This window comes from Phalacrocorax carbo, unplaced genomic scaffold (genome assembly GCF_963921805.1).
Source record: "Phalacrocorax carbo unplaced genomic scaffold, bPhaCar2.1 SCAFFOLD_54, whole genome shotgun sequence".
In the NCBI taxonomy this organism is placed as follows: Eukaryota; Metazoa; Chordata; class Aves; order Suliformes; family Phalacrocoracidae; genus Phalacrocorax; species Phalacrocorax carbo.
The window spans coordinates 465,546-725,000 of record NW_026990395.1 but is presented as its reverse complement, the minus strand read 5'-3'; the positions used below and the strand labels follow the sequence as shown (position 1 = coordinate 725,000).

At 52.1% G+C, this 259,455-nt stretch overlaps 14 protein-coding genes, 3 long non-coding RNA genes and 1 pseudogene across 18 annotated transcripts in view; 11 read left to right on the top strand and 7 right to left on the bottom strand.

The window, feature by feature from the left end:
- Positions 1-4,877, top strand: part of LOC104044465 (maltase-glucoamylase-like) — a 61,525-nt gene extending 56,648 nt beyond the window's left edge. The window contains exons 47-48 of the mRNA XM_064440299.1: positions 329-499; positions 4,710-4,877. Of these exons, the coding sequence (XP_064296369.1) occupies positions 329-499; positions 4,710-4,787 (249 nt within the window). The 3' untranslated portion in view covers positions 4,788-4,877. The remainder of the gene's footprint in view (positions 1-328; positions 500-4,709) is intronic.
- Positions 4,878-22,467: 17,590 nt separating this feature from the next.
- LOC135311153 (olfactory receptor 14A16-like) lies at positions 22,468-34,960 on the top strand. Its single transcript, XM_064440293.1, has 4 exons — positions 22,468-22,737; positions 22,912-23,208; positions 23,818-24,117; positions 34,008-34,960. Exons 2-4 carry the CDS (start codon positions 23,136-23,138, stop codon positions 34,958-34,960), a joined length of 1,326 nt encoding a protein of 441 aa, XP_064296363.1. The 5' UTR covers positions 22,468-22,737; positions 22,912-23,135.
- On the top strand, positions 24,038-133,597 carry LOC135311161 (olfactory receptor 14J1-like). The gene is made up of 2 exons (XM_064440300.1): positions 24,038-24,117; positions 132,343-133,597. Exon 2 carries the CDS (start codon positions 132,683-132,685, stop codon positions 133,595-133,597), a length of 915 nt encoding a protein of 304 aa, XP_064296370.1. The 5' UTR covers positions 24,038-24,117; positions 132,343-132,682.
- LOC135311170 (olfactory receptor 14J1-like) lies at positions 44,400-45,376 on the bottom strand. The gene has a single exon (XM_064440307.1). The coding sequence runs from the start codon at positions 45,312-45,314 to the stop codon at positions 44,400-44,402; it is 915 nt and encodes a 304-aa protein (XP_064296377.1). The 5' UTR covers positions 45,315-45,376.
- Positions 58,606-59,520, top strand: LOC135311128 (olfactory receptor 14J1-like). Its single transcript, XM_064440269.1, has one exon. The coding sequence runs from the start codon at positions 58,606-58,608 to the stop codon at positions 59,518-59,520; it is 915 nt and encodes a 304-aa protein (XP_064296339.1).
- On the bottom strand, positions 68,960-69,889 carry LOC135311152 (olfactory receptor 14J1-like). The gene has a single exon (XM_064440292.1). It carries the CDS (start codon positions 69,887-69,889, stop codon positions 68,960-68,962), a length of 930 nt encoding a protein of 309 aa, XP_064296362.1.
- On the top strand, positions 85,995-96,842 carry LOC135311134 (protein ELYS-like). Of its 2 annotated transcripts, XM_064440275.1 has the most exons (9): positions 85,995-86,068; positions 89,758-89,938; positions 90,703-90,910; positions 92,213-92,329; positions 93,285-93,369; positions 95,325-95,475; positions 95,748-95,880; positions 95,968-96,149; positions 96,624-96,842. In XM_064440275.1, the coding sequence occupies exons 5-9, from the start codon at positions 93,361-93,363 to the stop codon at positions 96,830-96,832; spliced, it is 684 nt and encodes a 227-aa protein (XP_064296345.1). In that variant the 5' UTR covers positions 85,995-86,068; positions 89,758-89,938; positions 90,703-90,910; positions 92,213-92,329; positions 93,285-93,360; the 3' UTR covers positions 96,833-96,842. The 2 variants fall into 2 exon arrangements, with proteins under 2 accessions (XP_064296345.1, XP_064296344.1); XM_064440274.1 differs by lacking the exon at positions 85,995-86,068 and having other exon boundaries at positions 89,600-89,938.
- LOC135311166 (uncharacterized) lies at positions 102,191-103,770 on the top strand. Its single transcript, XR_010370982.1, has 3 exons — positions 102,191-102,281; positions 103,432-103,579; positions 103,665-103,770. It is a non-coding gene; the product is annotated as an uncharacterized LOC135311166 (long non-coding RNA).
- Positions 107,160-108,700, bottom strand: LOC135311165 (olfactory receptor 14J1-like). Its single transcript, XM_064440304.1, has one exon. The coding sequence runs from the start codon at positions 108,311-108,313 to the stop codon at positions 107,357-107,359; it is 957 nt and encodes a 318-aa protein (XP_064296374.1). The 5' UTR covers positions 108,314-108,700; the 3' UTR covers positions 107,160-107,356.
- On the bottom strand, positions 118,621-119,535 carry LOC135311133 (olfactory receptor 14C36-like). Its single transcript, XM_064440273.1, has one exon. The coding sequence runs from the start codon at positions 119,533-119,535 to the stop codon at positions 118,621-118,623; it is 915 nt and encodes a 304-aa protein (XP_064296343.1).
- Positions 133,598-143,036: 9,439 nt separating the features above from the next.
- Positions 143,037-144,085, bottom strand: LOC135311151 (olfactory receptor 14A16-like). The gene has a single exon (XM_064440291.1). It carries the CDS (start codon positions 143,964-143,966, stop codon positions 143,037-143,039), a length of 930 nt encoding a protein of 309 aa, XP_064296361.1. The 5' UTR covers positions 143,967-144,085.
- Positions 144,086-173,401: 29,316 nt separating this feature from the next.
- LOC135311138 (ubiquitin carboxyl-terminal hydrolase 42-like) lies at positions 173,402-176,611 on the top strand (annotated as a pseudogene).
- A 30,743-nt stretch (positions 176,612-207,354) lies between these two features.
- LOC135311157 (uncharacterized) lies at positions 207,355-208,711 on the top strand. The gene is made up of 3 exons (XR_010370977.1): positions 207,355-207,461; positions 208,213-208,400; positions 208,573-208,711. It is a non-coding gene; the product is annotated as an uncharacterized LOC135311157 (long non-coding RNA).
- A 79-nt stretch (positions 208,712-208,790) lies between these two features.
- On the top strand, positions 208,791-211,437 carry LOC135311158 (uncharacterized). The gene is made up of 4 exons (XR_010370978.1): positions 208,791-208,925; positions 210,076-210,223; positions 210,309-210,418; positions 211,200-211,437. It is a non-coding gene; the product is annotated as an uncharacterized LOC135311158 (long non-coding RNA).
- A 7,769-nt stretch (positions 211,438-219,206) lies between these two features.
- Positions 219,207-220,136, top strand: LOC135311150 (olfactory receptor 14J1-like). Its single transcript, XM_064440290.1, has one exon. The coding sequence runs from the start codon at positions 219,207-219,209 to the stop codon at positions 220,134-220,136; it is 930 nt and encodes a 309-aa protein (XP_064296360.1).
- A 9,434-nt stretch (positions 220,137-229,570) lies between these two features.
- LOC135311155 (olfactory receptor 14C36-like) lies at positions 229,571-230,485 on the bottom strand. Its single transcript, XM_064440295.1, has one exon. It carries the CDS (start codon positions 230,483-230,485, stop codon positions 229,571-229,573), a length of 915 nt encoding a protein of 304 aa, XP_064296365.1.
- Positions 230,486-243,485: 13,000 nt separating this feature from the next.
- Positions 243,486-244,527, top strand: LOC135311156 (olfactory receptor 14J1-like). The gene has a single exon (XM_064440297.1). The coding sequence runs from the start codon at positions 243,486-243,488 to the stop codon at positions 244,398-244,400; it is 915 nt and encodes a 304-aa protein (XP_064296367.1). The 3' UTR covers positions 244,401-244,527.
- A 9,278-nt stretch (positions 244,528-253,805) lies between these two features.
- On the bottom strand, positions 253,806-254,735 carry LOC135311149 (olfactory receptor 14C36-like). Its single transcript, XM_064440289.1, has one exon. The coding sequence runs from the start codon at positions 254,733-254,735 to the stop codon at positions 253,806-253,808; it is 930 nt and encodes a 309-aa protein (XP_064296359.1).
- Positions 254,736-259,455: the final 4,720 nt, after the last annotated feature.

Below are 259,455 nucleotides of genomic sequence, written 5' to 3'. Positions count from 1 at the left end.
TACAGGAAAATAAGGAAATAAAAGATCGGAATTATGAATATCTGTCGTTTTAACTCTTTCTCACGCCGCGAAATGCACATCAGGGCGAGCGTGTTCGGCGCTGCGTTGGGAGCGGAGCGGCCTGCGAGGGGCCTGCGAAGGCGGAGGAACTGGGGAGAAATCAAAGCCTCCGACAGCTGGAAAATAAATAGCAACATAGAGTTGGTCTTTTGGTCTTTTAAATCCAAGAAAAGCAAAAAATGCGAGCTTCAAGCGGGCTGAAACAGCGTGTTCTGACGAAGCAACCGCCCAGGGGCAAAGCACCCATTTCCTTTTTCCTCTTATTCAGAGCGTTTTGGAGATACGAGTTTTGCACCGAGGCTACGCGGATCCAAGTGACCTGAGGTTCACGCGGGTGACGGTTTTGGGGGTGACCTCAAGCGTGGGGGAGGCGGCGGTGACGCAGGGCGGCCAGGCAACCCAGTCCCCCCACGCGGTGGCCTACGACAGCCAAAAGCAGGTGAGTTGAGGGGGTTGTGGTGAGATCCTGCCGTTGCAGGACGTTTCCTGCTCCGACGCGCGCGGGGATGCGCCTCCGGGCGCAGAAATCATTTCTGAAAGAGATTTCTTTAGTGCGGTAAAGGGGGATTTGGCAGCAATTGGTTGTTTTCCCGCGGAACGAAGGCGTTCCCGTCACAGGCCGGGGCGCGCGGCCCCCTGAGACCCCCCCGACCCCCGATTCGGTTGACGCTTAATTCAGTTTGACGCCCTTTGGCCGGAGCTCAGGGTTCGGAGGGGTCTCGTTTCGTTCCGCCCCTCAGCGGGAAGCCAGAAGATAACGCACCCACATACCAGAATCACAGAATCTCGCACAGAGTTATTGTATAAAGGGATAGGTAATAGAGAAATATGCTGCGCAAACACCATAGCGACAGAGCAGAGCATAAGGTAATGCGATGCCATATAATGCGATGCAATATATATGACATAATGCAATACATTATAATGCAATGCAATGCAATATAATGCAATGCAATGTAATATAATGCAATATAATGCAATATAATGCAATATAATGCAATATAATGCAATGCAATATAAGGCAATGCAATGTAATATAATGCAATATAATGCAATATAATGCAATATAATCCAATATAATACAATGCAATGCAATATAAGGCAATGCAATGTAATATAATGCAATGCAATGTAATATAATGCAATATAATGCAATATAATCCAATATAATACAATGCAATGCAATATAAGGCAATGCAATGTAATATAATGCAATGCAATGTAATATAATGCAATATAATGCAATATAATCCAATATAATACAATGCAATATAATATAATGCAATGCAATATAATGCAATGCAATATAATACAATGCAATATAATGCAATATAATCCAGTATAATACAATGCAATATAATACAATGCAATATAATATAATGCAATGCAATATAATGCAATGCAATATAATGCAATGCAATATAATGCAATGCAATATAATATAATGCAATATAATCCAGTATAATACAATGCAATATAATTCAATGCAATATAATATAATGCAATGCAATATAATGCAATGCAATATAATGCAATGCAATATAATATAATGCAATGCAATATAATGCAATGCAATATAATGCAATGCAATATAATATAATGCAATATAATGCAATGCAATATAATGCAATGCAATATAATATAATGCAATGCAATATAATGCAATGCAATATAATGCAATGCAATATAATATAATGCAATATAATGCAATGCAATATAATGCAATGCAATATAATATAATGCAATGCAATATAATGCAATGCAATATAATATAATGCAATATAATGCAATATAATGCAATGCAATATAATATAATGCAATATAATGCAATATAATGCAATGCAATATAATGCAATGCAATATAATACAATGCAATATAATGCAATGCAATATAATATAATGCAATATAATGCAATATAATGCAATGCAATATAATGCAATGCAATACAATATAATGCAATATAATGCAATATAATGCAATGCAATATAATGCAATGCAATATAATATAATGCAATATAATGCAATATAATGCAATGCAATATAATGCAATGCAATATAATGCAATGCAATATAATGCAATGCAATATAATGCAATGCAATATAATATAATGCAATATAATGCAATATAATGCAATGCAATATAATATAATGCAATATAATGCAATATAATGCAATGCAATATAATGCAATGCAATATAATGCAATGCAATATAATGCAATGCAATATAATGCAATGCAATATAATGCAATGCAATATAATGCAATGCAATATAATATAATGCAATATAATGCAATGCAATATAATATAATGCAATATAATGCAATATAATGCAATGCAATATAATATAATGCAATATAATGCAATGCAATATAATGCAATGCAATATAATATAATGCAATATAATGCAATGCAATATAATGCAATGCAATATAATATAATGCAATATAATGCAATATAATGCAATGCAATATAATGCAATGCAATATAATGCAATGCAATATAATGCAATGCAATATAATGCAATGCAATATAATATAATGCAATATAATGCAATATAATGCAATGCAATATAATACAATGCAATATAATGCAATGCAATATAATGCAATGCAATATAATGCAATGCAATATAATATAATGCAATATAATGCAATATAATGCAATGCAATATAATGCAATGCAATATAATATAATGCAATATAATGCAATATAATGCAATGCAATATAATGCAATGCAATATAATGCAATGCAATATAATGCAATGCAATATAATGCAATATAATGCAATGCAATATAATGCAATGCAATATAATATAATGCAATATAATGCAATATAATGCAATGCAATATAATACAATGCAATATAATGCAATGCAATATAATGCAATGCAATATAATGCAATGCAATATAATATAATGCAATATAATGCAATATAATGCAATGCAATATAATGCAATGCAATATAATGCAATGCAATATAATGCAATATAATGCAATATAATGCAATGCAATATAATGCAATGCAATATAATGCAATGCAATATAATGCAATGCAATATAATGCAATGCAATATAATGCAATGCAATATAATATAATGCAATATAATGCAATATAATGCAATGCAATATAATGCAATGCAATATAATATAATGCAATATAATGCAATATAATGCAATGCAATATAATGCAATGAAATATAATGCAATGCAATATAATATAATGCAATATAATGCAATATAATGCAATGCAATATAATGCAATGCAATATAATGCAATGCAATATAATGCAATATAATGCAATATAATGCAATGCAATATAATGCAATGCAATATAATGCAATGCAATATAATGCAATGCAATATAATGCAATGCAATATAATGCAATGCAATATAATATAATGCAATATAATGCAATGCAATATAATACAATGCAATATCATATAATGCAATATAATACAATGCAATATAATGCAATATAATGCAATGCAATATAATGCAATGCAATATAATGCAATGCAATATAATGCAATGCAATATAATATAATGCAATATAATGCAATGCAATATAATGCAATGCAATATAATGCAATGCAATATAATGCAATATAATGCAATATAATGCAATGCAATATAATGCAATGCAATATAATGCAATGCAATATAATGCAATGCAATATAATGCAATGCAATATAATATAATGCAATATAATGCAATGCAATATAATACAATGCAATATCATATAATGCAATATAATATAATGCAATATAATGCAATATAATGCAATGCAATATAATGCAATGCAATATAATGCAATGCAATATAATGCAATGCAATATAATATAATGCAATATAATGCAATATAATGCAATGCAATATAATGCAATGCAATATAATATAATGCAATATAATGCAATGCAATATAATACAATGCAATATCATATAATGCAATATAATACAATGCAATATAATATAATGCAATATAATATAATGCAATGCAATATAATACAATGCAATATAATATAATGCAATATAATATAATACAATGCAATATCATATAATGCAATATAATACAATGCAATATAATATAATGCAACATAACATAATGCAATATAATATAATGCAATATAATGCAATGCAATATCATATAATGCAATATAATGCAATGCAATATAATACAATGCAATATAATGCAATGCAATATAATGCAATATAATATAATATAATGCAATATAATGCAATATAATACAATGCAATATAATATAATACAATGCAATATAATGCAATGCAATATAATACAATGCAATATAATGCAATGCAATATAATGCAATATAATATAATATAATGCAATATAATGCAATATAATACAATGCAATATAATATAATATAATGCAATATAATGCAATATAATACAATGCAATATAATATAATATAATGCAATATAATATAATATAATGCAATATAATGCAATATAATACAGTGCAATACAATGCAATACAATATAATGTAAATTACTAAAAATATTAATCAAGAAGGCAAAGAGAAGCCACGTGAAATAAGAACGTGCCGCCTTCTCCGAGCTGCAGCAGCCCAAGGCACCTTCAGAGCAGAGTTACTCCTTGCGGGTTTTCCTGTTTTTCACAGGTCCTGGAAATCACCGGGCTGGAACTGGAGCTAGGCAGCGAGTACACGCTGCGGTGGGGCGCGCGCCCCCGCGGGTAACGCCGGCCGCCCTCCGCAGCCGTCGCCCCGTCGCGAGTCGTCTTCCCCTTCCGCCCCTGCCCCTTGGGCTGCTTAAAGCTGTCCTCGTGCAGCGGAGTCTGGTGGTTTGGGGCTGGGGAGCGGCCCTGCAGCGAGGGGCGTGGGGGTGCCGGTGGGGGGCAGCCTCCGGCCGCGGCAGCCGGGCGCGGTTCTGGGCCCCGACGCTGGAGGCCGTGAAGGTTCTCGAATGCCCCCAGAGGAGGGCGACAGAGCTGGGACGGGGCTGGAATTCGTGCCCCGTGAGGGGCTCTTGGGCTTGTCTCGGCCGCGTCGCTGCCTGCAGCTTCCCGAGGAGGGGGCGTGCAGAGGGAGGGGCTGCTCTCTTCTCCCTGGCATCCAGGGACAGGACGCCTGGGGGTGGTTCGGAGCTGCCCCAGGGGACCTTTAGACTGGACATTAGGAAGTATTTCTTTACCGAGAGGGAGGTCAAACGCTGGAACAGGCTTCCGGGAGAGGTGCTGGATGCCCCACGCCTGCTTGAACCCTTGGTCAGCCCTGAAGTGGTCACGCGGTTGCTCTAGATGGTCATTGTAGCTCCATTCTGACTGAAAAATAGTCCTTCCCCTTCCCTTTCCCTTTCCCCTTCCCCTTCCCCTTCCCCTTCCCCTTCCCCTTCCCCTTCCCCTTCCCCTTCCCCTTCCCCTTCCCCTTCCCCTTCCCCTTCCCCTTCCCCTTCCCCTTCCCCTTCCCCTTCCCCTTCCCCTTCCCCTTCCCCTTCCCCTTCCCCTTCCCCTTCCCCTTCCCCTTCCCCTTCCCCTTCCCCTTCCCCTTCCCTTCCCTTCCCTTCCCCTTCCCTTCCCCTTCCCTTCCCCTTCCCTTCCGTTTCCCCCTGCCTTGTGCAGGTACTTCTGACCTCACAAGCATCTCAATAGCTGATAGGGCAGGATCAGGCCCCTGGCTTGCACCCATGATTGTGATGTCACGTTTTTCTGTTTAGCCGATTGGTCGAGATCCGGCCCTTCACTTTTGCAGCTGCTTGTGATGTCACGTGTGAGTGAGTAGCTGATAGGCGGGAGTGGGTACCTGCCGTGTTTTGATGGGTGGGTCGATGGAGGGACGGAGGTTTGGGTGGGTGAACGGATGAACTGGAAGCTCGGGGTGATTGAGCAAAACCTGCAGCTCTCGTCCTCCAGGTCTGGCCCGCTCCTGAATTTCAAACCTGGGAAAATGCTAAAAAAGAGTGTCTTTATGCCTCTCTGTCTCCTGGGCACACCAGGAGCGACCTACCGGGTCCCTCTGTGGATGTGAAAGAAAGGAGGCAAGCGAAACATTCCCACGCCCTGAACAGCTTCGTCATAAAAGCAGAAGCGTCTTTCCAAGCAAGGTTTTCTGTCAACGGTTTTGAAAACAGCGAATGGGGAGGGCGGTGGAAAAGGCAAAGGATGAAGGGTTCTGTTGATTGCCGGTGCTCCTCTGCAGTGGTCACTGGCAAAACACAGAGTTTGGGCTCTACCTGCCCCAGCCCCAGCTTCTAACCCTAGAAAAACACCATCTTCCCACACACAGTGGGTTGTGTCTCCTTGTACAAAGAGGAATTCACAGAATCCCAGAATCCCAGGTTAGAAGGGACCTCAGGGATCATCTAGTCCAACCTTTCTAGGAGGAGCCCAGCCTAGACAAGACGGCCCAGCACCCTGCCCAGACGGCTCTTGAAGGTGCCCAACGTGGCCGAGCCAACCTCTTCCCTGGGGAGATTATTCCAGTGGTGACTGTCCTCACTGTGGAAAATTTCCCTCTCGTGTCCAATCGGAATCTCCCCAAGAGCAACTTGTGTCCATCCCCCCATGTCCTCTCCATGGGACTCCGTGTAAAAAGGGAGTCTCCATCGCCTTTGTAGCTGCCCCTTAAGTACTGGTACACGGGGATGAGATCCCCTCTGAGCCTCCTTTTCTCAAGGCTGAACAAACCCAGCTCTCCCAGCCCATCCTCGTATGGCAGCTTCCCAGTCCTCTGACCATCCTGGTGGCCCCTTCTCTGGACCCCTTCCAGCCTGGCCACATCTTTTCTGTACAGCGGGGACCAGAACTGCACACAGTGCTCCAGGTGTGGCCTGGCCAGCGCTGAGTAGAGCGGGATAATGACTTTTTTATCTCCGCTGGTGATGCCCTTTTCGATGCAACCCAGCACCCTGTTGGCCTTCTTGGCCTCAGCAGCCACTGTTCGCTCACGTTGAGGTTCCTGCCCACCAGGACAGAATTCAGCCCCATTGACCAGGCCTGACTGACACCCCGCCCATCCAGGGGGGAGGCGATGTGCTCCTGTGCTGGGGCAGGCTGGCTGCTCTTCCTCGGGAGTAAACGCTCGAGGAAGTGTGGTTTGTTGTGTGAAGGGGACCCATCATCATGGTCCTCCCACCCATGTTTCTCTTCCGAAGGCATCAGCCCTCTACAAATGCAAGCCAGAAGATTGATGGTTGGACTTGATGATCCAAGAGGTCTTTTCCAACCTTAATGATTCTGTGATTCTACATCAACCGTACAGACACTAGATGTATTTATTGGGCCTGGACAACCAACACAGGCAAGCCAGAGGGGCAAGAGGCTGATCTGGGCATGCGTCCTCCTCCCTGAACCCTTGTCCTTCCATCGGACCACAGAGTCTAGAGATTAAAGCCCAAGGTTCAGCGGTCCTCCAAAGGAGGCTGAATTTCAGACGCGAATAAGAACCAGGTGTGACGGGAACAGCCACACCTACACCAGGGCTCTGTGTTTGCTCTACCACATAACTGTCAGCCTCGCCAGAGCCCAGCAACACAATGGACACTCACCTGCTAAGGCTCCAACCAATATACGGCTGGGACTGAGGCCTCTTGGCAGCCCTCTCCTCCCCTTGCATGCCTGTTTCACAGGTGCGCCAACACTGGGGCTCTTCCGCTTTATCTCCAAACGCTCCATCTCGTCAGAGCGCAGGATCAGACCTCCACCACATAAATGTTTTGACAGGTACATTAATAGCAGAAATAGAGGCAAGGAGAATCTCCATCCTCTATGGGACGCGGAGCGGAACGTCGCCACTGAGGAGGAGGAAAAGGCTGAGGGACTTAATGTCGCTTTGCCTCAGCCTTTAACCATCAGGCCAGTTATCCCCAGGGTATTCACCCCCTGAGCTGGAAGGCAGGGACGGAGAGCGGAACAACCCCCCCATGATGCAGGAGGAAGCAGATTATGACCTGCTGCTCCACCTGGACACTCACAAGTCTATGGGGCCAGACAAGGATCCACCCGAGAGTGCTGAAGGAGCTGGTGGAGGAGGTCGCCGGGCCGCTCTGCATCGTTTACCAGCAGTCCTGGTTAACAGGGGAGGTCCCAGACGATTGGAGGCTTGCCAATGTGACATGCATCTACAAGAAGGACTGGAAGGAGGATCTGGGGAATTACAGGCCTGTCAGCCTGACCTTGGTACCAGGGAAGGTCATGAAGTGGTTCATCTTGAGTGAGCTCACCAGGCAAGTGCAGGACAGCCAGGGATCGGGCCCAGCCAGCGTGGCTTCATGGGAGGCAGGTCCTGCCCGACCAACCTGATCTCCTATGACAGGGTCACCTGCCCAGTGGATGAGGGAAAGGATGTGGATGTTGTCTGCCTGGACTTCAGCAAAGCCTTTGGCAGTGTCTGCCACACCATCCTCCTGGAGGTGGTGGCTCATGGCTTGGACGGGTCAACTCTTCATTGGTTAAAAACTAGCTGGCTGGCCAAGACCAGAGAGCTGTGGTGAGCGGAGCTAAATCCAGCTGGTGGCCGGTCATGGGTGCGTTCCCCGGGGCTCAGTTGAGGCCAGTCTTGTTTAATGCCTTTATCAATGGCGTGGACGAGGGGATTGAGGGCACCCTCAGTAGTTTGCAGGTGAGACCAAGCTGGCCAGGAGTGTTGATCTGCTGGAGGGCAGGAAGGCTCTGCAGGGGCACCTGGACAGGCTGGATCGATTGGGTTAGCTCAGCTGGGTGAGGTTTAACAAGGCCCAGTGCTGGGTCCTGCCCTTGGGTCACACCAACCCCAGGCAGCGCCCCAGGCCTGGGGCAGAGGGGCTGGGAAGTGCCCGGCGGGGAAGGCCCTGGGGGTGCTGGCTGACAGCCGGCTGGGCATGAGCCAGCAGTGCCCGGGTGGCCAAGGAGGCCACCAGCCCCCGGGCTTGTGTCAGCCCTGGTGTGGCCAGCAGGGGCCGGGCAGGGATGGGGCCCCTGTGCTCGGCCCTGGGGAGGCCCCACCTCGAATGCTGGGCTCAGGTTTGGGCCCCTCGGGACAAGAAGGGCCTTGAGGGGCTGGAGCGTGTCCAGAGAAGGGCAGCGGGGCTGGGACAGGGTCTGGAGCACAAGTGTGCTGGGGGGCGGCTGAGGGGGCTGGGGGGGTTTAGCCTGGAGAAGGGGGGGCTGAGGGGAGCCCTTCTCGCTCTCTGCAGCTGCCTGAGAGGGGCTGGAGTGGGGGGGGGGGGGGGTCGGTCTCTGCTCCCAAGTAACTGGTGATGGGGTGAGGGGAAACAGCCTCAAGCTGCATCAGGGTAGGTTTAGTCTGGAGATTAGGACCAATGTCTTCCCTGCCGGAGCGGTCAGGCCCTGGCACAGGCTGCCCAGAGAGATGGGGGAGTCGCCATCCCTGGGGGGGTTCAACAAACATGTAGACGTGGCACTTCAGGACGAGGTTTTGGAGGCCTGGGGGTGTCAGTTTGACGGTCGGACTTGATGATGCTCGAGGTCTTTTCCAACCTCAGTGGTTCTACGATTCTATGATCCATCCATCTACCCCTACAAAGCCCATTCCCCAGCCTCAGAGCCCTACAGCCCATCCCTACAGCCCCCAGCAACCCCAAAGCCTACCCTGATCTCAGTCCCACGGGTGCCATATGCCCACCCTCATCGTAAGAAATGTCTTCCTTGTTTCCAACCTAAACGTCCCCTTGTGTTCTAGCCCCACAACTCCCGTATATCATACGCACAGCCCTCAAGAATGCCAGATCCCTTCTTCACGTACCCCTTAACCCCACAGTCCCCCCTTGGCCAGCCCCACCGCCATATCCCTACAAAGCCCCATGTGCTCCTCCCACGGCCCTCGCTATACCCGTACTGCGCCCTTCACTCCTGCAGTGCCTGGCAAACCCACACTTTGCCCCACATTGCCCCATTTTCTCAGTGCCCCCTCACTGCTCTCCCAGAGACCCCAGCCGTCCAAGCTTCCCCCCACATATTCCCTGACCCCCCCCATGCGGTGGGTCTCGCGGCACCCCCTGCACCCCCTGGACGCCACTGCCCTCACATCAAGGACCGGGACGACCCCGGGCGAGGAGGCAGAACGACAGCGCGGGCTGTTGGGCGGCTCTCTCAGCAAAGGACCTCTTCTGCTCTGGGGACTCTCTTCCCACCTTCCTCCTCAGCCGGCGAGGAGCTCAGCGGCGGCGGGGCGAGCCCCGTGGCGCAGCGCTAGATCGGGGCAGGCAAAGCGGTTCCTCGCACCCGGGAAGCCCGGGGGTGAGCAGAGGGACCCGCCAGGAGCCGGCCGCTCTCGCGAGCGAGGCTGACGCGCAGCTGACGCGGCGTGGGGAGATGTAAACGGCCCCTAGGGAGCGTGAGCAAACAGGGCGTGGCGCGCCGGAAGGGCGTGGCGCGTCGGAAGGGCGTGGTGCGTCGGAAGGGCGTGGCGTGCCGGAAGGGCGTGGCAGTATGCACAGGCAGAGCGAGCAGGAGGGGCGCTGCAGCCCGCTTGTAGGTCCACAGCTCAGGCGAGTGCTTCGGCCTCGGGTGGGATGGTGGGCACTCGCCTCAGAGCTGAAACCACTGTTCGTGCAGTGAAAGCCCCCGAGATGTCAGGCGCGCCCGCCCAGGCGGGTCTGGTAAGGAAGGACCCACCCGTACGGGCGGCGGGTTGCGGCAAATGCCCAAACCCCTCTCCTGACGATAAGGTAAGTACCCGCGCGAGGTGTGCGCAGGCTGACGGCCTGTCCCGTCAGGCGGCCCAACTGCAGGAACCGGTGAAGAGGCTGCGCAGCGTTAGAGGGCTGAGGCAGAGATAGGCAGGTGGCTTCAGAATCACGTTCCCGTGGCCAACACCCACGAGAATGAGGCACCGCGGACCCCGGTGCCTCACAGGAGCAGGATTCCCCATCAGCCCGCACCCTCCACCATCACAATCAGAAACAGATAGGCAGCCTTAGCGACCGAGGACGCCCACGAGCAAGGTCTGCAAAGTCCCCCGCAAGGGGAAGCCGCACCAGCAACACGCCGTGGCCATCGTAAAATGAAACGACGAGCGCTCGCGGTGGGTGGCTCTCGGTTGAAGGGTACTGAGGCACCCATCTGCCGGCCGGACAGGGAGTCACGAGAGGTACGATGCCTCCCAGGAGCCAAGGTCCGAGACACGGCCGAGAGGGTGCCACGATCATCAGGAAAGCAGACTGCTATCCGCTATCACTATTTCATGGAGGCACGAACGACACCGAGAGCCGCCACCTGGGTAAAATCAAGGAAGGCTTTGGAGCCCTGGGGGGAGCAAGTGAAAAACATTGGCGCCCAAGTGATCTTCTCTCCCATTTTGCCAGTTTGAGGGAAGGGAGCAGCCAGAAACAGGCGCATAATGTATATCAGCTCCTGGCTCCGTGGCCGGTGCCACCGTGAGGGGTTTGGCTTTTATGACAATGGGGTGTTCTTCAATGAGTACAACACGCTAGGGAGGGATGGAATCCATCCGTCTAAAATGGGTAAGGGAATCTTCAGCAGCAGGCTGGCTAACTTGGTGAGGCGGGCTCTAAACTGAAGGGCTTGGGGGGTGGGATCCGTGGTGGGAATGTTCACACCAGCACATCCAACGGGGGAGTAAGTCAGGCCAAGCAGTGCGGTGACAAAGGTTCCTTAGCCGTCTCCCAAGAGGTGAAACAGAACAGGAATCACCTCACGTGTATGTGCACAAATGCACGCAGCCTGGGTAACAAACAGGAGGAGCTGGAGCTCCGTGCCCCCTCAGACGGGTACGACATCCTAGGAGTAACTGAAACACGGTGGGACACCTCAAACGACTGGGGCATCGCATTGCATGGTTACAAGCCCTTTCGTAAGGACAGGCAGGGTAGAAGAGGTGGAGGGGTTGCACTCTACATCAAGGAACACCTTGAATGTATCAAAGTCAACTATGGTGATTGCGACCCCTCTATCAAATGCCTCTGGGTTAAAGTCAGAGGGGTCGTCTCCAAGCAGGACCTCACAGTGGGCATCTGCTATCGACCTCCTAACCACGGTGACGAAGCCCACGAAGAGATATTTGGGGCACTAAAGCAAGCTTCTGGCCAACAGAACCTGGTCCAGATGGGTGACTTCAACTCCCCAGACACCTGCTGGAAGAACAATACGGCAGCCAACCGTTGGAGTAATCTCCCCAGGGACGGGGTTGACTTGGCCACGTTGGACACCTCCAAGGGTCGGCTGGGCAGGGTGCTGGGCCGTCATGTTTAGACTCTGCTCTTCCTAGAAAGGTTGGACTAGATGACCCCTGAGGTCCCTTCCCACCTGGGATTCTGGGATTCTGTGATCCTCACCCTTCCTGTGCCTGCCTCCATTGTTTCCCCGGCCGCTTTCAAAGGCAAATAAGGACCAGCTATAACTGGAACGCTGTGGGATTACGCCTCACGCAGGGCAGCAGCGCACACGCACGCGCTCACACAAGCACGCTCGGTGGGACGGAGCGTGGGAACGCGCATCTTTCCAGGAGACCCTCGAGGCCAAGGCACAACGTCCAGCTTTATTCGGAAGGACTGGAGGCAGGTTGGGAGGCACGGGGATCTGCACAGGGGGAAGGAGCAGCCAAAGCAAGGCCGGCTGAACATGCCCCGCGTTGCCTCCTGGGGACGCTGAGGCGGGCAGCGAGGAATCAGGCAGGGCCCAAGGGAAAGGAAGGCCTTAGCTAAACAGAGCAAAACCTTGAGGGGATTCTTCTTCTCCTTCATCTCGTTAATCCATCCAGAATCCGCTTCCAGATCCGCAGCTGAGGGAAGCAGCAGCAGCAGCATCGGAAGGGGCTTTTCCTCAGTCTTGGCCCTCTAAGGGAGACAAATGCGTGGATCAGAGGAGGGAGGAGGGGCGAGGGGCAAGCCTGTTCAGATTCTCTCTGTCCAGAACATCCTCTCAACACAGCTTCAAACAAAAGGTTTCTTTGCTTCCTTTCTTCTTTTAGAAATGGAAGTGGAAAAACAGTCCAACCGGGTCATTATTTGGTAAAGAAAACACACTCCCAGGCTTCTGAGAGTGGCCTAAAGGAAGTACAATACTTACCGCTTCTCTTCATCAGGGAGTGGAAGAAGAAAAAGATGAGGCCATTGATGGTGAAGAATGATCCCCCAACAACGACCTCTCGAATCCAGCTCAATTTATGGCCTGGGAAGGAATCACCAGTGACTTTACCATGACGCAACCTTCCCCCCAGCAGAGACGGCGACTCCCACGGTGAGCAAGCCCAGCAATGGCTAAGCACACCTTAGAGGGAAGGAGGTGAACTTCCCTCCACCGCTGCAAACCCCCTCCACGGTAATCATGGGAATGGGCACGGGAGTCGAGGGATGGCCGGGCCGCGACAAAGGAGTGGCAGGCGGATGGATGGGCCTACAAATAAGATGGTGAGCTGCGTTGGCCACCTACCACCTACTCCAAATGAGCTGTAGCGGTCCCTGGGAGGTGGTTAGAGGTTAGCTCTTGGGATTCTATGGTGCGTAGCCCCACAGAAGAATCATGGATTGTCGTAGAAAGCCATGGACTCATCTTGAAAGGAAAGAGACCTTCTTTCCACTGAGATCCGTCCCTCCAGTATCAATCCTTATTTTTGTTCATAACCAAATGGGCAGGTATGGCAAAGAGCTCACTTAGAGATGGGTAGAGAGGCTGAGGCAGAGAGGCGGATGGTCACAGGACAGGAGGGGATGGAGGTAAGACTCACGGTGAATTCACAGGCAAGCATACGGGCAATTCATTAGCTACCGGTGGGTCAGTAGACACTAGATGCTCTAGCGAGGAAGGGTTTGAAAACTTACTTTTCGTATTGACCTTGATCCAGCGGCTCCTTTCTGAGCGAACGGGGCGTCTAGACTGAATCACAAAGTAGGCACAACTGTAAGACCCAGAGAGATCCTTTCCTGCGAGCCTGAGGTCGTAGCTGTAGCTGGTCACATTCGACACCGGGATGGAGACTGCAAGCCCAAAGTCCGCATAGTACTGGACTTCTCTCACATCATCTGGGGACGAGGGGATGGAGCAGAGTAGCTTGATGGAGTTCTCAGATCCATAGACCTGCTGCTGAGGATCCAGGGACAAAGCTGGGGCCATGGGAGCTGCTGGAGAAATAAACAAACAACAAAATCCCCAAACTGATCTGCGGCCTATTGACATTAGGACCCCATGAATTGTCCCAGTGTCGCAACTCAGCCTCGACAAAGGGACTGGGAAAGACGTTGTTCATTCTTCTGACTGTTCTGGGGGCAAAGGGAGAGCCTCGAGCTACAGAGCAGCTTCTGGGGGTCATTCGTAGCTCCCTTTTCTATGCCCTGCTTGAACCACAGGCAGAGGAAAAAAGAGACGTGGTTCTCAGAGATAAGAACTCAAAGCAGCTTCAGCAGCTTCTTTGCATCCACCCAAGTGCAGAAGAGAAGCACTTTTACATGCCCAAAGTGGGAAGGCATGCCATACACCCCAAACCATAATGCAAGGCTTGGGGAGGCTCGCTAGCCTAAGAGCTCCTGGAGGTGACGCGGCTGCTAGGCCAGCTTATTCCGGCTTTCCCAGGGAAATCCAGGAGCACAAAAGGAGCTCGTGAGACGCCAGAGCAACTTCATCTGTACGTTGGCAACCAAGTGCTAGAGCACGATCGTGTCCCGTGGCCCTAAGGGGAGGCGTGCGGCGTCTAGGCTGGTGGTACCCAGGCCGTACAGACAAGACCAACCTACCCTGAACCCTCAGTGAAAGGGGGAGGCTCCTACTGGAAGGAATTTCTTGTCCCGACTCCTCCAGGAAGTACATGCACGTGTAGTCCCCAGCAGATGCGTTTGTAGCTGTGAGATGGAGCTTGGCAGTCGGGATGGAGGAAGGTGCTGGCAGGTCAATTTCCTCCCCGGTTTGATTGAAGAAGCGAAATCCGCCGATTTTCTTCTTTGTCGGAGCCAAGCATATGAGAACGACGCGTTCCCCTTCATAGTAGAAATGATAGGTGGGGTCTGTGGAGAGCGTAGGGGCTGGCAGAGGCTCTGGGGAGGAAAGGAAGGGTTTGGAGGATGGGAGGCAACTTTCAGAGAGGGGAAGGGAAGTGAGGCACCACTTTGCCCCCGCCCCGGTTTTACAAAACACAACTCAGCGTCGCCTCGTTGGCAGAGGCTCGGTTCGGCTGCAGAGCACCTGGTGAGGGGTGAAGCTGCACTTACCCGCAGAGGACTCGGCCAACAGCAGCAGCTGGAGGAGAGCTGTGAGAGAGGGGCCTTGCGATGGCAGGAGGGAGGAGGCTGCAAAGCGGAGAGAAAAAAAGTCACTTTTGCAGCCGCTGCCCTGGGAGGTCCTGCCCCTTTTGGCCACCAGACAAGGGGGCAGCCCCTCCACAACACCACGCGTTCATCCAGCTCACGGCTCCTTTTTGTGCAATCCTAGACGGGCCACGGGGAAACCTGTGGAAACGACTTTGCGTGCCGGTGCGGCCGCCCACGGGAAGAAGAGATACAAGGCTCAACATGCCCCTGGGCTTATCTTTTATGACATGCAACATGTGTTGGGTGAGATTATTTCTCCTGTTTGAAGCAATTTGCTGATTGCCAAGCAATTGGTTGATATCGGCACTGCAAAATGGTGCCTTGAGACTTAAAGAAACGGGGCTGCTGCAGTGCTTGCGGGGGGAGGCAGGAAGGACGGGAGGTCTCTCGGGTCCCACCAAGGCAGAAAGAGGCCCTGAGGGCCGGTGCAGGACAGGAGGAGCACAAGGTCTGGCTGCATCAAATGCCAGGCTGCAGAAAGGCATCTTTGGCGTTTCTGGCCAGCTACGAGGTGGGGGCTGAGGCTTGGATCGGAGATGGGGAGGGCCTGGGGAGACGGGGAGGGCTGTCCCTGGCTGGCAGAGCAGCCCCACACAGCCACGCGCTGCCCCCGGCCCCCAGCACGACCGGAGGAGAGAACAGGGAGAGCAAGAGCAAGAAAACACGTGAGGTGGGATAAAAGTACAGACGGGAAGGAAAGAGAGAAGAGAAACTAAAGAAGTGAAGCAAAGCCAATCACTCCCCACCTCCCCCAAGTACAGGGAGACCCAGCCAGAGCCTGAGCGATGGCTGCCTGTCCCAAACCCCCGTTCCCCCGGGTTCATTCAGTAGCATGACGTTATAGGGCATGGAATAGCTCTTGGGACAGCTGGGGTCACCTCTCTTGCTTGTGGCCCCTCCCAGCTTCTCGCACACCCCCAGCCGAGCCGGGCCGGGCAGAGCGGCAAACGGAGAAGGCCTTGCCACCCTGCACGTGCTGCCAGCGACAGACGAAGCGCTGGTACCTTATCGACACTCGTTTAGTCACAAACCCAAAACGGCGCCGTACGGGCTGCGGTGAAGGAAACTCTCCAGACAGACAGACCCAGGGCCGGAGCCGGAGCCCTGGGTTCTCTCCCTGGCCCGGCAGCATAACCCACCGCACCAATCCCGCACAGGCCATCAGTGCAGCAGCGCCCCAACTCATCCCAACGCCAGTTCTTGTTTCCAAGCACCTTTCTGTCTCTCCATGGAGAGAGTGCAGCACATCCCCAAACCATTGGCCTCTTCCTTTCCGCTTCCTGGAAAACACAGCTTAGACTTGGGCGACTTGAGAGGAATCCAAGCGCCGTCATTTTGGTCTTGACTTCTGTTGGTGGTGCCCTAGAGATTCCCCTTGACCTGCGTTTGGGTGTGTCAGTCAAGAATCATGGAATTATGGATTCTATGTATTATTGTAGTATATAATATAGAAATATATGGTTGGAAAAGGCCTCTAGATCATCAACTCCAGCCAAAGTTAAGCACCAAACCGGTGTTGCCGGTGTGTCAATCCAGGATAAGGTCTCAGCCAACACCAGCTCCTCATAGACCCATAGGACTGTCTGGAAGAGGCAGCAGTGGGGAGCAGGACCCTGGGCCCAGCCATGTGAGCACAGGCCTGGGCTTTTGAGATGAAGGATGTGGTCTGGTGCCTTGGGTGTTGTCATTGCAGCAGATCTAATCAGCTGTTTGCTACTGAATATTGTCTCCCCCGTGCAGAGCATTTGAACATCGTGTCCTTTACAACAGGGTGAGACGCACACGGATGCCTGCAGGTGCGTGTCCCTTCTTCTCAGCTCCTGCGATGATGCTGAAAATCAGTGCTGAGCAGTGGTGGGATGGAGGCAGGCCTGAGCCTTTAAACTCCTGGGACAGAGCTTTGACCCGAGATAGATCTTTCTCAGACATATTATAACTTTGTTTCTCTCCTTGCCTGGGATGAACCAGTCCTAATCTGGTTCTCAGGCCAGGAACCAGACCAAAACAGGAAGCGGAACAGCTGATCAGATCTGATTTCATAACGTCTACACCAGAAAAAAAAAAAAAAGAAAGAAAATGGCGGAACTGATATTTAACAGCCTGACTCATTTGCCACAAAGAAGATCACGTGTCGTGATCCTCTCGGGCACCGCCACAGCAATGAGTTTTCAGCCAAATGTTGTTCTTGTCCTGAGAATATGGGTATCCGTGTGACAGGACAGATCTAACTGCATCAACCACTGGAGAAATGCGTTCTAGAATAGAATAGAATAGAATGGAATGGAATGGAATGGAATGGAATGGAATGGAATGGAATATTTTTCAGTTGGAAGGGAGCTACAACGATCATCTAGTCCACCTGCCTGACCACTTCAGGGCTGACCAAAAGTTAAAGCATGTTGTTAAGGGCATTGTCCAAATGCCTCTTAAACACTGACTCGGGGCGTCATAGACTTCTCTAGGGAGCCTGTTCCAGTGTTCGATTATTGAGGGTCTAACAGAAGGAAAGGGAAGTGGAAAGAGGAGAGAGGAGAGGCGAGGCGAGGAGAGGCGAGGAGAGGCGAGGCGAGGAGAGGCGAGGAGAGGCGAGGCGAGGAGAGGAGAAAAAAGAAAGAAGAACAGGGTTATAGAGAGGAGGATGAAAGACAGGAAGGAAGATTGGATTGAAAACCAGGAAGGAGAGAAGGAGAAAGAAGGGATGATGGCAGCAAAAGCGAGGATGTGAGAGGGGTATAAGGCAGAAGAAGGGCTATAGCTGGAAGAAAGGAAAAGAATGGAGAAGGGAGAGGGGAGGAAATGAGAGACTAGGAAAAAGGAGAAATAAATATATGCATGGGGAGGGGAAGGGAAGGGAAGGGAAGGGAAGGGAAGGGAAGGGAAGGGAAGGGAAGGGAAGGGAAGGGAAGGGAAGGGAAGGGAAGGGAAGGGAAGGGAAGGGAAGGGAAGGGAAGGGAAGGGAAGGGAAGGGAAGGGAAGGGAAGGGAAGGGAGGGGAGGGAAGGGAAGGGAAGGGAAGGGAGGGGAGGGAAGGGAAGGGAAGGGGAAGGGAAGGGAAGGGAAGGGAAAGGAAGGGAAGGGAGGGGAGGGAAGGGAAGGGAAGGGAAGGGAAAGGAAGGGAAGGGAAGGGAAGGGAAGGGAAGGGAAGGGAAGGGAAAGGAAGGGAAGGGAAGGGAAGGGAAGGGAAGGGAAGGGAAGGGAAGGGAAGGGAAGGGAAGGGAAGGGAAGGGAAGGGAAGGGAAGGGAAGGGAAGGGAAAAGAGAAGACAAAGTGGGGAATGAGAGACTCACCGAGGAGTATCACGAGGCAGTAGACGATCATGGCACCGTGATCCAGGGGGTGCTCAGGGCTCTGTGCTGGCCTGTCCAGGAGAGGAGCGTGCTGCCTGGTGGCTCTGCCCTCCCTCTCCATCTGTCTGACTCAATCTGGGTGGTGAGAGGGGCAGAGAAAGGAAGTACAGCATAATGAATTGATAATGAAGTAGAAGCCACTAACCACATCTGGGAGCTTGGGAGAAGCTACACCCTGGATGTTGCATGTCCTGGGTCTGTCACTGTGTTTTTCAAAGATCTTTTACTCCGCACATGTTCTAGATCACCTTTGGGCTGTCTCTGCTCCATGAACCATAGTCCACCTCCTCCCTGTCTTGAGGTGGGGCAGAGGGTGGCCGTTATCTACTCTCTCTTGACTTAGGTGTCTTCCTCGCTATGAGCGACAAAGAAGATCAGGAGTAAGCAATGTCTTTTATTCTTGTTCCCATTTCCCAGACCACAGGATCCAACCTTCCCCTTCTGTTTTTCCCTAGCTCCCATCATGCCTGCGACCAACCCAAGTGTGCTAAGACTAGAGATGTCTGTAGTCTAGTCACCTGCAGCAAAATGGCTGGGAAGGGACATCTGCCAACAGGTAGCACGAAGATGGTTTCCTCAACTTCTTCTTGCATTGCATCAGAACTGGGATAGCATAGGCGGGTGTACTGAGGCCATTTTGGATGATTTGGAATCTGCAGAAGACTCAAGGACCCATCTGAAGATACATCAATATCCAGTTAAAACACTGGTTTGGATGTTCAAAGCAAGGGAGAATAGAAACAATATCTTTCTTCTTCCTCAACTGAAATAGAGAAGAGGCCGCAAGTGAGGCACATTTTGAGCAAAAAATAGAATCATAGAATGTCCTGAGTGTGAAGGGACCCACGAGGACCATCGAGTCCAGCTCCTGTCCCTGCACAGGACGCCCCAAATTCACACCGTGTCTCTGAGGGCCTTGTCCAAGTGCTTCTTGAACATCGCCAGGCTGGTGCCGTGATGCCTCCCTGGGGAGCCTGTGCCAGGGCCCCACCACCCTCTGGGGGAAGAGCCTTTCCCTAATGCCCAGCCTAACCCTCCCCTGGCACATCTCCCTGCCATTCCCTCGGGGCCTGGCGTTGGTCACCAGAGAGCAGAGACCAGCCCTGCCCCTTCTCCTCCCCTTGGGAGGGGGCTGCAGAGCGCCATGAGGGCTGCCCTTGGCCTCCTCTGCTCCAGCTGAACAAACCAAGGGACTTTAGGTACTCCTTGTACAGTTTCCCCTCTAAACCCTTCCCCAACTTCATGGCCCTCCTCTGGAAGTTCTCTAGTAGCAGCTTTATGCCCTTAATGTCCTGTGGCGCCCAAAGCTGCACCCAGCACTCGACGTGAGGCCGCACCGGCTGTCGCAAATGCAGGCTTGTGGATACGGCCGACTTCACCGCATTGTCACAAATACAGCCTTGCCTATCCTGCCCACTACACCAAACTGTCGGGAGCATGATTTGTTACACGGCTTTAGTTAGCAATTTAAGATTTATTAGTAATTTGGAGATGGATCACAATATTATGTTGTATAATTCTTAACAGCATCAGCCAATTCTAAAACCACAATTTGATGGAATCTTTTACTGTCAACACAGCGACTTAAAGATTCGAGAATGGCAAGGTTCACTCTATTACTTAGAGAGAAGAAGTGCACAAAGGAAAATATGAGCTATACTTGAGTTAGAATGATTCACAGAGGGATCACGGATGCAGGGGAAAAGGAGGACCCTCCCATTGAGTCACGAGGTTCAGAATAGACCCCCTTGCTTTCTAAACTTCTTTCAGAGAGAAGTCTAGGTGTGGCTAGGTCCAATCTTAGTCTCAGACTTGGTCAACAATTTATAAGAATAAGGTTAATATATATATAGTTGACTTGCACAGCCCCCCCCACCCCCCACCCCCCCCCAAGAGTGCCTGATGCACCCTAGGGCACGTTTGGCTCTCTTGGCTGCCAGGGCACACTGTTGGCTCAGTATTTGATCAAATAACACTTTAATTATCAGGGCCATAGGATAAGCACATGTTATCTTTGTTGTGGAGTTGCTCGGTAAATCACCTGGCTTGGAACAAGTCTATTGTCACTAGCTGAAAAGGTTTGAAGGAGGCCCTCCAGATGTCCTAGACATCAATGCAGTCAACGTGGTGTTGGCCCACATCTGACATGATGATGGGGCCTAACGCTGAGCTGCGCTGCTACTGTCCCAGGTGCATGGCATGGTTTTGGGGGAGGAAGCTCTGCATTCCTCAATATTTTGGGGGCTCAGGTGTGGTCAAGGCATTGAAGCAATCCCCAGTGCAAGGGCATCCTAGGAGCAGAAGGAATCCTCCCTGAACTGGATGTGTCCTGCTCACTGGTGCCACACTGCCTTTCTGCCCTCGCTTTGTATCTTCTGATCTGATCCTTCTTTGCCCTCATCACTCTCCTCCTCTGATCCCATTGGTGCCTGCATGTGCAGCTACTGCTGCTGTACCTGTCCTGCTGCTCCTGCTGGCAGCCCATACCTGCCAGAAGAGGAGAGTTCTGTTTTTTCCAACTTCAGTTGCACTTGATGATCCCAGAAACCTTTTCCAACATTCATGATTGTATAATTCTATGATTCTTGACTGACACACCGAAACGCAGGTCAAGGGGAATCTCTAGGGCACCACCAGCAGAAGTCAAGACCAAAATGACGGCGCTTGGATTCCTCTCAAGTCGCCCAAGTCTAAGCTGTGTTTTCCAGGAAGCGGAAAGGAAGAGGCCAATGGTTTGGGGATGTGCTGCACTCTCTCCATGGAGAGACAGAAAGGTGCTTGGAAACAAGAACTGGCGTTGGGATGAGTTGGGGCGCTGCTGCACTGATGGCCTGTGCGGGATTGGTGCGGTGGGTTACTGCTGCCGGGCCAGGGAGAGAACCCAGGGCTCCGGCTCCGGCCCTGGGTCTGTCTGTCTGGAGAGTTTCCTTCACCGCAGCCCGTACGGCGCCGTTTTGGGTTTGTGACTAAACGAGTGTCGATAAGGTACCAGCGCTTCGTCTGTCGCTGGCAGCACGTGCAGGGTGGCAAGGCCTTCTCCGTTTGCCGCTCTGCCCGGCCCGGCTCGGCTGGGGGTGTGCGAGAAGCTGGGAGGGGCCACAAGCAAGAGAGGTGACCCCAGCTGTCCCAAGAGCTATTCCATGCCCTATAACGTCATGCTACTGAATGAACCCGGGGGAACGGGGGTTTGGGACAGGCAGCCATCGCTCAGGCTCTGGCTGGGTCTCCCTGTACTTGGGGGAGGTGGGGAGTGATTGGCTTTGCTTCACTTCTTTAGTTTCTCTTCTCTCTTTCCTTCCCGTCTGTACTTTTATCCCACCTCACGTGTTTTCTTGCTCTTGCTCTCCCTGTTCTCTCCTCCGGTCGTGCTGGGGGCCGGGGGCAGCGCGTGGCTGTGTGGGGCTGCTCTGCCAGCCAGGGACAGCCCTCCCCATCTCCCCAGGCCCTCCCCATCTCCGATCCAAGCCTCAGCCCCCACCTCGTAGCTGGCCAGAAACGCCAAAGATGCCTTTCTGCAGCCTGGCATTTGATGCAGCCAGACCTTGTGCTCCTCCTGTCCTGCACCGGCCCTCAGGGCCTCTTTCTGCCTTGGTGGGACCCGAGAGACCTCCCGTCCTTCCTGCCTCCCCCCGCAAGCACTGCAGCAGCCCCGTTTCTTTAAGTCTCAAGGCACCATTTTGCAGTGCCGATATCAACCAATCGCTTGGCAATCAGCAAATTGCTTCAAACAGGAGAAATAATCTCACCCAACACATGTTGCATGTCATAAAAGATAAGCCCAGGGGCATGTTGAGCCTTGTATCTCTTCTTCCCGTGGGCGGCCGCACCGGCACGCAAAGTCGTTTCCACAGGTTTCCCCATGGCCCGTCTAGGATTGCACAAAAAGGAGCCGTGAGCTGGATGAACGCGTGGTGTTGTGGAGGGGCTGCCCCCTTGTCTGGTGGCCAAAAGGGGCAGGACCTCCCAGGGCAGCGGCTGCAAAAGTGACTTTTTTTCTCTCCGCTTTGCAGCCTCCTCCCTCCTGCCATCGCAAGGCCCCTCTCTCACAGCTCTCCTCCAGCTGCTGCTGTTGGCCGAGTCCTCTGCGGGTAAGTGCAGCTTCACCCCTCACCAGGTGCTCTGCAGCCGAACCGAGCCTCTGCCAACGAGGCGACGCTGAGTTGTGTTTTGTAAAACCGGGGCGGGGGCAAAGTGGTGCCTCACTTCCCTTCCCCTCTCTGAAAGTTGCCTCCCATCCTCCAAACCCTTCCTTTCCTCCCCAGAGCCTCTGCCAGCCCCTACGCTCTCCACAGACCCCACCTATCATTTCTACTATGAAGGGGAACGCGTCGCTCTCATATGCTTGGCTCCGACAAAGAAGAAAATCGGCGGATTTCGCTTCTTCAATCAAACCGGGGAGGAAATTGACCTGCCAGCACCTTCCTCCATCCCGACTGCCAAGCTCCATCTCACAGCTACAAACGCATCTGCTGGGGACTACACGTGCATGTACTTCCTGGAGGAGTCGGGACAAGAAATTCCTTCCAGTAGGAGCCTCCCCCTTTCACTGAGGGTTCAGGGTAGGTTGGTCTTGTCTGTACGGCCTGGGTACCACCAGCCTAGACGCCGCACGCCTCCCCTTAGGGCCACGGGACACGATCGTGCTCTAGCACTTGGTTGCCAACGTACAGATGAAGTTGCTCTGGCGTCTCACGAGCTCCTTTTGTGCTCCTGGATTTCCCTGGGAAAGCCGGAATAAGCTGGCCTAGCAGCCGCGTCACCTCCAGGAGCTCTTAGGCTAGCGAGCCTCCCCAAGCCTTGCATTATGGTTTGGGGTGTATGGCATGCCTTCCCACTTTGGGCATGTAAAAGTGCTTCTCTTCTGCACTTGGGTGGATGCAAAGAAGCTGCTGAAGCTGCTTTGAGTTCTTATCTCTGAGAACCACGTGTCTTTTTTCCTCTGCCTGTGGTTCAAGCAGGGCATAGAAAAGGGAGCTACGAATGACCCCCAGAAGCTGCTCTGTAGCTCGAGGCTCTCCCTTTGCCCCCAGAACAGTCAGAAGAATGAACAACGTCTTTCCCAGTCCCTTTGTCGAGGCTGAGTTGCGACACTGGGACAATTCATGGGGTCCTAATGTCAATAGGCCGCAGATCAGTTTGGGGATTTTGTTGTTTGTTTATTTCTCCAGCAGCTCCCATGGCCCCAGCTTTGTCCCTGGATCCTCAGCAGCAGGTCTATGGATCTGAGAACTCCATCAAGCTACTCTGCTCCATCCCCTCGTCCCCAGATGATGTGAGAGAAGTCCAGTACTATGCGGACTTTGGGCTTGCAGTCTCCATCCCGGTGTCGAATGTGACCAGCTACAGCTACGACCTCAGGCTCGCAGGAAAGGATCTCTCTGGGTCTTACAGTTGTGCCTACTTTGTGATTCAGTCTAGACGCCCCGTTCGCTCAGAAAGGAGCCGCTGGATCAAGGTCAATACGAAAAGTAAGTTTTCAAACCCTTCCTCGCTAGAGCATCTAGTGTCTACTGACCCACCGGTAGCTAATGAATTGCCCGTATGCTTGCCTGTGAATTCACCGTGAGTCTTACCTCCATCCCCTCCTGTCCTGTGACCATCCGCCTCTCTGCCTCAGCCTCTCTACCCATCTCTAAGTGAGCTCTTTGCCATACCTGCCCATTTGGTTATGAACAAAAATAAGGATTGATACTGGAGGGACGGATCTCAGTGGAAAGAAGGTCTCTTTCCTTTCAAGATGAGTCCATGGCTTTCTACGACAATCCATGATTCTTCTGTGGGGCTACGCACCATAGAATCCCAAGAGCTAACCTCTAACCACCTCCCAGGGACCGCTACAGCTCATTTTGAGTAGGTGGTAGGTGGCCAACGCAGCTCACCATCTTATTTGTAGGCCCATCCATCCGCCTGCCACTCCTTTGTCGCGGCCCGGCCATCCCTCGACTCCCGTGCCCATTCCCATGATTACCGTGGAGGGGGTTTGCAGCGGTGGAGGGAAGTTCACCTCCTTCCCTCTAAGGTGTGCTTAGCCATTGCTGGGCTTGCTCACCGTGGGAGTCGCCGTCTCTGCTGGGGGGAAGGTTGCGTCATGGTAAAGTCACTGGTGATTCCTTCCCAGGCCATAAATTGAGCTGGATTCGAGAGGTCGTTGTTGGGGGATCATTCTTCACCATCAATGGCCTCATCTTTTTCTTCTTCCACTCCCTGATGAAGAGAAGCGGTAAGTATTGTACTTCCTTTAGGCCACTCTCAGAAGCCTGGGAGTGTGTTTTCTTTACCAAATAATGATCCGGTTGGACTGTTTTTCCACTTCCATTTCTAAAAGAAGAAAGGAAGCAAAGAAACCTTTTGTTTGAAGCTGTGTTGAGAGGATGTTCTGGACAGAGAGAATCTGAACAGGCTTGCCCCTCGCCCCTCCTCCCTCCTCTGATCCACGCATTTGTCTCCCTTAGAGGGCCAAGACTGAGGAAAAGCCCCTTCCGATGCTGCTGCTGCTGCTTCCCTCAGCTGCGGATCTGGAAGCGGATTCTGGATGGATTAACGAGATGAAGGAGAAGAAGAATCCCCTCAAGGTTTTGCTCTGTTTAGCTAAGGCCTTCCTTTCCCTTGGGCCCTGCCTGATTCCTCGCTGCCCGCCTCAGCGTCCCCAGGAGGCAACGCGGGGCATGTTCAGCCGGCCTTGCTTTGGCTGCTCCTTCCCCCTGTGCAGATCCCCGTGTCTCCCAACCTGCCTCCAGTCCTTCCGAGTAAAGCTGGACGTTGTGCCTTGGCCTCGAGGGTCTCCTGGAAAGATGCGCGTTCCCACGCTCCGTCCCACCGAGCGTGCTTGTGTGAGCGCATGCGTGTGCGCTGCTGCCCCGCGTGAGGCGTAATCCCACAGCGTTCCAGTTATAGCTGGTCCTTATTTGCCTTTGAAAGCGGCTGGGGAAACAATGGAGGCAGGCACAGGAAGGGTGAGGATCACAGAATCCCAGAATCCCAGGTGGGAAGGGACCTCAGGGGTCATCTAGTCCAACCTTTCTAGGAAGAGCAGAGTCTAAACATGACGGCCCAGCACCCTGCCCAGCCGACCCTTGGAGGTGTCCAACGTGGCCGAGTCAACCCCGTCCCTGGGGAGATTACTCCAACGGTTGGCTGCCGTATTGTTCTTCCAGCAAGTGTCTGGGGAGTTGAAGTCACCCATCTGGACCAGGTTCTGTTGGCCAGAAGCTTGCTTTAGTGCCCCAAATAGCGCTTCGTGGGCTTCGTCACCGTGGTTAGGAGGTCGATAGCAGATGCCCACTGTGAGGTCCTGCTTGGAGACGACCCCTCTGACTTTAACCCAGAGGCATTTGATAGAGGGGTCGCAATCACCATAGTTGACTTTGATACATTCAAGGTGTTCCTTGATGTAGAGTGCAACCCCTCCACCTCTTCTACCCTGCCTGTCCTTACGAAAGGGCTTGTAACCATGCAATGCGATGCCCCAGTCGTTTGAGGTGTCCCACCGTGTTTCAGTTACTCCTAGGATGTCGTACCCGTCTGAGGGGGCACGGAGCTCCAGCTCCTCCTGTTTGTTACCCAGGCTGCGTGCATTTGTGCACATACACGTGAGGTGATTCCTGTTCTGTTTCACCTCTTGGGAGACGGCTAAGGAACCTTTGTCACCGCACTGCTTGGCCTGACTTACTCCCCCGTTGGATGTGCTGGTGTGAACATTCCCACCACGGATCCCACCCCCCAAGCCCTTCAGTTTAGAGCCCGCCTCACCAAGTTAGCCAGCCTGCCGCTGAAGATTCCCTTACCCATTTTAGACGGATGGATTCCATCCCTCCCTAGCGTGTTGTACTCATTGAAGAACACCCCATTGTCATAAAAGCCAAACCCCTCACGGTGGCACCGGCCACGGAGCCAGGAGCTGATATACATTATGCACCTGTTTCTGGCTGCTCCCTTCCCTCAAACTGGCAAAATGGGAGAGAAGATCACTTGGGCGCCAATGTTTTTCACTTGCTCCCCCCAGGGCTCCAAAGCCTTCCTTGATTTTACCCAGGTGGCGGCTCTCGGTGTCGTTCGTGCCTCCATGAAATAGTGATAGCGGATAGCAGTCTGCTTTCCTGATGATCGTGGCACCCTCTCGGCCGTGTCTCGGACCTTGGCTCCTGGGAGGCATCGTACCTCTCGTGACTCCCTGTCCGGCCGGCAGATGGGTGCCTCAGTACCCTTCAACCGAGAGCCACCCACCGCGAGCGCTCGTCGTTTCATTTTACGATGGCCACGGCGTGTTGCTGGTGCGGCTTCCCCTTGTGGGGGACTTTGCAGACCTTGCTCGTGGGCGTCCTCGGTCACTAATGCTGCCTATCTGTTTCTGATTGTGATGGTGGAGGGTGCGGGCTGATGGGGAATCCTGCTCCTGTGAGTCACCGGGGTCCGCGGTGCCTCATTCTCATGGGTGCTGGCCACGGGAACGTGATTCTGAAGCCACCTGCCTATCTCTGCCTCAGCCCTCTAACACTGCGCAGCCTCTTCACCGGTTCCTGCAGTTGGGCCGCCTGACGGGACAGGCCGTCAGCCTGCGCACACCTCGCGCGGGTACTTACCTTATCGTCAGGAGAGGGGTTTGGGCATTTGCCGCAACCCGCCGCCCGTACGGGTGGGTCCTTCCTTACCAGACCCGCCTGGGCGGGCGCGCCTGACATCTCGGGGGCTTTCGCTGCACGAACAGTGGTTTCAGCTCTGAGGCGAGTGCCCACCATCCCACCTGAGGCCGAAGCACTCGCCTGAGCTGTGGACCTACAAGCGGGCTGCGGCGCCCCTCCTGCTCGCTCTGCCTGTGCATACTGCCACGCCCTTCCGGCACGCCACGCCCTTCCGGCACGCCACGCCCTTCCGACGCGCCACGCCCTTCCGACGCGCCACGCCCTGTTTGCTCACGCTCCCTAGGGGCCGTTTACATCTCCCCACGCCGCGTCAGCTGCGCGTCAGCCTCGCTCGCGAGCGCGGCCGGCTCCTGGCGGGTCCCTCTGCTCACCCCCGGGCTTCCCGGGTGCGAGGAACCGCTTTGCCTGCCCCGATCTAGCGCTGCGCCACGGGGCTCGCCCCGCCGCCGCTGAGCTCCTCGCCGGCTGAGGAGGAAGGTGGGAAGAGAGTCCCCAGAGCAGAAGAGGTCCTTTGCTGAGAGAGCCGCCCAACAGCCCGCGCTGTCGTTCTGCCTCCTCGCCCGGGGTCGTCCCGGTCCTTGATGTGAGGGCAGTGGCGTCCAGGGGGTGCAGGGGGTGCCGCGAGACCCACCGCATGGGGGGGGTCAGGGAATATGTGGGGGGAAGCTTGGACGGCTGGGGTCTCTGGGAGAGCAGTGAGGGGGCACTGAGAAAATGGGGCAATGTGGGGCAAAGTGTGGGTTTGCCAGGCACTGCAGGAGTGAAGGGCGCAGTACGGGTATAGCGAGGGCCGTGGGAGGAGCACATGGGGCTTTGTAGGGATATGGCGGTGGGGCTGGCCAAGGGGGGACTGTGGGGTTAAGGGGTACGTGAAGAAGGGATCTGGCATTCTTGAGGGCTGTGCGTATGATATACGGGAGTTGTGGGGCTAGAACACAAGGGGACGTTTAGGTTGGAAACAAGGAAGACATTTCTTACGATGAGGGTGGGCATATGGCACCCGTGGGACTGAGATCAGGGTAGGCTTTGGGGTTGCTGGGGGCTGTAGGGATGGGCTGTAGGGCTCTGAGGCTGGGTTATGGGGTTTGTAGGGGTAGATGGATGGATCATAGAATCGTAGAACCACTGAGGTTGGAAAAGACCTCGAGCATCATCAAGTCCGACCGTCAAACTGACACCGCCAGGCCTCCAAAACCTCGTCGTGAAGTGCCACGTCTACATGTTTGTTGAACCCCCCCAGGGATGGCGACTCCCCCTCCTCCCTTGGCAGCCTGTTCCAATGCCTGACCGCTCTTGCAGGGAAGACATTTTTCCTTATATCCAATCTAAACCTCCCCTGATGCAGCTTGAGGCCGTTTCCTCTTGTTCTATCACTAGTGACCTGGGAGCAGAGACCAACCCCCACCTCACTACAACCTCCTTTCAGGTGGTTGTAGAGAGTGATAAGGTCTCCCCTCAGCCTTCTCTTCTCTAGGACAAACAACCGCAGCCCTATCAGCCACTCCAGTTCAAAGCCACACAGCTACAAGTGACATCGCACGTACTGGCACAATCCAGGGGCCTGTTTCTGCCCCGGCACCTACTCAGGCCTTTATGACATCACAGAAAGGTGCAGAAGCCAGGGTCCAGCTTCTGCCTTCAAAGCGACTCAGCTACATGTGACATCAACTGGCACAGGAGAGAAGCAAAATATATATTTTATTAATGTATTACAATGAGTTAACAAGATTTGTTGGCAAACGTGACAGTGGTTTGACAAGATTTGATGGTGTTGCGTTAACGGTAGGAGTCTGAGGAGTGGCTTGGGAGAGACCCTGCCTTTGATTCCCAAGGTTCAGGCAGGACCCCCTTGCTTTCTAAACTCCTTCTCCGAGAGGAGTCTAGGTGCGGCTAAGTCCAGTCTTAGTCTCAGACTTGATCTAAAGCTGTGTAGCAAATCATATTCCCATCAGTTTGGTGGAGTTGGTTGATACAACCTTGTGTATCTGTGACAACTTGGTGTAGTCGGCCGTATCCACAAGCCTGCATTTGCGCCATACGTCCAAAGGTGCTGCGAGAGGCAGCCAGCGTCAAAGCAAGGACTCTCTGTGTGTCATGCTTGAAAGGTGATCTTCCTGGTGCTTGTTACATTATTCCTGGTTTCCTCCAGAGCTCATGGTGAGTTTTCTGGACCATGACAGGGCTTTTATGACCACCTCTTCTGAAATGGTTGTTGTTTTCCGTAGACACAGAAAAGCCCCGTATACATCCAAGCAGATGCTGTGGGGAGAGCCAGCAAGAACCTGATGAGCCACCCCCATGGCTGTTCCTTCCTGGGAAGTAGTCTGTCCTGAGAAGGGCATCCAGCCTCTGCCAGTCCCTGGAGGGGGAAACCAGCAGTGTCTGTGTCACCTGGGGATACAGAAGGTGATGTTTGCAAGAGCACCCTTCATCTGAACTACTTTGGATGGGTACCTGAGGATGAGCTTTCATGTCTTGTATGACAAATACTGATTGAATAGGCATTGCCCCCAGGGGCTACCGCAGAAGCATACTGCCGGTTTTTTTTTTAATTATTATTTAATAAATGCTGCCACTCTTCGTGAAATGACAGGAACACCTGAAGGATGCCTTCATTGACAGAACTGTTGATGCCTTATTCACAGACGACCCACCAGGTTTGCATCTCAGGGAATGAGATGCCAGAGTCCAAGGGAAGGATGGTTCGGGCACTGCCATGGGATTTGGGAAACAGAAGCGTGTTCTCTTCTCCCTGTCTCCTGGACACCTAAAGACAACTCACCTTCAAGTTTAGGTGTAGCCAGGAATCTCATGAGGCATGGAATACCAGTTCCTGGCTTCAAGGAGCTGGCCACATGCCTTGTCTCTTTTCCTCAACGAGGGCTTCAATGCCTGTCTCACTTGTAGACTCTGTCCATGGGTGTTGACATTACCTGAGCAACCTCCTCTGAAAGGATTAACAGGGTAGGCTGTTATTTTTGGAGGGTACAGGGACAGTAAAAGAGAAGACCTTGGCTTTGGGCAAATAGAAAAGGGAAGCAAAGGACGTGGTCAGGGATTTTGGGGGCACTTGTGAAGCAGCCCTGAACCAGATGGGAGTGAGTTGTGGGGTCAGGGAGACCCTGAGAACTCTCCTTAAGTTGAAAACATGAAGGGGAAGGAAGGCCAGCAACATCCAGGCTGGAAGGGACCTTGGGAGGTGCCTTCATCAACCTCCTGCTCGAAGCAGGGTCAGACATACTACTCAGGGCTTTATTGAAACACGTCTTGTCACATTCTGGGATAGATCCAGTGCGTGCTCCATGGGAAAGCATTCCTTATGCTGGAAAAGCTTCTCCCCACATCTAGCCTGACCCTCTCTTGTTTCAGCCCATTGCCTCTTGTCCTTGTATCATGGACATGAGCCTGACTCCTTCTTCCTGGGAACTGTGCAATGCTGCTACATCTCTGCTCCTGTCTGAACAACCCCAGCTCTCTAAGCCTCTTCTCACAGTACAAGTTCTCCCACCCTACTGATGTTGGTGGCCCTCCACTGAACTGCCTCCAGTTTGACAAGGGCTCTCTGGCACTGTGGGATGTCAACACTGAGGACGATACTCTGGATGCGGTGTACAAAGTGCTCAGCAGAATGGCTGTGCTCTGGATCCTACAGACCAGGACGTTGTTGGCCTTCTTTCTTGATTGCTCATCTTTTGCCCAATGTCACCCAAGGACCACCAAAGCCTTTCCTGCAGAGCTGCTGCCCACCCAGACCCCCTCTGGCCTATGTCGTTGCATGGCTTAGTGCACCTAAGGGCACAATTTACCGACTCTCCTGAGGTTCTACTGGCCCATGACTCCAGCTTGACTTTGTCCTTTGCGATGGCCACCCTGCCCTCCAGTGCAGTCTCTGCGCTACTCAAGGTGCTGCCGTCTACAAATGTTCCTGAAAAACCACTCTCTCACCTTCTCTTGTCCTTAAAAACACATCATATAATGCAGGTTGCAGTCTAGCCCCCTGCAGGCCCCTACGAGCCAGATGCCTCCAGGCAGAGTACCACTCATTCACCACGTCTCTCTCAGCCCCACCATCTCTCTGGTTCTTTACCCATCTACTAATCTAATGATATACATGATAATCAGAGAAATTAGATCATTCCTTGTCACCTTCCTCAGTGTCCTGTCCAAAGATGGGACAAAAAAAATGTCATTATTTGTCCAACTATTTTTATAATAGGAGTAATGACCCAGCAGGAAAGCAGTGACTCCCCCGGCTGAGGGAGGGAACCTCAGGGATTCATTCAGCCTGTTTCACAGCAGGTTCCCCTGGAGCCCCAGGGACACCTGGAGGGAGCCGCGAGGGGCAGAGAAAGGGCTGCCTGGGGCTGGGCCTCTGCTGCTGAGCTGGGCTGGGCTCCTGGGACAAAGGCAGCTGCTGGCAATGAGGCAGCGCTGCCGAGAGACAGCTCTGCCCAGGAGCAGCTCCTCTGCCAAGCGCAGCAGGGCTGAGGGCACTGCCTGCAGGCACCGAGGGCAGAGGAGCCGGGCAGGGAGAGGGGAAAGGCAGCCTGGGCTGGGGGGATGCTGGGAGCTGACTGCAGGGAAGGATCTTCACAGCCCTCTGCATGGTAAGTCTCTGGGTGGAGGAGAGTGTAGCTGGTGTTCTGGGAGGGATATCCAAAAGCTGCTGCATCCCACAGCACAGGTGACCCTTGAGGAGGACTCTCACAGCTGCCCTTGCACAGAGGAGGAGGACGTGCTGAGGAGCAGCACTTCCCTGCGGCACTGTCAGAAGGACAGGGCACGGCGGCTGCCTTCGCCCGGGGATGCTGCAGGGCTTTGCAGGCACGTGTGCAGGCAGGGGTGCCCAGGGCTGTCCTTGCGAGCAGGGTCCCTGCGCCCCAGGGGTCTGTGTGCTGGGGCAGGGACTCTGCCGCCTGCCAGGCTCAGCACTCAGCCTGCCCGGGGAGCTCCCCACAGCGCTGTGGGGACAAGCTGTGGGTGGAAGGAGTGACCCTGGCAGGGCAGGGTCCTTCTGCTGTCCGGAGGGTGCAGCGTGGGTCAGGGCTGCTCAGGCTTCTCCATCAGCCTGAGGACATTTGCAGAGGGTCATTTGAAAGATGGCAGTCAAGGTCGGGGGTTTCCTGAAAGGGAAGAAGTCTGTGCTTTGTGTCTTCTCTTCCTGGTTGTCTGGGTGGGCAGTGGGAGATGGGAAGTTGTTTCCCTGCTCTGGCGTAGGCACTGAGACCCCTGTTCACGTTAGGACCTGTCTGAGCTGCTCCTTAGCCCCCGCACGCACAGAGCTGAAGGATGGGCAGGATGAAAGAGAGAACATTTCCCAGCAATGCCATGGGAGGAGGGACTCAGGCATCTCCCTGCCATCCCCTGCAGTGCAGATGCTGTCCCTGGAGCAACCCCTTGTCTCCCCCACACCCACAGAGCAGAGCCTGTGCTCTTAATACACTGGGGCCATGACCAGGAGTTGCCCTTCCAGTAGCCTGACCACCAAAGATTTGTATTTTGTGAGGCTGGCAGTGATCTCAGCCTCTCTTCAGGACGTAACAAATGTAGGCGATGGGAGTCTTGCCTTGGGAGGTGCTGCTGGGCTGCAGGCTGCCCCCCAGCAGGGCAAAGCTCTCCATGGCATCTCTGTGCTGTGCAGGAGCCCCATGGAGATGACGCCTCACTGCTGAGGCCATGGAAATGCTGCTGGGTGGCTGTATGTGGGCAGGTGTAATGAGCCCCCTGTGCCCCTGGCTGGGAGGGCAGAGCTGAGATCCTTCTCACGTACGATGGGGTTTGGAGGGGTTTTGAGATCTGCACTCCGAAACTGGATTCCTCTGCTCCCAGCAGCATCCTGTTTCTTTTGGAGGGAACACCCGAGTGCAATAGTCCTCCAGCTGAAATACCTCATCTACTAGGTGGGTCACCTGGTCATAGAAGGAGATCAGGTTGGTGAGGCAGGACCTGCCTCTCATGAAGCCATGCTGGCTGGGCCTGATCACCTGGTTGTCCTGCACATGCATGGTGCAGTCACTCAAGATGAACTGCTCCATATTCTTCCCCGGTACCAAGGTCAAGCTGACAGGCCTGTACTTCCCTGGATCCTCCTTCTGTCCCTTCGTGTGGATGGGTGTCACATCAGCAGTCCTCCAGTTACCTGGGACCTTTCCTGTTACCCAGGACTGCTGATAAATGATGGAGAGTGGCTTGGCAAGCTCCTCGGCCAGCTCCCTCAGCGCTCTCAGGTGGATCCCATCCAGCCCATTAAACATGTGATTGTCCAGGTGGAGCAGCAGGTCATAATCTCCATCCTCCTGGATTATGGGGGGTCAGCACAGGGCAGCTGAGATCAGGGCTGATGCAAAGGCTGGCTGTCTTCACTTGGCACTAAGGGAAAGTCCTTTTGCCTCTCATCACCCACAAGATTCCACGTGTAGCAGAAATGCCAGGGATTTCTGCATTCAGAGTGCTCCTCACCTGTGGTGGGCAGCTGGAACAGAACACACAAACCAAAATCCCTGCAGCTCTGCTCTACACTCAGGTGAGTTGGGAGGGAAAATTCTAAAAAGTTCTTTGATATCATGATGGATTTAATCTGAGATCAACCCATGGTCCTATTACCCGGTTGCAGTAGGACAGGACTTACTCATGCAGAAGGGCGGTTCTGTAAGAAATGGTATAGTTTTTTCTCAAAGAAGTCTGCCCTAACCTCTCACTTCCTTTATCTCCTTGTTCAGTGCTCCACACCCAGAGGCAGCAGATGTCCAACAGCAGCTCCATCACACAGTTCCTCCTCCTGGCGTTCACAGACACGCGGGAGCTGCAGCTCCTGCACTTCTGGCTCTCCCTGGCCATCTACCTGGCTGCCCTCCTGGGCAACGGGCTCATCGTCACCGCCATCGCCTGCGACCACCGCCTCCACACCCCCATGTACTTCTTCCTCCTCAACCTCTCCCTCCTCGACCTGGGCTCCATCTCCACCACTCTCCCCAAATCCATGGCCAATTCCCTCTGGGACACCAGGGACATCTCCTACGCAGGATGTGCTGCACAGGCCTTTCTGTTTCTCTTTTTGATATCAGCAGAGTTTTATCTCCTGACGGTCATGGCCTACGACCGCTACGTGGCCATCTGCAAACCCCTGCACTACGGGACCCTGCTGGGCAGCAGAGCTTGTGCCCACATGGCAGCAGCTGCCTGGGCCACTGGGTTTCTCAATGCTCTGCTGCACACGGCCAGTACATTTTCACTGCCCCTCTGCCATGGCAATGCCCTGGGGCAGTTCTTCTGTGAAATCCCCCAGATCCTCAAGCTCTCCTGCTCAGACACCTACCTCAGGGAGGTCGGGGTTACTCTGGTTAGTGCCTGTGCAGCATTTGGGTGTTTTGTTTTCATTGTGCTGTCCTATGTGCAGATCTTCAGGGCTGTGCTGAGGATCCCCTCTGAGCAGGGACGGCACAAAGCCTTTTCCACGTGCCTCCCGCACCTGGCCGTGGTCTCCCTGTTTATCAGCACTGCCATGTTTGCCTACCTAAAGCCTCCTTCCATCTCCTCCCCACCCCTGGACCTGGTGGTGGCAGTGCTGTACTCGGTGGTGCCGCCAGCAATGAACCCCCTCATCTACGGCATGAGGAACAAGGAAATCAAGGATGCTTTATGGAGAGTAATCCAATGGATGCTGCTTCACTGAATATAACCTGCCTCCCCTCCTCTGCACAGTTTCAGAGTTTATCTTAGAGCACGAGTCTGCTTTTTGCTGTTGTGATAATCCAACTTTCTAATTTTCTGGGTTTATACTCCTACTGTTGAGGTTTGATCCTGTTGTGTCTGACCCTTGCACAACACCCTGTCAGGTGTGGCCTCTCTGCTTGCAGCTCTCCAATAAAAGGGGATCTCCCGGCTGCAGTGCCTGAAGGCTGGCCTCTTCCTCCAAACCTGCTTCCAAGAAAATGCCCGAGGAATTGGTCTTTTAAAGTTTCTGCTCTCCTTTTGTTCTGAGTGGTTTTGGAGTTAAGGTCTTGGTAACGTTGGGTTCCACTGGATTAAAGGTTCTGGTTTTAAAGGCTCTCTTCTTGGTGTCCAGTGGCAGTGGAGATGGTCCATGAGCTCCCCATTACTTCCTCAGGTTGCTTCATGGATGACAGGAGTGATGGCAGATACCAGACTCTCTGGAAATGAATTTGGAGGGGTGAGGAGAGGGTGGGGACTCACCATGTGTCCTGGGGTTCAAACGAATGGAGTCTTAGAAGGTGAAACAGCCTCCAAGGGAAGTCCCCAAAAGTAAAGCACTGAATCAACGTATCCACAAAGGAGGACTCTGCAGTGCCATGGAGTGAGGGGGAACCCAGCAGGCACAGGAGAGGGATGCAGGAGAGATGCAGGAGGTGCCTGAGCACCCCCAGGGCCAGGAGTGTGGTGCTTCCCTGGGCAGTGGGGCTGGTGGGAGCAGAGAAGGGGGCAAACTGAGTCAGACTTGGGGATCACCTACAGTATGAATTCAGGAGAGCCAGAGAGTGACGAGGCTCTGTTTCCTCATGGCCTTGTGGCCTGCAGCAGCCCTGGGGCTGACGGGGAGCCTGAACCCCCCGCTCTGCCCCAGCGGCTGCTGTGCCCTGCAGAGGGGCTGGGGCTGTGGTGTGAGTGCCCAGAGCTCTGCAGCACCCTGCGGTGGGCAGCGCTGCGGAGCCAGCCCAGCCTGGGCTGCTCGGCTGGGCTGTGCTGGGCTGGGAGAGGGCAGGGGAGGTGGGGAGAGCTGGGGAGGGGCATGGCTGGGCTGGAAAGGGCCCGGGAAAGAGCTCAGTGCAGAGCTAAGGTGTGTGAGTGTGCAGGGCCGGGACAGACAGCACTCACAGTGCAGAGCCAGGCGTCATGGTGAAGAAAGCAATGCATCAGAGGTGCAGAAGAAAGGGGCCTCGCCTGGGCCATGTTGCCAGGACACCCCAGGGAAGCTGCCCCAGGAGGCTGTCCCAGACCAGTCCCACACACTGGCCATTTCCATCGCTGGCCGCACACCCCAGCTCTGAGGAGGGACCTTTGCTGCATGGTCACCCCCATCCTCCTCTGGGCCTTCATGACACCCAACTCCAACCGCCATTATTAATAAAATGGAAAACAGTTTCCTGCTGACAGTCATTATGCGACAAGTCCCACAGCTCTTGCCACAGCTGGGCTCTCAGCCAAGCCTGTTCTCAGGCAGCTCCAGCTCAGTCAGGTGCTTGTCTCAACCAATTTTGGAAATCTCCATTGACTGAGATCCCACCAGCTGGCCTGGGTCCTTGCTGCGGTGTTTGTCTCTGAGGGATTTCTCAAAAACCCAGCTCTCTCAGCCTCTCCTTGTCCAGAAGGTGCTCCAGGCACCAACCATCCTCCTGGCCTTGGCAGGACTTGCTCCAGTCTGTCAGCACCTTCCTTGTGCCAGTGAGCCCCAGGCTCGACGCAGCAGTCCTGATGTGGTGGTGCTGTAGTGGGTTAGCCTGTCCAGGATAGAACGACCTTTCCTAAAGTCATCTTTTCAGCAGCATCTCTCGGCACAAAGGCCCTTTCCATTACCCTCCAGTTATTTCCTCCCTGTACTCTTTGGTCATTCAGATACCTCTCACCTATGCAGCAGCTTTGAGCTTCAGGGAGTTAGAAGTTTTCAGTAGTCTAATGGGCTCTTTAGCCATCTCTTAATTATGTTCATATCTACCTTTTGTATCTCCCTAGCTAAAACATTTCTGATAAGGTTATCCCTTGAGAGAGGCGGCCTCATCAGAGGCAGCTCGTACTTAGCATATGGTTGCAGAGTGTGTTTTCCTGATCACGAAAACTGGCCATGCTTTAATTTTCTTTCCTTACAAATAGTAAAAACCCTTCTGTGCCTGTGTGCAGCCAGTTCTCGAAGGAGAGTGGGGGGAGTTGGTGCAATGGAGCTGTAACATCCAGCTGCAGAGACCAGTGAAAAAGTATGATGCAAGGAAAAGTGATCTAAGTCCCAGGTGGCCAGGGACAGAAATGGCAGGGCTGGGGAGGTGAGGAGCAAAGCTGTCCCTACAGTGTCAGACCTCAGGGGACTGCTTCCCTACCTGCCCGGACCTCCTGAGGAGACAATCTGGATCAGTATCAGTTGGACTATGCTTCTATCCCCTCTTCTTTAAAATGAAAATCAATAGAATATACCCTTTAAAATAAACTCAGAAAAACCCCAACATTTTTATTAGGTACAGTATGAACATTTCCTCCATAACCACACTATGAAAAAACTCCAATTAGGTGTGCAAGTCTTAAAGACTTGAAGGAAATTACAGGAAGAGACAGAACTTGTTAGAGCTTTTTGTATTTTAATGAGCTCCGTGGTGCATTAGCGGTGAGTCCATGAACCTCAGATGCTGAGAAGACTGAACGAACTTCTCAAGAAGTCAAAGTCAGAGCAAAACCCAAAGTACCTGAAGCATCAATGAGGCCCATGAGGGCCATTACTGGCAAAGCCTCCCTAGGGCCTCGTTAGAGCAGCTAATTGGAGGCTGTGGCTGTAGAAAGGGAAGAGCCCTGTGCAGGTGGCTGTAATGCAGAGAAAAACCCTGATTTTATCAGAAAGCAGAGAGGCCAAGCCCTGACCCCCAGCCCTGGGAAGGTGGATCCTGCCCCTCACACGTGGTTCAGGGCTCTTTCTGGGGACAGTGGGACACGAGGCTGAGCAATGCCAAGCATGGAAAACCTGTGCAACGTGTCCCGGCATCCTCAAGCAGGGACGAGGAAGAAACAAAGTCCAGAGCCTCAAAATAAAGTTTCTCCTGGAAGGCCTCAGTGGCCATAGCCAAGGGGACAAAGACCTTGGTTCCTTTGGGCCTTTCAGTCTTGGCAGAGCCCTCGGCCATCTCTGCTGCAGCCTGTCCTGCACTATCCCGTGCCGGCACGTTTTCCCCTTGCAGAAGGCCAGATCCCTCAGCTTCTCCATGCAGGCCCCAAACCCCACCTGGCAGATAGCCTCTGGAGCCTCTCGAGTTCCTCCTCTTCCTTCCAGAACCGGGAGGCTCACACGCAGACACACTAGTCTGGATGTGGCCACACCACTGCTGATTCAAGGGGTATGAACGGCTCCCTTGTGTTGGCGGCCATGGTCCCCCTAATGCAGGCTTGTATGGGGTTGGCCTTATTCATGGTGAGCAGGCACCACTGGCTCGTAAAGCCCAGGCCCCCTCCCCAGGGTCACAGCTTAGAGGTTCGGTCCCAGTCAGCCCCCATGTTTGGGGTTATCCTGCCCCCAATAAGGACTTGCAGCTTCTCCTTGTAAAACACTGGGAGGTTTATGCTGAGCAAATCCCAGAATTTCTCAACGTCCTCTAAGAGTGAAGCTCCGTTGGGCCAGCTCTTGATGTGCATGTACGGATGGTTCACCCTGACACATGGTGCCTCTGACAAAATAATTATCAGGCATTACAAAACACTACTGATAATAATAGGAGGTACTGGTTTAATGGAATTGCTCAGCAAGGTAGGAATTGCCGTGGTGACAAGCTCAGAAACAAAGGAAGGTACAAGCTCAGGGTGCAAAGGAAGCCAAACTAGGCACAGGGAAGAAAGGGTAAACAGAGGTGGGCTTTTTGCATGGGCTGGTACAAGGATGGTCAAGGGGAAGGAATTGTGAGTGGGAAAAGAGGGGGAAAAGAAAGAAAAGCAAATGAAGTGATCAGGGCTGTTTTTGGGGTACCTGCCATGCAGCCCTGCAGCTGAGCAACAACGCCTGGAGTGAGACAAGAAGGCCACAGATCATCTGACCAAAATTCCTTCTGGCTGACTTCAGTGGTCACTGGGATCCTGAGCGCTTTGCCACCCATCATGAAGGCACCATCTGTGGTGGAAGGAAACGCTGAATTGTTTATGCTGGAAGGGATCTCGTGAGCTGTCTCAGCCCACCTGCTGCTCAGAGGAGGGTCAGCTATGGGCTCAGACCAGGTTACTCATGGCTGTATTCATTTGGGGCTTGAAAAGCTCCAGGGATGGAGATGACACAAGCTCTCTGGGAAATCTGCTTCAGTGCTTGACTGTCTTGATGGGGAGAAATTTTCTCCTCACCTGTCTCACCGATGCCTATTGGCCCTCATCCTCCCCTCCTGCACAACAGTGAGGAACCTGGCTCCATTCACTTGCTGATATCCAAGAAGATATGGGAAGGCTCTTACTAGGTCTCGCCAAAGCCCTCCCTTCTCCCACCTTTGCAGCTTTACAGCAAAGGCAGACAACAACATCCTGGGCTGCACTAGGAAGAGCACTGCCAGCAGGTGGGGGAGGCCATCCTTCCTCCCTGCTCAGCCCTGCTACAGTTTGTCTTGCTCCCTTCCCACAGGGTTTTCTACTCTGCCACCTCACTCACGCTGCGGCCGAAGCTGCCCTCCATCTCTTCCACCAGTCCTGCCCTGTCTTTGTGTGAAACACATCTCCAGGAGATCATTCCCACCCTGGCGGGTTGATACCGTAAGTCAGCAACTATAGGAACCCTCTAAAACTCCATCTGTAGTTTCAGAAAGCAGGCCTTCGTTATTGCTATGCCAGGCACACGGGGGATCGTCCCACCTAGTGTGTGCGCCGAGTTGCTCTGCTACAGGGGTTACACGCAATGGAAGTCCCCTTCCCAGCCTTCCTCAGGCAGCTCCGGGATGCCCACCAGAAGAGCGTTGTACATCAAGAAGTTAGTGAGCCATGTAACAGCAAACCTGAGCAGGCCCAGGCCTGTGCTGTGCCGCGCTCCACGTACAGCTCAGCCTTCAGGCTGTGTTGTGCTGGGCACACTCCTGGCTTGCAGAATGAATTTGATTGTAATGAGAAGCCTGCAGGAAGCTCCCACCTGGTACCAGTCATTAGGTCACCTGCATGTCCTCACCTATATCCAAAACTGCAACAATGGATTCACATGTGAACAGCCTCTTTGCGGGCAGTAGAAATGATGCCTTGACAGATTTTTCCCTTGAAGAAAACACTGAAAGTGCTCACAGGAGCAAAATGGGATGACCCTTCTACAGATGGGATCTCCAAGACTTGCTGCACCAGCTGTCCAGAGGGAAGTAACCTCATCATGATCTTTTCTCCTGGTGAAAGCCACATGGCTGCTGCTGGCCTTTCAGCTTCTGGGATAAACCCAACCAAACCGCGTGCCTGCTGCTGTCCCATCAGGTACTCGGGCACAAAGGACGTGACAACCGTATCCAAGCCCTCTTCCTGGATGGGCCAACCAGGTACTCAGGGAAAGGGACTCCCACAATCAACTTGCCAACCACGTGCCTTTGCTGGCCTATCAGAGACACTGGCAGGTGTGAGCCTAAAAGCATGTATCCTAACCATGATTCCAGGGCTGGCGTACCAGCTACTTCAGGAAGAGGTGACCTCACAGTCCCTTTCCCAGCCACATTTCTGCTGCTGGCCTATCAACTCCAGAGACAGATGTGAAATCACAGCCACCCTCACAGCCTTGCACCTCCTGCTGGCCCAGGGGAAAGGCTTAACAGGAATGTTTTCACAGACACTGTCACAGTGGCATCAAAATTACCTGAACAGATCTTTCCTCTTCAAAGTCTTGCATCTTGTTTGGCCAAGACCCTCTTCCCTCCACTAAATCTCCCATCTCCCTTGACCCAGATTCCCCTAACCTCCCCAGATATTTCATCTTGTTGGGGGCTGTATTGTAACGGCTCTGAAGACCTCCAAGTATCTCTCTCCCCACTGCTGGCCAGGCAGACACGGCCTCACAGCCAGCAGCCATGCACAACGTGCTGCTGTGCTGGAGAGGTCCCGGCTCAGCCGCCCCGGCAGTGCTGGAGGCAGGTGATGCTCCCCACCACCCCGAGGTACTCTGCCTGCAGAGCAGCTCGTGCTCCAGAAGGACTAGCATATCCCTTGGCACACACGGCTTCTTCAGCTACCCCAGGGCACTTGCAGCCTCTGTGTGGAGAAGCAAATCCAACTGCGAATGTAGATTGAAGGAAATTCGTGAAACCTCTGCAGAAAAGAACTCAATGGAATAGCTGAAAAAGTCCTCCTCTCCAGCATTGCTAGGACTTTTAGGAATTTTCATGACTTTTTTCATAATTTTTGTATTAACAGCACTATAGACAAGGCTGAGTCGAGACATGCTGGTTAAACGAAAGAGCAAGAGGGAACTGCACAGGCAGTGGAAGCAGGGACAGGTATCCTGGGAAGAGGATAGGGACGCTGCCTGGTTGTGTAGGGATGGGGCGAGGAGGGCCAAGGCGCAGCTGGAGCTGAATTTGGCAAGGGATGCAAAGAATAACAAGAAGGGCTTCTACAGGCATGTCAACCGGAAAAGGAAGGTTAAAGAAACCATACCCCTCCGATGAACAAGAATGATGGCCTAGTAACAACAGATGAGGGGAAGGCTGAGGTGCTCTACAATTTTTTTGCCGCAGCCTTCACTGGTAACCTCTCTCCTCACCCTCGTGAGCTGATGGACCACAGGATGGAGACCAGGGTGTAAAGCCCCTCCCACTGTAAGGGAATATTGGATTCGTGACCACCTGAGGAGCCTGAACATACACGAGTGTATCAGACGTGATGAGGTGCATCTGAGTCCTGAGGGAACTGGCTGACGTAGTTGCCAAGCCACTCTTCATGATATTTGAAAAGTCTTGGCAGCCAGGTGAGGTCCCTGGTGACTGGAAGAAGGGAAACATTGTGCCCATCTTTAGAAAGGGTAGAAAGGGGGGCCGGGGAACAACTGTCCTGTCAGCCTCACCTCTGTGCCGGGGAAGATTGTGGAACAGATCCTGCTAGAAGCTATGCTAAGGACAGGGAGGTGATCCGAGGCAGCCAGCATGGCTTCACCAAGGGCAAGTCCTGCCTGACCAACCTAACAGCCTTCTATGATGGAGTGACTGCATCAGTGGACAAGGGAAGAGCTATGGATGTCATCTACCTGGACTTCTGCAAGACCTTTAGACACGATTCCCCACAGCATCCTTCTCTCTAAAATGGAGAGATACAGATTTGATGGGTGGACTGTTTGGTGGATAAGGAACTGGCTGGATGGTCACATCCAGAGGGCAGTGATCAATGGCTCAACATCCAGGTGGGGAACTAGGACAAGTGGGGTCCCTCAGGGGGTCCATACTGGTTCTGCTTCTATTTAATATCTTCATCAATGACATAGACAGTGGGATTGAGTGCACCCTCAGCAAGTTTGCAGGTGACACCAAGCTGAGTGGTGCAGCTGACACACCAGAAGGGCAGGATGTCACCCAAAGAGGCCTAGACAAGCTGGAGAGGTGGGCCTGTGAGAGCCTCGTGAGGTTCAAGAAGGCCAAGTGCAAGGTCCTACACATGTGTTGGGGTAACTCCCAATATCAATATAGGCTGGGGGATGAAGGGATTGAGAGCAGCCCTGTGGAGAAGGACTTGGGAGCGCTGGTGATCAAAAAGCTGGACATGGGCCAACAATGTGCGCTCGCAGCCCAGAAGGCCAACTGTATCCTGGGCTGCATCAAAAGCAGCACGGCCAGCAGGTCGCGGGAGGTGATTCTGCCCCTCTGCTCTGCTCTGGTCAGACCCCACCTGGAGTCCTGCATCCAGCTCTGCAGCCCTCAGCACAGGAAGGACATGGAGCTGTTGGAGAGGGTCCAGAGGAGGGCCACAGAAGTGATCCGAGGGCTGGAGCCCCTCTCCTACGAGGAGAGGCTGAGAGAGTTGGGGTTGTTTAGCCTGGAGAAGAGACAGCTTTGGGGAGACCTTACTGTGGCCTTTCAGTACTTAAAGGGGGATGATAGGAAGGATGAGGGCAATATCTTTAGTAAGGCCCACTGTGACAGGCCAAGGGGTTAATGGTTTTAAACTAAAGGAGGCTAGATTTAGACTGGATGTAAGGAAAAAATTCTTTACAGTGGGGCTGTTAAAGTGCTGGAACACATTTCCAAGAGAGGTTGTGGAGGCCCCATCCCTAGAAACATTCAAGTTGAGGTTGGACAGGGTTCTGAGCAACCTGATCTAGTTGAAGATGTCCCTGCTCACTGAGGGGGTTGCACTAGAAGACCTCTAAAGGTCCCTTCCATCCCAAAGCATTCTATGAATCTAAGTTCACTGAAGGTAAGACAAATAAATCATTCACCAGACCCCTTTCCCTGTGCCTGCTGCGTCCCCTGGGGTTGCTGAGCTCCGGTTTGCCAGTTCACACCCAGATTTAGAGTATTATCCTTGGGTGGCACCATGCTGGACAGGCTGGTGCTTGGTGGGGTCCATTCACTGCTAACTCCCTGGCACACGCTGTCCCTCCCTGCACATCCCCTCTGCTCTCCTGGCAGCTCCCAAGTCCCTCCAGGAAAACATTCACCTGCCATCAGCCCTGTCACATGCCCTAGAGCCCCAGGAAGGTCCATCAGAGACCGTTTGCCACCTGCATGGGTGCTGGCACCAACAAACAGCACCTGACCCAGCCCGCAGACCCTTGAAGCCCATACCGGGTCCATGATCTCAATACACTGAGCCACGGAGACCAAGCAAACCAATGAGCCTCTTTAGAGGCTGTTCCTTGGGCATGTCCTTGAGAGCAGCCCTGGAGGAAGACATATGCCTCCAGATACTGCGCTCAGGACATGCCCTTCCATGACAGACATGGTGATGTGGAGGTCAGCTGTATCAGAGAAGTGCTCCTTGCCTGTCCCTTCCTGCAGCCACAGGACTAAAACACAGCAGGAGTGTGACCCAGCTCCAAGAGCACTCAGGCCTTGCACCAACACGGGAGAGTGTGGAAGTGGGAAGAGAGCGGCTCTGAAAATGCTGCTGCTCCCTGGCAGTGCTGCTGTGCCAGGACGCTTCTCCCCCCACCTCTGTCCGCAGGCACGGCCCCTGCAGTTCCCGAAGGCTTCAGAGGAAGGGTCTTGGACAAGCAACTTGCTGCAGGGTCCTTTATGTTGTTGAAATACACGCGGAGCACGATTCCTCATTTCACGGTCTCTTGGACAAACTCAACTGCTAGACAGTGAACTAGAAGTGGGATGAATAATAAAATTTGGTTGTGCACAACATTATCACAAGAAAAAGAAAGACACCACACCATAAACCTCACAAGGCAGGCTAAGGCTGTAACAAGTTTCATTATGAATGCTATGCAGAAGAAAACAGGCATTTTCTTGTTTCTCAAAATAAAATCATCTAATCAGTTTGCACACTGCATCCTTGAGCTCCTGGTTCCTCAGGCTGTAGATGAGGGGGTTCATTGCTGGGGGCACCACCGAGTACAGCACTGCCACCACCAGGTCCAGGGGTGGGGAGGAGATGGAAGGAGGCTTTAGGTAGGCAAACATGGCAGTGCTGATAAACAGGGAGACCACGGCCAGGTGAGGGAGGCACGTGGAAAAGGCTTTGTGCCGTCCCTGCTCAGAGGGGATCCTCAGCACAGCCCTGAAGATCTGCACATAGGACAGCACAATGAAAACAAAACACCCAAATGCTGCACAGGCACTAACCAGAGTAACCCCGACCTCCCTGAGGTAGGTGTCTGAGCAGGAGAGCTTGAGGATCTGGGGGATTTCACAGAAGAACTGCTCCAGGGCATTGCCATGGCAGAGGGGCAGTGAAAATGTACTGGCCGTGTGCAGCAGAGCATTGAGAAACCCACCGGCCCAGGCAGCTGCTGCCATGTGGGCACAAGCTCTGCTGCCCAGCAGGGTCCCGTAGTGCAGGGGTTTGCAGATGGCCACGTAGCGGTCGTAGGCCATGACCGTGAGGAGACAAAACTCTGCTGATATCAAAAAGAGAAACAGAAAGGCTTGTGCAGCACATCCTGCGTAGGAGATGTCCCTGGTGTCCCCGAGGGAATTGGCCATGGATTTGGGGAGAGTGGTGGAGACGCATCCCAGGTCGAGGAGGGAGAGGTTGAGGAGGAAGAAGTACATGGGGGTGTGGAGGCGGTGGTCGCAGGCGATGGCGGTGACGATGAGCCCGTTGCCCAGGAGGGCAGCCAGGTAGATGGCCAGGGAGAGCCAGAAGTGCAGGAGCTGCAGCTCCCGCGTGTCTGTGAACGCCAGGAGGAGGAACTGTGTGATGGAGCTGCTGTTGGACATTTCCCTCCTCTGCGCATGGGGCACTGTCCAAAATGGAGCGGGAAGTTAAGGCAGGCTTCTCTGAGCAAAACCACAGCTATTTCTCCTTGCTACACACCGCCACCCTTTTCCTTCTCCAGCAGACCTTCCTTCAGCTCTGTGGCTGGAGCCCAGGCTGGGGCTGGCTGAGTGCGCCCTGCGGAGCAGGGTCTCTTCCCACCGGCTGCCGAGGAGTCAGCCCCGCTCTGCAGCAGAGAGTTCATGGGGACGGTGGGTGCAGGAGCCAGTGCCGCTGTTTGCCTTTGTCAGATGGAACTGCTTCCAGCACAGAAGGGCCTCTCAGCATCTGCAACTCCCAGTGCTAAGGAAAAGGGATGGCAGAAGGTGATTTGAGAGGTTATTTCTACAACTGCCCCCCATCTCCCCTGGCGAGTGTGTTTGGATGTCAGAATCCTTCAGCATTTCTGCTGCACTCGGGGAAAACAGAGCGAGTCCTGCAAGGCAAGAGGACTGCCCGTGGTTTAGTGCAGAGTGAGGGGAGCTGTTCTGTCCCTCTGCCTTGTCCCCAGCTGCTCTGTGCTTGCACCTGTCTGAGATCAGAGGCAATCACACTCCCATGTTACCCTGAAAAGCCACCAGACCCTGCTGAGAGCAGAGACATCCACTGCAGACCACTCAATGTCTCACCCTTTCTCAGGGTCTCAGCACCCCACTTCTAGCCAAGCACACGCATGGCTCATTGTGCCCCCTGGAAAGCAGCTCGCAGTTTGGCAGGACACCCAAGGAGACAGCCAGCTGTGCTAGGGATGGCATCTGGTTAAGGGAGGGTCAGCTCATTTCCCAGCCTCAGAGGCTGCATTGCCCAGGGCTTCACAGGTTTGAGGAAAGCTGGGACACCTCATGGCCATAAACATCTCAGTGGGAGGACCCACAAGATCAGTGCCAGACTCTGCAGCTGCAACTACTGTTCCCAGAGAGCCTGACATCAGCACCAAGAGCAGCTGAGGGAGGCAAGGAGGGAGGCAGAGGGGCACCCGGGAAAGGATTTCCCTTCCCCAGCACGGCACACCGCCTCCCAGACGGTGGTCGTGCAGGGCAGTCACCCTCCGCCTTGGTCAGCGGGAAATGGACACGTGGCAGGAGAGATGCACTTCATCTCTTCTGCTGGCAGAGGGACGAGGGGGTGCCTGACACCCTAGACCCCACGGGCTGGCTGAGGGCTTTGCTAGGCGGGAGAGGAGGCCCGGGGGGTGCTGCTCAGGGAAGGCGCCTGCGCTGCAGGGGCGGCTGGGGGGTGCCCATGTCTCCCCTGCAGCAGGGTTCCCCTTAGCATTTCCCTCCCTCCCGGCCCAGGTCTCTGCTGCCTGGAGCTGTCCCGGCGGGAGCTGTTTCTCTGGCCCCACGTCTCTTCCCTGCCGGTGCTCCCAGGGCCCAGCCCAGCCCCTGTGCGCACAGCTCTGCCCTGCAGCTGCCCTGGGCGTGCAGGGGTGGAAGAACTGCTCACACATCCCTGATGAACCTGGAAAGGCGGGGCTGCTGTTATCTGTAGGCTGGTGGGGGTGAAGGCACTTGCTCAAGTGCCTAGTAAGCCTCAGCGTGAGGCTTTAGGGGTCTCGGCCCTTTCTCAGAACCACACAACTGTGTTCCCATTCCCACCAAGCAGAGCCAGAGACAAGTGGAAGCACAAATTCAGAAAAGCACAGACTGAAGCAGAAAACCCCTGCCCTGAATGTCCTCATGAAAAGTCCCCTCAGAAATGATCCAGCATGAGCTCGATTTGTGAGCCACACTGCCCCACGCAGCACCCTCCAAACACAAGGAGGACCCTGCCCTGCCCGGCCAGGGGTTGCTCCTTCCACCCACAGCTTCCCTCGTAGAGCCGCGGGCAGCTCCCTGGGCAGGCCGAGTGCTGAGCCTGGCAGGTGACACGGTGCCACCCCTGGCACGCAGTCCCTGGGCTGCAGGGACCCTGCTCGCAAGGACAGCCCTGGGCAGCCATTGCTGCACCCCCGGGTTCACACCCTGCAGCCACCCCTGGGTGACGGCAGCCGCCGTGCCCGTCCCTCTGACAGTGCCGCAGGGAAGCCCTGCTCCTCATCACGTCCTCCTCCCCTGTGCAAGGGCAGCTGTGAGAGTCCTCCCAAACGATCCCACAGGCTGTGAGACGTAGCGGCTTTTGGATATCCCTCCCAGAACACCAGCAACATTCTCCTCCACCCAGAGACTTACCATGCAGAGGGCTGTGAAGATCCTTCCCTGCAGTCAGCTCCCAGCATCCCCCCAGCCCAGGCTGCCTTTCCCCTCTCCCTGCCCGGCTCCTCTGCCCTCGGTGCCTGCAGGCAGTGCCCTCAGCCCTGCTGCGCTTGGCAGAGGAGCTGCTCCTGGGCAGAGCTGTCTCTCGGCAGCGCTGCCTCATTGCCAGCAGCTGCCTTTGTCCCAGGAGCCCAGCCCAGCTCAGCAGCAGAGGCCCAGCCCCAGGCAGCCCTTTCTCTGCCCCTCGCGGCTCCCTCCAGGTGTCCCTGGGGCTCCAGGGGAACCTGCTGTGAAACGGGCTGAATGAATCCCTGAGGTTCCCTCCCTCAGCTGGAGGGAGACACTTCTTCCCAGCACTGTTATTTCTCCTATGAGGAAATGGTTTGGGCATGAGGATCACCTTTCCTTGTCCCATCACTAGACAGGACAAGCAGACAGCTACAAGGAGGGCTCTCCCTTACCCCTGCTGAGGGAACGGACGCAGCTGAGTAAATAGACACATCTCCTGTGTGGGCTGGCAGTCCTGGGGCTCGAAGTGGGCTCAGCTCCCTCCCATGCACAACGCAAAGCAACAGGAGGTGAGATTCCCCTTGAATCAGGCGTTCAGGTGGGCACTACATGGGCACCTGCGTGTGAGCTCCTTGTCCCAGCTGCCATGACAATTAATGAAGATGGAGGGCAGGACTGGGCTGTTCAGACAGAACATCTGGTGGCGTTTAAGGTGTCGGGGGTGGTCGAAGGTATGTTCAGGCAACTGCAAGCTCTAATGGAGCCGTTCATAGAGACAGGCCGACACCTGGGGGAATACTTTTAGAGGCTGCTGGGAATTTGCATTGGCCACCTGAAATGACAGCTGATGCCCAAAATAAGGGCAACTGAACCTGCCCATACTCATCTATGTTCAGGGCAGCCTTTAAAGGTATTCATGTGAGCAGCTGGAGCCGTGTGCCACAGGGGGAGCTCAGTCTCTCTTTCTTTTCTCCACCAGCTGTATTTACTAGGTCTCCACTCACTCTATGGGCAGCTGCCTCACGTTCGTCCCCTCATTGCCTTATAGAATTCAGGGTATCTACTCAATGTAATGTTTAAATCCAGGCCCACGGAGCTACGTGAGATGCCAGGGCTTGCAGAGACAGCACAGCACCAGTGACGAGTGGCGCTCCCCAGGGGTCGGTGTTGGGACCAGTGCTGTTTGACATCTTTGTCAGTGCCATGGAGAGTGGGATTGAGTGCACCCTCAGCAAGGCTGCAGGCAACTCCAAGCTGTGTGGTGAGGTCGGCACGCTGGAGGGAAGGGATGCCATCCAGGGGGACCTTGAGAGGCCTGAGAGGTGGGCCCGTGGGAACCTCATGAAGTTCAACAAGGCCAAGTGCAAGCTCCTGCACATGGGTTGGGGCAATCCCAAGCACGAATACAGGCTGGGTGGAGAATGGATTGAGGGCAGCCCTGAGGAGAAGGACTTGGGGGTGTTGGTGGATGAGAAGCTCAACATGACCCAGCAATGGGTGCTTGCAGCCCAGAAAGCCAACTGTATCCTGGGCTGCATCAAAAGAAGCGTGACCAGCAGGTTGAGGGAGGGGATTCTCCCCCTCTACTCTGCTCTTGTGAGACCCCACCTGGAATCCTGTGGCCAGCTCTGGGGCCCCCAACCAAAGGACGACATGGACCTGTTGGAGCAAGTCCAGAGGAGGGTCACCAAGATAATCAGAGGGCTGGAGTGCCTTTCCTGTGAAGACAGGCTGAGAGAGTTGGGGTTGTTCACCCTGGGGAAGAGAAGGCTGTGGGGAGACCTTATTGCGGCCGTCCAGTATCTGAAGAGGGACTATAGGAAAGCTGGAGGGACATTTTTACAAGGGCGTGTAGTGATAGGACAAGGGGTGATGGCTTTAACCTGAAAGAGGGTAGATTTAGGTTAGAAGGAAGAAATTCTTCACTATGAGTATGGTGAGGTACTGGAACAGGCTGCCCAGAGAACTTGTGGATGCCTCATCCCTGGAAGTGTTCTAGGCCAGGTTGGCTGGGCCTTTGAGCAACCTGGTCTAGTGGAAGGTGTCCCTACCCGTGGCCATGGCCCATCTTTAAGGTCCCTTCCAACCCAAACCATTCTATGATCCTATGATATTATGTCTTAGATCTACATGATGAGTCCCACAGGAGGAGTAGGTCTGCCTAAATGCAACTTCCAGATGGACAGGTGATACTATCGATAACAAAAAATAAGCACTGTTAGAGACCAACGAGGAAAGCCAGTGTTCTGGATTGAGAACTTCCTGAGGACAGCATAAAGGAAAGGCTGGGTCCCTGGGGACACAGTACTCCTTGCTCTTGGAGTTAGTGTCTGGTTCAGGACAGCTTCCTGAGCATCATGTGCATCCATGAAGGGTGATTCCCTGGACCTGCACCAGGCAGCAGCCAGGTTTCCCAGCAGGGTTTTCCATCCCCCCTTCCAGAAATAGCCATGTCTCTCCGTTCAGCATCCATGGATCGCAAAACACCAATTTAGGAAAGACTTCTGTGTGAGCAGTTGCAGCTCACAGCTGTGGTGTCTCAAGTCACTCACCCATGGATGGGGTCTTTGATCAATAAAGCCCCATACATGTAAATCACCACAGTTAATGTGGGTGACATGATGCCACGATGCCAGCAGGGAAATTTCCACCCTGTGTACCACACTCAGGAGAAGAAATATTGACTTTCCTCTGCACTGACTCTCGCTACTCTTTCACATCTTTCCACACGTCCTGCTTAAACTGACCCCATCTCAGCTTTCTGCAGCCTGCCTGATGGTCCCTTTAGCCAAATCCTTAATTATGCTCATACCTCTCCTTCCCTATGTATCTCGCTGAAGGTTTTCCACTAAGGTTGCCCATTGTGGAAAGCGGACTTCAGTGGAGGCAACTTGGGCTTCAGATGCAGCTGAGGAATGTGTTTTATTTTTTATTGAACTATCCCTTTCTTTTCCTTTCTTCCTTTTTTTTTTTTTTTTTTTTTTTTTTCCTTGGCAGGTAAGAAACATCCTTCTGTGACTGTGCACAGCTGGTTTTCCAACCAGAACAGGTGGGAACGATGCAGGTGAGCTGAATCATTCAGCTGCAGACTTTAGTGGAAAAAGCTTAGATTTGAGAAAGCATGATGCCAGTCCCAGGTGGCTGATGACAGACATGGCAGAGGGTATGGGGGCGGGGGGGGGAGGGGGCAGAGTTTGCCCACACAGTGTCATACAGAAAGGATCATACATTTTCTCGGTGTTTGGGGTTTGTCAGGAGACGCTCTGGATCAATAGGAATCGGGGTGGCTGATATCACTTGTTGTGTAAGCTGAAAACTAAAGAAAAATGGGAAAGAAGAAATCCTGGTTTATTGTAATTTATGAGTGAAATCTTCTCATTTTGGCTACACTCCCGGAATCTCTCAGATCAGCCGCACAAGACTTGAAGAATTAGGGGGAATTATGGAGGCTTGTAGTGGCATTTTGGATGTTAATGAGCCCTCTGGTGCCAAGTTCCTGAACTGCAGATACTGGAAAATGAACCAGCCTCTAGAGCAGCGAAAGGCTTCCTGAGGCCCATCCAAGTGTGGGGAGTGTGATGCCTGATACTGGCTTCAGAAGGACATACGGCCTCCTCTAACTGGAGCAACATAGCTAGGTTTTGAAATACTTGGAATATTTTATGAACAAGATAGTCTTAGAACTTGCTATATCTGATTAGATAGGAGGGAGTGTGGAGACACTATATCCTTGAGTAGAATAAATAAGGGAAAGGTACTAGAATAAGCTTGTTTACTATCAGTAAGGGTTGTGTAACCAAGCCAAAAACGAACTGAGCATGCCCAGAGACTGCGTTCAACCAGCAGACACAGTGAGGAAGACTCGACGACCACCAGAGGACCCTGGAAGACCACCAGTGAACATGAATGCGCATGCATTAAGGACATTTTGCGTATATTAATCAGTTCCAACAGTAGTACGAATATGGTAATTATTTCCTAGAAATTCAGTGAATATGTATGTTTTGATTGCATATAACCCCTGTAGTAGAGGAACTCAGCGCGCACACTAGGTCGAACGATCCCCTGCGTGTCTGGTGTCGCAATAAAGAACACCTGCTTTCTAAAACTACAGTTGGAGTTTTAGAGGGTTCTTATATTTGCCGACTTACGATATCGTAACAACTAACTGAGAAGCTAAGAAGCTCTCAGGGCTTTCCATCCTCAAGGGATGACCCGGTTTCTCCAGTCACCATTCATGTAACCCCAAAAACACCAGTTGAGGAAGCTCATCTTGGTGAGGGGAGGACCTCCCCGAGGCACCTCTGTGCTCTTTGAGGTCAGAGTGCTTGTGCAAGGCTCCAGGAGGAGTTCATCTGGTGCCCAGCACTGTATTGCAGGTGGTTGGTCTGCAGGGGGCAGGGAATGGCTGAGCCCCTGCCTGCCCATGGGAAGCACTACATAGCTCACGTCGGGAGTCTCTGTGGTGCAACTGGTCAGCGCGTTTGGCTGTTAACCGAAAGGCTGGTGGCTTGAGCTCACCCAGGGATGGGTTCCCCTTTCCCTGCCCGAGGCAGTGGGGTTGGAACTAGATGATCTCTAAGGTCCCTTCCAACCCAAACCACTCTCTGGTTCTATAAAGAGGAGGCTATTCAGTCCCCTCAGCAAAGGCCGAAGAAGGAAAGCAAACTGAGACTAATTCCTTAGTCTGACCCATGAGTTCTTCTGACTTTGCCCTTCCAATGCTCTCCCCCACCCCGCTCAGGGGGAGCGAGCAAGCAGCTGGGTGGGGGCTTACCTGCCAGCTGGGGGCAACCTACCATGTAATTTGCCTTATTTCTACTTCCACTAAATCCAGTAGCAGTAACATGCTCTCAGATAATTTCTTCTTCTTCTTGATGACAGGAAACTTTATTTCTTTAATGTTATTCCTTCCATTCATTCTTCCTTGACCAGATGGTTATTTCTCGGGGGGAGGAATGAGCGCCTCATTCAGGCTGGAAGGGACCTTCCTAGACATCTGTAGGAAACATCCTGCTGGAAGTAGGTTCACACCAGCTTTCTCATGGTTTTATCCAGATGGGCCTTTGAAACTTCTATGGATGGAGGCCGCACAAGCTGTCTGGGAAATGGCTTCCCAAGTCTGACTGTCCTCGCATTGCAAAAGTTCCTCCCTATATTGAGCCTGAGCCTCTCATGTTTCAGCTCGTTGCCTCCTGTGCTCCTGCCTTGCACCACAGTGTCTTCTTGGAGGCCTCACCACAGGCAATGCAAAATGCAAGTCTATTACATCCTCCCTGCAAAGCCCTCCCTTCTCCAGGGTGAACAAGACCAGCTCCCTCAGCCTCTCCTAAGACGACAAGTGCTCCAACCTTGACCATCTCTGTTGCCCTCCACTGACCTTTTGCAGCCCTCCAGCTTGCCCTTGTCTCTCTGGCATTGTGGGGAACCCAAACTTGGGCAGGTATTCTGGATGTGGTGTAACAAGAGCTGAGCAGAAGGAGATAAACGCTTCCCCTGGCTCTGCTGCTGCTCCTACAGCCCAGGATGTTATTGGTCATCTTTGCTGATGGCTCATTTTTTGCCTAATGTAACCCAAACACTTGCAGACCCTTTCCTGCAGAGCTACTACCTGCCTAGGCAGTGCCTGGCCTATGATGTTTCAGACCCTACATCCACTTTAGGAGCAGGACTTTGGTTGAATCTTAACTGGACATCATGCGGTTCCTATTGGCCCATCACTCCAGACTGTCTACATCCAGACTGTCTACTCTACCAGCATGGCTTCACCAAGAGCAAGTCCTGCCTGACCACCCTAGTGCCTTCTGTGATGGAGTGACTGCATCAGTGGACAAGGGAAGAGCTATGGATGTCATCTACCTGGACTTCTGCAAGGCTTTTGACATGGTCTCCCACAGCATCCTTCTCTCTAAACTGTGGAGATAGAGGTTTGATGGGTGGACAGTTTGGTGGATAAGGAATTGGTTGATCGGTGGCATCCAGAGGGTGGTGGTCAATGGCTCGATGATCAGTGATGAGATCGGTGACGAGGGGTGTCCCTCAGCGGGTCCATACTGGGACCGGGACTATTCAATATCTTCATCGATGATATAGACAATGGGATCGAGCGCACCCTCAGCAAGTTTGCAGGTGACACCAAGCTGAGTGGTGCAGCTGACACACCACAAGGGCAGGATGTCATCCAAAGAGGCCTAGACAAGCTGGAGAGGTGGGCCTGTGAGAGCCTCGTGAGGTTCAAGAAGGCCAAGTGCAAGGTCCTACACATGGGTTGGGGTAACTCCCAATATCAATATAGGCTGGGGGATGAAGGGATTGAGAGCAGCCCTGTGGAGAAGGACTTGGGAGCGCTGGTGAACAAAAAGCTGGACATGGGCCAACAATGTGCGCTCGCAGCCCAGAAGGCCAACTGTATCCTGGGCTGCATCAAAAGCAGCACGGCCAGCAGGTCGCGGGAGGTGATTCTGCCCCTCTGCTCTGCTCTGGTCAGACCCCACCTGGAGTGCTGCATCCAGCTCTGCAGCCCTCAGCACAGGAAGGACATGGAGCTGTTGGAGAGGGTCCAGGAGAGGGCCACAGAAGTGATCCGAGGGCTGGAGCCCCTCTCCTACGAGGAGAGGCTGAGAGAGTTGGGGTTGTTCAGCCTGGAGAAGAGACAGCTTTGGGGAGACCTTACTGTGGCCTTTCAGTACTTAAAGGGGGATGATAGGAAGGATGAGGGCAATATCTTCAGTAAGGCCCACTGTGACAGGACAAAGGGTAATGGTTTTAAACTAAAGGAGAGTAGATTTAGACTGGATGTAAGGAAAAATATTTTTACAATGATGGTGGTGAAACACTGGAACACATTTCCAAGAGAGGTTGTGGAGGCCCCATCCCTAGAAACTTCCAAGGTGAGGTTGGACGGGGTTCTGAGCAACCTGATCTAGTTGAAGATGTCCCTGCTCACTGCAGGAGGGGTGGACTAGATGACCTCTAAAGGTCCCTTCCAACCTAAACCATTCTGTCATTCTATGATTCTAGACCGCCCTGCTCTCATCAATGTGATGCCTACTACAAACGCTATGAAAAAGTTCTCTCTTGTATCCTTCAGGTCATTAAAACAATGTTAAACACAGCAGGTTGCAAGATAGACCCCTGCAGGACCCTGCCAGCTGGATGCCTCCGGGCAGAGTACCACACATCTCCCACACTCCTCCAGGCCCAACCATCCAGCTGGTTTTTTACTCAACTACTCATCCACCCACGCAGCCCACACTATCCTAACTTGGACACAAGAAGTTTCTGGAGGGATAATGCTGAAAGCCTTGATGACGTCCAGGTAAAAGACCATCACTTCTCCCCCGCATCCAGCAATCCTGTCCTTTCACCAGAGAAAGCAGAGAGGACGGTCAGAGACAAGCTACCCTGAGTAAATCCGGTCACCTTCTCTTTCAGGCTCCCAGCAATGGGGTCCGAGTGAACATGTCCATTGCACAGCATTTCGCTCCTCTGCACATCCTTTGGGCACTGGTGAAAGGTGCATGCGACGTTTGCATTTTCCCCGTGGTCAGCAAGTTCCCACAGACTCCACGGCCTTTGAAAGAGGATAGAGAGTGGCTTCCCTGTGACGCTGGCCTGCTCGCTCAGCTCCCTGCGAGGCTGCCCCTCCTGTCCCATGGACTGGGCAGGACGGCGTTTGCTCAAGGGATCCCTGACTTGATCCCTGTCCACCACTGGTTGTCCTGCCCTGGGTCAAGGAAGCCTGGGAGACCTTGCTGGGGAGGACTGAGGCAAAGAGGACACAGAGAATCTCACATCTGCCACCCCTGCTCTTACTAAATTCAGCAGTGGCCACACAGTATCTTTGTTCCTCCTTTAACTGTTCCTGAAGTAGTAAAGACTAGTTACAGTGCCCTCAAACTGCCTTTCAAGTTCAGACCGAGTTTGGATCCGGACCCTTGCTGAGCTTGGAGGATGCTGTCCTTGAAGACGAGCCGTCCTGAGCTCTGCAACCATGTCACAGCTCTGTCTGCTCAGTAACGGCTCCTGCTCCTCCTGCCTGTGCCCCTGGCTGAGGGCACTGCTGCACATCTGGGCTGAAGCAACACAGCTGTGCAACCAGGCAAACTCCAACTTGCCGTGAGGAACCCTGGTACCAAGCGTGCAAGACCGCGTGTCAGTGAAGGCTTTGCTTTGGAGCACAGACATGGCATGGACACAAGAGAGCTGTATGTCCTGCCAGACCCAGGCCTAAAGGAAATGTCTACATTCACTCAAGAGAACACATGCTGCCAGCTTGAAGAAATTAGATCCTTCCCTGTCACCTTCCTGGTGTCCTGTCTAATGATAGGATAAAAAAAGGGATTCTCATGTCCAACTAATTTTTAATAGGAGTAATGACCCAGCAGGAAAGCAGTGACTCCCCCAGCTGAGGGAGGGAACACCAGGGATTCATTCAGCCTGTTTCACAGCAGGTTCCCCTGGAGCCCCAGGGACACCTGGAGGGAGCCGCGAGGGGCAGAGAAAGGGCTGCCTGGGGCTGGGCCTCTGCTGCTGAGCTGGGCTGGGCTCCTGGGACAAAGGCAGCTGCTGGCAATGAGGCAGCGCTGCCGAGAGACAGCTCTGCCCAGGAGCAGCTCCTCTGCCAAGCGCAGCAGGGCTGAGGGCACTGCCTGCAGGCACCGAGGGCAGAGGAGCCGGGCAGGGAGAGGGGAAAGGCAGCCTGGGCTGGGGGGATGCTGGGAGCTGACTGCAGGGAAGGATCTTCACAGCCCTCTGCATGGTAAGTCTCTGGGTGGAGGAGAGTGTAGCTGGTGTTCTGGGAGGGATATCCAAAAGCTGCTGCATCCCACAGCACAGGTGATCCTTGAGGAGGACTCTCACAGCTGCCCTTGCACAGGGGAGGAGGACGTGATGAGGAGCAGCACTTCCCTGCGGCACTGTCAGAAGGACAGGGCACGGCGGCTGCCTTCGCCCGGGGATGCTGCAGGGCTTTGCAGGCACGTGTGCAGGCAGGGGTGCCCAGGGCTGTCCTTGCGAGCAGGGTCCCTGCGCCCCAGGGGTCTGTGTGCTGGGGCAGGGACTCTGCCGCCTGCCAGGCTCAGCACTCAGCCTGCCCGGGGAGCTCCCCACAGCGCTGTGGGGACAAGCTGTGGGTGGAAGGAGTGACCCTGGCAGGGCAGGGTCCTTCTGCTGTCCGGAGGGTGCTGCGTGGGTCAGGGCTGCTCAGGCTTCTCCATCAGCCTGAGGACATTTGCAGAGGGTCATTTGAAAGATGGCAGTCAAGGTCGGGGGTTTCCTGAAAGGGAAGAAGTCTGTGCTTTGTGTCTTCTCTTCCTGGTTGTCTGGGTGGGCAGTGGGAGATGGGAAGTTGTTTCTCTGCTCTGGCGTAGGCACTGAGACCCCTGTTCACGTTAGGACCTGTCTGAGCTGCTCCTTAGCCCCCGCACGCACAGAGCTGTGCCTGGGCAGTGCCCTGCTGCCAGGAGGTGTCTGCAGGGCAGAGCTGAGCACACAGCGGGTGGGACGGGCTCTCTGAGCACTGACAGGGAGGAGAGGTGGGGACAGAGAAAGAGGTCCTGGCCAAGGAGAGCTCTAGGCAACAGAAGCATGGGCAGGATGAAAGAGAGAATATTTCCCAGCAATGCCATGGGAGGAGGGACTCAGGCATCTCCCTGCCATCCCCTGCAGTGCAGATGCTGTCCCTGGAGCAACCCCTTGTCTTCCCCACTCACAGAGCAGAGCCTGTGCTCTTAATACACTGGTGCCATGGCCAGGAGTTGCCCTTCCAGCACCCTGACCACAAAAGTGGAGAAAACCTGCAGTGCCTGCCTGGGTCTCCCTCTCCTGCCTCCCTTGGCAGGGTACTTTGGCACATGCTCTTCTGCTCCTGGCTGCCCTTGTTATTGCTGTTATGCTCACTGGTGGTGGAGGGTGAGGATTCACGTGTAGCTCAGACACCTATGCTTGATGTACTGTTATGCACATATGCCCGTGGAGAAAAAGCATCCATGTCTCAGCCTGTTCACCTTCGGGGCTCTGGGTACTGCAGTGTGTGTGGCTGGCAATCACCTCAGCCTCTCTTCAGGACGTAACAAATGTAGGCGATGGGAGTCTTGCCTTGGGAGGTGCTGCTGGGCTGCAGGCTGCCCCCCAGCAGGGCAAAGCTCTCCATGGCATCTCTGTGCTGTGCAGGAGCCCCATGGAGATGACGCCTCACTGCTGAGGCCATGGAAATGCTGCTGGGTGGCTGTATGTGGGCAGGTGTAATGAGCCCCCTGTGCCCCTGGCTGGGAGGGCAGAGCTGAGATCCTCCTCTCGTATGATGAGGTTTGGAGGGGTTTGGAGATCTGCACTCCGAAACTGGATTCCTCTGCTCCCAGCAGCATCCTGTTTCTTTTGGAGGGAACAGCAGAGTGCAACAGTCCCACAGCTGCAAGAGCTGCCAGCACAGGGCAGCTGAGATCAGGGCCGATGGACAGACCAGTGTCCTCCACTTGGCGCGAAGGGACAGTCCCTTTGCCCCTCAGCACCCACATGATTTCACCTGCAGTGCAGCAGAAATGCCACGGATTTCTGCATTCAAAGCACTCCTCAGCTGTGGTGGGTAACTAGAAGGGAACGCAGAAAACACAACCCCCACAGCTCTGCTCTGCGCTCGGGTGAGTTGGGAGCAACAATGCTGAAAAGCTCTTTGATAACACCAGTGGATGTAGTCTGAGCTCACCCCGTGTTCCTACTTGCCTGTTGCGTTAGGGCAGGACTGACTCCTGCAGGGCCCACAGCAGAGCCACCTTCCCTCCACCAGCACCAACCAGAGCTCAACAAAAGTGTTCCTGGAAAGTGAAAGGCAGTTTCAGGGTTTCTGGAAGAAACAGATTAGTTTCTCTCTAAAGACGTCTGCCCTAACCTCCCACTTCCTTTACCTTCTTCAACAAATCCCCACACCCCAATGCATAAAATGTGAGTGTGTGTAGTATGAGAAATGGCTTGGATTTCACCCAGAGTACTCTCCCCTAACATCTCACTGTCCTTTTCGCCTTGTTCAGTGCTCCTCACCCAGAGGCAGCAGATGTCCAACAGCAGCTCCATCACACAGTTCCTCCTCCTGGCGTTCACAGACACGCGGGAGCTGCAGCTCCTGCACTTCTGGCTCTCCCTGGCCATCTACCTGGCTGCCCTCCTGGGCAACGGGCTCATCGTCACCGCCATCGCCTGCGACCACCGCCTCCACACCCCCATGTACTTCTTCCTCCTCAACCTCTCCCTCCTCGACCTGAGCTGCATCTCCACCACTCTCCCCAAATCCATGGCCAATTCCCTCTGGGACACCAGGGACATCTCCTACGCAGGATGTGCTGCACAAGCCTTTCTGTTTCTCTTTTTGATATCAGCAGAGTTTTATCTCCTGACGGTCATGGCCTACGACTGCTACGTGGCCATCTGCAAACCCCTGCACTACGGGACCCTGCTGGGCAGCAGAGCTTGTGCCCACATGGCAGCAGCTGCCTGGGCCGGTGGGTTTCTCAATGCTCTGCTGCACACGGCCAGTACATTTTCACTGCCCCTCTGCCATGGCAATGCCCTGGAGCAGTTCTTCTGTGAAATCCCCCAGATCCTCAAGCTCTCCTGCTCAGACACCTACCTCAGGGAGGTCGGGCTTCTTGGGGTCAGTGCCTGTGCAGCATTTGGGTGTTTTGTTTTCATTGTGCTGTCCTATGTGCAGATCTTCAGGGCTGTGCTGAGGCTCCCCTCTGAGCAGGGACGGCACAAAGCCTTTTCCACGTGCCTCCCGCACCTGGCCGTGGTCTCCCTGTTTATCAGCACTTCATTTTTTGCCTACCTAAAGCCTCCTTCCATCTCCTCTCCATCGATGGACCTCGTGGTGGCAGTGCTGTACTCAGTGGTGCCCCCAGCAGTGAACCCCCTCATCTATGGCATGAGGAACCAGGAGCTCAAGGATGCAGTGTGCAAACTGATGAGATGATTTTATTTTGAGAAACAAGAAAATGCCTGTTTTCTTCTGCGTAGCATTCATAATGAAACTTGTTACAGCCTTAGCCTGCCTTGTGAGGTTTATGGTGTGGTGTCTTTCTTTTTCTTGTGATAATGTTGTGCACAACCAAAGTTTATTATTCATCCCACTTCTAGTTCACTGTCTAGCAGTTGAGTTTGTCCAAGAGACTGTGAAATGAGGAATCGTGCTCCGCGTGTATTTCAACAACATAAAGGACCCTGCAGCAAGTTGCTTGTCCAAGACCCTTCCTCTGAAGCCTTCGGGAACTGCAGGGGCCGTGCCTGCGGACAGAGGTGGGGGGAGAAGCGTCCTGGCACAGCAGCACTGCCAGGGAGCAGCAGCATTTTCAGAGCTGCTCTCTTCCCACTTCCGCACTCTCCCGTGTTGGTGCAAGGCCTGAGTGCTCTTGGAGCTGGGTCACACTCCTGCTGTGTTTTAGTCCTGTGGCTGCAGGAAGGGACAGGCAAGGAGCACTTCTCTGATACAGCTGACCTCCACATCACCATGTCTGTCATGGAAGGGCATGTCCTGAGCGCAGTATCTGGAGGCATATGTCTTCCTCCAGAGCTGCTCCCAAGGACATGCCCAAGGAACAGCCTCTAAAGAGGCTCATTGGTTTGCTTGGTCTCCATGGCTCAGTGTATTGAGATCATGGACCCGGTATGGGCTTCAAGGGTCTGCGGGCTGGGTCAGGTGTTGTTTGTTGGTGCCAGCACCCATGCAGGTGGCAAACGATCTCTGATGGACCTTCCTGGGGCTCTAGGGCATGTGACAGGGCTGATGGCAGGTGAATGTTTTCCTGGAGGGACTTGGGAGCTGCCAGGAGAGCAGAGGGGATGTGCAGGGAGGGACAGCGTGTGCCAGGGAGTTAGCAGTGAATGGACCCCACCAAGCACCAGCCTGTCCAGCACGGTGTCACCCAAGGATAATACTCTAAATCTGGGTGTGAACTGGCAAACTGGAGCTCAGCAACCCCAGGGGATGCAGCAGGCACAGGGAAAGGGGTCTGGTGAATGATTTATTTGTCTTACCTTCAGTGAACTTAGATTCATAGAATGCTTTGGGATGGAAGGGACCTTTAGAGGTCTTCTAGTGCAACCCCCTCAGTGAGCAGGGACATCTTCAACTAGATCAGGTTGCTCAGAACCCTGTCCAACCTCAACTTGAATGTTTCTAGGGATGGGGCCTCCACAACCTCTCTTGGAAATGTGTTCCAGCACTTTAACACCCCCACTGTAAAGAATTTTTTCCTTACATCCAGTCTAAATCTAGCCTCCTTTAGTTTAAAACCATTAACCCCTTGGCCTGTCACAGTGGGCCTTACTAAAGATATTGCCCTCATCCTTCCTATCATCCCCCTTTAAGTACTGAAAGGCCACAGTAAGGTCTCCCCAAAGCTGTCTCTTCTCCAGGCTGAACAACCCCAACTCCCTCAGCCTCTCCTCGTAGGAGAGGGGCTCCAGCCCTCGGATCATTTCTGTGGCCCTCCTCTGGACCCTCTCCAACAGCTCCATGTCCTTCCTGTGCTGAGGGCTGCAGAGCTGGATGCAGGACTCCAGGTGGGGTCTGACCAGAGCAGAGCAGAGGGGCAGAATCACCTCCCGCGACCTGCTGGCCGTGCTGCTTTTGATGCAGCCCAGGATACAGTTGGCCTTCTGGGCTGCGAGCGCACATTGTTGGCCCATGTCCAGCTTTTTGTTCACCAGCGCTCCCAAGTCCTTCTCCACAGGGCTGCTCTCAATCCCTTCATCCCCCAGCCTATATTGATACTGGGGGTTGCCCCGACCCAGGTGCAGAACCTTGCACTTGGCCTTCTTGAACCTCACGAGGCTCTCACAGGCCCACCTCTCCAGCTTGTCTAGGCCTCTTTGGGTGACATCCTGCCCTTCTGGTGTGTCAGCTGCACCACTCAGCTTGGTGTCACCTGCAAACTTGCTGAGGGTGCGCTCGATTCCACTGTCTATGTCATTGATGAAGATATTAAATAGAACCAGAACCAGTATGGACCCCCTGAGGGACCCCACTTGTCCTAGTTCCCCACCTGGATGTTGAGCCATTGATCACTGCCCTCTGGATGTGACCATCTAGCCAGTTCCTTATCCACCAAACAGTCCACCCATCAAATCTGTATCTCTCCATTTTAGAGAGAAGGATGCTGTGGGGAATCGTGTCTAAGGTCTTGCAGAAGTCCAGGTAGATGACATCCATAGCTCTTCCCTTGTCCATTGATGCAGTCACTCCATCATAGAAGGCTGTTAGGTTGGTCAGGCAGGACTTGCCCTTGGTGAAGCCATGCTGGCTGCCTCGGATCACCTCCCTGTCCTTAGCATAGCTTCTAGCAGGATCTGTTCCACAATCTTCCCCGGCACAGAGGTGAGGCTGACAGGACAGTTGTTCCCCGGCCCCCCTTTCTACCCTTTCTAAAGATGGGCACAATGTTTCCCTTCTTCCAGTCACCAGGGACCTCACCTGGCTGCCAAGACTTTTCAAATATCATGAAGAGTGGCTTGGCAACTACGTCAGCCAGTTCCCTCAGGACTCAGATGCACCTCATCACGTCTGATACACTCGTGTATGTTCAGGCTCCTCAGGTGGTCACGAATCCAATATTCCCTTACAGTGGGAGGGGCTTTACACCCTGGTCTCCATCCTGTGGTCCATCAGCTCACAAGGGTGAGGAGAGAGGTTACCAGTGAAGGCTGCGGCAAAAAAATTGTAGAGCACCTCAGCCTTCCCCTCATCTGTTGTTACTAGGCCATCATTCTTGTTCATCGGAGGGGTATGGTTTCTTTAACCTTCCTTTTCCGGTTGACATGCCTGTAGAAGCCCTTCTTGTTATTCTTTGCATCCCTTGCCAAATTCAGCTCCAGCTGCGCCTTGGCCCTCCTCGCCCCATCCCTACACAACCAGGCAGCGTCCCTATCCTCTTCCCAGGATACCTGTCCCTGCTTCCAGTACCTGTGCAGTTCCCTCTTGCTCTTTCGTTTAACCAGCATGTCTCGACTCAGCCTTGTCTATAGTGCTGTTAATACAAAAATTATGAAAAAAGTCATGAAAATTCCTAAAAGTCCTAGCAATGCTGGAGAGGAGGACTTTTTCAGCTATTCCATTGAGTTCTTTTCTGCAGAGGTTTCAAGAATTTCCTTCAATCTGCATTCGCAGTTGGATTTGCTTCTCCACACAGAGGCTGCAAGTGCCCTGGGGTAGCTGAAGAAGCCATGTGTGCCAAGGGATATGCTAGTCCTTCTGGAGCACGAGCTGCTCTGCAGGCAGAGTACCTCGGGGTGGTGGGGAGCATCACCTGCCTCCAGCACTGCCGGGGCGGCTGAGCCGGGACCTCTCCAGCACAGCAGCACGTTGTGCATGGCTGCTGGCTGTGAGGCCGTGCCTGCCTGGCCAGCAGTGGAGAGAGAGATACTTGGAGGTCTTCAGAGCCGTTACAATACAGCCCCCAACAAGATGAAATATTTGGGGAGGTTAGGGGAATCTGGGACAAGGGAGATGGGAGATTTGGTGGAGGGAAGAGGGTCTTGGCCAAACAAGATGAAAGACTTTGAAGAGGAAAGATCTGTTCAGGTAATTTTGATGCCACTGTGACACTGTCTGTGAAAACATTCCTGTTAAGCCTTTCCCCTGGGCCAGCAGGAGGTGCAAGGCTGTGAGGGTGGCTGTGATTTCACATCTGTCTCTGGAGTTGATAGGCCAGCAGCAGAAATGTGGCTGGGAAAGGGACTGTGAGGTCACCTCTTCCTGAAGTAGCTGGTACGCCAGCCCTGGAATCATGGTTAGGATACATGCTTTTAGGCTCACACCTCCCAGTGTCTCTGATAGGCCAGCAAAGGCACGTGGTTGGCAAGTAGATTGTGGGAGTCCCTTTCCCTGAGTACCTGGTTGGCCCATCCAGGAAGAGGGCTTGGATACGGTTGTCACGTCCTTTGTGCCCGAGTACCTGATGGGACAGCAGCAGGCACGCGGTTTGGTTGGGTTTATCCCAGAAGCTGAAAGGCCAGCAGCAGCCATGTGGCTTTCACCAGGAGAAAAGATCATGATGAGGTTACTTCCCTCTGGACAGCTGGTGCAGCAAGTCTTGGAGATCCCATCTGTAGAAGGGTCATCCCGTTTTGCTCCTGTGAGCACTTTCAGTGTTTTCTTCAAGGGAAAAAACTGTCAAGGCATCATTTCTACTGCCCGCAAAGAGGCTGTTCACATGTGAATCCGTTGTTGCAGTTTTGGATATAGGTAAGGACATGCAGGTGACCTAATGACTGGTACCAGGTGGGAGCTTCCTGCAGGCTTCTCATTACAATCAAATTCATTCTGCAAGCCAGGAGTGTGCCCAGCACAACACAGCCTGAAGGCTGAGCTGTACGTGGAGCGCGGCACAGCACAGGCCTGGGCCTGCTCAGGTTTGCTGTTACATGGCTCACTAACTTCTTGATGTACAACGCTCTTCTGGTGGGCATCCCGGAGCTGCCTGAGGAAGGCTGGGAAGGGGACTTCCATTGCGTGTAACCCCTGTAGCAGAGCAACTTGGCGCACACACTAGGTGGGACGATCCCCCGTGTGCCTGGCATAGCAATAACGAAGGCCTGCTTTCTGAAACTACAGATGGAGTTTTAGAGGGTTCCTATAGTTGCTGACTTACGGTATCAACCCGCCAGGGTGGGAATGATCTCCTGGAGATGTGTTTCACACAAAGACAGGGCAGGACTGGTGGAAGAGATGGAGGGCAGCTTCGGCCGCAGCGTGAGTGAGGTGGCAGAGTAGAAAACCCTGTGGGAAGGGAGCAAGACAAACTGTAGCAGGGCTGAGCAGGGAGGAAGGATGGCCTCCCCCACCTGCTGGCAGTGCTCTTCCTAGTGCAGCCCAGGATGTTGTTGTCTGCCTTTGCTGTAAAGCTGCAAAGGTGGGAGAAGGGAGGGCTTTGGCGAGACCTAGTAAGAGCCTTCCCATATCTTCTTGGATATCAGCAAGTGAATGGAGCCAGGTTCCTCACTGTTGTGCAGGAGGGGAGGATGAGGGCCAATAGGCATCGGTGAGACAGGTGAGGAGAACATTTCTCCCCACCAAGACAGTCAAGCACTGAAGCAGATTTCCCGGAGAGCTTGTGTCATCTCCATCCCTGGAGCTTTTCAAGCCCCAAATGAATACAGCCATGAGTAACCTGGTCTGAGCCCATAGCTGACCCTCCTCTGAGCAGCAGGTGGGCTGAGACAGCTCACGAGATCCCTTCCAGCATAAACAATTCAGCGTTTCCTTCCACCACAGATGGTGCCTTCATGATGGGTGGCAAAGCGCTCAGGATCCCAGTGACCACTGAAGTCAGCCAGAAGGAATTTTGGTCAGATGATCTGTGGCCTTCTTGTCTCACTCCAGGCGTTGTTGCTCAGCTGCAGGGCTGCATGGCAGGTACCCCAAAAACAGCCCTGATCACTTCATTTGCTTTTCTTTCTTTTCCCCCTCTTTTCCCACTCACAATTCCTTCCCCTTGACCATCCTTGTACCAGCCCATGCAAAAAGCCCACCTCTGTTTACCCTTTCTTCCCTGCGCCTAGTTTGGCTTCCTTTGCACCCTGAGCTTGTACCTGCCTTTGTTTCTGAGCTTGTCACCATGGCAATTCCTACCTTGCTGAGCAATTCCATTAAACCAGTACCTCCTATTATTATCAGTAGTGTTTTGTAATGCCTGATAATTATTTTGTCAGAGGCACCATGTGTCAGGGTGAACCATCCGTACATGCACATCAAGAGCTGGCCCAACGGAGCTTCACTCTTAGAGGATGTTGAGAAATTCTGGGATTTGCTCAGCATAAACCTCCCAGTGTTTTACAAGGAGAAGCTGCAAGTCCTTACTGGGGGCAGGATAACCCCAAACATGGGGGCCGACTGGGACCCGAACCTCTAAGCTGTGACCCTGGGGAGGGGGCCTGGGCTTTACGAGCCAGTGGTGCCTGCTCACCATGAATAAGGCCAACCCCATACAAGCCTGCATTAGGGGGACCATGGCCACCAACACAAGGGAGCCGTTCATACCCCTTGAATCAGCAGTGGTGTGGCCACATCCAGACTAGTGTGTCTGCGTGTGAGGCTCCCGGTTCTGGAAGAAAGAGGAGGAACTGGAGAGGCTCCAGAGGCTATCTGCCAGGTGGGGTTTGGGGCCTGCATGGAGAAGCTGAGGGATCTGGCCTTCTGCAAGGGGAAAACGTGCCGGCACGGGATAGTGCAGGACAGGCTGCAGCAGAGATGGCCGAGGGCTCTGCCAAGACTGAAAGGCCCAAAGGAACCAAGGTCTTTGTCCCCTTGGCTATGGCCACTGAGGCCTTCCAGGAGAAACTTTATTTTGAGGCTCTGGACTTTGTTTCTTCCTTGTCCCTGCCTGGGGATGCCGGGACACGTTGCACAGGTTTTCCATGCTTGGCATTGCTCAGCCTCATGTCCCACTGTCCCCAGAAAGAGCCCTGAACCACGTGTGAGGGGCAGGATCCACCTTCCCAGGGCTGGGGGTCAGGGCTTGGCCTCTCTGCTTTCTGATAAAATTAGGGTTTTTCTCTGCATTACAGCCACCTGCACAGGGCTCTTCCCTTTCTACAGCCACAGCCTCCAATTAGCTGCTCTAACGAGGCCCTAGGGAGGCTTTGCCAGTAATGGCCCTCATGGGCCTCATTGATGCTTCAGGTACTTTGGGTTTTGCTCTGACTTTGACTTCTTGAGAAGTTCATCAATCTTCTCAGCGTCTGAGGTTCATGGACTCACCGCAAATGCACCACGGAGCTCATTAAAATACAAAAAGCTCTAACAAGTTCTGTCTCTTCCTGTAATTTCCTTCAAGTCTTTAAGACTTGCACACCTAATTGGAGTTTTTTCATAGTGTGGTTATGGAGGAAATGTTCATACTGTACCTAATAAAAATGTTGGGGTTTTTCTGAGTTTATTTTAAAGGGTATATTCTATTGATTTTCATTTTAAAGAAGAGGGGATAGAAGCATACTCCAACTGAGACTGATCCAGATTGTCTCCTCAGGAGGTCCGGGCAGGTAGGGAAGCAGTCCCCTGAGGTCTGACACTGTAGGGACAGCTTTGCTCCTCACCTCCCCAGCCCTGCCATTTCTGTCCCTGGCCACCTGGGACTTAGATCACTTTTCCTTGCATCATACTTTTTCACTGGTCTCTGCAGCTGGATGTTACAGCTCCATTGCACCAACTCCCCCCACTCTCCTTCGAGAACTGGCTGCACACAGGCACAGAAGGGTTTTTACTATTTGTAAGGAAAGAAAATTAAAGCATGGCCAGTTTTCGTGATCAGGAAAACACACTCTGCAACCATATGCTAAGTACGAGCTGCCTCTGATGAGGCCGCCTCTCTCAAGGGATAACCTTATCAGAAATGTTTTAGCTAGGGAGATACAAAAGGTAGATATGAACGTAATTAAGAGATGGCTAAAGAGCCCATTAGACTACTGAAAACTTCTAACTCCCTGAAGCTCAAAGCTGCTGCATGGGTGAGAGGTATCTGAATGACCAAAGAGTACAGGGAGGAAATAACTGGAGGGTAATGGAAAGGGCCTTTGTGCCGAGAGATGCTGCTGAAAAGATGACTTTAGGAAAGGTCGTTCTATCCTGGACAGGCTAACCCACCACAGCACCACCACATCAGGACTGCTGCGTCGAGCCTGGGGCTCACTGGCACAAGGAAGGTGCTGACAGACTGGAGCAAGTCCTGCCAAGGCCAGGAGGATGGTTGGTGCCTGGAGCACCTTCTGGACAAGGAGAGGCTGAGAGAGCCGGGTTTTTGAGAAATCCCTCAGAGACAAACACCGCAGCAAGGACCCAGGCCAGCTGGTGGGATCTCAGTCAATGGAGATTTCCAAAATTGGTTGAGACAAGCACCTGACTGAGCTGGAGCTGCCTGAGAACAGGCTTGGCTGAGAGCCCAGCTGTGGCAAGAGCTGTGGGACTTGTCGCATAATGACTGTCAGCAGGAAACTGTTTTCCATTTTATTAATAATGGCGGTTGGAGTTGGGTGTCATGAAGGCCCAGAGGAGGATGGGGGTGACCATGCAGCAAAGGTCCCTCCTCAGAGCTGGGGTGTGCGGCCAGCGATGGAAATGGCCAGTGTGTGGGACTGGTCTGGGACAGCCTCCTGGGGCAGCTTCCCTGGGGTGTCCTGGCAACATGGCCCAGGCGAGGCCCCTTTCTTCTGCACCTCTGATGCATTGCTTTCTTCACCATGACGCCTGGCTCTGCACTGTGAGTGCTGTCTGTCCCGGCCCTGCACGCTCACACACCTTAGCTCTGCACTGAGCTCTTTCCCGGGCCCTTTCCAGCCCAGCCATGCCCCTCCCCAGCTCTCCCCACCTCCCCTGCCCTCTCCCAGCCCAGCACAGCCCAGCCGAGCAGCCCAGGCTGGGCTGGCTCCGCAGCGCTGCCCACCGCAGGGTGCTGCAGAGCTCTGGGCACTCACACCACAGCCCCAGCCCCTCTGCAGGGCACAGCAGCCGCTGGGGCAGAGCGGGGGGTTCAGGCTCCCCGTCAGCCCCAGGGCTGCTGCTGGCCACAAGGCCATGAGGAAACAGAGCCTCGTCACTCTCTGGCTCTCCTGAATTCGTACTGTAGGTGATCCCCAAGTCTGACTCAGTTTGCCCCCTTCTCTGCTCCCACCAGCCCCACTGCCCAGGGAAGCACCACACTCCTGGCCCTGGGGGTGCTCAGGCACCTCCTGCATCTCTCCTGCATCCCTCTCCTGTGCCTGCTGGGTTCCCCCTCACTCCATGGCACTGCAGAGTCCTCCTTTGTGGATACGTTGATTCAGTGCTTTACTTTTGGGGGACTTCCCTTGGAGGCTGTTTCACCTTTTGAGACTCCATTCGTTTGAACCCCAGGACACATGGTGAGTCCCCACCCTCTCCTCACCCCTCCAAATTCATTTCCAGAGAGTCTGGTATCTGCCATCACTCCTGTCATCCATGAAGCAACCTGAGGAAGTAATGGGGCGCTCATGGACCATCTCCACTGCCACTGGACACCAAGAAGAGAGCCTTTAAAACCAGAACCTTTAATCCAGTGGAACCCAACGTTACCAAGACCTTAACTCCAAAACCACTCAGAACAAAAGGAGAGCAGAAACTTTAAAAGACCAATTCCTCGGGCATTTTCTTGGAAGCAGGTTTGGAGGAAGAGGCCAGCCTTCAGGCACTGCAGCCGGGAGATCCCCTTTTATTGAAGAGCTGCAAGCAGAGAGGCCACACCTGACAGGGTGTTGTGCAAGGGTCAGACACAACAGGATCAAACCTCAACAGTAGGAGTATAAACCCAGAAAATTAGAAAGTTGGATTATCACAACAGCAAAAAGCAGACTCGTGCTCTAAGATAAACTCTGAAACTGTGCAGAGGAGGGGAGGCAGGTTATATTCAGTGAAGCAGCATCCATTGGATTACTCTCCATAAAGCATCCTTGATTTCCTTGTTCCTCATGCCGTAGATGAGGGGGTTCATTGCTGGCGGCACCACCGAGTACAGCACTGCCACCACCAGGTCCAGGGGTGGGGAGGAGACGGAGGGGGGCTTTAGGTAGGCAAACATGGCAGTGCTGATAAACAGGGAGACCACGGCCAGGTGAGGGAGGCACGTGGAAAAGGCTTTGTGCCGTCCCTGCTCAGAGGGGATCCTCAGCACGGCCCTGAAGATCTGCACATAGGACAGCACAATGAAAACAAAACACCCAAATGCTGCACAGGCACTGACCCCAAGAAGCCCGACCTCCCTGAGGTAGGTGTCTGAGCAGGAGAGCTTGAGGATCTGGGGGATTTCACAGAAGAACTGCCCCAGGGCATTGCCATGGCAGAGGGGCAGTGAAAATGTACTGGCCGTGTGCAGCCCAGCATTGAGAAACCCACCGGCCCAGGCAGCTGCTGCCATGTGGGCACAAGCTCTGCTGCCCAGCAGGGTCCCGTAGTGCAGGGGTTTGCAGATGGCCACGTAGCGGTCGTAGGCCATGACCGTCAGGAGATAAAACTCTGCTCCCAACAAAAAGACAAACAGAAAGGCTTGTGCAGCACATGCTGCGTAGGAGATGTCCCTGGTGTCCCCGAGGGAATTGGCCATGGATTTGGGGAGAGTGGTGGAGATGCAGCTCAGGTCGAGGAGGGAGAGGTTGAGGAGGAAGAAGTACATGGGGGTGTGGAGGCGGTGGTCGCAGGCGATGGCGGTGACGATGAGCCCGTTGCCCAGGAGGGCAGCCAGGTAGATGGCCAGGGAGAGCCAGAAGTGCAGGAGCTGCAGCTCCCGCGTGTCTGTGAACGCCAGGAGGAGGAACTGTGTGATGGAGCTGCTGTTGGACATCTGCTGCCTCTGGGTGAGGAGCACTGAACAAGGCGAAAAGGACAGTGAGATGTTAGGGGAGAGTACTCTGGGTGAAATCCAAGCCATTTCTCATACTACACACACTCACATTTTATGCATTGGGGTGTGGGGATCTGTTGAAGAAGGTAAAGGAAGTGAGAAGTTAGGGTGCACTTCTGTAGAGAGAAACTAATCTGTTTCTTCCAGAAACCCTGAAACTGCCTTTCACTTTCCAGGAACACTTTTGTTGAGCTCTGGTTGGTGCTGGTGGAGGGAAGGTGGCTCTGCTGTGGGCCCTGCAGGACTCAGTCCTGCCCTAACGCAACAGGCAAGTAGGAACACGGGGTGAGCTCAGACTACATCCACTGGTGTTATCAAAGAGCTTTTCAGCATTGTTGCTCCCAACTCACCTGAGCGCAGAGCAGAGCTGTGGGGGTTGTGTTTTCTGCGTTCCCTTCTAGTTACCCACCACAGCTGAGGAGTGCTTTGAATGCAGAAATCCGTGGCATTTCTGCTGCACTGCAGGTGAAATCATGTGGGTGCTGAGGGGCAAAGGGACGGTCCCTTCGCGCCAAGTGGAGGACACTGGTCTGTCCATCGGCCCTGATCTCAGCTGCCCTGTGCTGGCAGCTCTTGCAGCTGTGGGACTGTTGTACTCGGGTGTTCCCTCCAAAAGAAACAGGATGCTGCTGGGAGCAGAGGAATCCAGTTTCGGAGTGCAGATCTCCAAACCCCTCCAAACCTCATCATACGAGAGGAGGATCTCAGCTCTGCCCTCCCAGCCAGGGGCACAGGGGGCTCATTACACCTGCCCACATACAGCCACCCAGCAGCATTTCCATGGCCTCAGCAGTGAGGCGTCATCTCCATGGGGCTCCTGCACAGCACAGAGATGCCATGGAGAGCTTTGCCCTGCTGGGGGGCAGCCTGCAGCCCAGCAGCACCTCCCAAGGCAAGACTCCCATCGCCTACATTTGTTACGTCCTGAAGAGAGGCTGAGGTGATTGCCAGCCACACACACTGCAGTACCCAGAGCCCCGAAGGTGAACAGGCTGAGACATGGATGCTTTTTCTCCACGGGCATATGTGCATAACGGTACATCAAGCATTGGTGTCTGAGCTACACGTGAATCCTCACCCTCCACCACCAGTGAGCATAACAGCAATAACAAGGGCAGCCAGGAGCAGAAGAGCATGTGCCAAAGTACCCTGCCAAGGGACGCAGGAGAGGGAGACCCAGGCAGGCACTGCAGGTTTTCTCCACTTTTGTGGTCAGGGTGCTGGAAGGGCAACTCCTGGCCATGGCACCAGGGTATTAAGGGCAGAGGCTCTGCTCTGTGAGTGGGGGAGACAAGGGGTTGCTCCAGGGACAGCATCTGCACTGCAGGGGATGGCAGGGAGATGCCTGGGTCCCCCCCTACAATATTGCCCTGCAGACACCTCCTGGCAGCAGGGCACTGCCCAGGGACAGCTCTGTGCGTGCGGGGGCTAAGGAGCAGCTCAGACAGGTCCTAACGTGAACAGGGGTCTCAGTGCCTACGCCAGAGCAGAGAAACAACTTCCCACCTCCCACTGCCCACCCAGACAACCAGGAAGAGAAGACACAAAGCACAGACTTCTTCCCTTTCAGGAAACCCCCGACCTTGACTGCCATCTTTCAAATGACCCTCTGCAAATGCCCTCAGGCTGATGGAGAAGCCTGAGCAGCCCTGACCCACGCAGCACCCTCCGGACAGCAGAAGGACCCTGCCCTGCCAGGGTCACTCCTTCCACCCACAGCTTGTCCCCACAGCGCTGTGGGGAGCTCCCCGGGCAGGCTGAGTGCTGAGCCTGGCAGGCGGCAGAGTCCCTGCCCCAGCACACAGACCCCTGGGGCGCAGGGACCCTGCTCGCAAGGACAGCCCTGGGCACCCCTGCCTGCACACGTGCCTGCAAAGCCCTGCAGCATCCCCGGGCGAAGGCAGCCGCCGTGCCCTGTCCTTCTGACAGTGCCGCAGGGAAGTGCTGCTCCTCAGCACGTCCTCCTCCTCTGTGCAAGGGCAGCTGTGAGAGTCCTCCTCAAGGATCACCTGTGCTGTGGGATGCAGCAGCTTTTGGATATCCCTCCCAGAACACCAGCAACATTCTCCTCCACCCAGAGACTTACCATGCAGAGGGCTGTGAAGATCCTTCCCTGCAGTCAGCTCCCAGCATCCCCCCAGCCCAGGCTGCCTTTCCCCTCTCCCTGCCCGGCTCCTCTGCCCTCGGTGCCTGCAGGCAGTGCCCTCAGCCCTGCTGCGCTTGGCAGAGGAGCTGCTCCTGGGCAGAGCTGTCTCTCGGCAGCGCTGCCTCATTGCCAGCAGCTGCCTTTGTCCCAGGAGCCCAGCCCAGCTCAGCAGCAGAGGCCCAGCCCCAGGCAGCCCTGTCTCTGCCCCTCGCGGCTCCCTCCAGGTGTCCCTGGGGCTCCAGGGGAACCTGCTGTGAAACAGGCTGAATGAATCCCTGAGGTTCCCTCCCTCAGCCGGGGGAGTCACTGCTTTCCTGCTGGGTCATTACTCCTATTAGAAAATTAGAAAAAGTGATTGAAGTCACTTAACTTCAGTCGGTGAAGCACGGGTTTATTTCAGCTACGTAGTCCAAGGAAGATGAGCACAAGGAGCAGACAAGAAGCTGCACCTTGGTGGCATGCCACAGTTGCCTACTCAATGAGTCTAAGCTGCCACTTGGAAAAGGAGCAGATGTTCCCAGGAGTGGGGGGTAACCTGAGGGTAACAAATGTCCACGGCGATTGGAAGCCAAGAAGGTCTAGGAGGGTGCACTGCACCAGCTCCTCTTCCCTGTGGCTCCTGGAGTTCCATCTTGCCCCATACACTTCCTTTCAAACGGTACACTGGAGGAATACAACTCCAAGGAGCTTGCTGATTCTGTGAGCCAGGAGGAGGCCACAGGCTGCCGGACTCTTTGACCCATACTCAGCCCCAGCTTAGAAATGCTGTGCAACGCCCTGCCCCCCACTCCAGAGAAACAATTTACGTAGGCACCAAAGTCCTTTGGAGCTCTGGAGACACTGTCTCCAGGGAACGCTGTCCATGAAACATGGTCCATGCTGACTGCTCTGTGAAGGACTGGCACAGGCAGCTTGATGAAGACTTGTCCCTGGCTTCCCGGCAAGGGCCAGCAGTTTCCCAGATGGTTTTCAGGCTGGAAGGAGAAGAAACTACATTCACATGGAGAAGGGTGGCCTGGCTCTCATTGCTGCTGTCAGCATCAGAGGATTAAGAACTGATTTGGCCAACCAGCTCTGCTCTGAACTGCAGCCAGTACCTTTAGTCGGACCCTGCAATTACGGAACAGAGAAGCAGCCATGGGAATTCATGCGTCACAAGCGCCCTTGAGCGAGAAGCACTTGGATGGCAGGGACCTGGGTGCGCTACTTGTAGAAGCTCTCTGGCCTCTCCCAGTGCGGAGCAACTCGTCAAGAACAAGAAAGGGATGGTGTGGCTGAAAGGCACCTGCCCAGAGCAGGTGGCAACTAAGGGCCCACCTGGACGAGCCTTTCCTGTAAGGGGAAGCCATTGCTCCCCCTCATCCAGTCCCACCTCCTCCCACTGGCACCAGCCAACTCTTCAACTTGTGCAGGCAGCTCAGGGGCAGTGCCAGGACAGCTTGCAAACACAGTGTGGGGCCCTCCAGCAGGGCAGGCTCGCAGCGCCCGCTTGTGCTCCCTAAGGGCCCCCGCGACCTCACGCCCTAGACCTCTGCAGGCACCTTTTCCATTCTCCTTCCGTGCCACGCTGACAGTTTTCACACTGACTGGGAAGACACAGACTGCAGGACCAAGTGACCCTGTTAGAAGCTTGTGCAGAGGACCTGGGGCACTCCGGGGGAGGAAATACTCAGCAGGGAGACACAGGAGGCGAGCAGGTCCATGCAAGAAGGCAGGAAATGAAAGCTTCAAGGAGCAAAGGGAAGGGTAAAGGCAACGCTCAGCAGTGTGCTTGGTTCCTCCTCCCAAAAACCTTTGTTTCTCAGTTTCTTAGTGCTCCTACCTCAAGAATAAGCTCAGAAGACCTCACGTAATCCAGCAAGGGCAGGGAACAGAAAAAGACTTTTCCTTTCGTATTCTGTGCCGAGAGGAGGTGCGAAGGCAGAGACTGCACCCAGCTGCTCCGACCCCAGCCCTCTGCCACATCTACGTTTCTTGCTGAATTCAGTAAAGGAGTTGGGTGTTGGCTTTGCAGCACCTCTCTCTGCCTACGGGCATTTGCTCAGCGGGAGGGAGTGCGGGGGAATTAATGACCCCTGCCCACACCACGGGTGGCTGAGCTGGGCTGGGGGTGGCTTATATACAGAAAAATGTATTTTTTTTTTTATAAAATAATACTATTTCAGTATTAGATTTATATAAAAATATTTGTATTATGTAGATGTCTATGTATAATATAAATTACATATATATTCATACATAAATACATATGTACCTACATATCCCACCACAGAATCCACACAGGGAAATGGAAGGGGGGTGTCAGGGAGGGACTGGGATGCGGAAGAGGGGTGACATGACCCCAGGGCCCAGGACTCACCGCAGTTCCTGCTCTCTGCACTGCCACGCACATGGCACAGCTCAGGCACTTCTGTCTCTCTCTGTCTGTCTGTCCATCTCTCCCTCCGTCCCTGTGCTGCAGCCCCGCTCACCCGACTGCCTTCCACCTCAGGGCACCCACGGGTGCCTCACAGCTCGCACCCCACGAGGCCGCCCCGAGGCACAGCTCAGGGGGGCCGGAGCGGGGCCCAGGCCCAGCTGGCTGCTGCCAGGACAGGCCCGGGGGCGGCCTGGGGCTGCGGGACAGGCCTCGGGGCAGGGGCTGGGGCCGGGGCAACATGGCCGCCCGGCAGCCCCTGCCCCAGGGCTCCAGCTCCCAGCATGCCCCAGGGCGCGCCTTCCCGCCCCCTGACCCTGCGCGGGCACCGCGCCCCCAGCCCGAGCCAGCCGCCCCCCCGCAGGCCCCGAGGGAAGCAGGGCCGGCTGAGCGGGGGATACAGGCGGGAGAGAGGGGACAGGCGGCAGCACAGAGGGGAAACAGGCGGCCAGGACGCGGCGACGGAGAAAGGAGAAGGCCAGGGAGCGGGGGAGAGAGGTGTGGGGAAAGGAAAACATAGCAACAGGCTGCAGGACAGACAGACAGGAGTCAGGAAATACAGGCGGGGAGTCAGACAGAGGAGAAAGAGGAAGGGAAAAAAACAGTGATGGGCTAAAGACAGAGAGGGAGGAAATAAATAACAGGGACAGGGAACTAGATAGAGAGTGATGGGGAGAGCAAAAAGAGCAGTTCTGGGCAGCTGCCCCAGTTCTTGATCAATCTCTAGCGACTGCCTTACCAGGAACCTCAAGAAATATGCTGCTTGCAGAAGCCCTGCCCTGGGCCCTCTCCTACACCCTAAAATGAGGGACAAGCATCGCCTTGCAGAGGGGCCAGGACTGGGGAAAACAAGCCCAGCTGAGGGGAAGAAAAATCACCCAGCTGGTTTTTGCTGGTTTCCTTGTTGGTTTTGCTTCTAAAGAAACCCAAGGCTTTTCACCACTGGCAATAGCATTTCACCCAGAAGGAGGTGGTCTGCGGTGGAAATTTTGGTCTCAGATTGCCTTGTGTTCTCCCTAGCCCTTCTTCTGTGAGCAAGGTCTCTCAGCTCTCCCGTAGGAGACAGGTACAATTGAGAACAAGTGCCCGCATTTCAGATGTTACCACCCTCTTTGCTCTCCAGCCTGGCAGGGGGAGGAGGAGCCACAGCCAGGCAAGCTGAAGAAGGAGGGGGATGAGGCAAAGCTGGGCTCACAAACCCTGTGGCAAAACAACCCCACCCCTATCTGCAGCCAGTTTCTGAGGCAAAAGCAAGGCAGAAGACTGCTGCCCTAGAAGCAGTCATGCTGCGGTGACTTTGCCTCGTTAGATGCCTGAGCAAGAGGACAAGCCTGAGAGCAGTTTTTGTCTGTGCCCCGTACAGCTGTAAGCCAAGCAGCCAGCTTAGCCATGATCATGGTGGTAACTCCCTAAACGAATACTTGCAAGGCTCTGAAATACAAACAAGCATCCTCCTACCCTATAATGGAAGCAGTAGCACACGTGCACCCCTGATTTCCAAGCAGGCAGTGGATGTTCCCAACCGGCAGTAAGGAGAAAAGGCAAGCTTTTATTATCCGTTGTTACTGTGTTTGGAGATGAGGGCATGCTAAGGCAGCAGGAAAGGCTTAGTCTGGCCAGTCACAAGAGACTTGCTTTTCAGACTTAGCCAAAAGAAAACGGGTACGTCGAGGAAGAAGTTCCCCTCTAGCCCGTGGGGGATTTGCTGCTGCACAGGTTGAATGTGAGCCTGCTTTCCAGCACTTTCTCCTGTGACTGTTTTTTGCAGAAAGAGAGGCAGGAGGGACCAGGCGCTGCATATACTGATGTCCTGGATGGTTGTGTTGGTTGCTGAGTCAGTCTTCCAGATCAGAGGAGCAACAGGTAAAGCCTGAGTATACCATTGTAATTTTACCTCAAAGGTGTATATTCTGCTTGGGTGAAATGGAATAGGGCAGGAGTTAGTAGTGTTATCCTGAAAAGCAGGTTTGTTTGTTTGCTTCTGCCATGCTTTTTGCCAGAATGAATTAAATAAAATACCTCCGAACTGTGTGTAGTTTGGCATTTTGCACACTGGGTGAGGGAACCCGCTCATTGGGATAAGAGTAGAAGTTAAGAAAGGATCACAGTTAGGAGTGGAAACTAACACCTGAGAATTTTAACAAGGTAGTACCTACTGCTTAGGCCAGAGAAGAGGCTATTGTCACCTCAGACGTGTCCGTATATGTATATTATTCTTGGATGAAATAGAACAGCGCAGGAGTTATTTGTAGTTAAGGAAGAATCATAGTCAGGAGTAGAAGGTAACACCTGAGAATCTGAACAAGATAATAAACAATGCTTGGGCCAGAGAGGAGGCTATTAGCAGTGACTGCCCCATTGACAAGAACCTCCTAAAAGAACACAAATCAGTAGAACTTCAAGGACTGAGAGTGGGAACATCCTGCTACAAAGAAGGGTGTGAAGGGAAGGCCCCAACTCAGTCAGCAGTGATCAAAGGGAACTTCTGGCCCCAGAAGGCCCTGAACAACTGGACATTTGCCCACGCAGAGTCACTGGGGGAGAGGTAATTCCGGCAGCGGGAGATTGCGACCCCCGACTCAACTGAGGGATGAAAGGGCTGACCCCCACCCCACTCCTCTTGAGCACGCGCAGTGAATTAAAATCACACTGTACCTTTAAACTTAAGCGGCGGAGATAGAGACCCATGGAAGAAGGGGGTGCCCGTCCAGGTCAGTGATTATGTATTAGAGAGGTGCGGTGTGTTAACTTCCATGGGTGAATGTCAGAAAGGAACTATGGCAGGTGTGCACGCTCGGAGGAATCATCCCGTTTGCCGTGCGGCAAAACGTCGGGCAAAAGCGCGTTGGTTTGGGGATTATTATTTTTTTTTTTAACTGCCGTGTCTCTCTGACGCGCCTCAGCTGGTACCAGAGTCGCTGTTTATTTTCCAAAGCTCTTTAGTGGCAGGGAGCCCCCTCCCAGCCCCCCCATCTTCGGGACTGCGTGTACCCGGCAGAAAGTTCCCACTGCTCAGGGAAGGGTTTGAAGCCTGTTTGCACAAACGTGCCAGGGGAATGAATGGTCGTGGTGGGGGCTGGGGGTGAGGGCATTACTCCCATAGCCCTTTAGGGTAAACCTGTGAATCACAGCGGGTGTTGTTTTTGTTTGCAAGGAAGTCCCAGTAAAACACCACATTCTTAGTGTAACTCGTTTGGCTCATTTTCCACAGCCAAAAGCACTGATTTCTGGGTCACCATCTCAGCAAGTTGGTCGGAGCGAATGCGGTCGGTGAGCAGGAGGGAGCGAGCAGCCTGTGCTGGCCCCGGGGTTGGGAAGCGGCAGAACCAAAGTGTCCCCAGTTCTCCCCCGTCCTCTGCCAAAAATTGCCAGTTTAGCTTCTGGCAATTTTTAGTAGACATGGAACAGAACGAGCAGGAATGTTTCAAGTTCACGTATTTCTCCTAAAAACAGGGGTAAAATTTCCTCCCCACTGGGCAACTGTTTCCCAGCTGCCTGGACCTGACACACAGGTGCTCAATTAAAGCGCTTCATTTTGATTCTGTTCCCCTGTTTGAATAGACTTTTCTCCATAGTGTGCTGCACGTCTGTAACTTTTGTGATGCCCTGGGTGTTTGTCTGGCTCTGCATTCCTGTTTCTTCTTCTTTTTTCTGACCCTTCAAAAAAAAAAAAAAAAAACCCAAACAAAAAAGAGAAAGAACCAAAGCAGCAGCGTGAAATTGCCTGCTGGCTCAGCCCCCTCCAAGCCGTTCGATAGCGTGGTTTGCTGGAGCTGATCCAGTGTTTGTCGTTTCATCTCCTTTAATCCTGGTTAGTTAATGAAGTGGATTCTTCTCCACATGCCAGGCTGGATGGCAGAGAGGACGGTGGCTTGGTACAAATTCACCATCCCTCCCGTTTTTGCAGCAAACGGGACTGCGGTTCAGCAAAGCCACTTGTGGTGTGTGAAAGCAGGGAGTGGGGGCTGCTGGGAGGAGTAAATCCAACAGCACCCGCTACGCAAACGCTGGGCTGAAACCATGTGTGAAGGCAGCTACGATGCCAAAAGTGCCATAAAATACCTTGTGATGCTCTGACTTCTTTTCCTTGGCCTCCTACAGCGCTTATCAGTTTACTGCTTGCCCCTCTTTGGGCTGTTTACCTGGTGATCCTGTTTAAAAAAAAAAAACTGAGTACTTTTTCTCTGCAGCCAAGCTGAGTGTCCAGGTGCCCCTTTCCAGCATGCTCACAGCTCAGGCTGCCAAGTGCCGTGGGTATGATTTAGATCCCTGGATGTGTGAAGAAGGACGTTTATTCCCGTGGTGAATGGGGTATTCCTGGTGTGCTTACCCCAAAAGTATCTGCCCCTTGGCTTGAAGGACCAGGAAGTTTCTCTAATATTAAAAGCAAAAAAAGCCCTGTGAGATTCAGCTGAGTAAAACCTTTGGTAAACTTAGTAGTTAAAATGTGACTCCTTCTGCAAGGCGATACCTCCCATGAAATACCACATTTTCAGGTCCCCAGAATTCTTTATTGCTACCCTGCAAGGCTATTGACTGAAACATTTTTCTATTTTTGATTTCTACATTTCCATGAGAATAAAAATTGGCATGAGGAGAAGACAGAAGCAATACATTTTTCTGTCCTAACTTTCTCCAACTGTTTTACTTAATGGCCCAAGAGCAGCTTGAAGCCAAAGCCACGTGCTCAGGTATTCAGAGCTGCTGTAACTGTGTTTGTTTCACAGTGAAATTTCAATCTATGAATATGTTGAAGCTGAAAAATTAGGATCACCTTTCCGTATCTGATTGCTGTCAGGGATGAGCTCAGCCCGCCTAGGTTTGGATCATAGGATTAGGGTCAGACCAATCTGCTTTGAATGACTTTTTGCTTGCTAATTATGTAACCTTGGCATCAAAGTGCCTTAGTCATGGAATGGGATCCTCCGTGATCCATCTTGCACCAACCAAGAGGATGGTTCTGCCTTAGGGGCATAAGCAGGCTTATGGCTGCTGATCCAGCTGGGCTGAGGGCAGGTGTGGAGGGCTAATTCTTCTTTAGGAAACGGGTCTAAAGGATGAATAAACCATCCTATGTCAGGAGTGAGTTTATGTCACTAAAGTGAGCCTGAAGGCCATCAGGCCCAAGAACGACACTTCCAACATGCCCCACGTCCCTCCATGGGGAGACTTGTGAGCTTGAACCTTTCTTTGCATCATTAGCCTATGGGAAAACAAAATCCTCCAGCCCGTGGCAGGGTTCCCTGTCGTCACTCGTGGAACAAACTGCCGCAGCTGGTAGATAAAGTGAAGAAAGAGGGATTTCCGCTTTCATGCTCAGTCTTTGGGGCTGCCCGTCTTTGCTGCCCAGAGGTGTTCATTTATTTCAGCTATTGCAGCCTGCGCCTTCGGTGCGGCCTTCCCCCCTCTTTCCTTCAGCCCACGGAGGCTGCCTTTGGGCCACCCAGGGTCACTTGGGCAATCGGGTTTATCCCCATTTCTGCTCCCTGTATCCCCTCCTTGCTGGGTCTCCCAGGGGTGGTGGACAGACTCACAGAAATAAAGAAATGGAGACCCAGAGGCTGAACTGTGCACTTTTCAGCACAAGTGCATCTCTGCCAGATCAGCCCCCCGTGCAACACGGGGTGTTGCGGTGACCCCACACAGAGGCCTGTGCTGGTTGTTGTGACGCACCTGGAGGGGTGGCCATGCTTTGGTCGCTACAGGTTCAAAGCCACCCTGGTAGGTCAGCCAGAGCCCTGACTGTAGTGTGCCCGGCTGCCTGTCTGCAGTACGGCCTGCCTGGCTGCAGGCAAGGCTTCCCCCGGGCAAGGAGGAGCTCTGGGCACCTGGAAGCGTCAGCAGGGCAAATATAGGATACGTTCCTTTTTGAAATGCACTTTCATTCTCTGAGACCTGCTCTTATTTGCTCATTTCCATTTCTTTCTCCCGTTGCAGAATACTTGAGGAACGAGATGACCTTTCTGGGAGGGCTGGTGTTTGGGAGTGGAGATACCGTTGACCTTTCCTGTGACAGCCACGGCTCTTCTGTGTCTGTTTTCTGGTTTAAAGGTGGTATCGGGATTGCACCTCCCAACAGAGCTCGTGCTGGGCAGAAGCTGTTGAAGACAATCAGTATGTCATACGATGGCTCGGGGCTGTACAGCTGCAAGCCAAGGCATACCGACGATGTCCTGGGAATCTTTACAGCCAGAGTTAGAGGTGCGTACAGAAATACAGCTGTCTCGGGGATCTTTTCTTTATTCTATTTTTAAATTTTTGCCCCTTCACATGTTCAGTACCGCCGGTGCTTTGCGGTGTTCATCGGTACTGGGCAGGCCTCTGCCTCCCTGGTGACTCCTGGCAGTGATGAGACTGACAGCACAAACCGGTCGAAGCTTGCTTGCGTGTCCATACCCAATGTTAAAGCTTGACGGTAATGCTGAGAGAGGCTTAGTCACGGTGCTGGTCAGATTAAACCCCAAATCCCCCTTAAACCTCAACCAGATGCAGTGCGACATGTGCCTTTGGAGTCTTTTGTGAGTGAGTGAACTGTGGCTCAGGGAGGTTGAGTGAGTGACTTTGTCTACTTCATGTGACAAATCAGTGGCAAAATTGCATGTAAAAGCTGGAGGTTCCTGAAAACTGTTTCGCTGTTGTGGCCGATAAATGTCTTCCCTCCATCCTGGTTATCACAAACTACTAGTTTGTTTCGGCAGCAGCTACTCTGTAAGCTGTGTATATCTCAAATATGTGCTTCACCAAAGGTGCTTACTGAGATTCACACGTAGCAAAGAAGCGCTGTGTCAGCAAAGCACGTGCTGTCATTTGCTTGGCCACATTGTCCATGACGAGGCCAGTGGGAGAGAGCAGCTCCAAGCTGCCCAAGCCCGGATCAGTAACCAGGGAGTGTCAGAAGGGTCTGTTGTCCCCAGGTAGCTGAGCACTGCCACTGAGCTCATCTCCCTGATTTCAGGCTGCGGCATGGGTAGAAGGGTACTCATGGCTGTGAGCAGATAGAAAGCCTCCTGATCACACCGATGAAAAGCCTGATTTTTCAGAAGAATTAAGCCACTGTGGATCCAAACTTTTGAAAACTTTCCTTGCCGTTGCGCTGTTGGAGATTTTTCAGGCATCCCCGAACAGCAGGTCCTTGTCTCCACAAGTTGAGTTCCCTGAAAGATTAAGGGGCTCTGTCTGAAAACCTAACACAGAGATGTTTGGGATTGTAAATCCCATCCACTCCATAAAGGGCTTTCCCTTTTGTGCCAGAAATTTTGTATGAGGGAGAGACTCAAACCATTGTTAGAATAAAAGCTTGTTTCAGCAAGAATTTTGGAGAGAGAGAGTTTTGGAGACAGAATGGTGAGAAGCCTTTGCTGGTGGGGTGTTGTTTTACTGGTGTGGAGGAGAGAAGACTTGAGTTGGTCGGAGCGAGTCCCCAAACCCCTGGGCCTGTCGCGTGGGCTGCCGACGTTTCCGCAGCTCCCCTCGTCGGGCGGCTGTTTGCAAGGGGTGTGTTTGAGCACTGGGGGTTCAGCAGCCGCCGGGCCCTGGCCCTGGGCAGCCTGCTCTGGGGGACCCTGCCTGCGCAGGGGCTGGACCAGCTGCCCCCAGGGATTCCGGAAGGCCTTTCTCTCCCTTGTGACTCCGTGACTCTGGAACTGGTGCTGCGAGGGGCCAGCGCTGTGGGAGCGCTGGGAACGTTGTCTTCCCTGGGCTCTGCCTCTGTCGGGACGGCTGCGTGTGCGCTCTGCCCTGAGACACTCGGCGCCTGCGCCCGCCTGTCCAGGTACGCCAAGCAGTGTGCAACAGAGCACACTTTCAGGAGTGACCTGAGGAGCTTTTGCTAGCTTGGCCGCGTTAGAGAGGGACTGCAGCTCCTGCATGCAGGAATAGTCGTGTTAGAGAATAACTTGGTTTTTCTCCATTTCTTCTTCTTTGGCTTCTTCCCTCTCTTTGTCCTCTTTCCTTAGACAATGTGACCCGAGCAGTGTCAGGCAATGCTGTCCGTTCTCTGGTCACCAAGTAACGCTCCCCTGAGATCACTTTAGCTTCCACATCTGGCTGAGTGAAAGAATGGCACGCGTCAGCCTCAGCCTTTCTCAGGGAGAGAGTGAGCCCCTACGAGCAGGAGGGAGTTCAAAGGTGACTGAGTGTGCCTTGGGTGCTGCCCTTTCTAAAAGCGAAGGGGTTTCTTGCAGCTCTCCTTGCAAAGCGAGTGTGTGGTTTCACACGTGCATGAGCTAGCAGGACGGCTTACGGCCACAGAATGGAGATGGGCAAATCCCCTCTCCTGCTCCCCGGTGCAGTGTCCTGCCTCCTTCCTTGTGCCCGCTTTTATGCTTGCTGGCTCTCTCTGCAACCCCGTTTCACTCCCTAACCTGGTGGGAAACTCCCTGCTCTTGTGGGAGCGTTCCCTGTCTGCCTGGGGAGTTAATGTGGCTCCTGAGGAGCTCTAACACGTGTGCAGGTCAGGGCAAGGGAAGGCACAGGAATGCAGGAGTAGAAGTAAGGAGCAGAAGGAGAGATGGGGCGGCAGCAAGGCCTCTCTTTTGGTGGCACTGAAGTCAGCCTGGTTTGTGACATCACATCTTCAGCTGGGACTGACCGTATCTTTAGCTTTTTCTTCAGTACGCCCGTAACATTGTTGGCCTTTGATCTGACTTTCATGTACCGCATGTCAGTCAAAAGTGACATCCCAGAACTGTGACGTGGCTGTATGTGATTCTGCTCAAACATGTAATTTCTCAAGTTATTTTTTTAAATTTTCTGGAGATTTTTAGTCCAAAAATCAGTCTGTGACTCGTGCCGCGTTGCTTTCTTTGGAAATAGTTCATGAAGTTTGGAAGTCCTTAGTACCCCGGGTGGAGAAGAATGGTAATTTTGGCCGCTTGTGCCCAGCCCACGTTGGTACAGGATCCATCTGGGAGGCTGGATTCTGGTTTACTCCTGACCATGGAGTAAGCCTGTGGCGATTTACGCTAAGCTGATTTCTGACAGAAATAGGGATGTGGTTGTAGTCAGTGTTTCAAAAGAGAGCAGAAATGCAGTTCATGGTGGACATGTCTCTGAAAGGAGAGGCTTCATGCCTTTAACTGATCTCTGTCTAACTATTTTCCCGCTGCTTTGATTTCCCGGTCATCCTTGGTTTAACTTAGCAGGATGATGCAAGTACCACACCCTCATAACCAGGTCAGTATATATAGTGTTCAAAATTCATTATAGATTCTATCTCCCTGGTTCCATACTGCCAAGCACATGCCTAGAATAAAATGTTTACAATGCCCGTGGGCTCACTCGGGGGAACCTGGGCACGCCTGATGCGCCAGCAGTTTCACCTGCTTTTATACGCAGTTAATGATGTCAGCATGATGTACTGCTGTAGTGCAGTACTTGATGTGCTGCAATGGGAACTGGTTGTGGAGCACCTCCAGAAGTGTGGGGAGTGTCTGACAGGCCTAGAAATGGCTGTGAAATATGGCAGAGGTGTGGTAAGGACAGGCAATGGGAAGGAAAGGACTGGAATAGGGATTATGAGGCTTTAAGTGTAGAAAAAATGCGGTGTTTCAAAGTGCTGTGTTATGTTTCCATCATAAGTGTATGGACAACTACTATGTGATTCATGAGCTATGAAAGTCTGTATTGCTTGTAAGGCGAAAATAGCAAGAGCACATTTTGTGGAAGAGTTTGAGAATGAAGGTCGTTAAGAACGTCGTATTCCTTCATGCTCAAAATAAACATGCCAAAAGTGAACAAGGCATAAACAATGTGTGAAATCTACTAGAAGACAAGGGACCATAAGGAATAAAGTATGAGATCAAGGGAAGGGACAAATGGAAAGTTCTCCCTATTACTGAGAAGCTTTTGAAAAGATGATTTTTCTCAGATCGCATCGTACTAACCTGCGTGAGTAGACTTGACCTCAGCGTCTTGGGCTTTTTTCCCTGTTATTTCTCTTGTCAATACCTCCGCGTCACTTTTTGTTGGTGATCTCGTAGGCATCAGAAAAGCCAAGGATTCTCCTTTTGCTCTGCTGTGAGATGCAAACCTGTCCCGAGTGCCATTTTGTTAAGAGGAAGAGCCACAGGAGGTGGATGGGAGATTATTCATGGCAAACTGATGAAACTTCTGTCAATCCCAAAAATGTTTATGGCTGTCAGGAGTCTCTTTCTGCATTTTTGTCTTTATTTGCAGTGCAGAATGCGAGACCTCAGGGCTCAGGTAACGAGCAGCCTGCTGCAGTTTCCCGAGGTGACTGTTCAGGCTCTTGGGGAAGATGAGACCACCCGAGGGTCTGTGCTGCGCGGGCAGTTCTGCAGAGGTGAGCATTTCCCTTGAAATTGGGCCTTGCTGTAAAGTTGCTGTTGCCTGGAGGTGGCCTGAAGCACGGGGTCGCAGTATCAGCTGTGTCAGGTCGGTGCTGCTCAGATGCATCAGGTTTTGAGAGAACAGAAAGGATGGACTATGACAAAACTATGAAAAAATGCTAATATTAAAATATTTGTGTAGTTAAACTTGGAATTTGCAACAGCCTGCACCAATCTTGAGCTATTAAAATAACGCGCGCAAGTCAGTGAGCCCTCCTCAATTTCTAGTTGAATGAAAGGCAGTTTTCAAAAAAGTGCTGGCGTGGTTTTGGGCCGTATTTATTTGTACCATCATAACATCCCATGCAGAAATAGTTCTCCCACAGTGGTAAAGAGGCAACCCCGCCCCGCTTTTTCTTTTCTAGCCTGAATAAAAACAGGAGGAAGAGGAAAGCCCTGCTGGGCGCTGCAGCCAGGTTTGCCAAGTATTTAATGGGATGCGGAGGAGTGTCCCGGGAGAGCTGCTGAGAGCGGCTGAGCAGATGAGGTAGCTGACTTTGTAGGTGATCTGAAGGCAGCGCTGGGTGCCCGTCTGGGTGTCCGGGCTTCTGTGAAGACCGTGTAGAATCTCTCTACGCGACTGTAAGTGCAGTAATTGAGTTAATGCTTCCTTTGGGTTGGAAGTAGTTCAGTGAAACTAAATGTGCTAAATTCTCTCTGAGATCAGCATGTGTAAAAGTTGAAACGGACTCCCGCAGTGCCCAATTTAAGGTAATTTCTTGCTGAAGTCCAAATCCCTGCCCAGAGCAGGCTTGTGTCAAGCACAGTTAGTAAACTAGAAAAGCGCCGGCTTAGATTTGCTCTATTTGAAGTATGCTTTAGGAGTTGTATTGCGGTATGTGTTTAGATGATTTCTAGCAAAACCAAGCTGAATATGGTATAAAGTCTAGAGATCAAGATATTGTAATCTTTATGCCAAACAACCAGAATTCTTCAGTGTAGGAATGACAAGTCCAAATGCAAAATAATAAGGTGGTTCATTTGGAGATGTATTGGAGGTCACGGACGCTGTGACGGGAGAGGGGCTCTCTGCACACCGTTTCAGCGGAGCCCGTGAGCAGCCTCCCACCATCCGCGTGGTGAAGGAGGTTTCCTGGCAGACGGGAGCGGGGCTGCTGGTTGCCTTGAGAGAAGCAGAGGGAAGTGTTCTCTGCCTGTACGACCCCGGAACATCGAGCGTGGTTACAGCAGTTGTTCTGCCAGGAAGGGTAGGTCCTTTTCAATGGGGGGAACGCTGTCAGGTGCTGCATAACGCTGTTTCAGGAGCAGCTTTGGAGCGTCTCTTTGTTAGGAAGTCTATTTTCTGTATGGCTTCACCATACTGTCACTGCAGAGGATCCAGTCGAGAGCACCTTGATGTGAAATCGTGGGGTTAGCAGTACCGTTACCCTCTGAGTTTGCTGAGCGTAAAACAAGATTTCTAGTTTCACGGTAGAGCACGTAGTTACCCAATTCTCCACTTTGACCAAAAGGCCTGGAAAACTACCTTTTGTTGGCCAGAGTGAGAAAGAACCCCTCCCCAACCCCCCTTTAAAGTCTCTGTAACATACATGACCTGAATGGTTCATTTCTGTCAGAAATACTGTCTTTAAAGTGTCTCAGACTTCCACGGTTGTGCTGTAAATGACTTAGGCACATTCCCATGAGTCTGGGACCAGCAAGCAGGTGACTTCAGAGCAAAACACGTTTTTCTGTTGACTTAGGATGGGAAAAAACGGCCTTCACTGAGTTCTCTGGCAGGTGGTTACAGACTGACTTTCAGCCTGAAGCCCTTGAACCTCTGCTTATTGCATGTGGTGCTTGTGCCGGTGGGATACTCTGGTGTGATGTTGCTAACTGTCCCTGTCTTCTCTAACCCATAAACTCAAATGCTGTCCTCTCCCCTCGGCTCATTATCTGCATGTAGACAAGAGTCACCTTAAGTTAACGGAACATCAAGATTCACTCTATTTTGATCACCTTAGAATCTGCGACAAAGAAATACGTCCTTATTACTCAGCTTCCCAGAACGTGATTTGGTTTGACTTGCTAGAATCCAGGCGGGGTTTTGTTGGTCTGTAGTGCTACAGTGTGATTCCTGGCCGTAAGCGTTTGTGTGGTGGTGATTTCGACCGAGATGAGCTGGGTTGGTGCTCCACTGTGTTAGTTTGCTGATCATCCTGATGAATCTCAGAGTTTGGGATGGAAAGGCAAGCTGTGTGCTGGCACGAGAGTATAATCCTTGAGTAATTATGTTTGTGAACAGTGACCTAGCTTTCTAAGTCTCATTTCTGGAATCTAAGTAAGCTGGGAATGGGAAAAGGAAAGGTAGAGAAGGAGCGTGTCACATCTTGATTCTGTGCCTACAGAAGTGATTTGAAATCGAATGTAGTTGTAACCCTCCATTGTCTCAGGGAGGTTTTTTACACCACAACAATTGGTTCACTTTTGAACATGAACGATAGGATGAAGTCGCGAGGTTTGGGGAAGATGGCTGTTGTGTCATAAAGGTTATGAATGTTGAATAACGCCTAGGCTTCTCTGCATTTTGGCTCTCCTGCCCTGATGAATGCGCTTGAGTTCAAGCATGCTTCCTCTGTTGCTTTCATTTTGCTCCCTATCTTTTTGCTACTCTGAGACCAGTTAGGCCAGCATGGACAGGGCACAGGTATTGCTCGTTGGGCTGTTTTAAAAGTAAGATGCGGATCTAGTCTTCACATCACTCTGTGATAAAGCTTCAATGAGCAGCTTAAATTTGGGACATTTTTCCATGTGGGTGTATCTTCTGTGCGCAACTAAGTTGTACAGGTTAATGCTGACTGAGAGTAACTCTGGTGCAAGGTGTCAAGCCATTGGTGGATTAATCCAGGGTATTTACAGTGGCTGTCTGACTGCCTTTTAGTGTACGAGTAGATATGTAGTCCTTCAGAGAGTAAAGGAATGAGATTAAAAAAACAAACTCACAATCTTAGAAAGAATTGGCAGGGGGCATTTAGTTTTGGGTTTGTTTGCCTTTTTGGTTTTGGTTTGCTTTGTTTTTTGGTTTTGGTTTTTTTTTTTTGTTGGAGCATCTCCAATTACCCCCTGGATATGCATGTGACATGCAGCAGGAAACTGAAACTGTTAATGGAGTATTATTTGACTTGGATTCTTTTAAAAGCAAATCTGAATTGAAAAAATTACTGATACTAAAATTGGTTTATAAGGGTTGCATGTTTCAGAGCTATGGAATGGTATTTTCACCACTCTTCCTGGTTTGTACGAGGCAGAAGGGCAGCATTCAGAGTCAGGGAGCTGAGACAGGTTTCCTGTGTTCATTCCCAGAATGAGTTGGCAGCAGCCTAGGAGAATATGCAAAGCCAGTGCCGAGCGCCGTGGGAAAATAGGCAGTTTCAGGAACTTCTACATGGAAAATTGAAGAGTTAAAACTGGGAACCTGTATGCAAAAGTGGAAAAGATTGATTTGGAGCCAGTTGTACAACAACAAAAAGAGATCTTCAAAGAAGAAGCTAACCACAACACTGGAACGTTGGCTAATTCTGCAGCACGATATGTGCAGTATTTCGGCTTTCCTCCTAAGAGTCATCAAGACTTGGAGCAGCAAGAATTTGAATACTCAAAACGCTTTTGGTAGTGCTTTGAGTAGCAGAGAAGGTTGGAAATTTAATTTGATTTCCAGGAAACCTGAAAGAAAATAATGTTGTCGAGATTCCCATGGGCACTTCTAAGATTAGAATTCTTGTGGCCCAGGGGAAAGGTAAATTCTGCAGCAGATTGCCAGGCAGCGCAGTCACAGCAAGTGCTCGATATGGGAGAGGAAACCTTGGGGCTCAGGGGTTTGGTCATTTTTCCCCACCTGTGGGGGGGAAATAAACCAATGTATAAAGAAAAGGATACCTTGTGATGCTCACTCCTCTGTTCTATTGTCGTGTAACACTTTGCTGTTGGTGTAAAGCTCCCTGATGTCATTGTGCTGCATTTTGCAAGGAGGCCAAAGGGCAGCCCGTGTTCTTTTGTTGTGGAGCCTTAGTGCAGGAGCCCTCACGTGCTGGTGTCTCTGCTGGAGCAGTCAGGGCTGTCCCGGGAGGGGCTGCAGGTGCGGAAAGGTCTGTCTTCATCACGACCCTGTACTAAAGCTGCTGGCAGGCGGCTCTGCGTGTTACAGAGCAGCGTGCGCTTCTCCTCAGCTGGGGTTGGCTTTTGGCGAACCAGCTGCTGGGCTTTTTGCCGTTGTTTAGGCCGGCTTTTTAAACCTGTGTTCACGTGCATGGAAGTGCTGGTGTGCCTGTGAAACTTTTCTGCTTGCCCTGGTTGCTCTCTTGCCTCGAAGTGAGGACTGGTGTAACTTTTACTGAGCTGGTATCTCCCTTCCGCACTTTCTAAAAATACTCCCTTCCCATGGCAACGGTGCGTCTCCCCTGCAACTTGACCGCGGCCTCGTCTGACGTAGAGCCATGATTTGCCCCAGTACCTGTTTGGCAAAGAAGGCGTAGGCTGTCTCCCAGGGCTGACGGGCTGTGAGCAGTGGGAGAGCGAGAGTGAGTTCGGCCTTTCTTACTGAAGTCCCTTAAATATGATACAGTTTCTTGCATTTAACTGCTTCTCTATGTTTTCTTGGAGTTGATGGTTTCTAAGTATGAAATGGAAATTGGTAAGGTGTAATGGTAGAATGCACCATGGCAGTTGAAGTGAACTCAGTTAAATAACTGTAGGAAATCTAGGAAACGGAAGGCAGTAATGGAGTTTTGTGCTGGGTTTTCTTTTTTCTTGATAGAATTGGAATCAATGCTGTGTTTTTAAGTCTTACCATCCTGTACTTACTTTCTTGTTCCTGATGGGCTAATTCTGGCTTCACTTTTGAGTGCTTTCTATTTAGCTTGTCAAACAGCTTCAATATTGAATTGTATTTTTCCTGTAGGTAACTGCTATAGAGCCCATAACTAGTCCCGGAGGAGCCAGCGTGAGCCCTCAGCACCTACACCGGGCTCTGCAAGGGCTCTTTGGAGTGGCAGCGGTGGCAACAGATGGTGGTCATCTCCTTCTGGTGGACCTGTGTTTGGATGATCTCTCTTGCAGCCAGAGCGAAAATGAACCGTCGGGTAAGCTTGCAGTTTTTAAACCTGAATTGAAAAGTAAGAAAACCTGTGTCTTTTAAATCAACAACACGCATCCCACTTTGAAGATACTGCTGTGCAGACATTTGTGACTGCTGATTACAGATGGCGGTTTGACATCATCTAGTCCTGAACGGGTTAAAAATGGGAGCGGCTTCATACTCCTTCTAAGGTCACAAATACCCCCTCCCACCAGGGTCCCTCTGTCACTGTGATTCTTGCCAGTGAGGAGCAGGAATTTGACCCTCCGAGTCGGTGCAGCTGCCTGACAGGAAGGTGTGTCGGACGTGCCCTGTTTCTTGGGAATGTCCTTCTGCTTCTGTTCATTGACTTGGGGCAAAGTTTAGGCTTGTTCTTTAAAGTAAAAATGCCTTATCAAAATCCCTACATTTGGACAAACAAAACCTGTAATTGGTGTATTTGGATCGCATTCGCCGCTTTGGCTCTTACAACAGCGGCCTCAGGAGCTGGTGTCACTTGGAGTAGCTTCATCATGAGGCCCAAACTCCTGATGTGCAGAGTCCTGGAAGAATTTGTCTATGGAGGTTACGCTTTTACCTGCTTTTGAAGTATGAGTGAGGATACCTGTCCAGTCCAGACACAAAATGGAAAGAGCAAACCAAGTGTTGCATCAATGGGTATTTTGCCTGGGACGGTAGAATTAGATTATACATGTTGTCACATCCGTGTTTGAAATGCAACCTAAATGGCATCACACATTCATGTATTGTGTGGTTTTGTGTGTGCAGGTCTAACAGTTGCCACCAGAATTGCTGCTGGAGTTCCACAAGGAAGAGAAACTGTGACCAGAGAAGGGAGACATCTCTGCTTTCAACTGCAAAGCCCTTCAGGAACAGCAATATCGACCCCGTGCTACATCAGCAGAAGCAACCAGCTCGCTGTGGGTTCTTCTGATGGCTGCCTGTCACTGTGGGATGTGAAAACTCTGAAGCAGGAGTAAGTCGGCCTTTGCACTTGGTCATGCCTGGAGGTGCCGGGCTCTCAAGGTTTTGCTTGAGGAGGAAGTGTGTTAATTTGAAGAGCACTTTTTCAGGGACGGAAATGTGGAGTGTAACCCTGGAACGTTTAGGAATCCCCTTCTGAAGCAACCATTAAGTCATACGTGGATTAAGTGGGCCGCCTTGTCCCCACTGGACTCGGATTGTTCTCCTTATTGTGCCTGTGGATTGAGGAATTGCGGCAAGCTCCTTCTTTGGGTTCTGTCAAGCAGTTAGGATGTGATGGAGCTCCTTTCTGTGAGACAGCTTGTTCTGTCAGTAGTATTCAGTGAAAGGAGGAAATGTATGTGTTTCAGTGAAAGAGGTTTTAGACATTATTTCTCAGAACCAGTTCCTGCAATGAGGGCAGACATGGAAAGGCTGCAGTATGTTAGTGATGGGATTGTGGTGATAATATTCTTCAAAGTGTCCAGCTAGAAGCTAGTGAGACATGAAAGGTCAAGAGCTGCTCTGTGGCTGAAAAGACATTCTTTCCCACATTTCAGCCTTGACCAAAAGAGGGGCTTGACCCATGCCAAGGCAACGATGCATGGGAATGAAAGTCTGCTTGGAACACTTGGAGATGAGAATAAGGGTCATGTCAAGTGATAAGCAACAGAGGAATTGGAGAGATGATTTCAAATGTGCCAAAGAGCAATCTCCCTTTGAATATTTGACCCACTTCAGACAGGGATTCACTTAAGGAAATCTGCAGTGACTCGGCAGGAACTATTGGAGGCATAAATAGAGAGTGGAGGGATAGTGAGGTGGCAAGAATAGATTGTGAAGGTGCACAGAAGGTTCAGAAGTCTGGAGGAGAAGTGCTTTACATAGCCCAAGTAAAGAAACAGGATGCTAGTTGTGTTTGGCGCTGTTTTCAGCTTGTGCAGAAGAGGCGCTGCATTTTAAGTGGAATATTGAAGCAGGCGACAACAGTGGGAACAATCCTTTGCCTGGCAGCTGAAGGAATCTTTCATGTTCGTCCTCCTCCGCAGGCAGAGGAGGAGATAAACGCAGGTTATGATTGCACGTGATGGAGAGTAATTTCCTCACCTCTGGGCTGTTGCATCAAAAGTAGCCGCTTCCTCGACTCACTTGTTTGAGATGGGAGTGTGACCTTCTGTGCTTTGAGGAGAAGCACGTCAGGGGCTCTTTGCTCCAGGGATGCTTCTGTCCTTCTACAAACAGGCAGGGCCACTAGGCTCACCTGGTGTCTTTTTGTGTGGTTATAATTTTATTATTATTATTTTTAACCCTGTAGGCACTGATCTCAGCTTGAAGGAGGAAGGGTGTCTGTCTACGCTGTTACTTTTCAAGAGCCTGAGAAGGATCCTCGCGATTGTTGCTGCTTGTGGGCTGTTCAGTCTACACAAGAAAGGTGAATAAAAACTTACTATAGGCCACTGAATTTATTTTTTTTTTTGTGGTATTGTTCCCATACAGTTGATACAGGGGTACTGGTGTTGTTTAATTAGCTGTGCAGGAGATTCAGGCATGGAAGGAGCTTGTGGTGCAATTTGTACAGGATGTAAGGGAGATGAAGAGGGACCTACTCGTTCCTCCCTGCTGAAAGGAGGCAAAGCGACAGTTGCTATATTCTGTGCTTGCATTCTTAAAAGATTTCCTTTGTTCCTTGATGACTGCTTCACGATTTGCTTGATATTCACACCATGATATGAAAACACCCTAAGAAGCAGTCGAGGCTGCAGCTCCAGAGCACTAAAGGTGTGGGTCCACCAGCCTGCTGCCCCTAAGGAGGAGGTGACAGCATGGCCGATTCCCGGGTGCCAGCTTGAGCCTTGGTGAGCCAGCTCAGCTCGGCTGGCAGGGAAGGTGTTCAGCAGCCAAGTCAGTGGTTTTCTGCTGGGCTAATGACTGAAAGGAGGGTGTGGAAGGTGCCGTGTGTGCAGGGGAGGGAGTGGAGCTTTGGTGGGAAGGGAAGGGGAGAGCGATCTCGCCCTCTCAGCATCAGCAAGCTATTTCCTCAGCTCAGCTGCCCATAGAGTGGCAATCTTTTCCAGTTTGACTGTAAAGTAGTTTTGGTTGAGAACTCTTCACTGTGGAGAACTATTCCCAACCACTTTTAGTCCACATAACATCTTAAAGCTTGCAAATGGTTCAGTTAGCCTTTGCCCCAGAAGCTGTTAGTGTCCAAATTTCCTCCTTTCTGTTTTAGCGGCTAAATGTAGCCATTTCTCATGTTTTGGGAAGGGCTGTTTTTCTTTTCCGTGAGACAATGCTATTAAGGAAACCTCAGCCTAGATCTAAGGAAAGGATAACGAGGCCTATAAAGCAGCTTTGTCACCAAATGCCATCATTTATACCTTTTTCAGTGAAGGCGATGCTGTGAGTTTACACCTGCTGCGGTTAGAATTCGGTGACAGGAGACGCTTGCCATCAGGACAAGTCATGTATGAGGTAAGACGTGCACGTCCGTGAAAGGATGGAAACAGTCCTTTTCTCTAAGGGAGTATCGGTGAAGTCGGCAGGGGTAATATTTACCATGAAAAGTGAGAGATGACTTTAAAAAAAAGAATGTTTTGCTGAGTCTTCTTGGGCATGGCCTTTGCCCATACTTTTTGAAAACCAGTCGTACAATTTCATACCGCAGTGCCGTGTGTTCCAACTAGAGTCGTCTGCAAAGAGCCCGTATAAATTCAGTTCCTGAAGAGGAAGCAGCTTCTACAAAGAAATGATTCTTCATTTAAACACCAACTGAATGGCATGTAGGAAGAGAAGGCAGGGCTTTGAGTAGCTCTGTTGAACCAAACTGCAGACTTGAGTATGCTTCTGTCTGTCTCCCTTCCTTAAACACGGTCATACGGCTTTACTCTGTTCTGATCTTCAGGTTTAGATTCTGGTTTTTGTTTTGAGCTCTGTCAGCAGGACTTCAAATGAAGCTCACCTGCAGGGTCTCTTCGGTGCTGATCCTGAATCTCAGTAGCTCTAAAGAGAACTCTTTCTACTTTCTGGCTGCGTTCCCAATGAACTCTGCTCTTGACGCCAGCAAAATACGTAAATACAGGAAAGAGTGGTCTGATTTGGTCAGAAAAGTGTATGTAATGTTTAGAAGTGGCTCCAAAGATGTTGTGTTTAAAGTATAGATGAACTAGCCTTACCTCCCTGTTATCTAACAGAGAGAAGACGCGTTTATAGACCGTATAATTCTGTTCAGTAGTATGCCTGACACCCTTGCAAAATGCTTTTGAGGGGAAAGTAACCTTAATTCAGAGCATTTGTTTCCTGTTGAGGTGCAGTAGGACAGGATCTGTGCTCTACAGCCTTGATATTTATTAGTAGTACTTCCTAGAATGGTTAAGAGAAAGCTTGCCTGTTCTCAGAGTAGGTGAGTTACATGTAACATATGGGGTCATATGAGAATGTCTTGTCTCATGCCAGCTCATGCCAGGTCCTTTTAGAGCTCTGAAACTTTAGGAAACTTGGGCAGAACGAGGTATGACCAATTATCTTTTTTTTTTTATTGGTGGTGTTTTGGGGACTTCTATTTGCTTAGTGGTTTGGTTGGTTGGTTGGTTTTGTTTAGTTGGTTTTTAATCGTAGAGCTGCTATTTGTCCACAATCCACACATCCAACTGCTGCGTTTGGAAAGACAGTATTTCGGTTAATGCTTGCTTTGAAAATGGTGGTCTCAGAGGTTCAACGCAATCCTGCTGGAGTTTCTGTAGATCTCAAAGTAGTTTGCTGACTCTGTAGGAATCTGTGATGCTAAACGCCTTGCCCACGTGCATGCCATGTCCGCCGTGTGGTTTTGCTGTTGGCTGCACTTGGTGAAGGAATGGAGGGATGTTTCACCCATTAGACTCTGACGAGGTGAGAGGAGGAGTTGGCAGGAGCTGACGTGGTTTGAGAGAAGATTGTGACTCAGTAAGAAGTTCTCATGGCTACTCCCGAGGGATGTGCTTTCACTCTAGTGGTGTGTGCCTATAGATAACACCTCTCAAGAGAGCTTTAGCTGCTGCAATGCCATGACTTCTCTAACTTCATCGGTTCTGTAATCAAGCCATGGAGCACAGAGCTTTGCCTGCCTATGTATTGCATTATTTCAGATCTCTCTTTGTAGACAACTGTGTAGGTTTGTGAAGAAACCTTGATGTTGCAAGGAATTATGCAAAACACATTTAGAACCAATAATGTGAGGGAAATGCTCAATTTTGAGAATGTGCAAAGCTTTTAAGGCCAAACTTTCCTGCTATGGTTTAACACTTAGTTCTCTTTGCCATCAGATTAAGCGCCTGGGAGAGATAGAGTACAATATGCATGTTCTAGTAGACATATATATTCTTTCATCCTTAGGTATAATGTCTGCTTTTATCTCAGAATGACCTTTCTCTCTCCTGTTATTTTTTCTGCAGCGTTTGGCATCCTGTGTTGAAAAGTACAGTTTAGACCTCACGGGCAGAGCCTTTCCCTTGAGAGGGCAGAGCAGCAAGACCAAACTACTCAGCTGCCAGGCTGTAGAAATCTTTCCCAACCACGTTGGCAGAGAAGATAGTGTTGATGAAGGTTTGTTCCTGATGTCCGTGTTTGGTGATTCTAAACGAAATGGTTGTGTAATCTAAGCAATGAATGCTGTTCTATACCCACAGCCTGAAAGTCTTCAATATCTGTGTAGACTAACTTTACACAGAGGTGTAAATTTTTAAAATTATTCTTAGTCAAGTGTTGCGTTTCACGAGTGATGTAACAGAATGAAGCCAAAATAGAAAGTGATGTTTTGAAAATATCAGAGATATTGTATTTTCTCCCAATAAGAAACAATGTCTTGTCTTTCACAGTCATATCTCCTGACACCAGTGTATCGATCTTCAGCTGGCAAGTGAATACACGCGGTCAGGGAAAGCCATCTACTTATGTGGGTGTATTTGACTTTGACTGCTGGTATCATGCTCAAATGCCAGGCTCACTAAGGTAGATTTTGACAAAGTTGTTTTCAATATCCCTACCCATAATTCATTGGAGAGTCGGCGTTTAGCTTCTGCACTTGTTTTCTTTCAGGCCAGAAGAATCCCTTCAGGACTGCCCCTATTTTGCACGGTGGTCACTGGACACCGTCACAAGCATGACTTCTCCCAACCACATTTTGGATATTGTGGTGCAGGAGCGCAGCCTAAATTGGACAGTTCCTCCTTCTTATCCACTACCTGAGCAGTGTTTTCATCCAAGCACCTATAAATTTGGTAGGTATTTCACTGCTTTGAATAGCGATAAGCTTAAACCGAGCTCAAATGCCAAATTTTGGTTTTCTTGTTCATTGGTTGTCACGCAAAAACCCAGTGAAACCAAAAACCCCCAACCCCCCACCAACCCACCTCTGATGACATTGTGCTGACAAAGCGTGTGCTGTTGTGACACCTGTCTGACAGTCGGCTGAGCCTGGGGGTTGGGTGCTTCTGTAACGCAGCCTGTGAAGTGGTGCTGGCTATCAAATGAAACGACTCTGGGCTGAAGCTCAAAGCACAGCACCTCGGTAGCCCCCGAGATAAAATTTCTACACTCAGCCATTATTTTTCTGAAAAAGGCTGTAAGTGATGTGATGAGGAGAACGGGTACTCAGTTGTACCTTTCCAGATGTTGCTGTGACAAAGCTGTAAACTGGTGCTACCATCACTGTGAGAGTGTGGAATGTTGTCCAACGGTCATTGTCTCTGCAGATGGCACGTGCTTGCTGAGCTCTGGAGTTGTTCATATGACTTGCAGCGGGTTCCGGAAGGAGGTGAGCTTTTACTCTCTCTTTATTGAGAATGTCAAGAGATGGACCTTTCCTAAGCTTTCTCTGGCGCTGCTTTCAGTGTCAGAGACCATTTCATGCTCCTCCTGCCCATCCACACGCATAACTGCAATTGTACCCTGCCAGTTGTAGGGAAATGGTGATGTTTGCGGTCCCCTCTTGGGAGTGTAAACCCACCGTTGTCTCCTGTTGCAGCACGATCAGGGCCTGAATGTCTAGAAAGGAGCTCAGCGCTGCTCTAGGAGCAGGAAGAGAAAGTTGGGGAAAGCTGTTCCTTCTCTCTCATCAATGAGTGCAACTGCCTGCGGAGTCCTGAGTTCGGGTTCTGATCCCTGATTGACTTGGCAAAGGAGGGCAGACTGGAGAAAAGGAAGCATCGTTCCCTCAGAACAACCTTCCCCCCGTCAGTTTCTCAGAGCATTAGGTTCAGTGCAGGAGCTGACAATGGGGTGTCTCACTCGGATGCGAGTGGCTGCAAACATCCGCTTGCGGCACTGTACACGATCGTTTGCTTCCAAGGCAGTGAGCTGCGGCAAGCACTTTCTGTTGGCAGCTCTACCTGATGACTTCCCTTCATCTTCCCTTCATCGGTCAGCTTTTCTGCAGCCTCCCAAAGCAGATCTTCACCTCTGTAGCCTTTGCCTTGTGCTACAGTCGCCCAAGTTACTCCCCTTGGACTGCCCTCTTGTTGCTGCAACACCTCAAGCACCTTTAGTTCCTGACACCCACCACCTTCTCTCTGCTTTCTCCCACCGCAGTGACTTCACCCCCCTCCTTCAGAGGTTTCCCATTTGCAGGGCACCAACCTTTCTCTCTCCTCTGAAGGACTTTCATGAGAGATGGAGCCTTTGTGATGAAGAACCCATCGTCACCCAGGCAGGCTCTAAGCGAAATGCTCAGCGAGCGAGTCATCAGGCAGTGGAGCACTTAGTAGGAAGGGGAGAGCGGTCTTTCCCTGCCCTCATCGTCCTGTCTACTGGATTCTCCACCAGACTGGTGGGGGTGCGTTGGGGCAAAGAGCACTTGTGCACAGCGTTTATCAAGGTAAGAATTAGAGGAAAGCTCTGGAACAGTTCCGCTGCAGATTCAGAAGTGGCAGCGAGTGGCTTTTCCATCAACAGCTGCATTTGCTACGCTTCATGCATTTGCCGGCAGCACTCTTGACTTCAGTGATGCGCGTGTCCTGCTGAACACAGAGGTTACTTTCCTGTGTTAAAACATTGATATATCCCTCTGCGTAGTGCCCTTTGTCGGTATCATCAGTTCTTTGAAGTGCACGTAAATCATTGGCCGGTCTGCGTGATTTGTGACTACTGGAAAAGGGCATGTGATGAGGACAGGATCAGTCACGGCCAGGTCAGCAAAGCACGGCATTTGCAGAGCAATTGGTTTGGGCACAGACGAAAGCATGTTTTAAAAAACAAAACTAATCTCTCTCCTTGACGAGTAGTAGATGGCGATAAGGGTATTGGCCCAAATCTCCTGCTCACAAGCGGCTCGCTGTCATTGAAGGAGATGGGCAGAGGTCCATGACGCTGGCACAGCCAGCGCTCTCCTGGCTACTGGATAAAAGTCCCTTCCTCATGGGAACTCCCTTTCCTGGACTGGCTCCCTGGCGTACAGGTGATGTGCCTTGCATTGGATGAGAATAGATTTTCCTTTGGCACCTGCACTGTAAACTAAAGCAAGTCCTAAAGAAGCTCAGGCTGTGGCACCGTGAACAAGGTGCTGCAGGAGGAGTCCAGGTGGAAGCTGCTCTATGTCAGGTGTTGGCTTTCCAGTTCCTCTTCCTGCGCGTCCTTCTCAGGTAACTCTCGTACAGGCTCACGGGCTCCTTAGAAGCACCACCTCCAGCGTGCTGCTTCTGCTCGTCCTCCTCGGGAAATGAAAGGCTGGCGTCGCAGCCCGCAGGAGCCTGCGATGGGCTTCTGAGGAATGCAGTGTTTCACAGGCCAGCCCTCCGTCACTGTGATGGCACGTGCAGAGGCGCAAACGTGCTGCGTAAGAGGATAATGAATTTACCAGCGTGCTCACCTTTCTGAACACGACTTTTTTTCAGTAACAAAAGCGAGGTGCTGAGACCAAAGCCTGACATTTCCATGCCGTGGTCTCACCGCTGTGTGTTGGCACCCTGCCATTGGGGGCGTTAGATTTGGGTTAGAGAATAGTCCTGCCATTCTGGTACTGTTACGTTTCCTCTGTTAGTCAGGAGGAGAGTGGCTGTTTCTGGCACTTAAAAAGCTTTGTTTACACTTCCTTTGTATTACAAGTAATGCAACAAAACAGAAAACCCAAAATCTAAAAGGTCATTGCAACTTTTCCCTTAATAAGGGAGCTTTTAGGATGTCTATTTGGGACTCCTTTAACAATTCACTATGATCTAATGAACACCCTTTATCGGACTCAGAAATGTCTTTCCAGTCGATTTCAAGTCACGATCATGCCTGTGTGTGTTTGTTCCTTTCTTGGACTCGTGGGAGCTTTTGCTGGTTTTGTTTTGGCTGGAGGAAATCCGTGACACTGAGAGGCTGGAATTAGTGTTTTCCTCTGTGCAAATCCTCGCTACGTTTTGTTCCAGAGGCAAATGGGATTCTGACTGCCTGATGGTCGATGGGATGGTTTCCCAGTTCGGAGAGCAAGTTGAGGAGCTGTGGCGGGGGGATGAAGGCGGAACTGGGAAATACCCACCTCCTAGTTTACGGGTGAGTGTTGTGTTCCCTGAAAACAGCCACCACCACCACAAACCCCAGCCCCAGCCCAGCCCTCCCCCAAAGCCAATCATTTCTCAGAGAGAGGAGTTTGTAAAAGCCTTTTCCCTTTTCATTCCAGGCACTGCTGGAGCTCTATTTGCTAGAAGGCGTTGAAGAAAGCCACAAACATGCAATCGTATCCCTTGGAGGTATTTCTATGACACCTTCAGTATACGCGCATCGGTGTTCTGAAATGTCTGTCACCTACGTGTTCGATGCATTTTCTAATTTATGCTTCAACCACAATGCAAGTGAAAACACCTCCTTTAGAATGACGTCATAGATGGAAGCATTGTTTTATTGCTTTGTACTGTGGATTTTTTTTAGGAATTTATAAAACATTTTGTTGCAAAGCCTTTTCTGATATGAGAAACACGTTTACTAAGCAGTGTTAAAGGTAGAAAGCTCCCTGAGATCTTCTCAAAATTTAGACCCAGTTTTTCATTTTTGCAGCACCCACACCTGTAGCAAACGGCTGCTTCCTCGAGCGATGCACTAAAAGAGAGAGAAGAGAAAAGTCATTGGGCAGAAACTGAATTTTTAAGCTGCCGAAATACACTGTGTTGCTTCTGTTGTTTGTTGCCTGACCCGAGAGGGGAGCCTAGAGAGCAAGGGCTTTAAAAACTCTTGCACCCCGCAGCTCTCTGATGAGAATACATCCCTAAAAACAGCTGTCAGAAAGAGAAAGTGACACTGCCGATGAGTGACCCACGTGCTGGTTTAAACCCAGTTTTAATCATTCAGAGCTAAGCTGTGCTGTAAGGACACCGTAATTTCAACTGTTTTATATTCCCTGGAAAGGAGGGAAAAAGCCAACTGTAGAATTTGTTTGCTTTAATAATCAGTTCGCATGTTTTGAATGTCCAGCTGGTGGCTCCAGTGACTAAAGAGGGAGCCTGAGTTTCAAATGGAACTGTTTAAATAGGGAAAGGCAACCTTTCTGAATGCCTGAGAGAAATCAAAGAGTCTGTCTTTCTGGCTATTTATTCAGACTGCAATTTTGTTGTCAGGACGTGACTATCTTCAGGTTACAACAGCATAAAATGGCAAGACTAAGACATGAGTATTTTCTGAGTCCTTCCACGATTATATCCTTATTTCATTTTATTATTTATTAATATTATATCAAGATTATTAATACTATTATGTCATGTGATTGTGATATGATAAATTGTTGGTCTTGCAAATTTATTAGCCTTAACTAGATACCTGATATCAGACAATTTACTTGCTGCTAGACATCGCGCATTCCTCTCCAAATAAAACAGAAACTTCAGTCGACTCCTTCGCAGCTGCCTTTGCCATCCCTTCGGGCCTTGTTAAGCTTATTCAAGATTTTTGGTTTCTAGACCACAAGGACAATGATGTAAGTATGTGACAGTTGAGTTGGGCACAAATTGGAATTCAGAGCTATGATCTATCAAATGCTGCAAAAAACACTAGTGCTTAGCTAATAACAGGTGATAAAGCATCGGAATAACAGGTGATAAATATGCTTCAGCAGCACCTTCAGCAATACGTGATGATTTGCAGTTGGGTTTTAATTGCGTTGACAGGAAATGGATTAAGACAATGAAGAAGTCAAGGTTAATAGCACTTGCCATGTGAATTGCCAAATCCGTCTGTTTGGGTTGTTTTCAGCAGAGCAGTCAAGCACTTTCTCAAAAGCAGGGGTTTAGGTACTTGAACTATTCAAACTGCCATCCTGGCAGCATGATTTGAGGTGGAAGACTGCAAAAGTGACTTTTCAATCTATTTCCTGTTCCTTCTGATGCTGGAGGCTGTTCTTTGCCTGTCACAATGTTTGTATGACCTGTTTGCCTGGGAGAATAACTTGTCTTTATGAAAGGTGATGTTTGCATACGGAGATTTGGTGATCCTAGAGAAGTGAGAATCACTCCTTTCAAAAGACTCCCTTTGTTCTGGACGGCTCACTGCATTGTTTTTCCTGCAGATACTTCAGGATTTCTATTTCCCTGTCCCGTATCAAGTCCTTCATTAGTCATCCTCTGAGTTTATTCCACAGACATTCACCCTTACGGAAGAAACTTTTGAATAGATTTGTTGTGTGCGTGTGTGTCTATATATCTTAATCAACCTGATCTCTAACGTCTGCAGAATTCCCTGGCCCTGCTCTTTGACCCAGCTGCAATCAAACCTGTGTCGTGGCAAGACGTGAGAATTCTTCAGTCCCTCATGTGCCAAGGAGAGCATGGGCGAGCCCTCACCTACCTGCAGATGATGAAGCCGCCATTCGCAAGCAGTCGTGAAGCGCGGCTTTTCCTCACTGTGCTGTTGTCCAATAGGTAAAGAAATATATGCCACCGTTTTGGCATTCAAATACTGTGAAAGGTGGAGAACAAATACTAGAAATTCAGATCCCCTAAATTTCCTTTAAACTTGGAATATCAATAATTGTGGGGCATCGTTTTGGGGATACCACTAATATTCCTTTACATGTGAAAAAATTAATTCTAGGTGCATGGCGGAGGCTTGGGGTCTGCTGCAGCAACACACCACTAAGATAAACGTGGAAGAGCTATGAAGAGACATGTATGACATCTGTCGGGAGATGGGACTAGTGGGAGACTTCCTGAAGCTGCCTTTCACAGACTCTGAACAAGGAAGCGTGGGCAAGAAAGAAACCTGAATCCCCTCTTTGCCAAGAGACGAGGCAGGATCATCATGTATGTTTTAAAATGTGTTATTTCTCATAGAAGGGTTTGGAGAAATTTTTACAGAATCATGAAGTTTTTCTAGTCCGGCATCTGCAGCGTGCCAACTGTATGCCAGCACTACAGCTGAGCCAGGCGAGGAACGTTCATCTCATGGTAAGCGTAAAAGTCCTGCCAAGTGTGCCAGCTTCTCTCAGGGGTTACTAACTGGTTTAACAGCACTCAATAAGAATCCTGCTTTCTTTATCACACCCTTCTTTGAACTACTTGGAATAAGCCTCTGCACCTTACGTTACGGCTGAACCTAAAAGTTGAACAAAATATGTCACTACTCCAAAGCTCCCCCGTGCAGTTGGAAATTCAATGTTCCAGGCTGTTGTTGACTCCACTTCAAAGAGTTTGTTTGTGTCTGAGGATGAAATAAGTACCTTTCCTGTCAGCCACGCTTAGCATTCAGTTATTCAGCGACATACATTGTGTAGGCTTCGGATTATTGGAAGTTGTTTGGGTCACTGTGGAATGAAGAGTGTGTTGTATGTCATCTCTTGTACCTTGCACGCAACTCTGGGTGCCAATCCACAGGCAAAATGTACACTATGGGTTGTTCTTTATATTATTTGCTCAAGTTATAGCGTGAGCTCTGCAATTCCACAACTTTCATTTTACCACTTTTAGGACCAAAAATCTTACCTAACTTCTGTATCTCAAAATAGGCAGGTCAAATTTTGATTTATGGGAACTTCTGTTGTGGTTCTGTGATCCATTGGGTGGTTTGTGGAACCAGAGTTTTCCAGGGAAGCAAAGTTATGGGGTGGTTTTGGAAGGTTTAGGGCCTGCATTTGAAAGCTTCCATCCAGGGGGAAGGGGTGTGTAGGGGGCTTTCTCTTCCTCATTTTAATCCTCACTTCCTTTTGTCCAACGTAACCTGCCATTGCCCTGGAGATTCAGTCACCTGGGGCATTGGCGTTTCGGGAAAAACAAGGGAAAGGCTGCTGTTTTGTCAGCCACGTGAAACTTGTGGGTGCTGACAGGTGGGTCAGGCTCAGGTTCTGCAGAGTGCCGGCATGGTTTTAACTTAAAGTTGTAGCTTCTGCTATTATTCTAGTCTTCCTTCCACTTGGCTCAAAATACCGGGTGGAGCTGGTGTGCGCTGATGGGCAGAACTGGCTGCCGCTCTGTGCCGTGGGTGTATTTTACTGCACCTGTAGAGGAAACGTATTCACTAATTGGAAACAGCACCGACAGTTCCGTGCAATGAACTGCTTGTAATTATTTACCTTCTTGCTTTACGCTTCTCGTTCATCAGAACGATTGTGATCCTCGCTGGGGACAGGGGGCAGCTGCCAGAAATTCTCTGTCAGCAAAACATGGCAAGATCCTTCCTCGAGGTCAGAGGCAGCTGGCTGTAGAGAGAGCCAAGCCTTACCATCTGCCTTCATCCGGACCAAGAGGAGGTAAATTTTCAGGGGGGAATATAACGCACAACTCCCCATCACTTTGATTACACAAGGCTGATCGTTTTTCCCTCTTGCTTGACAGCCGCAAGACCAAAGCCATTCTCAACAGTAACAGGACAAGCTAATGCAGGAGATGTGCCTCCCAGAGCACCTTTCAGCAGTCGTGTACTGGCCAAAGTTAGAGAGTTATGGGTAGGAAATGAGCAGAAACCCACCTGAGAGAGAGATATTTTCTGTTATGGTGTTTGTTATGCAAAATACATATGTTTATATTATGTTAAATGTGTTTAGAGAATTTAAGAGAGCTGAAACTAAAACAAGGATTACCATCAAGCTATTGGTGTATGGATCTGGATAGACTTGATTGTGTGATCAAATAGTAACCTTTTCCCACTTGCTGAACATGTTTCTGCTTTGTTTCTGCCTCTTTTACGTAACCACAGGCAGAATGATAAAGAGCAGAAAAGAGGCCAGTAGTTGTCAGATGATTTTCCTACAGGTGGTATGGCCAAATCAACCTCAATTCTGGTATATTTGGACTTGAGGGCAATGAAGGTCAGTTACTGTCCTTCTCTGCTCTCCTTTTGTCACGAGAAAAGACCAAGGCCTTGGACAGGTCGTACTACAAGGACATGCCCAGCGTGCAAATCAGGCCGCAGATAACTAAGCAGTTTAATCCCCCATCAGAACTTCTTCTCATGGAAGATGACTCTCAGGGTTGTCAGCGCAATCAGTTTATTTGCTGCAATTTCATCCCTTCCCATGTAGACAACCATAAATAGCTTCTGGTGGGGAAGAAACAAGCTCCAGGCAGGAGCCAATCCATAGTTTCTTGTGAGTTGTTGGGCACTGCCTGTAACCTAACTTACCTAACTATAACCTAACACTAAAACTAACCCTAAACATAACCCTAATGCTAACCACTAAACCTAAACCTCAACCAAGCCCCATGCTAACCATAAAGGGTAATCCTATCTCTAAACCTAACACTAACTGATCCCTAACAGTAACGCTAACTGTAACACAAACCCTAACACCTACACATAACACTAACCCTAAACCTAGAACTAACCCTAAGAGTAACAGCTAACGTTATCCCTAACCCTAACCCTAACAACTAATGTTATCCCTAACACTAACCCTGATTGGTAATCCCGAACACAAACTCAAATACTAACCCTAAACCTAATGCTAACCCCGAAACAAACCCTATCCCTAACACCAATCCTAAAACTAACAATGACCCTAAACCCTAACCCTAACCCTAACCCTAACCCTATCCCTAACACCAATCCTAAAATTAACAATGACCCTAAACCATAGCCCTAACCCTAACCCTAACCCTAAGCCTCACCCTAACCCTTAAACTAACCTAATATTAACTAACCCTAACCCCTAAAATTAACCCTGACCCTAAACCCTAACGCTAAAACTAAACTTAAAACTAATACTAACACTCATACTAACCCTAACCCTAACCCCAAATCCTAACCCTATCCCTAACACTAACATCTTGTTGGGGGCTGTATTGTAACGGCTCTGAAGACCTCCAAGTATCTCTCTCCCCACTGCTGGCCAGGCAGACACGGCCTCACAGCCAGCAGCCATGCACAACTTGCTGCTGTGCTGGAGAGGTCCCGGCTCAGCCGCCCCGGCAGTGCTGGAGGCAGGTGATGCTCCCCACCACCCCGAGGTACTCTGCCTGCAGAGCAGCTCGTGCTCCAGAAGGACTAGCATATCCCTTGGCACACACGGCTTCTTCAGCTACCCCAGGGCACTTGCAGCCTCTGTGTGGAGAAGCAAATCCAACTGCGAATGTAGATTGAAGGAAATTCTTGAAACCTCTGCAGAAAAGAACTCAATGGAATAGCTGAAAAAGTCCTCCTCTCCAGCATTGCTAGGACTTTTAGGAATTTTCATGACCTTTTTGATACTTGTTTTCTTAACAGCACCAAGGCTATACACTAGCAAGCTAATTGCGCTGTCTCTCAGTACATGAACGGTTTTATGCACCCACTTATCACAGTACGTTTCTTACCAAGAGTTCAAACGGAGAAACATTGCTCAGAAGAACTACTCAATGCATAGTGGCATATTTTATCTCCCTACTTCTGCTTCTCTGTCTTTTCTCCTTCCTCGGCCTATTCTGTCGTCAAGAGCTCTCCAAGGAGAGGCTTCATTGAATCGTAGAATAGCTCAGGTTAGAAGAGACCTGAATGTTGTTTCGTCCAACGCTCCTGCTCAAGGCAGGGTGAACTTGGTGCTGGTCACGGAGAGATGCCGATAGTGACTGGCTGCAAGGAGGACTCTGTGCCACCCATGGCATCTGAGCCTGATCATCCAGCCAACCTCCCGCCCACCTCAGCGGCTACTTCTTTAGTCCAGATTATCACCAGTCTGGGTATCACGGAGGCCATGTTAAGGCCCTTCTAAAGTTCACGTACGCAATCTTCCTGAAAGCCCTGGCTTTTACAAGGTGTTTGAGAGAGGCCTCGCCATGAAACCAGCCAGCACCTCAGTGCCTGTTCCAAGAGACTGGAACAACAGACCTTCCAGTCCATGAGTCTTGCAGAGAAGCTGGTGGCACACAGCCCAGTACCCCGCGTCCTTTCACTACAGGCTTTGTTAAATAGCCTCTCCCTCTCTTTCCTATAGCCCCCCTTTAAGTACTGAAAGGTGGCAATACAGTCTCCCTCGACCCTTCTCTTCTCCAGGCTGAACAACCCCAACTCCCTCAGCTTTTCCTCAGAGGAGAGGTGTTCCATCCCTCACACCATTTTTGTGGCCCTCCCTTGACCCGCTTTTACAGGTCCATGTCTTTCTTGTACTGGGGGCCCCAGAGCTGGACGCAGTACTGCAGGTGGGGTCTCAGGAGAGCAGAGCAGAGGGGAGAGTTACCTCCTCGACCCGCTGGATATGGTTTTTTTAGGCAGCCCAGGTTATGCGTGGCTTTCTGGGCTGCAAGCACACATTGCCAGCCCATGTTCAAGATTTGCCCACCAATATTCCCAAGTATTTCTCTACAGGGCTGCTTTCAATCCGTTCATCTCCTAGCCTTTCCTGACGGTGGGCATTTCCCTGACCCAGGTGCAGGACCTTGCACTTGGCCTTGTTGACCTTCATGAGGTTCCCACAGGCCCACCTCTCAAGCCTGCCAAGGTCCCTCTGGATGGCATCCCTCCCCTCAAGTGGACCAACTGTCCCACTCAGCTTGGTGTCATCTGCCAACTTGCTGAGGGTGCACTCAATCCCCCTGACTATGTCATTGATGAAGACCTTAAATAGTCCCGGTCCCTGTACGTTCATTTGTCAAATTGATCTCTCTCCAATTTAGGAGCAAGAATGTTGTGGGGGACCATATCAGAGGGCTTACAGAAGTCTAGATCGATGGCATGTGTAGCTCTTCCCTTGTCCACTGATGCAGTTACTCCATGGCAGAGGGCCACTAGATTCACCAGGCACAATTTGACCTTTGTGAAGCCAGGTTGGCTTTCTCTAATCACCTCCCTCTCTTCAAGATGTTATAACATGTCTTCCAAACAAAAAAGTCACTGCAGGGTCATTTTATTTTTTTAAATGCACAGAGAATATGTCTCTCATTTCAAGACTCTGAGTAACACTAGAAAATTAGTTTCCCAATTAGAAATGGTACGAATAATAACATTTCTTTGCACACAACATTATCACAAGTAAAAGCAAGAAAAAAAACCACCCACCACAACCACCAATCCTCCATAAGACAGGCTGAGACTGTAATGACATACATTATAAGTGCTATGCATAAGGACATGGACAGCTAATTGCTTCAGAAAAACTTCCAGTCATCAGTTTGCACACTGCATCCTTGAGCTCCTGGTTCCTCATGCCGTAGATGAGGGGGTTCACGGCTGGAGGCACCACCGAGTACAGCACTGCCACCACCAGGTCCAGGGGTGGGGAGGAGATGGAAGGAGGCTTTAGGTAGGCAAACATGGCAGTGCTGAGAAACAGGGAGACCACGGCCAGGTGAGGGAGGCACGTGGAAAAGGCTTTGTGCCGTCCCTGCTCAGAGGGGATCCTCAGCACAGCCCTGAAGATCTGCACATAGGACAGCACAATGAAAACAAAACACCCAAATACAACACAGGCACTGACCCCAAGAAGCCCGACCTCCCTGAGGTAGGTGTCTGAGCAGGAGAGCTTGAGGATCTGGGGGATTTCACAGAAGAACTGCTCCAGGGCATTGCCATGGCAGAGGGGCAGTGAAAATGTACTGGCCGTGTGCAGCAGAGCACTGAGAAACCCAGTGGCCCAGGCAGCTGCTGCCATGTGGGCACAAGCTCTGCTGCCCAGCAGGGTCCCGTAGTGCAGGGGTGTGCAGATGGCCATGTAGCGGTCGTAGGCCATGACCGTCAGGAGATAAAACTCTGCTGATATCAAAAAGAGAAACAGAAAGGCTTGTGCAGCACATCCTGCGTAGGAGATGTCCCTGGTGTCCCAGAGGGAATTGGCCATGGATTTGGGGAGAGTGGTGGAGATGCAGCCCAGGTCGAGGAGGGAGAGGTTGAGGAGGAAGAAGTACATGGGGGTGTGGAGGCGGTGGTCGCAGGCGATGGCGGTGACGATGAGCCCGTTGCCCAGGAGGGCAGCCAGGTAGATGGCCAGGGAGAGCCAGAAGTGCAGGAGCTGCAGCTCCCGCGTGTCTGTGAACGCCAGGAGGAGGAACTGTGTGACGGAGCTGCTGTTGGACATTTCCCTCCTCTGCGCATGGGGCACTGTCCAAAATGGAGTGGGAAGTTAAGGCAGGCTTCTCTGAGCAAAACCACAGCTATTTCTCCTTGCTACACACCGCCACCCTTTTCCTTCTCCAGCAGACCTTCCTTCAGCTCTGTGGCTGGAGCCCAGGCTGGGGCTGGCTGAGTGCGCCCTGCGGAGCAGGGTCTCTTCCCACTGGCTGCCGAGGAGTCAGCCCCGCTCTGCAGCAGAGAGTTCATGGGGACGGTGGGTGCAGGAGCCAGTGCCGCTGTTTGCCTTTGTCAGATGGAACTGCTTCCAGCACAGAAGGGCCTCTCAGCATCTGCAACTCCCAGTGCTAAGGAAAAGGGATGGCAGAAGGTGATTTGAGAGGTTATTTCTACAACTGCCCCCCACCTCCCCTGGCGAGTGTGTTTGGATGTCAGAATCCTTCAGCATTTCTGCTGCACTCGGGGAAAACAGAGCGAGTCCTGCAAGGCAAGAGGACTGCCCGTGGTTTAGTGCAGAGTGAGGGGAGCTGTTCTGTCCCTCCGCCTTGTCCCCAGCTGCTCTGTGCTTGCACCTGTCTGAGATCAGAGGCAATCACACTCCCATGTTACCCTGAAAAGCCACCAGACCCTGCTGAGAGCAGAGACATCCACTGCAGACCACTCAATGTCTCACCCTTTCTCAGGGTCTCAGCACCCCACTTCTAGCCAAGCACACGCATGGCTCATTGTGCCCCCTGGAAAGCAGCTCGCAGTTTGGCAGGACACCCAAGGAGACAGCCAGCTGTGCTAGGGATGGCATCTGGTTAAGGGAGGGTCAGCTCATTTCCCAGCCTCAGAGGCTGCATTGCCCAGGGCTTCACAGGTTTGAGGAAAGCTGGGACACCTCATGGCCATAAACATCTCAGTGGGAGGACCCACAAGATCAGTGCCAGACTCTGCAGCTGCAACTACTGTTCCCAGAGAGCCTGACATCAGCACCAAGAGCAGCTGAGGGAGGCAAGGAGGGAGGCAGAGGGGCACCCGGGAAAGGATTTCCCTTCCCCAGCACGGCACACCGCCTCCCAGACGGTGGTCGTGCAGGGCAGTCACCCTCCGCCTTGGTCAGCGGGAAATGGACACGTGGCAGGAGAGATGCACTTCATCTCTTCTGCTGGCAGAGGGACGAGGGGGTGCCTGACACCCTAGACCCCACGGGCTGGCTGAGGGCTTTGCTAGGCGGGAGAGGAGGCCCGGGGGGTGCTGCTCAGGGAAGGCGCCTGCGCTGCAGGGGCGGCTGGGGGGTGCCCATGTCTCCCCTGCAGCAGGGTTCCCCTTAGCATTTCCCTCCCTCCCGGCCCAGGTCTCTGCTGCCTGGAGCTGTCCCGGCGGGAGCTGTTTCTCTGGCCCCACGTCTCTTCCCTGCCGGTGCTCCCAGGGCCCAGCCCAGCCCCTGTGCGCACAGCTCTGCCCTGCAGCTGCCCTGGGCGTGCAGGGGTGGAAGAACTGCTCACACATCCCTGATGAACCTGGAAAGGCGGGGCTGCTGTTATCTGTAGGCTGGTGGGGGTGAAGGCACTTGCTCAAGTGCCTAGTAAGCCTCAGCGTGAGGCTTTAGGGGTCTCGGCCCTTTCTCAGAACCACACAACTGTGTTCCCATTCCCACCAAGCAGAGCCAGAGACAAGTGGAAGCACAAATTCAGAAAAGCACAGACTGAAGCAGAAAACCCCTGCCCTGAATGTCCTCATGAAAAGTCCCCTCAGAAATGATCCAGCATGAGCTCGATTTGTGAGCCACACTGCCCCACGCAGCACCCTCCAAACACAAGGAGGACCCTGCCCTGCCCGGCCAGGGGTTGCTCCTTCCACCCACAGCTTCCCTCGTAGAGCCGCGGGCAGCTCCCTGGGCAGGCCGAGTGCTGAGCCTGGCAGGTGACACGGTGCCACCCCTGGCACGCAGTCCCTGGGCTGCAGGGACCCTGCTCGCAAGGACAGCCCTGGGCAGCCATTGCTGCACCCCCGGGTTCACACCCTGCAGCCACCCCTGGGTGACGGCAGCCGCCGTGCCCGTCCCTCTGGCAGTGCCGCAGGGAAGCCCTGCTCCTCAGCACGTCCTCCTCCCCTGTGCAAGGGCAGCTGTGAGAGTCCTCCTCAAGGGTCACCTGTGCTGTGGGATGCAGCAGCTTTTGGATATCCCTCCCAGAACACCAGCTACATTCTCCTCCACCCAGAGACTTACCATGCAGAGGGCTGTGAAGATCCTTCCCTGCAGTCAGCTCCCAGCATCCCCCCAGCCCAGGCTGCCTTTCCCCTCTCCCTGCCCGGCTCCTCTGCCCTCGGTGCCTGCAGGCAGTGCCCTCAGCCCTGCTGCGCTTGGCAGAGGAGCTGCTCCTGGGCAGAGCTGTCTCTCGGCAGCGCTGCCTCATTGCCAGCAGCTGCCTTTGTCCCAGGAGCCCAGCCCAGCTCAGCAGCAGAGGCCCAGCCCCAGGCAGCCCTTTCTCTGCCCCTCGCGGCTCCCTCCAGGTGTCCCTGGGGCTCCAGGGGAACCTGCTGTGAAACGGGCTGAATGAATCCCTGAGGTTCCCTCCCTCAGCTGGAGGGAGACACTTCTTCCCAGCACTGTTACTTCTCCTATGAGGAAATGGTTTGGGCATGAGGATCACCTTTCCTTGTCCCATCACTAGACAGGACAAGCAGACAGCTACAAGGAGGGCTCTCCCTTACCCCTGCTGAGGGAACGGACGCGGCTGAGTAAATAGACACATCTCCTGTGTGGGCTGGCAGTCCTGGGGCTCGAAGTGGGCTCAGCTCCCTCCCATGCACAACGCAAAGCAACAGGAGGTGAGATTCCCCTTGAATCAGGCGTTCAGGTGGGCACTACATGGGCACCTGCGTGTGAGCTCCTTGTCCCAGCTGCCATGACAATTAATGAAGATGGAGGGCAGGACTGGGCTGTTCAGACAGAACATCTGGTGGCGTTTAAGGTGTCGGGGGTGGTCGAAGGTATGTTCAGGCAACTGCAAGCTCTAATGGAGCCGTTCATAGAGACAGGCCGACACCTGGGGGAATACTTCTAGAGGCTGCTGGGAATTTGCATTGGCCACCTGAAATGACAGCTGATGCCCAAAATAAGGGCAACTGAACCTGCCCATACTCATCTATGTTCAGGGCAGCCTTTAAAGGTATTCATGTGAGCAGCTGGAGCCGTGTGCCACAGGGGGAGCTCAGTCTCTCTTTCTTTTCTCCACCAGCTGTATTTACTAGGTCTCCACTCACTCTATGGGCAGCTGCCTCACGTTCGTCCCCTCATTGCCTTACAGAATTCAGGGTATCTACTCAATGTAATGTTTAAATCCAGGCCCACGGAGCTACGTGAGATGCCAGGGCTTGCAGAGACAGCACAGCACCAGTGACGAGTGGCGCTCCCCAGGGGTCGGTGTTGGGACCAGTGCTGTTTGACATCTTTGTCAGTGCCATGGAGAGTGGGACTGAGTGCACCCTCAGCAAGGCTGCAGGCAACTCCAAGCTGTGTGGTGAGGTCGGCACGCTGGAGGGAAGGGATGCCATCCAGGGGGACCTTGAGAGGCCTGAGAGGTGGGCCCGTGGGAACCTCATGAAGTTCAACAAGGCCAAGTGCAAGGTCCTGCACATGGGTTGGGGCAATCCCAAGCACGAATACAGGCTGGGTGGAGAATGGATTGAGGGCAGCCCTGAGGAGAAGGACTTGGGGGTGTTGGTGGATGAGAAGCTCAACATGACCCAGCAATGGGTGCTTGCAGCCCAGAAAGCCAACTGTATCCTGGGCTGCATCAAAAGAAGCGTGACCAGCAGGCTGAGGGAGGAGATTCTCCTCCTCTACTCCGCTCTTGTGAGACCCCACCTGGAATCCTGTGGCCAGCTCTGGGGCCCCCAACCAAAGGAGGACATGGACCTGTTGGAGCAAGTCCAGAGGAGGGTCACCAAGATAATCAGAGGGCTGGAGCGCCTTTCCTGTGAAGACAGGCTGAGAGTTGGGGTTGTTCACCCTGGGGAAGAGAAGGCTGCGGGGAGACCTTATTGCGGCCGTCCAGTATCTGAAGAGGGACTATAGGAAAGCTGGAGGGACATTTTTACAAGGGCGTGTAGTGATAGGACAAGGGGTGATGGCTTTAACCTGAAAGAGGGTAGATTTAGGTTAGAAGGAAGAAATTCTTCACTATGAGTATGGTGAGGTACTGGAACAGGCTGCCCAGAGAACTTGTGGATGCCTCATCCCCGGAAGCATTCTAGGCCAGGTTGGCTGGGCCTTTGAGCAACCTGGTCTAGTGGAAGGTGTCCCTACCCGTGGCCATGGCCCATCTTTAAGGTCCCTTCCAACCCAAACCATTCTATGATTCTATGATATTATGTCTTAGATCTACATGATGAGTCCCACAGGAGGAGTAGGTCTGCCTAAATGCAACTTCCAGATGGACAGGTGATACTATCTATAACAAAAAATAAGCACTGTTAGAGACCAACGAGGAAAGCCAGTGTTCTGGATTGAGAACTTCCTGAGGACAGCATAAAGGAAAGGCTGGGTCCCTGGGGACACAGTACTCCTTGCTCTTGGAGTTAGTGTCGGGTTCAGGACAGCTTCCTGAGCATCATGTGCATCCATGAAGGGTGATTCCCTGGACCTGCACCAGGCAGCAGCCAGGTTTCCCAGCAGGGTTTTCCATCCCCCCTTCCAGAAATAGCCATGTCTCTCCATTCAGCATCCATGGATCGCAAAACACCAATTTAGGAAAGACTTCTGTGTGAGCAGTTGCAGCTCACAGCTGTGGTGTCTCAGGTCACTCGCCCATGGATGGGGTCTTTGATCAATAAAGCCCCATACATGTAAATCACCACAGTTAATGTGGGTGACATGATGCCACGATGCCAGCAGGGAAATTTCCACCCTGTGTACCGCACTCAGGAGAAGAAATATTGACTTTCCTCTGCACTGACTCTCGCTACTCTTTCACATCTTTCCACACGTCCTGCTTAAACTGACCCCGTCTCAGCTTTCTGCAGCCTGCCTGATGGTCCCTTTAGCCAAATCCTTAATTATGCTCATACCTCTCCTTCCCTATGTATCTCGCTGAAGGTTTTCCACTAAGGTTGCCCATTGTGGAAAGCGGACTTCAGTGGAGGCAACTTGGGCTTCAGATGCAGCTGAGGAATGTGTTTTATTTTTTATTGAACTATCCCTTTCTTTTCCTTTCTTTCTTTTTTTTTTTTTTTTTCCCTTGGCAGGTAAGAAACATCCTTCTGTGACTATGCACAGCTGGTTTTCCAACCAGAACAGGTGGGAACGATGCAGGTGAGCTGAATCATTCAGCTGCAGACTTTAGTGGAAAAAGCTTAGATTTGAGAAAGCATGATGCCAGTCCCAGGTGGCTGATGACAGACATGGCAGAGGGTATGGGGGCGGGGGGGGAGGGGGCAGAGTTTGCCCACACAGTGTCATACAGAAAGGATCATACATTTTCTCGGCGTTTGGGGTTTGTCAGGAGACACTCTGGATCAATAGGAATCGGGGGTGGCTGATATCACTTGTTGTGTAAGCTGAAAACTAAAGAAAAATGGGAAAGAAGAAATCCTGGTTTATTGTAATTTATGAGTGAAATCTTCTCATTTTGGCTACACTCCCGGAATCTCTCAGATCAGCCGCACAAGACTTGAAGAATTAGGGGGAATTATGGAGGGCGGCTTGGCTTGTAGTGGCATTTTGGATGTTAATGAGCCCTCTGGTGCCAAGTTCCTGAACTGCAGATACTGGAAAATGAACCAGCCTCTAGAGCAGCGAAAGGCTTCCTGAGGCCCATCCAAGTGTGGGGAGTGTGATGCCTGATACTGGCTTCAGAAGGACATACGGCCTCCTCTAACTGGAGCAACATAGCTAGGTTTTGAAATACTTGGAATATTTTATGAACAAGATAGTCTTAGAACTTGCTATATCTGATTAGATAGGAGGGAGTCTGGAGACACTATATCCTTGAGTAGAATAAATAAGGGAAAGGTACTAGAATAAGCTTGTTTACTATCAGTAAGGGTTGTGTAACCAAGCCAAAAACGAACTGAGCATGCCCAGAGACTGCGTTCAACCAGCAGACACAGTGAGGAAGACTGTCGACGACCACCAGAGGACCCTGGAAGACCACCAGTGAACATGAATGCGCATGCATTAAGGACATTTGCGTATATTAATCAGTTCCAACAGTAGTACGAATATGGTAATTATTTCCTAGAAATTCAGTGAATATGTATGTTTTGATTGCATATAACCCCTGTAGTAGAGGAACTCAGCGCGCACACTAGGTCGAACGATCCCCTGCGTGTCTGGCGTCGCAGTAAAGAACACCTGCTTTCTAAAACTACAGTTGGAGTTTTAGAGGGTTCTTATATTTGCCGACTTACGATATCGTAACAACTAACTGAGAAGCTAAGAAGCTCTCAGGGCTTTCCATCCTCAAGGGATGACCCGGTTTCTCCAGTCACCATTCATGTAACCCCAAAAACACCAGTTGAGGAAGCTCATCTTGGTGAGGGGAGGACCTCCCCGAGGCACCTCTGTGCTCTTTGAGGTCAGAGTGCTTGTGCAAGGCTCCAGGAGGAGTTCATCTGGTGCCCAGCACTGTATTGCAGGTGGTTGGTCTGCAGGGGGCAGGGAATGGCTGAGCCCCTGCCTGCCCATGGGAAGCACTACATAGCTCACGTCGGGAGTCTCTGTGGGGCAACTGGTCAGCGCGTTTGGCTGTTAACCGAAAGGCTGGTGGCTTGAGCTCACCCAGGGATGGGTTCCCCTTTCCCTGCCCGAGGCAGTGGGGTTGGAACTAGATGATCTCTAAGGTCCCTTCCAACCCAAACCACTCTCTGGTTCTATAAAGAGGAGGCTATTCAGTCCCCTCAGCAAAGGCCGAAGAAGGAAAGCAAACTGAGACTAATTCCTTAGTCTGACCCATGAGTTCTTCTGACTTTGCCCTTCCAATGCTCTCCCCCACCCCGCTCAGGGGGAGCGAGCAAGCAGCTGGGTGGGGGCTTACCTGCCAGCTGGGGGCAACCTACAATGTAATTTGCCTTATTTCTACTTCCACTAAATCCAGTAGCAGTAACATGCTCTCAGATAATTTCTTCTTCTTCTTGATGACAGGAAACTTTATTTCTTTAATGTTATTCCTTCCATTCATTCTTCCTTGACCAGATGGTTATTTCTCAGGGGGAGGAATGAGCGCCTCATTCAGGCTGGAAGGGACCTTCCTAGACATCTGTAGGAAACATCCTGCTGGAAGTAGGTTCACACCAGCTTTCTCATGGTTTTATCCAGATGGGTCTTTGAAACTTCTAAGGATGGAGGCCGCACAAGCTCTCTGGGAAATGGCTTCCCCAGTCTGACTGTCCTCGCATTGCAAAAGTTCCTCCCTATATTGAGCCTGAGCCTCTCGTGTTTCAGCTCATTGCCTCCTGTGCTCCTGCCTTGCACCACAGTGTCTTCTTGGAGGCCTCACCACAGGCAATGCAAGTCCTCCCTGCAAAGCCCTCCCTTCTCCAGGGTGAACAAGACCAGCTCCCTCAGCCTCTCCTAAGAGGACAAGTGCTCCAACCTTGACCATCTCTGTTGCCCTCCACTGACCTTTTGCAGCCCTCCAGCTTGCCCTTGTCTCTCTGGCATTGTGGGGAACCCAAACTTGGGCAGGTATTCTGGATGTGGTGTAACAAGAGCTGAGCAGAAGGAGATAAACGCTTCCCCTGGCTCTGCTGCTGCTCCTACAGCCCAGGATGTTATTGGCCATCTTTGCTGATGGCTCATTTTTTGCCTAATGTAACCCAAACACTTGCAGACCCTTTCCTGCAGAGCTACTACCTGCCTAGGCATTGCCTGGCCTATGATGTTTCAGACCCTACATCCACTTTAGGAGCAGGACTTTGGTTGAATCTTAACTGGACATCATGTGGTTCCTATTGGCCCATTACTCCAGACTGTCTACATCCAGACTTTCTACTCTACCAGCATGGCTTCACCAAGAGCAAGTCCTGCCTGACCACCCTAGTGCCTTCTGTGATGGAGTGACTGCATCAGTGGACAAGGGAAGAGCTATGGATGTCATCTACCTGGACTTCTGTAAGGCATTTGACATGGTCTCCCACAGCATTCTTCTCTCTAAACTGTGGAGATACAGGTTTGATGGGTGGACAGTTCGGTGGATAAGGAATTGGTTGGTCGGTGGCATCCAGAGGGTGGTGGTCAATGGCTCGATGATCAGTGATGAGATCGGTGATGAGGGGTGTCCCTCAGGGGTCCATACTGGGACCGGGACTATTCAATATCTTCATCGATGATATAGACAGTGGGATGGAGCGCACCCTCAGCAAGTTTGCAGGTGACACCAAGCTGAGTGGTGCAGCTGACACACCAGAAGGGCAGGATGTCATCCAAAGAGGCCTAGACAAGCTGGAGAGGTGGGCCTGTGAGAGCCTCGTGAGGTTCAAGAAGGCCAAGTGCAAGGTCCTACACATGGGTTGGGGTAACTCCCAATATCAATATAGGCTGGGGGATGGAGGGATTGAGAGCAGCCCTGTGGAGAAGGACTTGGGAGCGCTGGTGAACAAAAAGCTGGACATGGGCCAACAATGTGCGCTCGCAGCCCAGAAGGCCAACTGTATCCTGGGCTGCATCAAAAGCAGCACGGCCAGCAGGTCGCGGGAGGTGATTCTGCCCCTCTGCTCTGCTCTGGTCAGACCCCAGCTGGAGTGCTGCATCCAGCTCTGCAGCCCTCAGCACAGGAAGGACATGGAGCTGTTGGAGAGGGTCCAGAGGAGGGCCACAGAAGTGATCCGAGGGCTGGAGCCCCTCTCCTACGAGGAGAGGCTGAGAGAGTTGGGGTTGTTCAGCCTGGGGAAGAGACAGCTTTGGGGAGACCTTACTGTGGCCTTTCAGTACTTAAAGGGGGATGATAGGAAGGATGAGGGCAACCTCTTTAGTAAGGCCCACTGTGACAGGCCAAGGGGTTAATGGTTTTAAACTAAAGGAGGCTAGATTTAGACTGGATGTAAGGAAAAAATTCTTTACAGTGGGGCTGTTAAAGTGCTGGAACACATTTCCAAGAGAGGTTGTGGAGGCCCCATCCCTAGAAACATTCAAGTTGAGGTTGGACAGGGTTCTGAGCAACCTGATCTAGTTGAAGATGTCCCTGCTCACTGAGGGGGTTGCACTAGATGATCTCTAAAGGTCCCTTCCATCCCAAAGCATTCTATGAATCTAAGTTCACTGAAGGTAAGACAAATAAATCATTCACCAGACCCCTTTCCCTGTGCCTGCTGCGTCCCCTGGGGTTGCTGAGCTCCAGTTTGCCAGTTCACACCCAGATTTCGAGTATTATCCTTGGGTGGCACCGTGCTGGACAGGCTGGTGCTTGGTGGGGTCCATTCACTGCTAACTCCCTGGCACACGCTGTCCCTCCCTGCACATCCCCTCTGCTCTCCTGGCAGCTCCCAAGTCCCTCCAGGAAAACATTCACCTGCCATCAGCCCTGTCACATGCCCTAGAGCCCCAGGAAGGTCCATCAGAGACCGTTTGCCACCTGCATGGGTGCTGGCACCAACAAACAGCACCTGACCCAGCCCTCAGACCCTTGAAGCCCATACCGGGTCCATGATCTCAATACACTGAGCCACGGAGACCAAGCAAACCAATGAGCCTCTTTAGAGGCTGTTCCTTGGGCATGTCCTTGAGAGCAGCTCTGGAGGAAGACATATGCCTCCAGATACTGCGCTCAGGACATGCCCTTCCATGACAGACATGGTGATGTGGAGGTCAGCTGTATCAGAGAAGTGCTCCTTGCCTGTCCCTTCCTGCAGCCACAGGACTAAAACACAGCAGGAGTGTGACCCAGCTCCAAGAGCACTCAGGCCTTGCACCAACACGGGAGAGTGTGGAAGTGGGAAGAGAGCAGCTCTGAAAATGCTGCTGCTCCCTGGCAGTGCTGCTGTGCCAGGACGCTTCTCCCCCCACCTCTGTCCGCAGGCACGGCCCCTGCAGTTCCCGAAGGCTTCAGAGGAAGGGTCTTGGACAAGCAACTTGCTGCAGGGTCCTTTATGTTGTTGAAATACACGCGGAGCACGATTCCTCATTTCACAGTCTCTTGGACAAACTCAGCTGCTAGACAGTGAACTAGAAGTGGGATGAATAATAAAATTTGGTTGTGCACAACATTATCACAAGAAAAAGAAAGACACCACACCATAAACCTCACAAGGCAGGCTAGGCCTGTAACAAGTTTCATTATGAATGCTACGCAGAAGAAAACAGGCATTTTCTTGTTTTTAAAAATAAAATCATCTCATCAGTTTGCACACTGCATCCTTGAGCTCCTGGTTCCTCATGCTGTAGATGAGGGGGTTCACGGCTGGAGGCACCACCGAGTACAGCACTGCCACCACCAGGTCCAGGGGTGGGGAGGAGATGGAAGGAGGCTTTAGGTAGGCAAACATGACAGTGCTGATAAACAGGGAGACCACGGCCAGGTGCGGGAGGCACGTGGAAAAGGCTTTGTGCCGTCCCTGCTCAGAGGGGAGCCTCAGCACAGCCCTGAAGATCTGCACATAGGACAGCACAATGAAAACAAAACACCCAAATACAACACAGGCACTGACCCCAAGAAGCCCGACCTCCCTGAGGTAGGTGTCTGAGCAGGAGAGCTTGAGGATCTGGGGGATTTCACAGAAGAACTGGTCCAGGGCATTGCCATGGCAGAGGGGCAGTGAAAATGTACTGGCCGTGTGCAGCCCAGCATTGAGAAACCCACCGGCCCAGGCAGCTGCTGCCATGTGGGCACAAGCTCTGCTGCCCAGCAGGGTCCCGTAGTGCAGGGGTTTGCAGATGGCCACGTAGCGGTCGTAGGCCATGACCGTCAGGAGACAAAACTCTGCTCCCATCAAAAAGACAAACAGAAAGGCTTGTGCAGCACATCCTGCGTAGGAGATGTCCCTGGTGTCCCCGAGGGAATTGGCCATGGATTTGGGGAGAGTGGTGGAGATGCAGCCCAGGTCGAGGAGGGAGAGGTTGAGGAGGAAGAAGTACATGGGGGTGTGGAGGCGGTGGTCGCAGGCGATGGCGGTGACGATGAGCCCGTTGCCCAGGAGGGCAGCCAGGTAGATGGCCAGGGAGAGCCAGAAGTGCAGGAGCTGCAGCTCCCGCGTGTCTGTGAACGCCAGGAGGAGGAACTGTGTGATGGAGCTGCTGTTGGACATCTGCTGCCTCTGGGTGAGGAGCTGTGAACAAGGCGAAAAGGACAGTGAGATGTTAGGGGAGAGTACTCTGGGTGAAATCCAAGCCATTTCTCATACTACACACACTCACATTTTATGCATTGGGGTGTGGGGATCTGTTGAAGAAGGTAAAGGAAGTGAGAAGTTAGGGTGCACTTCTGTAGAGAAAAACTAATCTGTTTCTTCCAGAAACCCTGAAACTGCCTTTCACTTTCCAGGAACACTTTTGTTGAGCTCTGGTTGGTGCTGGTGGAGGGAAGGTGGCTCTGCTGTGGGCCCTGCAGGAGTCAGTCCTGCCCTAACGCAACAGGCAAGTAGGAACACGGGGTGAGCTCAGACTACATCCACTGGTGTTATCAAAGAGCTTTTCAGCATTGTTGCTCCCAACTCACCTGAGCGCAGAGCAGAGCTGTGGGGGTTGTGTTTTCTGCGTTCCCTTCTAGTTACCCACCACAGCTGAGGAGTCTTTGAATGCAGAAATCCGTGGCATTTCTGCTGCACTGCAGGTGAAATCATGTGGGTGCTGAGGGGCAAAGGGACTGTCCCTTCGCGCCAAGTGGAGGACACTGGTCTGTCCATCGGCCCTGATCTCAGCTGCCCTGTGCTGGCAGCTCTTGCAGCTGTGGGACTGTTGCACTCGGGTGTTCCCTCCAAAAGAAACAGGATGCTGCTGGGAGCAGAGGAATCCAGTTTCGGAGTGCAGATCTCAAAACCCCTCCAAACCTCATCATACGAGAGGAGGATCTCAGCTCTGCCCTCCCAGCCAGGGGCACAGGGGGCTCATTACACCTGCCCACATACAGCCACCCAGCAGCATTTCCATGGCCTCAGCAGTGAGGCGTCATCTCCATGGGGCTCCTGCACAGCACAGAGATGCCATGGAGAGCTTTGCCCTGCTGGGGGGCAGCCTGCAGCCCAGCAGCACCTCCCAAGGCAAGACTCCCATCGCCTACATTTGTTACGTCCTGAAGAGAGGCTGAGGTGATTGCCAGCCACACACACTGCAGTACCCAGAGCCCCGAAGGTGAACAGGCTGAGACATGGATGCTTTTTCTCCACGGATATATGTGCATAACAGTACATCAAGCATTGGTGTCTGAGCTACACGTGAATCCTCACCCTCCACCACCAGTGAGCATAACAGCAATAACAAGGGCAGCCAGGAGCAGAAGAGCACGTGCCGAAGTACCCTGCCAAGGGAGGCAGGAGAGGGAGACCCAGGCAGGCACTGCAGGTTTTCTCCACTTTTGTGGTCAGGGTGCTGGAAGGGCAACTCCTGGCCATGGCACCAGGGTATTAAGGGCAGAGGCTCTGCTCTGTGAGTGGGGGAGACAAGGGTTTGCTCCAGGGACAGCATCTGCACTGCAGGGGATGGCAGGGAGATGCCTGGGTCCCCCCCTACAGTATTGCCCTGCAGACACCTCCTGGCAGCAGGGCACTGCCCAGGGACAGCTCTGTGCGTGCGGGGGCTAAGGAGCAGCTCAGACAGGTCCTAACGTGAACAGGGGTCTCAGTGCCTACGCCAGAGCAGGGAAACAACTTCCCATCTCCCACTGCCCACCCAGACAACCAGGAAGAGAAGACACAAAGCACAGACTTCTTCCCTTTCAGGAAACCCTCGACCTTGACTTCCATCTTTCAAATGACCCTCTGCAAATGTCCTCAGGCTGATGGAGAAGCCTGAGCAGCCCTGACCCACGCAGCACCCTCCGGACAGCAGAAGGACCCTGCCCTGCCAGGGTCACTCCTTCCACCCACAGCTTGTCCCCACAGCGCTGTGGGGAGCTCCCCGGGCAGGCTGAGTGCTGAGCCTGGCAGGCGGCAGAGTCCCTGCCCCAGCACACAGACCCCTGGGGCGCAGGGACCCTGCTCGCAAGGACAGCCCTGGGCACCCCTGCCTGCACACGTGCCTGCAAAGCCCTGCAGCATCCCCGGGCGAAGGCAGCCGCCGTGCCCTGTCCATCTGACAGTGCCGCAGGGAAGTGCTGCTCCTCAGCACGTCCTCCTCCTCTGTGCAAGGGCAGCTGTGAGAGTCCTCCTCAAGGGTCACCTATGCTGTGGGATGCAGCAGCTTTTGGATATCCCTCCCAGAACACCAGCTACATTCTCCTCCACCCAGAGACTTACCACGCAGAGGGCTGTGAAGATCCTTCCCTGCAGTCAGCTCCCAGCATCCCCCCAGCCCAGGCTGCCTTTCCCCTCTCCCTGCCCGGCTCCTCTGCCCTCGGTGCCTGCAGGCAGTGCCCTCAGCCCTGCTGCGCTTGGCAGAGGAGCTGCTCCTGGGCAGAGCTGTCTCTCGGCAGCGCTGCCTCATTGCCAGCAGCTGCCTTTGTCCCAGGAGCCCAGCCCAGCTCAGCAGCAGAGGCCCAGCCCCAGGCAGCCCTTTCTCTGCCCCTCGCGGCTCCCTCCAGGTGTCCCTGGGGCTCCAGGGGAACCTGCTGTGAAACAGGCTGAATGAATCCCTGGTGTTCCCTCCCTCAGCCGGGGGAGTCACTGCTTTCCTGCTGGGTCATTACTCCTATTAAAAATTAGTTGGACATGAGAATCCCTTTTTTTATCCTATCATTAGACAGGACACCAGGAAGGTGACAGGGAAGGATCTAATTTCTTCAAGGTGGCTGCATGTGTTCTCTTGAGTGAATGTAGACATTTCCTTTAGGCCTGGGTCTGGCAGGACATGCAGCTCTCTTGTGTCCATGCCATGTCTGTGCTCCAAAGCAAAGCCTTCACTGACACGCGGTCTTGCACGCTTGGTACCAGGGTTCCTCACGGCAAGTTGGAGTTTGCCTGGTTGCACAGCTGTGTTGCTTCAGCCCAGATGTGCAGCAGTGCCCTCAGCCAGGGGCACAGGCAGGAGGAGCAGGAGCCGTTACTGAGCAGACAGAGCTGTGACATGGTTGCAGAGCTCAGGACGGCTCGTCTTCAAGGACAGCATCCTCCAAGCTCAGCAAGGGTCCGGATCCAAACTCGGTCTGAACTTGAAAGGCAGTTTGAGGGCACTGTAACTAGTCTTTACTACTTCAGGAACAGTTAAAGGAGGAACAAAGATACTGTGTGGCCACTGCTGAATTTAGTAAGAGCAGGGGTGGCAGATGTGAGATTCTCTGTGTCCTCTTTGCCTCAGTCCTCCCCAGCAAGGTCTCCCAGGCTTCCTTGACCCAGGGCAGGACAACCAGTGGTGGACAGGGATCAAGTCAGGGATCCCTTGAGCAAACGCCGTCCTGCCCAGTCCATGGGACAGGAGGGGCAGCCTCGCAGGGAGCTGAGCGAGCAGGCCAGCGTCACAGGGAAGCCACTCTCCATCCTCTTTCAAAGGCCGTGGAGTCTGTGGGAACTTGCTGACCACGGGGAAAATGCAAACGTCGCATGCACCTTTCACCAGTGCCCAAAGGATGTGCAGAGGAGCGAAATGCTGTGCAATGGACATGTTCACTCGGACCCCATTGCTGGGAGCCTGAAAGAGAAGGTGACTGGATTTACTCAGGGTAGCTTGTCTCTGACCGTCCTCTCTGCTTTCTCTGGTGAAAGGACAGGATTGCTGGATGCGGGGAGAGCAGTGATGGTCTTTTACCTGGACGTCATCAAGGCTTTCAGCATTATCCCTCCAGAAACTTCTTGTGTCCAAGTTAGGATAGTGTGGGCTGCGTGGGTGGATGAGTAGTTGAGTAAAAAACCAGCTGGATGGTTGGGCCTGGAGGAGTGTGGGAGATGTGTGGTACTCTGCCCGGAGGCATCCAGCTGGCAGGGTCCTGCAGGGGTCTATCTTGCAACCTGCTGTGTTTAACATTGTTTTAATGACCTGAAGGATACAAGAGAGAACTTTTTCATAGCGTTTGTAGTAGGCATCACATTGATGAGAGCAGGGCGGTCTAGAATCATAGAATGACAGAATGGTTTAGGTTGGAAGGGACCTTTAGAGGTCATCTAGTCCACCCCTCCTGCAGTGAGCAGGGACATCTTCAACTAGATCAGGTTGCTCAGAACCCTGTCCAACCTCAACTTGAATGTTTCTAGGGATGGGGCCTCCACAACCTCTCTTGGAAATGTGTTCCAGTGTTTCACCACCATCATTGTAAAAATATTTTTCCTTACATCCAGTCTAAATCTACTCTCCTTTAGTTTAAAACCATTACCCTTTGTCCTGTCACAGTGGGCCTTACTAAAGAAATTGCCCTCATCCTTCCTATCATCCCCCTTTAAGTACTGAAAGGCCACAGTAAGGTCTCCCCAAAGCTGTCTCTTCTCCAGGCTGAACAACCCCAACTCTCTCAGCCTCTCCTCGTAGGAGAGGGGCTCCAGCCCTCGGATCACTTCTGTGGCCCTCCTCTGGACCCTCTCCAACAGCTCCATGTCCTTCCTGTGCTGAGGGCTGCAGAGCTGGATGCAGCACTCCAGGTGGGGTCTGACCAGAGCAGAGCAGAGGGGCAGAATCACCTCCCGCGACCTGCTGGCCGTGCTGCTTTTGATGCAGCCCAGGATACAGTTGGCCTTCTGGGCTGCGAGCGCACGTTGTTGGCTCATGTCCAGCTTTTTGTTCACCAGCGCTCCCAAGTCCTTCTCCACAGGGCTGCTCTCAATCCCTCCATCCCCCAGCCTATATTGATATTGGGAGTTACCCCAACCCATGTGTAGGACCTTGCACTTGGCCTTCTTGAACCTCACGAGGCTCTCACAGGCCCACCTCTCCAGCTTGTCTAGGCCTCTTTGGGTGACATCCTGCCCTTGTGGTGTGTCAGCTGCACCACTCAGCTTGGTGTCACCTGCAAACTTGCTGAGGGTGCGCTCGATCCCATTGTCTATATCATCGATGAAGATATTGAATAGTCCCGGTCCCAGTATGGACCCCCTGAGGGACACCCCTCGTCACCGATCTCATCACTGATCATCGAGCCATTGACCACCACCCTCTGGATGCCACCGACCAACCAATTCCTTATCCACCGAACTGTCCACCCATCAAACCTCTATCTCCACAGTTTAGAGAGAAGGATGCTGTGGGAGACCATGTCAAAAGCCTTACAGAAGTCCAGGTAGATGACATCCATAGCTCTTCCCTTGTCCACTGATGCAGTCACTCCATCACAGAAGGCACTAGGGTGGTCAGGCAGGACTTGCTCTTGGTGAAGCCATGCTGGTAGAGTAGACAGTCTGGATGTAGACAGTCTGGAGTGATGGGCCAATAGGAACCGCATGATGTCCAGTTAAGATTCAACCAAAGTCCTGCTCCTAAAGTGGATGTAGGGTCTGAAACATCATAGGCCAGGCAATGCCTAGGCAGGTAGTAGCTCTGCAGGAAAGGGTCTGCAAGTGTTTGGGTTACATTAGGCAAAAAATGAGCCATCAGCAAAGATGGCCAATAACATCCTGGGCTGTAGGAGCAGCAGCAGAGCCAGGGGAAGCGTTTATCTCCTTCTGCTCAGCTCTTGTTACACCACATCCAGAATACCTGCCCAAGTTTGGGTTCCCCACAATGCCAGAGAGACAAGGGCAAGCTGGAGGGCTGCAAAAGGTCAGTGGAGGGCAACAGAGATGGTCAAGGTTGGAGCACTTGTCCTCTTAGGAGAGGCTGAGGGAGCTGGTCTTGTTCACCCTGGAGAAGGGAGGGCTTTGCAGGGAGGATGTAATAGACTTGCATTTTGCATTGCCTGTGGTGAGGCCTCCAAGAAGACACTGTGGTGCAAGGCAGGAGCACAGGAGGCAACGAGCTGAAACACGAGAGGCTCAGGCTCAATATAGGGAGGAACTTTTGCAATGCGAGGACAGTCAGACTTGGGAAGCCATTTCCCAGAGAGCTTGTGCGGCCTCCATCCATAGAAGTTTCAAAGGCCCATCTGGATAAAACCATGAGAAAGCTGGTGTGAACCTACTTCCAGCAGGATGTTTCCTACAGATGTCTAGGAAGGTCCCTTCCAGCCTGAATGAGGCGCTCATTCCTCCCCCCGAGAAATAACCATCTGGTCAAGGAAGAATGAATGGAAGGAATAACATTAAAGAAATAAAGTTTCCTGTCATCAAGAAGAAGAAGAAATTATCTGAGAGCATGTTACTGCTACTGGATTTAGTGGAAGTAGAAATAAAGCAAATTACATGGTAGGTTGCCCCCAGCTGGCAGGTAAGCCCCCACCCAGCTGCTTGCTCGCTCCCCCTGAGCGGGGTGGGGGAGAGCATTGGAAGGGCAAAGTCAGAAGAACTCATGGGTCAGACTAAGGAATTAGTCTCAGTTTGCTTTCCTTCTTCGGCCTTTGCTGAGGGGACTGAATAGCCTCCTCTTTATAGAACCAGAGAGTGGTTTGGGTTGGAAGGGACCTTAGAGATCATCTAGTTCCAACCCCACTGCCTCGGGCAGGGAAAGGGGAACCCATCCCTGGGTGAGCTCAAGCCACCAGCCTTTCGGTTAACAGCCAAACGCGCTGACCAGTTGCACCACAGAGACTCCCGATGTGAGCTATGTAGTGCTTCCCATGGGCAGGCAGGGGCTCAGCCATTCCCTGCCCCCTGCAGACCAACCACCTGCAATACAGTGCTGGGCACCAGATGAACTCCTCCTGGAGCCTTGCACAAGCACTCTGACCTCAAAGAGCACAGAGGTGCCTCGGGGAGGTCCTCCCCTCACCAAGATGAGCTTCCTCAACTGGTGTTTTTGGGGTTACATGAATGGTGACTGGAGAAACCGGGTCATCCCTTGAGGATGGAAAGCCCTGAGAGCTTCTTAGCTTCTCAGTTAGTTGTTACGATATCGTAAGTCGGCAAATATAAGAACCCTCTAAAACTCCAACTGTAGTTTTAGAAAGCAGGTGTTCTTTATTGCGACGCCAGACACGCAGGGGATCGTTCGACCTAGTGTGCGCGCTGAGTTCCTCTACTACAGGGGTTATATGCAATCAAAACATACATATTCACTGAATTTCTAGGAAATAATTACCATATTCGTACTACTGTTGGAACTGATTAATATACGCAAAATGTCCTTAATGCATGCGCATTCATGTTCACTGGTGGTCTTCCAGGGTCCTCTGGTGGTCGTCGAGTCTTCCTCACTGTGTCTGCTGGTTGAACGCAGTCTCTGGGCATGCTCAGTTCGTTTTTGGCTTGGTTACACAACCCTTACTGATAGTAAACAAGCTTATTCTAGTACCTTTCCCTTATTTATTCTACTCAAGGATATAGTGTCTCCAGACTCCCTCCTATCTAATCAGATATAGCAAGTTCTAAGACTATCTTGTTCATAAAATATTCCAAGTATTTCAAAACCTAGCTATGTTGCTCCAGTTAGAGGAGGCCGTATGTCCTTCTGAAGCCAGTATCAGCCATCACACTCCCCACACTTGGATGGGCCTCAGGAAGCCTTTCGCTGCTCTAGAGGCTGGTTCATTTTCCAGTATCTGCAGTTCAGGAACTTGGCACCAGAGGGCTCATTAACATCCAAAATGCCACTACAAGCCAAGCCGCCCTCCATAATTCCCCCTAATTCTTCAAGTCTTGTGCGGCTGATCTGAGAGATTCCGGGAGTGTAGCCAAAATGAGACGATTTCACTCATAAATTACAATAAACCAGGATTTCTTCTTTCCCATTTTTCTTTAGTTTTCAGCTTACACAACAAGTGATATCAGCCACCCCCGATTCCTATTGATCCAGAGCGTCTCCTGACAAACCCCAAACGCCGAGAAAATGTATGATCCTTTCTGTATGACACTGTGTGGGCAAACTCTGCCCCCTCCCCCCCCCGCCCCCATACCCTCTGCCATGTCTGTCATCAGCCACCTGGGACTGGCATCATGCTTTCTCAAATCTAAGCTTTTTCCACTAAAGTCTGCAGCTGAATGATTCAGCTCACCTGCATCGTTCCCACCTGTTCTGGTTGGAAAACCAGCTGTGCACAGTCACAGAAGGATGTTTCTTACCTGCCAAGGAAAAAAAACAAAAAAAAGGAAGAAAGGAAAAGAAAGGGATAGTTCAATAAAAAATAAAACACATTCCTCAGCTGCATCTGAAGCCCAAGTTGCCTCCACTGAAGTCCGCTTTCCACAATGGGCAACCTTAGTGGAAAACCTTCAGCGAGATACATAGGGAAGGAGAGGCATGAGCATAATTAAGGATTTGGCTAAAGGGACCATCAGGCAGGCTGCAGAAAGCTGAGACGGGGTCAGTTTAAGCAGGACGTGTGGAAAGATGTGAAAGAGTAGCGAGAGTCAGTGCAGAGGAAAGTCAATATTTCTTCTCCTGAGTGCGGTACACAGGGTGGAAATTTCCCTGCTGGCATCGTGGCATCATGTCACCCACATTAACTGTGGTGATTTACATGTATGGGGCTTTATTGATCAAAGACCCCATCCATGGGTGAGTGACTTGAGACACCACAGCTGTGAGCTGCAACTGCTCACACAGAAGTCTTTCCTAAATTGGTGTTTTGCGATCCATGGATGCTGAATGGAGAGACATGGCTATTTCTGGAAGGGGGGATGGAAAACCCTGCTGGGAAACCTGGCTGCTGCCTGGTGCAGGTCCAGGGAATCACCCTTCACGGATGCACATGATGCTCAGGAAGCTGTCCTGAACCCGACACTAACTCCAAGAGCAAGGAGTACTGTGTCCCCAGGGACCCAGCCTTTCCTTTATGCTGTCCTCAGGAAGTTCTCAATCCAGAACACTGGCTTTCCTCGTTGGTCTCTAACAGTGCTTATTTTTTGTTATCGATAGTATCACCTGTCCATCTGGAAGTTGCATTTAGGCAGACCTACTCCTCCTGTGGGACTCATCATGTAGATCTAAGACATAATATCATAGGATCATAGAATGGTTTGGGTTGGAAGGGACCTTAAAGATGGGCCATGGCCACGGGTAGGGACACCTTCCACTAGACCAGGTTGCTCAAAGGCCCAGCCAACCTGGCCTAGAACGCTTCCGGGGATGAGGCATCCACAAGTTCTCTGGGCAGCCTGTTCCAGTACCTCACCATACTCATGGTAAACAATTTCTTCCTTCTAACCTAAATCTACCCTCTTTCAGGTTAAAGCCATCACCCCTTGTCCTATCACTACACGCCCTTGTAAAAATGTCCCTCCAGCTTTCCTATAGTCCCTCTTCAGATACTGGACGGCCGCAATAAGGTCTCCCCACAGCCTTCTCTTCCCCAGGGTGAACAACCCCAACTCTCAGCCTGTCTTCACAGGAAAGGCGCTCCAGCCCTCTGATTATCTTGGTGACCCTCCTCTGGACTTGCTCCAACAGGTCCATGTCCTCCTTTGGTTGGGGGCCCCAGAGCTGGCCACAGGATTCCAGGTGGGGTCTCACAAGAGCGGAGTAGAGGGGGAGAATCCCCTCCCTCAACCTGCTGGTCACGCTTCTTTTGATGCAGCCCAGGATACAGTTGGCTTTCTGGGCTGCAAGCACCCATTGCTGGGTCATGTTGAGCTTCTCATCCACCAACACCCCCAAGTCCTTCTCCTCAGGGCTGCCCTCAATCCATTCTCCACCCAGCCTGTATTCGTGCTTGGGATTGCCCCAACCCATGTGCAGGACCTTGCACTTGGCCTTGTTGAACTTCATGAGGTTCCCACGGGCCCACCTCTCAGGCCTCTCAAGGTCCCCCTGGATGGCATCCCTTCCCTCCAGCGTGCCGACCTCACCACACAGCTTGGAGTTGCCTGCAGCCTTGCTGAGGGTGCACTCAGTCCCACTCTCCATGGCACTGACAAAGATGTCAAACAGCACTGGTCCCAACACCGACCCCTGGGGAGCGCCACTCGTCACTGGTGCTGTGCTGTCTCTGCAAGCCCTGGCATCTCACGTAGCTCCGTGGGCCTGGATTTAAACATTACATTGAGTAGATACCCTGAATTCTGTAAGGCAATGAGGGGACGAACGTGAGGCAGCTGCCCATAGAGTGAGTGGAGACCTAGTAAATACAGCTGGTGGAGAAAAGAAAGAGAGACTGAGCTCCCCCTGTGGCACACGGCTCCAGCTGCTCACATGAATACCTTTAAAGGCTGCCCTGAACATAGATGAGTATGGGCAGGTTCAGTTGCCCTTATTTTGGGCATCAGCTGTCATTTCAGGTGGCCAATGCAAATTCCCAGCAGCCTCTAGAAGTATTCCCCCAGGTGTCGGCCTGTCTCTATGAACGGCTCCATTAGAGCTTGCAGTTGCCTGAACATACCTTCGACCACCCCCGACACCTTAAACGCCACCAGATGTTCTGTCTGAACAGCCCAGTCCTGCCCTCCATCTTCATTAATTGTCATGGCAGCTGGGACAAGGAGCTCACACGCAGGTGCCCATGTAGTGCCCACCTGAACGCCTGATTCAAGGGGAATCTCACCTCCTGTTGCTTTGCGTTGTGCATGGGAGGGAGCTGAGCCCACTTCGAGCCCCAGGACTGCCAGCCCACACAGGAGATGTGTCTATTTACTCAGCCGCGTCCGTTCCCTCAGCAGGGGTAAGGGAGAGCCCTCCTTGTAGCTGTCTGCTTGTCCTGTCTAGTGATGGGACAAGGAAAGGTGATCCTCATGCCCAAACCATTTCCTCATAGGAGAAGTAACAGTGCTGGGAAGAAGTGTCTCCCTCCAGCTGAGGGAGGGAACCTCAGGGATTCATTCAGCCCGTTTCACAGCAGGTTCCCCTGGAGCCCCAGGGACACCTGGAGGGAGCCGCGAGGGGCAGAGAAAGGGCTGCCTGGGGCTGGGCCTCTGCTGCTGAGCTGGGCTGGGCTCCTGGGACAAAGGCAGCTGCTGGCAATGAGGCAGCGCTGCCGAGAGACAGCTCTGCCCAGGAGCAGCTCCTCTGCCAAGCGCAGCAGGGCTGAGGGCACTGCCTGCAGGCACCGAGGGCAGAGGAGCCGGGCAGGGAGAGGGGAAAGGCAGCCTGGGCTGGGGGGATGCTGGGAGCTGACTGCAGGGAAGGATCGTCACAGCCCTCTGCATGGTAAGTCTCTGGGTGGAGGAGAATGTAGCTGGTGTTCTGGGAGGGATATCCAAAAGCTGCTGCATCCCACAGCACAGGTGATCCTTGAGGAGGACTCTCACAGTTGCCCTTGCACAGGGGAGGAGGACGTGATGAGGAGCAGCACTTCCCTGCGGCACTGTCAGAGGGACGGGCACGGCGGCTGCCGTCACCCAGGGGTGGCTGCAGGGTGTGAACCCGGGTGTGCAGCAATGGCTGCCCAGGGCTGTCCTTGCGAGCAGGGTCCCTGCAGCCCAGGGACTGCGTGCCAGGGGTGGCACCGTGTCACCTGCCAGGCTCAGCACTCGGCCTGCCCAGGGAGCTGCCCGCGGCTCTACGAGGGAAGCTGTGGGTGGAAGGAGCAACCCCTGGCCGGGCAGGGCAGGGTCCTCCTTGTGTTTGGAGGGTGCTGCGTGGGGCAGTGTGGCTCACAAATCGAGCTCATGCTGGATCATTTCTGAGGGGACTTTTCATGAGGACATTCAGGGCAGGGGTTTTCTGCTTCAGTCTGTGCTTTTCTGAATTTGTGCTTCCACTTGTCTCTGGCTCTGCTTGGTGGGAATGGGAACACAGTTGTGTGGTTCTGAGAAAGGGCCGAGACCCCTAAAGCCTCACGCTGAGGCTTACTAGGCACTTGAGCAAGTGCCTTCACCCCCACCAGCCTACAGATAACAGCAGCCCCGCCTTTCCAGGTTCATCAGGGATGTGTGAGCAGTTCTTCCACCCCTGCACGCCCAGGGCAGCTGCAGGGCAGAGCTGTGCGCACAGGGGCTGGGCTGGGCCCTGGGAGCACCGGCAGGGAAGAGACGTGGGGCCAGAGAAACAGCTCCCGCCGGGACAGCTCCAGGCAGCAGAGACCTGGGCCGGGAGGGAGGGAAATGCTAAGGGGAACCCTGCTGCAGGGGAGACATGGGCACCCCCCAGCCGCCCCTGCAGCGCAGGCGCCTTCCCTGAGCAGCACCCCCCGGGCCTCCTCTCCCGCCTAGCAAAGCCCTCAGCCAGCCCGTGGGGTCTAGGGTGTCAGGCACCCCCTCGTCCCTCTGCCAGCAGAAGAGATGAAGTGCATCTCTCCTGCCACGTGTCCATTTCCCGCTGACCAAGGCGGAGGGTGACTGCCCTGCACGACCACCGTCTGGGAGGCGGTGTGCCGTGCTGGGGAAGGGAAATCCTTTCCCGGGTGCCCCTCTGCCTCCCTCCTTGCCTCCCTCAGCTGCTCTTGGTGCTGATGTCAGGCTCTCTGGGAACAGTAGTTGCAGCTGCAGAGTCTGGCACTGATCTTGTGGGTCCTCCCACTGAGATGTTTATGGCCATGAGGTGTCCCAGCTTTCCTCAAACCTGTGAAGCCCTGGGCAATGCAGCCTCTGAGGCTGGGAAATGAGCTGACCCTCCCTTAACCAGATGCCATCCCTAGCACAGCTGGCTGTCTCCTTGGGTGTCCTGCCAAACTGCGAGCTGCTTTCCAGGGGGCACAATGAGCCATGCGTGTGCTTGGCTAGAAGTGGGGTGCTGAGACCCTGAGAAAGGGTGAGACATTGAGTGGTCTGCAGTGGATGTCTCTGCTCTCAGCAGGGTCTGGTGGCTTTTCAGGGTAACATGGGAGTGTGATTGCCTCTGATCTCAGACAGGTGCAAGCACAGAGCAGCTGGGGACAAGGCGGAGGGACAGAACAGCTCCCCTCACTCTGCACTAAACCACGGGCAGTCCTCTTGCCTTGCAGGACTCGCTCTGTTTTCCCCAAGTGCAGCAGAAATGCTGAAGGATTCTGACATCCAAACACACTCGCCAGGGGAGGTGGGGGGCAGTTGTAGAAATAACCTCTCAAATCACCTTCTGCCATGCCTTTTCCTTAGCACTGGGAGTTGCAGATGCTGAGAGGCCCTTCTGTGCTGGAAGCAGTTCCATCTGACAAAGGCAAACAGTGGCACTGGCTCCTGCACCCACCGTCCCCATGAACTCTCTGCTGCAGAGCGGGGCTGACTCCTCGGCAGCCAGTGGGAAGAGACCCTGCTCCGCAGGGCGCACTCAGCCAGCCCCAGCCTGGGCTCCAGCCACAGAGCTGAAGGAAGGTCTGCTGGAGAAGGAAAAGGGTGGCGGTGTGTAGCAAGGAGAAATAGCTGTGGTTTTGCTCAGAGAAGCCTGCCTTAACTTCCCGCTCCATTTTGGACAGTGCCCCATGCGCAGAGGAGGGAAATGTCCAACAGCAGCTCCATCACACAGTTCCTCCTCCTGGCGTTCACAGACACGCGAGAGCTGCAGCTCCTGCACTTCTGGCTCTCCCTGGCCATCTACCTGGCTGCCCTCCTGGGCAACGGGCTCATCGTCACCGCCATCGCCTGCGACCACCGCCTCCACACCCCCATGTACTTCTTCCTCCTCAACCTCTCCCTCCTCGACCTGGGCTCCATCTCCACCACTCTCCCCAAATCCATGGCCAATTCCCTCGGGGACACCAGGGACATCTCCTACGCAGGATGTGCTGCACAAGCCTTTCTGTTTCTCTTTTTGATATCAGCAGAGTTTTATCTCCTGACAGTCATGGCCTATGACCGCTACGTGGCCATCTGCAAACCCCTGCACTACGGGACCCTGCTGGGCAGCAGAGCTTGTGCCCACATGGCAGCAGCTGCCTGGGCCGGTGGGTTTCTCAATGCTCTGCTGCACACGGCCAGTACATTTTCACTGCCCCTCTGCCATGGCAATGCCCTGGGGCAGTTCTTCTGTGAAATCCCCCAGATCCTCAAGCTCTCCTGCTCAGACACCTACCTCAGGGAGGTCGGGCTTCTTGGGGTCAGTGCCTGTGCAGCATTTGGGTGTTTTGTTTTCATTGTGCTGTCCTATGTGCAGATCTTCAGGGCTGTGCTGAGGCTCCCCTCTGAGCAGGGACGGCACAAAGCCTTTTCCACGTGCCTCCCGCACCTGGCCGTGGTCTCCCTGTTTATCAGCACTTCATTTTTTGCCTACCTAAAGCCTCCTTCCATCTCCTCCCCACCCCTGGACCTGGTGGTGGCAGTGCTGTACTCGGTGGTGCCTCCAGCAATGAACCCCCTCATCTACAGCCTGAGGAACCAGGAGCTCAAGGATGCAGTGTGCAAACTGATGAGATGATTTTATTTTGAGAAACAAGAAAATGCCTGTTTTCTTCTGCGTAGCATTCATAATGAAACTTGTTACAGCCTTAGCCTGCCTTGTGAGGTTTATGGTGTGGTGTCTTTCTTTTTCTTGTGATAATGTTGTGCACAACCAAAGTTTATTATTCATCCCACTTCTAGTTCACTGTCTAGCAGCTGAGTTTGTCCAAGAGACTGTGAAATGAGGAATCGTGCTCCGCGTGTATTTCAACAACATAAAGGACCCTGCAGCAAGTTGCTTGTCCAAGACCCTTCCTCTGAAGCCTTCGGGAACTGCAGGGGCCGTGCCTGCGGACAGAGGTGGGGGGAGAAGCGTCCTGGCACAGCAGCACTGCCAGGGAGCAGCAGCATTTTCAGAGCCGCTCTCTTCCCACTTCCACACTCTCCCGTGTTGGTGCAAGGCCTGAGTGCTCTTGGAGCTGGGTCACACTCCTGCTGTGTTTTAGTCCTGTGGCTGCAGGAAGGGACAGGCAAGGAGCACTTCTCTGATACAGCTGACCTCCACATCACCATGTCTGTCATGGAAGGGCATGTCCTGAGCGCAGTATCTGGAGGCATATGTCTTCCTCCAGGGCTGCTCTCAAGGACATGCCCAAGGAACAGCCTCTAAAGAGGCTCATTGGTTTGCTTGGTCTCCGTGGCTCAGTGTATTGAGATCATGGACCCGGTATGGGCTTCAAGGGTCTGCGGGCTGGGTCAGGTGCTGTTTGTTGGTGCCAGCACCCATGCAGGTGGCAAACGGTCTCTGATGGACCTTCCTGGGGCTCTAGGGCATGTGACAGGGCTGATGGCAGGTGAATGTGTTCCTGGAGGGACTTGGGAGCTGCCAGGAGAGCAGAGGGGATGTGCAGGGAGGGACAGCGTGTGCCAGGGAGTTAGCAGTGAATGGACCCCACCAAGCACCAGCCTGTCCAGCACGGTGCCACCCAAGGATAATACTCGAAATCTGGGTGTGAACTGGCAAACCGGAGCTCAGCAACCCCAGGGGATGCAGCAGGCACAGAGAAAGGGGTCTGGTGAATGATTTATTTGTCTTACCTTCAGTGAACTTAGATTCATAGAATGCTTTGGGATGGAAGGGACCTTTAGAGGTCTTCTAGTGCAACCCCCTCAGTGAGCAGGGACATCTTCAACTAGATCAGGTTGCTCAGAACCCTGTCCAACCTCAACTTGAATGTTTCTAGGGATGGGGCCTCCACAACCTCTCTTGGAAATGTGTTCCAGCACTTTAACACCCCCACTGTAAAGAATTTTTTCCTTACATCCAGTCTAAATCTAGCCTCCTTTAGTTTAAATACATTAACCCCTTGGCCTGTCACAGTGGGCCTTACTAAAGATATTGCCCTCATCCTTCCTATCATCCCCCTTTAAGTACTGAAAGGCCACAGTAAGGTCTCCCCAAAGCTGTCTCTTCTCCAGGCTAAACAACCCCAACTCTCTCAGCCTCTCCTCGTAGGAGAGGGGCTCCAGCCCTCGGATCACTTCTGTGGCCCTCCCCTGGACCCTCTCCAACAGCTCCATGTCCTTCCTGTGCTGAGGGCTGCAGAGCTGGATGCAGCACTCCAGGTGGGGTCTGACCAGAGCAGAGCAGAGGGGCAGAATCACCTCCCGCGACCTGCTGGCCGTGCTGCTTTTGATGCAGCCCAGGATACAGTTGGCCTTCTGGGCTGCGAGCGCACATTGTTGGCCCATGTCCAGCTTTTTGATCACCAGCGCTCCCAAGTCCTTCTCCACAGGGCTGCTCTCAATCCCTTCATCCCCCAGCCTATATTGATACTGGGGGTTGCCCCGACCCAGGTGCAGAACCTTGCACTTGGCCTTCTTGAACCTCACGAGGCTCTCACAGGCCCACCTCTCCAGCTTGTCTAGGCCTCTTTGGATGACATCCTGCCCTTCTGGTGTGTCAGCTGCACCACTCAGCTTGGTGTCACCTGCAAACTTGCTGAGGGTGCACTCAATCCCACTGTCTATGTCATTGATGAAGATATTAAATAGAAGCAGAACCAGTATGGACCCCCTGAGGGACCCCACTTGTCCTAGTTCCCCACCTGGATGTTGAGCCATTGATCACTGCCCTCTGGATGTGACCATCTAGCCAGTTCCTTATCCACCAAACAGTCCACCCATCAAATCTGTATCTCTCCATTTTAGAGAGAAGGATGCTGTGGGGAATCGTGTCTAAAGGTCTTGCAGAAGTCCAGGTAGATGACATCCATAGCTCTTCCCTTGTCCACTGATGCAGTCACTCCATCATAGAAGGCTGTTAGGTTGGTCAGGCAGGACTTGCCCTTGGTGAAGCCATGCTGGCTGCCTCGGATCACCTCCCTGTCCTTAGCATAGCTTCTAGCAGGATCTGTTCCACAATCTTCCCCGGCACAGAGGTGAGGCTGACAGGACAGTTGTTCCCCGGCCCCCCTTTCTACCCTTTCTAAAGATGGGCACAATGTTTCCCTTCTTCCAGTCACCAGGGACCTCACCTGGCTGCCAAGACTTTTCAAATATCATGAAGAGTGGCTTGGCAACTACGTCAGCCAGTTCCCTCAGGACTCAGATGCACCTCATCACGTCTGATACACTCGTGTATGTTCAGGCTCCTCAGGTGGTCACGAATCCAATATTCCCTTACAGTGGGAGGGGCTTTACACCCTGGTCTCCATCCTGTGGTCCATCAGCTCACGAGGGTGAGGAGAGAGGTTACCAGTGAAGGCTGCGGCAAAAAAATTGTAGAGCACCTCAGCCTTCCCCTCATCTGTTGTTACTAGGCCATCATTCTTGTTCATCGGAGGGGTATGGTTTCTTTAACCTTCCTTTTCCGGTTGACATGCCTGTAGAAGCCCTTCTTGTTATTCTTTGCATCCCTTGCCAAATTCAGCTCCAGCTGCGCCTTGGCCCTCCTCGCCCCATCCCTACACAACCAGGCAGCGTCCCTATCCTCTTCCCAGGATACCTGTCCCTGCTTCCACTGCCTGTGCAGTTCCCTCTTGCTCTTTCGTTTAACCAGCATGTCTCGACTCAGCCTTGTCTATAGTGCTGTTAATACAAAAATTATGAAAAAAGTCATGAAAATTCCTAAAAGTCCTAGCAATGCTGGAGAGGAGGACTTTTTCAGCTATTCCATTGAGTTCTTTTCTGCAGAGGTTTCAAGAATTTCCTTCAATCTACATTCGCAGTTGGATTTGCTTCTCCACACAGAGGCTGCAAGTGCCCTGGGGTAGCTGAAGAAGCCGTGTGTGCCAAGGGATATGCTAGTCCTTCTGGAGCACGAGCTGCTCTGCAGGCAGAGTACCTCGGGGTGGTGGGGAGCATCACCTGCCTCCAGCACTGCCGGGGCGGCTGAGCCGGGACCTCTCCAGCACAGCAGCACGTTGTGCATGGCTGCTGGCTGTGAGGCCGTGTCTGCCTGGCCAGCAGTGGAGAGGCAGATACTTGGAGGTCTTCAGAGCCCTTACAATACAGCCCTCAACAAGATGAAATATTTGGGGAGGTTAGGGGAATCTGGGACAAGGGAGATGGGAGATTTGGTGGAGGGAAGAGGGTCTTGGCCAAAGAAGATTAAGACTTTGAAGAGGAAAGATCTGTTCAGGTAATTTTGATGCCACTGTGACAGTGTCTGTGAAAACATTCCTGTTAAGCCTTTCCCCTGGGCCAGCAGGAGGTGCAAGGCTGTGAGGGTGGCTGTGATTTCACATCTGTCTCTGGAGTTGATAGGCCAGCAGCAGAAATGTGGCTGGGAAAGGGACTGTGAGGTCACCTCTTCCTGAAGTAGCTGGTACGCCAGCCCTGGAATCATGGTTAGGATACATGCTTTTAGGCTCACACCTGCCAGTGTCTCTGATAGGCCAGCAAAGGCACGTGGTTGGCAAGTTGATTGTGGGAGTCCCTTTCCCTGAGTACCTGGTTGGCCCATCCAGGAAGAGGGCTTGGATACGGTTGTCACGTCCTTTGTGCCCGAGTACCTGATGGGACAGCAGCAGGCACGCGGTTTGGTTGGGTTTATCCCAGAAGCTGAAAGGCCAGCAGCAGCCATGTGGCTTTCACCAGGAGAAAAGATCATGATGAGGTTACTTCCCTCTGGACAGCTGGTGCAGCAAGTCTTGGAGATCCCATCTGTAGAAGGGTCATCCCGTTTTGCTCCTGTGAGCACTTTCAGTGTTTTCTTCAAGGGAAAAAACTGTCAAGGCATCATTTCTACTGCCCGCAAAGAGGCTGTTCACATGTGAATCCGTTGTTGCAGTTTTGGATATAGGTGAGGACATGCAGGTGACCTAATGACTGGTACCAGGTGGGAGCTTCCTGCAGGCTTCTCATTACAATCAAATTCATTCTGCAAGCCAGGAGTGTGCCCAGCACAACACAGCCTGAAGGCTGAGCTGTACGTGGAGCGCGGCACAGCACAGGCCTGGGCCTGCTCAGGTTTGCTGTTACATGGCTCACTAACTTCTTGATGTACAACGCTCTTCTGGTGGGCATCCCGGAGCTGCCTGAGGAAGGCTGGGAAGGGGACTTCCATTGCGTGTAACCCCTGTAGCAGAGCAACTCGGCGCACACACTAGGTGGGACGATCCCCCGTGTGCCTGGCATAGCAATAACGAAGGCCTGCTTTCTGAAACTACAGATGGAGTTTTAGAGGGTTCTTATAGTTGCTGACTTACGGTATCAACCCGCCAGGGTGGGAATGATCTCCTGGAGATGTGTTTCACACAAAGACAGGGCAGGACTGGTGGAAGAGATGGAGGGCAGCTTCGGCCGCAGCGTGAGTGAGGTGGCAGAGTAGAAAACCCTGTGGGAAGGGAGCAAGACAAACTGTAGCAGGGTTGAGCAGGGAGGAAGGATGGCCTCCCCCACCTGCTGGCAGTGCTCTTCCCAGTGCAGCCCAGGATGTTGTTGTCTGCCTTTGCTGTAAAGCTGCAAAGCCAGGAGAAGGGAGGGCTTTGGCGAGACCTAGTAAGAGCCTTCCCATATCTTCTTGGATATCAGCAAGTAAATGGAGCCAGGTTCCTCACTGTTGTGCAGGAGGGGAGGATGAGGGCCAATAGGCATCGGTGAGACAGGTGAGGAGAAAATTTCTCCCCATCAAGACAGTCAAGCACTGAAGCAGATTTCCCGGAGAGCTTGTGTCATCTCCATCCCCGGAGCTTTTCAAGCCCCAAATGAATACAGCCATGAGTAACCTGGTCTGAGCCCATAGCTGACCCTCCTCTGAGCAGCAGGTGGGCTGAGACAGCTCACGAGATCCCTTCCAGCATAAACAATTCAGCGTTTCCTTCCACCACAGATGGTGCCTTCATGATGGGTGGCAAAGCACTCAGGATCCCAGTGACCACGGAAGTCAGCCAGAAGGAATTTTGGTCAGATGATCTGTGGCCTTCTTGTCTCACTCCAGGCGTTGTTGCTCAGCTGCAGGGCTGCATGGCAGGTACCCCAAAAACAGCCCTGATCACTTCATTTGCTTTTCTTTCTTTTCCCCCTCTTTTCCCACTCACAATTCCCTCCCCTTGACCATCCTTGTACCAGCCCATGCAAAAAGCCCACCTCTGTTTACCCTTTCTTCCCTGCGCCTAGTTTGGCTTCCTTTGCACCCTGAGCTTGTACCTTCCTTTGTTTCTGAGCTTGTCACCACGGCAATTCCTACCTTGCTGAGCAATTCCATTAAACCAGTACCTCCTATTATTATCAGTAGTGTTTTGTAATGCCTGATAATTATTTTGTCAGAGGCACCATGTGTCAGGGTGAACCATCCGTACATGCACATCAAGAGCTGGCCCAACGGAGCTTCACTCTTAGAGGACGTTGAGAAACTCTGGGATTTGCTCAGCATAAACCTCCCAGCGTTTTACAAGGAGAAGCTGCAAGTCCTTACTGGGGGCAGGATAACCCCAAACATGGGGGCCGACTGGGACCCGAACCTCTAAGCTGTGACCCTGGGGAGGGGGCCTGGGCTTTACGAGCCAGTGGTGCCTGCTCACCATGAATAAGGCCAACCCCATACAAGCCTGCATTAGGGGGACCATGGCCGCCAACACAAGGGAGCCGTTCATACCCCTTGAATCAGCATTGGTGTGGCCACATCCAGACTAGTGTGTCTGCGTGTGAGGCTCCCGGTTCTGGAAGGAAGAGGAGGAACTGGAGAGGCTCCAGAGGCTATCTGCCAGGTGGGGCTTGGGGCCTGCATGGAGAAGCTGAGGGATCTGGCCTTCTGCAAGGGGAAAACGTGCCGGCACGGGATAGTGCAGGACAGGCTGCAGCAGAGATGGCCGAGGGCTCTGCCAAGACTGAAAGGCCCAAAGGAACCAAGGTCTTTGTCCCCTTGGCTATGGCCACTGAGGCCTTCCAGGAGAAACTTTATTTTGAGGCTCTGGACTTTGTTTCTTCCTCGTCCCTGCTTGAGGATGCCGGGACACGTTGCACAGGTTTGCCATGCTTGGCATTGCTCAGCCTCGTGTCCCACTGTCCCCAGAAAGAGCCCTGAACCACATGTGAGGGGCAGGATCCACCTTCCCAGGGCTGGGGGTCAGGGCTTGGCCTCTCTGCTTTCTGATAAAATCAGGGTTTTTCTCTGCATTACAGCCACCTGCACAGGGCCCTTCCCTTTCTGCAGCCGCAGCCTCCAATTAGCTGCTCTAACGAGGCCCTAGGGAGGCTTTGCCAGTAATGGCCCTCATGGGCCTCATTGATGCTTCAGGTACTTTGGGTTTTGCTCTGACTTTGACTTCTTGAGAAGTTCATTCAATCTTCTCAGCATCTGAGGTTCATGGACTCACCGCAAATGCACCACGGAGCTCATTAAAATACAAAAAGCTCTAACAAGTTCTGTCTCTTCCTGTAATTTCCTTCAAGTCTTTAAGACTTGCACATCTAATTGGAGTTTTTTCATAGTGTGGTTATGGAGGAAATGTTCATACTGTACCTAATAAAAATGTTGGGGTTTTTCTGAGTTTATTTTAAAGGGTATATTCTATTGATTTTCATTTTAAAGAAGAGGGGATAGAAGCATAGTCCAACTGACACTGATCCAGATTGTCTCCTCAGGAGGTCCGGGCAGGTAGGGAAGCAGTCCCCTGAGGTCTGACACTGTAGGGACAGCTTTGCTCCTCACCTCCCCAGCCCTGCCATTTCTGTCCCTGGCCACCTGGGACTTAGATCACTTTTCCTTGCATCATACTTTTTCACTGGTCTCTGCAGCTGGATGTTACAGCTCCATTGCACCAACTCCCCCCACTCTCCTTCGAGAACTGGCTGCACACAGGCACAGAAGGGTATTTACTCTTTGTAAGGAAAGAAAATTAAAGCGTGGCCAGTTTTCGTGATCAGGAAAACACACTCTGCAACCATATGCTAAGTACGAGCTGCCTCTGATGAGGCCGCCTCTCTCAAGGGATAACCTTATCAGAAATGTTTTAGCTAGGGAGATACAAAAGGTAGATATGAACGTAATTAAGAGATGGCTAAAGAGCCCATTAGACTACTGAAAACTTCTAACTCCCTGAAGCTCAAAGCTGCTGCATGGGTGAGAGGTATCTGAATGACCAAAGAGTACAGGGAGGAAATAACTGGAGGGTAATGGAAAGGGCCTTTGTGCCGAGAGATGCTGCTGAAAAGATTACTTTAGGAAAGGTCGTTCTATCCTGGACAGGCTAACCCACTACAGCACCACCACATCAGGACTGCTGCGTCGAGCCTGGGGCTCACTGGCACAAGGAAGGTGCTGACAGACTGGAGCAAGTCCTGCCAAGGCCAGGAGGATGGTTGGTGCCTGGAGCACCTTCTGGACAAGGAGAGGCTGAGAGAGCCGGGTTTTTGAGAAATCCCTCAGAGACAAACACCGCAGCAAGGACCCAGGCCAGCTGGTGGGATCTCAGTCAATGGAGATTTCCAAAATTGGTTGAGACAAGCACCTGACTGAGCTGGAGCTGCCTGAGAACAGGCTTGGCTGAGAGCCCAGCTGTGGCAAGAGCTGTGGGACTTGTCGCATAATGACTGTCAGCAGGAAACTATTTTCCATTTTATTAATAATGGCGGTTGGAGTTGGGTGTCATGAAGGCCCAGAGGAGGATGGGGGTGACCATGCAGCAAAGGTCCCTCCTCAGAGCTGGGGTGTGCGGCCAGCGATGGAAATGGCCAGTGTGTGGGACTGGTCTGGGACAGCCTCCTGGGGCAGCTTCCCTGGGGTGTCCTGGCAACATGGCCCAGGCGAGGCCCCTTTCTTCTGCACCTCTGATGCATTGCTTTCTTCACCATGACGCCTGGCTCTGCACTGTGAGTGCTGTCTGTCCCAGCCCTGCACGCTCACACACCTTAGCTCTGCACTGAGCTCTTTCCCGGGCCCTTTCCAGCCCAGCCATGCCCCTCCCCAGCTCTCCCCACCTCCCCTGCCCTCTCCCAGCCCAGCACAGCCCAGCCGAGCAGCCCAGGCTGGGCTGGCTCCGCAGCGCTGCCCACCGCAGGGTGCTGCAGAGCTCTGGGCACTCACACCACAGCCCCAGCCCCTCTGCAGGGCACAGCAGCCGCTGGGGCAGAGCGGGGGGTTCAGGCTCCCCGTCAGCCCCAGGGCTGCTGCTGGCCACAAGGCCATGAGGAAACAGAGCCTCGTCACTCTCTGGCTCTCCTGAATTCATACTGTAGGTGATCCCCAAGTCTGACTCAGTTTGCCCCCTTCTCTGCTCCCACCAGCCCCACTGCCCAGGGAAGCACCACACTCCTGGCCCTGGGGGTGCTCAGGCACCTCCTGCATCTCTCCTGCATCCCTCTCCTGTGCCTGCTGGGTTCCCCCTCACTCCATGGCACTGCAGAGTCCTCCTTTGTGGATACGTTGATTCAGTGCTTTACTTTTGGGGACTTCCCTTGGAGGCTGTTTCACCTTTTGAGACTCCATTCGTTTGAACGCCAGGACACATGGTGAGTGCCCATCCTCTCCTCACCCCTCCAAATTCATTTCCAGAGAGTCTGGTATCTGCCATCACTCCTGTCATCCATGAAGCAACCTGAGGAAGTAATGGGGCGCTCATGGACCATCTCCACTGCCACTGGACACCAAGAAGAGAGCCTTTAAAACCAGAACCTTTAATCCAGTGGAACCCAACGTTACCAAGACCTTAACTCCAAAACCACTCAGAACAAAAGGAGAGCAGAAACTTTAAAAGACCAATTCCTCGGGCATTTTCTTGGAAGCAGGTTTGGAGGAAGAGGCCAGCCTTCAGGCACTGCAGCCGGGAGATCCCCTTTTATTGAAGAGCTGCAAGCAGAGAGGCCACACCTGACAGGGTGTTGTGCAAGGGTCAGACACAACAGGATCAAACCTCAACAGTAGGAGTATAAACCCAGAAAATTAGAAAGTTGGATTATCACAACAGCAAAAAGCAGACTCATGCTCTAAGATAAACTCTGAAACTGTGCAGAGGAGGGGAGGCAGGTTATATTCAGTGAAGCACCATCCATTGGATTACTCTCCATAAAGCATCCTTGATTTCCTTGTTCCTCATGCCGTAGATGAGGGGGTTCACTGCTGGGGGCACCACTGAGTACAGCACTGCCACCACCAGGTCCAGGGGTGGGGAGGAGATGGAAGGAGGCTTTAGGTAGGCAAAAAATGAAGTGCTGATAAACAGGGAGACCACGGCCAGGTGCGGGAGGCACGTGGAAAAGGCTTTGTGCCGTCCCTGCTCAGAGGGGATCCTCAGCACAGCCCTGAAGATCTGCACATAGGACAGCACAATGAAAACAAAACACCCAAATACTAAACAGACACTGACCCCAAGAAGCCCGACCTCCCTGAGGTAGGTGTCTGAGCAGGAGAGCTTGAGGATCTGGGGGATTTCACAGAAGAACTGCCCCAGGGCATTGCCATGGCAGAGGGGCAGTGAAAATGTACTGGCCGTGTGCAGCAGAGCATTGAGAAACCCACCGGCCCAGGCAGCTGCTGCCATGTGGGCACAAGCTCTGCTGCCCAGCAGGGTCCCGTAGTGCAGGGGTTTGCAGATGGCCACGTAGCAGTCGTAGGCCATGACCGTCAGGAGATAAAACTCTGCTGATATCAGAAAGACAAACAGAAAGGCCTGGGCAGCACATCCTGCGTAGGAGATGTCCCTGGTGTCCCCGAGGGAATTGGCCATGGATTTGGGGAGAGTGGTGGAGATGCAGCCCAGGTCGAGGAGCGAGAGGTTGAGGAGGAAGAAGTACATGGGGGTGTGGAGGCGGTGGTCGCAGGCGATGGCGGTGACGATGAGCCCGTTGCCCAGGAGGGCAGCCAGGTAGATGGCCAGGGAGAGCCAGAAGTGCAGGAGCTGCAGCTCCCGCGTGTCTGTGAACGCCAGGAGGAGGAACTGTGTGATGGAGCTGCTGTTGGACATCTGCTGCCTCTGGGTGAGGAGCACTGAACAAGGAGATAAAGGAAGTGAGAGGTTAGGGCAGACTTCTTTGAGAAAAAACTATACCATTTCTTACAGAACCGCCCTTCTGCATGAGTAAGTCCTGTCCTACTGCAACCGGGTAATAGGACCATGGGTTGATCTCAGATTAAATCCATCATGATAACAAAGAACTTTTTAGAATTTTCCCTCCCAACTCACCTGAGTGTAGAGCAGAGCTGCAGGGATTTTGGTTTGTGTGTTCTGTTCCAGCTGCCCACCACAGGTGAGGAGCACTCTGAATGCAGAAATCCCTGGCATTTCTGCTACACGTGGAATCTTGTGGGTGATGAGAGGCAAAAGGACTTTCCCTTAGTGCCAAGTGAAGACAGCCAGCCTTTGCATCAGCCCTGATCTCAGCTGCCCTGTGCTGGCAGCTCTTGCAGCTGTGGGACTGTTGCACTCTGCTGTTCCCTCCAAAAAAACAGGATGCTGCTGGGAGCAGAGGAATCCAGTTTCAGAGTGCAGATCTCCAAACCCCTCCAAACCTCATCATAACAGAGGAGGATCTCAGCTCTGCCCTCCCAGCCAGGGGCACAGGGGGCTCATTACACCTGCCCACATACAGCCACCCAGCAGCATTTCCATGGCCTCAGCAGTGAGGCGTCATCTCCATGGGGCTCCTGCACAGCACAGAGATGCCATGGAGAGCTTTGCCCTGCTGGGGGGCAGCCTGCAGCCCAGCAGCACCTCCCAAGGAAAGACTCCCATCGCCTACATTTGTTATGTTCTGAAGAGAGGCTGAGATCACTGCCAGCCTCACAAAATACAAATCTTTGGTGGTCAGGCTACTGGAAGGGCAACTCCTGGCCATGGCCCCAGTGTATTAAGAGCACAGGCTCTGCTTTGTGAGTGGGGAAGACAAGGGGTTGCTCCAGGGACAGCATCTGCACTGCAGGGGATGGCAGGGAGATGCCTGAGTCCCTCCTCCCATGGCATTGCTGGGAAATGTTCTCTCTTTCGTCCTGCCCATCCTTCTGTTGCCTAGAGCTCTCCTTGGCCAGGACCTCTTTCTCTGTCCCCACCTCTCCTCCCTGTCAGTGCTCAGAGAGCCCGTCCCACCCGCTGTGTGCTCAGCTCTGCCCTGCAGACACCTCCTGGCAGCAGGGCACTGCCCAGGGACAGCTCTGTGCGTGCGGGGGCTAAGGAGCAGCTCAGACAGGTCCTAACGTGAACAGGGGTCTCAGTGCCTACGCCAGAGCAGAGAAACAAATTCCCACCTCCCACTGCCCACCCAGACAACCAGGAAGAGAAGACACAAAGCACAGACTTCTTCCCTTTCAGGAAACCCCCGACCTTGACTTCCATCTTTCAAATGACCCTCTGCAAATGTCCTCAGGCTGATGGAGAAGCCTGAGCAGCCCTGACCCACGCAGCACCCTCCGGACAGCAGAAGGACCCTGCCCTGCCAGGGTCACTCCTTCCACCCACAGCTTGTCCCCACAGCGCTGTGGGGAGCTCCCCGGGCAGGCTGAGTGCTGAGCCTGGCAGGCGGCAGAGTCCCTGCCCCAGCACACAGACCCCTGGGGCGCAGGGACCCTGCTCGCAAGGACAGCCCTGGGCACCCCTGCCTGCACACGTGCCTGCAAAGCCCTGCAGCATCCCCGGGCGAAGGCAGCCGCCGTGCCCTGTCCTTCTGACAGTGCCGCAGGGAAGTGCTGCTCCTCAGCACGTCCTCCTCCTCTGTGCAAGGGCAACTGTGAGAGTCCTCCTCAAGGGTCACCTATGCTGTGGGATGCAGCAGCTTTTGGATATCCCTCCCAGAACACCAGCTACATTCTCCTCCACCCAGAGACTTACCATGCAGAGGGCTGTGAAGATCCTTCCCTGCAGTCAGCTCCCAGCATCCCCCCAGCCCAGGCTGCCTTTCCCCTCTCCCTGCCCGGCTCCTCTGCCCTCGGTGCCTGCAGGCAGTGCCCTCAGCCCTGCTGCGCTTGGCAGAGGAGCTGCTCCTGGGCAGAGCTGTCTCTCGGCAGCGCTGCCTCATTGCCAGCAGCTGCCTTTGTCCCAGGAGCCCAGCCCAGCTCAGCAGCAGAGGCCCAGCCCCAGGCAGCCCTTTCTCTGCCCCTCGCGGCTCCCTCCAGGTGTCCCTGGGGCTCCAGGGCTGACAGCTCCTGAGGGGCAGGAGGGTCTCTGCTGTGAATATACTTGGAAGCAGACTGATGTCAGCACCGACTGTCCCTCTCTCAGCACTGGACAAACTGTGTCCGGCAGCAGGAGTTGCCCAACCAGGGTGTGCAGGTCTGTGGGAGGTGTCGATGTTGCCCTTTGGAAGCCCCTGTTCCTGCCCCACTGTCCGACAGGACATGATGGCAGTGACGGGAAGGGGGTCATGCCTCCCCTGTGTGGGGCAGGGATCCAGCTGAGCTCATGCAGGCGTCTCAGCTCTCCCTAGCAGCCCTCAGGCAGGAGGTGGCTTCAGCTCCTCCAACACACACCCACGGACCCACAGCATGTGGGATTCTTCTTGCCTCAAGTCACCCGTGAACTCCTTCTCTAAGCATCCATGCTGGTTAATGGGGATGGAGGCCAGGAGTGGTTTGCTCAGGTGCAGATCCCTGGTGACATCGGAGGTGCCAGAGGTGGTGCAAGACACGTGCAGGTGACTGCAGACTGCAAGGAAGCAATTCTTAGGGACAAGTTAGCTTCTGGGGGCGTCGCCTTGGGGGCTGGTGGGCAATTCTTTGGCCCAAATGGAATGACCGCAGAGGCCCGTGTTAAGGACAGGGAGACCTGTCCCTCCTCAGTATGTTTAGGGCAGCTGACAGAGGTATTCATCGGAGCAAATGGAGTCCTGTGCCACCGGGACAGCTCAGGCTTTCCCTTCCTCTTGTCTGTCAGCTGTCCGTCTCCACTGACTGAACCTGAAGGTTTCTCATGGGCTTCCCTGAAGTGCCTACACCCACCCAGTGCAGCTGCTGCATGTCATGGCCAAACACAGGCCTGTAGTGTTCCCTCGATACCAAAGCTGCCCAGAACAACCGGAGCGTGCAGCTGGTAGGGCAGTGCGGGCCCTACCGGGCAGCTGTCCCTGTTCACGGTCGGTACGTGACAGACCTCCCTTGTCAGCAAGTGACGCGTTCCCACCACTGCAGCGAGGCAGCGTCTGTCCCGTGCCTGTGCAGTCGGTGCCGGCAACGCAGGAATACGAGCCACGTCACATCAGGGTTTCCACTCGTGTGCCAGCTCTCTTAGCCTCTGCTGCTTCTTCTCACCCCATCCTTTGCTCGCACCCCTGATGGTACACTCAAGGAACAGGCCAAGCATTTCCACAAGGTGCCTGCATCACAGGATGCCCATCGCCAAGTACAGTTTCAGCAGCCCCTTGGCCCTCCTGGAGATCAGCTTTGCATCTGCCACAGGCCCCAGGGGCTGCAAGAGGCACCACAGACAGCAAAGCCCCCTCCTGGCAGAGCTGCAGAGCCCAGCTGGGTTTCTCTCAGCCATTGGGGGAACCCGTCTTTGCTGTCCTTGTGAGCCCCCCCTTTCACCCTGACCTTGCCGCCTGCCACTCGCTGCAGCACGTCTCTGCTCTGAGGGAAAGCCTTTGCTCACACAGGGTCTCGGGCCTTCAAGCTTTGACAAGGCTGAGCTTGGCCTTGCTGGCACAGAGCCCACGTGTGCACCAACGTTCTCAGCGTGGGGCACGGGGAGGAGGGGCTGGAGCCCCTCGTGCTCTCACAGGTCCATGGCATTGATGCGATACCTGCTGAGGTTTGGTGGGACAGGTCACGCAGCTTGGGGTGCTGCAATGGGGGTACAGCCTTTTCAGAAGAGACAGGCAGGAAAGCCCAGGAGGGGGTTCCCGCAGTGTGAAGGCGCTGCCTGGATGAAGGGAGAGCCTCTGTGGGATGGGGGACAGGCTGCGTGAGCCCTTGTGCGTGAGGGTCAGAGGAGAGGCCAGCTGGGGCGACATCGTGGTAGGAGGTAAGTGCCTGGAATCAGGTGAGGACATTGACAAAGTCTTATTGAAGCCATTTGAGAAAGTGGAAACTTCAGAGAACAACTCAATTTTCACTCTGTCCCAGAGGCCGGCCTGCTTAGGCCTGCAACAGACTACCTCTGCCTTGTCAAGTAAGAGTGAGTGACAGGAAGAAAATGAGAGAGCTGGAGTTCACCATCACCATCACCATCACCATCAGGAAGAAAACCAAATCTGTAAGCACATGGCACGGTGACTGTTATTAGTGGCAGCAGCACTGATTCCAATGCATTCCTGCTTTGAGGTGCAGGGCAGGGGCCACACATCTCTGGCAGCCACTCTGGGAATGCACTGCAGGCAGTGCCACCTCAATCAGTGTTTGTAAGAGAAGGCACGATACCCCATCCTCAAGTACTTCTCTAGCAAGGGTCAGCTGGAGGGTGGTCTTGCAGGACTCATACCCTGAGCCCTCGGGTGGCACGGACACTGCTGATTTCCCTCTGCAGAGAGTGGTAGCAGCTGGATCCCTTCTCAAGAGACACTTCTTGCCAGGAAGCCTCCAGCCTGAGGGAAGCTCCCCTGATTTTCACTGGCACGTCACACTCTCTTCTGATGTATCTGGGGCTCTTCTGTGCTTATTGTTCCTGCGCAGAAGAGATAAAGAGAGAAACGTTTCAGAAGAGATGGTCCTACGGCTCCTATTGTGAACAATAATGCTCCCTAAGAGCTCCGGAGGGAGCCAGGGAGGTGGGAGGACACACACGGACAATTCAGGAAGCCCCAGGCCTCTTCTGAAGGGTGACTGGCTCCCAGCTGGGAGGCAGCACTGGGCACTATGTCTGGCTGGCAGAGAGAGTTCAGGGAAGGCAATGAGAAACAAGGCGGTGGTTGAGGCCTTTCCCAACTGTTTATAAAACTGTTTGTGCTCAGAACTGGAAAAGAATTTTTATCTGGATGTGAGAAGCTGCGGTATGGCAGGTCTGCAGGCTCCTGTGCAAATCCGAGATGATTTTCCAGAAAAGGTGTGAGGTTGCCCTTGGTGAAAGAGGACACCAGGGAGCCAGCAGGAACAGGCTGGGAAGGAGTCATGGCTGGGACTCCTTTTGTATCTCATTCCTGGAGACCGTACCCCAAGAACTGGACCCCCAGAGCTCTTCCTTTCACCAGGTGATTCTCCACTGCATTGCTTCTCCTTCCTGCTGCTCACTGCCCTCTGGGGCTGATGCTTGTAGCAGTGGATTTGGAGGGAACTTACCCCTCTCGGGCCTCTGACTCAGCCCTCATGGAAGAAAGAGGCTGTTCTGCAAGTGAAGAACATGGGACCCAGGCAACCCTTCCCAAGACCCTTGTGAAGGCAACTGTGGCCCTTAAGGGGCCGTGACATGCCAGAATTGAGCAGAGAAAGGGCGATGGAGATGAAAACTCTGATACAAGTGAGCAAAACAAACTGTGGCAGTCCATCCTGGACTTGAGAAGACCAGATCTGGGCTTGTGCAGGGATCTTCCTTAAAGAATGTCCTTGGAGCCATCCTGGAGGGACAAGGATGCCCCAAGCAGCTGCCTGATAGTCAGGGATCCCCTCCTCATGTCACAAGAATGTCCCGTTGCAGTGGGCAGAAAGTCAAGCAAGGGCTGTGCCAGGCAGCCTGGAGGAGCAGGGACTTGCTCATGGAGCACAGAGTGGAAATGTGCAGAAGGTGGCAGCAAGGACAGGGCACCAGAAGAAACAGAGCGCCACAACCTGAGCGTGCTGGGATGGAGCGAGTCTAACGGAGTCACTGCTGTGGTAGAACCCCAGTAGGCAGCTGAGCACCACACAGGCGCTCACTCACATCCTCACAGTGGGATGGGGAAGGCAATCAGAAGGGTAGAAGTGAGAAAACTTGTGAGTGGAGATAAAGACAGTTCAATAGTTCAAGCAAAAGGTGCGCATGCAAGCAGCGCAAAGCAAGGAGTTCATTCACTGCTTCCCACCAGCAGGCAGGTGTTTAGCCATTGCCAGGAAAGCAGGGCTTCGCCACCTGCCATGGTGACTTGGGCCACCGAGCTCGAAAGAGTTCACCCTTATGCTGCCAGTCCCGATCCACCTCAGCCACTTCAGTCTTGGCAGCCCGATCCACCTGCTGGTTGTTTCGACGTTCTTCAGTGGCCCAACTCTTGGGGACATGAGCATCCACATGATGATGACTGAAGTTTCTGTTTTATTTGGAGAGGAATGCGTGATGTCAAGCAGCAAGTAAATTGTCTGATATCAGGTATCTAATTAAGGGTAATAAATTTGCAAGACCAACAATTTATCATATGAAATAATATTATTAATATTCTTGATATAATATTAATAAATCATAAAATAAGAATATAATCATGGTAGGACTCAGAAAATACTCATGTCTTAGTCTTGCCATTTTATGCTGTTGTAACCTGAAGATAGTCAGGTCCTGACAACAAAATTGCAGTCTGAATAAATAGCCAGAAAGACAGACTCTTTGATTTCTCTCAGGCATTCAGAAATGTTGCCTTTCCATATTTAAACAGTCCCGTTGGAAACTCAGGCTCCCTCTTTAGTCACTGGAGCCACCAGCTGGACATTCAAAACATGCGAACAGCCAATGCTTGATTATTAAAGCAAACAAATTCTACAGTTGGCTTTTTCCCTCCTTTCCAGGGAATATAAAACAGTTGAAATTACGGTGTCCTTACAGCACAGCTTAGCTCTGAATGATTAAAACTGGGTTTAAACCAGCACGTGGGTCACTCATCGGCAGTGTCACTTTCTCTTTCTGACAGCTGTTTTTAGGGATGTATTCTCATCAGAGAGCTGCGGGGTGCAAGAGTTTTTAAAGTCCTTGCTCTCTAGGCTCCCCTCTCGGGTCAGGCAACAAACAACAGAAGCAACACAGTGTATTTCGGCAGCTTAAAAATTCAGTTTCTGCCCAATGACTTTTCTCTTCTCTCTTTTAGTGCATCGCTCGAGGAAGCAGCCGTTTGCTACAGGTGCGGGTGCTGCAAAAATGAAAAACTGGGTCTAAATTTTGAGAAGATCTCAGGGAGCTTTCTACCTTTAACACTGCTTAGTAAACCTGTTTTCTCCTATCAGAAAAGGCTTTGCAACAAAATGTTTTATAAATTCCTAAAAAAAATCCACAGTACAAAGAAATAAAACAATGCTTCCTTCTATGACGTCATTCTAAAAGAGGTGTTTTCACTTGCATTGTGGTTGAAGCATAAATTAGAAAATGCATCGAACACGTAGGTGACAGACATTTCAGAACACCGATGCGCGTATACTGGAGGTGTCATAGAAATACCTTCAAGGGATACGATTGCATGTTTGTGGCTTTCTTCAACGCCTTCTAGCAAATAGAGCTCCAGCAGTGCCTGGAATGAAAAGGGAAAAGGCTTTTACAAACTCCTCTCTCTGAGAAATGATTGGCTTTGGGGGAGGGCTGGGCTGGGGCTGGGGTTTGTGGTGGTGGTGGCTGTTTTCAGGGAACACAACACTCACCTGTAAACTAGGAGGTGGGTATTTCCCAGTTCCGCCTTCATCCCCCCGCCACAGCTCCTCAACTTGCTCTCCGAACTGGGAAACCACCCCATCGACCATCAGGCAGTCAGAATCCCATTTGCCTCTGGAACAAAACGTAGCGAGGATTTGCACAGAGGAAAACACTAATTCCAGCCTCTCAGTGTCACGGATTTCCTCCAGCCAAAACAAACCCAGCTAAAGCTCCCACGAGTCCAAGAACGGAACAAACACACACAGGCATGATCGTGACTTGAAATCGACTGGAAAGACATTTCTGAGTCCGATAAAGGGTGTTCATTAGATCATAGTGAATTGTTAAAGGAGTCCCAAATAGACATCCTAAAAGCTCCCTTATTAAGGGAAAAGTTGCAATGACCTTTTAGATTTTGGGGTTTCTTTTTTGTCGCTTTACTTGTAATACAAAGGAAGTGTAAACAAAGCTTTTTAAGTGCCAGAAACAGCCACGCTCCTACTGACTAACAGAGGAAACGTGACAGTACCAGAATGGCAGGACTATTCTCTAACCCAAATCTAACGCCTCCAATGGCATTGTTCCATTGGCATTCCATTCCAGTAGCAAATACAACTGTTGATGGAAAAGCCACTCGCTGCCACCTCTGAATTTGCAGCGGAACTGTTCCAGAGCTTTCCTGTAGGTCTTACCTTGATAAACACTCAAGTTTCTGTCGATGAGCCACGCAGTAGCTCTGAATCAGAGGAGAATTGTAGGAAGGTCTACAGAAACGCATCTCATCACCTACAGGCAATAAATAAGAAGGGAGTTAAAGAAGTCATATCACATTTTCAACCTACAGTTTTGGACTAAACAGACAGAAGAACATACAAGCTCAGCATCAAAAGCACAGGCAAGCCTCCGACTTTGAATGAAGCCAACCCTCTTTCTGCCTTTGCTAAAAGAGACCTAAGGCACAAGGCTCAAGTCCTGCTTGTCTCAAGTGCCAGTTCAAGCTTACAGTTGATGTAACATCCAGAACACAGAGTGTCAGCCAAAGTTCGTTATTAAAAAACCCCCAATTCTCAAAGGGTTTTTATATATGTCTGGTGAACATGGGTTAGACAATTCAGGCTGACAATAGAATTTATCACCCATCCAAATGGTGAACTATTTCCAAGGTGAAGTTTTTCCTCTAAGCAATCAATGAAAATTTCGAAACAGGCAGGTCATGCTTTTACTGTAAAATCAAGCATTCCAGTGTTGGTGCTGTAAGAGTTACTTGTTTAAAATCCCAGGTATTTCAAGCTGTGGACATGAGCAACTCCTTCAGTCAGAGGCTTATTGCTATTTCTGACAAACATCCCAGACAGAAACTGCTGGCATTATTCTATGCTACGTAGTTGAAAAAACCAGGACAATCTCAATTTCAGCAGCAGAACTTCAGCATCTGCTGTCACTGAACGGGCATGACTTGGTATTGATGAAACATTGACAAAACCATGGCTAAGCACGTGTTCATAGGAAGCACCTCCTGCTACAGATGCAGGACAGTTTAGGCTTACCTGAGCCCTCTGGCAGGAGACGGGACCAGCAGAACCAGAGGACCACTCGTGCATACAAAGCTGTGAGGCTGGTCACCGCCAGCTTATTTGTCAAGTCTGCAAAACATGAAAAAAGCCTGAGAGGACTGTTGGTATGCAATTTCTATTGGTTTTTTATAAAACTCCCCTCATCGCACTAGAGAGAAAGTCGAAAAATAACACCTTTACAGCCTTTTTCAGAAAAATAATGGCTGAGTGTAGAAATTGTATCTCGTGGGCTACCGAGGTGCTGTGCTTTGAGCTTCAGCCCAGAGTCGTTTCATTTGATAGCCAGCACCACTTCACGGGCTGCGTTACAGAAGCACCCAACCCCCAGGCTCAGCCGACTGTCAGACAGGTGTCACAATAGCACACACTTTGTCACCACAATGTCATCAGAGGTGGGTTGGTGGGGGGTTGGGGGTTTTTGGTTTCCCTGGGTTTTTGCGTGACAACCAATGAACAAGAGAGACAATAAATGGCATTTGAGCTCGGTTTAAGCTTATCGCTATTCAAAGCAGTGAAATACCTACCAAATTTATAGGTGCTTGGATGAAAACACTGCTCAGGTAGTGGATAAGAAGGAGGAACTGTCCAATTTAGGCTGCGCTCCTGCACCACAATATCCAAAATGTGGTTGGGAGAAGTCATGCTTGTGACGGTGTCCAGTGACCACCGTGCAAAATAGGGGCAGTCCTGAAGGGATTCTTCTGGCCTGAAAGAAAACAAGTGCAGAAGCTAAACGCCGACTCTCCAATGAATTACGGGGAGGGATATTGAAAACAACTTTGTCAAAATCTACCTTAGTGAGCCTGGCATTTGAGCATGATACCAGCAGTCAAAGTCAAATACACCCACATAAGTAGATGGCTTTCCCTGACCGCGTGTATTCACTTGCCAGCTGAAGACTGATACACTGGTGTCAGGAGATATGACTGTGAAAGACAAGACATTGTTTCTTATTGGGAGAAAATACAATATCTCTGATATTTTCAAAACATCACTTTCTATTTTGGCTTCATTCTGTTACATCACTCATGAAACGCAACACTTGACTAAGAATAATATAGAAAATTTACACCTCTGTGACAGGTTTCAGTCATACTGGCCCCCTTTTCAAGTTCAAATTGTATCCGTCCTAAGCCAAACAAAATACACAATTATCAGCTAATCAAGTTTTCCATACAGGAAGAGTGGATCAAGACATTTAGCAAAAAAACCCGCAAGAAACACAAAACAAAAAAAAACCCTAGGAAAACATACATTGCTTCTTTTAGAAAGTATACAAATAATTGTCGTATACACTCGATCACGCAGCTGGCATTATTGATTTCCAGATTTGACTCAATTACAAGTTTTTCAAATAGCTCCTTTCCGGCATAGTCAGAACGAAAGAACACAATTATCAGACAAAACAAACACCAAAGCCCAAACCCAACAAACAGGACATTGGAACAAAGAGTTGAACATCAAACATTGACCATGTTACACTCGAGTTCTCTCAAGAAGTGGGCTGGTCTGTCCCCTCTGGGGAAGGCATGCTCTAGATGTGAGCAAAGCAGGTGGTGCATCCTTTACCCTGACAGAGCAGGGAACCAGGAGACAGGTCATTTGGCAAAATGTGTCTCTGTTCTCGGTTGAATTCATCAGTGCTGCTTAGGGAGCCTCCCACGCTTTACTGGGTTTCATCATGAACTCCTGGGCCCTTTCACTTGTGTGAGCTGCTGAAACTGCCCTTGAAGGTATCAAGTAGTTTCATAAATCAGAAGCCAGCTTCATTTCTAACCTCAGTCCACATCCAACAGAAGCTCCTGTGTGCCTACAACTTGAATAGTTTCTGGATAAAACCTCATTAGGAGCCACCAGAAAAATGACAAGTATTTCTCCATGCCTCACACGTCATAAAAAGGAGGCTGAAAGGGGCTTTTTTGGTGGTTTTGGGTGTTTTGTGTTTTCTGTTTTGGGGGGGTGTGCGTGTGTTGCTCGTTTTTGACAAGGTTTAGAAGGCCCTCTCCTCAGAATCATGACACAAGTGGAGAAAATCCAAAGGGGTTTTAATGAGATTTAGACATGCTCTTGTTAGAGGATGGCACCACAAAAGAGGTGGAAGGTGCTTGTTCCAATGCTTCATAACCCTTTCTGTGAAGAAATTTTTCCTAAGATCCCTACTAAACCTTGTGCTCTAGACCCTTCACCAGCTTCGCTGCCCTGCTTTGGACACACTCAGCACCTCAGTGTCTTTCTCGTAGTGAGGGGCCCAAAACTGAACACAGGATTCGAGGTGCAGACTCACCACCGCCGAGTAGGGGGGGACGATCACTGCCCTACTCCTGCTGGCCACACTCCTTCTCATACAAGCCAGGATGCTGGTGGCCTTCCTGGCCACGCAGGCACACTGCCGGCTCATCCAGGTGCTTGGGGAAGGTATCAAACAGATCTGGCCCCAACACCAAGCCCTGGGGAACACCATTCGTGACCGGCCACCAGCTGGATGCAGGTGCAGGCATAGGTTTGAAGAGGGGAAAAAAGAAAGTTCAGGGAACATTTGTAAGCAATGGAGGGGATGGTCTTACTGTTCAAAGATGAGAGCTGGAGGAATAAAATGACTGACAAGCATTATAGAGGTGACCCCACCAGACATCGCTACAGCATGTCAGCAAGCATTGAAGGAAAAAATAGGCTATATTTTAACAAGTCCCACAGAACGTAAGCACCCAGTTTTTCCTTTGAAATAAGCCCAACAAGTTAGTCTATACAGATATTGAAGACTTTCAGGCTGTGGGTATGGAACAGCATTCATTGCTTAGATTCCAAAACCCATTTCATTTAGAATCACCAAACACGGACATCAGGAACAAACCTTCATCAACGCTGTCTTCTCTGCCAACGTGGTTGGGAAAGATTTCTACAGCCTGGCAGCTGAGTAGTTTGGTCTTGCTGCTCTGCCCTCTCAAGGGAAAGGCTCTGCCCGTGAGATCTAAACTGTACTTTTCAACACAGGATGCCAAACGCTGTGGAAAAAATAACAGGAGAGAGAAAGGTAATTTTGAGATAGAAGCAGACATTATACCTAACGATGAAAGAAGTATATGTCTACTACAACATGCATATTGTACTCTATCGCTCCCAGGCGCTTAATCTGATGGCAAAGAGAACTAAGTGTCAAACTGTAACGGGTAAGTTTGGCCTTAAAAGCTTTGCACATTCTCAAAATTGAGCATTTCCCTCACATTATTGGTTCTAAATGTGTTTTGCATAATTCCTTGCAACATCAAGGTTTCTTCACAAACCTACACAGTTGTCTACAAAGAGAGATCTGAAATAATGCGATACATAGGCATGCAAAGCTCTGTGCTCCATGGCTTGATTACAGAACCAATGAAGTTAGAGAAGTCATGGCATTGCAGCAGCTAAAGCTCTCTTGAGAGGTGTTATCTATAGGCACACACCACTAGAGTGAAAGCACATCCCTCGGGAGTAGCCATGAGAACTTCTTACTGAGTCACAATCTTCTCTCAAACCACGTCAGCTCCTGCCAGCTCCTCCTCTCACCTCGTCAGAGTCTAATGGGTGAAACATCCCTCCATTCCTTCACCAAGTGCAGCCAACAGCAAAACCACACGGCGGACACGGCATGCACGTGGGCAAGGCGTTTAGCATCACAGATTCCTGCAGAGTCAGCAAACTACTTTGAGATCTACAGAAACTCCAGCAGGATTGCGTTGAACCTCTGAGACCACCATTTTCAAAGCAAGCATTAACCGAAATACTGTCTTTCCAAACACAGCAGTTGGATGTGTGGATTGTGGACAAATAGCAGCTCTATGATTAAAAACCAGCTAAACAAAACCAACCAACCAACAAAACCACTAAGCAAATACAAGTCCCCCAAAACACCACCACAAAAAAAAAAAAAAGAAAATTGATCGTACCTCGTTCTGCCCAAGTTTCCTAAAGTTTCAGAGCTCTAAAAGGACCTGGCATGAGCTGGCATGAGACAAGACATTCTCATATGACCTCATATGTTACATGTAACTCACCTACTCTGAGAACAGGCAAGCTTTCTCTTAACCATTCTAGGAAGTACTACTAATAAATATCAAGGCTGTAGAGCACAGATCCTGTCCTACTGCACCTCAACAGGAAACAAATGCTCTGAATTAAGGTTACTTTCCCCTCAAAACGATTTTGCATGGGTGTCAGGCATACTACTGAACAGAATTATACGGTCTAGAAACGCATCTTCTCTCTGTTAGATAACAGAGAGGTAAGGCTAGTTCATCTATACTTTAAACACAACATCTTTGGAGCTACTTCTAAACATTTACATACACTCTTCTGACCAAATCAGACCACTCTTTCCTGTATTTACGTATTTTGCTGGCGTCAAGAGCAGAGTTCATTGGGAACGCAGCCAGAAAGTAGAAAGAGTTCTCTTTAGAGCTACTGAGATTCAGGATCAGCACCGAAGAGACCCTGCAGGTGAGCTTCATTTGAAGTCCTGCTAACAGAGCTCAAAACAAAAACCAGAATCTAAACCTGAAGATCAGAACAGAGTAAAGCCGTATGACCGTGTTTAAGGAAGGGAGACAGACAGAAGCATATTCAAGTCTGCAGTTTGGTTCAACAGAGCTACTCAAAGCCCTGCCTTCTCTTCCTACAAGCCATTCAGTTGGTGTTTAAATGAAGAATCATTTATTTGTAGAAGCTGCTTCCTCTTCAGGAACTGCACGTGAACACAGGTTTAAAAAGCCGGCCTAAACAACGGCAAAAAGCCCAGCAGCTGGTTCGCCAAAAGCCAACCCCAGCTGAGGAGAAGCGCACGCTGCTCTGTAACACGCGGAGCCGCCTGCCAGCAGCTTTAGTACAGGGTCGTGATGAAGACAGACCTTTCCGCACCTGCAACCCCTCCCAGGGCAGCCCTGACTGCTCCAGCAGAGACACCAGCACGTGAGGGCTCCTGCACTAAGGCTCCACAACAAAAGAACACGGGCTGCCCTTTGGCCTCCTTGCAAAATGCAGCACAATGACATCAGGGAGCTTTACACCAACAGCAAAGTGTTACACGACAATAGAACAGAGGAGTGAGCATCACAAGGTATCCTTTTCTTTATACATTGGTTTATTTCCCCCCCACAGGTGGGGAAAAATGACCAAACCCCTGAGCCCCAAGGTTTCCTCTCCCATATCGAGCACTTGCTGTGACTGCGCTGCCTGGCAATCTGCTGCAGAATTTACCTTTCCCCTGGGCCACAAGAATTCTAATCTTAGAAGTGCCCATGGGAATCTCGACAACGTTATTTTCTTTCAGGTTTCCTGGAAATCAAATTAAATTTCCAACCTTCTCTGCTACTCAAAGCACTACCAAAAGCGTTTTGATTATTCAAATTCTTGCTGCTCCAAGTCTTGATGACTCTTAGGAGGAAAGCCGAAATACTGCACATATCGTGCTGCAGAATTAGCCAACGTTCCAGTGTTGTGGTTAGCTTCTTCTTTGAAGACCTCTTTTTGTTGTTGTACAACTGGCTCCAAATCAATCTTTTCCACTTTTGCATACAGATTCCCAGTTTTAACTCTTCAATTTTCCATGTAGAAGCTCCTGAAACTGCCTATTTTCCCACGGCGCTCGGCACTGGCTTTGCATATTCTCCTAGGCTGCTGCCAACTCATTCTGGGAATGAACACAGGAAACCTGTCTCAGCTCCCTGACTCTGAATGCTGCCCTTCTGCCTCGTACAAACCAGGAAGAGTGGTGAAAATACCATTCCATAGCTCTGAAACATGCAACCCTTATAAACCAATTTTAGTATCAGTAATTTTTTCAATTCAGATTTGCTTTTAAAAGAATCCAAGTCAAATAATACTCCATTAACAGTTTCAGTTTCCTGCTGCATGTCACATGCATATCCAGGGGGTAATTGGAGATGCTCCAACAAAAAAAAAAACCAAAACCAAAAAACAAAGCAAACCAAAACCAAAAAGGCAAACAAACCCAAAACTAAATGCCCCCTGCCAATTCTTTCTAAGATTGTGAGTTTGTTTTTTTAATCTCATTCCTTTACTCTCTGAAGGACTACATATCTACTCGTACACTAAAAGGCAGTCAGACAGCCACTGTAAATACCCTGGATTAATCCACCAATGGCTTGACACCTTGCACCAGAGTTACTCTCAGTCAGCATTAACCTGTACAACTTAGTTGCGCACAGAAGATACACCCACATGGAAAAATGTCCCAAAATTAAGATGCTCATTGAAGCTTTATCACAGAGTGATGTGAAGACTAGATCCGCATCTTACTTTTAAAACAGCCCAACGAGCAATACCTGTGCCCTGTCCATGCTGGCCTAACTGGTCTCAGAGTAGCAAAAAGATAGGGAGCAAAATGAAAGCAACAGAGGAAGCGTGCTTGAACTCAAGAGCATTCATCAGGGCAGGAGAGCCAAAATGCAGAGAAGCCTAGGCTTTATTCCAACATTCATAACCTTTATGACACAACAGCCATCTTCCCCAACCCCCGCGACTTCATCCTATCGTTCACGTTCAAAAGTGAACCAATTGTTTTGGTGTAAAAAAACTCCCTGAGAAAATGGAGGGTTACAACTACATTTGATTTCAAATCACTTCTGTAGGCACAGATTCAAGATGTCACAAGCTCCTTCTCTACCTTTCCTTTTCCTATTCCCAGCTTACTTAGATTCCAGAAATGAGACTTAGAAAGCTAGGTCACTGTTCACAAACATAATTACTCAAGGATTATACTCTCGTGCCAGCACACAGCTTGCCTTTCCATCCCAAACTCTGAGATTCATCAGGATGATCAGCAAACTAACACAGTGGAGCACCAACCCAGCTCATCTCGGTCGAAATCACCACCACACAAACGCTTACGGCCAGAAATCACACTGTAGCACTACAGACCAACAAAACCCCGCCTGGATTCTAGCAAGTCAAACCAAATCACGTTCTGGGAAGCTGAGTAATAAGGACGTATTTCTTTGTCACAGATTCTAAGGTGATCAAAATAGAGTGAATCCTGATGTTCCGTTAACTTAAGGTGACTCTTGTCTACGTGCAGATAATGAGCCGAGGGGAGAGGACAGCATTTGAGTTTATGGGTTAGAGAAGACAGGGACAGTTAGCAACATCACACCAGAGTATCCCATCTGCACAAGCACCATATGCAATAAGCAGAGGTTCAAGGGCTTCAGGCTGAAAGTCAGTCTGTAATCACCTGCCAGAGAACTCAGTGAAGGCTGTTTTTTCCCATCCTAAGTCAACAGAAAAATGTGGTTTGCTCTGAAGTCACCTGCTTGCTGGTCCCAGACTCATGGGAATGTGCCTAAGTCATTTACAGCACAACCGTGGAAGTCTGAGACACTTTAAAGACAGTATTTCTGACAGAAATGAACCATTCAGGTCATGTATGTTACAGAGACTTTAAAGGGGGGTTGGGGAGGGGTTCTTTCTCACTCTGGCCAACAAAAGGTAGTTTTCCAGGCCTTTTGGTCAAAGTGGAGAATTGGGTAACTACGTGCTCTACCGTGAAACTAGAAATCTTGTTTTACTCTCAGCAAACTCAGAGGGTAACGGTACCGTTAACCCCATGATTTCACATCAAGGTGCTCTCGACTGGATCCTCTGCAGTGACAGTATGGTGAAGCCATACAGAAAATAGACTTCCTAACAAAGAGACGCTCCAAAGCTGTTCCTGAAACAGCGTTATGCAGCACCTGACAGCGTTCCCCCCATTGAAAAGGACCTACCCTTCCTGGCAGAACAACTGCTTTAACCACGCTCGATGTTCCGGGGTCGTACAGGCAGAGAACACTTCCCTCTGCTTCTCTCAAGGCAACCAGCAGCCCCGCTCCCGTCTGCCAGGAAACCTCCTTCACCACACGGATGGTGGGAGGCTGCTCACGGGCTCCGCTGAAACGGTGTGCAGAGAGCCCCTCTCCCGTCACAGCGTCCGTGACCTCCAATACATCTCCAAATGAACCACCTTATTATTTTGCATTTGGACTTGTCATTCCTACACTGAAGAATTCTGGTTGTTTGGCATAAAGATTACAATATCTTGATCTATAGACTTTATACCATATTCAGCTTGGTTTTGCTAGAAATCATCTAAACACATACCGCAATACAACTCCTAAAGCATACTTCAAATAGAGCAAATCTAAGCCAGCACTTCTCTAGTTTACTAACTGTGCTTGACACAAGCCTGCTCTGGGCAGGGATTTGGACTTCAGCAAGAAATTACCTTAAATTGGGCACTGCGGGAGTCCGTTTCAACTTTTACACACGCTGATCTCAGAGAGAATTTAGCACATTTAGTTTCACTGAACTACTTCCAACCCAAAGGAAGCATTAACTCAGTTACTGCACTTACAGTCACGTAGAGAGATTCTACACGGTCTTCACAGAAGCCCGGACACCCAGACGGGCACCCAGCGCTGCCTTCAGATCACCTACAAAGTCAGCTACCTCATCTGCTCAGCCGCTCTCAGCAGCTCTCACGGGACACTCCTCCGCATCCCATTAAATACTTGGCAAACCTGGCTGCAGCGCCCAACAGGGCTTTCCTCTTCCTCCTGTTTTTATTCAGGCTAGAAAAGAAAAAGCGGGGCGGGGTTGCCTCTTTACCACTGTGGGAGAACTATTTCTGCATGGGATGTTATGATGGTACAAATAAATACGGCCCAAAACCACGCCAGCACTTTTTTGAAAACTGCCTTTCATTCAACTAGAAATTGAGGAGGGCTCACTGACTTGCGCGCGTTATTTTAATAGCTCAAGATTGGTGCAGGCTGTTGCCATTTCCAAGCTTAACTAAACGAATGTTTTAATATTAGCATTTTTTCATAGTTTTGTCATAGTCCATCCTTTCTGTTCTCTCAAAACCTGATGCATCTGAGCAGCACCGACCTGACACAGCTGATACTGTGACCCTGTGCTTCAGGCCACCTCCAGGCAACAGCAACTTTACAGCAAGGCCCAATTTCAAGGGAAATGCTCACCTCTGCAGAACTGCCCGCGCAGCACAGACCCTCGGGTGGTCTCATCTTCCCCAAGAGCCTGAACAGTCACCTCGGGAAACTGCAGCAGGCTGCTCGTTACCTGAGCCCTGAGGTCTCGCATTCTTCACTGCAAATAAAGACAAAAATGCAGAAAGAGACTCCTGACAGCCATAAACATTTTTGGGATTGACAGAACTTGCATCAGTTTGCCATGAATAATCTCCCATCCACCTCCTGTGGCTCTTCCTCTTAACAAAATGGCACTTGGGACAGGTTTGCATCTCACAGCAGAGCAAAGGGAGAATCCTTGGCTTTTCTGATGCCTACGAGATCACGAACAAAAAGTGACACAGAGGTATTGACAAGAGAAATAACAGGGGAAAAAAGCCCAAGACGCTGAGGTCAAGTCTACTCACGCAGGTTAGTACGATGCGATCTGAGAAAAATCATCTTTTCAAAAGCTTCTCAGTGATAGGGAGAACTTTCCATTTGTCCCTTCCCTTGATCTCATACTTTATTCCTTATGGTCCCTTGTCTTCTAGTAGATTTCACACATCGTTTATGCCTTGTTCACTTTTGGCATGTTTATTTTGAGCATGAAGGAATACGACGTTATTAACGACCTTCATTCTCAAACTCTTCCACAAAATGTGCTCTTGATATTTTCACCTTACAAGCAATACAGACTTTCATAGCTCATGAATCACATAGTAGTTGTCCATACACTTATGTTGGAAACATAACACAGCACTTTGAAACACTGCATTTTTTCTACACTTAAAGCCTCATAATCCCTATTCCAGTCCTTTCCTTCCCATTGCCTATCCTTACCACACCTCTGCCATATTTCACAGCCATTTCTAGGCCTGTCAGACACTCCCCACACTTCTGGAGGTGCTCCACAGCCAGTTCCCATTGCAGCACATCGAGTACTGCACTACAGCAGTACATCATGCTGACATCATTAACTGCGTATAAAAGCAGGTGAAACTGCTGGCGCATCAGGCGTGCCCAGGTTCCCCCGAGTGAGCCCACGGGCATTGTAAACATTTTATTCTAGGCATGTGCTTGGCAGTATGGAAGCAGGGAGATAGAATCTATAATGAATTTTGAACACTATATATACTGACCTGGTTATGAGGGTGTGGTACTTGCATCATCCTGCTAAGTTAAACCAAGGATGACCGGGAAATCAAAGCAGCGGGAAAATAGTGAGACAGAGATCAGTTAAAGGCATGAAGCCTCTCCTTTCAGAGACATGTCCAACAGGAACTGCATTTCTGCTCTCTTTTGAAACACTGACTACAACCACATCCCTATTTCTGTCAGAAATCAGCTTAGCGTAAATCGCCACAGGCTTACTCCATGGTCAGGAGTAAACCAGAATCCAGCCTCCCAGATGGAACCTGTACCAACGTGGGCTGGGCACAAGCGGCCAAAATTACCATTCTTCTCCACCCTGGCTACTAAGGACTTCCAAACTTCATGAACTATTTCCAAAGAAAGCAACGCGGCACGAGTCACAGACTGATTTTTGGACTAAAGATCTCCAGAAAATTTAAAAAAAATTAACTTGAGAAATTACATGTTTGAGCAGAATCACATACAGCCACATCACAGTTCTGGGATGTCACTTTTGACTGACGTGCAGTACATGAAAGTCAGATCAAAGGCCAACAATGTTACGGGCGTACTGAAGAAAAAGCTAAAGATACGGTCAGTCCCAGCTGCAGACGTGATGTCACAAACCAGGCTGACTTCAGTGCCACCAAAAGAGAGGCCTTGCTGCCGCCCCATCTCTCCTTCTGCTCCTTCCTTCTGCTCCTGTATCCCTGTGCCTTCCCTTGCCCTGACCTGCACACGTGTTAGAGCTCCTCAGGAGCCACATTAACTCCCCAGGCAGACAGGGAACGCTCCCACAAGAGCAGGGAGTTTCCCACCAGGTTAGGGAGTGAAACGGGGTTGCAGAGAGAGCCAGCAAGCATAAAAGCGGGCACAAGGAAGGAGGCAGGACACTGCACCGGGGAGCAGGAGAGGGGATTTGCCCATCTCCATTCTGTGGCCGTAAGCCGTCCTGCTAGCTCATGCACGTGTGAAACCACACACTCGCTTTGCAAGGAGAGCTGCAAGAAACCCCTTCGCTTTTAGAAAGGGCAGCACCCAAGGCACACTCAGTCACCTTTGAACTCCCTCCTGCTCGTAGGGGCTCACTCTCTCCCTGAGAAAGGCTGAGGCTGACGCGTGCCATTCTTTCACTCAGCCAGATGTGGAAGCTAAAGTGATCTCAGGGGAGCGTTACTTGGTGACCAGAGAACGGACAGCATTGCCTGACACTGCTCGGGTCACATTGTCTAAGGAAAGAGGACAAAGAGAGGGAAGAAGCCAAAGAAGAAGAAATGGAGAAAAACCAAGTTATTCTCTAACACGACTATTCCTGCATGCAGGAGCTGCAGTCCCTCTCTAACGCGGCCAAGCTAGCAAAAGCTCCTCAGGTCACTCCTGAAAGTGTGCTCTGTTGCACACTGCTTGGCGTACCTGGACAGGCGGGCGCAGGCGCCGAGTGTCTCAGGGCAGAGCGCACACGCAGCCGTCCCGACAGAGGCAGAGCCCAGGGAAGACAACGTTCCCAGCGCTCCCACAGCGCTGGCCCCTCGCAGCACCAGTTCCAGAGTCACGGAGTCACAAGGGAGAGAAAGGCCTTCCGGAATCCCTGGGGGCAGCTGGTCCAGCCCCTGCGCAGGCAGGGTCCCCCAGAGCAGGCTGCCCAGGGCCAGGGCCCGGCGGCTGCTGAACCCCCAGTGCTCAAACACACCCCTTGCAAACAGCCGCCCGACGAGGGGAGCTGCGGAAACGTCGGCAGCCCACGCGACAGGCCCAGGGGTTTGGGGACTCGCTCCGACCAACTCAAGTCTTCTCTCCTCCACACCAGTAAAACAACACCCCACCAGCAAAGGCTTCTCACCATTCTGTCTCCAAAACTCTCTCTCTCCAAAATTCTTGCTGAAACAAGCTTTTATTCTAACAATGGTTTGAGTCTCTCCCTCATACAAAATTTCTGGCACAAAAGGGAAAGCCCTTTATGGAGTGGATGGGATTTACAATCCCAAACATCTCTGTGTTAGGTTTTCAGACAGAGCCCCTTAATCTTTCAGGGAACTCAACTTGTGGAGACAAGGACCTGCTGTTCGGGGATGCCTGAAAAATCTCCAACAGCGCAAGGGCAAGGAAAGTTTTCAAAAGTTTGGATCCACAGTGGCTTAATTCTTCTGAAAAATCAGGCTTTTCATCGGTGTGATCAGGAGGCTTTCTATCTGCTCACAGCCATGAGTACCCTTCTACCCATGCCGCAGCCTGAAATCAGGGAGATGAGCTCAGTGGCAGTGCTCAGCTACCTGGGGACAACAGACCCTTCTGACACTCCCTGGTTACTGATCCGGGCTTGGGCAGCTTGGAGCTGCTCTCTCCCACTGGCCTCGTCATGGACAATGTGGCCAAGCAAATGACAGCACGTGCTTTGCTGACACAGCGCTTCTTTGCTACGTGTGAATCTCAGTAAGCACCTTTGGTGAAGCACATATTTGAGATATACACAGCTTACAGAGTAGCTGCTGCCGAAACAAACTAGTAGTTTGTGATAACCAGGATGGAGGGAAGACATTTATCGGCCACAACAGCGAAACAGTTTTCAGGAACCTCCAGCTTTTACATGCAATTTTGCCACTGATTTGTCACATGAAGTAGACAAAGTCACTCACTCAACCTCCCTGAGCCACAGTTCACTCACTCACAAAAGACTCCAAAGGCACATGTCGCACTGCATCTGGTTGAGGTTTAAGGGGGATTTGGGGTTTAATCTGACCAGCACCGTGACTAAGCCTCTCTCAGCATTACCGTCAAGCTTTAACATTGGGTATGGACACGCAAGCAAGCTTCGACCGGTTTGTGCTGTCAGTCTCATCACTGCCAGGAGTCACCAGGGAGGCAGAGGCCTGCCCAGTACCGATGAACACCGCAAAGCACCGGCGGTACTGAACATGTGAAGGGGCAGAAATTTAAAAATAGAATAAAGAAAAGATCCCCGAGACAGCTGTATTTCTGTACACACCTCTAACTCTGGCTGTAAAGATTCCCAGGACATCGTCAGAATGCCTTGGCTTGCAGCTGTACAGCCCCGAGCCATCGTATGACACACTGATTATCTTCAACAGCTTCTACCCAGCACGAGCTCTGTTGGGAGGTGCAATCCCGATACCATCTTTAAACCAGAAAACAGACACAGAAGAGCCGTGGCTGTCACAGGAAAGGTCAACGGTATCTCCACTCCCAAACACGAGCTCTCCGAGAAAGGCCATCTCGTTCCTCAAGTATTCTGCAATGGGAGAAAGAAATGGAAATGAGCAAATAAGAGCAGGTCTCAGAGAATGAAAGGGCATTTCAAAAAGGAACGTATCCTATATTTGCCCTGCTGACGCTTCCAGGTGCCCAGAGCTCCTCCTTGCCCGGGGGAAGCCTTGCCTGCAGCCAGGCAGGCCGTACTGCAGACAGGCAGCCGGGCACACTACAGTCAGGGCTCTGGCTGACCTACCAGGGTGGCTTTGAACCTGTAGCGACCAAAGCATGGCCACCCCTCCAGGTGCGTCACAACAACCAGCACAGGCCTCTGTGTGGGGTCACCGCAACACCCCGTGTTGCCCGGGGGGCTGATCTGGCAGAGATGCGCGTGTGCTGAAAAGTGCACAGTTCAGCCTCTGGGTCTCCATTTCTTTATTTCTGTGAGTCTGTCCACCACCCCTGGGAGACCCAGCACGGAGGGGATACAGGGAGCAGAAATGGGGATAAACCCGATTGCCCAAGTGACCCTGGGTGGCCCAAAGGCAGCCTCCGTGGGCTGAAGGAAAGAGGGGGGAAGGCCGCACCGAAGGCGCAGGCTGCAATAGCTGAAATAAATGAACACCTCTGGGCAGCAAAGACGGGCAGCCCCAAAGACTGAGCATGAAAGCGGAAATCCCTCTTTCTTCACTTTATCTACCAGCTGCGGCAGTTTGTTCCACGAGTGACGACAGGGAACCCTGCCACGGGCTGGAGGATTTTGTTTTCCCATAGGCTAATGATGCAAAGAAAGGTTCAAGCTCACAAGTCTCCCCATGGAGGGACGTGGGGCATGTTGGAGGTGTCGTTCTTGGGCCTGATGGCCTTCAGGCTCACTTTAGTGACATAAACTGACTCCTGACATAGGATGGCTTATTCATCCTCTAGACCCGTTTCCTAAAGAAGAATTAGCCCTCGACACCTGCCCTCAGCCCAGCTGGATCAGCAGCCATAAGCCTGCTTATGCCCCTAAGGCAGAACCATCCTCTTGGTTGGTGCAAGATGGATCACGGAGGATCCCATTCCATGACCAAGGCACTTTGATGCCAAGGTTACATAATTAGCAAGCAAAAAGTCATTCAAAGCAGATTGGTCTGACCCTAATCCTATGATCCAAACCTAGGTGGGCCGAGCTCATCCCTGACAGCAATCAGATACGGAAAGGTGATCCTAATTTTTCAGCTTCAACATATTCATAGATTGAAATTTCACTGTGAAACAAACACAGTTACAGCAGCTCTGAATACCTGAGCACGTGGCTTTGGCTTCAAGATGCTCTTTGGCCATTAAGTAAAACAGTTGGAGAAAGTTAGGACAGAAAAATGTATTGCTTCTGTCTTCTCCTCATGCCAATTTTTATTCTCATGGAAATGTAGAAATCAAAAATAGAAAAATGTTTCAGTCAATAGCCTTGCAGGGTAGCAATAAAGAATTCTGGGGACCTGAAAATGTGGTATTTCATGGGAGGTATCGCCTTGCAGAAGGAGTCACATTTTAACTACTAAGTTTACCAAAGGTTTTACTCAGCTGAATCTCACAGGCCTTTTTTTGCTTTTAATATTAGAGAAACTTCCTGGTCCTTCAAGCCAAGGGGCAGATGCTTTTGGGGTAAGCACACCAGGAATACCCCATTCACCACGGGAATAAACGTCCTTCTTCACACATCCAGGGATCTAAATCATATCCACGGCACTTGGCAGCCTGAGCTGTGAGCATGCTGGAAAGGGGCACCTGGACACTCAGCTCGGCTGTAGAGAAAAAGTACTGAGTTGTTTTTTTTTAAACAGGATCACCAGGTAAACAGCCCAAAGAGGGGCAAGCAGTAAACTGATAAGCGCTGTAGGAGGCCAAGGAAAAGAAGTCAGAGCATCACAAGGCATTTTATGGCACTTTTGGCATCGTAGCTGCCTTCACACATGGTTTCAGCCCAGCGTTTGCGTAGCGGGTGCTGTTGGATTTACTCCTCCCAGCAGCCCCCACTCCCTGCTTTCACACACCACGAGTGGCTTTGCTGAACCGCAGTCCCGTTTGCTGCAAAAACAGGAGGGATGGTGAATTTGTACCAAGCCACCGTCCCCTCTGCCATCCAGCCTGGCATGTGGAGAAGAATCCACTTCATTAACTAACCAGGATTAAAGGAGATGAAACGACAAACACTGGAACAGCTCCAGCAAACCACGCTATCGAACGGCTTGGAGGGGGCTGAGCCAGCAGGCAATTTCACGCTGCTTCTTTGGTTCTTTCGCTTTTATTGTTTGGTTTTTTTTGGTTTTTTTTTTTTTAAGGGTCAGAAAAAAGAAGAAGAAACAGGAATGCAGAGCCAGACAAACCCCCAGGACATCACAAAAGTTACAAACGTGCAGCACACTATGGAGAAAAGTCTATTCAAACAGGGGAACAGAATCAAAATGAAGCGCTTTAATTGAGCACCTGTGTGCCTGGTCCAGGCAGCTGGGAAACAGTTGCCCAGTGGGGAGGAAATTTCACCCCTGTTTTTAGGAGAAATACATGAACTTGAAACATTCCTGCTCATTCTGTTCCATGTCTACTAAAAATTGCCAGAAGCTAAACTGGCAATTTTTGGCAGAGGACGGTGGAGAACTGGGGACACTTTGGTTCTGCCGCTTCCCAACCCCGGGGCCAGCACAGGCTGCTCGCTCCCTCCTGCTCACCGACCGCATTCGCTCCAACCAACTTGCTGAGATGGTGACCCAGAAATCAGTGCTTTTGGCTGTGGAAAATGAGCCAAACGAGTTACACTAAGAATGTGGTGTTTTACTGGGACTTCCTTGCAAACAAAAACAACACCCGCTGTGATTCACAGGTTTACCCTAAAGGGCTATGGGAGTAATGCCCTCACCCCCAGCCCCCACCACGACCATTCATTCCCCTGGCACGTTTGTGCAAACAGGCTTCAAACCCTTCCCTGAGCAGTGGGAACTTCCTGCCGGGTACACGCAGTCCCGAAGATGGGGGGCTGGGAGGGGGCTCCCTGCCACTAAAGAGCTTTGGAAAATAAACAGCGACTCTGGTACCAGCTGAGGCGCGTCAGAGAGACACGGCAGTTAAAAAAAAAAAAATAAACCCAAACCAACGCGCTTTTGCCCGACGTTTTGCCGCACGGCAAACGGGATGATTCCTCCGAGCGTGCACACCTGCCATAGTTCCTTTCTGACATTCACACATGGAAGTTAACACACCGCACCTCTCTAATACATAATCACTGACCTGCCCGGGCACCCCCTTCTTCCATGGGTCTCTATCTCCGCCGCTTAAGTTTAAAGGTACAGTGTGATTTTAATTCACTGCGCGTGCTCAAGAGCAGTGGGGTGGGGGTCAGCCCTTTCATCCCTCAGTTGAGTCGGGGGTCGCAATCTCCCGCTGCCGGAATTACCTCTCCCCCAGTGACTCTGCGTGGGCAAATGTCCGGTTGTTCAGGGCCTTCTGGGGCCAGAAGTTCCCTTTGATCACTGCTGACTGAGTTGGGGCCTTCCCTTCACACCCTTCTTTGTAGCAGGATGTTCCCACTGTCAGTCCTTGAAGTTCTACTGATTTGTGTTCTTTTAGGAGGTTCCTGTCAATGGGGCAGTCACTGCTAATAGCCTCCTCTCTGGCCCAAGCATTGTTTATTATCTTGTTCAGATTCTCAGGTGTTACCTTCTACTCCTGACTATGATTCTTCCTTAACTACAAATAACTCCTGCGCTATTCTATTTCATCCAAGAATAATATACATATACGGACACGTCTGAGGTGACAATAGCCTCTTCTCTGGCCTAAGCAGTAGGTACTACCTTGTTAAAATTCTCAGGTGTTAGTTTCCACTCCTAACTGTGATCCTTTCTTAACTTCTACTCTTATCCCAATGAGCGGGTTCCCTCACCCAGTGTGCAAAATGCCAAACTACACACAGTTCGGAGGTATTTTATTTAATTCATTCTGGCAAAAAGCATGGCAGAAGCAAACAAACAAACCCGCTTTTCAGGATAACACTACTAACTCCTGCCTTATTCCATTTCACCCAAGCAGAATATACACCTTTGAGGTAAAATTACAATGGTATATTCAGGCTTTACCTGTTGCTCCTCTGATCTGGAAGACTGACTCAGCAACCAACACAACCATCCAGGACATCAGTATATGCAGCGCCTGGTCCCTCCTGCCTCTCTTTCTGCAAAAAACAGTCACAGGAGAAAGTGCTGGAAAGCAGGCTCACATTCAACCTGTGCAGCAGCAAATCCCCCACGGGCTAGAGGGGAACTTCTTCCTCGACGTACCTGTTTTCTTTTGGCTAAGTCTGAAAAGCAAGTCTCTTGTGACTGGCCAGACTAAGCCTTTCCTGCTGCCTTGGCACGCCCTGATCTCCAAACACAGTAACAACGGATAATAAAAGCTTGCCTTTTCTCCTTACTGCCGGTTGGGAACATCCACTGCCTGCTTGGAAATCAGGGGTGCACGTGTGCTGCTGCTTCCATTATAGGGTAGGAGGATGCTTGTTTGTATTTCAGAGCCTGGCAAGTATTCATTTAGGGAGTTACCACCATGATCATGGCTAAGCTGGCTGCTTGGCTTACAGCTGTAGGGGGCACAGACAAAAACTGCTCTCAGGCTTGTCCTCTTGCTCAGACATCTAACGAGGCAAAGTCACCGCAGCATGACTGCTTCTAGGGCAGCAGTCTTCTGCCTTGCTTTTGCCTCAGAAACTGGCTGCAGATAGGGGTGGGGTTGTTTTGCCACAGGGTTTGTGAGCCCAGCTTTGCCTCATCCCCCTCCTTCTTCAGCTTGCCTGGCTGTGGCTCCTCCTCCCCCTGCCAGGCTGGAGAGCAAAGAGGGTGGTAACATCTGAAATGCGGGCACTTGTTCTCAATTGTACCTGTCTCCTACGGGAGAGCTGAGAGACCTTGCTCACAGAAGAAGGGCTAGGGAGAACACAAGGCAATCTGAGACCAAAATTTCCACCGCAGACCACCTCCTTCTGGGTGAAATGCTATTGCCAGTGGTGAAAAGCCTCGGGTTTCTTTAGAAGCAAAACCAACAAGCAAACCAGCAAAAACCAGCTGGGTGATTTTTCTTCCCCTCAGCTGGGCTTGTTTTCCCCAGTCCTGGCCCCTCTGCAAGGCGATGCTTGTCCCTAATTTTGGGGTGTAGGAGAGGGCCCAGGGCAGGGCTTCTGCAAGCAGCATATTTCTTGAGGTTCCTGGTAAGGCAGTCGCTAGAGATTGATCAAGAACTGGGGCAGCTGCCCAGAACTGCTCTTTTTGCTCTCCCGATCACTCTCTATCTAGTTCCCTGTCCCTGTTATTTATTTCCTCCCTCTCTGTCTTTAGCCCATCACTGTTTTTTTCCCTTCCTCTTTCTTCTCTGCCTGACTCCCCGCCTGTATTTCCTGACTCCTCCTGTCTGTCCTGCAGCCTGTTGCTATGTTTTCCTTTCCCCACACCTCTCTCCCCCGCTCCCTGGCCTTCTCCTTTCTCTGTCGCCGCGTCCTGGCCGCCTGTTTCCCCTCTGTGCTGCCGCCTGTCCCCTCTCTCCCGCCTGTATCCCCCGCTCAGCCGGCCCTGCTTCCCTCGGGGCCTGCGGGGGGGCGGCTGGCTCGGGCTGGGGGCGCGGTGCCCGCGCAGGGTCAGGGGGCGGGAAGGCGCGCCCCGGGGCATGCTGGGAGCTGCAGCCCTGGGGCAGGGGCTGCCGGGCGGCCATGTTGCCCCGGCCCCAGCCCCTGCCCCGAGGCCTGTCCCGCAGCCCCAGGCCGCCCCCGGGCCTGTCCTGGCAGCAGCCAGCTGGGCCTGGGCCCCGCTCCGGCCCCGCTGAGCTGTGCCTCTGGGCGGCCTCGTGGGGTGCGAGCTGTGAGGCACCCGTGGGTGCCCTGAGGTGGAAGGCAGTCGGGTGAGCGGGGCTGCAGCACAGGGAGGGAGGGAGGGAGGGATGGACAGACAGACAGAGAGAGACAGAAGTGCCTGAGCTGTGCCATGTGCGTGGCAGTGCAGAGAGCAGGAACTGCGGTGAGTCCTGGGCCCTGGGGTCATGTCACCCCTCTCCCGCATCCCAGTCCCTCCCTGACACCCCCCTTCCATTTCCCTCTGTGGATTCTGTGGTGGGATATGTAGGTACATATGTATTTATGTATGAATATATATGTAATTTATCTTATAGATAGACATCTACATAATACAAATATTTTTATATAAATCTAATACTGAAATAGTATTATTTTATACAAAAAATTTACATTTTTCTGTATATAAGCCACCCCCAGCCCAGCTCAGCCACCCGTGGTGTGGGCAGGGGTCATTAATTCCCCCGCACTGCCTCCCGCTGAGCAAATGCCCGTAGGCAGAGAGAGGTGCTGCAAAGCCAACACCCAACTCCTTTACTGAATTCAGCAAGAACGTAGATGTGGCAGAGGGCTGGGGTCGGAGCAGCTGGGTGCAGTCTCTGCCTCCGCACCTCCTCTCGGCACAGAATACGAAAGGAAAAGTCTTTTTCTATTCCCTGCCCTTGCTGGATTACATGAGGTCTTCTGAGCTTATTCTTCAGGTAGGAGCACTAAGAAACTGAGAAACAAAGGTTTTTGGGAGGAGGAACCAAGCACACTGCTGAGCGTTGCCTTTACCCTTCCCTTTGCTCCTTGAAGCTTTCATTTCCTGCCTTCTTGCATGGACCTGCTCGCCTCCTGTGTCTCCCTGCTGAGTATTTCCTCCCCCGGAGTGCCCCAGGTCCTCTGCACAAGCTTCTAACAGGGTCACTTGGTCCTGCAGTTTGTGTCTTCCCAGTCAGTGTGAAAACTGTCAGCGTGGCACGGAAGGAGAATGGAAAAGGTGCCTGCAGAGGTCTAGGGCGTGAGGTCGCGGGGGCCCTTAGTGAGCACAAGTGGGTGCTGCGAGCCTGCCCTGCTGGAGGGCCCCACGCTGTGTTTGCAAGCTGTCCTGCACTGCCCCTGAGCCGCCTGCACAAGTTGAAGAGTTGGCTGGTGCCAGTGGGAGGAGGTGGGACTGGATGAGGGGGAGCAATGGCTTCCCCTTACAGGAAAGGCTCGTCCAGGTGGGCCCTGAGTTGCCACCTGCTCTGGGAAGGTGCCTTTCAGCCACACCATCCCTTTCTTGTTCTTGACGAGTTGCTCCGCACTGGGAGAGGCCAGAGAGCTTCTACAAGTAGCGCACCCAGGTCCCTGCCATCCAAGTGAAATAAAGCTGAAATAAACCCGTGCTTCGCCGACTGAAGTTAAGTCTTCCCACGGTGTACGAGGCACTCTTGTTTTCCCCAATCGAGGGCCTGAAGGGAGAACCTGAGGAGCAGGGCAGGCTCCTGGGACAGTTCACTTTCCAGGCGTTGGAAGTGCTATAATCACTGAATTATTCTGAATTGCAGTCAGATCTTCCAGCTGAAGGTCCGGGGACAGAGAGGGAGGAGAACTGTAGGAGAGGAGGAGAAATGCACTTGGCTGGGGAGAAGCTTCCCTGCCAAAGGGCTATAGGCAGCCCTCTCCTTGAGCGTGTGCCACGCTGGCCTTTCTTCTGCTTTAACTTCCTCATGGCGTGTGTCTGGACAGCTCTTGTTCTTCTCTACTGGAATTACCTTTCACCTGGTTTCCACACTTCGTTGCCTTCTGGGCCAACATGTTCCCTGCTATGACTGCTGACAATTTATGGCCTTCCCTTATCTTCACACCCTTCTTTGTAGCAGGATGTTCCCACTGTCAGTCCTTGAAGTTCTACTGATTTGTATTCTTTCAGGAGGTCCTTGTCAATGGGGCAGTCATTGCTAATAGCCTCCTCTCTGGCCCAAGGATTGTTTATTATCTTGTTCAAATTCTCAGCTGTTAGTCTCTACTCCTATGAGCCTTTCTTAACTACTAATAACTGCTGCGTTATTCTATTTCATCCAAGAATAATATACATATATGTATACCCATGTGAAGTAAAAACATAACAAGCATCGGCACAATCAAGGGCCTTCTTGAGCCCCAGCACCTACTCAGACTCCTGGGACATCACAGAAAGGTGCAGAAGCCAGGGGCCAGCTTCTGCCTTCAAAGCGACTCAGCTACATGTGACATCGACTGGCACAAGAGAGAAGCAAAAGTATCTATTTTATTAATATATTACAAGGAGTTAACAAGATTTGTTAGCAAATGCAACAGTGGTTCAACAAGATTTGATGGCCAGGTTCACTTGATTATTTCCTGCACAGGGACACGGTCAGACAAACTGTCAGGGAGACCCTCCTGTTGAGTCACGAGGGTCAGAAAGGACCCCCTTGCTTTCTGAACTCCTTCTCAGAGAGGAGTCTGGGGGCAGCTGGATCCAGTCCTAGTCCCAGACTTGTTCAACAGTTTGTATCTAAAGGATTTTGTGCACACAGCCAATTCTTTATGGCACTTAGCTACGATTTCAAAGCTCATCATGCTCTGAGCCACTTACCGAGCAGAGCCAGGGGCAAAAGATCAGGTGAGGGGGAGCACACCCCCACACCCTTTTTCCCTTGTTATCCATCCTAGGATGTGTGAACGTGAATTCCCACCATCTGTTCTCCTGTTTGGGAGGGAGGGGGAAATCCATGCGTTTACTTGTTTCTAGCTGGGGGTTTTGGCTATTGATGTGATTCGGAGCAGTGAGTGGAGGCAGACAGATGTGTGGGGTGTGGGGTTTTAATGCAATACTGCCGAATTAAGGAAGAAAACACGGCCTCTGTGAGCAGAGGAAGGTGTAATAATAGGTTGCTAAAGGGAATGCCTTTCAGAGTTTTCCAGTAGCCACCAATTTTTTTACTGAAGGGGATTTTACTCCTACCATCCCTCTTTTAGATGGACCTTTTCAAGTGAAAAACACGTTTTTATTTTGGGCAGTGCTCCCAGTTCTCAGAAATCTTCTGAGGATGATGCTCGTATGGAAACTGTAGCGATGAAAGCGCTGTTTGCCTACGGAGAATCCAGGAAGGTTTCTTCCAACTTCAGCTCTGAGGTGGAGAAACTTTTTACTCAATCAGATTCTGGAATGATCTCTACCAAAGAAGAAGTTGCTGAAAGTATTATCAGAAAAGCTGAGAATGCGCATCCCAAAATCAATGGTCAGCACAAGGTCAGGAAAAACTCCTCAGACACTGCAGATTGATTCCTTGGGCAGTGTGAGTCTGAAGACAGTAGAGACAAAGACAAACGAGAACATCAAAAGAATCTGAACTCCTTTCAAATGAAAACCCTTTGTACATCGAAGGGGCTCCTGAGAACAGAAAGAAATCAGGGCAAACTTCATCTCTGAAGTCTGACGTTGAATGTATTTCCAAAAACTTGCATCTCTAGATATTAGAGATAAATGCCAAGATCCAAAGCACATTTCTAATATCTATGTAGAGGTACCACCTGTTAATGACTCTTCTATTACAAAGCTGGATAAAGTTTGGAGAGTCAATTTGCTGGAGAAAACGAGGGACTGAGTAATAAAGAATGTGAAGGAGAGAAACATAGGAAAAAATATAAGGAAAAACAATAAGAAAGAAATATATGACTCTGAGTGAAACTGACAGAGAGCACTACGGAAAGAAGAGAGAAAACTCGGACACTGAAGAGAGGGAGAAGGAGAAAGAAGCCAGAAGCAAACCAGATGATCATTCCCACAAGAGGAGGTGCTCTAGCAGTGTGGAAACCAACCAGCAAAATCATCACAAGCAGGAGTACTGCAACGAAAGCAAGTGCAGATCTTCCCATAATGAAGGAAACAGTCCAAACAATGTCAGCAGCTCAAGAAAAGATTCTCGTCATAGATCCTGAAGCAGAGAAAGAGCAGAACAAGACAGGAATAAGTATTATCATTCCAAAGGAGAGGGAACTTGGAGCAGAGAAAGATACAAGGTGAACCACAGAGATGGGAGAAAATGCAGATACTGCCGTGAATTATTATTGCTGTCATGGAACAAGAGATGGCAGGGGGAGAAAGTCCTCTCATTGTGACAAAGACTTTGACAAATGGAGTCAAGCTTATGACAACAGGTCACACAAGGACTATCACTGCAAAAGCAGATGGCCCCACACAGCCTCTCTAGAGAGGAAGATGTACATCACTTCAGCAGCCACAGAGCAAACTTACATCACTGATCAGTGCCTCCGCAGCAGTCTGGAAAACATTCTCGTGAAAGGCACACACTTCCACCTGTGTCAGCTCATTCACATTCTGAGGAGTCTTCCCAGGAAAATGAAAAACTCAGAAATGGCAAAAGAAAATAAACCCTCACAGAAGGAAGCAAAAGTGAAAGAGAAGAGAAATGCTGAAAGAGAGGTGACCAGAGAATGAAAAACTACAAGATGGTCCAGAAGAAAAAGAAGCCCAAAGATAAACCTGCTGCGCGTCCCTGCCCACCCTGGCACCCCGCCATGGTGCCAGCCCGCGGCTCAGCCGTGGGTCCAGGAGCCCCCTGTGCTCCACACCCTGCCCAGCAGCACCCAGAAGCTGTCAGAGGCCATTAAGAAGGATGTGGTGGCCGTCGAGGCCAGCGTCCCTGCTGCCAGCCCCCACCAGACCACCCTGGCTCTGCTGACTGGCAGAAATAGGATGAAGGCCAAAGGTGAGCTTTAGTGGGTGGCAGAGCCTGCAGGTGGGTGCCCTGTGCCAAGGAAAGCTTGCATCGCCCCATGGTTGGGTTGGATCTGTTTGCTTTTTCAGCAGCAGAGATCACCCCAGCAGCGCCGGAGAAGCCTGTGGACCTGCCCGAGCAGGGCCCAGATGCCTTTGCTGAGGCCTGTCCTGAGCTGGCAGGGGACACCACCGCCAGCCAGGTGCTCTCCTGGCTTGACACCTTGGAGAGCGAGGACACCACCCCCGATGGGCCTGACAGCCCCAGCCTCGCCGCCTTCCTCCACGAGCTCCCCGACCTTTCCAAGTACGTGGCAGAGGGCAGCTACCCCAAGGAGAGAGCAGCGGTGGCGTGGCTGGGGGACAGCAAGGTCTCCGTTGACGATGTCACCAACTCTACCGACTTCCTCAACCATTTCCCTGACCGCTCCAAGTATGTGGCAGAGGGCAGCTGCTCTGATAATTGAGTGGTGGCAGCAGGGCTGGGGGACAGCGAGGACATGGTCACTAATATCCTTGCTTTTCCCAACAGCCTCGCCAACACCAGGTTCCTCGATGATCTCCACAACTTCTCCACGTACGTGGCAATTGGTGGCCGCCCCCAGGACCAAGCGGTGGTGGCACGGCTAGGGGACAGTGAGGATACCACCCTGACCACCGGTGTCCCCCGTGTGACTGCCGAGGCCATAGATGAGCACCCTGACCTCTGTGAGTATGTGGCAGAGGGCAGCTGCCCCAAGGAGCCAGTGGTATCGGTGGGTCTAGGGGATGGCGGGGACACCATCCCCAGTGTCACTGACTTGACAACCTCCCTCCACAAGCTCCCCTACCTCTTGGAGTACAGGGCACATGCCCCCACCTGGCAACCCTCACTCGCTTCGGTCCCACAGACCCTGTGCTGAAAAATCCATCTCCCCGCTGCCTGGGGGCTGCGATATGTTCCATGAAACACACAGCACTGCTTGATGCCAGCATAACCAGTGTCAGGGCCCGCCTGGGCCCTGTAGCTGCCGGCAGCACCGGGCCGCACGCCACTGCAGTGCCCTGGGGCAGCCCCCGGGAGGCCCCAGCCCGGCAGGAAGGCGCAGAGCAGTGGGCGCAGGGCAAGGCGGGGCAGACGCGCTCACCGCTCCAGTGAGACATGGGAGCCCCCTCTCCCTGCCATGATGGTGCGGGCCCGATCCCGCCAACCACCATGTCCACTCCCACCACCTTGACCCTGCGCCGCCGCTGGCATCCCCACCGTAGGCTGGAACAGGCGTTCTCAGGAGCAGCATCCCCACCCGGGGCTGAGGATGCCCTGCACTGACCTGAGGCCGTGCTTGCTCAACTCCATCCAGAGTTTCCACCCGCTGGGACACAGAGTGAAGGTGGTTGGGCTGGTGCACCAACCACCTGACTGGGAGCCCCAAGCCAGCCCCAGCATGCCTGCCAGGGTCCCCAGGTCCCTGACAGTTTCCACGAGACCCAACACAGCACTGGCTGCCTCAAGCCCCGGCTGATGGCAGAAGGATGTGGCACTGGCGTCGACATCAAGCAGCAAGGTGCGCACCAGGGCTGCCACCAAAACCCAGCAGACAAGCTGGCTGTGCCTGTCGTCCATGGGGGGCCAAACTCAACAGGAGGTGATCCAGCAGCAGCTGCAAATGCTGCCACACCCTTCCTCTGACGCGCTGTTATCCCTCAGGACCTGAGGGGGTCTCATGGCTGCGCCCACCACGCTAGAGGAGCAGGAGCAGTCGGTGCCCATCACACGTGAGCAGCGGCCCCAGTGGGAGCGCGTGAAGAAGCTGGCCCAGGAGGAGTGGGAGCGGGAGGCCCTGCAGGGGTCACTGGGCAGCTGCAGGTTTTTGTGCAGAGGGAGGCCAACATGGACATAGCCAACGACTACGGCTGCCCATAACCCACCGGTCCAGCACCGTCCCCTGCTCTTTTGAGCTGCCTTTTCCTCTCTAGCATTTGACTACTGACATAGTGCCACAGGAACGGTCTCATTCAACAGCTTCCATCCAGCTGCCTTGCAAGGCCTTTTGACCTGTTGTGATCAAGACAGTCTTATCCTGCTCTACTTCATTTGCCCATAAGAACAGGAAAGGAAGAATCAGCTACCAGAAGCTTCAGCAAAGAGTTTGGCAAGGACTTCTGGCCTGCTTCCACAGTCACAAGACCCAGTGCTGTTAGCAGAATGTCTCGCTGCCTTCTCTAGAAAGCCACTGAAACAGAACAGCTTCCCTGTCACTACTCACAACAACAGAGTCCTCAGAAAGCCCAGGATTTCGAGTCTTTCACCAGCAGGCCAGTCAGTGGTAGTGCCTACTACAGGATGTGGCAACTTGTATGCACTTGCAGTCCAGACAGTCAAGCTGATTTCAGCTTCAGCTGCGGTGGTTGTAGGCGCTGAAGCTTAAACCCAAAAGGAAAGACAAGTCCAACAGCTGTCCAGACAGCTGCAGTTCGGAAGTTAAAGCAGAAGAAAGGCTGGCGTGGCACGCGCTCAAGGACAGGGCTGCCTACAGCCCTTTGGCAGGGAAGCTTCTCCCCAGCCAAGCGCATCTCTCCTCTCCTACAGTTCTCCTCCCTCTCTGTCCCCATACTTTCAGCTGGGTCCTGGGACCCAGGGGAATGCTGACTAGATATCAGAGGTGGATTTTATTGGGTGTAAGACATGCAGTGACAAAAGCAATAAATTGGTCACAAATTTATGAACTGAGACAAGAATTAAATGAGTCCCCTTCAGCCATTATGGAGAGGCTGAAGGTGACTGCCAGAAAATGTACTAATTTGGACCCAGAAAAACCAGAAGAGGCAGTACAATTGGCCTCTATATTCCTGGGACAATCGGCCCCAGATATTAGAAAGAAACTTCAGAAATTGGAAGGACCTGGATCTAGCGATTTGGGTAAAATGCTTGAAGTAGCTTGGCAGGAAGGAGACCGGGGGAATCAACCCTAGCTGAACCCCTGGTTACTTTGAAGCTAGGGAATGAAGCTTGCATGGCTATTTTTCTCTGTGTTTACTGGCATGCCTATAAACAGCAATCACATGTTCATCAATCAAGTTAACATTCTTTTAGCCTCCTGTGTTCCCTGGCACGTCTGTGTTACATTTTTAAGTAGCATCTTACCATGAGCTAACATGGATGTCTCAAAAAAATTTTTTTTAAAAAAGGAAAAACCCTGGAGTGGGAGGGAAGACTTAGTGTTAGTTGGAACTAGTTAAAGTAAATGAAAGGCAAAGCGAACCCATCCCCTTCTTGCTCGCTCTGACTGTACCTGCTTTGGGCTGTGCGTAGGCACAGGGAGGGTGGAAGCCTTGCCTCTCTCTTGACAAGCCCCCCCACACCCCCCACACCCCCCGTAAAAGCGCTGCAGCCTCAGACGCTTCTTGTGCTGGAGACACAATTAGCTTTCTTCTGAAAGCTAACTCAGGTCTTGGTCTAAAGGGTGGGGTTTTAGTCTGAGGTTTGTTTTGTCTTCTAAGACATATATTTCTGTATGTATTTCAAAAGCAGAACCTGGATCTTAGCGTGGTAGGAATAAATCACGGGAAAGCTTGCCAAGTATTGTTGAACAGTAAAGCAGCAAAATTAAAAGGTGTGAGGGTTTTGTTAAAAAGGATGCACAAAAGCTTAGCCTTTGAATATCTCTTCACTGCCTTGCTCTTTTGTCAGCTGTCCTTGTACGGTTGCAAAGTGTGCTGCTGTTATAGAGCCAAAGCGAGAAAGTGGCTCCTTTCTGCTTTAGTATTACTCTCTCAGGAACTGCAAGGACCTCTAGTTGGTATTTGTCCTCAGAGGCTGCAGCAATGCCGAGAGTCGTGCCCATTGTCTCAGCACCATCAAACCCAACGGGGATCCTTCCTGGCTGAGTGCTTAGTTTAGCCAAGCTATCGGGTTTTAGGAAAGTACTGCAATCTAAATGTAGCACTGCAGCAGTGAGAGCAGCCTTTCCCTCCTGTTCTCTGTCCCCTTTCCCACTTGCTTTCTGTTAGTTTCTGTTCAGTCTTCTGTTTGAAATGGGAGTTCATACATTGGCTGTCGATTCTGGTGTGTTGGATTTGAGTTTCTTGGGTTGTCAGGGTACTTTAAAATGTGTATATATTTTGACCTTATCCTGTAAAGCGTAGTTGCCAGTTTGGGAAGATACAAGGGGATTACGGTCCCAGGGCCCTTTCTGACCCACCATGACATGGGAACTGCCCATTGGATGGCACATGGCAGCGTGTCACAGGGCCCATTGTCACCCACCCTGATATAAGCGCTGGTGGTGACGTGGCTGCCCCACAGCGCCTGGGGGACACCAACAGGACAGAACAGGACAGAGTGGGGCTGCGGGGAGCCCCTGTGCAGCCACCTCGTTCCCTGCTGACCCGCACCTGTGGCGCTTTTCTGAGGCGTCTCCCACCCCTGCGACAGGAGCCCTCGAGGCCAGGCCTCAGTGGGATGGCGGAGAGAACCCCCAGCATGCCCAGGCTGGTGGGGGAGGAGGAGGAGGAGGACAAAGGCGCTGGGGCTGCCCCAGCTTGGCAGCCCGATGAGGAGAAGGAGGAGGTCCAGCCCCTGCAGGCCTGTGAGTGGCTGAGCTGGGCCACAGAGCTAGTGGCTGCAGCTGCCTTGGCCCCATCCCATCCCCCGTGGGCATCCCCAGGGAAAGAGGGGATGGGGCTGCCTCCCACGGCCAGGCCTCGGCCATGCTCCATGCACTGGGTACCCCCAGCCCCAACCTGAGGCCAGGGAGACAGGGGGCAGTGTCCCCACCAGCCCTTGTCCTGGGGCTGGCCCTGCCTGCTGACCGCGGGGCTCGGCTGTGTTTGACAGCCTCTCCCGCAGTCCTTCAGCTCTGCCTGTGCTTGGTCTTTTGCCAGATCCAGGCACGGACCTGCCAGAAGAGGAGCAGGACTATGAGCAGGAGCCTGAGCAGGAGCAGGAGCCAGAGCAGGAGCAGAAGCAAGAGCAGAAGTCAGAGCAGGAGCAGGAGCGCACCCATGCCCTCTCCCACAGCAGAGCACAGGTACCCACAGCCGTCCCTGCCTGGGCTGGGCCTGCTCTCACTGCTTAGCCGAGCACCACTGTCGGTGTGACATCCCTCTCTTCCCTACCCTTCTTTCTCCTGCTGATGTTTTGGGAAACCCTCAAGCCCACTGAGCCTGAAGACACCACCACCGCAGCCATCGAGGGCATGGCACGCTCAGACTCCTGTGACGTGGAGGCTTGTGCTGCCATTCTGGCTCTGCTGGAGAAAAGTGACATCTCCAATTTGGAGCATATAAGTAGCCTGTGGCCAGGGCTTAACCCCCCAGGATCGTGTGCCGGGTCTGCTGGGCGCCCAACAGCCTTTTAGGCCAGCACAGTGTGGTGGGAGGGGAAGCACTACTCGGGGGAAGCTGAGGAAATGGCTGGCTCCTCCAGGACTCCAACTCCCAGCCGTGTTTCCTCCAGGTGCCGGGCATCGTGAGGCGCATCTACCAGTGGCTCGCGTCCAACACGGATGTGTCTGCCGAGCACAGGCTGGACAACGGCCTTCTGGAGCTGACCCACATGCACACCCATGACGTTGTAGTGACCCTCCTGCACTGTGCCCCATCGTGCGACAGGTACGGGGCCCACCTGCCTTGAGGGCTCGGAGCTCAGCAGCCTTTAGGGCTCAGCAGCCTTTAGAGCTCACCAGCCTGTAGAGCCCATCCCATGAGGGCTGCCAGACAGATGGAGGTTTTCTGGCCCCTCTGGCCCTTCCATTTCCCAGCCCTGGCATGTCAGCCCCAGAGCCCACTGCCATGCTCCCTCCCTGCCCCTCAAGGCACCATTGCTCAGCCACCTGCTGCCTGCAGGGGCAGGCCCACTGGGTGCTTCCAGCAAGGGGCAGTGGGCAGAGGCAGGGCTGGCAGTCATTCCGGGACCCCAGGGGTGCCCAGGCCATGGCACTGTGGCTGAGACCCCGCTGACACAGAGCTCTGGGCCTGCAGAGCTGCTGCGGCCATGTGGAGGGTGATGGTCTCCACAAGCACGACTGCAGAGAAGGTGCTACAGGAGCTGCTCCCTGTGCTGAGGGACTGGCCGCTGCACAGCACGTTCACCCTTGATGGGGACAAGAAGGACGTCTTTGCCCTGGCCGTGAGTTTCTGGAGCAGGCCTTTGCTCACCCCCAGGGCTGCCTCTCCGGGTGGCTCGCCATCCTCCCCCGACACTGCATCTGCCTGCCTCACACACTGGGCTGGAAACCTAACTTAGGGGCAGGCCCAGGAGCAGCCAGACTGGGTGCTTCCCCTGCGTCTCCCGTGGCCCAGGGCAGCGCGTGAGCCTCGCCCTCCAGTGCTCGCGCCCTGCCACGGGGACATCTCGGCACTGAGCACTGTCTCTGGGTGTTTGGTTTTCTGCAGGCAACCAGGGCGCTGTGGGAGATCCTCCAGCTGCCCAGGTACCCACAGAGATTGGAGGTGCTTTTCCCCCGCCTCTTCCTGGCTCTCCTCGCCCAGATTTTCTTCAGCACTGTGCAGATGCCGGAGGAGGTCAATAACTTCTGGAGGGGGTGCCAGCAGGAAGGCTGCCTTCCCACCTACCCCAACAGGTGCTCCATCCCAGTCCTCCTGTCCCTACCATGGCCCTGGAGCCGAGGCCAGGGCTCCCGGCATGACCTGGGCTTTGCTCTGCACACAGCTTTGCAGTGCTGACCGTGAAAGCACTGCTCTGCCGTCTTGACTACGAGGCTGTGGTGTTGGCGGTCGAACGTAAGCGTGGCTGGGACACACTTCTCAATGCTGAGACCCACCACTACGCAATAGGCCTGCTGGCCAGGTGAGGTCCCCCTTCTCCCCGCTCCCCCTGCCATTGGTGCCCTGCAGGCAGAGCACCCCACACCATGCCCTCGGTCGTGGCTGAGAGGCCCTTGTCACCAAGGGGTGGCCCAGCAGCCTGGAAGAGCCTGCGAGAGGTGGGTGTGCAGGAGCAGCCACCTCCCAAAGCACCAGCGTCCCCTCCCGTGGGGCCTGGGCTGACGGCACAGAGCGGGAGGTCTGTCTGCAGGCAGCCCCAGCCAGGGCAGCCCGCCGGGGCAGGCCAGGATGCACTGAAGGCCAGTGGCAGAGCCTGGGGGACACGAGTCCCCCGCAGGCAGGAAAGGGGTCTCCTCAGAAGGGAAGGCTTCAGGGCAGGAAGGGTATTTTTCCAGTCTCCTCCACAAAAGGAGCCTGCTGGTGTCGCCCACTCACTACCTTTCCCCTGGCGAGGGGTGCTAGGAAAAGAGCAGGCCTGTGTGAGTCAGTCCTGAGAGAGCTTTGCCCACCCTGCTCAGGAAAACGGTGCCTTCTTCCCCCTTGACAGAGAGATGCTTGGTGTCTCAAGGCAATTGTGTCACTGCATCGCGCGCTACCTGGCCAAGCAGCTCTACAGGAAGGAGCTGCGCTGGGGGCTCCCTGCCATGGCGTTCCTTGTCGAGGTGAGCGTGATGGCAAGCGCTGGCTCTCTGAGCTGCCTCCCACCACTCTGCCCTCTTGTAGCCGCAGCTGCGGAGGAGCCCAGTCAGTGGAGCTGGGGCAGAGGGTGCGCTCTGCTGCATGTCTTTGGCCCCTTGCTGCTGGGGTGACACTTTGTGTTTCATGCCCCCCTTGTGCCAGCTCTAGCTCTTCTTCCATCACGGCTCCGTGTGTTTCAGGTCCTGACCACCAGCCATGTCAGAAGGGGATGGGCTGAGCCCATCCTGTGTCTCAGCCCAGAGTACCTGCAGAGTGAGTGCAGAGAGAAGCATCGCCTGGTGCTCAGAGGCCTCATCCTGCTCTGCAAGGAACCCTCGATGGTGAGAAGGGGGCAGCCGGCCAAAGCCGTGCTGGCAGCGTGGGGCTGGGTAAGGGGTGCTGGGTAGCACAGTAGCTTGGGCTTGGCTGGGCTTTGGGAGCTGTGGCAGCTGCCCCCAGCTCTCCTGCCTCCCCGTTCACCTGCCCGAGTCCTTTGGGGCAAGCTTTTGGCTTCCGGGCCCCGAGGCAGCAGCGTGGGCTTGAACTGCTGGAGCGGTTTTGGCACTGCAGCCTTTGATGGCTTCACAACTGCCTTGTGTTCCACACAGGCCAGCAGAATGCACTTCCTGCTGCCAAGTCTCCTACAGCTCCTGCAGGCTGCCGACTGTGAGGTGGTTGGGATGTCCCTCTGTGTGCTCAGGAAGGTGCTCGAGGCCGCAGACATGGCAAATGCCAGAGCCATCGCCCTGCAGCTGGCTGAGAGGCTCCCGCCACTCTTTGACAATGTAAGGCTTTGTGACCCTACCACGGATGCTGGGTGCTGATGGGAAACTTTGTGCCCTGTGGGTTTTCAGACACGTGCCCAGGTGAGCCTGGAGCAGCTGGTGCTGAGTCTTGTCGTCTTACTTTCCACCAGGATGCCAGCCTTGTGCAGCTGCTCTCCATTCACCTCTTCCAAGACGTGATGGCGTTTCTACCCAAAGAGGAAGGGAATGCGCACGTGCACCAGAGCCTGATCCCACTACTCTTCCACTTGCATGATGAGAACAAGGGTGTGGCAGAGGTGAGGAATTCTGACCTGCTGGTGTCCCCGTGGGAGCGGGCTTGGCTGCCTGCTGCCCCGGCGCCTCATGGACTGCCCCGCTCCAGCCTCCTCCTGGCCTTGGCCACAGAGCAGCAGCTCTGGGGGACCTCTGTCCTGCTGCCCTGGCAGCACCACATGCCTGAGATGGGGGCTGACCCACTCCTCTGCCCAGGCACTGAACCCAGTGCCAAGGGACACGTTCCCCAGCTGCTGCGCCTTCCCAGCAAGGGCCAGGAAAGGCCCTGAGCCTTGCCCAGGTGCAGGGGACGCAGGTCCTGTGCCCTGAGCAGCGGTGCCACCTCCCAGTCTCTGCTGTTCTGCAGGACTCTTGGGACACCCTGCTTCAAGCTACCAAGTTCCTGAAGAACTGGGAGCTCAGGCAGCTGCTGGAGAGGGAGGAGACATGGGCAGCCGGAGAGTGCCTGGTAAGGATGGCCCCGAAGCACCAGAGCCAGCCTGGACAAGACCCCTGCCCCCAGTGCCCAGTGTGTGGGGCTGACAGCTGTGCCCTAGCCCACTGCTGCAGCTCATCGCCACCAGACTGCACCCCACACACGCTCCCTTCCCTCAGGCAGGCAGCCCCACGGGCTCTTCTCCAGGCTCCTCTCCCTCCCCGAGCTTGTGGGTGCCACCGGAGCCCTGGCCCAGCTGGGCTTTAGTGGCAGGGTGGCACTGCAGCTCCCTGGGGAGCCCCCAGCCCTCTGCTTCCTCCAAACCCTGGCACCAGGTGTCCTGGCAGGGAAGGCCAGCCCTGGATGCAGGGGGAGAGTGTGCACCAACCCTTCCCTCCATCCCCTTCCGCTCTCTCCAGCTGACAAAGTACAGCAGCGGAGCAGATGAGTACCTGCACCATTGCCTGCTGTACCTGCAGAGCCCACAGGGGTCCATACGAGAGGCAGCCGTCAAGTTCATTGGTGAGCAACAACCCCCCAGTGGTCCCTCCCTGCCCTGCCGCAGCTTGGCCCCAGCCCCGGCTGCTGCACCAGCAGCAGGAATTGCCCCGGTGACTGTGGAGCCTGACTGCCTGATGCGGGGTCAAGGGTGCCCACAGGGCTCCCTGCTGCCCTCTCCCAGCCCTGGCCTTGGGTGTCACGCTCAGGGACCGCCCCGGGCTCAGCCCTGCCGAGGGGAGGAAAGCGTGTGGCTGGGCTGGTGTGGGGAAGCTGTGCTGCTGAGGCCAGCGGGATTTGTGATGGGCTGTGTGCTCCTAGGGCTCGCTGGCCAGCACATGATGGGGCAACAGGAGGAGCTGCAGATCATCTACGAGGGTGAGTGAGGGCAGCGGGGTGTCAGCGGGGGCTGGCGCAGTGAAGGAAAGGCCCTGAGCAGGGAGCTGCAATCCCTGCCCCAGCTGGAGAGGGCTCTGTTCCCTGAGCGGACGAGGGGTGGTACGGGCAGGGAGGAGAGAGATTTCAAGGGCACGTGGGGTATTTGTGGCCAGCGCCTTCCATCTCATCCTGTTGGTTCCTGCTCCCTCCTGGCCATGGGAAGAGCTGGGTGGGGTGGCCCTGACAGGAGGGGTTCCTGGGGTCCCCAGAGATCCAGGTTCCGACCTTGCCCCTGTTCCTCTCTGTTCCAGCCCTTCAAGGCATGACGAATGACATCAGCGTCTCCATCGCAAACCTGGCGGCTGAAACCCTCTCCCAGCTGAGAGGCGCAGAGAGAACGTCCTCCTCCAGATTCAGGCTGCCGGTGCTGCGTGACTGTCTCCGCAGGGCGTGGAGGAGGCTGCCTTCTCTCTTGTGCATTGGCTGGCTGTGCTGCTGGAGATCTGCGCAGAGCTGATGGCGGGAGCTCCGTGTGCTGGGTCCACCTGAGCCTGCGGGGAAGGCTGGGTGGCTCCTGGCCTCTCGCTGCCCATGGGACAACTCTTCTTCTTTAAACATTGGCTGGTTAAATATGAAAACATCAAACGCTTAGTAAGCAATGCTCGATCAGAAAGGAGTTTAGGTTCACGCCAATTAAACATAGACATACCTCTTCTTTGCAAGTGGGGGTTGTTCCCTTACAACATGGACACCCCCTCCAGCCCTTCAATCCCAAAATGCTCACGGACCCCAACATGGGACCACAGACAGGAGAGAAATGCTCCATCAGCGTTCCCCCTGGTTTGGACAGCCACATCGCAGGCATTGCTTTGCCGCCTACAAACCCCAGCACTGCAGCCAAGAGTCCCCCGCGGTCTGCAGCGACCCACTTGGTGCACGTGGGACCACTCAGGGAAGGAAGCCCGGGGCGAAACACGTGGGGGACTCAGGTGCAGCAGCCGAGGGGGATGTCGGCCCCAGGGGGGGAGAAAGCTGCTCCTGCCCCAGGAGGCTGCCACGTCAAAATGCTGTGATGTCCAGAGCGAGAGAGTGACAGAGCAGCTCAGCAGCCTCCCGCTGCACCCATTTGGGAAGGGCAGTGGAAGCTGAGATGGGTGCCAGGAGCCGGTCAGGGAGGTGCTGGGGGTGAGAGGTGCAACATTCGGGGTTCACAGAATCATAGAATACTAGAACGGTTTAGGTTGGAAGGGACATTTAGAGGCCATCTAGTCCAATCCCCTCTGCAGTGAGCAGGGACATCTTCAACTAGATCAGGTTGCTCAGAGCCCCGTTCAACCTGACCTTGACTGTTTTTGGGGATGGGACATCTACCACCTCTTTGGGCAACCTGTTCCGGTGTTTCACCACCCTCATAGTAAAAATTCCTTCCTTATATCCAGCTTATATCTACCCTCCTTTAGTGTAAAACCATCACCCCCTGTCGTGTCACAACAGGCCTTGCTAAAGAGGTTGCTCCATCTTTCCTATAGTCCCCCTTTAAGTACTGGATGGCTGCAATAAGGTCTCCCCCCAGCCTTCCCTTTCCCAGGCTGAACCACCCCAACTCTCTCAGCATGACCTTGTAGCAGAGGGGCTCCAGCCCTCAGATCATTTTTGTGGCCTCCTCTGGACCCGCTCCAGCAGTTCCATATCTGTCTTGTGCTGAGGGCACAAGATACTGTGATCCTGTGTTATAACTGTTGAAACAGTTGGGTGTTGGCTTTGCATCTGCCTGCGGGGACTTGGTCTGTGGGAGGGAGAGCGGGCAGGTAACGCAGCCCCTGCCCACCACGGGTGGCTGAGCTGGGCTGGGGATGGTTTACATAGAGAAAAGGGTATAATTTTTGTATAAATTAATACTATGCTATATTTATAAATAATAGATTATTTATAAATAAATATTTTTATATTATAATATTTGTATTATGTATATGTGTTTGTATAATATAATAGACATTTACCTACATATCCCACCACAGAATCCACAGAGGGAAATGGAAGGGGGGTGTCAGGGAGGGACTGGGATGCGGGAGAGGGGTGACATGACCCCAGGGCCCAGGACTCACTGCAGTTCCTGCTCTCTGCACTGCCACGCACATGGCACAGCTCAGGCACTTCTGTCTCTCTCGGTCTGTCTGTCCATCTCTCCCTCCCTCCCTGTGCTGCAGCCCCGCTCACCCGACTGCCTTCCACCTCAGGGCACCCACGGGTGCCTCACAGCTCGCACCCCACGAGGCCGCCCAGAGGCACAGCTCAGGGGGGCCGGAGCGGGGCCCAGGCCCAGCTGGCTGCTGCCAGGACAGGCCCGGGGGCGGCCTGGGGCTGCGGGACAGGCCTCGGGGCAGGGGCTGGGGCCGGGGCAACATGGCCGCCCGGCAGCCCCTGCCCCAGGCCTGCAGCTCCCAGCATGCCCCGGGGCGCGCCTTCCCGCCCCCTGACCCTGCGCGGGCACCGCGCCCCCAGCCCGAGCCAGCCGCCCCCCCGCAGGCCCCGAGGGAAGCAGGGCCGGCTGAGCGGGGGATACAGGCGGGAGAGAGGGGACAGGCGGCAGCACAGAGGGGAAACAGGCGGCCAGGACACGGCGACAGAGAAAGGAGAAGGCCAGGGAGCGGGGGAGAGAGGTGTGGGGAAAGGAAAACATAGCAACAGGCTGCAGGACAGACAGGGAGGAGTCAGGAAATACAGGCGGGGAGTCAGGCAGAGAAGAAAGAGGAAGGGAAAAAAGAGTCATGGGAATTGGGGAGAGAGCAAAAATAGAAATTCTGGGCGACTGCCCGATTTCTTGATCAATCCCCAGCGACTGCATTACTGGGAGCCTCAAGAAATGTGCTGCCTGCAACATCCCTGCCCTGGGCCCTCTCCTGCACCCTAAAATTAGGGACAAGCATCGCCTTGCAGAGGGGCCAGGGCTGGGGAAAACAAGCCCAGCTGAGGGGAAGAAAAATCACCCAGCTGGTTTTTGCTGGTTTGCTTGTTGGTTTTGCTTCTAAAGAAACCTGAGGCTTTTCACCACTGGCAATAGCATTTCACCCAGAAGGAGGTGGTCTGCGGTGGAAATTTTGGTCTCAGATTGCCTGGTGTTCTCCCTAGCCCTTCTTCTGTGAGCAAGGTCTCTCAGCTCTCCCGTAGGAGACAGGTACAATTGAGAACAAGTGCCCGCATTTCAGATGTTACCACCCTCTTTGCTCTCCAGCCTGGCAGGGGGAGGAGGAGCCACAGCCAGGCAAGCTGAAGAAGGAGGGGGATGAGGCAAAGCTGGGCTCACAAACCCTGTGGCAAAACAACCCCACCCCTATCTGCAGCCAGTTTCTGAGGCAAAAGCAAGGCAGAAGACTGCTGCCCTAGAAGCAGTCATGCTGCGGTGACTTTGCCTCGTTAGATGTCTGAGCAAGAGGACAAGCCTGAGAGCAGTTTTTGTCTGTGCCCCGTACAGCTGTAAGCCAAGCAGCCAGCTTAGCCATGATCATGGTGATAACTCCCTCAATGAATACTTGCAAGGCTCTGAAACACAAACAAGCATCCTCCTACCCTATAACCGAAGCAGCAGCACACGTGCACCCCTGATTTCCAAGCAGGCAGTGGATGTTCCCAACCGGCAGTAAGGAGAAAAGGCAAGCTTTTATTATCCGTTGTTACTGTGTTTGGAGATGAGGGCGTGCTAAGGCAGCAGGAAAGGCTTAGTCTGGCCAGTCACAAGAGACTTGCTTTTCAGACTTAGCCAAAAGAAAACAGGTACGTCGAGGAAGAAGTTCCCCTCTAGCCCGTGGGGGATTTGCTGCTGCACAGGTTGAATGTGAGCCTGCTTTCCAGCACTTTCTCCTGTGACTGTTTTTTGCAGAAAGAGAGGCAGGAGGGACCAGGCGCTGCATATACTGATGTCCTGGATGGTTGTGTTGGTTGCTGAGTCAGTCTTCCAGATCAGAGGAGCAACAGGTAAAGCCTGAATATACCATTGTAATTTTACCTCAAAGGTGTATATTCTGCTTGGGTGAAATGGAATAGGGCAGGAGTTAGTAGTGTTATCCTGAAAAGCGGGTTTGTTTGTTTGCTTCTGCCATGCTTTTTGCCAAAATGAATTAAATAAAATACCTCCAAACTGTGTGTAGTTTGGCATTTTGCACACTGGGTGAGGGAACCCGCTCATTGGGATAAGAGTAGAAGTTAAGAAAGGATCACAGTTAGGAGTGGAAACTAACACCTGAGAATTTTAACAAGGTAGTACCTAATGCTTAGGCCAGAGAAGAGGCTATTGTCACCTCAGACGTGTCTGTATATGTATATTATTCTTGGATGAAATAGAACAGCGCAGGAGTTATTTGTAGTTAAGGAAGAATCATAGTCAGGAGTAGAAGGTAACACCTGAGAATTTGAACAAGATAATAAACAATGCTTGGGCCAGAGAGGAGGCTATTAGCAGTGACTGCCCCATTGACAGGAACCTCCTAAAAGAACACAAATCAGTAGAACTTCAAGGACTGACAGTGGGAACATCCTGCTACAAAGAAGGGTGTGAAGGGAAGGCCCCAACTCAGTCAGCAGTGATCAAAGGGAACTTCTGGCCCCAGAAGGCCCTGAACAACTGGACATTTGCCCACGCAGAGTCACTGGGGGAGAGGTAATTCCGGCAGCGGGAGATTGCGACCCCCAACTCAACTGAGGGATGAAAGGGCTGACCCCCACCCCACTCCTCTTGAGCACGCGCAGTGAATTAAAATCACACTGTACCTTTAAACTTAAGCGGCGGAGATAGAGACCCATGGAAGAAGGGGGTGCTCGGCCAGGTCAGTGATTATGTATTAGAGAGGTGCGGTGTGTTAACTTCCATGTGTGAATGTCAGAAAGGAACTATGGCAGGTGTGCACGCTCGGAGGAATCATCCCGTTTGCCGTGCGGCAAAAGGTCGGGCAAAAGCGCGTTGGTTTGGGGATTATTATTTTTTTTTTTAACTGCCGTGTCTCTCTGATGCGCCTCAGCTGGTACCAGAGTCGCTGTTTATTTTCCAAAGCTCTTTAGTGGCAGGGAGCCCCCTCCCAGCCCCCCCATCTTCGGGACTGCGTGTACCCGGCAGAAAGTTCCCACTGCTCAGGGAAGGGTTTGAAGCCTGTTTGCACAAACGTGCCAGGGGAATGAATGGTCGTGGTGGGGGCTGGGGGTGAGGGCATTACTTCCATAGCCCTTTAGGGTAAACCTGTGAATCACAGCGGGTGTTGTTTTTGTTTGCAAGGAAGTCCCAGTAAAACACCACATTCTTAGTGTAACTCGTTTGGCTCATTTTCCACAGCCAAAAGCACTGATTTCTGGGTCACCATCTCAGCAAGTTGGTCGGAGCAGATGCGGTCAGTGAGCAGGAGGGAGCGAGCAGCCTGTGCTGGCCCCGGGGTTGGGAAGCGGCAGAACCAAAGTGTCCCCAGTTCTCCCCGTTTTAGGCTGAAGTACGTACTGACGCTGTCACTTGGGGCACAGTTGAACCCCCGGCGGGTGGGGAGCACCCTTGGCGCCTGCCTCGGCAGTCCCCTGGGTTTCACCTGCCGCTTCAGCCCAGAGCTTGGGGTTGATGCTGTGTTCGAGTGGCGCTAAACCCTTCCCGTGCTCTGAGACACCTTTGCACGTGAAGGCTTGGGGATGCTGTTTGCATCCTAACAGGTGGCGTACGCGGAGGTGGCGCTGAGGGAAGTGTCCCTGTGGAGTAATCGCTGGAGGTGATTTATAAATGAGACTTATGTTTTTAGAAAAGGTACAGCATGGAAGAAGCTGTCAGGGTGAAGTGCAGCTGCTATGTGAGGAACCCATTCCACGGAAGGTCCCCAGTAGCCATAGATGTCGGCAATGCCAGGAGACCTTGGTGCCCTGACTCTAAGAGGAGTTGTCCGGAGGGTGGAGCCGTGTGGAGGCATCGCGGCCAGGCTCTGTGATAAATGGGAACTCGAGGTACTGTCACCGAAATCGGGAATGAGCCTCCTAACACCAATGTGGTGTTAAAAGGCAGGCATTCTTTATTTGCGGCGCCAGGTTTAATTGTGCCAGTTAAGTACATGCTTCATATCCATATTCATTCACTTCTGATAAAAGATACACATATTCATTATATGCAGACATCATTTGCGCAGGCCTATCATTAGCGCATGCCTGTTGGTGTCTCCGGGTGGTCGTCAGGGGTCTCTGGATGAAGGACATACTCTTCCTCCCTGTGTCCGCTTGTTAACCCTTGTGTTTGCGCAAACTCAGTTCTGAGATTACGCACGTGCTGCCCGTGAGGGCTGCTCTGTTCTGGTTTTGTGTCTGCTCTGCAGTTCCTTATCTTTATGGCTCTGTACGTCTGCTTTTCTTCAGGCCAAATGTCATTGTGACTTTGTTTAGGTCCTTCGCATCTTGAGGCCTCTCTGACTCCCTAAAGCAACAAGGTTTTGTCACCGTGCAGGCTGTTCTTGTTTCGGCTACCTCATTATCTTGGCTAAGTTTTGGCTCCGGGTGCCAGCGTTAGTTGATCTACACTAGATTGTATTAGTAACTCCCAACCATTTATACCCTGAATCATTGCTACCTAAAAGTGAGGCTTTAATTTAATCTTTAAAATAGAATTCATACCGTAAGCACTAAGAGTGAGGGTTTGGGACCTAAAAATTAGGCTTTGACCCTGTAAGGAGGGGTTCTGACAGAAACACATTATCTATTGCATTAAGGATTAACTAATGACTTTCTGCATACGTCTGCTATTTCAGTTAGAGACCCTGGAAGACGGGGAATGAGCCCAGCTTCTGAGCAGAGAGTAAAACTTCCACTTTAGAAAAGCCTTTGCCCAAGCCATTTCTGACGGGGATCTGTCAGCTGGCGCACAGAGCTGTGACTGACAGCATTAGCCTAACCTTAATTTCAGCTGAGGTTAGGGCATGGCCTGCTGGCAGGTTTTTCTGGCCAGTCACTGGAGTGTGTTGGATCCAGTGCAGGAGCCTGGGCGTGAGCCCTGAGGCTTCAGAGTAGGTGGAGAAGTGGCTGTGTCCTCCTCGTAGTTTAGCTTCTGGCAATTTTTAGTAGACATGGAACAGAACGAGCAGGAATGTTTCAAGTTCATGTATTTCTCCTAAAAACGGGTAAAATTTCCTCCCCACTGGGCAACTGTTTCCCAGCTGCCTGGACCAGGCACACAGGTGCTCAATTAAAGCGCTTCATTTTGATTCTGTTCCCCTGTTTGAATAGACTTTTCTCCATAGTGTGCTGCACGTTTGTAACTGTTGTGATGTCCTGGGTGTTTGTCTGGCTCTGCATTCCTGTTTCTTCTTCTTTTTTCTGACCCTTCAAAAAAAAAACCAAAAAAAACCAAACAATAAAAGAGAAAGAACCAAAGCAGCAGCGTGAAATTGCCTGCTGGCTCAGCCCCCTCCAAGCCGTTCGATAGCGTGGTTTGCTGGAGCTGTTCCAGTGTTTGTCGTTTCATCTCCTTTAATCCTGGTTAGTTAATGAAGTGGATTCTTCTCCACATGCCAGGCTGGATGGCAGAGAGGACAGTGGCTTGGTACAAATTCACCATCCCTCCCATTTTTGCAGCAAACGGGACTGCGGTTCAGCAAAGCCACTTGTGGTGTGTGAAAGCAGGGAGTGGGGGCTGCTGGGAGGAGTAAATCCAACAGCACCCGCTACGCAAACGCTGGGCTGAAACCATGTGTGAAGGCACCTATGATGCCAAAAGTGCCATAAAATACCTTGTGATGCTCTGACTTCTTTTCCTTGGCCTCCTACAGCGCTTATCAGTTTACTGCTTGCCCCTCTTTGGGCTGTTCACCTGGTGATCCTGTTTAAAAAAAAAAAAACCGAGTACTATTTCTCTGCAGCCGAGCTGAGTGTCCAGGTGCCCCTTTCCAGCATGCTCACAGCTCAGGCTGCCAAGTGCCGTGGATATGATTTAGATCCCTGGATGTGTGAAGAAGGACATTTATTCCTGTGGTGAATGGGGTATTCCTGGTGTGCTTACCCCAAAAGTATCTGCCCCTTGGCTTGAAGGACCAGGAAGTTTCTCTAATATTAAAAGCAAAAAAAGCCCTGTGAGATTCAGCTGAGTAAAACCTTTGGTAAACTTAGTAGTTAAAATGTGACTCCTTCTGCAAGACGATAAATCCCATGAAATACCACATTTTCAGGTCCCCAGAATTCTTTATTGCTACCCTGCAAGGCTATTGACTGAAACATTTTTCTAATTTTGATTTCTACATTTCTATGAGAATAAAAATTTGCATGAGGAGAAGACAGAAGCAATACATTTTTCTGTCCTAAGTGTTTTACTTAATGGCCGAAGAGCAGCTTGAAGCCAAAGCCACGTGCTCAGGTATTCAGAGCTGCTGTAACTGTGTTTGTTTCACAGTGAAATTTCAATCTATGAATATGTTGAAGCTGAAAAATTAGGATCACCTTTCCGTATCTGGTTGCTGTCAGGGATGAGCTCGGCCCACCTAGGTTTGGATCATAGGATTAGGGTCAGACCAATCTGCTTTGAATGACTTTTTGCTTGCTAATTATGTAACTGTGGCATCAAAGTGCCTTGGTCATGGAATGGGATCCTCCGTGATCCATCTTGCACCAACCAAGAGGATGGTTCTGCCTTAGGGGCATAAGCAGGCTTATGGCTGCTGATCCAGCTGGGCTGAGGGCAGGTGTCGAGGGCTAATTCTTCTTTAGGAAACGGGTCTAAAGGATGAATAAACCATCCTATGTCAGGAGTGAGTTTATGTCACTAAAGTGAGCCTGAAGGCCATCAGGCCCAAGAATGACACCTCCAACATGCCCCACGTCCCTCCATGGGGAGACTTGTGAGCTTGAACCTTTCTTTGCATCATTAGCCTATGGGAAAACAAAATCCTCCAGCCCGTGGCAGGGTTCCCTGTCGTCACTCGTGGAACAAACTGCCGCAGCTGGTAGATAAAGTGAAGAAAGAGGGATTTCCGCTTTCATGCTCAGTCTTTGGGGCTGCCCGTCTTTGCTGCCCAGAGGTGTTCATTTATTTCAGCTATTGCAGCCTGCGCCTTCGGTGCGGCCTTCCCCCCTCTTTCCTGCAGCCCACGGAGGCTGCCTTTGGGCCACCCAGGGTCACTTGGGCAATCGGGTTTATCCCCATTTCTGCTCCCTGTCTCCCCTCCGTGCTGGGTCTCCCAGGGGTGGTGGACAGACTCACAGAAATAAAGAAATGGAGACCCAGAGGCTGAACTGTGCACTTTTCAGCACACGCGCATCTCTGCCAGATCAGCCCCCCGTGCAACACGGGGTGTTGCGGTGACCCCACACAGAGGCCTGTGCTGGTTGTTGTGACGCACCTGGAGGGGTGGCCGTGCTTTGGTCGCTACAGGTTCAAAGCCACCCTGGTAGGTCAGCCAGAGCCCTGACTGTAGTGTGCCCGGCTGCCTGTCTGCAGTACGGCCTGCCTGGCTGCAGGCAAGGCTTCCCCCGGGCAAGGAGGAGCTCTGGGCACCTGGAAGCGTCAGCAGGGCAAATATAGGATCTGTTCCTTTTTGAAATGCACTTTCATTCTCTGAGACCTGCTCTTATTTGCTCATTTCCATTTCTTTCTCCCATTGCAGAATACTTGAGGAACGAGATGGCCTTTCTGGGAGAGCTGGTGTTTGGGAGTGGAGATACCGTTGACCTTTCCTGTGACAGCCACGGCTCTTCTGTGTCTGTTTTCTGGTTTAAAGATGGTATCGGGATTGCACCTCCCAACAGAGCTCGTGCTGGAAAAAAGCTGTTGAAGACAATCAGTGTGTCATACGATGGCTCGGGGCTGTACAGCTGCAAGCCAAGGCATTCCGACGATGTCCTGGGAATCTTTACAGCCAGAGTTAGAGGTGTGTACAGAAATACAGCTGTCTCGGGGATCTTTTCTTTATTCTATTTTTAAATTTTTGCCCCTTCACATGTTCAGTACCGCCGGTGCTTTGCGGTGTTCATCGGTACTGGGCAGGCCTCTGCCTCCCTGGTGACTCCTGGCAGTGATGAGACTGACAGCACAAACCGGTCGAAGCTTGCTTGCGTGTCCATACCCAATGTTAAAGCTTGACGGTAACGCTGAGAGAGGCTTAGTCACGGTGCTGGTCAGATTAAACCCCAAATCCCCCCTAACACTCAACCAGATGCAGTGCGACATGTGCCTTTGGAGTCTTTTGTGAGTGAGTGAACTGTGGCTCAGGGAGGTTGAGTGAGTGACTTTGTCTACTTCATGTGACAAATCAGTGGCAAAATTGCATGTAAAAGCTGGAGGTTCCTGAAAACTGTTTCGCTGTTGTGGCCGATAAATGTCTTCCCTCCATCCTGGTTATCACAAACTACTAGTTTGTTTTGGCAGCAGCTACTCTGTAAGCTGTGTATATCTCAAATATGTGCTTCACCAAAGGTGCTTACTGAGATTCACACGTAGCAAAGAAGCGCTGTGTCAGCAAAGCACGTGCTGTCATTTGCTTGGCCACATTGTCCATGACGAGGCCAGTGGGAGAGAGCAGCTCCGAGCTGCCCAAGCCCGGATCAGTAACCAGGGAGTGTCAGAAGGGTCTGTTGTCCCCAGGTAGCTGAGCACTGCCACTGAGCTCATCTCCCTGATTTCAGGCTGCGGCATGGGTAGAAGGGTACTCATGGCTGTGAGCAGATAGAAAGCCTCCTGATCACACCGATGAAAAGCCTGATATTTCAGAAGAATTAAGCCACTGTGGATCCAAACTTTTGAAAACTTTCCTTGCCCTTGCGCTGTTGGAGATTTTTCAGGCATCCCCGAACAGCAGGTCCTTGTCTCCACAAGTTGAGTTCCCTGAAAGATTAAGGGGCTCTGTCTGAAAACCTAACACAGAGATGTTTGGGATTGTAAATCCCATCCACTCCATAAAGGGCTTTCCCTTTTGTGCCAGAAATTTTGTGTAAGGGAGAGACTCAAACCATTGTGAGAATAAAAGCTTGTTTCAGCAAGAATTTTGGAGAGAGAGAGTTTTGGAGACAGAATGGTGAGAAGCCTTTGCTGGTGGGGTGTTGTTTTACTGGTGTGGAGGAGAGAAGACTTGAGTTGGTCGGAGCGAGTCCCCAAACCCCTGGGCCTGTCGCGTGGGCTGCCGACGTTTCCGCAGCTCCCCTCGTCGGGCGGCTGTTTGCAAGGGGTGTGTTTGAGCACTGGGGGTTCAGCAGCCGCCGGGCCCTGGCCCTGGGCAGCCTGCTCTGGGGGACCCTGCCTGCGCAGGGGCTGGACCAGCTGCCCCCAGGGATTCCGGAAGGCCTTTCTCTCCCTTGTGACTCCGTGACTCTGGAACTGGTGCTGCGAGGGGCCAGCGCTGTGGGAGCGCTGGGAACGTTGTCTTCCCTGGGCTCTGCCTCTGTCGGGACGGCTGCGTGTGCGCTCTGCCCTGAGACACTCGGCGCCTGCGCCCGCCTGTCCAGGTACGCCAAGCAGTGTGCAACAGAGCACACTTTCAGGAGTGACCTGAGGAGCTTTTGCTAGCTTGGCCGCGTTGGAGAGGGACTGCAGCTCCTGCATGCAAGGATAGTCGTGTTAGAGAATAACTCAGTTTTTCTCCATTTCTTCTTCTTTGGCTTCTTCCCTCTCTTTGTCCTGTTTCCTTAGACAATGTGACCCGAGCAGTGTCAGGCAATGCTGTCCGTTCTCTGGTCACCAAGTAACGCTCCCCTGAGATCACTTTAGCTTCCACATCTGGCTGAGTGAAAGAATGGCACGCGTCAGCCTCAGCCTTTCTCAGGGAGAGAGTGAGCCCCTACGAGCAGGAGGGAGTTCAAAGGTGACTGAGTGTGCCTTGGGTGCTGCCCTTTCTAAAAGCGAAGGGGTTTCTTGCAACTCTCCTTGCAAAGCGAGTGTGTGTTTCACATGTGCATGAGCTAGCAGGACGGCTTACGGCCACAGAATGGAGATGGGCAAATCCCCTCTCCTGCTCCCCGGTGCAGTGTCCTGCCTCCTTCCTTGTGCCCGCTTTTATGCTTGCTGGCTCTCTCTGCAACCCCGTTTCACTCCCTAACCTGGTGGGAAACTCCCTGCTCTTGTGGGAGCGTTCCCTGTCTGCTTGGGGAGTTAATGTGGCTCCTGAGGAGCTCTAACACGTGTGCAGGTCAGGGCAAGGGAAGGCACAGGAATGCAGGAGTAGAAGTAAGGAGCAGAAGGAGAGATGGGGCGGCAGCAAGGCCTCTCTTTTGGTGGCACTGAAGTCAGCCTGGTTTGTGACATCACATCTTCAGCTGGGACTGACCGTATCTTTAGCTTTTTCTTCAGTACGCCTGTAACATTGTTGGCCTTTGATCTGACTTTCATGTACTGCACGTCAGTCAAAAGTGACATCCCAGAACTGTGATGTGGCTGTATGTGATTCTGCTCAAACATGTAATTTCTCAAGTTTTTTTTTTAAATTTTCTGGAGATTTTTAGTCCAAAAATCAGTCTGTGACTCGTGCCGCGTTGCTTTCTTTGGAAATAGTTCATGAAGTTTGGAAGTACTTAGTACCCCGGGTGGAGAAGAATGGTAATTTTGGCCGCTTGTGCCCAGCCCACGTTGGTACAGGTTCCATCTGGGAGGCTGGATTCTGGTTTACTCCTGACCATGGAGTAAGCCTGTGGCGATTTACGCTAAGCTGATTTCTGACAGAAATAGGGATGTGGTTGTAGTCAGTGTTTCAAAAGAGAGCAGAAATGCAGTTCCTGTTGGACATGTCTCTGAAAGGAGAGGCTTCATGCCTTTAACTGATCTCTGTCTCACTATTTTCCCGCTGCTTTGATTTCCCGGTCATCCTTGGTTTAACTTAGCAGGATGATGCAAGTACCACACCCTCATAACCAGGTCAGTATATATAGTGTTCAAAATTCATTATAGATTCTATCTCCCTGGTTCCATACTGCCAAGCACATGCCTAGAATAAAATGTTTACAATGCCCGTGGGCTCACTCGGGGGAACCTGGGCACGCCTGATGCGCCAGCAGTTTCACCTGCTTTTATACGCAGTTAATGATGTCAGCATGATGTACTGCTGTAGTGCAGTACTTGATGTGCTGCAATGGGAACTGGCTGTGGAGCCCCTCCAGAAGTGTGGGGAGTGTCTGACAGGCCTAGAAATGTCTGTGAAATACGGCAGAGGTGTGGTAAGGACAGGCAATGGGAAGGAAAGGACTGGAATAGGGATTATGAGGCTTTAAGTGTAGAAAAAATGCGGTGTTTCAAAGTGCTGTGTTATGTTTCCATCATAAGTGTATGGACAACTATTATATGATTCATGAGCTATGAAAGTCTGTATTGCTTGTAAGGTGAAAATATCAAGAGCACATTTTGTGGAAGAGTTTGAGAATGAAGGTCGTTAAGAACGTCGTATTCCTTCATGCTCAAAATAAACATGCCAAAAGTGAACAAGGCATAAACAATGTGTGAAATCTACTAGAAGACAAGGGACCATAAGGAATAAAGTATGAGATCAAGGGAAGGGACAAATGGAAAGTTCTCCCTATCACTGAGAGTGATTCTATGCATTAGTATGCCTGACACCCTTGCAAAATGCTTTTGAGGGGAAAGTAATCTTAATTCAGAGCATTTCTTTCCTGTTGAGGTGCAGTAGGACAGGATCTGTGCTCTACAGCCTTGATATTTATTAGTAGTACTTCCTAGAATGGTTAAGAGAAAGCTTGCCTGTTCTCAGAGTAGGTGAGTTACATGTAACATATGAGGTCATATGAGAATGTCTTGTCTCATGCCAGCTCATGCCAGGTCCTTTTAGAGCTCTGAAACTTTAGGAAACTTGGGCAGAACGAGGTACGATGGATTTTCTTTTTTTTTTTTTTTGTGGTGGTGTGTTTGGGGCACTTCTATTTGCTTAGTGGTTCGGTTGGTTGGTTGGTTTTGTTTAGTTGGTTTTTAATTGTAGAGCTGCTATTTGTCCACAATCCACACATCCAACTGCTGTGTTTGGAAAGACAGGATTTCAGTTAATGCTTGCTTTGAAAATGGTGGTCTCAGAGGTTCAACAGAATCCTGCTGGAGTTTCTGTAGATCTCAAAGGAGTTTGCTGACTCTGTAGGAATCTGTGATGCTAAACGCCTTGCCCACGTGCATGCCATGTCCGCCGTGTGGTTTTGCTGTTGGCTGCACTTGGTGAAGGAATGGAGGGATGTTTCACCCATTAGACTGTGACGAGGTGAGAGGAGGAGCTGGCAGGAGCTGACGTGGTTTGAGAGAAGATTGTGACTCAGTAAGAAGTTCTCATGGCTACTCCCGAGGGATGTGCTTTCACTCTAGTGGTGTGTGCCTATAGATAACACCTCTCAAGAGAGCTTTAGCTGCTGCAACGCCATGACTTCTCTAACTTCATTGGTTCTGTAATCAAGCCATGGAGCACAGAGCTTTGCATGCCTATGTATTGCATTATTTCAGATCTCTCTTTGTAGACAACTGTGTAGGTTTGTGAAGAAACCTTGATGTTGCAAGGAATTCTGCAAAACACATTTAGAACCAATATGGTGAGGGAAATGCTCAATTTTGAGAATGTGCAAAGCTTTTAAGGCCAAACTTACCCGTTACAGTTTGACACTTAGTTCTCTTTGCCATCAGATTTAGCGCCTGGGAGAGATAGAGTACAATATGCATGTTGTAGTAGACATATACTTCTTTCATCGTTAGGTATAATGTCTGCTTCTATCTCAAAATGACCTTTCTCTCTCCTGTTATTTTTTCTGCAGGGTTTGGCATCCTGTGTTGAAAAGTGCAGTTTGGATCTGACGGGCAGAGCCTTTCCCTTGAGAGGGCAGAGCAGCAAGACCAAACTACTCAGCTGCCAGGCTGTAGAAATCTTTCCCAACCACGTTGGCAGAGAAGATAGTGTTGATGAAGGTTTGTTCCTGATGTCCGTGTTTGGTGATTCTAAACGAAATGGTTTTGGAATCTAAGCAATGAACGCTGTTCTATACCCACAGCCTGAAAGTCTTCAATATCTGTATAGACTAACTTGTTGGGCTTATTTCAAAGGAAAAATTGGGTGCTTAGGTTCTGTGGGACTTGTTAAAATAAACCCTCTTTTTTCCTTCAGTGCTTGCTGACATGCTGTAGCAATGTATGGTGGGGTCACCTCTATAATGCTTGTCAGTCATTTTATTCCTCCAGCTCTCATCTTTGAACAGTAAGACCATCCCCTCCATTGCTTACAAATGTTCCCTGAACTTTCTTTTTTCCCCTCTTCAAACCTATGCCTGCACCTGCATCCAGCTGGCGGCCGGTCACGAATGGTGTTCCCCAGGGCTCAATATTGGGGCCGGATCTGTTTGATACCTTCCCCAAGCACCTGGATGAGCCAGCAGTGTGCCCGCGTGGCCAGGAAGGCCACCAGCATCCTGGCTTGTATGAGAAGGAGTGTGGCCAGCAGGAGTAGGGCAGTGATCGTCCCCCTCTACTTGGCGGTGGTGAGGCTGCACCTCGAATCCTGTGTTCAGTTTTGGGCCCCTCAGTATGAGAAAGACACTGAGGTGCTGAGTGTGTTCAAAGAAGGGCAGCGAAGCTGGTGAAGGGTCTAGAGCACAAGGTTTAGTAGGGATCTTAGGAAAAATTTCTTCACGGAAAGGGTTATGAAGCATTGGAACAAGCACCTTCCACCTCTTTTGTGGTGCCATCCTCTAACAAGAGCATGTCTAAATCTCATTAAAACCCCTTTGGATTTTCTCCACTTGTGTCATGATTCTGAGGAGAGGGCCTTCTAAACCTTGTCAAAAACGAACAACACACGCACACCCCCCCAAAACAGAAAACACAAAACACCCAAAACCACCAAAAAAGCCCCTTTCAGCCTCCTTTTTATGACGTGTGAGGCATGGAGAAATACTTGTCATTTTTCTGGTGGCTCCTAATGAGCTTTTATCCAGAAACTATTCAAGTTGTAGGCACACAGGAGCTTCTGTTGGATGTGGACTGAGGTTAGAAATGAAGCTGGCTTCTGATTTATGAAACTACTTGATACCTTCAAGGGCAGTTTCAGCAGCTCACACAAGTGAAAGGGCCCAGGAGTTCATGATGAAACCCAGTAAAGCGTGGGAGGCTCCCTAAGCAGCACTGATGAATTCAACCGAGAACAGAGACACATTTTGCCAAATGACCTGTCTCCTGGTTCCCTGCTCTGTCAGGGTAAAGGATGCACCACCTGCTTTGCTCACATCTGGAGCATGCCTTCCGCAGAGGGGACAGACCAGCCCACTTCTTGAGAGAACTCGAGTGTAACATGGTCAATGTTTGATGTTCAACTCTTTGTTCCAATGTCCTGTTTGTTGGGTTTGGGCTTTGGTGTTTGTTTTGTCTGATAATTGTGTTCTTTCATTCTGACTATGCCAGAAAGGAGCTATTTGAAAAACTTGTAATTGAGTCAAATCTGGAAATCAATAATGCCAGCTGCGTGATCGAGTGTATACGACAATTATTTGTATACTTTCTAAAAGAAGCAATGTATGTTTTCCTAGGTTTTTTGTTTGTTTGTTTTGTGTTTCTTGCGGGTTTTTTTGCTAAATGTCTTGATCCACTCTTCCTGTTAGGAAAACTTGATTAGCTGATAATTGTGTATTTTGTTTGGCTTAGGACGGATACAATTTGAACTTGAAAAGGGGGCCAGTATGACTGAAACCTGTCACAGAGGTGTAAATTTTCTATATTATTCTTAGTCAAGTGTTGCGTTTCACGAGTGATGTAACAGAATGAAGCCAAAATAGAAAGTGATGTTTTGAAAATATCAGAGATATTGTATTTTCTCCCAATAAGAAACAATGTCTTGTCTTTCACAGTCATATCTCCTGACACCAGTGTATCAGTCTCCAGCTGGCAAGTGAATACACGCGGTCAGGGAAAGCCATCTACTTATGTGGGTGTATTTGACTTTGACTGCTGATATCATGCTCAAATGCCAGGCTCACTGAGGTAGATTTTGACAAAGTTGTTTTCAATATCCCTCCCCATAATTCATTGGAAAGTCGGCGTTTAGCTTCTGCACTTGTTTTCTTTCAGGCCAGAAGAATCCCTTCAGGACTGCCCCTATTTTGCACGGTGGTCACTGGACACCGTCACAAGCATGACTTCTCCCAACCACATTTTGGATATTGTGGTGCAGGAGCGCAGCCTAAATTGGACAGTTCCTCCTTCTTATCCACTACCTGAGCAGTGTTTTCATCCAAGCACCTATAAATTTGGTAGGTATTTCACTGCTTTGAATAGCGATAAGCTTAACCCGAGCTCAAATGCCATTTATTGGTTCTCTTGTTCATTGGTTGTCACGCAAAAACCCAGCGAAACCAAAAACCCCCAACCCCCCACCAACCCACCTCTGATGACATTGTGGTGACAAAGCGTGTGCTGTTGTGACACCTGTCTGACAGTCGGCTGAGCCTGGGGGTTGGGTGCTTCTGTAACGCAGCCCGTGAAGTGGTGCTGGCTATCAAATGAAACAACTCTGGGCTGAAGCTCAAAGCACAGCACCTCGATAGCCCCCGAGATAAAATTTCTACACTCAGCCATTATTTTTCTGAAAAAGGCTGTAAAGGTGTTATTTTTCGACTTTCTCTCGAGTGCGATGAGGGGAGTTTTATAAAAAACCAATAGAAATTGCATACCAACAGTCCTCTCAGGCTTTTTTCATGTTTTGCAGACTTGACAAATAAGCTGGTGGTGACCAGCCTCACAGCTTTGTATGCACGAGTGGTCCTCTGGTTCTGCTGGTCCCGTCTCCTGGCAGAGGGCTCAGGTAAGCCTAAACTGTCCTGCATCTGTAGCAGGAGGTGCTTCCTATGAACACGTGCTTAGCCGTGGTTTTGTCAATGTTTCATCAATACCAAGTCGTGCTGGTTCAGTGACAGCAGATGCTGAAGTTCTGCTGCTGAAATTGAGATTGCCCTGGTTTTTTCAACTACGTAGCATAGAATAATGCCAGCAGTTTCTGCCTGGGATGTTTGTCAGAAATAGCAATAAGCCTCTGACTGAAGGAGTTGCTCATGTCCACAGCTTGAAATACCTGGGATTTTAAACAAGTAACTCTTACAGCACCAACACTGGAATGCTTGATTTTACAGTAAAAGCATGACCTGCCTGTTTCGAAATTTTCATTGATTGCTTAGAGAAAAAACTTCACCTTGGAAATAGTTCACCATTTGGATGGGTGATAAATTCTATTGTCAGCCTGAATTGTCTAACCCATGTTCACATGACATATATAAAAACCCTTTGAGAATTGGGGTTTTTTTTAATAACGAACTTTGGCTGACACTCTGTGTTCTGGATGTTACATCAACTGTAAGCTTGAACTGGCACTTGGGACAAGCAGGACTTGAGCCTTGTGCCTTAGGTCTCTTTTAGCAAAGGCAGAAAGAGGATTGGCTTCATTCAAAGTCGGAGGCTTGCCTGTGCTTTTGATGCTGAGCTTGTATGTTCTTCTGTCCGTTTAGTCCAAAAGTGTAGGTTGAAAATGTGATATGACTTCTTTAACTCCTTTCTTATTTATTGCCTGTAGGTGATGAGATGCGTTTCTGTAGACCTTTCTACAATTCTCCTCTGATTCAGAGCTACTACATGGCTCATCGACAGAAACTTGAGTGTTTATCAAGGTAAGACCTACAGGAAAGCTCTGGAACAGTTACGCTGCAAATTCAGAAGTGGCAGCGAGTGGCTTTTCCATCAACAGTTGTATTTGCTACTGGAATGGAATGCCAATGGAACAATGCCATTGGAGGCGTTAGATTTGGGTTAGAGAATAGTCCTGGCATTCTGGTACTGTCACGTTTCCTCTGTTAGTCAGTAGGAGCGTGGCTGTTTCTGGCACTTAAAAAGCTTTGTTTTCACTTCCTTTGTATTACAAGTAATGCAACAAAAAAGAAAACCCAAAATCTAAAAGGTCATTGCAACTTTTCCCTTAATAAGGGAGCTTTTAGGATGTCTATTTGGGACTCCTTTAACAATTCACTATGATCTAATGAACACCCTTTATCGGACTCAGAAATGTCTTTCCAGTCGATTTCAAGTCACGATCATGCCTGTGTGTGTTTGTTCCGTTCTTGGACTCGTGGGAGCTTTAGCTGGTTTTGTTTTGGCTGGAGGAAATCCGTGACACTGAGAGGCTGGAATTAGTGTTTTCCTCTGTGCAAATCCTCGCTACGTTTTGTTCCAGAGGCAAATGGGATTCTGACTGCCTGATGGTCGATGGGGTGGTTTCCCAGTTTGGAGAGCAAGTTGAGGAGCTGTGGCGGGGGGATGAAGGCAGAACTGGGAAATACCCACCTCCTAGTTTACGGGTGAGTGTTGTGTTCCCTGAAAACAGCCACCACCACCACAAACCCCAGCCCCAGCCCAGCCCTCCCCCAAAGCCAATCATTTCTCAGAGAGAGGAGTTTGTACAAGCCTTTTCCCTTTTCATTCCAGGCACTGCTGGAGCTCTATTTGCTAGAAGGCGTTGAAGAAAGCCACAAACATGCAATCGTACCCCTTGGAGTTATTTCTATGACACCTTCAGTATACGCGCATCGGTGTTCTGAAATGTCTGTCACCTACGCGTTCGATGCATTTTCTAATTTATGCTTCAACCACAATGCAAGTGAAAACACCTCCTTTAGAATGACGTCATAGAAGGAAGCATTGTTTTATTTCTTTGTACTGTGGGTTTTTTTAGGAATATATAAAATGTTTTGTTGCAAAGCCTTTTCTGATATGAGAAAACAGGTTTACTAAGCAGTGTTAAAGGCAGAAAGCTCCCTGAGATCTTCTCAAAATTTAGACCCAGTTTTTCATTTTTGCAGCACCCGCACCTGTAGCAAACGGCTGCTTCCTCGAGCGATGCACTAAAAGAGAGAGAAGAGAAAAGTCATTGGGCAGAAACTGAATTTTTAAGCTGCCGAAATACACAGATTTGCTTTGGTTGTTTGTTGCCTGACCCGAGAGGGGAGCCTAGAGAGCAAGGGCTTTAAAAACTCTTGCACCCCGCAGCTCTCTGATGAGAATACATCCCTAAAAACAGCTGTCAGAAAGAGAAAGTGACACTGCCGATGAGTGACCCACGTGCTGGTTTAAACCCAGTTTTAATCATTCAGGGCTAAGCTGTGTTCTAAGGACACCCTAATTTCAACTGTTTTATATTCCCTGGAAAGGAGGGAAAAAGCCAACTGTAGAATTTGTTTGCTTTAATAATCAAGCATTGGCTGTTCGCATGTTTTGAATGTCCAGCTGGTGGCTCCAGTGACTAAAGAGGGAGCCTGAGTTTCAAATGGAACTGTTTAAATAGGGAAAGGCAACCTTTCTGAACGCCTGAGAGAAATCAAAGAGTCTGTCTTTCTGGCTATTTATTCAGACTGCAATTTTGTTGTCAGGACCTGACTATCTTCAGGTTACAACAGCATAAAATGGCAAGACTAAGACATGAGTATTTTCTGAGTCCTACCACTACTATATTCTTATTTCATTTTATGATTTATTAATATTATATCAAGAATATTAATAATATTATTTCATATGATAAATTGTTGGTCTTGCAAATTTATTACCCTTAATTAGATACCTGATATCAGACAGTTTACGTGCTGCTAGACATCACGTGTTCCTCTTCAAATAAAACAGAAACTTCAGTCAACTCCTTCGCAGCTGCCTTTGACATCCCTTTGGGCCTTGTTAAGCTTATTCAAGGTTTTTGGCTTCTAGACCACAAGGATTATGATGTAAGTATGTGACAGTTGAGTTGGGCACACATTGCAATACAAAGCTAAGATCAATCCAATGATGCAAAAACCCCTGGTGCTTAGCTAATAACAGTTGATAAAGCATCGGAAGCGTTTTTTGTAATATGCTTCAGCAGCACCTTCAGCAATACGCGATGATTTGCAATTTGGTTTTAATTGCGTTGACAGGAAATGGATTAAGGCAATGAAGAAGTCAAGGTTAATAGCGCTTGCCATGTGAATTGCCAAATCCATCTGTTTGGGTTGTTTTCAGCAGAGCAGTCGAGCACTTTCTCAAAAGCAGGGGTTTAGGTACTTGAACTATTCAAACTGCCATCCTGGCAGCATGATTTGAGGTGGAAGACTGCAAAAGTGACTTTTCAATCTACTTCCTGTTCCTTCTGATGCTGGAGGCTGTTCTTTGCCTGTCACGATGTTTGTATGACCTGTTTGCCTGGGAGAATAACTTGTCTTTATGAAAGGTGATGTTTGCATACGGAGATTTGGTGATCCTAGAAAAGTGAGAATCACTCCTTTCAAAAGACTCCCTTTGTTCTGGACGGCTCACTGCATTGTTTTTCCTGCAGATACTTCAGGATTTCTATTTCCCTGTCCCGTATCAAGTCCTTCATTAGTCATCCTCTGAGTTTATTCCACAGAGATTCACCCTTACGGAAGAAACTTTTGAATAGATTTGTTGTGTGCGTGTGTGTCTATATATCTTAATCAACCTGATCTGTAACGTCTGCAGAATTCCCTGGCCCTGCTCTTTGAACCAGCTGCAATCAAACCTGTGTCGTGGCAAGACGTGAGAATTCTTCAGTCCCTCATGTGCCAAGGAGAGCATGGGCGAGCCCTCACCTACCTGCAGATGATGAAGCCACCATTCGCAAGCAGTCGTGAAGCGCGGCTTTTCCTCACTGTGCTGTTGTCCAATAGGTAAAGAAATATATGCCACTGTTTTGGCATTCAAATACTGTGAAAGGTGGAGAACAAATACTAGAAATTCAGATCCCCTAAACTTCCTTTAAACTTGGAATATCAATAATTGTGGGGCATCTTTTTGGGGATACCACTAATATTCCTTTACATGTGAAAAAATTAATTCTAGGTGCATGGCGGAGGCTTGGGGTCTGCTGCAGCAACACACCACTAAGATAAACGTGGAAGAGCTATGAAGAGACATGTATGACATCTGTCGGGAGATGGGACTAGTGGGAGACTTCCTGAAGCTGCCTTTCACAGACTCTGAACAAGGAAGCGTGGGCAAGAAAGAAACCTGAATCCCCTCTTTGCCAAGAGACGAGGCAGGATCATCATGTATGTTTTAAAATGTGTTATTTCTCATAGAAGTGTTTGGAGAAATTTTTACGGAATCATGAAGTTCTTCTAGTCCGGCATCTGCAGCGTGCCAACTGTATGGCAGCACTACAGCTGAGCCAGGCGAGGAACGTTCATCTCATGGTAAGCGTAAAAGTCCTGCCAAGTGTGCCAGCTTCTCTCAGGGGTTACTAACTGGTTTAACAGCGCTCAGGAAGAATCCTGCTTTCTTTATCACACCCTTCCTTGAACTACTTGGAATAAGCCTCTGCACCTTACGTTACGGCTGAACCTAAAAGTTGAACAAAATATGTCACTACTCCAAAGCTTCCCCGTGCAGTTGGAAATTCAGTGTTACAGGCTGTTGTTGACTCCACTTCAAAGAGTTTGTTTGTGTCTGAGGATTAAATAAGTATCTTTCCTGTCAGCCACGCTTAGCATTCAGTTATTCAGCGACATACATTGTGTAGGGTTCGGATTATTGGAAGTTGTTTGGGTCACTGTGGAATGAAGAGTGTGTTGTATGTCATCCCTTGTACCTTGCACGCAACTCTGGGTGCCAATCCACAGGCAAAATGTACACTATGGGTTGTTCTTTATATTATTTGATCAAGTTATAGCGTGAGCTCTGCAATTCCACAACTTTAATTTTACCACTTTTAGGACCAAAAATCTTACGTAACTTCTGTATCTCAAAATAGCCAGGTCAAATTTTGATTTATGGGAACTTCTGTTGTGCTTCTGTGATCCATTGGGTGGTTTGTGGAACCAGAGTTTTCCAGGGAAGCAAAGTTATGGGGTGGTTTTGGAAGGTTTAGGGCCTGCAATTGAAAGCCTCCATCCAGGGGGAAGGGGTGTGTAGGTAGCTTTCTCTTCCCTGTTTTAATCCTCGCTTCCTTTTGTCCAATGTAACCCACCGTTGCCCTGGAGATTCAGTCACCTGGGGCAGTGGCGTTTTGGGAAAAACAAGGGAAAGGCTGCTGTTTTGTCAGCCATGTGAAACTTGTGGGTGCTGACAGGTGGGTCAGGCTCAGGTTCTGCAGAGTGCCGGCATGGTTTTAACTTAAAGTTGTAGCTTCTGTTATTATTCTAGTCTTCCTTCCGCTTGGCTCAAAATACCGGGTGGAGCTGGTGTGCGCTGATGGGCAGAACTGGCTGCCGCTCTGTGCCGTGGGTGTATTTTACTGCACCTGTAGAGGAAACGTATTCACTAATTGGAAACAGCACCGAGAGTTCCGTGCAATGAACTGCTTGTAATTATTTACCTTCTTGCTTTACGCGTCTCGTTCATCAGACCGATTGTGATCCTCGCTGGGGACAGGGGGCAGCTGCCAGAAATTCTCTGTCAGCAAAACATGGCAAGATCCTTCCTCGAGGTCAGAGGCAGCTGGCTGTAGAGAGAGCCAAGCCTTACCATCTGCCTTCATCCGGACCAAGAGGAGGTAAATTTTCGGGGGGGAATATAACGCACAACTCCCCATCACTTTGATTGCACAAGGCTGATCGTTTTTCCCTCTTGCTTTTCAGCCGCAAGACCAAAGCCATTCTCGACAGTAACAGGACAAGCTAATGCAGGAGATGTGCCTCCCAGAGCACCTTTCAGCAGTCGTGTACTGGCCAAAGTTAGAGAGTTATGGGTAGGAAATGACCAGAAACCCAGCTGAAAGAGAGATTTTCTCTTATGATGGTGTTTGTTATGCAAAATACATACGTTTATATTATGGTAAATGTGTTTAGAGAATTTAAGAGAGCTGAAACTAAAACAAGGATTACCATCAAGTTATTGGTGTATGGATCTGGATAGACTTGATTGTGTGATCAAATAGTAACCTTTTCCCACTTGCTGAACATGTTTCTGCTTTGTTTCTGCCTCTTCTACTTAAAAACGGGCAGAATGATAAAGAGCAGAAAAGAGGCCAGTAGTTGTCAGATGATTTTCCTACAGGTGGTATGGCCAAATCACCCTCAATTCTGGTATATTTGGACTTGAGGGCAATGAAGGTCACTTACTGTCCTTCTCTGCTCTCCTTTTGTCACGAGAAAAGACCAAGGCCTTGGGCAGATCGTACTACAAGGACATGCCCAGTGTGCAAATCAGGCCACAGATAACTAAGCAGTTTAATCCCCCATCAGAACTTCTTCTCATGGAAGATGACTCTCAGGGTTGTCAGCGCAATCAGTTTATTTGCTGCAATTTCATCCCTTCCCATGTAGACAACAATAAATAGCTTCTGGTGGGGAAGAAACAAGCTCCAGGCAGGAGCCAATCCATAGTTTCTTGTGAGTTGTTGGGCACTGCCTGTAACCTCTTGGTCTAGGCCAATCGGAAAATACGATGAGAGAATAGAATTTCACGTAGTAAGATTGCCTTTGTTTCTTATTGTGTTGGTACTTTTGTCTTCTGTGCAAAACTTGCAGGTTTCCATCGCAGGAATGCTGTTCTCACCAACGCAGTCAAGAGAATGAGTGCCTCTGAGATGCTTGGAGAGAAATGTTCTGCGGTTCCTTGTGAATTACAGCTGTTCCTCAAATAAAAAGTGTTTCCCAATGCACTGTGCTGTGTGGGTGACCCATACGTGAGGTAGAGGGAAAAATGCAAGTGGCGGTTCCTGATGTGCCTGTTGGTTCAGGTCACTCACTCCTGGGCTGTGCATCACCCGGCATGGCTCAAGTGCAGGCTTATCCCACAGCAGCCATGGGTGTGGTGTGCCTTGCTGTTGAACTTGGTTTAAACCCAGACTAAACCACGACATATTAGTGAAAGCCCGATTGCTGGTAGTTTGATACTACAATTGTAATGTTAATGCACAGAAAGAGAGGGATGCAGGAAGTAGGTGTGTGATTTCTGTGAACACCGACAGCACAAGCGTAGATGACCCTAGGAATCCAGGGCACAGGAAAAGCTTTGCTTCTGATCCAGCCTATTGGTCTCATAGCAGCTTCCTGAAGGACGAGAACGGCACGCTCATCTCCGCAGGATCCAACAGTGACGTGGGCCAGGTAAGATTGGAGTCAAAGACCCAGCTGGAAGCAGCTGTCAGTAATACACAGTTGTGGGTCAGTCAGTTCGTTTATCTCCCATTATTAACATTCACGTAAATGTAACGCAAATGACCAGCATTTATCACTTTCCTGGTCTGAAGCATTGGCTAGATTTTATCTACATTTGTGGCATCCTGGAACTGAGTGCTGCTTTCAAGTGGGCTTGCACTTCTTGCAAGGCTGGGTGCCCGCTGTGTGCCAAGAGCTCCTCAAAGCCACCCACACTCGGGAGAACAACAAGCAGTGCCAGGTGGGATTAGCACAAAGTGACGCTAATGGAGTAAATGGGTCGCACTGATCACCCAGCGGGCTCGAGTAGGAAATCCCAGTGGCCCAGGAGTCTTGGAAGTGACCATGGGCTGGCCAGAAGGCAAAGACTTTGGAATATCACCAGAGGAGGGGGTGCCACGTGCTGAAGAGGCCCCACTGTATAGCAAACTGCCAGAAAATGAGAAGCAATACGCCCTGTTCACTGATGGGTCCTGTCACCTTGTGGGGAAGCACCGGAGATGGAAGGCTGCTGTATGGAGTCCTATAAGGCAAGTCACAGAAAGTGCTGAAGGAGAAGGTGAATGGAGCCAGTTTGCAGAGGTAAAGGCCATCCAGCTGGCCTTAGACATCGCCGAACGGGAAAAGTGGCCCGTGCTCTCTCTGTACTGACTCCTGGATGGTGGCAAATGCCCTGTGGGGGTGGCTACAGCAGTGGAAGCAGAACAACTGGCAGGGCAGAGGCAAACCCATCTGGGCTGCCGCGCTGTGGCAAGATATTGCTGCCCGGGTAGAGAACCTGGTTGTAAAGGTACGTCATGTGGATGCTCACGTCCCCAAGAGTTGGGCCACTGAAGAACGTCGAAACAACCAGCAGGTGGATCGGGCTGCCAAGATTGAAGTGGCTGAGGTGGATCGGGACTGGCAGCATAAGGGTGAACTCTTTCGAGCTCGGTGGCCCAAGTCACCATGGCAGGTGGCGAAGCCCTGCTTTCATGGCAATGGCTAAACACCTGCCTGCTGGTGGGAAGCAGTGAATGAACTCCTTGCTTTGCGCTGCTTGCATGCGCACCTTTTGCTTGAACTATTGAACTGTATCTCCACTCACAAGTTTTCTCACTTCTACCCTTCTGATTGCCTTCCCCATCCCACTGTGAGGATGTGAGTGAGCGCCTGTGTGGTGCTCAGCTGCCTACTGGGGTTCTACCACAGCAGTGACTCCGTTAGACTCGCTGCATCCCAGCACGCTCAGGTTGTGGCGCTCTGTTTCTTCTGGTGCCCTGTCCTTGCTGCCACCTTCTGCACATTTCCACTCTGTGCTCCATGAGCAAGTCCCTGCTCCTCCAGGCTGCCTGGCACAGCCCTTGCTTGACTTTCTGCCCACTGCAACGGGACATTCTTGTGACATGAGGAGGGGATCCCTGACAATCAGGCAGCTGCTTGGGGCATCCTTGTCCCTCCAGGATGGCTCCAAGGACATTCTTTAAAGAAGATCCCTGCACAAGCCCATATATGGTCTTCTCAAGTCCAGGATGGACTGCCACAGTTTGTTTTGCTCACTTGTATCAGAGTTTTCATCTCCATCGCCCTTTCTCTGCGCAATTCTGGCATGTCACGGCCCCTTAAGGGCCACAGTTGCATTCACAAGGGTCTTGGGAAGGGTTGCCTGGGTCCCATGTTCTTCACTTGCAGAACAGCCTCTTTCTTCCATGAGGGCTGAGTCAGAGGCCCGAGAGGGGTAAGTTCCCTCCAAATCCACTGCTACAAGCATCAGCCCCAGAGGGCAATGAGCAGCAGGAAGGAGAAGCAATGCAGTGGAGAATCACCTGGTGAAAGGAAGAGCTCTGGGGGTCCAGTTCTTGGGGTAGGGTCTCCAGGAATGAGATACAAAAGGAGTCCCAGCCATGACTCCTTCCCAGCCTGTTCCTGCTGGCTCCCTGGTGTCCTCTTTCACCAAGGGCAACCTCACACCTTTTCTGGAAAATCATCTCGGATTTGCACAGGAGCCTGCAGACCTGCCAAACCGCAGCTTCTCACATCCAGATAAAAATTCTTTTCCAGTTCTGAGCACAAACAGTTTTATAAACAGTTGGGAAAGGCCTCAACCACCGCCTTGTTTCTCATTGCCTTCCCTGAACGCTCTCTGCCAGCCAGACATAGTGCCCGGTGCTGCCTCCCAGCTGGGAGCCAGTCACCCTTCAGAAGAGGCCTGGGGCTTCCTGAATTGTCCGTGTGTGTCCTCCCACCTCCCTGGCTCCCTCCGGAGCTCTTAGGGAGCATTATTGTTCACAATAGGAGCCTTAGGACCATCTCTTCTGAAACGTTTCTCTCTTTATCTCTTCTGCGCAGGAACAATAAGCACAGAAGAGCCCCAGATACATCAGAAGAGAGAGTGACGTGCCAGTGAAAATCAGGGGAGCTTCCCTCAGGCTGGAGGCTTCCAGGCAAGAAGTGTCTCTTGAGAAGGGATCCAGCTGCTACCACTCTCTGCAGAGGGAAACCAGCAGTGTCCGTGCCACCCGAGGGCTCAGGGTATGAGTCCTGCAAGACCACCCTCCAGCTGACCCTTGCTAGAGAAGTACTTGAGGATGGGGTATCGTGCCTTCTCTTACAAACACTGATTGAGGTGGCACTGCCTGCAGTGCATTCCCAGAGTGGCTGCCAGAGATGTGTGGCCCCTGCCCTGCACCTCAAAGCAGGAATGCATTGGAATCAGTGCTGCTGCCACTAATAACAGTCACCGTGCCATGTGCTTACAGATTTGGTTTTCTTCCTGATGGTGATGGTGATGGTGATGGTGAACTCCAGCTCTCTCATGTTATTCCTGTCACTCACTCTTACTTGACAAGGCAGAGGTAGTCTGTTGCAGGCCTAAGCAGGCCGGCCTCTGGGACAGAGTGAAAATTGAGTTGTTCTCTGAAGTTTCCACTTTCTCAAACGGCTTCAATAAGACTTTGTCGACGTCCTCACCTGATTCCAGGCACTTACCTCCTACCACGATGTCGCCCCAGCTGGCCTCTCCTCTGACCCTCACGCACAAGGGCTCACGCAGCCTGTCCCCCATCCCACAGAGGCTCTCCCTTCATCCAGGCAGCGCCTTCACACTGCGGGAACCCCCTCCTGGGCTTTCCTGCCTGTCTCTTCTGAAAAGGCTGTACCCCCATTGCAGCACCCCAAGCTGCGTGACCTGTCCCACCAAACCTCAGCAGGTATCGCATCAATGCCATGGACCTGTGAGAACACGAGGGGCTCCAGCCCCTCCTCCCCGTGCCCCACGCTGAGAACGTTGGTGCACACGTGGGCTCTGTGCCAGCAAGGCCAAGCTCAGCCTTGTCAAAGCTTGAAGGCCCGAGACCCTGTGTGAGCAAAGGCTTTCCCTCAGAGCAGAGACGTGCTGCAGCGAGTGGCAGGCGGCAAGGTCAGGGTGAAAGGGGGGGCTCACAAGGACAGCAAAGACGGGTTCCCCCAATGGCTGAGAGAAACCCAGCTGGGCTCTGCAGCTCTGCCAGGAGGGGGCTTTGCTGTCTGTGGTGCCTCTTGCAGCCCCTGGGGCCTGTGGCAGATGCAAAGCTGATCTCCAGGAGGGCCAAGGGGCTGCTGAAACTGTACTTGGCGATGGGCATCCTGTGATGCAGGCACCTTGTGGAAATGCTTGGCCTGTTCCTTGAGTGTACCATCAGGGGTGCGAGCAAAGGATGGGGTGAGAAGAAGCAGCAGAGGCTAAGAGAGCTGGCACACGAGTGGAAACCCTGATGTGACGTGGCTCGTATTCCTGCGTTGCCGGCACCGACTGCACAGGCACGGGACAGACGCTGCCTCGCTGCAGTGGTGGGAACGCGTCACTTGCTGACAAGGGAGGTCTGTCACGTACCGACCGTGAACAGGGACAGCTGCCCGGTAGGGCCCGCACTGCCCTACCAGCTGCACGCTCCGGTTGTTCTGGGCAGCTTTGGTATCGAGGGAACACTACAGGCCTGTGTTTGGCCATGACATGCAGCAGCTGCACTGGGTGGGTGTAGGCACTTCAGGGAAGCCCATGAGAAACCTTCAGGTTCAGTCAGTGGAGACGGACAGCTGACAGACAAGAGGAAGGGAAAGCCTGAGCTGTCCCGGTGGCACAGGACTCCATTTGCTCCGATGAATACCTCTGTCAGCTGCCCTAAACATACTGAGGAGGGACAGGTCTCCCTGTCCTTAACACGGGCCTCTGCGGTCATTCCATTTGGGCCAAAGAATTGCCCACCAGCCCCCAAGGCGACGCCCCCAGAAGCTAACTTGTCCCTAAGAATTGCTTCCTTGCAGTCTGCAGTCACCTGCACGTGTCTTGCACCACCTCTGGCACCTCCGATGTCACCAGGGATCTGCACCTGAGCAAACCACTCCTGGCCTCCATCCCCATTAACCAGCATGGATGCTTAGAGAAGGAGTTCACGGGTGACTTGAGGCAAGAAGAATCCCACATGCTGTGGGTCCGTGGGTGTGTGTTGGAGGAGCTGAAGCCACCTCCTGCCTGAGGGCTGCTACGGAGAGCTGAGACGCCTGCATGAGCTCAGCTGGATCCCTGCCCCACACAGGGGAGGCATGACCCCCTTCCCGTCACTGCCATCATGTCCTGTCGGACAGTGGGGCAGGAACAGGGGCTTCCAAAGGGCAACATCGACACCTCCCACAGACCTGCACACCCTGGTTGGGCAACTCCTGCTGCCGGACACAGTTTGTTCAGTGCTGAGAGAGGGACAGTCGGTGCTGACATCAGTCTGCTTCCAAGTATATTCACAGCAGAGACCCTCCTGCCCCTCAGGAGCTGTCAGCCCTGGAGCCCCAGGGACACCTGGAGGGAGCCGCGAGGGGCAGAGAAAGGGCTGCCTGGGGCTGGGCCTCTGCTGCTGAGCTGGGCTGGGCTCCTGGGACAAAGGCAGCTGCTGGCAATGAGGCAGCGCTGCCGAGAGACAGCTCTGCCCAGGAGCAGCTCCTCTGCCAAGCGCAGCAGGGCTGAGGGCACTGCCTGCAGGCACCGAGGGCAGAGGAGCCGGGCAGGGAGAGGGGAAAGGCAGCCTGGGCTGGGGGGATGCTGGGAGCTGACTGCAGGGAAGGATCTTCACAGCCCTCTGCATGGTAAGTCTCTGGGTGGAGGAGAATGTTGCTGGTGTTCTGGGAGGGATATCCAAAAGCTGCTGCATCCCACAGCATAGGTGACCCTTGAGGAGGACTCTCACAGCTGCCCTTGCACAGGGGAGGAGGACGTGCTGAGGAGCAGCACTTCCCTGCGGCACTGTCAGAAGGACAGGGCACGGCGGCTGCCTTCACCCGGGGATGCTGCAGGGCTTTGCAGGCACGTGTGCAGGCAGGGGTGCCCAGGGCTGTCCTTGCGAGCAGGGTCCCTGCGCCCCAGGGGTCTGTGTGCTGGGGCAGGGACTCTGCCGCCTGCCAGGCTCAGCACTCAGCCTGCCCGGGGAGCTCCCCACAGCGCTGTGGGGACAAGCTGTGGGTGGAAGGAGTGACCCTGGCAGGGCAGGGTCCTTCTGCTGTCCGGAGGGTGCAGCGTGGGTCAGGGCTGCTCAGGCTTCTCCATCAGCCTGAGGACATTTGCAGAGGGTCATTTGAAAGATGGCAGTCAAGGTCGGGGGTTTCCTGAAAGGGAAGAAGTCTGTGCTTTGTGTCTTCTCTTCCTGGTTGTCTGGGTGGGCAGTGGGAGATGGGAAGTTGTTTCCCTGCTCTGGCGTAGGCACTGAGACCCCTGTTCACGTTAGGACCTGTCTGAGCTGCTCCTTAGCCCCCGCACGCACAGAGCTGTCCCTGGGCAGTGCCCTGCTGCCAGGAGGTGTCTGCAGGGCAGAGCTGAGCACACAGCGGGTGGGACGGGCTCTCTGAGCACTGACAGGGAGGAGAGGTGGGGACAGAGAAAGAGGTCCTGGCCAAGGAGAGCTCTAGGCAACAGAAGCTTGGGCAGGACGAAAGAGAGAACATTTCCCAGCAATGCCATGGGAGGAGGGACTCAGGCATCTCCCTGCCATCCCCTGCAGTGCAGATGCTGTCCCTGGAGCAACCCCTTGTCTCCCCCACACCCACAGAGCAGAGCCTGTGCTCTTAATACACTGGGGCCATGACCAGGAGTTGCCCTTCCAGTAGCCTGAGCACCAAAGATTTGTATTTTGTGAGGCTGGCAGTGATCTCAGCCTGTCTTCAGGACGTAACAAATGTAGGCGATGGGAGTCTTTCCTTGGGAGGTGCTGCTGGGCTGCAGGCTGCCCCCCAGCAGGGCAAAGCTCTCCATGGCATCTCTGTGCTGTGCAGGAGCCCCATGGAGATGACGCCTCACTGCTGAGGCCATGGAAATGCTGCTGGGTGGCTGTATGTGGGCAGGTGTAATGAGCCCCCTGTGCCCCTGGCTGGGAGGGCAGAGCTGAGATCCTCCTCTCGTATGATGAGGTTTGGAGGGGTTTGGAGATCTGCACTCTGAAACTGGATTCCTCTGCTCCCAGCAGCATCCTGTTTCTTTTGGAGGGAACACCCGAGTGCAATAGTCCTCCAGCTGAAATACCTCATCTACTAGGTGGGTCACCTGGTCATAGAAGGAGATCAGGTTGGTGAGGCAGGACCTGCCTCTCATGAAGCCATGCTGGCTGGGCCTGATCACCTGGTTGTCCTGCACATGCATGGTGCACTCACTCAGGATGAACTGCTCCATATTCTTCCCCGGTACCAAGGTCAAGCTGACAGGCCTGTACTTCCCTGGATCCTCCTTCTGTCCCTTCGTGTGGATGGGTGTCACATCAGCAGTCCTTCAGTTGCCTGGGACCTTTCCTGTTACCCAGGACTGCTGATAAATGATGGAGAGTGGCTTGGCAAGCTCCTCGGCCAGCTCCCTCAGCGCTCTCAGGTGGATCCCATCCAGCCCATTAAACATGTGATTGTCCAGGTGGAGCAGCAGGTCATAATCTCCATCCTCCTGGATTACAGGGGGTCAGCACAGGGCAGCTGAGATCAGGGCTGATGCAAAGGCTGGCTGTCTTCACTTGGCACTAAGGGAAAGTCCTTTTGCCTCTCATCACCCACAAGATTCCACGTGTAGCAGAAATGCCAGGGATTTCTGCATTCAAAGTGCTCCTCACCTGTGGTGGGCAGCTGGAACAGAACACACAAACCAAAATCCCTGCAGCTCTGCTCTACACTCAGGTGAGTTGGGAGGGAAAATTCTAAAAAGTTCTTTGATATCATGATGGATTTAATCTGAGATCAACCCATGTTCCTATTACCCGGTTGCAGTAGGACAGGACTTACTCATGCAGAAGGGCGGTTCTGTAAGAAATGGTATAGTTTTTTCTCAAAGAAGTCTGCCCTAACCTCTCACTTCCTTTATCTCCTTGTTCACAGCTCCTCACCCAGAGGCAGCAGATGTCCAACAGCAGCTCCATCACACAGTTCCTCCTCCTGGCGTTCACAGACACGCGGGAGCTGCAGCTCCTGCACTTCTGGCTCTCCCTGGCCATCTACCTGGCTGCCCTCCTGGGCAACGGGCTCATCGTCACCGCCATCGCCTGCGACCACCGCCTCCACACCCCCATGTACTTCTTCCTCCTCAACCTCTCGCTCCTCGACCTGGGCTGCATCTCCACCACTCTCCCCAAATCCATGGCCAATTCCCTCTGGGACACCAGGGACATCTCCTACGCAGGATGTGCTGCCCAGGCCTTTCTGTTTGTCTTTCTGATATCAGCAGAGTTTTATCTCCTGACGGTCATGGCCTACGACTGCTACGTGGCCATCTGCAAACCCCTGCACTACGGGACCCTGCTGGGCAGCAGAGCTTGTGCCCACATGGCAGCAGCTGCCTGGGCCGGTGGGTTTCTCAATGCTCTGCTGCACACGGCCAGTACATTTTCACTGCCCCTCTGCCATGGCAATGCCCTGGAGCAGTTCTTCTGTGAAATCCCCCAGATCCTCAAGCTCTCCTGCTCAGACACCTACCTCAGGGAGGTCGGGCTTCTTGGGGTCAGTGCCTGTGCAGCATTTGGGTGTTTTGTTTTCATTGTGCTGTCCTATGTGCAGATCTTCAGGGCTGTGCTGAGGATCCCCTCTGAGCAGGGACGGCACAAAGCCTTTTCCACGTGCCTCCCGCACCTGGCCGTGGTCTACCTGTTTATCAGCACTGCTCTTTTTGCCAATCTGAAGCCCCCCTCCGTCTCCTCCCCATCCCTGGACCTGGTGGTGGCAGTGCTGTACTCGGTGGTGCCCCCAGCAGTGAACCCCCTCATCTACGGCATGAGGAACAAGGAAATCAAGGATGCTTTATGGAGAGTAATCCAATGGATGCTGCTTCACTGAATATAACCTGCCTCCCCTCCTCTGCACAGTTTCAGAGTTTATCTTAGAGCACGAGTCTGCTTTTTGCTGTTGTGATAATCCAACTCTCTAATTTTCTGGGTTTATACTCCTACTGTTGAGGTTTGATCCTGTTGTGTCTGACCCTTGCACAACACCCTGTCAGGTGTGGCCTCTCTGCTTGCAGCTCTTCAATAAAAGGGGATCTCCCGGCTGCAGTGCCTGAAGGCTGGCCTCTTCCTCCAAACCTGCTTCCAAGAAAATGCCCGAGGAATTGGTCTTTTAAAGTTTCTGCTCTCCTTTTGTTCTGAGTGGTTTTGGAGTTAAGGTCTTGGTAACGTTGGGTTCCACTGGATTAAAGGTTCTGGTTTTAAAGGCTCTCTTCTTGGTGTCCAGTGGCAGTGGAGAGGGTCCATGAGCTCCCCATTACTTCCTCAGGTTGCTTCATGGATGACAGGAGTGATGGCAGATACCAGACTCACGGGAAATGAATTTGGAGGGGTGAGGAGAGGATGGGGACTCACCATGTGTCCTGGGGTTCAAACGAATGGAGTCTTAGAAGGTGAAACAGCCTCCAAGGGAAGTCCCCCAAAAGTAAAGCACTGAATCAACGTATCCACAAAGGAGGACTCTGCAGTGCCATGGAGTGAGGGGGAACCCAGCAGGCACAGGAGAGGGATGCAGGAGAGATGCAGGAGGTGCCTGAGCACCCCCAGGGCCAGGAGTGTGGTGCTTCCCTGGGCAGTGGGGCTGGTGGGAGCAGAGAAGGGGGCAAACTGAGTCAGACTTGGGGATCACCTACAGTATGAATTCAGGAGAGCCAGAGAGTGACGAGGCTCTGTTTCCTCATGGCCTTGTGGCCAGCAGCAGCCCTGGGGCTGACGGGGAGCCTGAACCCCCCGCTCTGCCCCAGCGGCTGCTGTGCCCTGCAGAGGGGCTGGGGCTGTGGTGTGAGTGCCCAGAGCTCTGCAGCACCCTGCGGTGGGCAGCGCTGCGGAGCCAGCCCAGCCTGGGCTGCTCGGCTGGGCTGTGCTGGGCTGGGAGAGGGCAGGGGAGGTGGGGAGAGCTGGGGAGGGGCATGGCTGGGCTGGAAAGGGCCCGGGAAAGAGCTCAGTGCAGAGCTAAGGTGTGTGAGCGTGCAGGGCCGGGACAGACAGCACTCACAGTGCAGAGCCAGGCGTCATGGTGAAGAAAGCAATGCATCAGAGGTGCAGAAGAAAGGGGCCTCGCCTGGGCCATGTTGCCAGGACACCCCAGGGAAGCTGCCCCAGGAGGCTGTCCCAGACCAGTCCCACACACTGGCCATTTCCATCGCTGGCCGCACACCCCAGCTCTGAGGAGGGACCTTTGCTGCATGGTCACCCCCATCCTCCTCTGGGCCTTCATGACACCCAACTCCAACCGCCATTATTAATAAAATGGAAAACAGTTTCCTGCTGACAGTCATTATGCGACAAGTCCCACAGCTCTTGCCACAGCTGGGCTCTCAGCCAAGCCTGTTCTCAGGCAGCTCCAGCTCAGTCAGGTGCTTGTCTCAACCAATTTTGGAAATCTCCATTGACTGAGATCCCACCAGCTGGCCTGGGTCCTTGCTGCGGTGTTTGTCTCTGAGGGATTTCTCAAAAACCCAGCTCTCTCAGCCTCTCCTTGTCCAGAAGGTGCTCCAGGCACCAACCATCCTCCTGGCCTTGGCAGGACTTGCTCCAGTCTGTCAGCACCTTCCTTGTGCCAGTGAGCCCCAGGCTCGACGCAGCAGTCCTGATGTGGTGGTGCTGTAGTGGGTTAGCCTGTCCAGGATAGAACGACCTTTCCTAAAGTCATCTTTTCAGCAGCATCTCTCGGCACAAAGGCCCTTTCCATTACCCTCCAGTTATTTCCTCCCTGTACTCTTTGGTCATTCAGATACCTCTCACCTATGCAGCAGCTTTGAGCTTCAGGGAGTTAGAAGTTGTCAGTAGTCTAATGGGCTCTTTAGCCATCTCTTAATTATGTTCATATCTACCTTTTGTATCTCCCTAGCTAAAACATTTCTGATAAGGTTATCCCTTGAGAGAGGCGGCCTCATCAGAGGCAGCTCGTACTTAGCATATGGTTGCAGAGTGTGTTTTCCTGATCACGAAAACTGGCCATGCTTTAATTTTCTTTCCTTACAAATAGTAAAAACCCTTCTGTGCCTGTGTGCAGCCAGTTCTTGAAGGAGAGTGGGGGGAGTTGGTGCAATGGAGCTGTAACATCCAGCTGCAGAGACCAGTGAAAAAGTATGATGCAAGGAAAAGTGATCTAAGTCCCAGGTGGCCAGGGACAGAAATGGCAGGGCTGGGGAGGTGAGGAGCAAAGCTGTCCCTACAGTGTCAGACCTCAGGGGACTGCTTCCCTACCTGCCCGGACCTCCTGAGGAGACAATCTGGATCAGTCTCAGTTGGAGTATGCTTCTATCCCCTCTTCTTTAAAATGAAAATCAATGAAATATACCCTTTAAAATAAATTTTAAAAAACCCAACATTTTTATTAGGTACAGTATGAACATTTCCTCCATAACCACACTATGAAAAAACTCCAATTAGGTGTGCAAGTCTTAAAGACTTGAAGGAAATTACAGGAAGAGACAGAACTTGTTAGAGCTTTTTGTATTTTAATGAGCTCCGTGGTGCATTTGCGGTGAGTCCATGAACCTCAGATGCTGAGAAGATTGAACGAACTTCTCAAGAAGTCAAAGTCAGAGCAAAACCCAAAGTACCTGAAGCATCAATGAGGCCCATGAGGGCCATTACTGGCAAAGCCTCCCTAGGGCCTCGTTAGAGCAGCTAATTGGAGGCTGTAGAAAGGGAAGGGCCCTGTGCAGGTGGCTGTAATGCAGAGAAAAACCCTGATTTTATCAGAAAGCAGAGAGGCCAAGCCCTGACCCCCAGCCCTGGGAAGGTGGATCCTGCCCCTCACATGTGGTTCAGGGCTCTTTCTGGGGACAGTGGGACACGAGGCTGAGCAATGCCAAGCATGGAAAACCTGTGCAACGTGTCCCGGCATCCTCAAGCAGGGATGAGGAAGAAACAAAGTCCAGAGCCTCAAAATAAAAAGTTTCTCCTGGAAGGCCTCAGTGGCCATAGCCAAGGGGACAAAGACCTTGGTTCCTTTGGGCCTTTCAGTCTTGGCAGAGCCCTCGGCCATCTCTGCTGCAGCCTGTCCTGCACTATCCCGTGCCGGCACGTTTTCCCCTTGCAGAAGGCCAGATCCCTCAGCTTCTCCATGCAGGCCCCAAGCCCCACCTGGCAGATAGCCTCTGGAGCCTCTCCAGTTCCTCCTCTTTCTTCCAGAACCGGGAGCCTCACACGCAGACACACTAGTCTGGATGTGGCCACACCACTGCTGATTCAAGGGGTATGAACGGCTCCCTTGTGTTGGTGGCCATGGTCCCCCTAATGCAGGCTTGTATGGGGTTGGCCTTATTCATGGTGAGCAGGCACCACTGGCTCGTAAAGCCCAGGCCCCCTCCCCAGGGTCACAGCTTAGAGGTTCGGGTCCCAGTCGGCCCCCATGTTTGGGGTTATCCTGCCCCCAGTAAGGACTTGCTCCTTCTCCTTGTAAAACGCTGGGAGGTTTCTGCTGAGCAAATCCCAGAATTTCTCAACGTCCTCTAAGAGTGAAGCTCCGTTGGGCCAGCTCTTGATGTGCATGTACGGATGGTTCACCCTGACACATGGTGCCTCTGACAAAATAATTATCAGGCATTACAAAACACTACTGATAATAATAGGAGGTACTGGTTTAATGGAATTGCTCAGCAAAGTAGGAATTGCCGTGGTGACAAGCTCAGAAACAAAGGCAGGTACAAGCTCAGGGTGCAAAGGAAGCCAAACTAGGCGCAGGGAAGAAAGGGTAAACAGAGGCGGGCTTTTTGCATGGGCTGGTACAAGGATGGTCAAGGGGAAGGAATTGTGAGTGGGAAAAGAGGGGGAAAAGAAAGAAAAGCAAATGAAGTGATCAGGGCTGTTTTTGGGGTACCTGCCATGCAGCCCTGCAGCTGAGCAACAACGCCTGGAGTGAGACAAGAAGGCCACAGATCATCTGACCAAAATTCCTTCTGGCTGACTTCAGTGGTCACTGGGATCCTGAGCGCTTTGCCACCCATCATGAAGGCACCATCTGTGGTGGAAGGAAACGCTGAATTGTTTATGCTGGAAGGGATCTCGTGAGCTGTCTCAGCCCACCTGCTGCTCAGAGGAGGGTCAGCTATGGGCTCAGACCAGGTTACTCATGGCTGTATTCATTTGGGGCTTGAAAAGCTCCAGGGATGGAGATGACACAAGCTCTCTGGGAAATCTGCTTCAGTGCTTGACTGTCTTGATGGGGAGAAATTTTCTCCTCACCTGTCTCACCGATGCCTATTGGCCCTCATCCTCCCCTCCTGCACAACAGTGAGGAACCTGGCTCCATTTACTTGCTGATATCCAAGAAGATATGGGAAGGCTCTTACTAGGTCTCGCCAAAGCCCTCCCTTCTCCCACCTTTGCAGCTTTACAGCAAAGGCAGACAACAACATCCTGGGCTGCACTAGGAAGAGCACTGCCAGCAGGTGGGGGAGGCCATCCTTCCTCCCTGCTCAGCCCTGCTACAGTTTGTCCTGCTCCCTTCCCACAGGGTTTTCTACTCTGCCACCTCACTCACGCTGCGGCCGAAGCTGCCCTCCATCTCTTCCACCAGTCCTGCCCTGTCTTTGTGTGAAACACATCTCCAGGAGATCATTCCCACCCTGGCGGGTTGATACCGTAAGTCAGCAACTATAGGAACCCTCTAAAACTCCATCTGTAGTTTCAGAAAGCAGGCCTTCGTTATTGCTATGCCAGGCACACGGGGGATCGTCCCACCTAGTGTGTGCGCCGAGTTGCTCTGCTACAGGGGTTACACGCAATGGAAGTCCCCTTCCCAGCCTTCCTCAGGCAGCTCCGGGATGCCCACCAGAAGAGCGTTGTACATCAAGAAGTTAGTGAGCCATGTAACAGCAAACCTGAGCAGGCCCAGGCCTGTGCTGTGCCGCGCTCCACGTACAGCTCAGCCTTCAGGCTGTGTTGTGCTGGGCACACTCCTGGCTTGCAGAATGAATTTGATTGTAATGAGAAGCCTGCAGGAAGCTCCCACCTGGTACCAGTCATTAGGTCACCTGCATGTCCTCACCTATATCCAAAACTGCAACAACGGATTCACATGTGAACAGCCTCTTTGCGGGCAGTAGAAATGATGCCTTGACAGATTTTCCCTTGAAGAAAACACTGAAAGTGCTCACAGGAGCAAAACGGGATGACCCTTCTACAGATGGGATCTCCAAGACTTGCTGCACCAGCTGTCCAGAGGGAAGTAACCTCATCATGATCTTTTCTCCTGGTGAAAGCCACATGGCTGCTGCTGGCCTTTCAGCTTCTGGGATAAACCCAACCAAACCGCGTGCCTGCTGCTGTCCCATCAGGTACTCGGGCACAAAGGACGTGACAACCGTATCCAAGCCCTCTTCCTGGATGGGCCAACCAGGTACTCAGGGAAAGGGACTCCCACAATCAACTTGCCAACCACGTGCCTTTGCTGGCCTATCAGAGACACTGGCAGGTGTGAGCCTAAAAGCATGTATCCTAACCATGATTCCAGGGCTGGCGTACCAGCTACTTCAGGAAGAGGTGACCTCACAGTCCCTTTCCCAGCCACATTTCTGCTGCTGGCCTATCAACTCCAGAGACAGATGTGAAATCACAGCCACCCTCACAGCCTTGCACCTCCTGCTGGCCCAGGGGAAAGGCTTAACAGGAATGTTTTCACAGACACTGTCACAGTGGCATCAAAATTACCTGAACAGATCTTTCCTCTTCAAAGTCTTGCATCTTGTTTGGCCAAGACCCTCTTCCCTCCACCAAATCTCCCATCTCCCTTGTCCCAGATTCCCCTAACCTCCCCAAATATTTCATCTTGTTGGGGGCTGTATTGTAACGGCTCTGAAGACCTCCAAGTATCTCTCTCCCCACTGCTGGCCAGGCAGGCACGGCCTCACAGCCAGCAGCCATGCACAACGTGCTGCTGTGCTGGAGAGGTCCTGGCTCAGCCGCCCCGGCAGTGCTGGAGGCAGGTGATGCTCCCCACCACCCCGAGGTACTCTGCCTGCAGAGCAGCTCGTGCTCCAGAAGGACTAGCATATCCCTTGGCACACACGGCTTCTTCAGCTACCCCAGGGCACTTGCAGCCTCTCCGTGGAGAAGCAAATCCAACTGCGAATGTAGATTGAAGGAAATTCTTGAAACCTCTGCAGAAAAGAACTCAATGGAATAGCTGAAAAAGTCCTCCTCTCCAGCATTGCTAGGACTTTTAGGAATTTTCATGACTTTTTTCATAATTTTTGTATTAACAGCACTATAGACAAGGCTAAGTCGAGACATGCTGGTTAAACGAAAGAGCAAGAGGGAACTGCACAGGCAGTGGAAGCAGGGACAGGTATCCTGGGAAGAGGATAGGGACGCTGCCTGGTTGTGTAGGGATGGGGCGAGGAGGGCCAAGGTGCAGCTGGAGCTGAATTTGGCAAGGGATGCAAAGAATAACAAGAAGGGCTTCTACAGGCATGTCAACCAGAAAAGGAAGGTTAAAGAAACCATACCCCTCCGATGAACAAGAATGATGGCCTAGTAACAACAGATGAGGGGAAGGTTGAGGTGCTCTACAATTTTTTTGCCGCAGCCTTCACTGGTAACCTCTCTCCTCACCCTCGTGAGCTGATGGACCACAGGATGGAGACCAGGGTGTAAAGCCCCTCCCACTGTAAGGGAATATTGGATTCGTGACCACCTGAGGAGCCTGAACATACACGAGTGTATCAGACGTGATGAGGTGCATCTGAGTCCTGAGGGAACTGGCTGACGTAGTTGCCAAGCCACTCTTCATGATATTTGAAAAGTCTTGGCAGCCAGGTGAGGTCCCTGGTGACTGGAAGAAGGGAAACATTGTGCCCATCTTTAGAAAGGGTAGAAAGGGGGGCCGGGGAACAACTGTCCTGTCAGCCTCACCTCTGTGCCGGGGAAGATTGTGGAACAGATCCTGCTAGAAGCTATGCTAAGGACAGGGAGGTGATCCGAGGCAGCCAGCATGGCTTCACCAAGGGCAAGTCCTGCCTGACCAACCTAACAGCCTTCTATGATGGAGTGACTACATCAATGGACAAGGGAAGAGCTATGGATGTCATCTACCTGGACTTCTGTAAGGCCTTTGACATGGTCTCCCACAGCATCCTTCTCTCTAAAATGGAGAGATACAGATTTGATGGCTGGACTGTTTGGTGGATAAGGAACTGGCTGGATGGTCACATCCAGAGGGCAGTGATCAATGGCTCAACATCCAGGTGGGGAACTAGGACAAGTGGGGTCCCTCAGGGGGTCCATACTGGTTCTGATTCTATTTAATATCTTCATCAATGACATAGACAGTGGGATCGAGCGCACCCTCAGCAAGTTTGCAGGTGACACCAAGCTGAGTGGTGCAGCTGACACACCAGAAGGGCAGGATGTCATCCAAAGAGGCCTAGACAAGCTGGAGAGGTGGGCCTGTGAGAGCCTCGTGAGGTTCAAGAAGGCCAAGTGCAAGGTTCTGCACCTGGGTTGGGGCAACCCCCAGTATCAATATAGGCTGGGGGATGAAGGGATTGAGAGCAGCCCTGTGGAGAAGGACTTGGGAGCGCTGGTGATCAAAAAGCTGGACATGAGCCAACAACGTGCGCTCGCAGCCCAGAAGGCCAACTGTATCCTGGGCTGCATCAAAAGCAGCACGGCCAGCAGGTCGCGGGAGGTGATTCTGCCCCTCTGCTCTGCTCTGGTCAGACCCCACCTGGAGTGCTGCATCCAGCTCTGCAGCCCTCAGCACAGGAAGGACATGGAGCTGTTGGAGAGGGTCCAGAGGAGGGCCACAGAAGTGATCCAAGGGCTGGAGCCCCTCTCCTACGAGGAGAGGCTGAGAGAGTTGGGGTTGTTCAGCCTGGGGAAGAGACAGCTTTGGGGAGACCTTACTGTGGCCTTTCAGTACTTAAAGGGGGATGATAGGAAGGATGAGGGCAATTTCTTTAGTAAGGCCCACTGTGACAGGCCAAGGGGTTAATGGTTTTAAACTAAAGGAGGCTAGATTTAGACTGGATGTAAGGAAAAAATTCTTTACAGTGGGGCTGTTAAAGTGCTGGAACACATTTCCAAGAGAGGTTGTGGAGGCCCCATCCCTAGAAACATTCAAGTTGAGGTTGGACAGGGTTCTGAGCAACCTGATCTAGTTGAAGATGTCCCTGCTCACTGAGGGGGTTGCACTAGAAGACCTCTAAAGGTCCCTTCCATCCCAAAGCATTCTATGAATCTAAGTTCACTGAAGGTAAGACAAATAAATCTTTCAACAGACCCCTTTCCCTGTGCCTGCTGTGTCCCCTGGGGTTGCTGAGCTCCAGTTTGCCAGTTCACACCCAGATTTAGAGTATTATCCTTGGGTGACACCGTGCTGGACAGGCTGGTGCTTGGTGGGGTCCATTCACTGCTAACTCCCTGGCACACGCTGTCCCTCCCTGCACATCCCCTCTGCTCTCCTGGCAGCTCCCAAGTCCCTCCAGTAAAACATTCACCTGCCATCAGCCCTGTCACATGCCCTAGAGCCCCAGGAAGGTCCATCAGAGACCGTTTGCCACCTGCATGGGTGCTGGCACCAACAAACAGCACCTGACCCAGCCCGCAGACCCTTGAAGCCCATACCGGGTCCATGATCTCAATACACTGAGCCATGGAGACCAAGCAAACCAATGAGCCTCTTTAGAGGCTGTTCCTTGGGCATGTCCTTGAGAGCAGCTCTGGAGGAAGACATATGCCTCCAGATACTGCGCTCAGGACATGCCCTTCCATGACAGACATGGTGATGTGGAGGTCAGCTGTATCAGAGAATTGCTCCTCGCCTGTCCCTTCCTGCAGCCACAGGACTAAAACACAGCAGGAGTGTGTCCCAGGTCCAAGAGCACTCAGGCCTTGCACCAACACGGGAGAGTGTGGAAGTGGGAAGAGAGCAGCTCTGAAAATGCTGCTGCTCCCTGGCAGTGCTGCTGTGCCAGGACGCTTCTCCCCCCACCTCTGTCCGCAGGCACGGCCCCTGCAGTTCCCGAAGGCTTCAGAGGAAGGGTCTTGGACAAGCAACTTGCTGCAGGGTCCTTTATGTTGTTGAAATACACGCGGAGCACGATTCCTCATTTCACAGTCTCTTGGTCAAACTCAGCTGCTAGACAGTGAACTAGAAGTGGGATGAATAATAAACTTTGGTTGTGCACAACATTATCACAAGAAAAAGAAAGACACCACACCATAAACCTCACAAGGCAGGCTAAGGCTGTAACAAGTTTCATTATGAATGCTACGCAGAAGAAAACAGGCATTTTCTTGTTTCTAAAAATAAAATCATCTCATCAGTTTGCACACTGCATCCTTGAGCTCCTGGTTCCTCATGCTGTAGATGAGGGGGTTCACGGCTGGAGGCACCACCGAGTACAGCACTGCCACCACCAGGTCCAGGGGTGGGGAGGAGATGGAAGGAGGCTTTAGGTAGGCAAACATGACAGTGATGATAAACAGGGAGACCACGGCCAGGTGCGGGAGGCACGTGGAAAAGGCTTTGTGCCGTCCCTGCTCAGAGGGGATCCTCAGCACAGCCCTGAAGATCTGCACATAGGACAGCACAATGAAAACAAAACACCCAAATGCTGCACAGACACTAACCCCAAGAAGCCCGACCTCCCTGAGGTAGGTGTCTGAGCAGGAGAGCTTGAGGATCTGGGGGATTTCACAGAAGAACTGCTCCAGGGCATTGCCATGGCAGAGGGGCAGTGAAAATGTACTGGCCGTGTGCAGCCCAGCATTGAGAAACCCACCGGCCCAGGCAGCTGCTGCCATGTGGGCACAAGCTCTGCTGCCCAGCAGGGTCCCGTAGTGCAGGGGTTTGCAGATGGCCACGTAGCGGTCGTAGGCCATGACCGTGAGGAGATAAAACTCTGCTGATATCAAAAAGGCAAACAGAAAGGCTTGTGCAGCACATCCTGCGTAGGAGATGTCCCTGGTGTCCCCGAGGGAATTGGCCATGGATTTGGGGAGAGTGGTGGAGATGGAGCCCAGGTCGAGGAGGGAGAGGTTGAGGAGGAAGAAGTACATGGGGGTGTGGAGGCGGTGGTCGCAGGCGATGGCGGTGACGATGAGCCCGTTGCCCAGGAGGGCAGCCAGGTAGATGGCCAGGGAGAGCCAGAAGTGCAGGAGCTGCAGCTCCCGCGTGTCTGTGAACGCCAGGAGGAGGAACTGTGTGATGGAGCTGCTGTTGGACATCTGCTGCCTCTGGGTGAGGAGCACTGAACAAGGCGAAAAGGACAGTGAGATGTTAGGGGAGAGTACTCTGGGTGAAATCCAAGCCATTTCTCATACTACACACACTCACATTTTATGCATTGGGGCGTGGGGATCTGTTGAAGAAGGTAAAGGAAGTGAGAGGTTAGGGCAGACGTCTTTAGAGAGAAACTAATCTGTTTCTTCCAGAAACCCTGAAACTGCCTTTCACTTTCCAGGAACACTTTTGTTGAGCTCTGGTTGGTGCTGGTGGAGGGAAGGTGGCTCTGCTGTGGGCCCTGCAGGAGTCAGTCCTGCCCTAACGCAACAGGCAAGTAGGAACACGGGGTGAGCTCAGACTACATCCACTGGTGTTATCAAAGAGCTTTTCAGCATTGTTGCTCCCAACTCACCTGAGCGCAGAGCAGAGCTGTGGGGGTTGTGTTTTCTGCGTTCCCTTCTAGTTACCCACCACAGCTGAGGAGTGCTTTGAATGCAGAAATCCGTGGCATTTCTGCTGCACTGCAGGTGAAATCATGTGGGTGCTGAGGGGCAAAGGGACTGTCCCTTCGCGCCAAGTGGAGGACACTGGTCTGTCCATCGGCCCTGATCTCAGCTGCCCTGTGCTGGCAGCTCTTGCAGCTGCGGGACTGTTGTACTCGGGTGTTCCCTCCAAAAGAAACAGGATGCTGCTGGGAGCAGAGGAATCCAGTTTCGGAGTGCAGATCTCCAAACCCCTCCAAACCTCATCATACGAGAGGAGGATCTCAGCTCTGCCCTCCCAGCCAGGGGCACAGGGGGCTCATTACACCTGCCCACATACAGCCACCCAGCAGCATTTCCATGGCCTCAGCAGTGAGGCGTCATCTCCATGGGGCTCCTGCACAGCACAGAGATGCCATGGAGAGCTTTGCCCTGCTGAGGGGCAGCCTGCAGCCCAGCAGCACCTCCCAAGGCAAGACTCCCATCGCCTACATTTGTTATGTCCTGAAGAGAGGCTGAGATCACTGCCAGCCTCACAAAATAAATATCTTTGGTGGTCAGGCTACTGGAAGGGCAACTCCTGGTCATGGCCCCAGTGTATTAAGGCCACAGGCTCTGTTCTGTGGGTGTGGGGGAGACAAGGGTTTGCTCCAGGGACAGCATCTGCACTGCAGGGGATGGCAGGGAGGTGCCTGGGTCCCCCCCTACTGTATTGCCCTGCAGACACCTCCTGGCAGCAGGGCACTGCCCAGGGACAGCTCTGTGCGTGCGGGGGCTAAGGAGCAGCTCAGACAGGTCCTAACGTGAACAGGGGTCTCAGTGCCTACGCCAGAGCAGGGAAACAACTTCCCATCTCCCACTGCCCACCCAGACAACCAGGAAGAGAAGACACAAAGCACAGACTTCTTCCCTTTCAGGAAACCCCCGACCTTGACTTCCATCTTTCAAATGACCCTCTGCAAATGTCCTCAGGCTGATGGAGAAGCCTGAGCAGCCCTGACCCACGCTGCACCCTCCGGACAGCAGAAGGACCCTGCCCTGCCAGGGTCACTCCTTCCACCCACAGCTTGTCCCCACAGCGCTGTGGGAGCTCCCCGGGCAGGCTGAGTGCTGAGCCTGGCAGGCGGCAGAGTCCCTGCCCCAGCACACAGACCCCTGGGGCGCAGGGACCCTGCTCGCAAGGACAGCCCTGGGCACCCCTGCCTGCACACGTGCCTGCAAAGCCCTGCAGCATCCCCGGGCGAAGGCAGCCGCCGTGCCCTGTCCTTCTGACAGTGCCGCAGGGAAGTGCTGCTCCTCAGCACGTCCTCCTCCCCTGTGCAAGGGCAACTGTGAGAGTCCTCCTCAAGGGTCACCTATGCTGTGGGATGCAGCAGCTTTTGGATATCCCTCCCAGAACACCAGCTACATTCTCCTCCACCCAGAGACTTACCATGCAGAGGGCTGTGAAGATCCTTCCCTGCAGTCAGCTCCCAGCATCCCCCCAGCCCAGGCTGCCTTTCCCCTCTCCCTGCCCGGCTCCTCTGCCCTCGGTGCCTGCAGGCAGTGCCCTCAGCCCTGCTGCGCTTGGCAGAGGAGCTGCTCCTGGGCAGAGCTGTCTCTCGGCAGCGCTGCCTCATTGCCAGCAGCTGCCTTTGTCCCAGGAGCCCAGCCCAGCTCAGCAGCAGAGGCCCAGCCCCAGGCAGCCCTTTCTCTGCCCCTCGCGGCTCCCTCCAGGTGTCCCTGGGGCTCCAGGGGAACCTGCTGTGAAACAGGCTGAATGAATCCCTGAGGTTCCCTCCCTCAGCTGGAGGGAGACACTTCTTCCCAGCACTGTTACTTCTCCTATGAGGAAATGGTTTGGGCATGAGGATCACCTTTCCTTGTCCCATCACTAGACAGGACAAGCAGACAGCTACAAGGAGGGCTCTCCTTTACCCCTGCTGAGGGAACGGACGCAGCTGAGTAAATAGACACATCTCCTGTGTGGGCTGGCAGTCCTGGGGCTCGAAGTGGGCTCAGCTCCCTCCCATGCACAACGCAAAGCAACAGGAGGTGAGATTCCCCTTGAATCAGGCGTTCAGGTGGGCACTACATGGGCACCTGCGTGTGAGCTCCTTGTCCCAGCTGCCATGACAATTAATGAAGATGGAGGGCAGGACTGGGCTGTTCAGACAGAACATCTGGTGGCGTTTAAGGTGTCGGGGGTGGTCGAAGGTATCTTCAGGCAACTGCAAGCTCTAATGGAGCCGTTCATAGAGACAGGCCGACACCTGGGGGAATACTTTTAGAGGCTGCTGGGAATTTGCATTGGCCACCTGAAATGACAGCTGATGCCCAAAATAAGGGCAACTGAACCTGCCCATACTCATCTATGTTCAGGGCAGCCTTTAAAGGTATTCATGTGAGCAGCTGGAGCCGTGTGCCACAGGGGGAGCTCAGTCTCTCTTTCTTTTCTCCACCAGCTGTATTTACTAGGTCTCCACTCACTCTATGGGCAGCTGCCTCACGTTCATCCCCTCATTGCCTTATAGAATTCAGGGTATCTACTCAATGTAATATTTAAATCCAGGCCCATGGAGCTACGTGAGATGCCAGGGCTTGCAGAGACAGCACAGCACCAGTGACGAGTGGCGCTCCCCAGGGGTCGGTGTTGGGACCAGTGCTGTTTGACATCTTTGTCAGTGCCATGGAGAGTGGGATTGAGTGCACCCTCAGCAAGGCTGCAGGCAACTCCAAGCTGTGTGGTGAGGTCGGCACGCTGGAGGGAAGGGATGCCATCCAGGGGGACCTTGAGAGGCTTGAGAGGTGGGCCCGTGGGAACCTCATGAAGTTCAACAAGGCCAAGTGCAAGGTCCTGCACATGGGTTGGGGCAATCCCAAGCACGAATACAGGCTGGGTGGAGAATGGATTGAGGGCAGCCCTGAGGAGAAGGACTTGGGGGTGTTGGTGGATGAGAAGCTCAACATGACCCAGCAATGGGTGCTTGCAGCCCAGAAAGCCAAGTGTATCCTGGGCTGCATCAAAAGAAGCGTGACCAGCAGGTTGAGGGAGGGGATTCTCCCCCTCTACTCCGCTCTTGTGAGACCCCACCTGGAATCCTGTGGCCAGCTCTGGGGCCCCCAACCAAAGGAGGACATGGACCTGTTGGAGCAAGTCCAGAGGAGGGTCACCAAGATAATCAGAGGGCTGGAGCGCCTTTCCTGTGAAGACAGGCTGAGAGAGTTGGGGTTGTTCACCCTGGGGAAGAGAAGGCTGTGGGGAGACCTTATTGCGGCCGTCCAGTATCTGAAGAGGGACTATAGGAAAGCTGGAGGGACATTTTTACAAGGGCGTGTAGTGATAGGACAAGGGGTGATGGCTTTAACCTGAAAGAGGGTAGATTTAGGTTAGAAGGAAGAAATTCTTTACTATGAGTATGGTGAGGTACTGGAACAGGCTGCCCAGAGAACTTGTGGATGCCTCATCCCCGGAAGCGTTCTAGGCCAGGTTGGCTGGGCCTTTGAGCAACCTGGTCTAGTGGAAGGTGTCCCTACCCGTGGCCATGGCCCATCTTTAAGGTCCCTTCCAACCCAAACCATTCTATGATCCTATGATATTATGTCTTAGATCTACATGATGAGTCCCACAGGAGGAGTAGGTCTGCCTAAATGCAACTTCCAGATGGACAGGTGGTACTATCGATAACAAAAAATAAGCACTGTTAGAGACCAATGAGGAAAGCCAGTGTTCTGGATTGAGAACTTCCTGAGGACAGCATAAAGGAAAGGCTGGGTCCCTGGGTACACAGTACTCCTTGCTCTTGGAGTTAGTGTCTGGTTCAGGACAGCTTCCTGAGCATCATGTGCATCCGTGAAGGGTGATTCCCTGGACCTGCACCAGGCAGCAGCCAGGTTTCCCAGCAGGGTTTTCCATCCCCCCTTCCAGAAATAGCCATGTCTCTCCATTCAGCATCCATGGATCGCAAAACACCAATTTAGGAAAGACTTCTGTGTGAGCAGTTGCAGCTCACAGCTGTGGTGTCTCAAGTCACTCACCCATGGATGGGGTCTTTGATCAATAAAGCCCCATACATGTAAATCACCACAGTTAATGTGGGTGACATGATGCCACGATGCCAGCAGGGAAATTTCCACCCTGTGTACCGCACTCAGGAGAAGAAATATTGACTTTCCTCTGCACTGACTCTCGCTACTCTTTCACATCTTTCCACACGTCCTGCTTAAACTGACCCCGTCTCAGCTTTCTGCAGCCTGCCTGATGGTCCCTTTAGCCAAATCCTTAATTATGCTCATACCTCTCCTTCCCTATGTATCTCGCTGAAGGTTTTCCACTAAGGTTGCCCATTGTGGAAAGCGGACTTCAGTGGAGGCAACTTGGGCTTCAGATGCAGCTGAGGAATGTGTTTTATTTTTTATTGAACTATCCCTTTCTTTTCCTTTCTTCCTTTTTTTTTTTGTTTTTTTTTCTTGGCAGGTAAGAAACATCCTTCTGTGACTGTGCACAGCTGGTTTTCCAACCAGAACAGGTGGGAACGACGCAGGTGAGCTGAATCATTCAGCTGCAGACTTTAGTGGAAAAAGCTTAGATTTGAGAAAGCATGATGCCAGTCCCAGGTGGCTGATGACAGACATGGCAGAGGGTATGGGGGTGGGGGGGGGAGGGGGCAGAGTTTGCCCACACAGTGTCATACAGAAAGGATCATACATTTTCTCGGCGTTTGGGGTTTGTCAGGAGACACTCTGGATCAGTAGGAATCGGGGGTGGCTGATATCACTTGTTGTGTAAGCTGAAAACTAAAGAAAAATGGGAAAGAAGAAATCCTGGTTTATTGTAATTTATGAGTGAAATCTTCTCATTTTGGCTACACTCCCGGAATCTCTCAGATCAGCCGCACAAGACTTGAAGAATTAGGGGGAATTATGGAGGGCGGCTTGGCTTGTAGTGGCATTTTGGATGTTAATGAGCCCTCTGGTGCCAAGTTCCTGAACTGCAGATACTGGAAAATGAACCAGCCTCTAGAGCAGCGAAAGGCTTCCTGAGGCCCATCCAAGTGTGGGGAGTGTGATGCCTGATACTGGCTTCAGAAGGACATACGGCCTCCTCTAACTGGAGCAACATAGCTAGGTTTTGAAATACTTGGAATATTTTATGAACAAGATAGTCTTAGAACTTGCTATATCTGATTAGATAGGAGGGAGTCTGGAGACACTATATCCTTGAGTAGAATAAATAAGGGAAAGGTACTAGAATAAGCTTGTTTACTATCAGTAAGGGTTGTGTAACCAAGCCAAAAACGAACTGAGCATGCCAGAGACTGCGTTCAACCAGCAGACACAGTGAGGAAGACTGTTGACGACCACCAGAGGACCCTGGAAGACCACCAGTGAACATGAATGCGCATGCATTAAGGACATTTTGCGTATATTAATCAGTTCCAACAGTAGTACGAATATGGTAATTATTTCCTAGAAATTCAGTGAATATGTATGTTTTGATTGCATATAACCCCTGTAGTAGAGGAACTCAGCGCGCACTAGGTCGAACGATCCCCTGCGTGCCCGGTGTCGCAATAAAGAACACCTGCTTTCTAAAACTACAGTTGGAGTTTTAGAGGGTTCTTATATTTGCCGACTTATGGTATTGTAACAACTAACTGAGAAGCTAAGAAGCTCTCAGGGCTTTCCATCCTCAAGGGATGACCCGGTTTCTCCAGTCACCATTCATGTAACCCCAAAAACACCAGTTGAGGAAGCTCATCTTGGTGAGGGGAGGACCTCCCCGAGGCACCTCTGTGCTCCTTGAGGTCAGAGTGCTTGTGCAAGGCTCCAGGAGGAGTTCATCTGGTGCCCAGCACTGTATTGCAGGTGGTTGGTCTGCAGGGGGCAGGGAATGGCTGAGCCCCTGCCTGCCCATGGGAAGCACTACATAGCTCACGTCGGGAGTCTCTGTGGGGCAACTGGTCAGCGCGTTTGGCTGTTAACCGAAAGGCTGGTGGCTTGAGCTCACCCAGGGATGGGTTCCCCTTTCCCTGCCCGAGGCAGTGGGGTTGGAACTAGATGATCTCTAAGGTCCCTTCCAACCCAAACCACTCTCTGGTTCTATAAAGAGGAGGCTATTCAGTCCCCTCAGCAAAGGCCGAAGAAGGAAAGCAAACTGAGACTAATTCCTTAGTCTGACCCCTGAGTTCTTCTGACTTTGCCCTTCCAATGCTCTCCCCCACCCCGCTCAGGGGGAGCGAGCAAGCAGCTGGGTGGGGGCTTACCTGCCAGCTGGGGGCAACCTACCATGTAATTTGCCTTATTTCTACTTCCACTAAATCCAGTAGCAGTAACATGCTCTCAGATAATTTCTTCTTCTTCTTGATGACAGTAAACTTTATTTCTTTAATGTTATTCCTTCCATTCATTCTTCCTTGACAAGATGGTTATTTCTCAGGGGGAGGAATGAGCGCCTCATTCAGGCTGGAAGGGACCTTCCTAGACATCTGTAGGAAACATCCTGCTGGAAGTAGGTTCACACCAGCTTTCTCATGGTTTTATCCAGATGGGCCTTTGAAACTTCTAAGGATGGAGGCCGCACAAGCTCTCTGGGAAATGGCTTCCCAAGTCTGACTGTCCTCGCATTGCAAAAGTTCCTCCCTATATTGAGCCTGAGCCTCTCGTGTTTCAGCTCGTTGCCTCCTGTGCTCCTGCCTTGCACCACAGTGTCTTCTTGGAGGCCTCACCACAGGCAATGCAAAATGCAAGTCTATTACATCCTCCCTGCAAAGCCCTCCCTTCTCCAGGGTGAACAAGACCAGCTCCCTCAGCCTCTCCTAAGAGGACAAGTGCTCCAACCGTGACCATCTCTGTTGCCCTCCACTGACCTTTTGCAGCCCTCCAGCTTGCCCTCGTCTCTCTGGCATTGTGGGGAACCCAAACTTGGGCAGGTATTCTGGATGTGGTGTAACAAGAGCTGAGCAGAAGGAGATAAACGCTTCCCCTGGCTCTGCTGCTGCTCCTACAGCCCAGGATGTTATTGGCCATCTTTGCTGATGGCTCATTTTTTGCCTAATGTAACCCAAACACTTGCAGACCCTTTCCTGCAGAGCTACTACCTGCCTAGGCATTGCCTGGCCTATGATGTTTCAGACCCTACATCCACTTTAGGAGCAGGACTTTGGTTGAATCTTAAGTGGACGTCATGTGGTTCCTATTGGCCCATCACTCCAGACTGTCTACATCCAGACTGTCTACTCTACCAGCATGGCTTCACCAAGAGCAAGTCCTGCCTGACCAACCTAGTGCCTTCTGTGATGGAGTGACTGCATCAGTGGACAAGGGAAGAGCTATGGATGTCATCTACCTGGACTTCTGTAAGGCCTTTGACATGGCCTCCCACAGCATCCTTCTCTCTAAACTGTGGAGATAGAGGTTTGATGGGTGGACAGTTCGGTGGATAAGGAATTGGTTGGTCGGTGGCATCCAGAGGGTGGTGGTCAATGGCTCGATGATCAGTGATGAGATCGGTGACGAGGGGTGTCCCTCAGGGGGTCCGTACTGGGACTGCTTCTATTTAATATCTTCATCAATGACATAGACAGTGGGATGGAGCGCACCCTCAGGAAGTTTGCAGGTGACACCAAGCTGAGTGGTGCAGCTGACACACCAGAAGGGCAGGATGTCATCCAAAGAGGCCTAGACAAGCTGGAGAGGTGGGCCTGTGAGAACCTCATGAAGTTCAAGAAGGCCAAGTGCAAGGTCCTACACATGGGTTGGGGTAACCCCCAGTATCAATATAGGCTGGGGGATGGAGGGATTGAGAGCAGCCCTGTGGAGAAGGACTTGGGAGCGCTGGTGAACAAAAAGCTGGACATGGGCCAACAATGTGCGCTCGCAGCCCAGAAGGCCAACTGTATCCTGGGCTGCATCAAAAGCAGCACGGCCAGCAGGTCGCGGGAGGTGATTCTGCCCCTCTGCTCTGCTCTGGTCAGACCCCACCTGGAGTGCTGCATCCAGCTCTGCAGCCCTCAGCACAGGAAGGACATGGAGCTGTTGGAGAGGGTCCAGAGGAGGGCTACAGAAGTGATCCGAGGGCTGGAGCCCCTCTCCTACGAGGAGAGGCTGAGGGAGTTGGGGTTGTTCAGCCTGGGGAAGAGACAGCTTTGGGGAGACCTTACTGTGGCCTTTCAGTACTTAAAGGGGGATGATAGGAAGGATGAGGGCAACCTCTTTAGTAAGGCCCACTGTGACAGGCCAAGGGGTTAATGGTTTTAAACTAAAGGAGGCTAGATTTAGACTGGATGTAAGGAAAAATATTTTTACAATGATGGTGGTGAAACACTGGAACAGGTTGCCCAGAGAGGTTGTGGAGGCCCCATCCCTAGAAACTTCCAAGGTGAGGTTGGACAGGGTTCTGAGCAACCTGATCTAGTTGAAGATGTCCCTGCTCACTGCAGGAGGGGTGGACTAGATGACCTCTAAAGGTCCCTTCCAACCTAAACCATTCTGTCATTCTATGATTCTAGACCGCCCTGCTCTCATCAATGTGATGCCTACTACAAATGCTATGAAAAAGTTCTCTCTTGTATCCTTCAGGTCATTAAAACAATGTTAAACACAGCAGGTTGCAAGATAGACCCCTGCAGGACCCTGCCAGCTGGATGCCTCCGGGCAGAGTACCACACATCTCCCACACTCCTCCAGGCCCAACCATCCAGCTGGTTTTTTACTCAACTACTCATCCACCCACGCAGCCCACACTATCCTAACTTGGACACAAGAAGTTTCTGGAGGGATAATGCTGAAAGCCTTGATGACGTCCAGGTAAAAGACCATCACTGCTCTCCCCGCATCCAGCAATCCTGTCCTTTCACCAGAGAAAGCAGAGAGGACGGTCAGAGACAAGCTACCCTGAGTAAATCCGGTCACCTTCTCTTTCAGGCTCCCAGCAATGGGGTCCGAGTGAACATGTCCATTGCACAGCATTTCGCTCCTCTGCACATCCTTTGGGCACTGGTGAAAGGTGCATGCGACGTTTGCATTTTCCCCGTGGTCAGCAAGTTCCCACAGACTCCACGGCCTTTGAAAGAGGATGGAGAGTGGCTTCCCTGTGACGCTGGCCTGCTCGCTCAGCTCCCTGCGAGGCTGCCCCTCCTGTCCCATGGACTGGGCAGGACGGCGTTTGCTCAAGGGATCCCTGACTTGATCCCTGTCCACCACTGGTTGTCCTGCCCTGGGTCAAGGAAGCCTGGGAGACCTAGCTGGGGAGGACTGAGGCAAAGAGGACACAGAGAATCTCACATCTGCCACCCCTGCTCTTACTAAATTCAGCAGTGGCCACACAGTATCTTTGTTCCTCCTTTAACTCTTCCTGAAGTAGTAAAGACTAGTTACAGTGCCCTCAAACTGCCTTTCAAGTTCAGACCGAGTTTGGATCCGGACCCTTGCTGAGCTTGGAGGATGCTGTCCTTGAAGACGAGCCGTCCTGAGCTCTGCAACCATGTCACAGCTCTGTCTGCTCAGTAACGGCTCCTGCTCCTCCTGCCTGTGCCCCTGGCTGAGGGCACTGCTGCACATCTGGGCTGAAGCAACACAGCTGTGCAACCAGGCAAACTCCAACTTGCCGTGAGGAACCCTGGTACCAAGCGTGCAAGACCGCGTGTCAGTGAAGGCTTTGCTTTGGAGCACAGACATGGCATGGACACAAGAGAGCTGCATGTCCTGCCAGACCCAGGCCTAAAGGAAATGTCTACATTCACTCAAGAGAACACATGCAGCCACCTTGAAGAAATTAGATCCTTCCCTGTCACCTTCCTGGTGTCCTGTCTAATGATAGGATAAAAAAAGGGATTCTCATGTCCAACTAATTTTTAATAGGAGTAATGACCCAGCAGGAAAGCAGTGACTCCCCCGGCTGAGGGAGGGAACACCAGGGATTCATTCAGCCTGTTTCACAGCAGGTTCCCCTGGAGCCCCAGGGACACCTGGAGGGAGCCGCGAGGGGCAGAGAAAGGGCTGCCTGGGGCTGGGCCTCTGCTGCTGAGCTGGGCTGGGCTCCTGGGACAAAGGCAGCTGCTGGCAATGAGGCAGCGCTGCCGAGAGACAGCTCTGCCCGGGAGCAGCTCCTCTGCCAAGCGCAGCAGGGCTGAGGGCACTGCCTGCAGGCACCGAGGGCAGAGGAGCCGGGCAGGGAGAGGGGAAAGGCAGCCTGGGCTGGGGGGATGCTGGGAGCTGACTGCAGGGAAGGATCTTCACAGCCCTCTGCATGGTAAGTCTCTGGGTGGAGGAGAATGTAGCTGGTGTTCTGGGAGGGATATCCAAAAGCTGCTGCATCCCACAGCATAGGTGACCCTTGAGGAGGACTCTCACAGTTGCCCTTGCACAGGGGAGGAGGACGTGCTGAGGAGCAGCACTTCCCTGCGGCACTGTCAGAAGGACAGGGCACGGCGGCTGCCTTCGCCCGGGGATGCTGCAGGGCTTTGCAGGCACGTGTGCAGGCAGGGGTGCCCAGGGCTGTCCTTGCGAGCAGGGTCCCTGCGCCCCAGGGGTCTGTGTGCTGGGGCAGGGACTCTGCCGCCCGCCAGGCTCAGCACTCAGCCTGCCCGGGGAGCTCCCCACAGCGCTGTGGGGACAAGCTGTGGGTGGAAGGAGTGACCCTGGCAGGGCAGGGTCCTTCTGCTGTCCGGAGGGTGCAGCGTGGGTCAGGGCAGCTCAGGCTTCTCCATCAGCCTGAGGACATTTGCAGAGGGTCATTTGAAAGATGGCAGTCAAGGTCGGGGGTTTCCTGAAAGGGAAGAAGTCTGTGCTTTGTGTCTTCTCTTCCTGGTTGTCTGGGTGGGCAGTGGGAGATGGGAAGTTGTTTCTCTGCTCTGGCGTAGGCACTGAGACCCCTGTTCACGTTAGGACCTGTCTGAGCTGCTCCTTAGCCCCCGCACGCACAGAGCTGTGCCTGGGCAGTGCCCTGCTGGCAGGAGGTGTCTGCAGGGCAGAGCTGAGCACACAGCGGGTGGGACGGGCTCTCTGAGCACTGACAGGGAGGAGAGGTGGGGACAGAGAAAGAGGCCCTGGCCAAGGAGAGCTCTAGGCAACAGAAGGATGGGCAGGACCAAAGAGAGAACATTTCCCAGCAATGCCATGGGAGGAGGGACTCAGGCATCTCCCTGCCATCCCCTGCAGTGCAGATGCTGTCCCTGGAGCAACCCCTTGTCTTCCCCAGCCACAGAGCAGAGCCTGTGCTCTTAATACCCTGGTGCCATGGCCAGGAGTTGCCCTTCCAGCACCCTGACCACAAAAGTGGAGAAAACCTGCAGTGCCTGCCTGGGTCTCCCTCTCCTGCCTCCCTTGGCAGGGTACTTTGGCACGTGCTCTTCTGCTCCTGGCTGCCCTTGTTATTGCTGTTATGCTCACTGGTGGTGGAGGGTGAGGATTCACGTGTAGCTCAGACACCAATGCTTGATGTACTGTTATGCACATATGCCCGTGGAGAAAAAGCATCCATGTCTCAGCCTGTTCACCTTCGGGGCTCTGGGTACTGCAGTGTGTGTGGCTGGCAATCACCTCAGCCTCTCTTCAGGACGTAACAAATGTAGGCGATGGGAGTCTTGCCTTGGGAGGTGCTGCTGGGCTGCAGGCTGCCCCCCAGCAGGGCAAAGCTCTCCATGGCATCTCTGTGCTGTGCAGGAGCCCCATGGAGATGACGCCTCACTGCTGAGGCCATGGAAATGCTGCTGGGTGGCTGTATGTGGGCAGGTGTAATGAGCCCCCTGTGCCCCTGGCTGGGAGGGCAGAGCTGAGATCCTCCTCACGTATGATGAGGTTTGGAGGGGTTTGGAGATCTGCACTCCGAAACTGGATTCCTCTGCTCCCAGCAGCATCCTGTTTCTTTTGGAGGGAACACCCGAGTGCAACAGTCCCACAGCTGCAAGAGCTGCCAGCACAGGGCAGCTGAGATCAGGGCCGATGGACAGACCAGTGTCCTCCACTTGGCGCGAAGGGACAGTCCCTTTGCCCCTCAGCACCCACATGATTTCACCTGCAGTGCAGCAGAAATGCCACGGATTTCTGCATTCAAAGCACTCCTCAGCTGTGGTGGGTAACTAGAAGGGAACGCAGAAAACACAACCCCCACAGCTCTGCTCTGCGCTCAGGTGAGTTGGGAGCAACAATGCTGAAAAGCTCTTTGATAACACCAGTGGATGTAGTCTGAGCTCACCCCGTGTTCCTACTTGCCTGTTGCGTTAGGGCAGGACTGACTCCTGCAGGGCCCACAGCAGAGCCACCTTCCCTCCACCAGCACCAACCAGAGCTCAACAAAAGTGTTCCTGGAAAGTGAAAGGCAGTTTCAGGGTTTCTGGAAGAAACAGATTAGTTTCTCTCTAAAGACGTCTGCCCTAACCTCCCACTTCCTTTACCTTCTTCAACAGATCCCCACACCCCAATGCATAAAATGTGAGTGTGTGTAGTATGAGAAATGGCTTGGATTTCACCCAGAGTACTCTCCCCTAACATCTCACTGTCCTTTTCGCCTTGTTCAGTGCTCCTCACCCAGAGGCAGCAGATGTCCAACAGCAGCTCCATCACACAGTTCCTCCTCCTGGCGTTCACAGACACGCGGGAGCTGCAGCTCCTGCACTTCTGGCTCTCCCTGGCCATCTACCTGGCTGCCCTCCTGGGCAACGGGCTCATCGTCACCGCCATCGCCTGCGACCACCGCCTCCACACCCCCATGTACTTCTTCCTCCTCAACCTCTCCCTCCTCGACCTGGGCTCCATCTCCACCACTCTCCCCAAATCCATGGCCAGTTCCCTCGGGGACACCAGGGACATCTCCTACGCAGGATGTGCTGCACAAGCCTTTCTGTTTCTCTTTTTGATATCAGCAGAGTTTTTTCTCCTGACGGTCATGGCCTACGACCGCTACGTGGCCATCTGCAAACCCCTGCACTACGGGACCCTGCTGGGCAGCAGAGCTTGTGCCCACATGGCAGCAGCTGCCTGGGCCACTGGGTTTCTCAATGCTCTGCTGCACACGGCCAGTACATTTTCACTGCCCCTCTCCCATGGCAATGCCCTGGAGCAGTTCTTCTGTGAAATCCCCCAGATCCTCAAGCTCTCCTGCTCAGACACCTACCTCAGGGAGGTCGGGATTCTTGGGGTCAGTGCCTGTGCAGCATTTGGGTGTTTTGTTTTCATTGTGTTGTCCTATGTGCACATCTTCAGGGCTGTGCTGAGGATCCCCTCTGAGCAGGGACGGCACAAAGCCTTTTCCACGTGCCTCCCGCACCTGGCCGTGGTCTCCCTGTTTATCAGCACTTCATTTTTTGCCTACCTAAAGCCTCCTTCCATCTCCTCTCCATCGATGGACCTCGTGGTGGCAGTGCTGTACTCGGTGGTGCCCCCAGCAGTGAACCCCCTCATCTACGGCATGAGGAACCAGGAGCTCAAGGATGCAGTGTGCAAACTGATGAGCTGATTTTATTTTTAGAAACAAGAAAATGCCTGTTTTCTTCTGCGTAGCATTCATAATGAAACTTGTTACAGCCTTAGCCTGCCTTGTGAGGTTTATGGTGTGGTGTCTTTCTTTTTCTTGTGATAATGTTGTGCACAACCAAATTTTATTATTCATCCCACTTCTAGTTCACTGTCTAGCAGTTGAGTTTGTCCAAGAGACTGTGAAATGAGGAATCGTGCTCCGCGTGTATTTCAACAACATAAAGGACCCTGCAGCAAGTTGCTTGTCCAAGACCCTTCCTCTGAAGCCTTCGGGAACTGCAGGGGCCGTGCCTGCGGACAGAGGTGGGGGGAGAAGCGTCCTGGCACAGCAGCACTGCCAGGGAGCAGCAGCATTTTCAGAGCCGCTCTCTTCCCACTTCCACACTCTCCCGTGTTGGTGCAAGGCCTGAGTGCTCTTGGAGCTGGGTCACACTCCTGCTGTGTTTTAGTCCTGTGGCTGCAGGAAGGGACAGGCAAGGAGCACTTCTCTGATACAGCTGACCTCCACATCACCATGTCTGTCATGGAAGGGCATGTCCTGAGCGCAGTATCTGGAGGCATATGTCTTCCTCCAGAGCTGCTCTCAAGGACATGCCCAAGGAACAGCCTCTAAAGAGGCTCATTGGTTTGCTTGGTCTCCGTGGCTCAGTGTATTGAGATCATGGACCCGGTATGGGCTTCAAGGGTCTGCGGGCTGGGTCAGGTGCTGTTTGTTGGTGCCAGCACCCATGCAGGTGGCAAACGATCTCTGATGGACCTTCCTGGGGCTCTAGGGCATGTGACAGGGCTGATGGCAGGTGAATGTTTTCCTGGAGGGACTTGGGAGCTGCCAGGAGAGCAGAGGGGATGTGCAGGGAGGGACAGCGTGTGCCAGGGAGTTAGCAGTGAATGGACCCCACCAAGCACCAGCCTGTCCAGCACGGTGTCACCCAAGGATAATACTCTAAATCTGGGTGTGAACTGGCAAACTGGAGCTCAGCAACCCCAGGGGATGCAGCAGGCACAGGGAAAGGGGTCTGGTGAATGATTTATTTGTCTTACCTTCAGTGAACTTAGATTCATAGAATGCTTTGGGATGGAAGGGACCTTTAGAGGTCTTCTAGTGCAACCCCCTCAGTGAGCAGGGACATCTTCAACTAGATCAGGTTGCTCAGAACCCTGTCCAACCTCAACTTGAATGTTTCTAGGGATGGGGCCTCCACAACCTCTCTTGGAAATGTGTTCCAGCACTTTAACACCCCCACTGTAAAGAATTTTTTCCTTACATCCAGTCTAAATCTAGCCTCCTTTAGTTTAAAACCATTAACCCCTTGGCCTGTCACAGTGGGCCTTACTAAAGAGGTTGCCCTCATCCTTCCTATCATCCCCCTTTAAGTACTGAAAGGCCACAGTAAGGTCTCCCCAAAGCTGTCTCTTCTCCAGGCTGAACAACCCCAACTCCCTCAGCCTCTCCTCGTAGGAGAGGGGCTCCAGCCCTCGGATCACTTCTGTGGCCCTCCCCTGGACCCTCTCCAACAGCTCCATGTCCTTCCTGTGCTGAGGGCTGCAGAGCTGGATGCAGCACTCCAGGTGGGGTCTGACCAGAGCAGAGCAGAGGGGCAGAATCACCTCCCGCGACCTGCTGGCCGTGCTGCTTTTGATGCAGCCCAGGATACAGTTGGCCTTCTGGGCTGCGAGCGCACATTGTTGGCCCATGTCCAGCTTTTTGTTCACCAGCGCTCCCAAGTCCTTCTCCACAGGGCTGCTCTCAATCCCTTCATCCCCCAGCCTATATTGATACTGGGGGTTGCCCCATCCCAGGTGCAGAACCTTGCACTTGGCCTTCTTGAACTTCATGAGGTTCTCACAGGCCCACCTCTCCAGCTTGTCTAGGCCTCTTTGGGTGACATCCTGCCCTTCTGGTGTGTCAGCTGCACCACTCAGCTTGGTGTCACCTGCAAACTTGCTGAGGGTGCGCTCGATCCCACTGTCTATGTCATTGATGAAGATATTAAATAGAACCAGAACCAGTATGGACCCCCTGAGGGACCCCACTTGTCCTAGTTCCCCACCTGGATGTTGAGCCATTGATCACTGCCCTCTGGATGTGACCATCCAGCCAGTTCCTTATCCACCAAACAGTCCAGCCATCAAATCTGTATCTCTCCATTTTAGAGAGAAGGATGCTGTGGGGAATCGTGTCTAAAGGTCTTGCAGAAGTCCAGGTAGATGACATCCATAGCTCTTCCCTTGTCCACTGATGCAGTCACTCCATCATAGAAGGCTGTTAGGTTGGTCAGGCAGGACTTGCCCTTGGTGAAGCCATGCTGGCTGCCTCGGATCGCCTCCCTGTCCTTAGCATAGCTTCTAGCAGGATCTGTTCCACAATCTTCCCCGGCACAGAGGTGAGGCTGACAGGACAGTTGTTCCCCGGCCCCCCTTTCTACCCTTTCTAAAGATGGGCACAATGTTTCCCTTCTTCCAGTCACCAGGGACCTCACTTGGCTGCCAAGACTTTTCAAATATCATGAAGAGTGGCTTGGCAACTACGTCAGCCAGTTCCCTCAGGACTCAGATGCACCTCATCACGTCTGATACACTCGTGTATGTTCAGGCTCCTCAGGTGGTCACGAATCCAATATTCCCTTACAGTGGGAGGGGCTTTACACCCTGGTCTCCATCCTGTGGTCCATCAGCTCACAAGGGTGAGGAGAGAGGTTACCAGTGAAGGCTGCGGCAAAAAAAATTGTAGAGCACCTCAGCCTTCCCCTCATCTGTTGTTACTAGGCCATCATTCTTGTTCATCGGAGGGGTATGGTTTCTTTAAACTTCCTTTTCCGGTTGACATGCCTGTAGAAGCCCTTCTTGTTATTCTTTGCATCCCTTGCCAAATTCAGCTCCAGCTGCGCCTTGGCCCTCCTCGCCCCATCCCTACACAACCAGGCAGCGTCCCTATCCTCTTCCCAGGATACCTGTCCCTGCTTCCATTGCCTGTGCAGTTCCCTCTTGCTCTTTCGTTTAACCAGCATGTCTCGACTCAGCCTTGTCTATAGTGCTGTTAATACAAAAATTATGAAAAAAGTCATGAAAATTCCTAAAAGTCCTAGCAATGCTGGAGAGGAGGACTTTTTCAGCTATTCCATTGAGTTCTTTTCTGCAGAGGTTTCAAGAATTTCCTTCAATCTACATTCGCAGTTGGATTTGCTTCTCCACACAGAGAGGCTGCAAGTGCCCTGGGGTAGCTGAAGAAGCCGTGTGTGCCAAGGGATATGCTAGTCCTTCTGGAGCACGAGCTGCTCTGCAGGCAGAGTACCTCGGGGTGGTGGGGAGCATCACCTGCCTCCAGCACTGCCGGGGCGGCTGAGCCGGGACCTCTCCAGCACAGCAGCACGTTGTGCATGGCTGCTGGCTGTGAGGCCGTGTCTGCCTGGCCAGCAGTGGGGAGAGAGATACTTGGAGGTCTTCAGAGCCGTTACAATACAGCCCCCAACAAGATGAAATATCTGGGGAGGTTAGGGGAATCTGGGTCAAGGGAGATGGGAGATTTAGTGGAGGGAAGAGGGTCTTGGCCAAACAAGATGAAAGACTTTGAAGAGGAAAGATCTGTTCAGGTAATTTTGATGCCACTGTGACAGTGTCTGTGAAAACATTCCTGTTAAGCCTTTCCCCTGGGCCAGCAGGAGGTGCAAGGCTGTGAGGGTGGCTGTGTTTTCACATCTGTCTCTGGAGTTGATAGGCCAGCAGCAGAAATGTGGCTGGGAAAGGGACTGTGAGGTCACCTCTTCCTGAAGTAGCTGGTACGCCAGCCCTGGAATCATGGTTAGGATACATGCTTTTAGGCTCACACCTGCCAGTGTCTCTGATAGGCCAGCAAAGGCACGTGGTTGGCAAGTTGATTGTGGGAGTCCCTTTCCCTGAGTACCTGGTTGGCCCATCCAGGAAGAGGACTTGGATACGGTTGTCACGTCCTTTGTGCCCGAGTACCTGATGGGACAGCAGCAGGCACGCGGTTTGGTTGGGTTTATCCCAGAAGCTGAAAGGCCAGCAGCAGCCATGTGGCTTTCACCAGGAGAAAAGATCATGATGAGGTTACTTCCCTCTGGACAGCTGGTGCAGCAAGTCTTGGAGATCCCATCTGTAGAAGGGTCATCCCGTTTTGCTCCTGTGAGCACTTTCAGTGTTTTCTTCAAGGGAAAAATCTGTCAAGGCATCATTTCTACTGCCCGCAAAGAGGCTGTTCACATGTGAATCCGTTGTTGCAGTTTTGGATATAGGTGAGGACATGCAGGTGACCTAATGACTGGTACCAGGTGGGAGCTTCCTGCAGGCTTCTCATTACAATCAAATTCATTCTGCAAGCCAGGAGTGTGCCCAGCACAACACAGCCTGAAGGCTGAGCTGTACGTGGAGCGCGGCACAGCACAGGCCTGGGCCTGCTCAGGTTTGCTGTTACATGGCTCACTAACTTCTTGATGTACAACGCTCTTCTGGTGGGCATCCCGGAGCTGCCTGAGGAAGGCTGGGAAGGGGACTTCCATTGCGTGTAACCCCTGTAGCAGAGCAACTCGGCGCACACACTAGGTGGGACGATCCCCCGTGTGCCTGGCATAGCAATAACGAAGGCCTGCTTTCTGAAACTACAGATGGAGTTTTAGAGGGTTCCTATAGTTGCTGACTTACAGTATCAACCCGCCAGGGTGGGAATGATCTCCTGGAGATGTGTTTCACACAAAGACAGGGCAGGACTGGTGGAAGAGATGGAGGGCAGCTTCGGCCGCAGCGTGAGTGAGGTGGCAGAGTAGAAAACCCTGTGGGAAGGGAGCAGGACAAACTGTAGCAGGGCTGAGCAGGGAGGAAGGATGGCCTCCCCCACCTGCTGGCAGTGCTCTTCCTAGTGCAGCCCAGGATGTTGTTGTCTGCCTTTGCTGTAAAGCTGCAAAGGTGGGAGAAGGGAGGGCTTTGGCGAGACCTAGTAAGAGCCTTCCCATATCTTCTTGGATATCAGCAAGTGAATGGAGCCAGGTTCCTCACTGTTGTGCAGGAGGGGAGGATGAGGGCCAATAGGCATCGGTGAGACAGGTGAGGAGAAAATTTCTCCCCATCAAGACAGTCAAGCACTGAAGCAGATTTCCCGGAGAGCTTGTGTCATCTCCATCCCTGGAGCTTTTCAAGCCCCAAATGAATACAGCCATAAGTAACCTGGTCTGAGCCCATAGCTGACCCTCCTCTGAGCAGCAGGTGGGCTGAGACAGCTCACGAGATCCCTTCCAGCATAAACAATTCAGCGTTTCCTTCCACCACAGATGGTGCCTTCATGATGGGTGGCAAAGCGCTCAGGATCCCAGTGACCACGGAAGTCAGCCAGAAGGAATTTTGGTCAGATGATCTGTGGCCTTCTTGTCTCACTCCAGGCGTTGTTGCTCAGCTGCAGGGCTGCATGGCAGGTACCCCAAAAACAGCCCTGATCACTTCATTTGCTTTTCTTTCTTTTCCCCCTCTTTTCCCACTCACAATTCCTTCCCCTTGACCATCCTTGTACCAGCCCATGCAAAAAGCCCACCTCTGTTTACCCTTTCTTCCCTGCGCCTAGTTTGGCTTCCTTTGCACCCTGAGCTTGTACCTGCCTTTGTTTCTGAGCTTGTCACCATGGCAATTCCTACCTTGCTGAGCAATTCCATTAAACCAGTACCTCCTATTATTATCAGTAGTGTTTTGTAATGCCTGATAATTATTTTGTCAGAGGCACCATGTGTCAGGGTGAACCATCCGTACATGCACATCAAGAGCTGGCCCAACGGAGCTTCACTCTTAGAGGACGTTGAGAAACTCTGGGATTTGCTCAGCATAAACCTCCCAGTGTTTTACAAGGAGAAGCTGCAAGTCCTTACTGGGGGCAGGATAACCCCAAACATGGGGGCCGACTGGGACCGAACCTCTAAGCTGTGACCCTGGGGAGGGGGCCTGGGCTTTACGAGCCAGTGGTGCCTGCTCACCATGAATAAGGCCAACCCCATACAAGCCTGCATTAGGGGGACCATGGCCGCCAACACAAGGGAGCCGTTCATACCCCTTGAATCAGCAGTGGTGTGGCCACATCCAGACTAGTGTGTCTGCGTGTGAGGCTCCCGGTTCTGGAAGGAAGAGGAGGAACTGGAGAGGCTCCAGAGGCTATCTGCCAGGTGGGGTTTGGGGCCTGCATGGAGAAGCTGAGGGATCTGGCCTTCTGCAAGGGGAAAACATGCCGGCACGGGATAGTGCACGACAGGCTGCAGCAGAGATGGCTGAGGGCTCTGCCAAGACTGAAAGGCCCAAAGGAACCAAGGTCTTTGTCCCCTTGGCTATGGCCACTGAGGCCTTCCAGGAGAAACTTTATTTTGAGGCTCTGGACTTTGTTTCTTCCTTGTCCCTGCCTGGGGATGCCGGGACACGTTGCACAGGTTTTCCATGCTTGGCATTGCTCAGCCTCATGTCCCACTGTCCCCAGAAAGAGCCCTGAACCACGTGTGAGGGGCAGGATCCACCTTCCCAGGGCTGGGGGTCAGGGCTTGGCCTCTCTGCTTTCTGATAAAATTAGGGTTTTTCTCTGCATTACAGCCACCTGCACAGGGCCCTTCCCTTTCTGCAGCCACAGCCTCCAATTAGCTGCTCTAACGAGGCCCTAGGGAGGCTTTGCCAGTAATGGCCCTCATGGGCCTCATTGATGCTTCAGGTACTTTGGGTTTTGCTCTGACTTTGACTTCTTGAGAAGTTCATCAATCTTCTCAGTGTCTGAGGTTCATGGACTCACCGCAAATGCACCACGGAGCTCATTAAAATACAAAAAGCTCTAACAAGTTCTGTCTCTTCCTGTAATTTCCTTCAAGTCTTTAAGACTTGCACACCTAATTGGAGTTTTTTCATAGTGTGGTTATGGAGGAAATGTTCATACTGTACCTAATAAAAATGTTGGGTTTTTTCTGAGTTTATTTTAAAGGGTATATTCTATTGATTTTCATTTTAAAGAAGAGGGGATAGAAGCATACTCCAACTGAGACTGATCCAGATTGTCTCCTCAGGAGGTCCGGGCAGGTAGGGAAGCAGTCCCCTGAGGTCTGACACTGTAGGGACAGCTTTGCTCCTCACCTCCCCAGCCCTGCCATTTCTGTCCCTGGCCACCTGGGACTTAGATCACTTTTCCTTGCATCATACTTTTTCACTGGTCTCTGCAGCTGGATGTTACAGCTCCATTGCACCAACTCCCCCCACTCTCCTTCGAGAACTGGCTGCACACAGGCACAGAAGGGTTTTTACTATTTGTAAGGAAAGAAAATTAAAGCATGGCCAGTTTTCATGATCAGGAAAACACACTCTGCAACCATATGCTAAGTACGAGCTGCCTCTGATGAGGCCGCCTCTCTCAAGGGATAACCTTATCAGAAATGTTTTAGCTAGGGAGATACAAAAGGTAGATATGAACGTAATTAAGAGATGGCTAAAGAGCCCATTAGACTACTGACAGCTTCTAACTCCCTGAAGCTCAAAGCTGCTGCATAGGTGAGAGGTATCTGAATGACCAAAGAGTACAGGGAGGAAATAACTGGAGGGTAATGGAAAGGGCCTTTGTGCCGAGAGATGCTGCTGAAAAGATGACTTTAGGAAAGGTCGTTCTATCCTGGACAGGCTAACCCACTACAGCACCACCACATCAGGACTGCTGCGTCGAGCCTGGGGCTCACTGGCACAAGGAAGGTGCTGACAGACTGGAGCAAGTCCTGCCAAGGCCAGGAGGATGGTTGGTGCCTGGAGCACCTTCTGGACAAGGAGAGGCTGAGAGAGCCGGGTTTTTGAGAAATCCCTCAGAGACAAACACCGCAGCAAGGACCCAGGCCAGCTGGTGGGATCTCAGTCAATGGAGATTTCCAAAATTGGTTGAGACAAGCACCTGACTGAGCTGGAGCTGCCTGAGAACAGGCTTGGCTGAGAGCCCAGCTGTGGCAAGAGCTGTGGGACTTGTCGCATAATGACTGTCAGCAGGAAACTGTTTTCCATTTTATTAATAATGGCGGTTGGAGTTGGGTGTCATGAAGGCCCAGAGGAGGATGGGGGTGACCATGCAGCAAAGGTCCCTCCTCAGAGCTGGGGTGTGCGGCCAGCGATGGAAATGGCCAGTGTGTGGGACTGGTCTGGGACAGCCTCCTGGGGCAGCTTCCCTGGGGTGTCCTGGCAACATGGCCCAGGCGAGGCCCCTTTCTTCTGCACCTCTGATGCATTGCTTTCTTCACCATGACGCCTGGCTCTGCACTGTGAGTGCTGTCTGTCCCGGCCCTGCACGCTCACACACCTTAGCTCTGCACTGAGCTCTTTCCCGGGCCCTTTCCAGCCCAGCCATGCCCCTCCCCAGCTCTCCCCACCTCCCCTGCCCTCTCCCAGCCCAGCACAGCCCAGCCGAGCAGCCCAGGCTGGGCTGGCTCCGCAGCGCTGCCCACCGCAGGGTGCTGCAGAGCTCTGGGCACTCACACCACAGCCCCAGCCCCTCTGCAGGGCACAGCAGCCGCTGGGGCAGAGCGGGGGGTTCAGGCCATGAGGAAACAGAGCCTCGTCACTCTCTGGCTCTCCTGAATTCATACTGTAGCTGATCCCCAAGTCTGACTCAGTTTGCCCCCTTCTCTGCTCCCACCAGCCCCACTGCCCAGGGAAGCACCACACTCCTGGCCCTGGGGGTCCTCAGGCACCTCCTGCATCTCTCCTGCATCCCTCTCCTGTGCCTGCTGGGTTCCCCCTCACTCCATGGCACTGCAGAGTCCTCCTTTGTGGATACGTTGATTCAGTGCTTTACTTTTGGGGGACTTCCCTTGGAGGCTGTTTCACCTTTTGAGACTCCATTCGTTTGAACCCCAGGACACATGGTGAGTCCCCACCCTCTCCTCACCCCTCCAAATTCATTTCCAGAGAGTCTGGTATCTGCCATCACTCCTGTCATCCATGAAGCAACCTGAGGAAGTAATGGGGAGCTCATGGACCATCTCCACTGCCACTGGACACCAAGAAGAGAGCCTTTAAAACCAGAACCTTTAATCCAGTGGAACCCAACGTTACCAAGACCTTAACTCCAAAACCACTCAGAACAAAAGGAGAGCAGAAACTTTAAAAGACCAATTCCTTGGGCATTTTCTTGGAAGCAGGTTTGGAGGAAGAGGCCAGCCTTCAGGCACTGCAGCCAGGAGATACCCTTTTATTGAAGAGCTGCAAGCAGAGAGGCCACACCTGACAGGGTGTTGTGCAAGGGTCAGACACAACAGGATCAAACCTCAACAGTAGGAGTATAAACCCAGAAAATTAGAAAGTTGGATTATCACAACAGCAAAAAGCAGACTCGTGCTCTAAGATAAACTCTGAAACTGTGCAGAGGAGGGGAGGCGGGTTATATTCAGTGAAGCAGCATCCATTGGATTACTCTCCATAAAGCATCCTTGATTTCCTTGTTCCTCATGCCGTAGATGATGGGGTTCATTGCTGGAGGCACCACCGAGTACAGCACTGCCACCACCAGGTCCAGGGGTGGGGAGGAGACGGAGGGGGGCTTTAGGTAGGCAAACATGGCAGTGCTGAGAAACAGGGAGACCACGGCCAGGTGAGGGAGGCACGTGGAAAAGGCTTTGTGCCGTCCCTGCTCAGAGGGGATCCTCAGCACAGCCCTGAAGATCTGCACATAGGACAGCACAATGAAAACAAAACACCCAAATGCTGCACAGACACTAACCCCAAGAAGCCCGACCTCCCTGAGGTAGGTGTCTGAGCAGGAGAGCTTGAGGATCTGGGGGATTTCACAGAAGAACTGCCCCAGGGCATTGCCATGGCAGAGGGGCAGTGAAAATGTACTGGCTGTGTGCAGCCCAGCATTGAGAAACCCACCGGCCCAGGCAGCTGCTGCCATGAGGGCACAAGCTCTGCTGCCCAGCAGGGTCCCGTAGTGCAGGGGTTTGCAGATGGCCACGTAGCGGTCGTAGGCCATGACCGTCAGGAGAAAAAACTCTGCTGATATCAAAAAGAGAAACAGAAATGCTTGTGCAGCACATCCTGCGTAGGAGATGTCCCTGGTGTCCCCGAGGGAATTGGCCATGGATTTGGGGAGAGTGGTGGAGATGGAGCCCAGGTCGAGGAGGGAGAGGTTGAGGAGGAAGAAGTACATGGGGGTGTGGAGGCGGTGGTCGCAGGCGATGGCGGTGACGATGAGCCCGTTGCCCAGGAGGGCAGCCAGGTAGATGGCCAGGGAGAGCCAGAAGTGCAGGAGCTGCAGCTCCCGCATGTCTGTGAACGCCAGGAGGAGGAACTGTGTGATGGAGCTGCTGTTGGACATCTGCTGCCTCTGGGTGAGGAGCACTGAACAAGGCGAAAAGGACAGTGAGATGTTAGGGGAGAGTACTCTGGGTGAAATCCAAGCCATTTCTCATACTACACACACTCACATTTTATGCATTGGGGTGTGGGGATCTGTTGAAGAAGGTAAAGGAAGTGAGAGGTTAGGGCAGACGTCTTTAGAGAGAAACTAATCTGTTTCTTCCAGAAACCCTGAAACTGCCTTTCACTTTCCAGGAACACTTTTGTTGAGCTCTGGTTGGTGCTGGTGGAGGGAAGGTGGCTCTGCTGTGGGCCCTGCAGGAGTCAGTCCTGCCCTAACGCAACAGGCAAGTAGGAACACGGGGTGAGCTCAGACTACATCCACTGGTGTTATCAAAGAGCTTTTCAGCATTGTTGCTCCCAACTCACCTGAGCGCAGAGCAGAGCTGTGGGGGTTGTGTTTTCTGCGTTCCCTTCTAGTTACCCACCACAGCTGAGGAGTGCTTTGAATGCAGAAATCCGTGGCATTTCTGCTGCACTGCAGGTGAAATCATGTGGGTGCTGAGGGGCAAAGGGACTGTCCCTTCGCGCCAAGTGGAGGACACTGGTCTGTCCATCGGCCCTGATCTCAGCTGCCCTGTGCTGGCAGCTCTTGCAGCTGTGGGACTGTTGCACTCGGGTGTTCCCTCCAAAAGAAACAGGATGCTGCTGGGAGCAGAGGAATCCAGTTTCGGAGTGCAGATCTCCAAACCCCTCCAAACCTCATCATACGAGAGGAGGATCTCAGCTCTGCCCTCCCAGCCAGGGGCACAGGGGGCTCATTACACCTGCCCACATACAGCCACCCAGCAGCATTTCCATGGCCTCAGCAGTGAGGCGTCATCTCCATGGGGCTCTTGCACAGTACAGAGATGCCATGGAGAGCTTTGCCCTGCTGGGGGGCAGCCTGCAGCCCAGCAGCACCTCCCAAGGCAAGACTCCCATCGCCTACATTTGTTACGTCCTGAAGAGAGGCTGAGGTGATTGCCAGCCACACACACTGCAGTACCCAGAGCCCCGAAGGTGAACAGGCTGAGACATGGATGCTTTTTCTCCACAGACATATGTGCATAACGGTACATCAAGCATTGGTGTCTGAGCTACACGTGAATCCTCACCCTCCACCACCAGTGAGCATAACAGCAATAACAAGGGCAGCCAGGAGCAGAAGAGCACGTGCCGAAGTACCCTGCCAAGGGAGGCAGGAGAGGGAGACCCAGGCAGGCACTGCAGGTTTTCTCCACTTTTGTGGTCAGGGTGCTGGAAGGGCAACTCCTGGCCATGGCACCAGGGTATTAAGGGCAGAAGCTCTGCTCTGTGAGTGGGGGAGACAAGGGGTTGCTCCAGGGACAGCATCTGCACTGCAGGGGATGGCAGGGAGATGCCTGGGTCCCCCCCTACAGTATTGCCCTGCAGACACCTCCTGGCAGCAGGGCACTGCCCAGGGACAGCTCTGTGCGTGCGGGGGCTAAGGAGCAGCTCAGACAGGTCCTAACGTGAACAGGGGTCTCAGTGGCTACGCCAGAGCAGAGAAACAACTTCCCATCTCCCACTGCCCACCCAGACAACCAGGAAGAGAAGACACAAAGCACAGACTTCTTCCCTTTCAGGAAACCCCCGACCTTGACTGCCATCTTTCAAATGACCCTCTGCAAATGTCCTCAGGCTGATGGAGAAGCCTGAGCAGCCCTGACCCACGCAGCACCCTCCGGACAGCAGAAGGACCCTGCCCTGCCAGGGTCACTCCTTCCACCCACAGCTTGTCCCCACAGCGCTGTGGGGAGCTCCCCGGGCAGGCTGAGTGCTGAGCCTGGCAGGCGGCAGAGTCCCTGCCCCAGCACACAGACCCCTGGGGCGCAGGGACCCTGCTCGCAAGGACAGCCCTGGGCACCCCTGCCTGCACACGTGCCTGCAAAGCCCTGCAGCATCCCCGGGCGAAGGCAGCCGCCGTGCCCTGTCCTTCTGACAGTGCCGCAGGGAAGTGCTGCTCCTCAGCACGTCCTCCTCCTCTGTGCAAGGGCAGCTGTGAGAGTCCTCCTCAAGGATCACCTGTGCTGTGGGATGCAGCAGCTTTTGGATATCCCTCCCAGAACACCAGTTACATTCTCCTCCACCCAGAGACTTACCACGCAGAGGGCTGTGAAGATCCTTCCCTGCAGTCAGCTCCCAGCATCCCCCCAGCCCAGGCTGCCTTTCCCCTCTCCCTGCCCGGCTCCTCTGCCCTCGGTGCCTGCAGGCAGTGCCCTCAGCCCTGCTGCGCTTGGCAGAGGAGCTGCTCCTGGGCAGAGCTGTCTCTCGGCAGCGCTGCCTCATTGCCAGCAGCTGCCTTTGTCCCAGGAGCCCAGCCCAGCTCAGCAGCAGAGGCCCAGCCCCAGGCAGCCCTTTCTCTGCCCCTCGCGGCTCCCTCCAGGTGTCCCTGGGGCTCCAGGGGAACCTGCTGTGAAACGGGCTGAATGAATCCCTGAGGTTCCCTCCCTCAGCCGGGGGAGTCACTGCTTTCCTGCTGGGTCATTACTCCTATTAGAAAATTAGAAAAAGTGATTGAAGTCACTTAACTTCAGTCGGCGAAGCACGGGTTTATTTCAGCTACATAGTCCAAGGAAGATGAGCACAAGGAGCAGACAAGAAGCTGCACCTTGGTGGCATGCCACAGTTGCCTACTCAATGAGTCTAAGCTGCCACTTGGAAAAGGAGCAGATGTTCCCAGGAGTGGGGGGTAACCTGAGGGTAACAAATGTCCACGGCGATCGGAAGCCAAGAAGGTCTAGGAGGGTGCACTGCACCAGCTCCTCTTCCCTGTGGCTCCTGGAGTTCCATCTTGCCCCATACACTTCCTTTCAAATGGTACATTGGAGGAATACAACTCCAAGGAGCTTGCTGATTCTGTGAGCCAGGAGGAGGCCACAGGCTGCCGGACTCTTTGACCCATACTCAGCCCCAGCTTAGAAATGCTGTGCAACGCCCTGCCCCCCACTCCAGAGAAACAATTTACGTAGGCACCAAAGTCCTTTGGAGCTCTGGAGACACTGTCTCCAGGGAACGCTGTCCATGAAACATGGTCCATGCTGACTGCTCTGTGAAGGACTGGCACAGGCAGCTTGATGAAGACTTGTCCCTGGCTTCCCGGCAAGGGCCAGCAGTTTCCCAGATGGTTTTCAGGCTGGAAGGAGAAGAAACTACATTCACATGGAGAAGGGTGGCCTGGCTCTCATTGCTGCTATCAGCATCAGAGGATTAAGAACTGATTTGGCCAACCAGCTCTGCTCTGAACCGCAGCCAGTACCTTTAGTCGGACCCTGCAATTACGGAACAGAGAAGCAGCCATGGGAATTCATGCGTCACAAGCGCCCTTGAGCGAGAAGCACTTGGATGGCAGGGACCTGGGTGCGCTACTTGTAGAAGCTCTCTGGCCTCTCCCAGTGCGGAGCAACTCGTCAAGAACAAGAAAGGGATGGTGTGGCTGAAAGGCACCTTCCCAGAGCAGGTGGCAACTAAGGGCCCACCTGGACGAGCCTTTCCTGTAAGGGGAAGCCATTGCTCCCCCTCATCCAGTCCCACCTCCTCCCACTGGCACCAGCCAACTCTTCAACTTGTGCAGGCAGCTCAGGGGCAGTGCAGGACAGCTTGCAAACACAGCGTGGGGCCCTCCAGCAGGGCAGGCTCGCAGCGCCCGCTTGTGCTCCCTAAGGGCCCCCGCGACCTCACGCCCTAGACCTCTGCAGGCACCTTTTCCATTCTCCTTCCGTGCCACGCTGACAGTTTTCACACTGACTGGGAAGACACAGACTGCAGGACCAAGTGACCCTGTTAGAAGCTTGTGCAGAGGACCTGGGGCACTCCGGGGGAGGAAATACTCAGCAGGGAGACACAGGAGGCGAGCAGGTCCATGCAAGAAGGCAGGAAATGAAAGCTTCAAGGAGCAAAGGGAAGGGTAAAGGCAACGCTCAGCAGTGTGCTTGGTTCCTCCTCCCAAAAACCTTTGTTTCTCAGTTTCTTAGTGCTCCTACCTCAAGAATAAGCTCAGAAGACCTCACGTAATCCAGCAAGGGCAGGGAATAGAAAAAGACTTTTCCTTTCGTATTCTGTGCCGAGAGGAGGTGCGGAGGCAGAGGCTGCACCCAGCTGCTCCGACCCCAGCCCTCTGCCACATCTACGTTTCTTGCTGAATTCAGTAAAGGAGTTGGGTGTTGGCTTTGCAGCACCTCTCTCTGCCTACGGGCATTTGCTCAGCGGGAGGGAGTGCGGGGGAATTAATGACCCCTGCCCACACCACGGGTGGCTGAGCTGGGCTGGGGGTGGCTTATATACAGAAAAATGTAATTTTTTTGTATAAAATAATACTATTTCAGTATTAGATTTATATAAAAATATTTGTATTATGTAGATGTCTATCTATAAGATAAATTACATATATATTCATACATAAATACATATGTACCTACATATCCCACCACAGAATCCACAGAGGGAAAGGGAAGGGGGGTGTCAGGGAGGGACTGGGATGCGGAAGAGGGGTGACATGACCCCAGGGCCCAGGACTCACCGCAGTTCCTGCTCTCTGCACTGCCACGCACATGGCACAGCTCAGGCACTTCTGTCTCTCTCTGTCTGTCTGTCCGTCCCTCCCTCCCTCCCTGTGCTGCAGCCCCGCTCACCCGACTGCCTTCCACCTCAGGGAACCCACGGGTGCCTCACAGCTC

Excerpts from the sequence above, each read along its gene's own strand:
- LOC135311152 (XM_064440292.1), bottom strand. The coding sequence starts at position 69,889 with ATGTCCAACAGCAGCTCCATCACACAGTTCCTCCTCCTGGCGTTCACA.
- LOC135311134 (XM_064440275.1), top strand. Across the intron at positions 95,476-95,747 it reads AGAAGATAGTGTTGATGAAG|TCATATCTCCTGACACCAGT; the intron begins GTTTGTTCCTGA and ends TGTCTTTCACAG. Across the intron at positions 96,150-96,623 it reads TCCAAGCACCTATAAATTTG|ATGGCACGTGCTTGCTGAGC; the intron begins GTAGGTATTTCA and ends TTGTCTCTGCAG.
- LOC135311128 (XM_064440269.1), top strand. The coding sequence starts at position 58,606 with ATGTCCAACAGCAGCTCCATCACACAGTTCCTCCTCCTGGCGTTCACA.
- LOC135311170 (XM_064440307.1), bottom strand. The coding sequence starts at position 45,314 with ATGTCCAACAGCAGCTCCATCACACAGTTCCTCCTCCTGGCGTTCACA.
- LOC135311155 (XM_064440295.1), bottom strand. The coding sequence starts at position 230,485 with ATGTCCAACAGCAGCTCCATCACACAGTTCCTCCTCCTGGCGTTCACA.
- LOC135311133 (XM_064440273.1), bottom strand. The coding sequence starts at position 119,535 with ATGTCCAACAGCAGCTCCATCACACAGTTCCTCCTCCTGGCGTTCACA.
- LOC135311150 (XM_064440290.1), top strand. The coding sequence starts at position 219,207 with ATGTCCAACAGCAGCTCCATCACACAGTTCCTCCTCCTGGCGTTCACA.
- LOC135311161 (XM_064440300.1), top strand. The coding sequence starts at position 132,683 with ATGTCCAACAGCAGCTCCATCACACAGTTCCTCCTCCTGGCGTTCACA.
- LOC135311149 (XM_064440289.1), bottom strand. The coding sequence starts at position 254,735 with ATGTCCAACAGCAGCTCCATCACACAGTTCCTCCTCCTGGCGTTCACA.
- LOC135311156 (XM_064440297.1), top strand. The coding sequence starts at position 243,486 with ATGTCCAACAGCAGCTCCATCACACAGTTCCTCCTCCTGGCGTTCACA.
- LOC135311151 (XM_064440291.1), bottom strand. The coding sequence starts at position 143,966 with ATGTCCAACAGCAGCTCCATCACACAGTTCCTCCTCCTGGCGTTCACA.
- LOC135311165 (XM_064440304.1), bottom strand. The coding sequence starts at position 108,313 with ATGTCCAACAGCAGCTCCGTCACACAGTTCCTCCTCCTGGCGTTCACA.
- LOC135311153 (XM_064440293.1), top strand. The coding sequence starts at position 23,136 with ATGTACTTCCTGGAGGAGTCGGGACAAGAAATTCCTTCCAGTAGGAGC. Across the intron at positions 23,209-23,817 it reads CCTTTCACTGAGGGTTCAGG|CAGCTCCCATGGCCCCAGCT; the intron begins GTAGGTTGGTCT and ends TTATTTCTCCAG. Across the intron at positions 24,118-34,007 it reads GATCAAGGTCAATACGAAAA|TGCTCCACACCCAGAGGCAG; the intron begins GTAAGTTTTCAA and ends CTCCTTGTTCAG.